At 43.4% G+C, this 288,358-nt stretch overlaps 1 protein-coding gene across 3 annotated transcripts; it reads right to left on the bottom strand.

Annotated features, from left to right (window-relative positions):
- Nucleotides 1-219,176: 219,176 nt before the first annotated feature.
- LOC138650977 (uncharacterized) lies at nucleotides 219,177-225,083 on the bottom strand. Of its 3 annotated transcripts, none has more exons than XR_011315421.1 (5): nucleotides 224,240-225,083; nucleotides 222,680-223,684; nucleotides 220,279-220,293; nucleotides 219,848-219,971; nucleotides 219,177-219,292 (listed from the first exon to the last, which is right to left on the bottom strand). XR_011315421.1 is itself a non-coding variant. In XM_069740870.1 (4 exons), the coding sequence occupies exons 2-3, from the start codon at nucleotides 223,403-223,405 to the stop codon at nucleotides 220,285-220,287; spliced, it is 735 nt and encodes a 244-aa protein (XP_069596971.1). In that variant the 5' UTR covers nucleotides 223,406-223,684; nucleotides 224,240-225,083; the 3' UTR covers nucleotides 220,015-220,124; nucleotides 220,278-220,284. The 3 variants fall into 3 exon arrangements, 1 of the variants encoding a protein (XP_069596971.1); XR_011315422.1 differs by lacking the exon at nucleotides 219,177-219,292 and adding an exon at nucleotides 219,310-219,547; XM_069740870.1 differs by lacking the exons at nucleotides 219,177-219,292; nucleotides 219,848-219,971 and adding an exon at nucleotides 220,015-220,124 and having other exon boundaries at nucleotides 220,278-220,293.
- Between the last annotated feature and the right edge of the window lie 63,275 nt (nucleotides 225,084-288,358).

Here is a 288,358-nt window from a genome sequence, read left to right as displayed (position 1 = left end):
ACATAGCATTGTGGGCCCTACATAGCATTGTAACAGTATAATAGCCTCTCAAATAAACCTTCAAATAGTATGATGGTCCTCATATTGCCCTTCAAATAATATAATGGCTCCCACATAGCCTTCCAAACTGCATAACGGCCCCTACATAGCCCTGAAAATAGTATAATGCCCACACATAGCCCTGCAAACTGTTTTGGGGCCCACCCCCAGAGTTCACATTGATTAGAAAAATAATATAAAATAAAAAAGAATTTGTTAGTTACATATAGAATGGCTCTGTTAGCTTGCACCTGTTCACCTTTCTGTTTGGAAGCGACAGTCAGTCTTTTGATATTTGTAATACACGCCTTCTGACTGAGCGCTCCACCCATCAGCCTATGGTGGTTTTAAATAAAGTTTGATTCTACCTGCCCATATAATTGTAGACTTTTAACCAAGGAGAGGTATCATATTAGGTTTAGGGTCCCGACAGAGGGGTACGCCTGGTCTTTGGCTATTGGGCTCAGGTGAATTGGCCAATTTATGCACTAAGTACCTTCATTTTGAACTTATTTTCTACAACAGTAATGTGATTCCAATTTCATATATTCAATGTTAACTTACTATAGTGTTTCAAGGTGCAGCTATAATTTGTCAATAAAATAAAAACACTCACCTCTCCTCATTCCCCCACTGCTCCGGTGTTCTGAACATTCTGAATAGCTCGGCAGAGCGGGCGCAATATAGTGACATCAGAGGCCAGTTGTTAGTGGTGTGTACAGGTCAGAACTCAGAAGCCCAGGTAGAATGATGGAAAAGGTTAAATGTTCAGAATGGGTTAAAGTGCCACTAAAAATTAAGCATTGGAAGATTAGAAGTAGACCTTGTCTCTGGGCATTAAGAGTCATTGGCCCTTATCAGCAACTAGAACCATGACGAACTTGGGTGGGTTAACAAATTGTATTTGAGGAACCTTGCACTCACATTTTGTGAATGTTGTAACTGAATGTTGGACTGTGATTACCCTTCGGCCATTAGCCCCTAAGCAATTCACTAAGATGCAAATAGTCAATCCACACCTCAGAAAGAAGCACTCTCCATGTCCCAGGAAAAAAGAAACCCCATACAAGAGGTATTCATTTGTTATGTCTCACATGGTGCTGTGGATCCTTTAAGCCCTTGGTCCAAATAAGCGGTTGTTAGGCTGCACCGAGAGATGATGTTGGTGCAGCAGGCAGATCCAGATGGAACATAGGTAGCTATGGTTCCAGAATGTCAACAGGAGGAGCAAGGGGAAATCTTAGGATCTGATGTAGCAAAACAGAATCCTCAATGAGGAACTAGTGTAGCAAAGCTTAGTTACTCAGGAGGTTCTAAGGTAGGAATGAACCAATGGTGTGGCAGAGTTAAGGCTGGGTTCACATTAGCATTTCAGTCTGCAGCGTGGTGCTGCGGACTTCTTTCCTTAAGCTCTGCCTATTTCCGCATGCATCTTTAACATTGTGTACACAGGGACATGCGTTGTATGCGGATGCAACCACGTGCGTCGTTTTGAAGTGCCCTCCGAACGCAACATGTTGCAATTTCTTGCGTTCGGCAGGCACATCAAAATGACGCACGCGGACGCATCCGCATACAATGCATGTCCCTGCGTACACAATGTTAAAGATAGGCACGCAGGACGCATGCGGACGTAGGCAGAGCTTAAGGAAAGAAGTCTGCAGCACCATGCTGCGGACAGAAACACTAATATGAACCTAGCTTAACTCAGCGATATAGTGGAATTGAGTTGCAGAGAGAAGTCAAAGAGAAGAGTTCAATTAGCAAATAGCAGAGTTGAATTTGTCACAGAGTCTAATTGTAAATCCGATAGTGGTACAGCAACAACAGAACTGAGTCTGTCACAAGTATAATGCACACCTGGCCAACAACATAGCAGAGTACCCATTCATGTACCAACTTTCCAGATAACTCTCTTGGACTATGTGGCCTGGGAGAGTGAGATCACGGAGGTGCAGAGGAAGAGAGGAAGCCAGTGGGTGCCGGAAGACTAAGAGGTGCTGGATCGAGGAAAAGTAATTAACTTGGCAGATATTATGAAACAAAAGTTATTAGGCACAACCAAAGAGTCTCCATTCTTAAAGGGAACCTAAGAGATGATACATGTGTCCAATCTACGAGCAGCATATATCGGGCACTGGATGTATGATTTAAGGTATGTATGTTTAACCCTATAATGCTACAGTGTTTCAGAGGAAATTTAATAGCCTCTGGGGACTGAGCCATATGGGAGGCTAGTCGGCATAGGAGATGATTCCTGGAATCTACACCCCACCTGATCCCCTTGAGTGATAGTTCTCTCCTTGTTCATGCACACAGAGAGAAACCAGTCACTCCAGGTTCGTGGATGGGAAGAAACTGTCAGGGACCCATCTTTAACGACGAGTCTCCACTGTGGCTTGGTCCCTGTTATTATTATTATTATTTATTTATTTATATAGCACCATTAATTCCTTGGTGCTGTACATGAGAAAGGGGTTACGAACAGAGTTATAGATATCATTTACAGTACATAAATTTACGATGATAGACTGGTACAGAGGTGAGAGGACCCTGTCCTTGCGGATTTACATTCTACAATTCTGTGTTTTTCTTTGACATAGTGCAAAGAGTTAAACATATACGGCAGAAATCATACGGCCAGCATGTGATACATGTATCAGATGTCAGTTTGCTTTTTAAACCTTTATTTCACAGATCCACCAGCAGATGAGGCTTTTGGTACTATAAAAAGATTGCCTCAGCTCCTTTTCTTCAGGAGCGCTCCAAGTCTCCGACTTCCTCCTTTGTCTGGGACAGCGTGCTCCAAAAAATTGACAGTCTGTTCGAGAAGCATGGTCACACTGCTGGTCCAATTTCATCTCTCTCATGTGCTGCTGGTAGAGGGCACTTTGCCTCTTGAGCACTGGAGAAACCCAAGGGAACAGAAGCCAACTGGATCCAGTGATCCGGCCATCTTCAGAGTGCCTTGAGCGGACTCTAAAGCATAGAACCTGCCCAGCGGCACATGCGCCTAACCTAGGCAATGAACTGTATAGGACAGAATTAAAAACCCTCCATGTTTAAGAACAAATAAAACTTATAGTACAGAATTAAAAACCCTCTATGTTTGAGAACAAATAAAACTTTTAATGAGGTAAATTGCAAAGTTTTTACTTGCACTTTACAGTTTTAACCACAGAAGAACTTGTGACCATCCCTGGATTCTATTTCTAACAAAAGTTCAAAGCAGATTCTCTCAGACTGTATAGTCATAACAGCAAAATGTTTGCAGATTGGTCATATTCCCTGGAAATGATGCCAATGTGTCTATCCTGAAGTGACATCTAAGAGGTTGCAAATGCTAACGAATCTTGTGGTCAACAGCTGAGGCAACAGGGCAAAGTTTGAGAATCATTTGTACAAAATAGTGGACAAAGCCGTATATCACCTTTCTCTGGTCAATGCCGGTAGAAGGAATAAGATGATTGTTGCTTAGCAACATCTAATTCTGGTCAAAAAGAAAAGCTCCAGGGCACTCGAAAGTAGCAAAGAGTGCAAAGAAGTGCCAAGACGGTAAAATCCCGATCGATCCTCCATCTGTAGTCAGGTAAAAGTTAAGTAGGAAGTTAAGTTTAATTAATGTGAAATTTTCTTTAATTTTTTCTTGCTTAGTGTTCGTAACACGAAACTCCGTAGGTGTGATTGTATGTTATGGTCGTTATGGAAACTAATGTTCTTCATGTATACTTGCTGGAATGGAACATAATGGAATAACAGAAACTCAGTCATCACAAATGTGTAATGTTCTTGTAAGAGACAGAGCGCAGATCGCTAAATACTCGCATTCCAGGCGAGGCGGTCATTGTGCAAAAATATGGCCTGTGGTTTTCTAGAAAGTACTATGATGGGGATTAGTTTGATAGAGTGAAAAATGGCTAAGATGCAAATTATTGCCCTTGCAAGGCGTCATTGTTTCCAGATCTTACTAGTAAGATGGTTGATGCCAATGGCACGTCAATGAAATGCTGGCACGTTGTTTTGCTTTAGAGTTTAGCACTATGTATTTTGGAATTCCTATTAAGGTAAATGATGTAAACGGTGTAGAAATGTGAAATATTATGCAAAAAATAAAAACGTATACTACTTCATAATACCTGCTGTTACCAATGATGGAATTGGAAGAGTGTGTCTTAGTTTCTGTTCACACGTTGGCCCTGGTTCATCAAAGTGTCATAAAACACTTTGAAAAGTTGCAAAATGTTTGTGTGATACGAAGTTAAGCAAATAGTTTGGTTATTTTTGGCATCTTCCATCTTTGGACAGCTTTGCAAAAATGGGTAGAATGGGTTGAAAGCAATAATAGAGGAGAGGGCGTCAGGTGACGCTCCCTACCCCAACATTCTCAACTGCCTCTGACACAGTGGATGCGCGATGATGTGACTTCATGCTGTGTGACGGGCAGTTGGCAGTGCAGCTGCTGAGACCGGAGCAGAGCCTGGAGCAGCGGGGGAGCGAGGAGAGTTGGGTGAGTATAGTATTTTTTTTATGTATATATAAGTGAATGGGTACTCTTGGCCATAATACTGCGGGGCTGAATTATATTCTATGGAGGGGCTGCATTATATTCTATGTGGGAGTGCATTATACTCTATGAGAGGACTGCATGATACTATATGGGGGGCTGCATCATACCCTATGAGGAGGCTACATTATATACTATGTGGGGGCTACATTATATTCTATAAGGGGGTTGCATTACACTAAATGAGAGGCTGCATGATACTCTATGAAGGGGGCTGCATTATACCCCATGAGGTGGCTGCATTATATTCTGAAGGGGCTACATTAAATTTATTGGTGGGATGCATTATACTGTATGAGGGGGCTACATTATATTCTATGGGGGGCTGCATAATACCCTATGAGGAGGCTGTATTATATTCTATGGTGGGCTGCATTATACCTTATGAGGGGGCTGCATTATGTTCTATGAAGGGGCTACATTATATTCTATGAGGGTGATACATTATACTCTATGAGGAGACTGCACTATATTCTATGGGGGGCTGCATTATAACCCATGAGTGGGCTGCATTATACCCTATGAGGGGCTGCATTATGTTCTATGAGGGGGATACATTATATTCTATGAGGGGGATACATTATATTCTATAAGGTAGCTACATTATATTTTATGAGGGGGATACATTATATTCTATGAGGTAGCTACATTATATTCTATGAAGGGGGCTACATTATATTCTATGAGGGTGATACATTATACTCTATGAGGAGACTGCACTATATTCTATGGGGGGCTGCATTATAACCCATGAGTGGGCTGCATTATACCCTATGGGGGGCTGCATTATGTTCTATGAGGGGGATACATTATATTCTATGAGGGGGATACATTATATTCTATAAGGTAGCTACATTATATTTTATGAGGGGGATACATTATATTCTATGAGGTAGCTACATTATATTCTATGAAAGGGGCTACATTATATTCTATGAGTGGGGCTACCCCAACCTCTGCTATATCATAAAATATGTACTAACTTATATAATACTCTGATATTAGCATGTTTTACCGCACAATTGGTGGTCTTTTATTTATTTCTATGTAGCTACATAGTGGGCTCCAAGAATTATTTTCTCTGGTGGGCCCAAGGTGCTCCAGTCTGACGCTGATTGCACAGGGCCCATAGTTTGTTCTTGCACAAAGGCCCTCTTCTGTGTGTGTCCGCTCCTTCCTCAAATAAAGAAGATGGAGCCGACACAGAGACAATACTGGTAGGAAATGCAGTCATTTTTTTTCTTACCCACATTGTCTCCAGTTGTATGAAGTAAAGTCTTTGAAGATATCCAGGGTGAGTGCTGCCTTCTTCTTATATTTTGTATTTCTTATTGGATAAGCACCATTACAAGGGATGTGCATCCTTCAGAGATTGCTTTTTATGCCTGATGTCATGAGCAATATATTACTGCATTAGTTGCTGTCAGCTCATTCATGCTCTTTGCTTTGAGAAAGTGTATCGTGAGTATATTTTTTTATCAATAGGGTCCTACGAACAATGTGCTGATGCCGTGCTGCTAACAGCATAGCGTGGCACCTTTGTCAAGGAAAGATGCTACATCTTTATGTTAATGTATGTATACACATAGCATGCCCGTACAATTACCTGCCCCTAATGTTGGCCACTACGACAGGGTTCCACTAGCCGTAGATATACCTTTGAATATGAGTAGCGGAAGCGAGGGTCTTTCAGACGTTTCCCCACCTCCCCACTTTCAGAATTCATTCTACACTAGCAGCGTGCTACGTAGTAATCATGACGCACTATGGATGTCTTTTCTATATATTGTAAATGGATAGACGAAAGTAAATATATAAAGCCTTTCTTTTCAGCTTTCGCCATTGCTTTTTGATGTCGGAAACAAGAGATAAGCTTTCATTACATTTTTTTGCAATTTGTAAAACTTTTTTGCAGAAAAGTACTAACTCTATTTTTCAAAGACAAGCAAAACATTTTCCCATAAGAAAAGTAAAATTTGAAGTCCTGAAAATTTACTGTTTATAATAACTCGCTATTATCAAGTATCCAGTAATGAATGGCTTTTATAAAGCTCTTCAAATTGCTTCAAGCATTTCCCTAGGAAGGTCTGGTCAATGAATTGCTTATACTAAATTCAAAGGAAAGGTTGATTTTGATAGTGTGAATGTAATGTGGACAATTGTAAAGGTTTGAATATTATCTATAGCAAAAAGTGTATTCAAGATAAAAGCATTTATCGTATATACTCGAGTATAAGCCGACCCGAATATAAGCCGAGACCCCTAATTTTGCCCCAAAAACTGGGAAAACTTAATGACTCGAGTATAAGCCTAGGGTAGGAAATGCAGCAGCTACCGGTAAATGTCAAAAATAAAAAAAAGATACCAATAAAAGTTAAATTAATTGAGACATCAGTAGGTTAAATGTTTTTGAATATCCATATTGAATAAGGAGCCCCATATAATGCTCCATAAAGTTTATGATGGCCCCATAAGATGCTCCATACAAAATACGCCCCATATAATGCTCCATACAGTTTATGATGGCCCCATAAGATGCTCCATATTAAAATATGCCCCATATAATGCTCCATACAGTTCATGATGGGCCCCATAAGATGCTCCATACAAAATACCCCCATATAATGTTCCATACAGTTTATGATGGGCCCCATTAGATGCTCCATATTAAAATATGCCCCATATAACGCTGCACAAAGGTTAATAATGGCCCCATAAGATGCTCCATAGAAACATTTGCCCCATACAATGCTGCATAAAGGTTGATGGTCCCATAAGATGCTCCATAGATTATGCCCCATAAAATGCGGCATAATAGTTGATGGCCCCATAAGATGCTCCATAGATTATGCACCATATGCTCTTGCTGTGATTAAAAAAAAAATCACATACTCACCTCTCATGGCTCAGGCCCCCAGTACTTGCAATATTCACCTGTCCCGTTCCACTGCCGTGCGCCGCTCCATCTTCCGGCTCTCTGACTGTTCAGGTAGAGGGTGCACAGTAAACACGTCATCGCTTCCTGAACAGTCACAGCCAGAGTACGCGGAAGATGGAGCGGTGCCCAGTGGTGGAAGAAAGACAGGTGAATATCGCACAATGCTCACCCCTGTTAAACTCACCTGCTCCCGGCACGGTCCCTGCTTCTCCGTGACAGATGTCCACCGGGCGCTGGCAGCTTGTTCCGGTGCTCAGCGGTCACGTGGTACCGCTCATTAAAGTAATGAATATGCGTCCATATTCATTACTTAAATAAGTGGTACCATGTGACCGCTGAACACAGGAAGAGCTGCCAGCACCTGGAGACCATTGGAGATGCAGGAACCACGCCAGGAGCAGGTGAGTATGTGAAAGCCTCCGCTCCCCCTCCTCAGCCGACCCCCTGGGACAGCGACTCGGGTATAAGCCGAGAGGAGCACTTTCAGCCTCCAAAATCTTGACTTATACTCGAGTTTATGCGGTATCACCAGCTTAACACCCACAGTACTTATCACCTATCCATGACTGTGTCCTGGGGCAAGACCGGGGACCAGAGACTTGTATTTTGGGAAACAGTGGGAGTTCAAGGGGTTGCATTCCAACTAAAGGGCTCGTGCACGTGACCACATTATCGGTCCAAGTGCGATCTGACCAAATATTGGATCGCGCTCAGACCAATGTTATTTAGTCTTGTACATGTCAGATTTTCATTTCAGCACGCCCAAACTTGATCCAATATTCGAATTGCACTCGGTCATGCAAGTCAATGAGGCTATGGAAATCTTTGAAACGCACTCAATTGACATCTACGTGCAGTCTGGTTTCCACGGACTGGCACAATGGAGAAGATGGAGACATTTTTTTCTCCATCTTCTCATCTATGAGAATCGGAGCACACTATGATCAATCTCTGATCAGAGCGTAATTAACATAATCGACCTCATTCTCTCACATGAGAGAATACACGGTTGTCTGCACTTATAGTATTTATCACCTATCTAGTAATAAATGATTTTGATTTTAATACCATTTAAATGGACTTTCCAAGAATAAAAAAATGGCTGTTTTCTTCTTAAAACACCACCACACCTATCTAGGGTTCAGTATATTATTGCGGGTCGCCTTTCTTGACATATTTGAGCTCTCAAACCACCTTCTTTGGGGAAAAAAAAGATGTCAAGCTATACTATTTCTGCAAAACCATTTTTAAAGAGATTTTCCAGTTAAAATCAGTTAAGTATCAGATGACATAATTGTATGGTTTGGAATACTCAATTTCAAGCATCATATAATCCACCAATTTATCATTCGTGAACCCTTTACAAGCAACAATCCCACTGTCCACACTTGGAAGTCACACAAGTCAGACTCACACTAACATGGCGTCCTTATGCTATCCATGTTTATCCCGGACACGTAGACTTGTATTGGTACTTCTGGAAAAAAATGGACGTCATGGTAATTTTTGCCGTGACACATGGTTCGCAAAAAAAACATGGACATGTGAGTTGCACCAGAAATTATAACGGTTATGTGGTCTATCCATGAAAAAAACATGGACATGTGAATTGTACTGGAGAGTATAACAGTTACGTAGTCTACCCGTGAAAAAAACATGGACATGTGAATTGTACTGGAGAGTATAACAGTTACGTAGTCTACCCGTGAAAAAAACATGGACATGTGAATTGCACCAGAGATTATAATGGTTTTGTGGTCTATCCATGAAAAAAAACATGGATGGAACACATATGCTTAAAACAGGCATCTGAACGAGCCCAAGTACATTTTTATGGCTTTCATATCACCTAGAAATATGTATAAAATAAGTCTTCTTTCCTTCATGGATATGATGGATTTCGCTTAATCATTGGATGGAGATGTTCCTCTTTACGCTCTTAGCGGGCCGCCTGGCAATAAAATCTAATTTAAAACTGGCAATTATACAAGCAGCAGTAAAATAATTCATTAAAAAAGTTACCAGTTGTTTCTGAAAATAAGCGCAAAACTTAATTTTCTCCTCCATCATTCTGTCCTTAATCCATTTATTAGTTCCATTAAACTCTGGCAATCAAGCATACAACACTGGCTGTTGTAATATAAGGTAGAAGGATTTTGATAATTTACAGCAAGCTTTCATTCGTCGGGAACATATTCCGCCACAGGTGACCGACCATTGCGCTGGGTTTTTGTAGAAGTTTTGTCTTTGTTTTGTTGAATCGGTCAGGGACCGTCTGGTGTTGCGCCAACTGTTGAAGGTGCGTGGCTCTAACATTCATGATCATTTTATATTTACCAGGCGTCTTGCTTCGTCAGTTTGCTATTAAAGTTTTAACTGATATCTGACATGGCGTAATTACATATAGAGTTATAGCATCTGTACACAATAAAACTGCAAATTGTTCTGAGAAAGACGAATGCAACATCCCATTTAATTATGTAATTATTGGCAGCGTTACACTCTCTGAATGATTAAATTGACTATTTGAAGTTACTGATTCCCCAGTTCTATCATTCGGCATTTATTTAGAATGGTCATTTATTTATATTTTAAGACTGAATTGACATTTTAAAAGCCAATCTGGAAAAAGAAGCAAAAAAAAAAGCTGCAAACAGATGCAAAGAAAGATTCCTAACCTCCGTGGTTGTAACATTATTATTAAAAAAGGGTGTCCTCATTTTCTGTATTCAGGAGCACACGGCTCCCCTGCCTCCCAGCTTCCTGCATGTCAGAGGGCGGTGTGCTCCTGTAGATTGGCAGTTCAATGAAGCAGCATAGTAGCTCCAGTGACCCGAACTGTGGGCAATGTTGCCTCTGTAGCATTAGAGGAGCATTTGTGTAATGACTCAATATGCGGGAGTGAATTATTCCTAATTATGCTAGACGTACTATTCCTTTGCTCAGTAAGGCAACGGACATGAGCCATTGTTTTATGTGAGACCATCCAGTGCCCCTTTTTGTATACTAACTTGTGGAATACCTGCTGATTACTGATTACATCAACCTCTTGCAGTGTACTAGTTTGCATCATTTGGAGGACAATTATGTAGTCTAACTGAACTTGCAAACAATGAGGAAATAGCCATAATTATATCCCCCTCAATCCTGTGGGCACAATGCCCTGAAATGGGAGCTGAGAGATATAAAAAAGGGCCTGCTTCTGTCATGGTGTGGTTCCACGGGACTTTAGCCTGGTGACCAGTGTTCCAGCTTTTGGATTAAAGAATTGCTCCACTACCCAAATTTGAGCCCACAAGTTTGTTTGGATAAGCAAGGTTGGGATAATCCGGTCACCTGGCCACGACTTCGCTGTACTCGGTCAGCTTCCTAAGCTTGTCTCTACCTTCTCTCAGTGGTTGCCCCCTAAAACCAGGGTGCTGCTAACATAGTAACATAGTAACATAGTTAGTAAGGCCAAAAAAAGACATTTGTCCATCCAGTTCAGGCTATATTCCATCATAATAAATCCCCAGATCTACGTCCTTCTACAGAACCTAATAATTGTATGATACAATATTGTTCTGCTCCAGGAAGACATCCAGGCCTCTCTTGAACCCCTCGACTGAGTTCGCCATCACCACCTCCTCAGGCAAGCAATTCCAGATTCCCACCGCCCTAACAGTAAAGAATCCTCTTCTATGTTGGTGGAAAAACCTTCTCTCCTCCAGACGCAAAGAATGCCCCCTTGTGCCCGTCACCTTCCTTGGTATAAACAGATCCTCAGCGAGATATTTGTATTGTCCCCTTATATACTTATACATGGTTATTAGATCGCCCCTCAGTCGTCTTTTTTCTAGACTAAATAATCCTAATTTCGCTAATCTATCAGGGTATTGTAGTTCTCCCATCCCCTTTATTAATTTTGTTGCCCTCCTTTGTACTTTCTCTAGTTCCATTATATCCTTCCTGAGCACCGGTGCCCAAAACTGGACACAGTACTCCATGTGCGGTCTAACTAGGGATTTGTACAGAGGCAGTATAATGCTCTCATCATGTGTATCCAGACCTATTTTAATGCACCCCATGATCCTGTTTGCCTTGGCAGCTACTGCCTGGCACTGGCTGCTCCAGGTAAGTTTATCATTAACTAGGATCCCCAAGTCCTTCTCCCTGTCAGATTTACCCAGTGGTTTCCCGTTCAGTGTGTAATGGTGATATTGATTCCTTCTTCCCATGTGTATAACCTTACATTTATCATTGTTAAACCTCATCTGCCACTTTTCAGCCCAAGTTTCCAACTTATCCAGATCCATCTGTAGCAGAATACTATCTTCTCTTGTATTAACTGCTTTACATAGTTTTGTATCATCTGCAAATATCGATATTTTACTGTGTAAACCTTCTACCAGATCATTAATGAATATGTTGAAGAGAACAGGTCCCAATACTGACCCCTGCGGTACCCCACTGGTCACAGCGACCCAGTTAGAGACTATACCATTTATAACAACCCTCTGCTTTCTATCACTAAGCCAGTTACTAACCCATTTACACACATTTTCCCCCAGACCAAGCATTCTCATTTTGTGTACCAACCTCTTGTGCGGCACGGTATCAAACGCTTTGGAAAAATCGAGATATACCATGTCCAGTGACTCACCGTGGTCCAGCCTATAGCTTACCTCTTCATAAAAACTGATTAGATTGGTTTGACAGGAGCGATTTCTCATAAACCCATGCTGATATGGAGTTAAACAGTTATTCTCATTGAGATAATCCAGAATAACATCCCTCAGAAACCCTTCAAATATTTTACCAACAATAGAGGTTAGACTTACTGGCCTATAATTTCCAGGTTCACTTTTAGAGCCCTTTTTGAATATTGGCACCACATTTGCTATGCGCCAATCCTGCGGAACAGACCCTGTCGCTATAGAGTCCCTAAAAATAAGAAATAATGGTTTATCTATTACATTACTTAGTTCTCTTAGTACTCGTGGGTGTATGCCATCTGGACTCGGAGATTTATCTATTTTAATCTTATTTAGCCGGTTTCGCACCTCTTCTTGGGTTAGATTGGTGACCCTTAATATAGGGTTTTCATTGTTTCTTGGGATTTCACCTAGCATTTCATTTTCCACCGTGAATACCGTGGAGAAGAAGGTGTTTAATATGTTAGCTTTTTCCTCGTCATCTACAACCATTCTTTCCTCACTATTTTATAAGGGGCCTACATTTTCAGTTTTTATTCTTTTACTATTGATATAGTTGAAGAACAGTTTGGGATTAGTTTTACTCTCCTTAGCAATGTGCTTCTCTGTTTCCTTTTTGGCAGCTTTAATTAGTTTTTTAGATAAAGTATTTTTCTCCCTATAGTTTTTTAGAGCTTCAATGGTGCCATCCTGCTTTAGTAGTGCAAATGCTTTCTTTTTACTGTTAATTACCTGTCTTAGGCTACTTTCACACTAGCGTCGGAATCTCCCTGTCGCAATGCGTCGGGCAGAGATTCCGACGCTAGCGTTTAACGCACTGCACAACGGAGGCAGCAGATGCATTTCTCCGGCGCATCTACTGCCCCATTGTGAGGTGCGGGGAGGTGGGGGCGGAGTTCCGGCCGCGCATGCGCGGTCGGAAAAAGCGGTCCGTCAGGAGCAAAAAACGTTACATGTAGCCTTTTTTGCTCCCGACGGTCCGCCAAAGCACGACGCATCCGTCGCACGACGGATGCGACGTGTGGCAATCCGTCGCAATGCGTCGTTAATACAAGTCTATGGGGAAAAAACGCATCCTGCAAGCACTTTTGCAGGATGCGTTTTTTCTGCAAAACGACGCATTGTGACGGATTGCAGTTAACGCTAGTGTGAAAGTAGCCTAACTTCTTTGTTTAGCCACATTGGGTTTTTCCTATTTCTAGTCCTTTTATTCCCACAAGGTATAAACCGCTTACACTGCCTATTTAGGATGTTCTTAAACATTTCCCATTTATTATCTGTATTCTTATTTCTGAGGATATTGTCCCAGTCTACCAGATTAAGGGCATCTCTAAGCTGGTCAAACTTTGCCTTTCTAAAGTTCAGTGTTTTTGTGACTCCCTGACAAGTCCCCCTAGTGAAAGACAGGTGAAACTGTACAATATTGTGGTCGCTATTTCCTAGATGCCCAACCACCTGCAGATTTGTTATTTTGTCTGGTCTATTAGATAGCTGCTGGATTGTGGTAGTTGACCCTGGATGTCCGAAGTCATGGAGGTTTTAATCCCTGATGACCCTGCAAATTACTAAAGAAATTAGCTTGCAGGTACATTTGCATATTCAGATTCTGTTTTAGCTTTTATCCATACTCATGTGGCAAGATTATAGGGTTTATATTGACTGTTAGGATTGCTACTTCCAATAGGTGGCACTAGAGTTCAAGTCTTCTTCCTCTCTGAAGAGGCAACTTGCATATTTAATTTCCCAGAGGAGCATTGCATGGTCTATAAGTCTCCTTACCCTGGCATGTATACTCTCCATATAGAGAACCATTTCCTCTTAGATCCCAGTCAGAGGCTTCTTATACAACAAAATCAGACCTCATGCTATGGACTGATTAGGGGCAAGTAGCTTGAAACATGTGTCTGCATATTGAGATGCTAGTTTGGCATGTGGCAAGGCTTGATAATGGGTTGATATTGACTTTTAATGTAGAGATAATTTGCATCTTCTTGCTTAAGATACTTGCTACCACAGCCTAGCCAATGAGCAGTAAACTAGTAAACTATAGAATTAAAAATCCCTCCATTCTTGAGATTTTTAGTTGCACTTGGACCATTGTTATTCAATGAGGCAGTGCAGATCTGCTATTTTTTTTCTCGCCTATATTCAGCGTGAGGAGAAAAATGCAGCATGGACGCGTAAATCAGACAAGACTCGCCAATGCAAGTCTATGGATGCAAGAAAAAAAAACCGGACAGCACATGGACAATCAGTATGGCATTCGATTTTTACGCACACGTCTCAAAGTAACCAAGAAATTGCATCAGCCAGGCACAGGAAGTTCACAACCAGAATCCTCCTGACAACCAAGAAATAAAAAAACAGCACAAAAAAATTATATAAAGATAGATAGATAGATAGATAGATAGATAGATAGATAGATAGATAGATAGTTTGGTTCGCCAATTTATTTTAAAACAAATGAAAAACCCCATGCCAGTCTGACAAAGTCCAGGGAATCCGGTGTAGACCACAAATGGTTATCTGAAAAGCATAAAAATAGAGAAGTTAAAGCAAGACACTGTCCCTAGTTCACCAATTTATTTTTAAAAAAGGACCTACGCATGTCTGACGCAGTCCTGCGCTTCCCACGATGTTCCCCGATTCCGTCAGTCAAAATCTATGGAGCATCATTCTGAGGCTCTATTGGTTTTAGCAGTAGCCATTCCTGGTTCACACTGTGCTCCATGAGACCCAGCGACTGTGAAGAAAGGTGGTCATAATTTCACACTAAACCCAAAAAATGAGGATGACAAAGTTGTTTACACCTTTCCAAAAATGTGGGTAAAAAACTTTGTTTCAAGCATGTGACGCTCCTTCAAACTCACCTGTGGCAAGTAACAGGCATGTATGCGCAATATGAAAATCACACCTGAAACCAGATAAAAAGGAGAGCAATTGACTCAGTCTTTGCATTGCATGTCTGTGTGTGCCACGAGAAGCATAAAGAACAGTAAGAGGAGAAGAGAACTGTTTGAGGACTTGAGAACCAAAAATCGTTTAAAAATATCAACAATCTCAGGGTTATAAGTCTATCTCCAGAGATCTTGATGTTCTTTTGTCCACGGTGAGCAACATAGTCAGGAAGCTTACAACCTATGGCACTGTAGCTTATCTCCCTGGACATGGACGTCAGAGAGAATTTGATGAAAGGTTGCAATGCAGGATAGTCCGAATGATGGATGAGCAGCTATCAAGTTCCAAAGGAATTCAAACTGTCCTGCAGGCTCAAGATGCATCAGTGTCAGTGGAAAGGCCAGACACGGGATTGGTAAAAGGTAAAGCAATCATTTCATTACTGTCATTTCATTACAGGGACCTCAATTAAGCCATTGTTCTCCAGGTACTCATCCCATTGTGTAGATGAGGGTAGTAGACCCAGTGGAACCATCACCACAAGGGTCTCACATGCGGTCCCAGATGAAGGGCTCAGCCGCAAGAAAATACCTCCATCGCTGCACAGTTAGCTTAGGGGGACAGTGTTTCCCAAAGGACTGGCTCACTTCCAGAGGGGCGGCTTGTGGTATTCAGGACACTGACAAGGAAATGAAGGGGGTGTTACTGGCTGGAGCTGGATACATGTGCTAAGGTCGTTGTATTTGTTGACTGGATTTGAGGAACTATCTTGAGGACTGTTGTTGCTGGCTGGAAATGGATACATGTGCTACAGCCGTAGTATATGTCATCTGCATTTGAGAAACTATCCTAAGTACTGTTGTTGCTGGGTACATGTGCTACATTCATGGTATCCATCATCTAGAGGAACATATGACTGTTACAATAGACTGTACTAATGAGAGATACAAAAGCTCTGGGCCAACCAAAGTTTGAGAGACAGTGGGTATCGCCTGGTACAGGGGCAGTGGAACTACCAGTCCCGGGGTGGGGATCTTGTGGACTGGGGGAATTGCATTGTGTCCATAGACCCACAATTGCTATCAGACCATGGATGTAAGGAATAAAAAATAGTTGCATCTTTAACGTGCCTAGGTGATTTTTACAACCCACAACCTCAGATCTTCCCAATTGTATATTGACATTCAGCTACTAATCAGAGCTGGAGGTGTGGCTAGACCAGGAGGCACGAGGCCAACTAGTCTGGCAGTGATAATCTACTGTTGATAAAATGCTGATTGTATTGAAATAGTATGTAAAGCAATTGGACTAAAAAATAACTTTTAATGATAATATTAAAAAAGACAAACTAAGGTGATCAAGTGATGGACAGACAAGGGAAGATAAAAAAGAGGGACTTGCGTTCACTCTTATTGACACAAAAGGGTACGTAGAAAATAACTAACACACTTGTGCCGGTCTATACTATACTATTAGACCCAGCACATATGCTAGTTGTTGCTCAGAGAGGAATACGTCAGTATACCACAAAATGTTGACCAGATAGAAAAAATGGTATTGTGTAATACAAATATATGCACTGTATTAGCTAGAAGTGTATTGGGTCATGTATTCATGTTACCCTACAGTGCCTACTTTCAACACACGTAATTGGTCCTTATTGTAATCTGACAATGTATCCACATATCAATGAGTAAGCATAATATCTGCAGCACAGAGGCCGTGAGAACACCGTCACGATAGAGCCCATCAAATCATATACGCATCTGCCAGGACAATATACACACCCTTATTCATAGGCAGAAACTTTGCGCATGTTACAATAGTACTGACGCTCTCAAGAAAGTGACATATGCAAACTACTGTAGCCGTTTTAAGCTTAAATGCCAGTGGCACAAATAGCATGGTACAATCTCACCCATTTGCTTCCATGTGAAAAAAGCTTCCGGCCTCAATCATATCAGATAGCGTCTCCCGACGCGTTTCTTCCTAACCAGGATTCATCAGGGGAATGACAGAGATACCTGCAAGGCTGCTTACCTAGCCCCCCCCCCGTGTCTCCCTTATGTACTTATCCGCTGGACCGCTAAACGCCGCTCGTCATTCTCGGCGTGCATTGCACTTCCGGTCCTTCGTGCCCTCAGTTCCGGTTTGTTCCATGCTGGATTTGCGCATGCGCACGGCCTGGAACGCATGTAAACCACGCCGTGGAACGCAAACAAATCATCGCTATAAGGAATAGTCCTTCATAGATACCGGAGCATTTATATGGAAAGGGACTCTTATCAGAGAGGTAATATCCCCGCGAAAATGTAATCCAGAGATGATACTACCTAAAATGCTGCTTTATCAAGCGTACTATGTATTTGCATAACAATAAAGCAAACAAAACTAAGCGGAGACCACCCGAATTGTATTTACAAGGTGCTGCTCCACTAATCCTTCGGTCATAGTCCGGAATTTAATACCGGTGTCATATAATGCCAACCGACACATGAAAAATAATGGGGTATGAGGTCAAAGAGCCAGATTCAAAAAATATAAAAAAATAATAATGTATTGAAATAGCCTAATAAGTGACACATCATTAAAATCAATGCCTCAGCCCCTATGTCCTGATGCACTCAGATTACATAACAAAAACATGCTGACAGATTCCCTTTAACCTCTTTCTGACCTCGGACAGGATAGTATGTCCGAGGTCAGATACCGCGCTTTGATGCAGGGCTCTGGCGGTGAGCCTGCATCAAAGCCAGGACATGTCAGCTGTTTTGAACAGCTGACATGTGCCCGCAATAGCGGCGGGTGAAATCGCGATTCACCCGCCGCTATTAACTAGTTAAATGCCACTGTCAAACGCTGACAGCGGCATTTAACTAGCGCTTCCGGCCACGTCACATGATCGGGGGTCAGCGATGCGTCAGAATGGCAACCATAGAGGTCCTTGAGGCCTCTATGGTAACTGATGCCGGCCTGCTGTGAGCGCCCCCCTGTGGTTGGCGCTCATAGCACACCTGCATTTCTGCAAAAAAAAAAGTTAAAAAAAAGTTAAAAAAAAATGTGAAAAAAAAAATATATATATAAAAGATTAAATCACCCCCCTTTCGCCCCATTCAAAATAAATCAATAAAAAAATCAAACCTACACATATTTGGTATCGCCGCGTTCAGAATCGCCCGATCTATCAATAAAAAAAGGATTAACCTGATCGCTAAACGGCGTAGCGAGAAAAAAATTTGAAACACCAGAATTACATTTTTTTGGTCGCCGTGACATTGCATTAAAATGCAATAACGGGCGATCAAAAGAACGTATCTACACCGAAATGCTATAATTAAAAACGCCAGCTCAGCACGCAAAAAATAAGCCCTCAGCCGACCCCAGATCATCAAAAATGGAGACGCTACGGGTATCGGAAAATGGCGCAATTTTTTTTTAATTTAGCAAAGTTTGGAATTTTTTTTCACCACTTAGATAAAAGAGAACCTAGACATGTTTGGTGTCTATGGATTTGTAATGACCTGGAGAATCATAATGTCAGGTCAGTTTTAGCATTTAGTGAACCTAGCAAAAAAGCCAATCAAAAAGCAAGTGTGGGATTGCACTTTCTTTGCAATTTCACCGCACTTGGAATTTTTTTTCCCGTTTTCTAGTACACGACATGCTAAAACCAATGATCTCGTTCAAAAGTGCAACTCGTTTTGCAAAAAATAAGCCCTCACATGGCCATATTGATGGAAAAATAAAAAAAGTTATGGCTCTGGGAAGAAGGGGAGCAAAAAACGAACACGGAAAAACGGAAAATCCCAAGGTCATGAAGGGTTTAAATTGCATGTTGCAAAAAATATATATTATATTTGTTTTTGGCATTTACTTCTCTTGCTCTTTGTGCATTGATTAACATAGATTTTTACAAACTCCACAAACAGACATTACAAATGCACATTTTTCAAGCAATCTCATGTGAAGCCAGTCTGCTGTGCAGACAACACAGGTGACTCATATCTGATCAGACGATTGTTCTATTCCAGAGCTTTGATGTAATAGGTTAACATCTTGTGCTGGCCTGTCAGATGCACAATGAAATGTTGGTTTATATGACACATCTGAAAATAGAACGACTAATATTACGTGATGCTGCGGGATCAGCATGACAAGTAGCATGCAGGATTCTCACATAGATGATAAATCAGCAGCGCGGGCAGATGCCAGACGGAGCACCTGACGCTGCTTACTCCGAGGGTAGCTAAGGTGAATATGTTAAACTGCAATTAGACAAAAACAAAGCACAATGTGAACAGAAGGTTAATAAACAGAAGATTATATTTTCTGAAGTGTATAATAAATGACAAGATCAACGTCAAACAATTCTGAAATGTACATTTCTGCGGGAAACTGCGATGAAAAATGTTCTCATCTAGGGGCGGTTTGTTAAAGACAAGTAAAGCTGAGCAGCTCTAGATTTAGTCTCAGACTCATCGAAGATTTTATGGTGTGACTTTTGGCCTTCGTACAACAGTTTCTCCCAGCTCTGCCAAAATGGGCAGAAGGGGACACTACAGCTTGTATAATTGATGATGAGCTCCCTATACCAGAATTCTCACTCCAGTCCCTGACATGAGTAAGCTTTTTTTTTCATAGCACATAGAAGTGCACTCGAAACGAAAACGTAGGAGAAAATTAGAAAATTGCTGGTCTTGATTAATCAGGGCTTTAGTCTTGTGGGCAAAGTTCAAGTATAAGGGCTAATTCAGACGTCAGTGCTATTCAAGTTTTTTATGGATAGAACTCATACCGATGATCAGTGTCCGACTGGGACCACCAGTAACATTGAAATCTTGGGCCAACTGTTCAGCTACATGCGAATATTACATTATATTTACCACTTCTATATAATAATAAACCAGGTAGCTTGTTTAATGTATGATGAGATACTGCATTTGTTTATACATAGAGACTTAAATGTATTGGGTCAACCGATGGTCATATTGGGGGATAAGTGACTTACTTTTGCCCAGGCAGGATTCACCTGGTGTCCTGTGGGTCTGTTGTCCTGTCCTGCCTATGATACTCTATGCGTATGTTCACATGTCCAGTTTTTTTCCCTGGACCGAATGGTCTGCACAAAAGCGCAGAGATTTGTCAAATATTGATTTGAGTGTATGATCAAACTCGCCAATGCAAGTCTATGGAGCCGTCAAAAAAATCGGACAATGCTTTGATGTCACCAGGGTGCTGTCCATATTTTTTAACAAACTGTTTAAAATGGGAAGGTGAAGAAACCTCCATCAGGATTTTTTCATTTGAGAAAAACTGATGAAACTTTTTTAAAAAATGAATTTCCTATAGTTTCATTCTGTCACTTATCCGGTTCCTCAAGGTCTCTGTTTCCTGGTCCAATCACTGACTGAGTCAGGTCATGACTGTGGCTAGTAGTTAGGAGAGTGGGCTTCCAAGACAAGACCAGGAAGTAGAGGCTGTTAGGCAGGGGTGTAACTACCACGGTCGCAGCGGTCGCCACTGCGACTGGGCCTGGCTGGTCAGATGCATGCCGACACCAGCAAAAGGTAAAATCTGTTGCCGTGCAGGAGATTCCTCCCGCATGGTAACAGATAGATCTGCCCTCCAGCACATGAAGAGTCCAGGCTTACAGTGACTTCTCTTATAAGATTTCTGTTCTTAATAAATACATGGAGCCTGAAAAGCGGGCACCTGGCCAGGAGTGAGTGACGGTCTCTTCTCCCCTGCCCCGGACACCTTGAGGAAAGTTCACAAGTTGCCCCCGCAGCTGTCGTTACAGCAGAGCAAGGGGGCAGGGCTGATCTGACAACACAGCTGCTCCACCGGGAAGTAAAGTGAGAGGCGGCTCGGTAATGAGCGCACAGGCTGTGTAACGCTCACACACTCGGCAGGTGAGAACAAAGCAGAGAGGGCGCCATCTGCTGCTCACACGGCGCAGTGCAGCCCCTGGGTCCAGTGCCTGGTGCCCTCATGCCATGTTTATGAAGCCCCTGTGTGCCACACTCTGGTGGTCCTGGCCATTCTGACCCTATTGCTCTTATGTCTTGTGGTAGGTGATGAGTTCTAGGTACCTTTTTCCACCGTCACCACCTTTCTCACTTGGGCTGGGGATGACTTATTGTAACTCATTCTCTTTTAGATGTTTCAATAAGGTGGGCCCATGGTAACCTGTATCTCCCCTCCACACAGTGACATATGTGGGATCGCAAGGTTCCCACTGATCTCTAGACTGGGGTCCTCATACACAGTGCAGCCAATGGAGAAGAGTGATTGGTTACCCCCTTCAGTCCCATAGACATTGGTATATCTGTAGCGCATGAGAGACCACCACTCCATTCAATAACCACCACTCCATTCAATGACCGCCACTCCATTCAATGACCGCCACTCGATTCAATGACTGCCGCTCCTTTCAATGACTGCCGCTCCATTCCAATCAACATCAGACTGGTCATCTGGAAATACTGGCCAATGCCAGACAGGTGGTCTGGCGGTGGGCCGCATTGGCCCCCAAGACTCATAATATTATATGGAGGACTATGGGGGTGCATTATACTTCATATATAGATTCCCATGACTTCTATGTTAGCCCCTGATAAGTATAATGGTTTATTTTCTTTTATAGCAAAAAAACAGGGAAGAAGCCAGCACTGCTTATGGTCAGAACGCAATAACTGAAGTGCAATTGCACATAAATTCTAACTGTATTTCAAATATGAGACATTTAGCAAACAATTGATCAATTCTTTGAGCTACCCCGCCACTTCACGGCAATCTCATAATGGGGCAGTCCTAATCTTCGTATTTTATTTACGTTGTGCCATTATGGCTTCCTGAATGTATAAAAAAAAAAAAAAAAAAGGACCACATTAAATGCCGCGCACGCTGGGTTATGTGCGCCATTCTTTCTGTGTTCACTGTGATTGATAGGCTGCTGTGCACACACACAGCAGCCCTGCCCCGCCTCAGGCTCAAGTTAATTGTGCACCTGTGTCTCAGCCTGTCTCACCCTTCATCTTTGGTGTGGGTTTGGCAGTGTGGAAGCCAGATCTGAAATGTCCGCACTGGACCTGATCGGCCTTTACCTGCGCTTGCCTTTCCTGGCACCAAGGGAGTGATTCTGAAAATGCTCCAGGTACAGTTCGCATTTAATGTGGTCCTTTTTTTTTTTTTTTTTTCTTTTATACATTACAGAACAACAGTACAGGAGACAAATATATACCAGGATGGGGCACCGGATAGTTACGCCACTGAGGACAGACTATACAACATTACAACAAAGCTATAGTGTGCAAAATAAATAAGGAACATGTGAATTTGGGTGGACAATATTTTGGCATCGGGGGGCCCCATTTTAAAGTTCGTACTGGGGCCCATAACTTTGTAGTTACGCCACTGCTGTCAGAGATAGGTGATGCATTGGAGCAGAACGCGTACGGGATTCACGAGGAAAAGTATTACTCATATTTTAATTTTAGGTTGGGGTCACATCGCCATCAGTTCTCTCATGCAAGAGAATCGGGCCTATTATGCTATTGACACTGGCTCAAATTGTATCAGAATTCACTGTGCTCCAATTCTCTTGCATTAGAGAATAGCAACACAGGTGTGGAGGAGTGTTATGATCTGGTAATTCAGTACCACAATGGACATAGAAGTCAGAGCACATACAGTGACCTGACAATAACCCAAAAATATAGAACGAGCTCTGAGACGTGGAAACTCTGCTGACCGCAATCCCTAATCCTCTCCAACCACACTAAAGGCAGCCGTGGATTGCGCCTAACGCTCCCTATGCAACTCGGCACAGCCTGAGAAACTAGCTAGCCTGAAGATAGAAAATAAGCCTACCTTGCCTCAGAGAAATACCCCAAAGGAAAAGGCAGCCCCCACATGTAATGACTGTGAGTTAAGATGAAAAGACAAACGTAGAGATGAAATAGATTTAGCAAAGTGAGGCCCGACTTTCTGAACAGAGCGAGGATAGGAAAGGTAACTATGCGGTCAACACAAAACCCTACAAACAACCACGCAAAGGGGGCAAAAAGACCCTCCTTACCGAACTAACGGCATGGAGGTACACCCTCTGCGTCCCAGAGCTTCCAGCAAGCAAGAAAAAACAAATAAGCAATGCTGGACAGAAAAAACAGCAAACAAAATAGCAAAAGCGGAACTTAGCTATGCAGAGCAGCAGGCCACAGGAACGATCCAGGAGGAGACAGGTCCAATACTAGAACATTGACTGGAAGCCAGGATCAAAGCACTAGGTGGAGTTAAATAGAGCAGCACCTAACGACTTCACCACATCACCTGAGGAAGGAAACTCAGAAGCCGCAGTACCACTCTCCTCCACCAACGGAAGCTCACAGAGAGAATCAGCCGAAGTACCACTTGTGACCACAGGAGGGAGCTCTGCCACAGAATTCACAACAGTACCCCCCCCTTGAGGAGGGGTCACCGAACCCTCACCAGAGCCCCCAGGACGACCAGGATGAGCCATATGAAAGGCACGAACAAGATCGGGAGCATGGACATCAGAGGCAAAGACCCAGGAATTATCTTCCTGAGCATAACCCTTCCACTTAACCAGAAACTGGAGTTTCCGTCTTGAAACACGAGAATCCAAAATCTTCTCCACTATATACTCCAACTCCCCTTCAACCAAAACCGGAGCAGGAGGATCAACAGATGGAACCACAGGTGCCACGTATCTGTGCAACAATGACCTATGGAATACGTTATGAATGGAAAAAGAATCTGGAAGGGTCAGACGAAAAGACACAGGATTAAGAACCTCAGAAATCCTATACGGACCAATGAAACAAGGTTTAAACTTAGGAGAGGAAACCTTCATAGGAATATGACGAGAAGATAACCAAACCAAATCCCCAACACGAAGTCGGGGACCCACACAGCGTCTGCGATTAGCGAAACGTTGAGCCTTCTCCTGGGACAAGGTCAAATTGTCCACTACATGAGTCCAAATCTGCTGCAACCTGTCCACCACAGTATCCACACCAGGACAGTCCGAAGACTCAACCTGCCCTGAAGAGAAACGAGGATGGAACCCAGAGTTGCAGAAAAACGGCGAAACCAAGGTAGCCGAGCTGGCCCGATTATTAAGGGCGAAGTCAGCCAAAGGCAAAAAGGACACCCAGTCATCCTGATCAGCAGAAACAAAGCATCTCAGATATGTTTCCAAGGTCTGATTGGTTCGTTCGGTCTGGCCATTAGTCTGAGGATGGAAAGCCGAGGAAAAAGACAAGTCAATGCCCATCCTAGCACAAAAGGCTCGCCAAAACCTCGAAACAAACTGGGAACCTCTGTCAGAAACGATATTCTCTGGAATGCCATGTAAACGAACCACATGCTGGAAGAACAATTGCACCAAATCAGAGGAGGAAGGTAATTTAGACAAGGGTACCAAATGGACCTTCTTAGAGAAGCGATCACAAACCACCCAAATGACTGACATTTTTTGAGAGACGGGAAGATCTGAAATAAAATCCATAGAGATATGTGTCCAAGGCCTCTTCGGGACCGGCAAGGGCAAAAGCAACCCACTGGCACGAGAACAGCAGGGCTTAGCCCGAGCACAAATCCCACAGGACTGCACAAAAGAACGCACATCCCGCGACAGAGATGGCCACCAAAAGGATCTAGCCACTAACTCTCTGGTACCAAAGATTCCAGGATGACCAGCCAACACCGAACAATGAACCTCAGAGATAACTTTATTCGTCCACCTATCAGGGACAAACAGTTTCTCCGCTGGGCAACGATCAGGTTTATTAGCCTGAAATTTTTGCAGCACTCGCCGCAAATCAGGGGAGATGGCAGACACAATTACTCCCTCTTTGAGAATACCCGCCGGCTCAGATAAACCCGGAGAGTCGGGCACAAAACTCCTAGACAGAGCATCTGCCTTCACATTTTTAGAGCCCGGAAGGTACGAAATCACAAAGTCAAAACGGGCAAAAAACAGCGACCAACGAGCCTGTCTAGGATTCAACCGCTTGGCAGACTCGAGATAAGTCAAGTTCTTATGATCAGTCAAGACCACCACGCAATGCTTAGCTCCTTCAAGCCAATGACACCACTCCTCGAATGCCCACTTCATGGCCAGCAACTCTCGATTGCCAACATCATAATTTCGCTCAGCAGGCGAAAACTTCCTGGAAAAGAAGGCGCATGGTTTCATCACCAAGCAATCAGAACTTCTCTGCGACAAAACAGCCCCTGCTGCAATCTCAGAAGCATCAACCTCGACCTGGAAAGGAAGCGAAACATCTGGTTGACACAACACAGGGGCAGAAGAAAAACGACGCTTCAACTCTTGAAAAGCTTCCACAGCAGCAGAAGACCAATTGACCACATCAGCACCCTTCTTGGTCAAATGGGTCAATGGGTTAGCAATACTAGAAAAATTGCAGATGAAGCGACGATAAAAATTAGCAAAGCCCAGGAACTTTTGCAGACTTTTCAGAGATGTCGGCTGAGTCCAATCATGGATGGCTTGGACCTTAACAGGGTCCATCTCGATAGTAGAAGGGGAAAAGATGAACCCCAAAAATGAAACCTTCTGAACACCAAAGAGACACTTTGATCCCTTCACAAACAAAGAATTAGCACGCAGGACCTGAAACACCGTTCTGACCTGCTTCACATGAGACTCCCAATCATCCGAGAAGATCAAAATGTCATCCAAGTACACAATCAGGAATTTATCCAGGTACTCTCGGAAGATGTCATGCATAAAGGACTGAAACACCGATGGAGCATTGGCAAGTCCGAATGGCATTACTAGATACTCAAAATGGCCCTCGGGCGCATTAAATGCAGTTTTCCATTCATCGCCTCGCTTAATACGCACAAGATTATACGCACCACGAACATCTATCTTGGTGAACCAACTAGCCCCCTTAATCCGAGCAAACAAATCAGATAACAACGGCAAGGGGTACTGAAATTTAACCGTGATCTTATTAAGAAGGCGGTAATCTATACAAGGTCTCAGCGAACCATCCTTCTTGGCCACAAAAAAGAACCCTGCTCCTAATGGCGACGATGACGGGCGAATATGCCCCTTCTCCAAGGACTCCTTCACATAACTCCGCATAGCGGCGTGCTCAGGCACAGATAAATTAAACAGTCGACCCTTTGGGAATTTACTACCAGGAATCAAATCGATAGCACAATCACAATCCCTATGCGGAGGTAGGGTATCAGACTTGGGCTCATCAAATACATCCCGATAATCAGACAAGAACTCTGGAACCTCAGAAGGGGTGGATGACGAAATAGACAGAAATGGGACATCACCATGTACCCCCTGACAACCCCAGCTGGACACAGACATGGATTTCCAATCTAATACTGGATTATGGACTTGTAGCCATGGCAACCCCAACACGACCACATCATGCAGATTATGCAACACCAGAAAGCGAATAACCTCCTGATGTGCAGGAGCCATGCACATGGTCAGCTGGGTCCAGTACTGAGGCTTATTCTTGGCCAAAGGCGTAGCATCAATTCCTCTCAATGGAATAGGACACTGCAAGGGCTCCAAGAAAAACCCACAATGCCTAGCATACTCCAAGTCCATCAAATTCAGGGCAGCGCCTGAATCCACAAATGCCATGACAGAATAAGATGAGAAAGAGCAGATCAAGGTAACGGACAAAAGAAATTTTGACTGTACCGTACCAATGGTGTCAGACCTAGCGAACCGCTTAGTGCGCTTAAGAAAATCAGAGATAGCATGAGTGGAATCACCACAGTAGAAACACAGCCCATTCAGACGTCTGTGTTCTTGCCGTTCAACTCTGGTCAAAGTCCTATCGCACTGCATAGGCTCAGGTTTATGCTCAGGTAATACCGCCAAATGGTGCATAGATTTACGCTCACGCAAGCGTCGACCGATCTGAATGGCCAGAGACATAGACTCATTCAGACCAGCAGGCATAGGAAATCCCACCATGACATCTTTAAGGGCTTCAGAGAGACCCTTTCTGAAAATAGCTGCGAGCGCACCTTCATTCCATTGAGTGAGTACGGACCACTTTCTAAATTTCTGACAATATAACTCTATTTCATCCTGACCCTGACACAGAGCCAGCAAATGTTTCTCTGCCTGATCCACTGAATTAGGTTCATCGTACAGCAATCCGAGCGCCAGGAAAAACGCATCGATATTACTTAATGCAGGATCTCCTGACGCAAGAGAAAATGCCCAGTCCTGAGGGTCACCACGTAAAAAAGAAATAATGATCCTAACTTGTTGAACTGGGTCACCAGAGGAGCGAGGTTTCAAAGCCAGAAATAGTTTACAATTATTTTTGAAACTCAGAAATTTAGTTCTATCTCCAGAAAACCAATCAGGAATAGGAATTCTTGGTTCTAACATAGAATTCTGAACCACAAAGTCTTGAATATTTTGTACTCTTGCCGTGAGCTGATCCACACATGAAGACAGACCTTTAATGTCCATCGCTACACCTGTGTCCTGAACCACCCAAATGTCTAGGGGAAAAAAAAGGCAAAACACAGTGCAGAGAAAAAAAATGGTCTCAGAACTTCTTTTTTCCCTCTATTGAGAATCATTAGTATTTTGGCTTCCAGTACTGTTATGATCTGGTAATTCAGTACCACAATGGACATAGAAGTCAGAGCACATACAGTGACCTGACAATAACCCAAAAATATAGAACGAGCTCTTAGACGTGGAAATTCTGCTGACCGCAATCCCTAATCCTCTCCAACCACACTAAAGGCAGCCGTGGATTGCGCCTAACGCTCCCTATGCAACTCGGCACAGCCTGAGAAACTAGCTAGCCTGAAGATAGAAAATAAGCCTACCTTGCCTCAGAGAAATACCCCAAAGGAAAAGGCAGCCCCCTCATATAATGACTGTGAGTTAAGATGAAAAGACAAACGTAGAGATGAAATAGATTTAGCAAAGTGAGGCCCGACTTTCTGAACAGAGCGAGGATAGGAAAGGTAACTATGCGGTCAACACAAAACCCTACAAACAACCACGCAAAGGGGGCAAAAAGACCCTCCGTACCGAACTAACGGCACGGAGGTACACCCTCTGCGTCCCAGAGCTTCCAGCAAGCAAGAAAAAACAAATAAGCAATGCTGGACAGAAAAAAACAGCAAACAAAATAGCAAAAGCAAAACTTAGCTATGCAGAGCAGCAGGCCACAGGAACGATCCAGGAGGAGACAGGTCCAATACTAGAACATTGACTGGAAGCCAGGATCAAAGCACTAGGTGGAGTTAAATAGAGCAGTACCTAACGACTTCGCCACATCACCTGAGGAAGGAAACTCAGAAGCCGCAGTACCACTCTCCTCCACCAACGGAAGCTCAGAGAGAATCAGCCGAAGTACCACTTGTGAGCACAGGAGGGAGCTCTGCCACAGAATTCACAACAGAGGAGACGGCATAATTAATTTCTCCAAGTGCAGTCTGATAGTTCACATGCATCCATAGACTTGTATGGGTGCGTGCAATTCAGTTCTTGGATGCACTCGAAGCATGCTGTGAATCAGCATGAGAAAATAATCACTGACCTGAGCTCCCTCATAATAATAATCTTTATTTTTACATAGCGCTAACATATTCCACAGCGCTTTACAGTTTGCACACATTATCATCACTTTCCCCAATGGGGCTCACAATCTACATTCCCTATCTTTGGAATGTGGGAGGAAACCAGAGAACACAGAGGAAACCCACGCAAACACGGAGAGAACATACAAACTCTTTGCAGATGTTGTCCTTGGTGGGGCTTGAACCCAGGACTCCAGCGCTGCAAAGCTGCTGTGCTAACCACTGCGCCACCATGCTCCCTCATAGAATAACACTGGGCTGAGTACTATGTGATAAAACATTGGATAGCACTTGGTTGTGTTATACTCTCAGAGCAAGTGCTTATATGGGTTTAAGCCTTCTTAAAAAAAAGTTGAATTCACTGAACAGACATTTTAATCATTGAGGAGCTCCACCAACTGCTTACCTTAGCCCCAAACAACCTCCATACCACCAAGGAAGAATCTCAGCTATGCACAGGCTGCACTGTCACTAACACTGATCAAGGGTTTCTGTGATGTCATTTATGACTCCGGTTATAATGTATTACTATTTATTTTTTATAAGAAGTTACACACTACATGAGAGAGACCATAAGAGCTTACACTCTACAGGTGAGAGAGGACATCACTGAGCATAAGACCTTACACTCTACAGAAGAGAGAGAACTCTGCTGACCATAAGAGCTTACACTCTACAGGAGAAAGTGAGATGACTCCACTGACCATAAGAGCTTACACTCTACAGGAGAAAGTGAGATGACTTTACTGACCATAAGAGCTTACACTCTACAGGAGAATGTGAGAGGACTCCACTGACCATAAGAGCTTACACTCTACAGGAGAAAGTGAGATGACTCCGCTGACCATAAGAGCTTACACTCTACAGGAGAAAGTGAGAGGACTCCGCTGACCATAATAGCTTACACTCTGCAGGAGAGAGAGAACTCTGCTGACCATAAGAGCTTACACTCTACAGGTGAGAGAGGACATCACAGAGCATAAGACCTTACACTCTACAGAAGAGAGAGAACTCTGCTGACCATAAGAGCTTACACTCTACAGAAGAGAGAGAACTCTGCTGACCATAAGAGCTTACACTCTACAGGTGAGAGAGGACATCACTGAGCATAAGACCTTACACTCTACAGGAGAGAGAGAATTCTGCTGACCATAGGAGCTTACATTCTACAGGAAAGAGGGAACTCTGTTGACCATAAGAGCTTACACTCTACAGGTGAGAGAGGACATCACTGAGCATAAGACCTTACACTCTACAGAAGAGAGAGAACTCTGCTGACCATAAGAGCTTACACTCTACAGGAGAAAGTGAGATGACTTTACTGACCATAAGAGCTTACACTCTACAGGAGAAAGTGAGATGACTCCGCTGACCATAAGAGCTTACACTCTACAGGAGAAAGTGAGAGGACTCCGCTGACCATAATAGCTTACACTCTGCAGGAGAGAGAGAACTCTGCTGACCATAAGAGCTTACACTCTACAGGTGAGAGAGGACATCACAGAGCATAAGACCTTACACTCTACAGAAGAGAGAGAACTCTGCTGACCATAAGAGCTTACACTCTACAGAAGAGAGAGAACTCTGCTGACCATAAGAGCTTACACTCTACAGGTGAGAGAGGACATCACTGAGCATAAGACCTTACACTCTACAGAAGAGAGAGAATTCTGCTGACCATAAGAGCTTACATTCTACAGGAAAGAGAGAACTCTGTTGACCATAAGAGCTTACACTCTACAGGTGAGAGAGGACATCACTGAGCATAAGACCTTACACTCTACAGAAGAGAGAGAACTCTGCTGACCATAAGAGCTTACACTCTACAGGAGAAAGTGAGATGACTCCACTGACCATAAGAGCTTACACTCTACAGGAGAAAGTGAGATGACTCCGCTGACCATAAGAGCTTACACTCTACAGGAGAAAGTGAGAGGACTCCGCTGACCATAATAGCTTACACTCTGCAGGAGAGAGAGAACTCTGCTGACCATAAGAGCTTACACTCTACAGGTGAGAGAGGACATCACAGAGCATAAGACCTTACACTCTACAGAAGAGAGAGAACTCTGCTGACCATAAGAGCTTACACTCTACAGAAGAGAGAGAACTCTGCTGACCATAAGAGCTTACACTCTACAGGTGAGAGAGGACATCACTGAGCATAAGACCTTACACTCTACAGAAGAGAGAGAATTCTGCTGACCATAAGAGCTTACATTCTACAGGAAAGAGAGAACTCTGTTGACCATAAGAGCTTACACTCTACAGGTGAGAGAGGACATCACTGAGCATAAGACCTTACACTCTACAGAAGAGAGAGAACTCTGCTGACCATAAGAGCTTACACTCTACAGGAGAAAGTGAGATGACTCCACTGACCATAAGAGCTTACACTCTACAGGAGAAAGTGAGATGACTTTACTGACCATAAGAGCTTACACTCTACAGGAGAAAGTGAGAGGACTCCACTGACCATAAGAGCTTACACTCTACAGGAGAAAGTGAGATGACTCCGCTGACCATAAGAGCTTACACTCTACAGGAGAAAGTGAGAAAACTCCGCTGACCATAATAGCTTACACTCTGCAGGAGAGAGAGAACTCTGCTGACCATAAGAGCTTACACTCTACAGGTGAGAGAGGACATCACAGAGCATAAGACCTTACACTCTACAGAAGAGAGAGAACTCTGCTGACCATAAGAGCTTACACTCTAAAGAAGAGAGAGAACCTCACTGACCATAAGAGCTTATACTCTACAAGAGAGAGGGAGGACCTCACTGAGCATAAGACCTTACACTCTACAGAAGAGAGAGAACTCTGCTGACCATAAGAGCTTACACTCTACAGGAGAGAGAGAACCTCACTGACCATAAGAGCTTATACTCTACAAGAGAGAGGGAGGACCTCACTGAGCATAAGACTTTACACTCTACAGAAGAGAGAGAACTCTGCTGACCATAAGAGCTTACACTCTACAGGAGAGAGAGAACCTCACTGACCATAAGAGCTTACACTCTACAGGAGAGAGAGGACCTCACTGACCATAAGAGCTTACAATCTACAGGAGATAGAGGACCTTACTGACCATAAGAGCTTACAATCTACAGGAGAGAGAGGACCTCACTGAGCATAAGACCTTACACTCTACAGAAGAGAGAGAACTCTGCTGACCATAAGAGCTTACACTCTAAAGAAGAGAGAGAACTACTCTGACCATAAGAGCTTGCACTCTACAGAGGAGGAAGAGAGAAAGGACTCTGCTAACCATAAGCACTTACACTCTACATAGGAGAGAGAGGACGTTGCTGAGCTTACACTTTACAGGGGAGAAAAAATACAGGAATCAGCTTCACACTACATGAGAGAGAGGACCAATAATAGCTTACACTCTACAGGAAAGAGTGGGAGGACCCCTATGACCATAAGATCTAACACACTACAGTAGAGAGAGAGGGAAGACCTTGCTGACCATAAGAGCTTACAATAGAGGCGATAGAGAGAACCCCACTCATCATAAGAGCTTACACTCTATAGAGAAGAGAGAGAGAATCCCACAGAACCATAAGAGTTTATACTGTACAGAAGAGCGAGAGGACTCCATTGATCATAAGTCATTACAATCTACAGGAGAGTGAAAAGAGTGGACCCTGCTGACCATAAAAGCTTATACTCTACAGAAGAGAGAGAGGACCTTGCTGACCATAGAAGCTTACACTCTACAGGAGAAAGAAGGAGGACCCCACTGACATAGAAGCTTACACTCTACAGGAGAAAGTGAGATGACTCCACTGACCATAAGAGCTTACACTCTACAGGAGAAAGTGAGATGACTACACTGACCATAAGAGCTTACATTCTACAGGAGAAAGTGAGATGACTCCGCTGACCATAAGAGCTTACACTCTACAGGAGAAAGTGAGATGACTCCGCTGACCATAAGACCTTACACTCTACAGGAGAAAGTGAGAGGACTCTGCTGACCATAAGAGCTTACACTCTACTGGAGAAAGTGAGAGGACTCCGCTGACCATAAGAGCTTACACTCTACAGGAGAAAGTGAGAGGACTCCACTGACCATTAGAGCTTACATTCTACAGGAGAAAGTGAGAGGACTCCACTGAGCATAAGAGCTTACACTCTACAGGAGAAAGTGAGAGGACTCCGATGACTATAAGAGCTTACACTCTACAGGAGAAAGTGAGAGGACTCCGCTGACCATAAGAGCTTACACTCTACAGGAGAAAGTGAGAGGACTCCACTGACCATAAGAGCTTACACTCTACAGGAGAAAGTGAGAGGACTCCACAGAACATAAGAGCTTACACTCTACAGGAGAAAGTGAGAGTACTCCGCTGACCATAAGAGCCTACACTCTACAGGAGAAAGTGAGAGGACTCCACTGACCATAAGAGCTTATACTATACAGGAGAAAGTGAGAGGACTCCACTGACCATAAGAGCTTACACTCTACAGGAGAAAGTGAGAGGACTCCGCTGACCATAAGAGCTTACACTCTACAGGAGAAAGTGAGAGGACTCCACTGACCATAAGAGCTTACACTATACAGGAGAAAGTGAGAGGACTCCACTGACCATTAGAGCTTACACTATACAAGCAAGAGAGACTTACCTAGTGACTCTGGACATGGAAAATGACTTTGTTGAAGAAACTGTGCAGCTGGAAACCGTTGATCTATGATGGCCTGGGTACTGACCATGACTCTACAAGGTGTAATCTGCTGTTTTAACTTCAGGGCATTATGGGGAGCTCTGACAGGCAATGCAAAATTATGTTGGCCCACTCTCTGATGCTTCAGCAGTATGGGAAATGGGGCTGGACAAGTTTTTCTTTTTTTTGCAAACTGCAAGTCGTATAGCAAAATGTTTGACGACCCCTTTAATGTTCAGATCCAAAGTAGATACACTTGTGTACTAGTTTGGAACATAGCTCTCAATAATTCTACGTATGTTGAGTGATGGTCAGTGCACTTTAAAAACTTAAGTGTCCCTGTTGGAGTGTTATATTTTATTATTAAAGGATTTAGATATTATTTTCTGGAATTGATTCTCCACTAATTTCAAGCTGTTTTTGTTCCCGAGACGCTACACCTGGTTGCACTCTGCATTTGGCAGTGAACTGATCCAGCCGAGTCATTCCAATGACTTTATTACTTATCTTATATCTTTCAAGTGAATTTCTAAGAATATTTTCATACAGTTCTGTAGGTAAAAAATTAGTGAAATATACACGCAATGAGACCGTTCATCGTGTATCCTTGTCTGAAAAAAAGAATAGTTTTGATTATTTTATCTCAAGTTCTCTACATATGAGCTCGGAAGTAAATATCTTAAACACAGCAAAAAAAAGTCTCTGTAGAATGAGCCAACTGACCCCTGACATTTTCATCATATCTATTCTGCCAAGAAAAAGTTCAAAAATGTACACAGTATATCAGGAAAAGGAAAAAATATATATTGGATGGCTTATGTTAAAGGGAATCTGTCATCAGAAGTATAATATGGGAGTGAAGACCCTGATTCCAGCAATGTATCACTTTATGCTTGCCATCATTTTGATAAAATCACAGTTTTCTCTACTGCAGATCTATCAGTTCTCTGAATGCTGAGCTGTAAATAGCCTCATCCACATCACTGATTAGCAGCTTTCTGTGTGCACTATGCATAGGCAGAAAGCAGCAAATCACTGGTGAGGGTAAGGTTATACTGTATAAAGCTCATGATTATTAGTGATAATCTCTTGCTGATAAAACAGAGATTTTACCAACACTATAGCAAGCCACCCAGTAAGTGACATGTCGCTGGAATCAGGGACTCTGTCTCTACATTATGCTGCTCTCAGATTAGGTGGGAAAAACCTGATGACAGATTCCATTTAATATTTTATTGGAACAACTGCAAAATATTCCAATAAAAAAAAAAAAGAATTAAAAAATATAAACTCTGGAATTTATTTTTTGGAAAGTTTCCATTCGATTTTACTGGTCAGACTAAGGCCGGTTTCACACGTCAGTGGCTCCGGTACGTGTAGTGACAGTTTTCTCACGTACCGGAGACACTGACACACGTAGACCCATTCAAATGAATGGGTCTATGCACATGCCTGCGTGTTTTCACGGACCATGTGTCCTTGTGCAAAACATGAAGACATGTCAGTTTTTCTCCGGAAGCACGGTCCGCAAAGCGTCCCGCACTCGTGCACATGGAGAACAGTGTGCACTCTCCTCCGTGTGCACATACCGCCGTAAGAGAAACAGCGCTACAGTTAAGCGCTGTCCCCTGCGTGTGGTGCTGAAGCCGGCATTCATCCCTTCTGTCCTGCTCGGCTGAAAGCAGCGCTTGCAGGAGAAAAGGGATGAAAGATCAAGGTTTTTTTTTTGTTTAAAATAAAGTTTGGGGTCATCTCCCGCCTCCCACCCCTCCCCACCCTCGCGCGCCTGCCCACTAGCAGAGAAATACTCACCCAGCTCCCGCGATGCCTCCTCTCAGTGCCGGCAGCTTGTCCTGTGTGAGCGGTTACGTGGTACCGCTCATTACAGTGATGAATATGCGGCTCCACCTCCCATAGATGACCCCAAACTTCATTTTTAACAAAAAAAACCTTGAATTTTCATCCCTTCTCTCCAGCGAGCGCTGCAGGGGAGAAGAGATGAATGCCACCTTCAGCACCACACGCAGAGGACAGCGCTGTCTCTCCTGCACGGTCCGTGTGGTCCTCAGCGGCACACGGGTGGCACACGGCTGCCGCCCGTGTGCCACACTGATGTGCCACGTGAGCACACGGACACACGGACATGGATAACTCCATGTAATCTCCGGTACCGGAATTAGGGTACTTTCACACTAGCGTTTTTTGTAAATCCGTCACAATGCGTCGTTTTGCAGAAAAAACGCATCCTGCAAAAGTGCTTGCAGGATGCGTTTTTTCCCCATAGACTTCTATTGGCGACGCATTTGCGACGGATTTGCACACTTCGCATCCGTCTTGCGACGGATGCGTCGTGCTTTGGCGGACCGTCGGGAAAAAAAACCCTACACGTAACGTTTTTTTCTCCCGACGGACCGCTTTTTCCGACCGCGCATGCGCGGCCGGAACTCCGCCCCCACCTCCCCGCACCTTACAATGGGGCAGCGGATGCGCCGGAAAAATGCATCCGCTGCACCCATTGTGCAAAGCGTTAAACGCTAGCGTCGGAATCTCTCCCCGACGCATTGCGACAGGGAGATTCCGACGCTAGTGTGAAAGAAGCCTTATCTGGACGTGTGAGACTGGCCTAACAGAATATTCAGAGGTAAAACAAACAAACATAAAAAAAATGATGAAAGCCTTATATGATTTAATTAGATCCATTGAAATGGTCTATCACGCATATCCAGCAAAAATATATGCAGTGACATTAGTGTAAACTGGGTCTAAAATAATGATATTTCAACTGTCTGTCCAACAGGATAAACTTTAAAGATAAAAGTGAGATATATAAGGCTCAGTTTACATGCAGCAATTTTTCCAATGTGACATATATCCGGTGAATCTGATCTCTGATACACATGCATATATATATATATATACTAGCTATTGAACCCGTTCTACGCCCGGGTGGCGAGCATTTATATTGGTATATGGTCTCCATCCTGGTATGTGCTGCTCCATCCTGCGTCCCCATCCTGTCATGTGCTGCACCCATCCTGCACCCCCATTCTGACATGTGCTGCTCCATCCTGCGTCCCCATCCTGTCATGTGCTGCACCCATCCTGCGTCCCCATCCTGTCGTGTGCTGCACCCATCCTGCGTCCCCATCCTGTCATGTGCTGTACCCATCCTGCGTCCCCATCCTGTCATGTGTTGCACCCATCTTGCGCCCCCATTCTGTCATGTGTTGCACCCATCCTGCGCCCCCATTCTGTCATGTGCTGCTCCCATCCTGCACCCCCATTGTGGCATGTGCTGCTCCCATCCTGCGCCCCCATTCTGACATGTGCAGCACCCATCCTGCGCCTCCATTCTGACATGTTCTGCACCCATCCTGTGCCTCCATTCTGTCATTTGCTGCTCCCATCCTGCAACCCCATCCTGTCATGTGCTGCTCCCATACTGCGCCCCTGTTCTGTCATGTGCTGCTCCCATCCTGTGCCCCTGTTCTGTCATCTGCTGCTCCCATTCTGCGCCCGTTCTGTCATGTGCTGCTTCCATCCTGCACCCCCGTTCTGTCATGTGCTGCTCCCATCCTGCGCCACCATTCTTTAATTTGCTTCTCCCATCTATATGCCCCATACGCTGCTCCATTATGGTTGTTGGCCCCATAAGATGCTCCATAGTATATGCCCCCGTACACTGCTCCATTATGGTTTATGGCCCCCATAAGATGCTTCATAGTGTATGCCCCCATACACTGCTCCATAAAGGTTTATGGCCCCCATAAGACGCTCCAGTGTGTATGCCCCCGTATACTGCTCCATAAAGGTTTATGGCCCCCATAAGACGCTCCAGTGTGTATGCCCCCGTACACTGCTCCATAAAGGTTTATGGCCCCCATAAGACGCTCCAGTGTGTATGCCCCTGACACTGCTCCATAAAGGTTTATGGCTCCCATAAAATGCTCCAGTGTGTATGCCTCTGTACACTGCTCCATAAAGGTTTATGGCCCCCATAAGACGCTCCAGTGTGTATGCCCCTGACACTGCTCCATAAAGGTTTATGGCCCCCATAAGATGCTCCAGTGTGTATGCCTCTGTACACTGCTCCATAAAGGTTTATGGCCCCCATAAAATGCTCCAGTGTGTATGCCTCTGTACACTGCTCCATAAAGGTTTATGGCCCCCATAAGATGCTCCAGTGTGTATGCCCCCGTACACTGCTCCATAAAGGTTTATGGCCCCCATAAGACACTCCAGTGTGTATGCCTCTGTACACTGCTCCATAAAGGTTTATGGCACCCATAAGATGCTCCAGTGTGTATGCCCCCGTACACTGCTCCATAAAGGTTTATGGCCCCCATAAGACGCTCCAGTGTGTATGCCCCCGTACACTGCTCCATAAAGGTTTATGGCCCCCATAAGACGCTCCAGTGTGTATGCCCCCGTACACTGCTCCATTATGGTTTATGGCCCCCATAAGATGCTCCATAATATATGCCCCCGTACACTGCTCCATTATGGTTGATGGCCCCCATAAGATGCTCCATTGTATATGGCCCGTATGCTGCTGCGATATATATAAAAAAAATTACCATACTCACCTATCGTCACTGGGCGCCGAGTGCTGGGGGGCCTGAGCAGGCGGGGACACCGGCGCGCTGTGGGGGTCAGGTGCCAGTATCGCCGCTAGCTCAGGCCCCCCAGCACTTGCTATATTCACCTATCCCCCGTTCCAGCGCTGCGCGCCGCCATCTTGCCGCTCCTCTGGCTGTGACTGGTCAGTCAGAGGGCGGCGTCATCGCGCCCTCTGAACTGTGAACGTCACAGCAGAGGACCTGGGAGACGGAGCCGCACCCAGCGCTGGAACGGGGGACAGGTGAATATACTCACCCTCATGGCACGTCCACGTTCCCTGCCTCTCCGGTGGAGATCGCGGTGTGCGTTCAGTGATTACGCATACCGCGATCTCCTGGGAGCATCACTCTGTGGGGGCCAGACTGCGCTGGCGCTTGCACAGTCGATAAAGGCTTCGGACAGAGTGACGCTCCCAGCGTTATATTGTAGATATCTGCTATATAATTGTCTAAGGGTCACTTCCGTCTGTCTGTCCTTCTGTCACGGTTATTCATTCGCTGATTGGTCTCGCCAGCTGCCTGTCATGGCTGCCGCGACCAATCAGCGATGGGCACAGTCCGGAAGAAAATGGCCGCTCCTTACTCCCCGCAGTCAGTGCCTGTCGCACGCATACTCCCCTCCGGTCACCGCTAACACAGGGTTAATACCGGTGGTAACGGACCGCGTTATGCCGCGGGAAACACACTCCGTTACCGCCGCTATTAACCCTGTGTGTCCCATCAATAGTAAAAAATGTAATGTTAAAAATAATAATAAAAAAAAAACCTGCTATACTCACCCTCCGTAGCAGCTCGCGCCGGCCGCCATCTTCCATTGCAGGTTCCGGTGGCAGAAGGACCTGCCATGACGTCACGGTCATGTGACCGCGACGTCATCACAGGTCCTGCGCTAATACCAACCCTGGGTCCGGAAGCTGCCGTGGACTAAAGGGGCCTTCGGAAAGGTGAGTATTTGTTTATTTTTTATTTTTTCACCTGTGACAAACCTGGCTGGGCAATATACTACGTAGCTGGGCAATATACTACGTGACTGGCCAAAATACTACGTGGCTCTGTGCTGTATACTACTTCGCTGTGCAATATACTACGTGGTTCTTTGCTGTATACTACGTTGCTGGGCAATATACTACATGGCTCTGTGCTGTATACTACGTCACTGGGCAATATACTATGTCACTGGCCAATATACTACGTGGCTGCGCAATATACTACGTCACTAGGCAATATACTACGTAACTGGGCAATATACTACGTGGCTGGGCAATATACTACGTGGCTGTGCAATATACTACGTAACTGGGCAATATACTACGTGGCTGCGCAATATACTACGTAACTGGCCAATATACTACGTGGCTGCGCAACATACTACGTCACTAGGCAATATACTACGTAACTGGGCAATATCCTACGTGGCTGGACAATATACTACGTAACTGGGCAATATACTACGTGGCTGGGCAATATACTACGTCACTGGGCAATATACTAAGTGGCTGAGCAATATACTACGTGACTGGGCAATATACTACGTGGCTGGGCAATGTACTACGTCAGTGGGCAATATACTACGTGGCTGGGCAATATACTATGTGGGGCTGTGCAATATACTACGTGGACATGCATATTCTAGAATACCTGATGCGTTAGAATCGGGCCACCATCTAGTATATATATATATATATATATATATATATATAAGTATTGCGGTAGATCGACTCACTTGACTACTTAAAGAAGCAGTCACAGGAACACTTTTCATTTAAATTTTCATCTGGTTTATTTAAAAAAAATACTGCATAAACTAGGCAAACAACTGCGGCCATTCTGGCATAACGGGAATACAAAATAGCATACAGAACAATGTGTGCTACCTGCTCAAGGGAACAATAATAAGGTTCCATTCTCCTTAACACAGCCACAGCTTTGGAGATCTCTTCTCCAGACACACCGACCACTGAATGAGTCCAAAGGTTCCACATTTACCTGCTGGATCACACCCTGGGGGTGGTAATATGGTGAACAGCCTCCCACCCACTCTTCAGCTGTCCCCAAACACCACCCCCCATCAGCACATAGTGTGCTGGAGCATTTTTACAGGTTCACATCACTAAGGCTAACATCCTCAGTGACAAATATCTCCCCTCCAGTATTTTATCAGTGTCCTTCTCACAATAAAGAAGTCCCACAGGATTTTAGCCCTTTCATTCTCCACCACTTTTTCTGGGGTCTCCCACCTGGACTTAGGAAGACTTAGCCCATATGTTGTGCAGATGTTCCTGTATACAATTCCCGCCACTTGGTTGTTGTGTTCGGTATATATTGTTCCTTCTTGCATTTTGCATCCAGCCACTATGTGTTAGACGGTTTCTGAAGTTTCTTGCATAGTCTGCACCTTGTGTTTTGTCTTGTGTGGTAGATTCCTGCTTCTATGGATAAACCTTAAAAAATAGACAAAAACATGGTGTCAGGCACTGGCACACCGGTAGGGAAGATCGATGCGTTTCAACCTAATAGTCATGATCTAACCTTGTACTGAATGAAGCCACAGTTAGAAAGTGGGTGGTTCAGAATAAATGATTGGAGAGACAATTAAAAATCATTTGCATATGCAAATCACACACAAGACTATTTATTAAAATAATAAAAAGAAACAAAAATATTCATGACAAGATGGTGATATGCATATCCTCAATGTTAGGACTAGCGGAACGCACCAAATAATAAGATAGGCAGAATAAGGTGCGTTCGTAGCCCGGGGTCCACCGTGCAGAGATGGAACCTGCTGCCAAGTAATGACGGACTATATGGCGGTACAAAGTGAATGCACACGGGTTAACTTCACCCTGTGTGAAGGAAGCGAACCCTGTGAAGTCACAGGGCCGCGGTACCGCACACAAGAGCACAAGCAAGGAGTCTCCGAGCTTAGTCCAAAGACTTGGGATCTGAGTCTCTGTAGACTACTTGCGGTCGACACCGCTACTGGGGTGTCAGCGTAACCAAAATAATAACAAAGGAATGCACGAGAGTGCGTGCGGTGCCGCACTGGCGGATGCCACTAACCACCCAGGCTTGGGTAAGGAAAGCGCTGTGAAAGCGCACAGCGCCGCACTGGCGGACACAGCAACTAGATGCTGTATTAGTGTGTAATGTGCTGTTGGATAAGTCGGGCGCTAGATAGCAAACATACACCTTCCGCGAACAGTCATCCAATAGGGAGGGTTATTTAAAGAGCGACTTTCACTCATAACACACACACGTTTACAAATGTACACTAGCGCATGGCCGTGCGGCCATGCAAGCCTTAAATAGCTGCAGCACGTACAGGACCCTTCAAAGAAGGACCAATGGAGTTGCTGCAGTACCTGAGCATGTGACCCTAGATCTCCACTGAGAGATCTTGCCCTGGGCATGCTCAGTGTGCAAAGCAGAACTTAGTCCTAATACCTGCAGGACCTTCCGTGAGAAGGACCAATGGAAATCGCTGCAGTACCTGAGCATGTGACCCTAGATCTCCACTGAGAGATCTTGCCCTGGGCATGCTCAGTGTGTGCAAAGTAGGACTTAGCCCCAGAAGTGTCTGCTCGCCGCTGCCCAGCACTGGCTTCAATGGCAGAAGCTGGAAAAGCTGCAGTAACCCTATGCACAGAGTGAGACTGAGCAAGACACCGGGACCGACATCTGTGCTGAGCAGCCTCCACTGCGGCTGGAGAAGAATGGGAGACCGCAACAGAGATGGCTTGAGATTCCCCCTGTGCAGACGTGGGAACTCGACACCTAAAACTCAGGATGGAGTACCAATTCAAAATAATATCAATCAAGCAGTAAAATGTATTAGTTTTCTGAATGAAGTCGCAAGTTCTTCATCTGGGTAGCTCCACACTTGAAAAAACCCATAGCATTAAGCCATGTAGCACGATTTTTAGATTTTTGTGAATGACTTTAAAGGGAACCTGTCACCCCCAAAATCGAAGATGAGCTAAGCCCACCAGCATCATGGGCTTATCTACAGCATTCTGCATATGCTGCCGATAAGCCCCTGATGTATCCTGAAAGATGAGAAAAAGAGGTTAGATTATACTCACATGGGGGGGGGGGGGGGCATTCCGGTCCGGGGCCTCCCATCTTCTTACGATGACGTCCTCTTCTTGTCTTTATGCTGCGGCTCCGGCGCAGGCATACTTTGTCTGCACTGTTGAGGGCAGAGCAAAGTACTGCAGTGCGCAGGCGCCGGGAAAGGTCAGAGAGACCCGGCGCCTGCGCACTGCAGTACTTTGCTCAGCCCTCAACAGGGCAAACAAAGTACGCCTGCACCGGAGCTGCAGCATGAAGACAAGAAGAGGACATCATTGTAAGAAGATGGGAGGCCCCGGACCAGACCCTGACGCCCATCGGACCGGACCGCCCCTGGGTGAGTATAATCTAACCTCTTTTTCTCATCTTTCAGGACACATCGGGGGCTTATCTACAGCATTACAGAATGCTGTAGATAAGCCCCTGGTGCTGGTCGGCTTAGCTCATCTTCAATTTTGGGGGTGACAGGTTCCCTTTAAAAAAGACTAGGGGATAAAGTTGAACCTAAAGTTGGAGTTCTCCTTTCCTCTTTCACCTTTTGGTTTATCTTAAGTGCGTGTTTGTCACATATTAAATCGCAAATGTTATTATAGGTATGTAGAAGGGAAGACCGGGCTGCCAGAGCTGATAAAGTGCTGGGTCCAGAACTGCTGGGGCCGAACCTCCTGTTCCAGAGGGGAACGAGATAGCAGCCGGAGCGAGCCAGTAACCAGGGTGAAGGGGGCATGGCCAGTCAGTGTGAGGTAAAATGGGTTTTTATGGCAACGGAAGCGCTCTTCCCGCCAAAACGTTGATGAGGTACAGACCACAAACGCTGAGAGGGGAGTGACAGGCCGTGGCGTGAAGAGAAAGGGCGGCATAGTGAGGGACTCACCGAAATCGACGGGTGTGCAGGGGAGCGTGTGATTGGCGGAGCATCGCGTTACAGATGTCCGGGTGTCCGCTGATATTCAGAGAGGCGCACTTCGGGTAAAATATTGCATTTCAGCCCTTCAGGTCACAGAGGCTGCGTAAAGAGACCCGCGCCGATAGGCATCTTGTGGGGAGCTCTGCTCTCTTACTCCACAAATATATGGACTAGGGGCTCAGTGGGTACTGGAGACCGCCCAATGCCACCAGAAGAAGGACCGTGTGCTAGACCGGGATGCCAGCAGACAGTACACCGAACACCGCCGGCATTCTGCGATCCACAGGGTCTTTAGAGAGTGACAGGCTACAGAGTCACGATAAGTGGGACCGTGAACAAGAGACTGCTTAGCTAACCAACGTTTATTCAGTTTCACCCTTCTATCTCCCTGTGAGGAGTTTTCCCACTGTTGAATAATTAAATATGGTTTGTCCCTGCTCTGCAGCATCTGTGTTACAGCATCCGGTGCCTGCTTATTACAGCTACATGCTGGATAGGAAACTGTTCCAGATTTTGTACTAGGACCATGAGTCACCAGTTACTTTACTGTGGAGTTTTACAACGAGTTAAAGAAGCGGATTGCTAAGGGTGTGCGTCTTTAAGAAACCTGGGTGACCCCGCGACTAATATACAGGTCCTTCTCAAAAAATTAGCATATAGTGTTAAATTTCATTATTTACCATAATGTAATGATTACAATTAAACTTTCATATATTATAGATTCATTATCCACCAACTGAAATTTGTCAGGTCTTTTATTGTTTTAATACTGATGATTTTGGCATACAACTCCTGATAACCCAAAAAACCTGTCTCAATAAATTAGCATATCAAGAAAAGGTTCTCTAAACGACCTATTACCCTAATCTTCTGAATCAACTAATTAACTCTAAACACATGCAAAAGATACCTGAGGCTTTTATAAACTCCCTGCCTGGTTCATTACTCAAAACCCCCATCATGGGTAAGACTAGCGACCTGACAGATGTCAAGAAGGCCATCATTGATACCCTCAAGCAAGAGGGTAAGACCCAGAAAGAAATTTCTCAACAAATAGGCTGTTCCCAGAGTGCTGTATCAAGGCACCTCAATGGTAAGTCTGTTGGAAGGAAACAATGTGGCAGAAAACGCTGTACAACGAGAAGAGGAGACCGGACCCTGAGGAAGATTGTGGAGAAGGACCGATTCCAGACCTTGGGGAACCTGAGGAAGCAGTGGACTGAGTCTGGTGTGGAAACATCCAGAGCCACCGTGCACAGGCGTGTGCAGGAAATGGGCTACAGGTGCCGCATTCCCCAGGTAAAGCCACTTTTGAGCTACAGAGAAGCAGCACTGGACTGTTGCTAAGTGGTCCCAAGTACTTTTTTCTGATGAAAGCAAATTTTGCATGTCATTCGGAAATCAAGGTGCCAGAGTCTGGAGGAAGACTGGGGAGAAGGAAATGCCAAAATGCCTGAAGTCCAGTGTCAAGTACCCACAGTCAGTGATGGTGTGGGGTGCCATGTCAGCTGCTGGTGTTGGTCCACTGTGTTTCATCAAGGGCAGGGTCAATGCAGCTAGCTATCAGGAGATTTTGGAGCACTTCATGCTTCCATCGGCTGAAATGCTTTATGGAGATGAAGATTTCATTTTTCAGCACGACCTGGCACCTGCTCACAGTGCCAAAACCACTGGTAAATGGTTTACTGACCATGGTATTACTGTGCTCAATTGGCCTGCCAACTCTCCTGACCTGAACCCCATAGAGAATCTGTGGGATATTGTGAAGAGAAAGTTGAGAGACGCAAGACCCAACACTCTGGATGAGCTTAAGGCCACTATTGAAGCATCCTGGGCCTCCATAACATCTCAGCAGTGTCACAGGCTGATTGCCTCCATGCCACGCCGCATTGAAGCAGTCATTTCTGCCAAAGGATTCCCGACCAAGTATTGAGTGCATAACTGAACATTATTATTTGTTGTTTTTTTTGTTTGTTAGTAAAAAACACTTTTATTTGATTGGATGGGTGAAATATGCTAATTTATTGAGACAGGTTTTTTGGGTTATCAGGAGTTGTATGCCAAAATCATCAGCATTAAAACAATAAAAGACCTGACAAATTTCAGTTGGTGGATAATGAATCTATAATATATGAAAGTTTAATTGTAATCATTACATTATGGTAAATAATGAAATTTAACACTATATGCTAATTTTTTGAGAAGGACCTGTATTTTCAGATCTTGAAGGTGATTTTATAAGCGGTATTTTATATGAATTCTATTGTGCACATAGTTATCTTTGTATCACTTCATCAATAAATAAGTGAATGTATCTGATTGCTCTAAAACTCTGAAACCCAACAGTAGAAGCTAAACTAGAAAGCAGCTCGTAAAATTCCTGTGATTATAAGAATCCATTGCAATGTTCTGACAGCCAACATTGCTAGCGGGCTTTAGTGTACTAAACACTGGTGGTGATGCAAACCTCCAAGGAATAGAAGGCAAGCAGCATGTAAATGGCGGAATCGTTTAACTACTCACAGTAGTAGCGGATAATGCGCCTGCCATGTTGGATCTGGGCATCCCTTGAGGAAAGGGTCAGGTGCGATTTAAAATGCTCTCTTGCTACATTATCTGTACATTAGAGCTGATTGTGAAGAGCTCTATTGCAGGAGCCAATTACGCAAGTGGCCCGTCTATTCAAAGACAGCTTCCTCGATCAATACCAACACTGGGGACTTGGCGGAGGTCAGCTCAGCCCTGGAGCAAGCTCATCTGGCCCTATTCAGAAAGCAGGTGGATCCGATATTACACAGCTGTTACTTATTGCCACAACAGTACCGTCCAATGAAGCATTACTGGATGGAAGAGAAACGTACTGGGAGTTAAGATCTGGGTTACATAGCACTTTGTCTAACATGATCACAGGCGCTGATAAAATGAGGAATGACTGTATATGCCAATTATCAGACTGTGCTAATAGATGGGAGTCGTAGATGAAATCTTGGATTAAAATATGGCCAATGAATAGAGGATATTTAATAGGAAACATAGTGGTTATTGCTACAGTAGTTATATTCATGTACATAGGGGCAGTATTATAGTAGTTATATTCTTGTACATAAGGGCAGTATTATAATAGTTATATTCTTGTACATAGGGGCAGTATTATAGTAGTTATATTCTTGTACATAGGAGCAGTATTATAGTAGTTATATTCTTGTACATAGGAGCAGTATTACAGTAGTTATATTCTTGTACATAGGGGCAGTATTATAGTAGTTATATTCTTGACCATAGGGAGCAGTATTATAGTAGTTATATCCTTGACCATATGGAGCAGTATTATAGTAGTTATATTCTTGTACACAGGAGCAGTATTATAGTAGTTATATTCTTGTACATAGGGGCGGTATTATAGTAGTTATATTCTTGTACATAGGGGCAGTATTATAGTAGTTATATTCTTGTACATAGGGAGCAGTATTATAGTAGTTATATCCTTGACCATATGGAGCAGTATTATAGTAGTTATATTCTTGTACATAGGAGCAGTATTATAGTAGTTATATTCTTGTACATAGGGGCAGCATTATAGTAGTTATATTCTTGTACATAGGGAGCAGTATTATAGTAGTTATATCCTTGACCATATGGAGCAGTATTATAGTAGTTATATTCTTGTACATAGGAGCAGTATTATAGTAGTTATATTCTTGTACATAGGGGCAGTATTATAGTAGTTATATTCTTGACCATAGGGAGCAGTATTATAGTAGTTATATCCTTGACCATATGGAGCAGTATTATAGTAGTTATATTCTTGTACATAGGAGCAGTATTATAGTAGTTATATTCTTGTACATAGGAGCAGTATTATAGTAGTTATATTCTTGTACATAGGGAGCAGTATTATAGTAGTTATATCCTTGACCATATGGAGCAGTATTATAGTAGTTATATTCTTGTACATAGGAGAAGTATTATAGTAGTTATATTCTTGTACATAGGGGCAGTATTATAGTAGTTATATTCTTGACCATAGGGAGCAGTATTATAGTAGTTATATCCTTGACCATATGGAGCAGTATTATAGTAGTTATATTCTTGTACATAGGAGCAGTATTATAGTAGTTATATTCTTGTACATAGGAGCAGTATTATAGTAGTTATATTCTTGTACAAAGGGGCAGTATTATAGTAGTTATATTCTTGACCATAGGGAGCAGTATTATAGTAGTTATATCCTTGACCACATGGAGCAGTATTATAGTAGTTATATTCTTGTACATAGGAGCAGTATTATAGTAGTTATATTCTTGTACATAGGGGCAGTATTATAGTAGTTATATTATTGACCATGGGGAGCAGTATTATAGTAGTTATATTCTTGTACATAGGGGCAGTATTATGGTAGTTTTATTCTTGTACATAGGAGCAGTATTATAGTAGTTTTATTCTTGTACATAGGAGCAGTATTATAGTAGTTTTATTCTTGTACATAGGAGCAGTATTATAGTAGTTATAGTCTTGTACATAGGGAGCAGTATTATAGTAGTTATATTCTTGTACATAGGGGTAGTATTATAGCAGTTATATTCTTGTACATAGGGGGCAGTATTATAGTAGTTATATTCTTGTACATAGGGGCAGTATTATAGTAGTTATATTCTTGTACATAGGGGCAGTATTATAGTAGTTATATTCGGTACACACATGGGAGGCTGCAGTGGGATACCGGGATGATGGGAGGCTGCAGTGGGATACCGGGATGATGGGATTCTGCAGTGGGATACCGGGATGATGGGAGACTGCAGTGGGATACTGTGATAATGGGAGGCTGCAGTGGGATACTGTGATAATGGGAGGCTGCAATGGGATACTGTGATGATGTGAGGCTGCAGTGGGATACCGGGATGATGGGAGACTGCAGTGGGATACTGGGATGATGGGAGGCTGCAGTGGGATACTGTGATAATGGGAGGCTGCAATGGGATACTGTGATGATGTGAGGCTGCAGTGGGATACCGGGATGATGGGAGACTGCAGTGGGATACCGGGATGATGGGAGACTGCAGTGGGATACTGTGATAATGGGAGGCTGCAATGGGATACTGTGATAATGGGAGGCTGCAATGGGATACTGTGATAATGGGAGGCTGCAATGGGATACCGTGATAATGGGAGGCTGCAATGGGATACTGTGATAATGGGAGGCTGCAATGGGATACTGTGATAATGGGAGGCTGCAATGGGATACTGTGATGATGGGAGGCTGCAGTGGGATACCGGGATGATGGGAGACTGCAGTGGGATACTGGGATGATGGGAGGCTGCAGTGGGATACCGGGATGATGGGAGACTGCAGTGGGATACTGTGATAATGGGAGGCTGCAGTGGGATACTGTTATAATGGGAGGCTGCAATGGGATACTGTGATAATGGGAGGCTGCAATGGGATACTGTGATAATGGGAGGCTGCAATGGGATACTGTGATAATGGGAGGCTGCAATGGGATACCGTGATAATGGGAGGCTGCAGTGGGATACTGTGATAATGGGAGGCTGCAATGGGATACTGTGATAATGGGAGGCTGCAATGGGATACTGTGATGATGGGAGGCTGCAGTGGGATACCGGGATGATGGGAGACTGCAGTGGGATACTGGGATGATGGGAGGCTGCAGTGGGATACCGGGATGATGGGAGACTGCAGTGGGATACTGTGATAATGGGAGGCTGCAGTGGGATACTGTTATAATGGGAGGCTGCAATGGGATACTGTGATAATGGGAGGCTGCAATGGGATACTGTGATAATGGGAGGCTGCAATGGGATACTGTGATGATGGGAGACTGCAGTGGGATACTGTGATAATGGGAGGCTGCAGTGGGATACTGTTATAATGGGAGGCTGCAATGGGATACTGTGATAATGGGAGGCTGCAATGGGATACTGTGATAATGGGAGGCTGCAATGGGATACTGTGATAATGGGAGGCTGCAATGGGATACTGTGATGATGGGAGGCTGCAATGGGATACTGTGATAATGGGAGGCTGCAATGGGATACCGTGATAATGGGAGGCTGCAATGGGATACCGTGATAATGGGAGGCTGCAATGGGATACTGTGATGATGGGAGGCTGCAGTGGGATACTGTGATGATGGGAGGCTGCAGTGGGATGCCGGGATGATGGGAGGCTGCAGTGGGATACTGTGATGATGGGAGGCTGCAGTGGGATACTGTGATAATGGGAGGCTGCAATGGGATACCGTGATAATGGGAGGCTGCAGTGGGATACTGTGATAATGGGAGGCTGCAATGGGATACTGTGATAATGGGAGGCTGCAATGGGATACCGTGATAATGGGAGGCTGCAATGGGATGCCGTGATAATGGGAGGCTGCAATGGGATACTGTGATGATGGGAGGCTGCAGTGGGATACTGTGATGATGGGAGGCTGCAGTGGGATGCCGGGATGATGGGAGGCTGCAGTGGGATACTGTGATGATGGGAGGCTGCAGTGGGATACTGTGATAATGGGAGGCTGCAATGGGATACCATGATAATGGGAGGCTGCAATGGGATACTGTGATAATGGGAGGCTGCAATGGGATACTGTGATGATGGGAGGCTGCAATGGGATACTGTGATGATGGGAGGCTGCAATGGGATACTGTGATGATGGGAGGCTGCAATGGGATACTGTGATGATGGGAGGCTGCAATGGGATACTGTGATGATGGGAGGCTGCAGTGGGATACCGGGATGATGGGAGGCTGCAGTGGGATACCGGGATGATGGGAGGCTGCAGTGGGATGATGTGGGATGATGAGAGGCTGCAATACTGTACTGAACCGTGTTTCCCCGTAAATAGGGCGCCCCTCGAAAGTAAGGCATGGTGCAACTTTTGGAGTAAAAATTAATATAAGACGGTGTCTTATTTTCGGTAGTAGTTATATTCTTGGACATAGGGGGAAGTATTATAGTAGTTATATCTTTATACAGAGAGTGCAGTTCCATAGTAGTTATATTTTTAAACATAGGGAGAAGCATTATATTATTATATTCTTAAACATGTAATCACGATCGGGGGCAGACATATACTGCAGAGGACCCCTGTGCAAAGAATATGCCTTTTCCAATCTGCAAATACTAACAAAGGCTGAGAAGCTGACGCAGTCTAAGACTGTGGTCAAAGAAAGCAAACCCTTTTTTCATTATATTATACATAACCTCTATGACCACAGGTTACCAAGGTACTTTGGGGACACTGCTACTTTATATTTCACTGTTAGAATAGTTTTAAATGAAGACAAATCAAGTAAAGCAGAAGTACAAATTAGGAGTGAAAGTCCATTAATCAACTGCACGTTATAAGAAGTGCAAAAAATAAAGATTGCTCACCAAATGAAAAATTCACAAATTAAACATTATCTCTCTCGTTTACCTCCCATAGCTACAACTTCAATCATTAAAAATGTTCAAGGATGGAAAGTCAGAGGATTCATTAGCTATATTCTCAAGGGTTTATTGTAAAGCAGGCCGAAAAATCTTTGTTAAATAAAAGTACATTCACCCCTATACTTTCCCATAGCCAAAGTAGTTGTGTCAGATTAAAAAAAAAAAAAACAGTTATGATAACTAATGATGTAGATGAAACAAAGTTTAGCCATGGACAAATTGCAATCATTAATCTTCTTCCTGATTTATTTGAATGTTTTATGAATTTTATATGGGAAATTGTTTCATTAAAACATATTTTAAAGCTAAGGAAAGCTTTATTTTTTTTTATTTTCTTTTTGATCTCTGATACTTTCTACTGTTTTGCTGCAAGGAAAATAGGATGGGCAATTTTGTCAATGGGGTTTAGGGCATATGGGTAAAAAAACATCAAATGATCTACATAGAAGAGAGGGTGGCCCCTCTTAAAAGGGGCGGTAAGGAAAATGTTTTGCCTTGTAGTAGCAAAGAGGGTGTAACCAACCAAAATTGGTCCCATAGACTAACTGAATTAGCGATGAGAAGATCAGGCAATTTTTGAATTCGCCACTTCAAGCAGATTTTTCCTGGAAATTCAATTTGCAAAGGAGTTACTTTCCAAAAATTGAACATCTCTCCAAACGCTAGAGCATAATAAATGTAAGATATTAAAAATAAAACATATCCTGATAGTCACCTTACCACTCACCTTTGCGGTGCCTCTGCTCCTCACCATCACCCATCTGGTCCTCATTGCATATTTTGCTCCCCGCTTCTTGCGCTGAACTTTTCAAACCACTCACACTTGGCTGGTACTGTGAAGGTTCTGTGCAAGTGCACGGAAGGTCAGTATAATGACTTGCATGTGCTGATGCAGAACTGTCCCAGTCCTCACCAGAGACCAAAGTGCCAGCCAAGCATGAAAGGCTCAGTGATTTCAGAGCAGGCGGCGGTGATCAGAAGATATAGCGAAGGCCCGATATCACGCTGGATGAAGGAGAAGCTAGGTGCACAACAACGGGAAGAGGGTGGGGGAGCCCAAACACTAGGAAAGGGGGGAGTGGAGACCCCTAGGCAGATCTGACAACACCATGTCTGCCATTACATCCCTAAATAGGTTCTACACCTATCGCCGAGCAGGAACCTAATCCCTGTATGCCCCTAGCGATAGACCCTGGATAGTGTGGGGATGAGGTAGCACTAGTTAGCCCTCACTACAACTAAATACCAAGCAGGAAAACAAGTGAGGGAATACACTTAGCTTGAGATGACACAAGAGAGCTCATGTCCTCCAAGAGGCTCCAAGAATAAACTAGATGACTTCTAGCACTTCCAACAGACAGAGGTAAATAGAACTATCACCAGCGCCTTACTAAAGCAACTAAAGGTATTTAAACCTGCAGCAAGGGTGTGTTAATCAGCAGCAGATGGTGGCAATTACCGCTTGGCCCTAGAGGGAGAAGGATATCACTCCACAGCTGAGATGCAAGATCCAGAATGTGCCTGCAGAGTCAGGCGCAGTGACCTTCTACAGCCGGATCCAGAATGACTGTCTGTCACACCTGACACTCCCGTGACAGTATCCCCCTTTTTATGAGTGGCCTCTTGACACTCAGAATCTGGTTTCTCAGGGAGAGTAACACGGACAGAACGAACATGTCTAGGGGCATACACCCCTGATGCAGAAACTCACACCCTCTCTTCTGGACCATAACCCCCCAGTTCACCAAGTTTATGACAACGGATGGGTGAAGGTGAGGAGTGGAAAGGGTCAAAGATGTGAGTGGTAAGGGTCTCCCGAGCCCAGCATGACAGCTTCAAATATTTCTGTGGGGAGATGTCATGCTTGGGTTAGGAGACCCAAGGCCAGCCTATGCATTGCGGTCCAATCTCGGACCAATGTGGATGGATGTCTGAATGCGCGCTTATTGTGTTTTGTAGGTGTGTGGTAGATAACCTAGAGCCTCGAAGGGTTCAAATAACCCAAAGAGAGACTTGTTGTTCCATGAACCAACCTCTCCAATCCTGCATTAGACATAACCAGGGCCTGGTTTTAGACAAAGTAGAGTTCCAAATGCTAACATATTTCTTAATCACACAGAAGCATTTAGGATGCATTTACATGTGCTTAGTTCAGGCTGTTAAATGAGCACGATCGACAATATTTAAGTCATTCAGCGCTTGTTAACAGACCTTTTTACACCAGCTGAGGAATAATGATGGGAACAAAACGATCACTAATAGATCTTAATAATGGTTGGCTCTCAAAACCCCCCCTTCTTTCTTATACACAGCAATATACTTATGTGATTAAATTCTAAATGATTGCAGCCACCACTAGGGGGAGCTCACTATATACCCATTTATAGAGCACCCATTGAGCTTAATAGTAGCCATACAAATCTGTATGTAAGTGGCTCCCCCTCCTGGCTGCTCTAGGTAAATATAATTTTATGATTTCCCTAAATAGCTCTATAGCTCTCTCTATTCTCAGCGACTCTAGGTAATAAAAAAACATTTTGATACCCATAATTTTTCATACTCTCTATCTGATTTCAATTTCTAACTGGAAAAATATGTTTCAACGATGTTTCTTATGATTTTGGATGCATTCCATTACGTTTAATATAATTTTCTGTTTATATCCAAGACCGAGTAAAATCACCTATTCCATAATTTCACCTGTTACAGTTCATGCCCAGGTCCAATTTACATTTTAAAGTATGTAATTGTACCGCCATCATAAATGAAGTGCTTCCAGCAAGACGAATGGGTGCTCTTTTAGTTTTTTTTTTATGGATCCATAAACATTCAGAGGCATGGTGACATTTATAGCAGCAATCCACATTCCAATAATACTACATGATTATGCATAAACATTGGGCGTTGATCATATTTAGAGTTTCATTGTCACAAAAATATCTAGCTTTCATGATTCATTTACAATGCGAGAGAAATCTTCAGCGAGATAAAAGCAGTACTATATGTACGATGTAACAGAATATCAATTTACTTATCATGGAAACTCTCAAAAACTGTTAAAATGGAACTCCGGGAAAAATAGATGTGAATGTATCTTCTGCCCAGAGATAATAGCGCCTAAACACCTTTTCCCGCCAACTCAGTCTTTTCCTCCAAAGGTTTTTTTCAATCTGGACAACCCCTTCTCAAAAGAAAATTGACAAAATGATCAATCGATTGAGACAAGTCTTATTGCTGTAGTTCCCCGATGATCAGTCACATACCTGGAAGGATTGACAACTTTCTCTTTATGAGTGTTTATACTGGAAAATCTGTCAGCCTGGGTGAGTGGAGGAAACAAGAATTAGAGGCTTTTTCTATAAAAGCAAGTTCAGATGGATTCTGATGCAAAAATAAAAATTAAAAATAAAATCATAAACATTTTGGAGCAAATTTTCCTTGTTGTGGATTATAAAATAACTTTCTTAAAAAAAGTATATAAATTTCCTCTTTACAGAGAACTCTAGTGCCACTTACTGAAATCAATAATGACCCTTTAACAAGCATTGCCATTTGACGTGGGATAAAAGCCAAACCAGAATCTCAATTTAAAGACACGTGTTTCGGGGCATTGCCCCTCTTCAGTGCAAAGCAAGAGATCTGATTTGGCTGTTTGAGAGGTCTCTGACCGGGATCTAACATTTTTCCTTGTGGAGAGTGACATGTTTGATATGACAGTGAAAGGAGACTTAAAGGCCGTGCAATGCTCATCTGGGAAATCAATGATATGACAGTGAAAGGAGACTTAAAGGCCATGCAATGCTCATCTGGGAACTGAAAGATATAAATTGACTCTTTAGAGAGGCAGAGAACTAGAACTCTAGTGCCACCTATTGGAAGTAGTAGAGGCCTCTTGTCAGTAACACTTGGACAAACGATCAATCTACAGGAAGAAAAAGCTTGAGAAGTTCAATTTCAATGGCCATATTACAGAGGTGAGGACTGAGGCACCACACAATGGCACATAGTGAGTCTACAGCTTTGTAACATAGAAATGGAAGGCTTAGGGTGCTGTCACATTACGTTTAGGCACCCATTCAGTGGGGAAGGTTTGGACGTTCAGAGGGTTCAAACTTTAACCTCAATGGTTCCACTGAACAGGTGTTTAAATGAAATGTGAAACCACGCTTAGGGTGTCAACGTACACATACCATGTACAAATGTTCATTGTGTTCATGATGAGAACTGGAGGAAGTAAAACATATAATATGTAAGCAAAACTGAAGCTAGCTTGTCAACTGCCACCTGTTACATCTATTAACATTAAGGAAAGAAGCGCTGGACGGATGGAGTAAGATGTGTCTAAGGCCGGGGTCACACTTGCAAGTGCAATGCGAGAAACTAGCGCAAGTCTTTCGCCTCAATACCCGGCACTGCCACCGGCACTCGAGACCGGAGCATGCGGCTGCATGTATTTCTATGCAGCTGAACGCTCCGATCCCGAGTGCTGGCGGGAGTGCCGGGTATTGATGCACGAGTTTCTCGCAAGTGGGACCCCGGACTAATACATTAAAAGACGCATTTCACATAATCAACTAGTCGCCGCTTACAACTGCCACTAGCAGATATGTTACTCTGTTCAGAGACTAGAAGACAATTATGTCACTAAAGTGGTGTGAATTTACACAAAGTAGATAGGCAGGTTTAGCTATGCCCCATCCCGCTAAATACAGTTAGAAATTAATATGTGCATTTGCACTTTATGTATTGCGTCTTAACCCCTTCCCGACCTTTGACGCCACGTAGGCGTCATGAAAGTCGGTGCCATTCCGACCCATGACGCCTATGCGGCGTCATGGAAAGATCGCGTCCCTGCAGATCGGGTGAAAGGGTTAACTCCCATTTCACCCGATCTGCAGGGACAGGGGGAGTGGTAGTTTAGCCCAGGGGGGGTGGCTTCACCCCCTCGTGGCTACGATCGCTCTGATTGGCTGTTGAAAGTGAAACTGCCAATCAGAGCGATTTGTAATATTTCACCCATTATAACGGGTGAAATATTACAATCCAGCCATGGCCGATGCTGAAATATCATCGGCCATGGCTGGAAATACTAGTGTGCCCCCACCCCACCCCTCCGATCGCCCCCCCAGCCCTCCGATCTGGCCGGTACACTGCTCCGGCTCCCCTCCGTCCAGTGCTCCGCTCCCCCCGTGCTCTTGTCCGCTCCCCCCGTGCTCCAATCACCCCCCCGTGCTCCAATCACCCCCCCTGCACTCCGATCCACCCCCCCCGGTGCTCCGTTCCACCCCCCCGTGCTCCATTCCAGCCCCCCCGTGCTCCGTTCCACGCCCCCCGTGCTCCGTTCCACCCCTCCCGCACTCCGATTCCCCCCCCCGTGTTCCCCCCCACCCCATCATACTTACCGATCCAGCCGGGGTCCCGTCCGTCTTCTCCCTGGGCGCCGCCATCTTCCAAAATGGCGGGCGCATGCGCAGTGCGCCCGCCGAATCTGCCGGCTGGCAGATTCGTTCCGAAGTGCATTTTGATCACTGAGATATAATCTATCTCAGTGATCAAAATAAAAAAAATAATAAATGACCCCCCCCTTTGTCACCCCCATAGGTAGGGACAATAAAAAAATAAAGAAATTTTTTTTTTTCCACTAATGTTAGAATAGGGTTAGGGTTAGGGTTAGGGGTAGGGTTAGGGGTAGGGTTAGGGGTAGGGTTAGGGTTAGGGGTAGGGTTAGGGCTAGGGGTAGGGTTAGGGTTAGGGCTAGGGGTAGGGTTAGGGGTAGGGTTAGGGTTAGGGTTAGGGCTAGGGGTAGGGGTAGGGTTAGGGCTAGGGTTAGGGTTTCGGTATGTGCACACGTATTCTGGTCCTCTGCGGATTTTTCCGCTGCGGATTTGATAAATCCGCAGTGCTAAACCGCTGCGGATTTATGGCGGATTTACCGCGGTTTTTCTGCGCATTTCACTGCGGTTTTACAACTGCGATTTTCTATTTGAGCAGTTGTAAAACCGCTGCGGAATCCGCACAAAGAAGTGACATGCTGCGGAATGTAAACCGCTGCGTTTCCGTGCAGTTTTTCCGCAGCATGGGCACAGCGATTTTTGTTTCCCGTAGGTTTACATTGAACTGTAAACTCATGGGAAACTGCTGCGGATCCGCAGCGTTTTCCGCAGCGTGTGCACATACCTTTAGAATTAGGCTATGTGCACACGGTGCGGATTTGGCTGCGGATTCGCAGCAGTGTTCCATCAGGTTTACAGTACCATGTAAACATATGGAAACCAAATCCGCTGTGCCCATGGTGCAGAAAATACCACGCGGAAACGCTGCGTTGTATTTTCAATTGTCAATTCTTTGTGCGGATTCCGCAGCGTTTCACCGCAGGTGAAATCCGCACAAAAAACACTGGAAATCCGCGGAAAATCCGCAGGTAAAACGCAGTGCCTTTTACCCGCGGATTTTTCAAAAATGGTGCGAAAATATCTCACACGAATCCGCAACGTGGGCACATAGCCTTAGGGTTAGGGTTGGAATTAGGGTTGTGGTTATGGTTAGGGGTGTGTTGGGGTTAGGGTTGTGGTTAGGGGTGTGTTGCGGTTAGGGTTGTGTTTAGGGTTATGGCTACAGTTGGGATTAGGGTTAGGGGTGTGTTGGGGTTAGTGTTGGAGGTAGAATTGAGGGGTTACCACTGTATAGGCACATCAGGGGTCTCCAAACGCAACATGGCGCCACCATTGATTCCAGCCAATCTCGTATTCAAAAAGTCAAATGGTGCTCCCTCACTTCCGAGCCCTGACGTGTGCCCAAACAGTGGTTTACCCCCACATATGGGGTACCAGCATACTCAGGACAAACTGCGCAACAGTTACTGGGGTCCAATTTCTCCTGTTACCCTTGTGAATAAAAAAAAAATGCTTGCTAAAACATAATTTTTGAGGAAAGAAAAATGATTTTTTATTTTCACGGCTCTGCGTTGTAAACGTCTGTGAAGCACTTGGGGGTTCAAAGTGCTCACCACATATCTAGATAAGTTCCTTGGGGGGTCTAATTTCTAAAATGGGGTCACTTGTGGGGGTTTCTACTGTTTAGGCACACCAGGGGCTCTGCAAACGCAACGTGACACCCGCAGACCATTCCATCAAAGTCTGCATTTCAAAAGTCACTACTTCCCTTCTGAGCCCCGACGTGTGCCCAAACAGTGGTTTACCCCCACTCATGGGGTATCAGCGTACTCAGGAGAAACTGGACAACAACTTTTGGGGTCCAATTTCTCCTGTAACCCTTGGGAAAATAAAAAATTCTGGGCTAAATAATTATTTTTGAGGAAAGAAAACGTATTTATTATTTTCACAGCTCTGCATTATAAACTTCTATGAAGCACTTGGGGGTTCAAAGTGCTCACCACACATCTAGATAAGTTCCTTTCGGGGTCTAGTTTCCAAAATGGGGTCACTTGTGGGGGGTTTCTACTGTTTAGGCACATCAGGGGCTCTGCAAACGCAACGTGACGCCCGCAGAGCATTCCATCAAAGTCTGCATTTCAAAACGTCACTACTTCAATTCCAAGCCCCGGCATGTGCCCAAACAGTAGTTTACCCCCACATATGGGGTATCACCATACTCAGGAGAAACTGGACAACAAATATTGGGGTCAAATTTCTCCTGTTACCCTTGGGAAAATTAAAAAATTCTGGGCTAAATAATTATTTTTGAGGAAAGAAAACGTATTTATTATTTTCACGGCTCTGCATTATAAACTTCTATGAAGCGCTTGGGGGTTCAAAGTGCTCACCACACATCTAGATAAGTTCCTTTCGGGGTCTAGTTTCCAAAATGCGGTCACTTGTGGGGGGTTTCTACTGGTAAGCCACATCAGGGGCTCTGCAAACGCAACGTGACGCCCACAGAGCATTCCATCAAAGTCTGCATTTCAAAACGTCACTACTTCACTTCCGAGCCTCGGCATGTGCCCAAACAGTGGTTTACCCCCACATATGGGGTATCAGCGTACTCAGGAGAAACTGGACAACAACTTTTGGGGTCCAGTTTCTTCTGTAACCCTTGGGAAAATAAAAAATTCTGGGCTAAATAATTATTTTTGAGGAAAGAAAACGTATTTATTATTTTCACGGCTCTGCATTATAAACTTCTATGAAGCACTTGGGGGTTCCAAGTGCTCACCACACATCTAGATAAGTTCCTTTGGGGGTCTAGTTTCCAAAATGGGGTCACTTGTGGGGGGTTTCTACTGTTAAGCCACATCAGGGGCTCTGCAAACGCAACGTGACGCCCACAGAGCATTCCATCAAAGTCTGCATTTCAAAACGTCACTACTTCACTTCCGAGCCCCGGCATGTGCCCAAACAGTGATTTACCCCCACATATGGGGTATCAGCGTACTCAGGAGAAACTGGACAACAACTTTTGGGGTCAAATTTCTCCTGTTACCCTTGGGAAAATAAAAAATTGCAGGCTAAAAGATCATTTTTGAGAAAATAATTTTTTTTTTTCATGGCTCTGCGTTATAAACTTCTGTGAAGCACTTGGGGGTTCAAAGTGCTCACCACACATCTAGATTAGTTCCTTTGGGGGTCTAGTTTCCAAAATGGTGTCATTTCTGGGGGATCTCCAATGTTTAGGCACACAGGGGCTCTCCAAACGTGACATGGTGTCCGCTAATGATTGGAGCTAATTTTCCATTTAAAAAGCCAAATGGCGTGCCATCCCTTCCGAGCCCTGCCGTGCGCCCAAACAGTGGTTTACCCCCACATATTGGGTATCTGCGTACTCAGGACAAACAGGACAACAATATTTGGGGTCCAATTTCTCCTATTATCCTTGGCAAAATAGGAAATTCCAGGCTAAAAAATCATTTTTGAGGAAAGAAAAATTATTTTTTATTTTCATGGCTCTGCGTTATAAACTTCTGTGAAGCACCTGGGGGTTTAAAGTGCTCAATATGCATCTAGATAAGTTCCTTGGGGGGTCTAGTTTCCAAAATGGGGTCACTTGTGGGGGAGCTCCAATGTTTAGGCACACAGGGGCTCTCCAAACGCGACATGGTGTCCGCTAACAATTGGAGCTAATTTTCCATTCAAAAAGTCAAATGGCGCGCCTTCCCTTCCGAGCCCTGCCGAGTGCCCAAACAGTGGTTTACCCCCACATATGAGGTATCGACGTACTCGGGAGAAATTGCCCAACAAATTTTATGATCCATTTTACCCTACTGCCCATGTGAAAATGAAAAAATTGAGGCGAAAAGAATTTTTTTGTGAAAAAAAAGTACTTTTTCATTTTTACAGATCAATTTGTGAAGCACCTGAGGGTTTAAAGTGCTCACTAGGCATCTAAATAAGTTCCTTGGGGGGTCTAGTTTCCAAAATGGGGTCACTTGTGGGGGAGCGCCAATGTTTAGGCACACAGGAGCTCTCCAAACGCGACATGGTGTCCGCTAACGATGGAAATAATTTTTCATTCAAAAAGTCAAATGGCGCTCCTTCCCTTCCGAGCCTTACCATGTGCCCAAACAGTGGTTTACCCCCACATGTGAGGTATTGGTGTACTCAGGAGAAATTGCCCAACACATTTTAGGATCCATTTTATCCTGTTGCCCATGTGAAAATGAAAAAATTGAGGCTAAAAGAATTTTTTTGTGAAAAAAAAGTACTTTTTCATTTTTACGGATTAATTTGTGAAGCACCTGGGGGTTCAAAGTGCTCACTATGCATCTAGATAAGTTCCTTGGGGCGTCTAGTTTCCAAAATGGGGTCACTTGTGGGGGAGCTCCAATTTTTAGGCACACGGGGGCTCTCCAAACGTGACATGGTGTCCGCTAAAGAGTGGAGCCAATTTTTGATTCAAAAAGTCAAATGGCGCTCCTTCCCTTCCAAGCCCTGCCGTGCGCCCAAACAGTGGTTTACCCCCACATATGAGGTATCAGCGTACTCAGGACAAATTGGACAACAACTTTCATGGTTCAGTTTCTCCTTTTACCATTGGGAAAATAAAAAAATTGTTGCTAAAAGATAATTTTTGTGACTAAAAAGTTAAATGTTCATTTTTTCCTTCCATGTTGCTTCTGCTGCTGTGAAGCACCTGAAGGGTTAATAAACTTCTTGAATGTGGTTTTGAGTACCTTGAGGGGTGCAGTTTTTAGAATGGTGTCACTTTTGGGTATTTTCAGCCATATAGACCCCTCAAACTGACTTCAAATGTAAGGTGGTCCCTAAAAAAAATGGTTTTGTAAATTTCGTTGTAAAAATGACAAATCGCTGGTCAAATTTTAACCCTTATAACTTCCTAACAAAAAAAAATTTTGTTTCCAAAATTGTGCTGATGTAAAGTAAACATGTGGGAAATGTTATTTATTAACTATTTTGTGTCACATATCTCTCTGGTTTAACAGAATAAAAATTCAAAATGTGAAAATTGCGAAATTTTCAAAATTTTCGCCAAATTTCCGTTTTTATCACAAATAAACGCAGAATTTATTGACCTAAATTTACCACTAACATGAAACCCAATATGTCACGAAAAAACAATCTCAGAACCGCTAGGATCCGTTGAAGCGTTCCTGAGTTATTACCTCATAAAGGGACACTGGTCAGAATTGCAAAAAACGGCAAGGTCTTTAAGGTCAAAATAGGCTGGGTCATGAAGGGGTTAACCTTAGGCTGCGCTGGCTTCTCCCCTTTTTTTGCTCTATTAAAGAGCCCACACTCACGGGATACATAGTTCTCAAATACTTATTTAGCTTAGTATGAAACCCTCTTGAGACTTTTTCAGAAGTTTTATTTCTTAGTGACCTGGCATATGCTGGAATATTTTAGAATGAGCTGTTGGGCAAATAGGTGCAGCTGACAGATGTCAGTGCATTTGAACAGCAAGGTTGATTGCTGTTGAGGGGAACTAGAAAAAAAAAAAAAATCTATATATCTTCAGCAGAGCGAGCTGAGTGTGGCCTGAGCGTAAGTGTGGACGGCGGTAAGTGTGACTTGTGATTCAGTGAAGAGGTATTTGGAAAGCCTTTAACAAATACCTGTGTGAATTGGTGTGAGTTGCTGAATTGGGGGTAGCTATATTCATAAGGGTTAACTTAGGGTGGGGGCTCATAGTTAAGGGTTTATAAGGGGCAGCTGTTTGGGGCTCAAGTCCTTTTTGGAAGTGCATTTGAACAGCAAGGTTGATTGCTGTTGAGGGGAACTAGAAAAAAAAAAATCTATAAATCTTCAGCAGAGCGAGTGTGAGCGAGCTGAGTATGAGCTGAGCGTAAGTGTGACTTGTGATTCAGTGACTTTGGAGTCAGGGAGTTTCCAAGGGAGGAATTACTGAATTGCTGTCTGATTTTTATTAATACTTTGTATTTATTTTTATTTTTTTTATTGAACTGTTCTGTCTGGTGCAATCCCCATTAGGAAATGTGCTCCACTCTTGGTAATGCCATCCAATGCACATCTTGCCACATGTATGCAGTCCTTGAGCAGCCGATCGAGGGTGCATACTGCTGTGCGAGATGTGAGCACGTTGTGCATTTGGAAACCCAGATTCTGACTCTAAATGTGCAGCTGGCAACACTGAGATCCATAGACAATATGGAGAGGAGTCTTCTGCTCACGGAGCAGACGCTCAATGGGACAGATGAGGGGGGGGATGGTGGGATGGAGCTGCAGGACAATGAAGTAGCAAGCTGGGTGACAGTTAGGAAGCGGGGTAGAGGGAAGAGTGCCAGGGAGGCTAGTCCTGATCTGGAACACCCCAATAAGTTTGCTAAGTTGGCAGATGAGGGGGGTGCCAGTACAGGGGTAGCACTGCTGCAGCCAGGCATGTCCTCTGAAAGCCGGGGGAGTGACTGCTCCAGTAAGGAGGGAAATAGGAGAGCAGGGCAGGCCAGACAGGTGCTGGTAGTGGACGACTCAATTATTAGGGGAACAGATAGGGCAATCTGTCACAAAGACAGGGATCGTCGAACGGTGTGCTGCCTACCTGGCGCTCGAGTCCGACACATCGCTGATCGGGTGGACAGATTATTGGGAGGGGCTGGTGAGGACCCAGCGGTCATGGTGCACATTGGCACTAATGACAAAGTTAGAGGTAGGTGGAAGGTCCTTAAAGATGATTTCAGGGAATTAGGCTGCAAGCTGAAAGCAAGGACCTCCAACGTGGTATTTTCCGAAATACTGCCGGTACCACGTGCCACGCCAGAGAGGCAACGGGAGATTAGGGAGGTTAATAAGTGGCTCAAGAATTGGTGTAGGAAAGAGGGGTTTGGGTTCCTGCAGAACTGGGCCAACTTCTCAGTTGGCTACAGGCTCTACGCTATGGACGGGCTGCACCTCAATGGGGAGGGTGCAGCTGTGCTGGGGGAGAGAATGGCTAGAAGGTTGGAGGAGTGTTTAAACTAGGAATTGGGGGGGAGGGTATTCATTTTATAGGAGGGGAAGATAGTGCAGACAGAGACCTGGGCACAAATAAGGAAGTTGGGGGTGGCGGTGGCATGGGGGGTGGGGTCAGAACAGTTAATAATTTAAGAAATAGAAGTACAGAGAGGAACATAAAGTGCATGTATACTAATGCCAGAAGCCTCGCCAACAAAATGGACGAATTAGAACTAATGTTGTTGGAGCATAATTATGACATGGTGGGGATATCTGAAACGTGGCTGGATGAGAGCCATGACTGGGCTGTTAACTTGCAGGGCTATAGCCTGTTCAGAAATGACCGTACAGATAAGCGAGGGGGAGGGGTGTGTCTATATGTAAAATCATCCTTAAAACCCATCCTGCGCGATAATATAGGTGAATTTAATGAAAATGTAGAATCCCTGTGGGTGGAGATAAGGGGAGGGGGAAAAAATAATAAATTACTGATAGGGGTTTGTTATAAATCTCCAAAAATAATGGAAGCAATGGAGAATATCCTCGTAAAGCAAATAGATGAAGCTGCGACTCAAGGAGAAGTCATTATTATGGGGGACTTCAACTACCCTGAAATAGATTGGGGAACAGAAACCTGCAGTTCCAGCAAAGGTAATCGGTTTTTGACAATTATGAGAGACAATTACCTTTCACAACTGGTTCAGGACCCAACAAGAAGGGGGGCACTGCTAGACCTAATATTAACCAACAGGCCAGACCGCATATCAAATATAAGGGTTGGGGGTCACTTGGGAAATAGCGATCACAAAATAATAAGTTTTCATGTATCCTTTAAAAAGATGTGTAGTAGAGGGGTTACAAGGACACTAAACTTCAGGAGGGCAAATTTCCAACGGATGAGAGAAGATCTTGGTGCAATTAACTGGGACGATATCCTGAGACACAAAAATACACAAAGAAAATGGGAGACGTTTATTAGCATCCTGGATAGGACCTGTGCACAGTATATACCGTATGGGAATAAACATACTAGAAATAGGAGGAAACCAATATGGCTAAATAGAGCTGTAAGGGGCGCAATAAGTGACAAAAAGAAAGCATTTAGAGAATTAAAGGAAGTAGGTAGTGAGGAGGCATTAAATAAATACAGAAAATTAAATAAATTCTGTAAAAAGCAAATCAAGGCAGCAAAGATTGAGACAGAGAGACTCATTGCCAGAGAGAGTAAAAATAATCCTAAAATATTCTTTAACTACATAAATAGTAAGAAACTAAAAAATGATAGTGTTGGCCCCCTTAAAAATAGTCTGGGTGAGATGGTGGATGAGGATGAGGAAAAAGTCAATATGCTAAATGACTTTTTTTCATCAGTATTTACACAAGAAAATCCCATGGCAGACAAAATGACTAGTGATAAGAATTCCCAATTAAATGTCACCTGCTTAACCCAGCAGGAAGTGCGGCGGCGTCTAAAAATCACTAAAATTGACAAATCTCCGGGCCCGGATGGGATACACCCTCGAGTACTGCAGGAATTAAGTACAGTCATTGATAGACCATTATTTTTAATCTTTAAAGACTCCATAATAACAGGGTCTGTGCCACAGGACTGGCGTATAGCAAATGTGGTGCCAATATTCAAAAAGGGAACAAAAACTGAACTCGGAAATTATAGGCCAGTAAGCTTAACCTCTACTGTGGGTAAAATCCTGGAGGGCATTCTAAGGGATGCTATACTGGAGTATCTGAAGAGGAATAACCTCATGACCCAGTATCAGCACGGGTTTACTAGGGACCGTTCATGTAAGACTAATTTGATCAGTTTCTATGAAGAGGTAAGTTCTGGATTGGACCAAGGGAACCCAGTGGATGTAGTGTATATGGACTTTTCAAAAGCCTTTGATACGGTGCCACACAAAAGGTTGATACATAAAATGAGAATAATGGGGATAGGGGAAAATATGTGCAAGTGGGTTGAGAGCTGGCTCAGGGATAGGAAACAAAGGGTGGTTATTAATGGAGCACACTCGGACTGGGTAGCGGTTAGCAGTGGGGTACCACAGGGGTCAGTATTGGGCCCTCTTCTTTTTAACATATTTATTAATGACCTTGTAGGGGGCATTCAGAGTAGAATTTCAATATTTGCAGATGACACTAAACTCTGCAGGGTAATCAATACAGAGGAGGACAATTTTATATTACAGGATGATTTATGTAAACTAGAAGCTTGGGCTGATAAATGGCAAATGAGCTTTAATGGGGATAAATGTAAGGTGATGCACTTGGGTAGAAGTAATAAGATGTATAATTATGTGCTTAATTCTAAAACTCTGGGCAAAACCGTCAATGAAAAAGACCTGGGTGTATGGGTGGATGACAAACTTAAATTCAGTGGCCAGTGTCAGGCAGCTGCTACAAAGGCAAATAAAATAATGGGATGCATTAAAAGAGGCATAGATGCTCATGAGGAGAATATAATTTTACCTCTATACAAGTCACTAGTTCGACCACACTTAGAATACTGTGCACAGTTCTGGTCTCCGGTGTATAAGAAAGACATAGCTGAACTGGAGCGGGTGCAGAGAAGAGCGACCAAGGTTATTAGAGGACTGGGGGGTCTGCAATACCAAGATAGGTTATTACACTTGGGGCTATTTAGTTTGGAAAAACGAAGACTAAGGGGTGATCTTATTTTATTGTATAAATATATGAGGGGACAGTACAAAGACCTTTCTGATGATCTTTTTAATCATAGACCTGAAACAGGGACAAGGGGGCATCCTCTGCGGTTGGAGGAAAAAAGGTTTAAGCATAATAACAGACGCGGATTCTTTACTGTAAGAGCAGTGAGACTATGGAACTCTCTGCCGTATGATGCTGTAATGAGTGATTCATTACTTAAATTTAAGAGGGGACTGGATACCTTTCTGGAAAAGTATAATGTTACAGGGTATATACACTAGATTCCTTGATAGGGCGTTGATCCAGGGAACTAGTCTGATTGCCGTATGTGGAGTCGGGAAGGAATTTTTTTCCCCAATGTGGAGCTTACTCTTTGCCACATGAGTTTTTTTTGCCTTCCTCTGGATCAACATGTTAGGGCATGTTAGGTTAGGCTATGGGTTGAACTAGATGGACATATAGTCTTCCTTCAACCTTAATAACTATGTAACTATGTAACTATGTAAATCAGTTCAGATCACGTTCTTGAAGTCTTGTTTCCATTTGTAATTAATTCATCTACCTCAGTGTTGAGACTTTGTTAAATAATGAAGATACATAAAGTGTCCAATGTAATCGGTGATCAGATAACTGGGAAGCCATCTATATCCTGGTTCAGACCTTTCATTTAAGGCTAGGTTCACATTGCGTTATGGGCGTCCGTTAGACGGACTACGTTACATCGCGGCATAACGCGGTGTAACGTAGTCCGTTTATGCCGCCATTGAATGCAATGTCGGATGCATCGCTAGCGCACGCCCACAACGGGCATGCGCTAGCCATGTGTCGTCATTGAGTGACAGACCCTGAGACGTGGGCTGCAGCGTTTCTGGGTCCGTCACCGCTAGCGCAGATAGAGCATCTGCTAGCTCTATCTGCGTTCGCGTGCTGCCATAACGGCACTTGCGTTAACAGGAGCCCATTAATGTATGTGTTTAACTGGCTGCTATTATCGCAATGTGAACCTAGCCTAATACTTTATCTGCTCTTCTGCATTTGTCTACACTCCTGGCTCTGTGGCTTCTTGTGTATCCTGCCCTGCTTGCTTGCTATCCAGCATAGTCCACTGTCCAGGTCCTTGCTGATGTGCCATTTACCTTGATCCATGTGTTCTCTCTGACCTCAAGTGAAGTGAATTCATCTCACTTGGTGAACCCTAATAAAATTCTTGCCTTCCTTTCTTTTATGGTTGATGCCTTTAGGCCGGGGTCACACTCGCACGAGTCTCTCACCTCAATACACGGCACTGCCACCGCCACTCGGGACTGGAGTGAGCGGCTGCATGTATTTCTATGAAGCTTCATGCTCCAGTCCCGAGTGTCGGCGGCAGTGCCGAGTATTGAGGTTTGAGTTTCTCGCATTGCAGTTGCAAGTGTGACCCCAGCCTTACAGTCATTCTCGCAGTATACCTTAACATTACAGATGTGCAGCGCCCCAGAGTCTTGGTCGTTGCAGTAATGTCGCTCTGCCACTAAGGGGAGTGATATTATGTCTGATTGCACTAAAGGAGTTCACCTGACCAGGTATCACAGTCACACATTACACTTCACAGTCCGGCCACTAGGGGGAGCAAAAGGCACTATGTATTAGGCCACTCCTCACACTGGTAAAACTAGGGGTCGGATAGGAAGTTAGGACAGAACGCAGCCTGGGAGAGTCCAGGGAGGACCTGTCAGGGGTGGGTTCCTGACAGAAAGAATAGAGAGTGATGGAACCGCACCTGCACTACCTTGCGGCGGTATCCCAAGAAAGGACACGAAGAGAAGGATATTGTGGAAAAGTGAGAAACGAGATCAAAGCACAAAGGAGAGCCAGTAGGAGTCGTGCCCCGAGAACGGGAACATCCTACTGAGGCGCGTAGCCGGTGACCGGAACACCGAGGAAGTAACTGACTCCAAGCACTACTTCAAATACCGCAGGACAGTTGATTATAGGTTGGCTGTCTACCATACATCTCCTAAAAAGACATAGGGGCCAAGCGTGGAGAGGGGCGTCTCTAGGGTCCCAGAATAGCTCCGAGCCTTCCTGTCAAACGGGTGCGTCCTACCCAGATAAACTTGGGGGACGGAGAGAGAGAGAGAGAGAAAGAACGAACACGAGAGTTGTGAGGACTATCCCGAATGCTCAGCAGGGAAGAACTACAACACACAGGCGCTAATGGTAGGCACTGATTTCCACCTGCAAAGGGAACTCTGGATGTGCCCTCGGACCAGCCGGTCTCAGATAGCCCAGTTTGCAGTGCTTTTAATTGAGGATCCCGAAGTCTTCAGTAAAAGGTAAAGAGACTGCAACCCTGTGTCCTCTTTATTAACTGCGCCTCACATCATTACCACCTACACTACTGGGAAGCCCTGGGGATATACTTCACCTGTGGGAAGGTATACCATCCAGCTGCCATAACACCACCCCAGTGGACCCCAAGCAGCGTCGGTCACCCTGACCGAACACCACAGGTGGCGTCACGAAACCTTAGCCGACTTTCATCACCCCTTTTATTGGACACCCCTTAGCAGGGTCACAGACCGGGTCCAGCCACCGTGACAATCCTAGAACTGAGACAGAGAGGACCGGTACCGAGTAACCTGCAGCCATGTGTCTGGGGGCGCTCCAGATGCATCATAGACCCTTCTCTCAGTAAAGAGGAGAGACAGATATGTCCAACCACTGCTTGGTGTAAAAAAACATGTCTTATTTCTTCACCCCTCAATTGACTCAAAAGATTGTCAGAATGATGGCTGTCCAAACCTTTGGATTCTTATAGTGGTTCTAAATGCTCCCACATGCTCTATACTGACACATCAGACACCACTCGTCATCGCCATTCCAGTATTATGAAGGAACATATGGTACATTTTAGGGACACCGTTAAAGCATCTTGGAAAATAGCACTTCCGGAAGGATTTTGGATGTTGAGATATTCCATTATTAGGCTAGGTGCTGATGGTTTTTAATGGCCCATTGACTTGCATGGCCGAGTGTGACCCAAATATAGGATCAAACGCTGACATTGAGCAAGGAGACAGTCTAACATGGGCACAGAATAACAATGGTCTTACTCTAACATTGGTCTGCATGCGATCCATGTTTTGTTGAAAATACAGCCATGTGCACAAGTTCCTAAACAGCCTACTCCAAATGATACGTTCATAAAAGTTACCAAGAATTCCACTTTGGTCTTGCAGATAACACAGATTTGCTAATAGTGTTCATACACATTTATTCCAATTTATTCCAATATCTATGTCACATCTTAAAGTAATCTCTCCTAGTGCAAATCTATTCCCCAGATTAGAACATGCCCTGACAAATGATTTATTTTTACTTCTCATACTCCTAATAGAATGATAAAGCAATAAATTACACATATTAGTGAAACGATCGTAAGTGAGGGAGTGTTACTGGGGATTAAACGGACACAATCTGACAAAGCATTATTTAGCACAAGGGCTTATTAGGCTATTAACACGTTTGTTCTAGGAGGATACGTTAAAGAAAATCTAATCAGAATTTTAAGTGAGGATTACATGATCTCCAGAGAGTGGCTTATCTGTAAATCTATTAGAAAACCTATTTCTTGTTATTTCCCTGCACACAAAAACTAATAAATAACACTGTAAGAACTTTCAAACAGTTTAACTTAAGCTTTTAACACCTATTCTTTATGCAATCGTGCAGATCATTGATAAAGCAAATTATAATAGTGGTGTAATCTGTTAGTGCCAATTTTTGTTTGGAATTAGGTAAAAAAATAGTATGCTATTTTTTTTTTATAACGATACTTTTGTGCATAGGCACTTTTTAATAGGTATTTCAAATCAGTGTATTTCAAGTGAACGGGGTTTAGCTACAAGTGTCACCGTATTTTTTTTATTAAAAGCAGTAATATTTTTATTAATCTTAGACCGCCTCCTTGAAATATTTTTTCCTGTTTTATATATATATATATATAATATATATTTTATATATACATATATATATATATATACTGTATATATATAAACAGTATATATACATACATACATACACACTATATATATATACATATATATATATACACAGTATATACAGTATATATACCTCTTGATCTACAGGGTGGGCCATTTATATGGATACACCTAAATAAAATGGGAATGGTTGATGATATCAACTTCCTGTTTGTGGCACATTAGTATATGGGAGGGGGAAAACTTTTCAAGATGGGTGGTGACCATGGCGGCCATTTTGAAGATGGCCATTTTGGATCCACCTTTATTTTTTTCAATGGGAAGAGAGTCATGTGACATATCAAACATATTGAGACTTTCACAAGAAAAACAATGGTGTGCTTGGTTTTCATGCAGCTTTATTTTTCATGAGTTATTTGCAAGTTTATGACCAGTTATAAAATGTGTTCAAAGTGCTGCCCATTGTGTTGGATTGTCAATGCAATCCTCTTCTCCCACTCTTGACACACCGATAGCAACACCGCAGAAGAAATGCTAGCACAGACTTCCAGTATCCGTTGTTTCAGATACTACACATCTCATATCTTCACAGCATGGACAATTACCTTCAGATGACCCCAAATATGAAAGTCTTAGGGGGTCAGATTGTGAGACCTTGGTGGCCATTCAACTGGCCCACAACGACCAATCCACTTTCCAAGAAACTGTTCATGTAGGAATGATCAGACTTGACACCCATAAGCAGCGCTCCCTCCCTCATCATTGCGGTCAGCTGTATCGGCTAAATGCTGATACAGCTGACCTTGCGATGACAGGCGGGGGGCCCACTGCTGGCACCGGGCCCCCCTCCTGCTCAGGAGCCCCATAGCGGCCGGCAACAGACCAGGGAGACTGATTCTCCCTGTTCTGCTGCAGAAGGTAACTGCATCGGCGCGCTGCCGATGCAGTTACCTTCTGAGGCAGAGATACAGTAGCGTATCTCCGGGTGGGCCCCCTCTGAGCACCGGGCCGGGGCACCCGCACCCTCTGCCCCCTGGTAGCTACGCTACTGGCAACACATCATCAGGTAGCAATTTCAGATAACCAGTGGCATTGAGGTTTACATTGGTGAAAGATTGCCCCACTATCTTTGTACCCCATATACCACACAATACCATCAATTTTTGTGTTCCAATTTTTGTGTTTCCTGGAAAGTGGATTGCTCATTGTGGGCCAGTTGAATGGCCACCAAGGTCTACCGATCTGACCCCCTTAGACTTTTATCTTTGGGGTCATCTGAAGGCAATTGGCTATGCTGGGAAGATATGAGATGTGCAGCATCTGAAAGAACAGATACTGGAAGCCTGTGCTAGCATTTATTCTGCGGTGTTGCTATCAGTGTATCAAGAGTGGGAGAAGAGGGTTGCATTGACAATCCAACACAATGGGCAGCACTTTGAACATATTTTATAAGTGGTCATAAACTTTTAAATAACTCATGAAAGAATAAAGTTACATTAAAACCAAGCACACCATTGTTCTTCTTGTGAAATTCTCAATAAGTTTGATGTGTCATATGACCCTCTTCCAATTGAAAAAAATAAAGTTGGATCCAAAATGTCTGACTTTAAAATGGCCGCCATGGTTACCACTAGGGTTGAGCGACCTTGACTTTTTTAGGGTCGAGCCGGGTTTCGCGAAACCCGACTATCTCAAAAGTCGAGTCGAGTGAAATCGGCCGATTATGGCGAAAAGTCAAGGATCGACCGAAACACGAAACCCAATGCAAAGCCAATGGGATTTTTTTTTTTTCCTCTCTCTCTCTCTCTCTCTCTCTCTCTCTCTCTTTCTCTCTCTCTCTCTCTCCTCCGTCCGTCCCTGAACTGAAAAGCTGGTGTTACACATTGCAAATCGCTACAGCGCACAAGCGACAACATGGCGATAGGTCTTAGGGGCGTGGACGCCTATGTCATCACTCTGCCCACGCCCCTTCATTGGCTGAAAAAAATGGCGCCAAGCGCGTCATACGAAACGCGACTTTGGCGCGAAAGTCGCGTACCGCATGGCCGACCCCACACAGGGATCGGGTCGGGTTTCATGAAACCCGACTTTGCCAAAAGTCGCCGACTTTTGAAAATGAACGATCCGTTTCGCTCAACCCTAGTTACCACCCATCTTGAAACTTTTCCCCCCTCCCATATACTAATGTGCCACAAACAGGAAGTTGATATCACCAACCATTCCCATTTTATTTAGGTATATCCATATAAATAGCCTACCCTGTATATAAAAAAGTGGAATAATTGCAATTTTCAAACTGGCCACAGGGGCTATTCTAGACCCATACTTCCTTTTCTTTCAGATAATACACATGAACATTAACAATGTCTGTCTGATCACAGCTTACTCTGACAAAATAAGTTCTCTTGGTATCCTAAAACTGTCTGTGGGTGAACCACCAGCAAACCAAGTTTTCACAGATCTGCTCATTTCTAGGGTTTTCCCTGGAAAATACTAATTACTATAAATTAATTGAATAAATATAATAATAAAATCAGACATGAAAGGGTTTAGCTGCTCAGCTTAAGGAATGGTCCGGGTTCATATATTGTTTTGGGAAACTTTTAGTTTTAACGCCATGATCTATTAGATAACAGGAGAAAGCAATCACATAGACTGATCCTTGATCTACAGAACCCAGCATAGGACACCCTCTGATCAGCCTATTTTGGGGGACCCTTCTATCAAGATAGGATTGTCTAAAACTAACAAACTTTTAACCCCTTCAATCCCGAAGGTAGTTTGCACGTTCCTGATCAGGCCAATTATTACAATTCTGACCGCTGTCAATTTATAAGGCAATAACTTTGGAATGCTTCAATGGATCCCGGTTATTCTGAGAAAGTTTTTTGTGATATATTGTACTTCATTATAGTGGTAACATTTATTTAATATGACTTGCATTTATTTGCATAAAAAAATGAAAATTTTTAAAATATTTCACAATTTTTAAACTTTGAATTTTCATGCCCTTAAATCAAAATAGATACACTACTGTTCAAAAGTTAAGGTTCACCCAGACAATTTTGTTTTCCATGAAAACTCATACTTTTATTAATCAAATGAGTTGCCAAATGAATTGAAAATCTAGTCCAGACATTGACAAGGTTCGAAAAAAGTTTTTTATTTGAAATAATACATTTTCTCCTTCAAACTTTGCTTTCGTCAAAGAATATTCCCTTTGCAGCAATTACAGCATTGCAGACCTTTGGCATTCTAGCAGTTAATTTGCGAGATAATCTGGAGAAATTTCACCCCGTGCTTCCAGAAGCCCCTCAAGTTGGTCCCACAAGTTGTTTTGGCTTGATGGGCACTTTTTGCTTACTTTTTTGCTCCCACAACAGCTCAATGGGGTTGAGATCTGGTGACTGCGCTGGCCACTCCATTACAGATAGAATACCAGCTGCCTGCTTCTTCCCTAAATAGTTCTTGCATAATTTTTAGGTGTGCTTTGGGTCATTGTCCTGTTTTAGGATGAAATTGGCTCCAATCAAGCCCTGTCCCCAGGGTATGGCACGGCGTTGCAAAATGGAGTGATAGCCTTCCTTATTCAAAATCCCTTTTACCTTGTACAAATCTCTCAATTTACCAGCACCACAGCAACCCCAGACCATCACATTACCTCCACCATGCTTGACAGATGGCATCAGGCACTCTTCCAGCATCTTTTCTGTTATGAAAGGTAATTCAGTACCACAATGGACATAGAGGTCAGCGCACGTACAGTGACCTGGCAATAACCCAAAAAACAAGAACGAGCTCTGAGACTTGGGAACTCTGTTGACCGCAATCCCTAATCCTCTCCAACCACACTAAAGGCAGCCGTGGATTGCGCCTAATGCTCCCTATGCAACTCGGCACGGCCTGAGAAACTAGCTAGCCTGAAGATAGAAAATAAGCCTACCTTGCCTCAGAGAAATACCCCAAAGGAAAAGGCAGCCCCCACATATAATGACTGTGAGTTAAGATGAAAAGACAAACGTAGAGATGAAATAGATTTAGTAAAGTGAGGCCCAACTTTCTGAACAGAGCGAGGATAGGAAAGATAACTTTGCGGTCAACACAAAACCCTACAAAAACCACGCAAAGGGGGCAAAAAGACCCTCCGTACCGAACTAACGGCACGGAGGTACACGCTCTGCGTCCCAGAGCTTCCAGCAAGCAGAAAAAAACAAATTGACAAGCTGGACAGAAAAAAACAGCAAACAAATAGCAAAGAGGAGCCGGCCACAGGAACGATCCAGGAGGAAACAGGTCCAATACTAGAACATTGACTGGAGGCCAGGATCAAAGCACTAGGTGGAGTTAAATAGAGCAGCACCTAATGACTTCACCACATCACCTGAGGAAGGAAACTCAGAAGCCGCAGTACCACTTTCCTCCACCAACGGAAGCTCACAGAGAGAACCAGCCGAAGTACCACTTGTGACCACAGGAGGGAGCTCTGCCACAGAATTCACAACAGTACCCCCCCCTTGAGGGGGGGTCACCGAACCCTCACCAGAGCTCCCAGGACGACCAGGATGAGCCATATGAAAGGCACGAACAAGATCGGGAGCATGGACATCAGAGGCAAAGACCCAGGAATTATCTTCCTGAGCATAACCCTTCCACTTAACCAGATACTGGAGTTTCCGCCTTGAAACACGAGAATCCAAAATCTTCTCCACAATATACTCCAACTCCCCCTCCACCAAAACCGGGGCAGGAGGATCAACAGATGGAACCATAGGGGCCACGTATCTCCGCAACAATGACCTATGGAATACGTTATGTATGGAAAAAGAATCTGGAAGGGTCAGACGAAAAGACACAGGATTAAGAACCTCAGAAATCCTATACGGACCAATAAAACGAGGTTTAAACTTAGGAGAGGAAACCTTCATAGGAATATGACGAGAAGATAACCAAACCAAGTCCCCAACCCGAAGTCGGGGACCCACACAGCGTCTGCGATTAGCGAAACGTTGAGCCTTCTCCTGGGACAAAGTCAAATTGTCCACTACATGAGTCCAAATCTGCTGCAACCTGTCCACCACAGTATCCACACCAGGACAGTCCGAAGACTCAACCTGCCCTGAAGAGAAACGAGGATGGAACCCAGAGTTGCAGAAAAACGGTGAAACCAAGGTAGCCGAGCTGGCCCGATTATTAAGGGCGAACTCAGCCATAGGCAAAAAGGACACCCAGTCATCCTGATCAGCAGAAACAAAGCATCTCAGATATGTTTCCAAGGTCTGATTGGTTCGTTCGGTCTGGCCATTAGTCTGAGGATGGAAAGCCGAGGAAAAAGACAAGTCAATGCCCATCCTACCACAAAAGGCTCGCCAAAACCTCGAAACAAACTGGGAACCTCTGTCAGAAACGATATTCTCAGGAATGCCATGTAAACGAACCACATGCTGGAAAAACAATGGCACCAAATAAGAGGAGGAAGGCAATTTAGACAAGGGTACCAAATGGACCATCTTAGAGAAGCGATCACAGACCACCCAAATGACTGACATCTTTTGAGAGACGGGAAGATCTGAAATAAAATCCATAGAGATATGTGTCCAAGGCCTCTTCAGGACCGGCAACGGCAAGGGCAAAAGCAACCCACTGGCACGAGAACAGCAGGGCTTAGCCCTCGCACAAATCCCACAGGACTGCACAAAAGTACGCACATCCCGCGACAGAGATGGCCACCAAAAGGATCTAGCCACTAACTCTCTGGTACCAAAGATTCCAGGATGACCAGGCAACACCGAACAATGAACTTCAGAGATAACTTTATTCGTCCACCTATCAGGGACAAACAGTTTCTCCGCTGGGCAACGATCAGGTTTATTAGCCTGAAATTTTTGCAGCACCCGCCGCAAATCAGGGGAGATGGAAGACACAATTACTCCCTCTTTGAGGATACCCGCCGGCTCAGATACACCCGGAGAGTCAGGCACAAAACTCCTAGACAGAGCATCCGCCTTCACATTTTTAGAGCCCGGAAGGTATGAAATCACAAAGTCAAAACGGGCAAAAAACAACGACCAACGAGCTTGTCTAGGATTCAACCGCTTGGCGGACTCGAGATAAGTCAAGTTCTTATGATCAGTCAAGACCACCACGCGATGCTTAGCTCCTTCAAGCCAATGACGCCACTCCTCGAATGCCCACTTCATGGCCAGCAACTCTCGATTGCCCACATCATAATTTCGCTCAGCATGCGAAAACTTCCTGGAAAAGAAGGCTCATGGTTTCATCACCGAGCAATCAGAACTTCTCTGCGACAAAACAGCCCCTGCTCCAATCTCAGAAGCATCAACCTCGACCTGGAACGGAAGCGAAACATCTGGTTGACACAACACAGGGGCAGAAGAAAAACGACGCTTCAACTCTTGAAAAGCTTCCACCGCAGCAGAAGACCAATTGACCATATCAGCACCTTTCTTGGTCAAATCGGTCAATGGTTTAGCAATACTAGAAAAATTGCAGATGAAGCGACGATAAAAATTAGCAAAGCCCAGGAACTTTTGCAGACTTTTCAGAGATGTCGGCTGAGTCCAATTATGGATGGCTTGGACCTTAACAGGGTCCATCTCGATAGTAGAAGGGGAAAAGATGAACCCCAAAAATGAAACCTTCTGAACACCAAAGAGACACTTTGATCCCTTCACAAACAAAGAATTAGCACGCAGGACCTGAAACACCGTTCTGACCTGCTTCACATGAGACTCCCAATCATCCGAGAAGATCAAAATGTCATCTAAGTACACAATCAGGAATTTATCCAGGTACTCTCGGAAGATGTCATGCATATAGGACTGAAACACTGATGGATCATTGGCAAGTCCGAATGGCATTACTAGATACTCAAAATGGCCCTCGGGCGTATTAAATGCAGTTTTCCACTCATCGCCTCGCTTAATACGCACAAGATTATACGCACCACGAAGATCTATCTTAGTGAACCAAGTAGCCCCCTTAATCCGAGCAAACAAATCAGATAACAATGGCAAGGGGTACTGAAATTTAACCGTGATCTTATTTAGAAGGCGGTAATCTATACAAGGTCTCAGTGAACCATCCTTCTTGGCTACAAAAAAGAACCCTGCTCCTAATGGCGACGATGACGGGCGAATATGCCCCTTCTCCAAAGACTCCTTCACATAACTCCGCATAGCGGCGTGCTCAGGCACAGATAAATTAAACAGTCGACCTTTTGGGAATTTACTACCAGGAATCAAATCGATAGCACAATCACAATCCCTATGCGGAGGTAGGGTATCGGACTTGGGCTCATCAAATAAATCCCGGTAATCAGACAAGAACTCAGGAACCTCAGAAGAGGTGGATGACGAAATAGTCAGAAATGGGACATCACCATGTACCCCCTGACAACCCCAGCTGGACACAGACATGGATTTCCAATCTAATACTGGATTATGGACTTGTAGCCATGGCAACCCCAACACGACCACATCATGCAGATTATGTAACACCAGAAAGCGAATAACCTCCTGATGTGCAGGAGCCATGCACATGGTCAGCTGGGTCCAGTACTGAGGCTTATTCTTGGCCAAAGGCGTAGCATCAATTCCTCTCAATGGAATAGGACACTGCAAGGGCTCCAAGAAAAACCCACAACGCCTAGCATACTCCAAGTCCATCAAATTCAGAGCAGCGCCTGAGTCCACAAATGCCATGACAGAATACGATGACAAAGAGCAAATCAAGGTAACAGACAGAAGAAATTTTGACTGTACCGTACCAATGGTGGCAGACCTAGCGAACCGCTTAGTGCGCTTAGGACAATCAGAGATAGCATGAGTGGAATCACCACAGTAGAAACACAGCCCATTCAGACGTCTGTGTTCTTGCCGTTCAACTCTGGTCAAAGTCCTATCGCACTGCATAGGCTCAGGTTTAAGCTCAGGTATGTTAGGGGTCGAGTTCCCGCTTCTGCACTGGGGGAATCTCGAGCCACTTCCGCTGCGGTCTCCCATTCTTGTCCAGCCGCAGTGGAGCCTGCTCAGCAAGGACGTCGGTCCCAGCGTCTTGCTCATTCTCACTCTGTTCAGAGAGTTAGTGCTGCTTCTCCAGTCTCTGCCATTAAAGTCAGTACTGGTCAGCAGCGAGCGGACTTCTCTGGGACTAAGTCCTTGTCTGCATGTACTGAGCATGCCCAGCGTAAGGTCTCCCGTTGGAGATCGAGGGTCATGTGCTCAGGCTCTGCAGCACATTCCATTGGTCCTCTTGGCAGGTCCTAGAAGGGCAAAAGTGCTGTGGCCACTTCCTGTGCTGCTCCTATATAAACTGCGCATGACCGCACGGCCATGCGCTAGTATTGTCTAACAATTGTTGATGTGTGTATGTTGTGAGTGCAAGTCGTCCTTGGAAACCCCTTCCCTATTGAATGTCTGTTCGCGGAAGGTGTATGGCTGCTACCTAGCGCCCGACTTAGCCTACAGCACTAGACACACATCTCAGCGTCCTGTAGCTGTGCCTGCCAGTACGGCGCCGTGCGCCTGCCTTGCGCTTTCCATACCCGAGTCTGGGTGGTTAGTGGCGTCCGTTAGTGCGGCATCGCTCGCACTCTTGTGCACTTATACTTCTTAAGGTTCTCTACACACCCAGTTGCGGTGTTACGCCAGCAAGGGTCTAATCGGGCTCCAATCCCTTCTGGGGTTAAGTCCGCTGACCACTTGCTCGCGCACTAGTGCGGTACTGCGGTCCTGTGGATTAACAGGATCGCTTTCTTCACGCTGGGTGAGGTTTAACCCACGCGTGTATCCTTTAGTGTACCGCCATATTGTCCGTCTTGCTAGCTGCAGGGTCTTTTACCTGCACGGTGGACCTCGGACTGCGAACGCACCTAGTTTCGTACCATCTATACATGGTGCGTTCCGCCAGTCCTTAACATAATACTAGCGCCAAGGTCTGGCTAGTATGGCGGACATTCAGCAATCCTTGCGGTATATCCAGCAGTTGGAGGGTAGGTTGAAGGTTCTCGAGAACTCAACCTCAGCTGTGGATGTTACCGCAGTTGCTGTAAAGGCTGCTGGCGAGGCGGCAGCAACCTTGTCCACTGCCACCCCTGTTCCGACATTATCCCGCCTCCCGTTGCCAGAAAAATTTTCTGGAGATTGCAAAACTTGTAGGGGATTCGTGAGTCAGTGCTCTATCCACCTCGAGCTCCTGGCTGCACGTTTTCCTACAGAGCGGGCTAAGGTGGGATTTATTGTCTCGCTGTTGTCGGACAGGGCGTTGGAGTGGGCTACGCCGCTGTGGGAGCGTGATGATCATGTGGTGCAGAGTGCTCCGTTGTTTCTGGGCACGCTGAAAAAGGTCTTTCTAGGACCTCAACTCACCCATGATACAGCGCTCCAACTACTGGCATTAACTCAGGGTGAGTCCTTGGTCAGCCATTTTTCCGTCCGATTCCGTACTTTAGCTTCCGAGCTGGAGTGGTCGGATAAAGCCCTTATCCCCATATTCTGGAGGGGCCTGGCTGACCATGTTAAGGACGCTCTGGCCACTAGGGAGATTCCTGCCACACTGGAGGAGTTAATATCTATTTCTACTCGTATAGACCTCCGTTTTAACGAGCGGAGGTTGGAACGAGCCCAGTGTAGGCAGAGGTTTCGGCTGGCTCCTACCTTCGCCAAACCTTTGAAATCTCCAGTCCAGGCATCTGAGTCACATGAGACCTTGGAGGTGACACGAGCGGGATCCAAGTCTCAGTCCGCTCGTGCACATAAGGTTCGTCATGTTTGCCAGCAGTCAGGACGTCTTGCCTCCAAGAGTCCTCAGCGGTCGGGGAAACGTCAGCGTCTAGTGGCAGTTGGAGGAGGTACACTAGACACGGCGACGTTTGCCTCAAAGTTGTCCTTCAAGGGGACAATTACCATAGGCCCATCCACTCTCACGGTCGAGCTATGCTTGGACTCTGGGGCAGAGGGTAACTTTATGTCCTCCGCCTTTGCCCAGCGTCACGCAATACCCTTGGTGATGCTCGCCCAGCCAGTGACCGTTCGAGTGGTAAATGGGTCAACACTACCTTCACAGATTACCCACCAAACCATTCCTTTCACCCTATCTGTGTCTCCATCACATCAGGAGATAATCTCCCTATTAGTCATTCCTGAGGGAATTGATGAGGTCCTGTTGGGGATGCCATGGCTTCGCTACCATTCTCCTCATATTGAGTGGTCCTCTGGGAGAATTTTGGGATGGAGTAAATCCTGTGAGGGTAGATGTCAGAGGGAGTGCGTTCAGGTTGCTACTACACAGGTACCCGCAGATCTTTCCTCTCTCCCCAAGCACTATTGGTCCCATGCAGACGTGTTCTCCAAAAGAGCTGCGGAGACCCTTCCGCCTCACCGCCCCTATGACTGTCCTATTGACCTCTTGCCTGGTGCTGAGCCTCCCCGGGGTCGAGTCTACCCGTTATCTCTCCCGGAGACGGAGGCAATGTCCCAGTATATTCAGGAGAATCTGGCAAGAGGATTCATTAGCAAGTCAGTGTCACCGGCAGGGGCTGGGTTCTTCTTCGTACAGAAGAAGACTGGAGACTTACGTCCATGCATCGACTACAGGGGTCTTAACGCCATTACCGTTAAGAACAAGTACCCATTACCCCTGATATCTGAGCTCTTTGATAGGCTACGGGGAGCAAAGGTATTTACAAAGTTAGATCTGCGGGGTGCTTACAACCTGATTCGCATCCGTGAGGGGGATGAATGGAAGACGGCTTTTAACACCAGGGATGGGCACTATGAATATCTAGTGATGCCCTTTGGGCTCTGTAATGCCCCAGCCGTTTTCCAAGACTTTGTGAACGACATCTTTCGGGATATGCTCACCACCTCGGTCGTAGTCTATCTGGATGACATTCTCATCTACTCTCCAGATATAGACTCCCATCGGAGAGATGTTCGCAAAGTCTTCGACCTCTTACGGGCAAACTCCCTCTACGCTAAGTTGGAGAAGTGTGTGTTTGAGCAGGAGTCCTTGCCTTTCCTTGGATATATCATTTCTGCCCAGGGTTTGGCTATGGATCCTGCCAAGCTACAGGCTGTAATGGACTGGCAGGAACCCCATTCTCTTAAAGCGGTGCAGCGCTTTATGGGGTTCATTAATTATTATCGCCAGTTCATTCCACACTTCTCAACTTTGGTAGCTCCCTTGGTCGCCCTCACCAAGAAGGGAGCAAATCCCAAGTTGTGGTCAGAGGAGGTCTCCAAGGCCTTTCTCTCGATTAAGTCACACTTCGCTAGCGCTCCCATCCTACATCGCCCCGATGTAGATAAACCATTCATCTTGGAGGTGGATGCCTCATCCGTTGGTGCTGGAGCAGTCCTTTTCCAAAAGGATGCTCAAGGTCGGAAGCATCCTTGCTTCTTCTTCTCCAAGACCTTCACACCAGCGGAGAGGAATTATTCCATCGGGGACAGGGAGTTGCTAGCTATGAAGTTGGCTTTTTCAGAGTGGAGACACCTCTTGGAGGGAGCTCGCTTTCCCTTCCAAGTCTTCACTGACCACAAGAACTTGGTGTATATACAGACGGCCCAGCGGCTGAATTCTCGCCAGGCTAGATGGTCCCTGTTCTTCTCCCGGTTCCATTTTACTCTCCATTTTCTCTCCGGGGAGAAGAACGTTCGTGCCGACGCTCTCTCCCGCTCCGTAGTGTCATCTGAGGAGGAGGAGGAGGAGCCTCGGCTTATTGTCCCTTCTGAGAGCCTGAGAACTGTAGCTCCGGTTTCGCTAGAGTCTGTGCCCCCGGGCAAGACTTTCGTGCCAGCTAACTTGCGACCGGAGGTTCTCTCTTGGGCTCACTCCTCCAGAGTGGGGGGGCATTTTGGGACCAAGAGGACATCAGAGCTTTTGGCGAGAACATACTGGTGGCCGCATATGGCCCGAGATGTCAGGGACTACATTCAGGCGTGCGTTTCTTGCGCCCAGAATCGGTCTCCTCGGCAACGGCCTGCTGGGTTGCTTTACCCTCTACCGGTGGCAGACAGGCCCTGGGAGATGGTCGGAATGGACTTTGTGGTGGGTCTACCCAAGTCGCGTGGCTGCTCCATTATTTGGGTTGTCACTGACCATTTCTCTAAGATGGTGCATTTGGTGCTGCTTCCTCGGTTACCCTCAGCACGGGCCTTGGCGGTGTTGTTCGTTAAACACGTTTTCCGTTTGCATGGTATGCCTGATAAAATTGTCAGCGATCGGGGTCCCCAGTTCGCATCTCGGTTTTGGAGAGAGCTCTGCCGTTTACTCAGCATAGAGTTAAACCTCTCCTCTGCTTACCATCCCGAGACGAATGGGTTGGTGGAGAGAACCAACCAGACTCTGGTGACATATTTGCGACATTTCGTCTCTGCTAGGCAGGATGACTGGGCATCTTTGCTACCTTGGGCGGAATTTGCCCTGAACAACGCCGTAGCCGATTCCACTGGTCAAACTCCTTTTCTCCTTAATTACGGCCAGCATCCGCGTGTCCCTGTGCCCATGCCCGTGTCCTCCACCGATTCTAGGGTGGCAGACTGGGCGGTGGAGGCACGTGACATCTGGGACCGCACACAGGATGCTATCCGGGCCTCCAAGGAGAGAATGAGGGTTTCGGCTGATACACACCGGCGCCCCGCTCCGGTCTTTGCTCCCGGCGACTTAGTGTGGCTCTCCGCCCGTAACATCAGGCTGCGAGTTGAGTCCACTAAGTTTGCTCCTCGCTACATTGGCCCGTTTAAAGTTCTGGAACAGGTCAACCCTGTGGTTTACCGTTTGGCCATTCCTCCACGCCTTGGTATCACCGATACCTTTCACGTTTCCCTCTTAAAGCCCGTTCGTTTGTCTCGGTTTTCTGAGTCATCTGCTGGGACATCGGGTTCATCCACGGATGAATTTGAGGTGAATGCTATTGTGGGAAGCAAGGTGGTACGTGGCAAAAATTTTTTTTTGGTGGATTGGAAGGGTCATGGTCCAGAGGATAGAACCTGGGAGCCTGTGGAGCACATTCGGGCTCCGCAGCTCATTGCGGCCTTTGAACGTAGCGAGGCCCAAGGAGGGGGGGGCCCTAGGAGGGGGGGTAATGTTAGGGGTCGAGTTCCCGCTTCTGCACTGGGGGAATCTCGAGCCACTTCCGCTGCGGTCTCCCATTCTTGTCCAGCCGCAGTGGAGCCTGCTCAGCAAGGACGTCGGTCCCAGCGTCTTGCTCATTCTCACTCTGTTCAGAGAGTTAGTGCTGCTTCTCCAGTCTCTGCCATTAAAGTCAGTACTGGTCAGCAGCGAGCGGACTTCTCTGGGACTAAGTCCTTGTCTGCATGTACTGAGCATGCCCAGCGTAAGGTCTCCCGTTGGAGATCGAGGGTCATGTGCTCAGGCTCTGCAGCACATTCCATTGGTCCTCTTGGCAGGTCCTAGAAGGGCAAAAGTGCTGTGGCCACTTCCTGTGCTGCTCCTATATAAACTGCGCATGACCGCACGGCCATGCGCTAGTATTGTCTAACAATTGTTGATGTGTGTATGTTGTGAGTGCAAGTCGTCCTTGGAAACCCCTTCCCTATTGAATGTCTGTTCGCGGAAGGTGTATGGCTGCTACCTAGCGCCCGACTTAGCCTACAGCACTAGACACACATCTCAGCGTCCTGTAGCTGTGCCTGCCAGTACGGCGCCGTGCGCCTGCCTTGCGCTTTCCATACCCGAGTCTGGGTGGTTAGTGGCGTCCGTTAGTGCGGCATCGCTCGCACTCTTGTGCACTTATACTTCTTAAGGTTCTCTACACACCCAGTTGCGGTGTTACGCCAGCAAGGGTCTAATCGGGCTCCAATCCCTTCTGGGGTTAAGTCCGCTGACCACTTGCTCGCGCACTAGTGCGGTACTGCGGTCCTGTGGATTAACAGGATCGCTTTCTTCACGCTGGGTGAGGTTTAACCCACGCGTGTATCCTTTAGTGTACCGCCATATTGTCCGTCTTGCTAGCTGCAGGGTCTTTTACCTGCACGGTGGACCTCGGACTGCGAACGCACCTAGTTTCGTACCATCTATACATGGTGCGTTCCGCCAGTCCTTAACAAGGTATTACCGCCAAATGGTGCACAGATTTACGCTCGCGCAAGCGTCGACCGATCTGAATGGCCAAAGACATAGACTCATTCAGACCAGCAGGCATAGGAAATCCCACCATGACATCCTTAAGGGCTTCAGAGAGACCTTTTCTGAAAATAGCTGCGAGCGCACCTTCATTCCACTGAGTGAGTACGGACCACTTTCTAAATTTCTGACAATATACCTCTATTTCATCCTGACCCTGACACAGAGCCAGCAAATTCTTCTCTGCCTGATCCCCAGAATTAGGCTCATCGTACAGCAATCCGAGCGCCAGGAAAAATGCATCGATATTACTTAATGCAGGATCTCCTGACGCAAGAGAAAATGCCCAGTCCTGAGGGTCGCCACGCAAAAAAGAAATAACGATCCTAACTTGTTGAACTGTGTCACCAGAGGAGCGAGGTTTCAAAGCCAGAAATAGTTTACAATTATTTTTGAAACTCAGAAATTTAGTTCTATCTCCAAAAAACAAATCAGGAATAGGAATTCTCGGTTCTAACATAGAATTCTGAACCACAAAGTCTTGAATAGTTTGTACTCTTGCCGTGAGCTGATCCACACATGAAGACAGACCTTTAATGTCCATTGCTACACCTGTGTCCTGAACCACCCAAATGTCTAGGGGAAAAAAAAGGCAAAACACAGTGCAAAGAAAAAAAAATGGTCTCAGAACTTCTTTTTCCCTCTATTGGGAATCATTAGTACTTTTGGCCTCCAGTACTGTTATGAAAGGTAATTCAGTACCACAATGGACATAGAGGTCAGCGCACATACAGTGACCTGGCAATAACCCAAAAAACAAGAACGAGCTCTGAGACGTGGGAACTCTGTTGACCGCAATCCCTAATCCTCTCCAACCACACTAAAGGCAGCCGTGGATTGCGTCTAACGCTCCCTATGCAACTCGGCACGGCCTGAGAAACTAGCTAGCCTGAAGATAGAAAATAAGCCTACCTTGCCTCAGAGAAATACCCCAAAGGAAAAGGCAGCCCCCACATATAATGACTGTGAGTTAAGATGAAAAGACAAACGTAGAGATGAAATAGATTTAGCAAAGTGAGGCCCAACTTTCTGAACAGAGCGAGGATAGGAAAGATAACTTTGCGGTCAACACAAAACCCTACAAAAACCACGCAAAGGGGGCAAAAAGACCCTCCGTACCGAACTAACGGCACAGAGGTACACCCTCTGCGTCCCAGAGCTTCCAGCAAGCAGAAAAAAACAAATTGACAAGCTGGACAGAAAAAAACAGCAAACAAATAGCAAAGAGGAACTTAGCTATGCAGAGCAGCAGGCCACAGGAACGATCCAGGAGGAAACAGGTCCAATACTAGAACATTGACTGGAGGCCAGGATCAAAACACTAGGTGGAGTTAAATAGAGCAGCACCTAACGACTTCACCACATCACCTGAGGAAGGAAACTCAGAAGCCGCAGTACCACTTTCCTCCACCAACGGAAGCTCACAGAGAGAACCAGCCGAAGTACCACTTGTGACCACAGGAGGGAGCTCTGCCACAGAATTCACAACACTTTTCAGTTGTTCTGCGTCTCACAGATTATCTTCTGTGTGATCCAAACACCTCAAACTTGGATTCGTCTGTCCATAACACTTTTTTCCAATCTTCCTCTGTCCAACGTCTGTGTTCTTTTGCCCATATTTACCTTTTCCTTTTATTAGCCAGTCTCAGATATGGCTTTTTCTTTGCCACTCTGCCCTGAAGGCCAGCATCCCGGAGCCTCTTCTTCACTGTAGATGTTGACACTGGCGTTTTGTATGTACTATTTACTGAAGCTGCCAGTTGAGGACCTGTGAGGCGTCGATTTCTCAAACTACAGACTCTAATGTACTTGTCTTGTTGCTCAGTTGTGCAGAGGGGCCTCCCACTTCTCTTTCTACTCTGGTTGGAGCCTGTTTGTGCTCTCCTTTGAAGTTTCTTGGCAATTTCTCACATGGAATAGCCTTTATTTCTAAGAACAAGAATAGACTGTCGAGTTTCACATTAAAGTTCTTTTTTTGTTGCCATTTTGAGAGTTTAATGGAACCAACAAATGTATTGCTCCAGATTCTCAACTAGCTCAAACGAAGGTCAGATTTATAGGTTCTCTAATCAGCCAAACTGTTTTCAGCTGTGCTAACATACTTGCACAAGGGTTTTCAAGGGTATTCTAACCATCCATTAACCTTCTTACACAGTTAACAAACACAAAATACCATAAGAACTCTGGAGTGATGGTTGCTGGAAGTTGGGCTTCTATATACCTATGAAGATATTGCGTTACAAACCAGGTGTTTGCAGCTAGAATAGTCATTTACCATATTAACAATATATAGAGTGTATTTCTGAATCATTTAATGTTAGCTTCATTGGAAAAAAGCTGTTCTTTTCTTTAAAAACAAAGGAAATTTGTAAGTTACCCTAAACTTTTGAACGGTACTATATGTCACACAAAGTAGTTAATATAACATTTCCCACATATCTATTTTACATCATCAGAATTTTGGCACCATTTTTTTTTTGTTAGCAACTTATAAGGGTTAAAAGTTGACCAGCTATTTTTCTAACAACATTTACAAAACCATTTTATTAGGGACCACCTCACATTTGAAGTCACTTTGATGGGTCTATATGACAGAAAATACCCAAAAGTGACACCATTCTAAAAACTGCATCCCTCAATGTGCTCAAAACCACATTAAAAAAGTTTAGTGACCCTTCAGGTGCTTCACGGGAATTTTTGGAATGTGAACAAAAATGTAACATTTAACTTTTTTTCACCAAAAAATTACTTCAGATCCATTTTTTTAGTTTGTCAAGAGTCATAGAGAAAAAATGGACCTCAAAATTTGTTTTGTAATTTCTCCTGAGCATGCCGATACCCCATATGAGGGAGAAAACCGCTGTTTAGGCACATGGCATGGCTCGGAAGGGAAGGAGCGCCATTTGACTTTTTGAATGTAAAATTTCCTGGAATCATTAGCGGACATCATGTCCCAATTAGAGATCCCCAGATATGCGTAAACAGTGGATACCCCCAAGTGAACCCATTTTGGAACTAGACCTCACAAGGAATATATTTAAATGTTTGGTGAGCACCTTGAACTCCCATGGGCTTCAGCAGCATCCCTATGCTATGCAAACTGTCAGCTCTGCACTGACGGAGAAAGTTGCTGATCATGCACTGCGCATGATCAAGCAACTTTCCTAGCTCTGGTGACCCAGATGTCATCATGGGGTGACCATGGCAATGATTGGGACTCCGCGTAACACCGTGGGGTCTCCGATCCAAGGGCAGAGGGGCTGTCATCCCTCTGCTGGCTCCCGGATACTGTAATTGAGTTCAATCACAGCATTTAAGGGATTAAAGTGCCGTGTGCAGTGCAGGACTGCTCCTGGTATTTAGTGCCATAATCAGCTGACATGAGGCAGCAATTGCGTGCTCACAGCCTGTGTGCGCGCACGACGCCCATGATGTAATAATATGTCCCGCGTCAATAAATACCAGGATGTGTGGGCATATTATTACTGCAAATGTCAGTAAGGGGTTAAACACTAATGGTTAAGAATAGTGAAGAGCACTGTTAGAGGCTCGATCGATCATCCTGTTGATCAGGATACTCAGCACTCGATGGAGTTTTTGGCTACTCATTTGCCATGCTCAATTCCCCACCTTGCAAGTTTGACACCTGATTTTCAGCCACCAAATATGCAGGGATTCTCTGCCAATCACAGTAAAGCCATAGCCATGTTGAACTCTTTGCAAACTTTTTACATTTTTGCTTAAAAAAGACACTGCCAAAATAAAGTGAGGGTCGCCTAAGGGTCCTCCAAAATTAATACTAAAGGGTCACCTGAGGGCCCTCCTAAATTTAGGAGTGTATTTGTTAGGGTTGGCGGAACGCACCGAGTATATATATATCTACTATATAAAGCTGAATGTGTGTATGTGTGTGTGTATGTGTGTGTGTGTATGTCCGGGATTGGCATCTGCACCGTCGCAGCTACAGCCACAAAATTTTGCACAGTCACACGTCTGGACCCCGAGAGCGTCATAGGCTATGTTGTGAGGCGAAATTTTAACCCCGGGCGTTCCAATTCACCAAACAATTTTGCCCCTATCTACATAATGGGGAAAAAGTGAAAGGAAAAGTGTTGGAAGCGTCGCAGCTACAGCAACAAAATTTTGCACAGTCACACGTCTGGACCCTGAGAGCATCATAGGCTACGTTGTGAGGTTAAATTTTAACCCCGCGCTTTCCAATTCACCAAACAATTTTGCCCCTATCTACATAATGGGGAAAAAAGTGAAAGGAAAAGTGTTGGAGGCGTCGCAGCTACAGAAACAAAATTTTGCACAGTCACACGTCTGGACCCTGAGAGCGTCATAGGCTACATTGTGAGGTGAAATTTTAACCCCGCGCTTTCCAATTCACCAAACAATTTTGCCCCTATCTACATAATGGGGAAAAAGTGAAATGAAAAGTGTTGGAAGCGTCGCAGATACAGCCACAAAATTTTGCACAGTCACACGTCTGGACCCTGAGAGCGTCATAGGCTATGTTGCGAGGTGAAATTTTAACCCCGCGCTTTCCAATTCACCAAACTATTTTTCCCCTATCTACATAATGGGGAAAAGTGAAAAGAAAAGTGTTGGAGGAAAATTGACATCTGCCAGATGTGAACAAGGGGGACTTAAAGAATGAGAGCGATGGCGCCAAAGAGTATATACCGTACAGTTGCTAAGGTGGGGCCCCGACATGAGATACTCACCACACATGGGGATATGAACACACACACAAAATGCGCCACACACTACCACGTGCTTGAACACATATACCACCCTCAGCACACATTTCACCACACATACACCAACCTCGCCATATAAAAGTCGAAACACAAAAGTCGCCGCTCAAAACTCACCACGCGCAAAACTCGCCACATGCAAAAACTAGGCTCACGCAAAACTCGCCACAAGTGCAAAACTCACCTCATGGAAAACTCGCCACACGCAAAACTTGCACACGCGGAAAAATTGCCACATGCACAAAATTTGCAACACATGCAAAAGTTGCCTCACACAAAACTTGCACATACTCAAAAGGCACCAGACATAAAACTCACCACGCGCAAAACTCGCCATGCGCAAAACTTGCTGCACACAACTTGCTACACTAACCTGTCACATGCAACTCGACACACAAAAAGTTGCTACACGCATGTTGCCACACAAAACTCATCTCACAAAAGTCGCTACATGCATGTCGCCACACACAACTCAACACACACAACTTGACAGACGAAACTCGCCCTAAAACACACACAAGTCTGGTATTAGCCTTCAAAAATAAAAATCTGATTAATAAGCAGACAAACTACAACAAATGTACCATATAGGAAATACGGCAGCTGTCAGTCACATGACCTGTCTATTATGTGTATGTGTGAGCTAATATATACTGCCAGGGAGAGGGCTTCCTGTTGGCTGGGGATTTATCAGGCTGCCAATTTATCTTACAAATACTGAGGTAAAAATACTGAGCAAATAACGTGTTAACGAGGTCTAATACAGGAGATCACACAGGTATATACTATATACAGGGGAGATGACACACAGGTATATACTATATAGAGGAGGAGATGACATACAGGTACATACTATATACAAGAGGAGATGACACACAGGTATATACTATATACAGGAGCAGATTACCTACAGGTATATACTATATACAGGAGGAGATGACATACAGGTACAGTGGGGCAAAAAAGTATTTAGTCAGTCAGCAATAGTGCAAGTTCCACCACTTAAAAAGATGAGAGGCGTCTGTAATTTACATCATAGGTAGACCTCAACTATGGGAGACAAACTGAGAAAAAAAAATCCAGAAAATCACATTGTCTGTTTTTTTAACAATTTATTTGCATATTATGGTGGAAAATAAGTATTTGGTCAGAAACAAACAATCAAGATTTCTGGCTCTCACAGACCTGTAACTTCTTCTTTAAGAGTCTCCTCTTTCCTCCACTCATTACCTGTAGTAATGGCACCTGTTTAAACTTGTTATCAGTATAAAAAGACACCTGTGCACACCCTCAAACAGTCTGACTCCAAACTCCACTATGGTGAAGACCAAAGAGCTGTCAAAGGACACCAGAAACAAAATTGTAGCCCTGCACCAGGCTGGGAAGACTGAATCTGCAATAGCCAACCAGCTTGGAGTGAAGAAATCAACAGTGGGAGCAATAATTAGAAAATGGAAGACATACAAGACCACTGATAATCTCCCTCGATCTGGGGCTCCACGCAAAGTCCCACCCCGTGGGGTCAGAATGATCACAAGAACGGTGAGCAAAAATCCCAGAACCACGCGGGGGGACCTAGTGAATGAACTGCAGAGAGCTGGGACCAATGTAACAAGGCCTACCATAAGTAACACACTACGCCACCATGGACTCAGATCCTGCAGTGCCAGACGTGTCCCACTGCTTAAGCCAGTACATGTCCGGGCCCGTCTGAAGTTTGCTAGAGAGCATTTGGATGATCCAAAGGAGTTTTGGGAGAATGTCCTATGGTCTGATGAAACCAAACTGGAACTGTTTGGTAGAAACACAACTTGTCGTGTTTGGAGGAAAAAGAATACTGAGTTGCATCCATCAAACACCATACCTACTGTAAAGCATGGTGGTGGAAACATCATGCTTTGGGGCTGTTTCTCTGCAAAGGGGCCAGGACGACTGATCCGGGTACATGAAAGAATGAATGGGGCCATGTATCGTGAGATTTTGAGTGCAAACCTCCTTCCATCAGCAAGGGCATTGAAGATGAAACGTGGCTGGGTCTTTCAACATTACAATGATCCAAAGCACACCGTCAGGGCAACGAAGGGGTGGCTTCGTAAGTAGCATTTCAAGGTCCTGGAGTGGCCTAGCCAGTCTCCAGATCTCAACCCTATAGAAAACCTTTGGAGGGAGTTGAAAGTCCGTGTTGCCAAGCGAAAAGCCAAAAACATCACTGCTCTAGAGGAGATCTGCATGGAGGAATGGGCCAACATACCAACAACAGTGTGTGGCAACCTTGTGAAGACTTACAGAAAACGTTTGACCTCTGTCATTGCCAACAAAGGATATATTACAAAGTATTGAGATGAAATTTTGTTTCTGACCAAATACTTATTTTCCACCATAATATGCAAATAAATTGTTAAAAAAACAGACAATGTGATTTTCTGGATTTTTTTTTCTCAGTTTGTCTCCCATAGTTGAGGTCTACCTATGATGTAAATTACAGACACCTCTCATCTTTTTAAGTGGTGGAACTTGCACTATTGCTGACTGACTAAATACTTTTTTGCCCCACTGTATATGCTATATATAGAAGATGACATACAGGTATATACTATATACAGGAGGAGATGACACACAGATATATACTATATACAGGGGAGATGACACACAGGTATATACTATATACAGGAGATGACATACAGGTATATACTATATATAGAAGGAGATGACATACAGGTATATACTATATATAGGAGGAGATGACATACAGGTATATACTATATATAGGAGGAGATGACATACAGGTATATACTATATACAGGGGAGATGACACACAGCAGGTATATACTATATACAGGGGAGATGACATACAGGTATATACTATATACAGGAGATGACATACAGATGTATACTATATATAAGGGAGATGACAAACATGTATATACTGAGGTGAAAATGAGAGGTGTGAGGTGAAAATGAAAAGATGTGAGTGCAAAATGAGAGGAGTGAGGGAAAATAGTGTAGTGATCGGAAAATGACAGATGTGAGGTCGAAATGACAAGTGTTAGGAGGGAATGAGAGGTGTGAGGGAGAAAATGAGAGATGTGAGGGGGAAAATTAAAGATGTGATTGGGAAAATGAGAGGCGTGATGGGAAAATAAGAGAAGTGACGTGCTATAACTAACCACAGATATTTACTATGCCCAGGCAACGCCGGGCTCTTCAGCTAGTATATCTAATATATAAAGCTGAATGTGTGGATATGTGTGTGTGTGTGTGTGTGTGTATGTATGTCCGGGATTGGCATCTGCACCGTCGCAGCTACAGCCACAAAATTTTGCACAGTCATACGTCTGGACCCCGAAAGCGTCATAGGCTATGTTGTGAGGTGAAATTTTAACCCCGCACGTTCCAATTCACCAAACAATTTTGCCCCTATCTACATAATGGGGAAAAAAGTGAAAGGAAAAGTGTTGGAGGCGTCGCAGCTACAGCCACAAAATTTTGCACAGTCACACGTCTGGACCCTGAGAGCATCATAGGCTATGTTGTAAGGTTAAATTTTAACCCCGCACTTTCCAATTCACCAAACAATTTTGCCCCTATCTACATAATGGGGAAAAAGTGAAAGGAAAAGAGTTGGAGGCGTCGCAGCTACAGCCACAAAATTTTGCACAGTCACACGTCTGGACCCCGAGAGCATCATAGGCTATGTTGTGAGGTGAGATTTTAACCCCGCACTTTCCAATTCACCAAACAATTTTGCCCCTATCTACATAATGGGGAAAAGTGAAAGGAAAAGTGTTGGAGGCAAATTGACAGCTGCCAGATGTGAACAAGAGCGATGGTGCCAAAGAGTATATACCATACAGTTGCTAAGGTGGGGCCCCGACATGGGATACTCACCACACACGGGGATATGAACACACACACAAAATGGGCCACACACTACAACGTGCTTGAACACATATACCACCCTCAGCACACATTTCACCACACATAAACCAACCTCGCCACATAAAAGTCGAAACACAAAAGTCGCCACTCAAAACTCGCCACGCGCAAAACTCGCCACATGCAAAAACTAGGCTCACGCAAAACTCGCCACAAGTGCAAAACTCACCTCATGGAAAACTCGCCACACGCAAAACTTGCACACGCGGAAAAATTGCCACATGCACAAAAGTTGCAACACATGCAAAAGTTGCCTCACACAAAACTTGCACATACTCAAAAGGCACCACACATAACACCCGCCATGCGCAAAACTCGCCATGTACAAAACTTGCTGCACACAACTTGCTACACTAACCTGTCACATGCAATTCGACACACAAAAAGTTGCTACACGCATGTTGCCACACAAAACTCATCTCACAAAAGTCGCTACATGCATGTCGCCACACGCAACTCAACACACACAACTTGACACATGAAACTCGCCCTAAAACACACACAAGTCTGGTATTATCCTTCAAAAATAAAAATCTGATTAATAAGCAGACAAACTACAAGAGCAACAAATGTACCATATAGGAAATATGGCAGCTGTCAGTCACATGACCTGTCTATTATGTGTATGTGTGAGCTAATATATACTGCCAGGGGGAGAGCTTCCTGTTGGCTGGGGATTTATCAGGCTGCCAATTTAGCTTACAAATACTGAGGTAAAAATACTGAGCAAATAACGTGTGAACGAGGTCTAATACAGGAGGAGATGACACACAGGTACAGTGGGGCAAAAAGTATTTAGTCAGTCAGCAATAGTGCAAGTTCCACGACTTAAAAAGATGAGAGGCGTCTGTAATTTACATCATAGGTAGACCTCAACTATGGGAGACAAACTGAGAAAAAAAAAAATCCAGAAAATCACATTGTCTGTTTTTTTAACATTTTATTTGCATATTATGGTGGAAAATAAGTATTTGGTCAGAAACAAAATTTCATCTCAATACTTTGTAATATATCCATTGTTGGCAATGACAGAGGTCAAACGTTTTCTGTAAGTCTTCACAAGGTTGCCACACACTGTTGTTGGTATGTTGGCCCATTCCTCCATGCAGATCTCCTCTAGAGCAGTGATGTTTTTGGCTTTTCGCTTGGCAACACGGACTTTCAACTCCCTCCAAAGGTCTTCTATAGGGTTGAGATCTGGAGACTGGCTAGGCCACTCCAGGACCTTGAAATGCTTCTTACGAAGCCACTCCTTCGTTGCCCTGGCGGTGTGCTTTGGATCATTGTCATGTTGAAAGACCCAGCCACGTTTCATCTTCAATGCCCTTGCTGATGGAAGGAGGTTTGCACTCAAAATCTCATGATACATGGCCCCATTCATTCTTTCATGTACCCGGATCAGTCGTCCTGGCCCCTTTGCAGAGAAACAGCCCCAAAGCATGATGTTTCCACCACCATGCTTTACAGCAGGTATAGTGTTTGATGGATGCAACTCAGTATTCTTTTACCTCCAAACACGACAAGTTGTGTTTCTAACAAACAGTTCCAGTTTGGTTTCATCAGACCATAGGACATTCTCCCAAAACTCCTCTGGATCATCCAAATGCTCTCCAGCAAACTTCAGACAGGCCCGGACATGTACTGGCTTAAGCAGTGGGACACGTCTGGCACTGCAGGATCTGAGTCCATGGTGGCGTAGTGTGTTACTTATGGTAGGCCTTGTTACATTGGTCCCAGCTCTCTGCAGTTCATTTACTAGGTCCCCTCGCGTGGTTCTGGGATTTTTGCTCACCGTTCTTGTGATCATTCTGACCCCACGGGGTGGGATTTTGTGTGGAGCCCCAGATCGAGGGAGATTATCAGTGGTCTTGTATGTCTTCCATTTTCTAATTATTGCTCCCACTGTTGATTTCTTCACTCCAAGCTGGTTGGCTATTGCAGATTCAGTCTTCCCAGCCAGGTGCATGGCTACAATTTTGTTTCTGGTGTCCTTTGACAGCTCTTTGGTCTTCACCATAGTGGAGTTTGGAGTCAGACTGTTTGAGGGTGTGCACAGGTGTCTTTTTATACTGATAACAAGTTTAAACAGGTGCCATTACTACAGGTAATGAGTGGAGGAAAGAGGAGACTCTTAAAGAAGAAGTTACAGGTCTGTGAGAGCCAGAAATCTTGATTGTTTGTTTCTGACCAAATACTTATTTTCCACCATAACATGCAAAAAAAAATGATAAAAAAACAGACAATGTGATTTTCTGGATTTTTTTTTCTCAGTTTGTCTCCCATAGTTGAGGTCTACCTATGATGTAAATTACAGACGCCTCTCATCTTTTTAAGTGGTGGAACTTGCACTATTGCTGACTGACTAAACACTTTTTTGCCCCACTGTATATACTAAATACAGGAGGAGATGACACACAGATATATACTATATACAGGAGAGATGACACACAGGTATATACTATATAGAGGAGGAGATGACATACAGGTACATACTATATACAGGAGGAGATGACATACAGGTATAAACTATATACAGGAGGAGATGACACACAGGTATATACTATATACAGGAGCAGATGACCTACAAGTATGTACTATATACAGGAGGAGATGACACAGATATATACTATATACAGGAGGAGATGACATACAGGTATATACTATATATAGAAGGAGATGACATACAGTTATATACTATGTATAGAAGATGACATACAGGTATATACTATATACAGGGGAGATGACACACAGATATATACTACATATAGAAGATGACATACAGGTATATACTACCTTGCACACTCTTGGCATTCTCTTGATGAGCTTCAAGAGGTAATCACAGGAAATGGTTTTCCAACAATCTTGAAGGAGTTCCCAGAGATGCTTAGCACTTGTTGGCCCTTTTGCCCTCACTCTGTGGTCCAGCTCACCCCAAACCATCTCGATTGGGTTCAGGTCTGGTGACTGTGGAGGCTAGGTCATCTGGCATAGCACCCCATCACTCTCCTTCTTGGTCAAATAGCCCTTACACAGCCTGGAGGTGTGTTTGGGGTCATTGTCCTGTTGAAAAATAAATAATGCTCCAACTAAACGCAAACCAGAAGGAATAGCATGCCGCTGCAAGATGCTGTGGTAGCCATGCTGGTTCAGTATGCCTTCAATTTTGAATAAATCCCCAACAGTGTCACCAGCAAAGCACCCCCACAAAATCACACCTCCTCCGCCATGCTTCACGGTGGGAACCAGGCATGGAGAGTCCATCTGTCCATCTTTTCTGCGTCGCGCAAAGACATGATGGTTGGAACCAAAGATCTCAAATTTGGACTCATCAGATCAAAGCAGAGATTTCCACTGGTCTAATGTCCATTCCTTGTGTTCTTTAGCCCAAACAAGTCTCTTGTGCTTGTTGCCTGTTCTTTTTTTTTTTTTTTTTTTAAAGTCAGACCTTTATTGACAACAAATTAAAACAAGAACCGCAACAAAAAGAAAGTGAGCCCTCAAAACAAAAATGTCAGACAAAAGCAATCAAAACAGAAACATTAATTTGTTGCCTGTTCTTAGCAGTGGTTTCCTAGCAGCTATTTTACCATGAAGGCCTGCTGCACAAACTCTCATCTTAACAGTTGTTGTAGAGATGTGTCTGCTTCTAGAACTCTGTGTGGCATTGACCTAGTCTCTAACCTGAGCTGCTGTTAACCTGCGATTTCTGAGGCTGGTGACTTGGATAAACTTATCCTCAGAAGCAGAGGTGACTCTTGGTCTTCCTCTCTTGGGGCGGTTCTCATATGAGCCAGTTTCTTTGTAGCGCTTGATGGTTTTGCAACTGCACTTGGGGACACTTTCAAAGTTTTCCCAATTTTTCGGACTTACTGACCTTCATTTCCTAAAGTAATGATGGCCACTCGTTTTTCTTTACTTGGCTGCTTTTTTCTTGCCATAATACAAATTCTAACAGTCTATTCAGTAGGACTATCAGCTGTGTATCCACCAGACTTCTGCTCAGCACAACTGATGGTCCCAATCCCATGTATAAGGCAAGAAATCCCACTTATTAAACCTGACAAGGCACACCTGTGAAGTGAAAACCATTCCCGATGACTACCTCTTGAAACTCGTCAAGAGAATGCCAAGAGTGTACAAAGCAGTCATCAAAGCAAAAGGTGGCTACTTTGAAGAACCTAGAATATAAGACATATTTTCAGTTGTTTCACACTTTTTTGTTAAATATATAATTCCACATGTGTTAATTCATAGTTTTGATGCCTTCAATGTGAATGTACAATTTTCATAGTCATGAAAATAAAAAAAAATCTTTAAATGAGAAGGTATGTCCAAACTTTTGGTCTGTACTGTATATCGCCATTTAGCGCCGCCATTTGCCAGCAGCAGGTTTCTCTCCTGCAAACTTTTGGTCTGTACTGTAAGTAACTCCACAGATTAGCTAAAAACAAGGTACTGTGCCCTGTTAGCGTCACAGGAGAACACAGCCAACTGATGAGCTGATGGCAGTCAGTGGTCACGCACCAGAAAGCTCACAAACACTCCTCACCTGAGGTGCCGGTATTCTAGGGGCTTATTTCAGCCGAGTCCCTGAATACATACATACAAGCGCGACCACAAATAAGAAGCTCATGACATGAGGTGATGCTAGCGCATGACCGTGCAGCCATGCAAACCTTTTATAGCTGCAGCAGCTTCAGGACCTTCCTAGGGAACCAATGGAAGTTGCTGCAATACCAGAGCAACTTCAGGACCTTCCTAGAGGACCAAAGGGAGCTGCAGCAGTACTTGAGCATATGACCTCTGACCTACAATGAGAGGTCTTACCTTGGGCATGCTCAGTGTGTGCAAAGCAGAACTTAGTCCCAGAAAAGCCTGCTCACCGCTGTCCAGTGCAGGATACAACAGCAGAGCCTGGAAAGGCAGCAGTAACCCTTTGCACAGTATCAGACTGAGTGAGAAGCTGGGACTGATGTCTCCGCTGAGCAGGCTCCACTGCGGCTGATGTAGAATGGGAGACCGCAGCAGACATGGATCGAGATTCCCCCTGTGCAGCGGTGGGAACTCGACTCCTAATAGTATTTGTGAATTGTCCTTGAAGCATGAGTTGAGAAGGGTGAACAAGCAGTGCTGTACAAACTGAATATAACACGTGGGTCATGAGAAACGGAGTGGTACATTAAGATAGCCATGTGTGCCAAAGCCCCAACAGTAAAGACATCCATGTCCTCACAAGGAGAAGGATTCTACATTTCTCCCTCCCTCTACTTCTCCTAACATTTCAGTCTTTTCGTTGGCCCAAAATTTTTTAAAAAAATTTAAAAAGCCTGTGGAGCAGATAATAAATAATAATTGCAACACTGGGAACCGCTGATCTGCCCAAAAATGATTCTTGCTCTCATAGCAAATGTTTTACATTTTTGTTTAAAAAGGGCCCTCCCAAAATAGAATGAGAGCCTCCTGAGGCTCCTCCCAAATTAGTGCTAAACAACCACCTCAGGGCCCTCCCAAAGTAATGGTAGAAAGCCATCTTAGGGTCCCCAAATTAATGTTTCAGGCCCATCTGAAGGCCCTCACATATATATGGTAGAGGGCCGCCTGATGGCTCTCCCAAATTTATGGGCCAGCCGAAATTCGGTGTTGGAACCTGTGTGTAATTTTAGGGTGCCAAACTCCACGGTCAGACAGGGACAAATCAGGGTCAGGTTTAGGCCCAGGTTTTGGGATGGGACACAGTGTTCTTAAAGCTAAGTTATATAATTTTGTATATGCATATAGAACATATGTCTGATCCACTCACGGATATATGTATGTGATTTCAAGCTTTTTTTAGAGGTACAAAATTAAAATCTATTTTTAGGTCTGTTTTTGTTTGGTCTATATAACTTTGATACCAAACCTCTATTTATCTATTTGTTTTTTCCTGTTCCAGAGGAGGTATGAGAGAAAGTCATGTGGTCAGAAGAGACCAAAATAGAACATTTTGGTATCAAATCCACTGGCCATGTTTTGAGAAAGAAGGATGAGTACAATTCCAAGAACATCATCGCCACCATGAAGCATGATGGGGGAAACATCATACATTGGGGGTGATTTTCTACAAAGGGGACAGGACGCCTACCTAGTATAGAAGGGAGGATGGATGGGGTCTTGATATTTTGGCCCACAACCTCCTTCCCTCCTTAAGAGCATTGAAGATGGGCTATGACTGGGTCTTCCAGCATGACAATGGCCTGAAACACACAGACAAGGCAACTAAGGACTGGCTCCGTAAGAAGCATTTCAAGGTCCTGTAGTGGCCTGGCCAGTCTCCAGACCTGAACCCAATAGAAAATCTTTGGAGGGAGCTGAAACTCGGTGTTGCCCAGTAACAGCACTGAAACCTGAAAGATCTGGAGAAGATCTGTATGGAGGAGTGGGCCAAGATCCCTGCTGCAGTGTGTGCAAACTTGACCAAGAACTACAGGAAACGTCTGACCTCTGTAATTGCAAACAAAGGTTTCTCTACCTAATATTAAAGGGACACTGTCACCTGAATTTGGAGGGAACAATCTTCAGCCATGGAGGCGGGGTTTTGGGGTTTTTGATTCACCCTTTCCTTACCCGCTGGCTGCATGCTGGCTGCAATATTGGATTGAAGTTCATTCTCTGTCCTCCGTAGTACATGCCTGCACAAGGCAATCTTGCCTTGCTCAGGCGTGTACTATGGAGGACAGAGAATGAACTTCAATCCAATATTGCAGCCAGCATGCAGCCAGCGGGTAAGGAAAGGGTGAATCAAAAACCCCAAAACCCCGCCTCCATGGCTGAAGATTGTTCCCTCCAAATTCAGGTGACAGTGTCCCTTTAAGTTCTGTTTTTCTATTGTATCAAATGCTTATTTCTTGCAATTAAATGCAAATTAATTATGTAAAAATCATACAATGTGATTTTATGGATTATTTTAAGATTCTGTTTCTCACAGGTGAAGTGTACCTACGATACAAATTACAGACCTCTCCATTCTTTGTAGGTGGGAAAACTTGCAAAATCGGCAGAGTATCAAATACTTATTTTCCCCATTTTATCTATCTATCTATCTATCTATCTATCTATCTATCTATCTATCTATCTATCTATCTATCTATCTATCTATCTGTTTCCCTATTCTTTATGCAGAAGATAGTTGATGCATTATAGTCCCATCCACCATTGGATTTCATGATTTGTTGTACTACCAATAAATTTGACCTACTGTCAGTATCTTTATCATTTTCAGTCCCATTTCACAATCAATAGAGAACATGTGCTTAGTTCGTCGAATACAATTTGTTTTATAAAATGTAGCCGTTATCAAAGCTGTGTCTTTTTTCAGATTTAAACTGGTGATTATATATCAGTTTTGCTCAACTACCATAAAAATATCCTTAACTTCCAGAAAGTAATTGGGTAGAACTGAATTTTTCATTTATTTTCCCCATTGGTACATTTGAAAAGCAATTTCTGGGATTTTTTCATATATTACAGAAGCAAGCATGTCATTATATGAGCTTTGGCATCTGAAAAGCTGTAAATTATAAGATATTCCAGAAAAAAATATGTCAAGGGAAGCAATTCTGTAGACTGGTAAAATGAATCCTCAAAACAAGCAGAACTTGTATTAAAAACGAAGCATAATATTCAAGTGCTAAATAAAGCAAACTTCTTACATTTACTCTACTCATGGAGCATGAAGGAGAAGAAGGAAGGAGGAGACTGCAGATGAAAAAGCAAAATGACAAGTGGGGAGATGAAGGTGAATAATTAAATTAGGTGCTTACACTTTAAAAAGTAATTCAACTTTTTTTTATATACATATTAGCCTTTGCAAAATTATGAATCTTCGTAATATACTCCGATAACTTATTTAGCTTCCTTCTATTTTTTAGTACCATGACGAAACTGCTGTGTTGTCTGCCTAGTTCATGCTTTCTTAGTAGCTGATTTCAGCTGCAAGTCTTGCAAATCTCATACTCCTTTGTGAGCTTCTTTCCCCTTCCCATGCTCAGAAAGGGAACAATGTCTGGATGAGAGGGAAAAGGCAGCAGGTAAGGTCACACAGGCGTACAAATAACCTAGCCCTGCACTCAAATCAGCTACTAAGACAGCACGAACTAGGCAGACAAGTCAGCACCTTCAACATGATATTAAAGAGAACCTGTCAGCTGCATTTTACTAAGTAAAGTACAGAACGGGCCACATTGGCTCTGTCCTACTGATTAAAATGATACCTCTGGTGAATAAATCCATTTTGTAGATTTTCTTTAATCCATGTTTGAAGGTTCCTTGTATTCATGTCTTCATGCATCGAGGTGGACCTGTGGGCAGGACTGTGGGTTGGGTCTTCAACGTTGTCCCCTTCATTGTGACTGGGTGTATCATCCTCTTTTTTATTTAAAATTTTGTGCTGGCGCCTTCCTGGCTGTGGGTGGCGCCGGATTAGATTGATCTAATGGTGGGCTTCAGTAAAGTGACACCGGTGACACTAAGCAATCTACGCATGGGCAGTTGCTGGCGCCATTTAACTGAAGACTTCCAAGAGCTCAATATGCCAAGCGCTGCCGCTGCTAGGACGGCGCCGGTTAGAAATTTTAAATAAAGAATCGACTGATGGGTTCCCTTTAGTCCCGAAGTGTTGAATATGCTAATGAGGTAGGTTCAGTCTGGTGGCGTGTCTCTTCCCTCATGCTTATCTTGTCACTAGCGGAAACAGAAAGAAGTTTGCAAGAACAATATATGCAGCCCAATAACTCATCATAATGCACAATTCCACCTGGTTTGGAGGTGGAAATGGGCCCTCTCACCTTTTCGACCCCTCTGCAGCTGCACAGGTTGTACCAATGATATATCCGCCCCTGTATCCTGCCTTGGATCTTCTAATAAATCTTGTGTACGCTCTCCATTATGTTAGCATCATTGCGCAGACTTTCAGTCGCAGCCAGTGAGGCGAGATTAGAAGAAGTGAGCTAGGACTAGTCTGGGTGACGAGCTGCACCGGTAGACTGTTCTTGCCGCATTAGTATATGAAACACTGCAGGATAAAACTTTATTCAGCAAATACTGCAGCGACATAAAACACACGCCACGGAGCTCTGTTTCATGTGAGATGAACATCATAACATTGCCTGAATGTACTCATTATCAATATCATGTGATCAGAACACATCTTATACCTGTTATCAATAAGTAACATTTTCCCAAAAATTGTGCTACAGATTTTCCTGCAAAAAAAAAGTCACATAGTCAGAAATGAATAAAACATAGTAGCTCACAAAAACAAACAAAATCGGCCTGATTCTGAAGGGGTTAAAGATTGAACTTATTAACGTTAAAGGGCTAGTCCTGGTAGATAAAAAATATTGTAACGTTCTATAAGGGAGGAGGAGCAGCAGCGTTATTCAGAATTACGGAATAGTGTGAGGGTGGAAAACAGTATGGCCATTACAATAATTTTTCATCTCCATGAAGTACCCCTTTAATGCGCACTTTACATATGGAGAAAAGCAAACTACATATACATTGTGTGTTTGTTGCTGTTTTCTAATTTTATCACTCAATTTAGTTTGTCTGTTGTATTGATAATGAAGTGTCAAGAGAGAACATTTTATTTTAGCATCTACAATTAACAAATTTACAGGATGAAACCTTTGCAGCTGTTTTATTCAACATATTTTGCATACAGAAAGCCTACAATAATTTCCATATTTTCTTATTAGCATCCCTTATTTATTACTTGAAATTAATGTAATAGATCATCATTACTGTAGGGTTGGCAGCATTATGGCCAGGGCGGTGAGTGAGTCGCCATTCCTGCACGTTTCCCATCCTCCTCTTCCGACTCACTCACTGCCCCGGCCATCGTCCCGAATATCCTACTCCTCCTGCTGCCTCCTGGGGTCTACGCATGCCTGGCAGATCCTCCGGAGCTTAAAACTTTTTACAGTTTTGGAAATTCCAAATGGCCCCACTTGAACAGGTCTGTGAAAGTTGGAGGAATGTAATGGCGGCTTACAATCGACCAGCCGGTCAGGGTTGTTGGCAAGTGTGGTGCCTCATCAGTATCTGCGTGGGGCACATTCTCTCACACTCCATGCCTCCCTGGGCCTATGTGAATAGGGAGGTGTCTGTGTAAAACTGTACCAATCTGACCTTACGTGTCCCTAGGGGGTGTCGAGTGTCACATTGGTACAAGTGGGGAATACCTGATCCCGCTGACATAATATTGACCTCCGGTGGGGTGGCAAGGTGTGAATATTTCACAAGGTCTATCTCCTTCAATTTTCATGTATCATGTCTTGTTCATCCAACATGATTTATTCTGCAAAAAAAAGAGAAAAAGTCTTTTCACCTTCACAGAAGATTCCGAAAATTCCAAAACGCGTTTGCCAGATTTGCACATTTTTTCTTACCCATGCACATTGGTGCAACTTTTTAAATATGTATTCAATAAAGACTTCTAATTTTACCATGCTGGATTTTTACATTTTTCGTATGAAGAATCAATCTATCCTGGTCGACTTTCACTGCCAATGTTTGTGTCATCACTAGAGATAAGCGAGCACTAAAATGCTCAAGTGATTGTTGCTCGAACCGAGCAATTCCAAATACTCGCATGCTCGTTACAAGTAACGAGTATAACGGGAGTGAATGGGAAAGCCAGGCTTTTTTTCCAGCAGACTCTGCAAATAGGTCTGAGGGGCTGTGAAAATGTTCAAATGGATGGAAAAAGTGGTGACTGGATGGGAAACAGCATGGAGAAGACTCCTGGAAGCATCTCTGACTCCCAGATCGCTGCTGAGAACAATGGGGTCACACTTTTACTCCAGTTTAAGGAGTGACAATAAAACATTCCAACCCGATGAGAAATGACATTTTACAAAAAAAAAATGTTAACAAAAGTTTTTTTCTTACACAGTGACTTGTTTATAAGGCAAAACTTAAAAATGATTTAAAAAAATATATCTTAAGTAAACCAAAATTGATTTTTTTAATACCAAATAGGAAATAGTGTAATTTATGAACGAAGCAAGAACTTCCAAAAAAGGGGCCTTGGATACACCCTGTAATAGACAAAAAGAAGGGCCTCATACACATTCTGTTCAAATTGTATTGGTACTCCGAGACTCATAAATGCTATGCACAAGGAAATGTACTCTAGACCACGGAATAGTCTATGGGTGAGCAATATAAAGCCGATAAGTGTACGTGCACATGTTGAGTAAAATTTCTGCATATCTTGGCAGGAAAAAATGGAGCTGCAAAAATTTGCGTTTTTGGTGCATTTTTGCAACGTTTTAGCCTGCATTTTTCCCCTTTGTTTTTAGCCTGCATTTTTTATTTATTTGACAGAAGTCAATGGAGAAAAACGCAGGGCAAAAGCGCACAGAGAATTGACAGATTATTTTCTGCATCAAATCTGCAAGTCAAAAATAATCAACATGTGATTGACACTTAAGGTTTTCCATTCGCTTTGCTGGCATTAGGTTTTGCTTTAGGTATTGTCACAAATCTGCACAGAAAAAAACACGACAAAAATGCACCAAAATTGCAATGTGTGCACACAGCCTAAACTTTTCAACAAGTGTTTTGAGGCTTTAATAGCAAGTAAATGTATCCAAGAAGACGTAATGCCCTATGGGTGAGCAATATAATGCTGATACATTTTTCATAATTTTTTTGAGGCTTATATAGCAATGAAATGTACTCAGGAATATGTAATACCTATGGATGAGCAATATAATACAGATAAATTTTGAACAAGTTTTTTGAGGGTTGTATACCAATGAAAGGAACTGAAGAACATGTAATACTGTAAAGATGGGTAATATAATACCGATACATTTTTCAACAAGTTTTTTTTTGTTTAATACCAATGAAATGTACCCCAGACCATGGAATAGTCTGTGGCGGAGCAATATAATACAGATCAATTTTCGTACAAATTTTTGAAGCTTTTGTAGCAACAAAATGTACCAAAGAAGATGTAATACCCAATGAGTAAGCAATATAAAACCGAGAAATGGAAGCCTACAACATTTTTAAAAGCCTTTCCTCAGTTTTAGAGATAACAGAAATGTTCACAGACCATATAACACTGTATGGCTGGGAAATGGAAGCCAACAAAAATTTTTAAAAGCTTTTTCTAAGTTTTAGAGATCACAGAAATGTTCAAAGACCACATAACACTGTATGGCAAAGAAATAGAACCCTAAAACATTTTTTGAAAACTTTTTCTCAGTATTAGAAATCATAGAAATGTTCACAGAACACACTACCACTGTATGGCTGAGAAACGGAGGCCTTCAAAATTTTTAAAAGCTTTTTCTCAGTTTTAGAGACCACAAAAATATTCAGAGACCATTTTTTCTCAGATTTGTAGATCATATAAATGTACTCCACACTATGGAATAGTGTATGGCTGAGAAATATAGGCTATGAAAATGTTTCAACGATGTTTGGGTGTACTATATTACACAAAAAAACCTCAAAGCACGTAAAATCTGATGGATCAAAATACATTCAATATTTTCACCCCTACAAAAAAAGCTGCAGCTATATATTTACCAATGGACGGAACAGCCCTAATCCCTGTCTACTGATTGTATTCAGCCACTCTCCCTTCTTCTCTTTCTCCCTAAGCTGAATGCAGATTGTATGGGATACAAACAGCAAAGCAAACAATTAGCATTTAGGGCTTCAATATGATGGCTTAACTTCATCAGCAGTATCTAAATTACAGGCTTTTAATTTTTTATGCTGTGCACTCAAGCCTTGACAACCTCTCTGTTCCTCCAATGCAAAGTATTACAGAGCTATGCAATTGCATCAGTGTACCAAATAGGGCGGTGCCAGCCAAACACAGTAATACCACAACCAAAATGGCTACGGCATTATGGTAACTCATAGGCAATCCTTACATGCGTATTGACTGTGTAACAGGCGCCAAAGATGCGGGACTAGGATTTGAGTTTGAACTCGAGCACCACCAACATTGTTTGTCAAGTAATGAGCATATCCGAGCATCGTGATACTCAAGTGATAACCGAGTATCACACAGCACGTTCACTCATCCCTATTCATGACCAATGATGAGACACACAAGGGGCATCTCAACTATTGCATCTAAACATGAACATGTTGTAAATGCATTGTGCGCCTGTGCATTTGCAAACCTCACTTCAGATAACCTATAAACATGAATTAAAAGAAGTACCACCTTCAGTACAGTGTCTGCATGGTGAACTATATGCGACCAACAGGTATACTAGACGTACAAGGAGAGCAGGTTACATGAACTGTGGAAAGTGTATGTAGCTCAGAGCTGTTTTGCTGGAGCTCTGATATGATTCCAATGAGTAAGTCTAGAGAAGAGTAGATAATCCAAGTGTGTGTAATGGGAAAAAATTACTGAACTCTGAGTTAATTATTGCTATTAGTCTGCACTGAGGATTTACATGCTAGGATGAAATATTTTGAATGTAGAAAACCCCCTTAATTTTCGCACTGGAGAGTTTATTTAAAAGTGGACTTGTCATAAGATCAAAAGTGGCCAATTTTTTACTCTGGTTCTATCTCCACTACTCCCTCGTGTATTCTATATTTTTGGTTTTGCTTATTTTTTTTATAATCCGCCATATGGTCCCAGAGATATGGGTCTTTTTAGTGCGCCAATTTCTATGACCTTTATTAAGGAGGGTAATTTCCCACAGGATCCTCTGGGGCGTGTATTTAGGCTGTTCTGCATAATTATACTGTGAGAAATGCCCCCTTTGTAAAGATCATAAAAATTTGGACTAAGTGAAAAGACTCAAATCTCTGGAACCATACTGTGGATTTAAAACAAAAACAAAAATAAACAGTAATACTCATAGAACCTGCATGGATAAAATAAGAGAAAAATAAAAAAAATCTACCACTTTTGACCTGTTGGCATATCCTCTTTATTAAAACTAATTCAAATTATTGCTATTTAATTAATGTCTCTATCATATACCACTGTCAACTGTATCAGCGTCATTAACCATAAAAATAATATCACTATTACTTTTTAATTACTAGCAATAGTCATTGCTAATGCTATTATAGATCATTATCATTTATTTTACTTATTATTGTTTTCTTATTATTACTGTTACTGTTAATTATATATCTCAATTATTTTTTTCATATTTGTACTTTTAAGTTTGCATAACTATGTATTATGTCATTACTTTACAATCATTTTTACTTTCTTTCATTTATTTTTTGTTTCACTATTATCAATATACAGTATTTATTATTGTATTATTGTATTATTTTCCCTATTTATCACTATAACAAAAATTATTATATTTTATTTATGAATATTAGTATCTTGAATTTATTAGCTATTTATTTAACTGTAAAAGATAAAAAGAAAACAAAACACATCACTGCCAATGGTGGTTATTTTATGGAAACGTCCTGGAGCTGTTTTAACATTTCCTGTTACAAATGATATATTGCACTCTTATACTTAGATTTATTGCTATATTTTTTTTACCTGTTGAACTTTTGTCCGAGACATTGGGAAATTGTTTGTCTGATAAATGGCCTTATTTCATCAGATGATGCTTAGAGAATATTATGAGAGTGTTGCCCAAGGGACAAGCGAAGTGATGAGAAGGCAGGGAATATTGTAGACCATTAAAAACATGGCTTAGACAAGGTAAAAGATTTGTAACTATCTCTGGCGACCTATTTTCCTATGCAACGTATTGTATTTAATCACGTTAGAAAATGGCGATGGATGAAAGTGGTCAAATGATTTTGTATATTAAAAAGTTTAGTGAGAGCGAAGACATAGTAACATAGTAACATAGTTAGTAAGGCCGAAAAAAGACATTTGTCCATCCAGTTCAGCCTATATTCCATCATAATAAATCCCCAGATCTAAGTCCTTCTACAGAACCTAATTGTATGATACAATATTGTTCTGCTCCAGGAAGACATCCAGGCCTCTCTTGAACCCCTCGACTGAGTTCGCCATCACCACCTCCTCAGGCAAGCAATTCCAGATTCTCACTGCCCTAACAGTAAAGAATCCTCTTCTATGTTGGTGGAAAAACCTTCTCTCCTCCAGACGCAAAGAATGCCCCCTTGTGCCCGTCACCTTCCTTGGTATAAACAGATCCTCAGCGAGATATTTGTATTGTCCCCTTATATACTTATACATGGTTATTAGATCGCCCCTCAGTCGTCTTTTTTCTAGACTAAATAATCCTAATTTCGCTAATCTATCTGGGTATTGTAGTTCTCCCATCGCCTTTATTAATTTTGTTGCCCTCCTTTGTACTCTCTCTAGTTCCATTATATCCTTCCTGAGCACCGGTGCCCAAAACTGGACACAGTACTCCATGTGCGGTCTAACTAGGGATTTGTACAGAGACAGTATAATGCTCTCATCATGTGTATCCAGACCTCTTTTAATGCACCCCATGATCCTGTTTGCCTTGGCAGCTGCTGCCTGGCACTGGCTGCTCCAGGTAAGTTTATCATTAACTAGGATCCCCAAGTCCTTCTCACTGTCAGATTTACCCAGTGGTTTCCCATTCAGTGTGTAATGATGACATTGATTCCTTCTTCCCATGTGTATAACCTTACATTTATCATTGTTAAACCTCATCTGCCACCTTTTAGCCCAAGTTTCCAACTTATCCAGATCCACCTGTAGCAGAATAGACACTGGATACTTTATCTAATCTGAAAAAAGTTTAGATTAGTTTTAGAATTACATTTTTAGTCAGATGAACATATACCATTACAAATGGATGCATAATAGTAATATTGGTTGAATTTTCAGTGTGAGTCGCAAAGTGAGCATCATAGAATTGTATTTAGAAATTGACTTTCGGTCCATGTTAATTAACTGCCGGTTGTGCTCGACGTCAATCTCTCCCAGCACAGAGTGATTGTGGACCGCTCCTGTTGGTGACTCAGTGGCTTCCCCTGGCATCACTTTGACAAAGCAAATTTCTCTTCCGCTCTACTCTATTGATGGGGCATGAGTACCGACGTCATGCTGATTGACTGTCTAACTGCGGGAAGCCAGGTGACAATCAGCATGATTTTGGCAGCCACACCCCATCAACAGAACGGCTTGGAAAAGGAGGCGCTGCTCTGATGACATAGAGCAGCTAAATCGCTGGCATGTGACCACTCTGAGCCGGTGCCAGCTATAACAGGGAGGTAGTCAGCAACTCCCTGCTTGTTAGTTTTTAGGTCCATAGCAAAAAGAAAAAGTCCTTGACATACCATTTAATTCATAAAATATAATCTGCTTCATATATTTCCTGGTATTTTCATTGCCATTGACTTTTTTTTAAAGGATAATGTAAGACAAAAAGGTTTAACTGTAATATCAAACACTGCCTGTGAGTGAGAGGGGTGCTGTTTCTGTGAAAAATCAGGGAGAAACAAACAGGTATTGGAAAATGATCAGAGAGCTTGAAACAATTATTTTTCTGCTAAAAATCTTATCTATGCAACTGTCATGTGGCTTATGGCACTGAACTCATGTTGATGTTATCCCAACTGATGATGTAAATCTGTAATGAGTCATCATTCTAAGTATTGATACATTAGTGAAAATGGCAATGGTGTTTTGGTCAACTAGGGGGGATTGGTGCAGACACTATGAGGAGTAAAGGGATTAGTGCAGACGCAGTATAAGAAGCTGAGGGATTGTTGTGGACACACTGAGGAGTGGGGGATTAGTGTGGACACAGTATGAGGAGTGGAAGGCAAAGTGGAGGAGAGAAGGAGATACATGCTGACACAGTATGAGGAGTCGGGGTGGATTGGTTTGGACACAGTATGAGGAGTGGGGGGATGGTTGAGGAAACAGAATGACTAGCTGGAGGAGGGGATGTTTAGGGGACTAGTGCGGACACAGTGTAAGAAATGGGAGAGATTGGAGTGCAGACACAGTATAAGGAGGGGGTAGATGGAATGGTACAGAACAGTATGGGGAACAAGGGGGACCTATGAGGAGGGAGTATGGGACATTCCTACAAAGTCCGGAACCTTGGACTTGGGCAAGGTATCAGGGAGAGGGCCTGGTATTTTGATATCTCAAGGTCACTGGTGCACTGCTGAAGTGGAGAGGAAATTCCTGAGGCTGACGAAGTCAGTGGGCTTAGGGATAGTCCAGGATGAAAGAGTGGTAGAACTGAAGATATATTGTACTAAGGAAGTAAGAAACATGAAGTGCTGTGCCTTATCCCATTTGTTACATCTTGATGTACTTGAGCTGACCAGTAAAGGTTTGCTTATTGCATTGAACTTTGTGTCCCATAAATTGTGTGCTGCGCCTCCTGAAGATGGAGGCAGCGGAGGCCTGGGGCTTACCAGTTAGTGTGATGCACCCCACACCTGACAGCACATTGGGACTAGGACACTGTTTTCCTGTAACCTGCCAGAGCGTAACCGGATAGCAGCTCGGTCATGTCTACCGTTCTTGGCAACTTTACAGGAGCGTAGCCAAAGAGGGTTCCCCCTCCCCTCAATACAAACTACAAAAATAAGAAAAGGGCCCGCACACCTTAGATATTAAATTAATATGTAGATGCACAAATATGCTGTGGCTAATAAACAATCATATATACACACTATACCTACTGAAGCATGGGATCGTGTCTCTGCCAGACACTGGGATAGATGTTTGCAGATGAAGGAAGATCCAGCTTCAGTAAGTAAAATCAAAATTGCTTTATTTGTATCCATTAAAACGTGACATAGCTGCTAAGACTTACTCTGCCAGCTATACCGGAGAAGGAGTGCCAGATAGAGAACTCAATGCGTTTCAAACACACTATCTGTTCTTAGACTTAGTTTAACACAAACAAGCAGCAAAAGGAAAAGGTTGCCTTTAAAAAATTGCAAACATATACCAATATTGTCATTAAAATGTCGGATAAAGGAGGTTCGGTAGTGGTAATGAATGAAACAGATTATGTTTCCGTTATTGAAAATATGGTTTCCAATGATGATATATACACTCCTTTAAAATCTGATCCCACGTCTTCTTTTGTTGACGCTTGAAAATATATTATTGAGAAGGTTTTTCACAGGGTTTTTTGAATATCAATATGCTGATAACCCCACAATTCCCATCTTACATGCTTTACCAAAAATGCATAAAAACAGCTACTCTTCATCTATGCATCCCATAGTGTCTGGTATTTTGTGCCCTAAGTGAACGCCTCGGACGGTGGTTGGATAATGCTCTACAGCCATTGGTATGACTTGTCCCGGGTTATTTGAAATATTTCAAGGATGTAGATAACATTTTTTACAATGTTAACTGATTAACATGTGACCTGGTTAGCATGTGACATAATTGCTTTACATACATGCATTCCACACTGAATAGCCATTCTTGCTGTTGAATTTCACCTCAGTAAATACAGTTCATACATCACAGATAGACAAGATTATGTAAAATCTGTGTTATCTTTTTTACTTTCTCACAATTATTTTTTATTCAGTAAAACAAAATGTCTTCAAAATATTGGCGTCTCAATGGGAGCTAAATTCTCCCCTTCGGTTGCCAATTTAGTAATGGCATGGTGGGAAGAACAATTTATGTTCAGCACCAATAATCCATTCTCCAGTTCTGTACAATGGTGCTCGAGATACATAGACGATTTATTACTTGTCTGGAATGATGACGTTTCGCTAATTCCCTCCTTTATGAACTACATTAACAATAACAAATTTAATTTGAAATTTTCAAATTCTTTCCATCAAGATACAATTTGTTTTTTTCGACTTGTGCCTAATAACTAAACCCTACAAACCTATTTCCACTTGTACTTTTCGTAATAAAACTGCAGGTAATATCATACTCCATGCACATAGTTTTCATCCATTCCATACAATTAAGTCTATCCCTGTAGGTGAAATTATTAGATTAGATTAATGTGGCGCTCAACTTAACAAAGGTGGTGGACCACTGAATTAGACGATATCTTCATTGCTAGAACTGTCGGCTTATAATGAATGTATAATAAACTTTTCCACTTTTGGGATATCCAGCGATCACCTGGGGTGATCTTGAAGCAAATATTCAATTTCCCTACAGCACCTCTACAGGTGAAATATGGCATCACACAAATACCACTAAAATTCATGGCCCATCCCTGTAAGACATTGATGTTTTCGGTCCTCAAGATAAAGGGACATCCTTGATAGTCTCACTGTCAACTTGACCACCTAGAATACCTTTATAGAATATCTGAACCCCCTTTATCTTGCTTCTTGACACTTATTATAGTGTTAGATTTGATGTAGTGTCAGCTTTAAGACATTTGTCAAACTATGAATTAACAGCAGTATTGTCTACATCCACTCATCTGACCATGGGGTAAATAAATTGTTCATTGCTTTCAAAAACTGAAATGTAAACCATATAAAATATTATGGGTCTTAAATTTTCCTAGCATTTCATCAACCAAGCCTCTTGTTCTTGCTGCTGCCACAGACCAGCAAGGGAGTTTTCTTAGAGAAGAAAGACATTTAAAGTTGTAGAAAGTTTGTCAAACCATTTTTTAATAATTCAAAGGCAAAGTTAAAAATTTTATGTTAAACATATTTATTAAGCCTCTGGAGATGATGGATTGACAGCAAATTGTAGGACATAACTTTTCTTATTTTTTTTGTTATATATACTTGGCAAGAATTGGATGCTGAGTTTTCTTTTATTCATCTTATGAAGCAAAAAAGCTCAACAGTCTGAAAATAACACTGGATACAGATACTCATTTATAATTACAAAGTGATTTATTTTTTTAATCGGCGCTGATGGGAATTGAGTCGATAGATGTAAAAGTATAAAATTTAGACCAAACAGCCTATAAAGTATTTGCAAAATACTTTGAATACATTTTTAGAAAAGAATCATAGTTGATTTCAACTTAGTTTTAAAAGGTATTAACTAATTTAGAAAACTAATTTTCATTTACCCTTAAGGCTAGGGTTGAGCGACCTTCACTTTTATAGGATCGGGTCGGGTTTCACGAAACCCGACTTTTGGAAAAGTCGGGTCGAGTGCATTGGGTTTCCATGGTTCCCAGGGTCTGAAGGAGCGGAAACTCTCCTTCAGGCCCTGGGATCCATATTTAAGTGTAAAATATAGAATTAAAATAAAAAATATCCTTATACTTACCCTCTGACGCGCCCTGGTACTAACCGGGAACCTTCCTTCCTTAGAATCAGCCTTCCAGGACCTTCGGTGACGTCGCGGGTGACGTCGCGGCTTGTGATTGGCCGCGCGGCCGCCCATGTGACCGCTCGCGCGGCCAATCACAAGCCGCGACGTCACCCGCGACGTCACCGAAGGTCCTGGAAGGGCTGATTCTTAGGAAGGAAGACTGTCGGAAGGAAGCAGGGCGCTTCCGAGGGTGAGTATATTCCTATTAGGTATATACTCACCCTCGGAAGCGCCCTGCTTCCTTCCGACAGCCTTCCTTCCTAAGAATCAGCCCTTCCAGGACCTTCGGTGACGTCGCGGGTGACGTCGCGGCTTGTGATTGGCCGCGCGAGCGGTCACATGGGCGGCCGCGCGGCCAATCACAAGCCGCGACATCACCGCGACGTCACGGCAAGGTCCTAGAAGCGCGGATTCGAAGGAGGAAGGCTGCCGGTTAGTACCAGGGCGCGTCAGAGGGTAAGTATTGCAATATTTTTTATTTTAATTCTATATTTTACACTTTAATCTGAATTCCGATACCAATTCCCGATATCTTAAACATATCGGGAATCGGGATCGGAATTCCGATTCCAGATTCAAAAGATCGCCGACTTCTTGGCCGACCCCCCACTGGGGTCGGGTCGGGTTTCATGAAACCCGACCTTGCCAAAAGTCGGCGACTTTTGAACAATTTCGACCCGTTTCGCTCAACCCTACTTAAGGCTATGTGCACCCTTGTAAGCGCCAGCCCAGCCGCTGAGTTTTCCCAGGCGACGCAGCTTCAGGAAAACGCCGGCAGTAGTTTTCCTGAAGTGTCTTAGCCAGCGGTGTCCTTTACTCTGTACTATACAGTATATAAAGCAAACGGTTTCTGAGCAAAATCCACTCGAAAAATGAGCATGTCACTTCTTTTAACCACTTCACAGTTTAGAAGCCCGGAAGAAGATAAAAGAAGTAAGATAAGACTGACATTAGACATGACATTGCTGTGAATTATGCTCATTTCTTTCGGCACTTATGCGTTGCTCGTTAAGGGCCGGTGCAGACATAGGTATTTTCGGTCCAAGTGCCAACCAACAAAACATCAGATCACACTTGGACCAATATTATTTTATGGGGCCATGCACATGTCTGATTTTTTTCCTCGGACAGAACCGGTCCGAGGAAAACAATCACAGCATGACTGAGTTTTATCCGATATTTGTATTGCACTGAGCCATGCAAATCAATGAGTAATGGAAACCATCGGACTGCACTCGAATGATAACAGAGTCACGGAGACGGAGGACGGATGATTTTTTTCCATCTTCTCCTCATCGGGGAGAATCGATTTACACTATGATCATACTCTGATCAAACTCTGATCAGAGTGTGATTGGCATAATTGACACGATTCTCTTGGGTGAGAGAATTTACAGCTGTCTGCGCCTGTCCTAAGGCGGGATCCCGACTGGGGCACTTTGTTGGCATATGCAACAGATTGGGACTTATTATAAGTGAAAGGAGGACTTTATACTAACCAGACAGCAGATGGCAATAGTGTGTAAAGTAATATACTTGCTGTAATGTGGGGAGGGAAGCTCTCAGTGGTTGGTTGTTTTTCTTACTTTCGGTTTTGCTTTTCTTCATGAATGTGTTGTCTTCAGTGCACGGACTGTGTGACACTGAATTGTATCTCATGTTTATCCAGTATGAAGTAAATACTGTTTACTCAAGATATCTTGCTGATTGAAGCTTTCCTAAGTACAGCGGTGACTGCAAGAAGACGCACTCTGCAACAGGTTATGGGCCCAGATAACCCCAGGCATCCCAGATAACCCCAGGCACCCCAGATAACTCCAGGCAACCCAGGCACCCCAGACACTACAGGTCTGCACTACAAGCTCAGGCAGAAGGATCCTGGTTTATACAGTGCCTACAAGTAGTATTCAACCCCCTGCAGATTTAGCAGGTTTAATAAGATGCAAATAAGTTAGAGGCTTCAAACTTCAAACAAGAGCAGTATTTATTAACAGATGCATAAATCTTACAAACCAAAAAGTTTTGTTGCTCAGTTAAATTTTTATATATTTTAAACATAAAAGTGTGGATCAATTATTATTCAACCCCTAGGTTTAATACTTTGTGGAATAACCTTTGTTTGCAATTACAGCTAATAATCGTCTTTTATAAGACCTGATCAGGCCGGCACAGGTCTCTGCAGTTATCTTGGCCCACTCCTCCATGCAGATCTTCTCCAAGTTATCTAGGTTCTTTGGGTGTCTCATGTGGACTTTAATCTTGAGCTCCTTCCACAAGTTTTCAATTGGGTTAAGGTCAGGAGACTGACTAGGCCACTGCAACACCTTGATTTTTTGCCTCTTGAACCAGGCCTTGGTTTTCTTGGCTGTGTGCTTTGGGTCGTTGTCTTGTTGGAAGATGAAATGACGACCCATCTTAAGATCCTTGATGGAGGAGCGGAGGTTCTTGGTCAAAATCTCCAGGTAGGCCGTGCAATCCATCTTCCCATGGATGCGGACCAGATGGCCAGGCCCCTTGGCTGAGAAACAGCCCCACAGCATGATGCTGCCACCACCATGCTTGACTGTAGGGATGGTATTCTTGGGGTCGTGTGCAGTGCTATCCAGTCTCCAAACATCACGTGTATGGTTGGCACCAAAGATCTCGATCTTGGTCTCATCAGACCAGAGAACATTGAACCAGTCAGTCTCAGAGTCCTCCAAGTGATCATGAGCAAACTGTAGATGAGCCTTGACATGAGGCTTTGAAAGTAAAGGTACCTTACGGGCTCGTCTGGAACGGAGACTATTGCGGTGGAGTACGTTACTTATGGTATTGACTGAAACCAATGTCCCCACTGCCATGAGATCTTCCTGGAGCTCCTTCCTTGTTGTCCTTGGGTTAGCCTTGACTCTTCGGACAAGCCTGGCCTCGGCACGGGAGGAAACTTTCAAAGGCTGTCCAGGCCGTGGAAGGCTAACAGTAGTTCCATAAGCCTTCCACTTCCGGATGATGCTCCCAACAGTGGAGACAGGTAGGCCCAACTCCTTGGAAAGGGTTTTGTACCCCTTGCCAGCCTTGTGACCCTCAACGATCTTGTCTCTGATGGCCTTGGAATGCTCCTTTGTCTTTCCCATGTTGACCATGTATGAGTGCTGTTCACAAGTTTGGGGAGGGTCTTAAATAGTCAGAAAAGGCTGGAAAAAGAGATAATTAATCCAAACATGTGAAGCTCATTGTTCTTTGTGCCTGAACTACTTCTTAATACTTTAGGGGAACCAAACAGAATTCTGGTGGGTTGAGGGGTTGAATAATAAATGACCCTCTGAAAAGAGTTTTCACAATTTAAAAAAAAAATAAACAAAGAAATAACATTCTTTTTTGCTGCAGTGCATTTCACACTTCCAGGCTGATCTACAGTCCAAATGTCACAATGCCAAGTTAATTCCAAATGTGTAAACCTGCTAAATCTGCAGGGGGTTGAATACTACTTGTAGGCACTGTAGCCCAGATAACGGAGCACACAGATAAGCTCTGTAAACAGAAGGAACTAAATCCAGATACAGAGTGACAGAGGAATTCAGCATCCCAGGAGCTGGATATAATTGCAGAGAATTCACAGGACATACAGGAGAATATCTTCAGTACAACTCTCTAAACAAGTAAGACTATATAAAGATGATGAGTAACACAGAACTGAAATTTACAGTAGCTAAACTGAATAGTGAAAATTATCAGTTATGGAAATTCAAAGTAGAGATGTTGTTATCTAAGGATGATCTATGAGAAGTAATTGTTACAGCAAGACCAGATCAAGATAATCAGACATGGGATAAGAAGGATATAAAAGCTAGAGCCACCATTAGCTTATCAGTGGATGATGCTCAATTAATACATATAAGAAATGAAGAAACAGCTAAGGGAATGTGGGAAGCATTAAGAAAACTGTATGAAAGACCTAGCTTGAATCACAAGTTGTTTTTATTAAGAAAGCTGTACAGTATGAGATTGAGTGCAAATGACGATATGCAGAAGCACATATTCTCAATGATGGAAGTGATATCACAGCTAAGATCTATTGGTGAAGATGTTAAAGAAAGTCATGTAGCAGCTATATTGTTGTGCAGTTTACCAGATTCATATACAGCCTTGATAAATGCCCTTGAGACGAGACCAGAAACTGACATTACATTAGATTTTGTGAAAACAAGACTAATAGATGAATATCAGAGAAGAAAAGAACAAAGAAATGATTCTTCTACTGAAAAGGATAGTGAAAACGCTCTTAAAGCTACAGAATTCCAAAAACCCTATAATAAAGAGACAAGAGAATGCTTCAGATGTAAGAAAAAAGGTCATTTAAAGAAAGACTGTACCATATGGAAAGCAGAACAACAAAAATTACAACATAAAAAGCATACAGAGAAAGTAAAAAACACAATTTCCGATTCATGTGAGAATAATTGGAATGGCACATTTAAAGTAACAGACAAGAAATCATCACTTGGTTGGTTTATTGATTCAGGAGCAACGAGTCATATGACAAGTGACAAGAATTTCTTTACTGATCTTGATTTAGATAAGAAAGAAGCCATTTATCTCGCAGATGGAAGCAAAATAACCGCAGAAGGTATCGGACAAGGTATGCTAAATTGTTCAAACAAGTTCGGGCAAGATTCAAAGATACTTGTACAAGATGTGTTGTATGTTCCAAAATTGGAAGGCGGATTATTATCTGTGAAACGTTTAACAGCAAAAGGACTTACAGTGAAATTCAAAGACAATGAGTGTGCAATTATTGCAGGAAACAAGGTGATAACCAAAGTCAAGGCAGATGAACAATTATATCATTTTGACACACCAAAGGAACAGATGAAGGTATGTACACATGATCACAAAAACTGTATTCACATGTGGCATAGACGTCTAGGACATAGACACCCTGACAGTATAAGGGAACTACAGAGAAAAGAATTGACAAAAGATTTAAAGATATCAGATTGCTCAATTACCATAAGATGTGATTGTTGTATAAAATCCAAAGCCACAAGGATATCTATTCCAAAAGAAAGTGAAATGAAAAGCGAAAGACCACTTGATTTTTTGCATACTGACGTATGTGGACCCATGAAAGTGACTACATCAGGAGGCAATAGATACATGTTGACTTTTATAGACGATTACTCAAGATACACAGTCACATACTTAATTAAAAACAAAAGTGAAGTTTTTGATAAACTTGTAGACTATGTAACAAGATCAAGTAACAAATTTCAAAGGAAGCCAATTGTCATCAGAAGTGATAATGGAGGTGAATTTACAAGTCACAGAATAGAAGACTACTTAAGACAAAATGGGATAGAACACCAGAAAACGGTTCCATACACACCTGAACAAAATGGAGTAGCAGAAAGGAAAAACAGAACTCTAACAGAGATGATAAGATGTATGCTGACGGATTCCAAACTACCAGAGAAATATTGGGGTGAGGCAGCAATGACAGCTACCTATCTACAGAACCGACTTTTTTCCAGAAAACTGACGAAAACTCCATATGAACTGTGGCAAGGTATGAAACCAAGTGTCAATCATTTAAAAGTTTTTGGATGTAAAGTTTTCATATTCATTCCAACAGAAAAACGTTCCAAACTTCAAAACAGATCCATGGAAGGAATATTTGTTGGATATAGTGAAAATTGCAAAGGATACAGAATCCTAGATCCCAAAACAGACAGAGTTACGGTGAGTAACAGTGTGACATTCATTGAAGATTTAAATGAAGACATTACGATTTCAGTTGAAACAAAAAACGAGAAAACCAATAATGACACAACTGAATAAATATCTGATGAGAAAGAAGCAGAAGTTAATGAAGAACAAAATACTGAAAGTGAAGAATCACAACTACAAACAGACACAGAACCAAGACGTTCAATGAGAGAGAACAAAGGAAAACCACCAAAACGTCTCTCATACAAGACAAGCACAAGAAAAATCTATGAGCCTACTTCTTGGGAAGAAATATCTAAACTTCCTGTAGAAGAAGCTAATAAATGGATAGAAGCAACAGAAACAGAAATTAAATCCATGCAAGATTCAAATACATGGACATTAACAGATTTACCAGAAGGAAGAAAAACCATAGGATGTAAATGGATTTTTAAAGTTAAATACCAAACAGATGGCACAGCTGAAAGATACCGAGCAAGACTCGTAGCTAAAGGGTATTCTCAAAAATATGGAGAAGACTATGATGAAACATTTGCTCCAGTTGTCAAACACACTACAATAAGAACTTTACTTACAGTTGCAGCAAGGAAACACATGCAACTGAGACATCTGGATGTAAAGACAGCTTTTCTGAATGGAGATTTAACAGAAGACATTTATATGGAACAACCTCCAGGATTCAAAGATGAAAGAAATCCAAACAAAGTTTGTAAACTACATAAAAGCATATATGGTTTAAAGCAAGCAGCTAAAGCGTGGAATGACAAAATCACGGAAGTACTTACAAATGAAAAATTTCAAAGAAGCAAAGCTGATCCATGCTTATACACAAAAAGGCTGATTAATAGATGGATTTACATACTCATATATGTAGACGACATTTTGATTTGTTTTGAACAAGAAAGGGATAACGAAAACATTCTAAAAATCCTGAAGCGACATTTCGAAATCAAAGACTTGGGAAATGTAAAACAATACCTAGGAATACAAGTAGAAAGAGAAGAAGATGGAAGTTTCCTTCTGAATCAAAATCATATGATTCAAGACATAACAGAAAAATTTGGATTAAAAGATGCAAAAACAGTAAAGTCTCCAATGGAAACTAATTATCTCAAAGAGATGAACAGTGAACAAAATATGTGTAAGTATTCGGACAGAAATCCGAGAGTGGACCCTCTGGGTCGTGACTCTAGAGCCCCCGGGGTCGAGCGGACCAGATGGAATCACCCCCTATACAGGGAGTGTTAGGAGCAGGACCTCGGGGGAATGGAGACACAACAGCTAGAGCCAAAGGGACGACCCAAAATAAAGAAGGAAACCACAGGCTATAAGGATGGCAGGGAATAATAGGAAAACAAGACTTAACTGAAAGAATGTCTGGAACACGGAACGGCAGGACTCAGCAGGAACACGGACCGGCAGGATACAACAGGAACACGGACTGGCGGGATACTGCAGGAACACGGACAGGCAGGATACAGCAGGAACACGGGCTGGCAGGACACAGCAGGAACACGGACTGGCAGGATACAGCAGGAACACGGACTGGCAGAATACAGCAGGAACACGGACAGGCAGGATACAGCAGGAACACGGACTGGCAGAATACAGCAGGAACACGGACTGGGAGGATACAGCAGGAACACGGACTGGCAGGATACAGCAGGAACACGGACTGGCAGGATACAACAGGAACACGGACTGGCAGGATACAGAGACAAAGCAAGGACTGGGCTGAGAAAAGACACTGGTACAGGGGAGCCTAGGGCATAGGGACACTGACGGCAGACAGTGCACCTACAAAGCAAAGGCGTCTTACCTAGGAAGACGCCGGGAAGAAATACCCGATGGGCGCCGCCATGTTGGGGCGGAGCCACCGGGTCGCGACCTCCCAGAAGGCTCAGCGACGGGGGAGACGCGACCGCGCATGCGCGAAGAGACCAGACGCCGAGAGCCGGCGAAGGAGGAGGCAGAGCGGCGCGGGACAGGATCGTGAGCGCGCCGAGGGATGGGAGAAGCCAGGTAAGTATGTGCGGGCGTGACAATATGCTACCAAATAATGAAGAATACAGAACAGCAATAGGAAAACTACTGTATCTAGCAACCGTTACAAGACCAGACATCGCAGCAGCAGTAGGAATCCTGAGTAGAAAGGTATCAAAACCAAATAAAGCTGATTGGAATGCCGTGAAGAGAGTAATGCGTTATTTGAAAGGAACTAGCAATGTTAAGCTGAAATTACCCACAAGCGATGATTGCATTTTAACAGGATATGTTGATGCAGATTGGGCTGGAGATCCAACTGACAGAAGATCTACCAGTGGACATATTTTTTTCCTCTCAGGTGGATCAATAAGTTGGACAAGTAAGAAACAGTCAATTGTGACACTATCTTCAACAGAAGCAGAATATGTTGCCTGTTATGATAGGCAATTCAGTAACACAATGTACATAGCGATCAGAGCACATACAGTGATCTGACAATAACCCAAAATAATAGAACGAGCTCTGAGACGTGGAAACTCTGTAGACCGCAATTCCTGATCCTCTCCAAACACAACTAGAGGCAGCTGTGGATTGCGCCTAACGCTCCCTATGCAACTCGGCACAGCCTGAGAAACTAACTAGCCTGAAGATAGAAAAATAAGCCTACCTTGCCTCAGAGAAATACCCCAAAGGAAAAGGCAGCCCCCCACATATAATGACTGTGAGTAAGATGAAAAGACAAATGTAGGGATGAAATAGATTCAGCAAAGTGAGGCCCGATATTCTAGACAGAACGAGGATAGGAAAGATAACTTTGCGGTCTACACAAAACCCTAAAGAAAACCACGCAAAGGGGGCAAAAAGACCCTCCGTACCGAACTAACGGCACGGATGTACACCCTTTGCGTCCCAGAGCTTCCAGCAAAACAAATAGACAAGCTGGACAGAAAAAATAGCAACAAATAGCAAAGAAGCACTTAGCTATGCAGAGCAGCAGGCCACAGGAATGATCCAGAGAAACACAAGTCCAACACTGGAACATTGACAGGAAGCATGGATCAAAGCATCAGGTGGAGTTAAGTAGAGAAGCAGCTAACGACCTCACCAGATCACCTGAGGGAGGAAACTCAGAAGCTGCAGTACCACTTTCCTCCACAAACGGAAGCTCCCAGAGAGAATCAGCCGAAGTACCACTTGTGACCACAGGAGTGAACTCTGCCACAGAATTCACAACAGTTGCCGCAGCGCATGCGAGTTAAGAAGTACTGTGGTTAAGACAATTGTTGACAGAATTAGGACAACCACAGTTGGCACCAACAAAACTAAAAGAGGACAATCAAGGATGTCTTGTTCTTGCTCAGATGGAAAGAGTCAATCCAAGAAGCAAGCATATTGATGTGAAATATCATTTCTTGAGAGATCATCAGGAATACGGAGTCTTGAAGTTAGAGTACTGTCCTACTGAAGAAATGACAGCAGACATTTTCACGAAGGCGTTGAATGCTGATAAACATCAGAGACTAATAAAAAAGTTGGGTTTGATTGAATAAGTCCTTACTGTTGAGAAAGGGTGTTGGCATATGCAACAGATTGGGACTTATTATAAGTGAAAGGAGGACTTTATACTAACCAGACAGCAGATGGCGATAGTGTGTAAAGTCATATACTTGCTGTAATGTGGGGAGGGAAGCTCTCAGTGGTTGGTTGTTTTTCTTACTTTCGGTTTTGCTTTTCTTCATGAATGTGTTGTCTTCAGTGCACGGACTGTGTGACACTGAATTGTATCTCATGTTTATCCAGTATGAAGTAAATACTGTTTACTCAAGATATCTTGCTGATTGAAGCTTTCCTAAGTACAGCGGTGACTGCAAGAAGACGCACTCTGCAACACACATAACTTAGGAATTGTGAGTTTATAGATGAGTCTTTAATTCAAGATTCTCATTTCTTGACAAAGATTAAAAGGCAGTTAAAAATAAATTACCGCTTTGTAGAATGTATCCTATCTTCCCATAGATAGATTACACATACAGTGGAGAAAATAAGTATTTGATACACCTCTGATTTTGCCCACCTACAAAGAATGGAGAGGTCTGTAATTTTTATCGTAGGCACACTTCACCTGTGAGAGACAGAATCTAAAAATAAAAACCAGAAAATCCCATTGTTTGACTTTTACATAATTAATTTGCATTTTATTGCATGAAATAAGTAATTGATCACCTACCAACCAGCAAGAATTATGGTTCTCAAAGACTTGTTAGTTTTTCTTTAAAGAGCCCTCCTGCTCTGCACTCATTACCTGTATAAATTGCACCTGTTTGAACTTGTTACCTGTATAAAAGACACCCGTCCACACCCTCAATCACTCACACTCCAACCTCTCCACTATGGCTAAGACCAAAGACCTGTCTAGCTGTCTAAGGACACCAGGGACAAAACTGTAGACCTGCGTAAGGCTGGCATGGGATACAGGACAATAGGCAAGCAGCGTGGCAAGAAGGCAGCAGCTGTTGGCACAATTATTAGAACATGGAAGAACCACAAGATAACTGTCATTCTTTTTCTGTCTGGGGCACCATAAAAGATCTCGCCTCGTAGGGTAAGGATGATTCTAAGAAAGGTCAGGAATCAGCCAGAACTACAAGGGAGAACCTGGTCAATGACCTTTAGAGAGCTGGGACCACAGTCTCAAACATTACTGTTAGTAACACACTACACCTTCATGGATTAAAATCCTGCAGCGTATGCAAGGTCCTGCTGTTCACACCAGCACATATCCAGGCAATGAATAATGACCATCTGGATGATCCAGAGGAGGCGTGGGAGAAGGTCATGTGGTGAGATGAGACCAAAATAATTCTTTTAGGTATTAATTCCACTTGCTGTGTTTGTAGAAAGAGGAAGGATGAGCCTAACTCCAAGAACACAGTCCAAACCGTGAAGGTCATGGCTGGGTCTTCCAGCATTACAATGACCCAATGCAACTAAGAAGTGGCTCCGTAAGAAGCATTTCAAGATCCTGGAGTGGCATAGCCAGTCTCCAGACGTGAACCTAATAGAAAATCTTTGAAGGGAGATGAAACTCAATATTGTCCAGTGACAGCCCTGAATCCTGGAAGATCTGGAGAACATCTGGATGGAGGGGTGGGCCAAAATCCCTGCTGCAGTGTGTGCAAACTCGGTCAAGAACTGCAGGAAATGTCTGACCTCTGTAATTGCAAACAAAAGTTTCAGGATCAAATACTAAGTTCTGTTTTTTTATTGTATCAAATACTTATTTCATGCAATAACATGCCAATTAATTATGTAAAAATCATACAATGTGATTTTCTGCTTCTTATTTTTAGATTTTGTCTGTCACAATTTAAGTGTACCTACTATAAAAATTACAAACCTCTCCATTCTTTGTAGGTGGAAAAACTTGCAAAATTGACAGTGCATCAAATACTTATTTTCCCCACTGTATATTTGAACGGTCATTGTGTAATGCCTAATTTATAAAGGTTTGCTATGGCAGCAGGTGCCTTCATTTTTCAGTTGCTATAACCTCTTCCAAATGATACAATCAGAAGTGATTCAAATAATCAGTTGGTGATGCACAAGACAAGCACAAGGAAAAGAAAGAAGTAAAAAGGTAAGTGCAAAATTTGGACTTTGACGGAAAAGGTTAAGACTGTGATCCTACAATATTTTCATCATTGTGTATTAATATATAAAGGTTGGATCTCTTTTTATAAACTAAGCTTCCTACCTGCCATTACATTCTGTTCATAATGGTGCCATTAGTACAATGATATAAAAAATTAGTTTGCGTAGTTATGATATATTCGGTAGCTAGGTGGTATCTCTACCTCAGCAGGGTCCCCAACATTTCATGGCATACATCCTTGTATTTCAGTGTTGTACATTTGTGGCAGGAATTGGGTTTACATTAGTCTTCCTGTGACATCTGTGTCGGTGCATGCACTACCTGTCTCTGTTTCTGTCACGAGGCGGCATGGTGCTTTTGGTGAGGGATGATGCAAGACAACTCTAGTTGCGTGTTCTCAGGTACTTGTTCTGTCCACGCTGGCAGATCAGGAGTTCATTTTTTTTCTCTTTGCTTCCTTTTGGGTGGGGCTGCAAGCTATTTAAGCTCCTGAAAGCCTGCAGTCCACTGCCAGATACAATTTGACTCGTTCATAGAGAACTTTGACATTTCTGATTTTTGACCACGGCTCGTTTTTTGACTTCTCTCCTGGTTTGTGATTTTGTCACTGTACTGACCTCCTGGCTCTTACCTGGCTACAGGACTATTCTACTTGCCAGCTCCCAATATCGAATGACAGCTAACTCTGTGGCTCCAGCTTAGGGGTCCTTGTTATGTCCAGATCCATATATAGGGGTTAAAACCTGAAGGATCTGGAAAACTGAGTAGCTAGTGCCAAGCGTGTTTGTGGTTGCCCTCTTTAGAACTGCCAAGTGACCACGTACAGCATTCCAGTTGCCCTTGCATTGTCTACAATGCAGTTTTGAGGTGGCTCAGGCCATTATTGGATATTTCTATACTTTGACCTAAGCACATATTACCCAATATTTTATTATCCAGAAAATCCAGTGAACTCCAGTGTCATGACAATTCACAAGTAGAAATATGCTTTCTCTATAAATCATCTATAACACTGTTAATGTGTTCATGCTTCTCTATACACCTCCAAAGCAAAACTTTGATAATTCCAGGAGCTGAGTTGAAAGCTATGATATATAGATTATATGGTTGATATGATATGTGAACTTCATTTTATTCAGAAGGTCAACCAGTAGAAATGTGGTCGGTGTCATGTTCTTCAGGATCAATATATACTTGAGCAAAATAATTATTAATAGATTTCAACAGTCTGTAGAACGAGGTTATTTACTAAATTGTAGAAGTTGATTGAACAGCAAATTATTCAAGTTGTATGATTTCCCTAGGCTATTTCCATAATAAAAGTTTGCACATTTACTAAGTTGCTAGGATCTCATTACACTGCTAAACTCCGCAGCATTCTGTGTAATCATGCTAGCCAGGCGATTACTGAAAATAAAAGTTGATTTCACTTATATCCACACATTTCTCAAACTAATGAAATTTCCAATTGAAAATGTGAAAATATGCGTAGCACATGAAAAACATCACTTAGTCGTGGAAACAATAATAAAGCTGATATTGCTTATAAAAAAAAACATTAGATTAAGGACCAGGAATTTGTTTGGCTTTAATTACATTTACGGTAATTTACTAATTTATTAAATTGATGCAAAAATCCACAACTTTTGCCACAATTTCAGAAAATTGATGCATTGTTTTTGCACCAATTTCAGAGAACAACAGCAAGAAATGAAGAACAGTGGCAACTTGTGAGCCCACTCTCAGGGTGGATTCACAAAATGCCGATTTTGTCACTGAACATTTCTGCAAAAAGAAAAACTGTAGAGTAGTTATGTTCAAATGTAGAAGATTGCTGAATTTTTCGCACAGTATGGATATGTTCGCCCTGACCTATTTTGCAGCAGTTTGTTCTGCACTAAAAATGCAGAATGTCGCCAGGAAAAGCGCTGCATGTTTTTAATGCTTTTTTAGGCATTCTTTATGTCCTCAATTGAATGGGTAAAAAAAATAGAAAACCGCTAAAAATTTGACATTCTGCAATTTAAAAAAACTGCACCATGGCTTGAAAAATGCAAGGGAAAAAATTGAAGCCCATGAATATGATTTCAGAAATCTCATTTATAGTGCTGTTACTGAAAAACCTTACATTTTTTTTCTGCACAAAAATATGAGCAGAAAAAATGCTACATGTGAACAAGCAAAATCCACAACAAAATTTTACAATTTTTGGTGAGTAAGTATCTGTGTGGCATCCATTACAGATTTCACGTAAACTGTTATATTATTGTACAGGCCCGAATTAGCACTCTGCCAAAGCAGGCAGATCAAAACAACAAAACGGATTATACAAATCCCAAAAAACATAGTAATCATGAAAAAAGAGACTTTATTAATACAAAAATAAATATGAATTAATGCATAACAAACATTGTAACCCAAACAGTGAGGAAATATGGAGGAGACATGAAGGTAGGCTGGATTTAGGTAGGAAAAGCAAAGTACATCCTGAGCTAGCTAAACATTAGTGACCATAATAGCACAGTACTATCCACATGGCAAAGGAGTTCAGCAACATAAATGGGTGCCAAACCGGCAGTGCCCCGCGAATCACTCCCAATAAACTGGTCATTCATGCATGCTTACCCATAGGTAAAAGGACGGCTATCCCACTTGGACCCAGCAGCCCCTTGACGCGCGTTTCGTGGTCCAGCTTTATCAAAAGGGGTGATGGATGTGGGGGTTGTAGAGCTTGGTCTCTGGGGGGGCGTGCGCCATAATCAACTGCAGTTCCGGTATATGGATTATTTAAACACATGAGAACGGGCAATGTTCAACCCCTTTTGATGAAACTGGACCGCGAAACGCGCGTCAAGGGGCTGCTGGGTCCAAGTAGGATAGCCGTCCTTTTACCTATGGGTAAGCATGCATGAATAATCAGTTTATTGGGAGTGATTTGCTGGGCACTGCCGATTTGGCACCCATTTATGTTGCTGAACTCCTTTACCATGTGGGTAGTACTGTGCTATTATGGTCACTGATGTTTAACTTGCTCAGGATGTACTTTGCTTTTCCTACCTAAATCCAGCCTACCTTCATGTCTCCTCCATATTTCCTCACTGTTTGGGTTACAATGTTTGTTATGCATTAATTCATATTTATTTTTGTGTTAATAAAGTCTGTTTTTTCATGAGTCCTGTTGACCCAGTGAGTCTGGGCACTAACTTTGGGAGAGCTTTATTTTCCTGCTCTTGGCCACAATTGAACGATTTGCTTCATGATTTTTGGAATGAGAAAAGCAGGCAGATGCCCAGCGGGCCGGTGGCTCTAAACTACAAAGTGGGCTGTCGGTTAAAACTGGACTCTGTCTCTCTTTGTGTAGAACCAACAGGAGTGAAATAACAGCAGACCAGAGGGGATCCTGATGGTGCAGAGGTGCAGAAGTTATAGAAGGTACGCAACAAATGGGAGAGTGTATGCATGTGATTAAGGGCCAGGGTGCGCCCCAGTAGCTATCATTGCGGGCCACGACTATGACCCTGGCTCCTCTCACATATATACACTGTACAGCACCACTCCTCCTGTCCTGTATATATACATTGGGAGGAATAAGTATTTGATCCCTTGCTGTTTTTTAAGTTTGCCCACTGTCAGGTTTGACAGGGCTACTGCCTGAATCCCTAGTCCTTGATGTTGTAGCCAAGGATGAAAATCAGCAAGTGGTGAGATTGTTCCTTTTTTTTATACAACTTGTGTTTAATATATGTGAACAACGCGCTTTACTAAGCTCAACTGAATTTCCCATTCAGGATTAGGGCTTGTAGTTGATTCACATGACTGATTTATATGATGTGACAGAAGTCATAACTTTCTTCCCAAACAGGGAGCTATATGATCTGTAATTTATCCCAGACAGGGAACAGTAATATGTTTTTCTGCTGTTTTGATATATTTGTGCACTAGTGTATTGGTTCACTGAGTATTTATTGGGGTGAAAACCTCTTTATATATATATACTCGAGTATAAGCCGAGACCCCCTCATTTTGCCACAAAAAACTGGGAAAACTTAATGACTCGAGTATAAGCCTAGGGTGGGAAATGCAGCAGCTACTAGTAAATTTCAAAAATAAAAATAGATAACAATAAAAGTAAAATTAATTGAGACATCACTAGGTTAAGTGTTTTTGAATATCCATATTGAATCAGGAGCCCCATATAATGCTCCATAAAGTTCATGATGGGCCCCATAAGATGCTTCATACAAAAATATGCCCCATATAATGCTGCACAAAGATTGATTATGGCCCCATAAGATGCACTTGCAATATTCACCTGTCCCTGTTCCACCGCTGCACGCCGCTCCGTCTTCCACGTCCTCTGCAGTGACTGTATAGGCAGAGGGCGGCGCGCACACTAACCACGCCATCGCGTCCTCTGACCTGAATGTCACAGGCAGAGGATGCGGAAGATGGAGCAGTGCAGCAGTGGAGCGGGGACAGGTGAATATCAGAAATGCTCACCATCCCCGTTATACTCACCAGCTCCTGGCACGGTCCCTGGCAGCTACTCACTGACAGATGGTCTCCGGGCGTTGGCAGCTCTTCCTATGTTCAGCGGTTACATCATACCGCTCATTAAAGTAATGAATATGCGGCTCCACCCCTATTGTAGTGGAGTCGCATCCATATTCATTACTTTAATGAGCGGTACCACATGACCACTGAACACAGGAAGAGCTGCCGGCACCTGGAGACCATCTGTCAGTGGCAAGCTGCCAGGGACCGCACCAGGAGCAGGTGAGTATGTGACAGCCACTGCTCCCCCTCCCCCACCGACCCCCTGGGACAACGACTCGAGTATAAGCCAAGAGGGGCACTTTCAGCCTAAAAAAATGGGCTGAAAATCTCAGCTTATACTCGAGTATATACGGTAACTAGTAAAGGTTATGTTTTAAACCACAAAATCTATTTGCTATATTGTTAAGTTTGCCCACTGACAAAGACATCAACAGTCTATAATTTTAATGGTAGGTTAATTTTAACATAGAGAGACAGAATATCAAAAATAAAATCCAGAAAATCACATTGTATAAACGTGATTTTTTTTTTTTAGCAAGGGATCAAATAATGATTTCCCCCCACTGTATATGAGCTTTTAAGGCGTTTCTGCCATAGAAACACACTAAAAACGCATGTGCGGCAAAAACACACAGTTTCAACAACTCACTAAAAACTCATTGTAGGCAGACAGCCTAAGGCCGCGTTCTCACATTCAGTATTTGGTGAGTTTTTTACCTCAAAATTTGTAATCTAAAACCAGGAGTGGGTGATAAATACAGAAGTGGTGACGGGTTTCTATTATACTTTACCTCTGATTGTTCCACTCTTGGTTTTGGCTTACAAATACTGAGGTAAAAAACTCACCAAATACTGATATGTGTGTAAGGTCAACACACCCACTTATTCTATCCTTTCGGCCTCGTGCACACATTCAGTATTTGGTGAGGTTTTTACCTCAGTATTTGTAAGCCGAAACTAGGAGTGGGTGATAAATAAAATACAGAAGTGGTGACGTGTTTCTATTATACTTTTCCTCTGACTGTTCCTCTCCTGGTTTTGGCTTTCAGATACTGAGGTAAAAAACCCACCAAAAACCGAATGTGTGAACGTGGCCTAAGGCTCATGGACACTGTGCTTTATTTCCACTGACTCATTGACTTGCATGGCCGATTGCGATCTGAATATGTGATTAAACTCGGACATGCAGCTTTTTCCTCTAACAGTCTCTGCCCCATACACTATCGTTGGTCCGAGTGCGATCCGATGTTTTGTCGGATTGCACTCGGACCAAAAATACCGCATCTGTCCTAATTGTGTGGAATTTTAAAAAATATGTTTTTTTTTCCGATATCAGTGCCACACTGATATTTAAGTATTGAACGGAATGGGGGGTCAGCTGTAATACAAGAAAGACGTGAGTGACACAGACTGTTTTTAGGGAAAAATTACTTTAAAATTAAAAAAAAAAAAAAAATCTGATGAAGAAGCATAGAAATTACTTCTGTAAGCCAACTGTTTGTTCTTCTCGATATAACAGCTGTAATGTGCTATCAAAAGGTGAAGAAAGAAGTTTCAATACACTGACAATCTTTGCCTTTTTCTACAGATTTCAAACCCCGTTCAAGTCAACGTCTCAGCATAAAACGAATGCCAATTGTCTCATTTAGTACGTTTTTCCAAAAACATCAGCACATTTTGTAAAATGACAAAGAGAAAATGAAATTTTCTTCACTCGGTTTTCAGATCCTTTGAAATATGTGACAGCCAACAAGGGAATCTCATCGGGATATTCTCATATTTCTCAGCTACTTTGATCAGTGGCAACAAAATAATTAGCAGGTACTGTATATTAATCACGTTACATCTGTCTCCATATTCAGCACACTTTCGTTTGGATGGGAGATAGTCAAGGTTAAGTTAGTTTATTCGCGCTGCAAGTCGTTAAATGCATTTCAGATGATTCCATTTTTTCTTATATTAAAGGGCTTATTCTATAATAATACAGGTGTGACAAAACACTCTGGGATCGCCTTTGCTGGGGTCAAAGGACACGTGGTTTGTGCATTGAATCTGAGGCGTACAGCAGGTTTCTGAGCAGGCTGACCTCAGGTCAGATTTATTAACGTGAAAGCAACACAAAAAACAAAACATAAAAATAAATCCTAGCCTGTCCGGCACTAACTAAACAAATACGTTGCTATCTCAACAACTGGGGGGCTTCTCCCACCCAGCTAACATCACACAGATCTTTGAGCAGAGCTCTTCACTCACGTTTGTCTCACACAGGCAGGCAATCTGTGTGCCCCAGGCAGACACAGGAAACACCCAGCTGGTCATCTTTTATTCCTGCAATCATTAACCCATTAGCACCCTGAAGATACTGAGTGGCCTAATTCACATAGGACAAACACCTGGGCGAGATATACCTGCCTCCATCTACCACACCAGCATGAGTCTTACATATCCCCCCCCCTTGCTCAGACCACTCCGGTCGAGCAAGAACACTTTTGAAACAGTGCACTCGGGATAGGGCATCGGCGTTCCCCATCTGCACCCCAGGTCGGTGCTCCACCGTAAAAGAGTAAGCCTGCAGGGCAAGGAACCACCGGGTTACCCGACTATTACGGTCCTTGTGGAGGTGCATCCACTTGAGAGGGGCATGGTCGGTGACCAGCCTAAACTTCCTACCAGCCAGGTAATACTTGAGGGAGTCGAGAGCCCATTTAATGGCTAGGCACTCTTTTTCAACCACCGCATATCTCTGCTCATGTACATTCAGTTTCCGACTGAGATAGAGGACCGGGTGTTCGACTCCGTCCCTCACCTGGGAAAGTACAGCTCCGACACCAGTATCAGAGGCATCAGTTTGTACCACAAACTCGCTGCTGAAATCAGGAGTCACTAGTACGGGCTGAGAGCACAAAGCCCGTTTCAGGCTGTGGAAGGCCTCTTCAGCAGCTGAGGTCCATTTTACCATGACGGAACCCTTCCCCTTGGTAAGATCCGTCAAGGGAGTAGCCATGGCTGCAAAATTGGATATGAACCGGCGATAATAGCCGGCAATCCCCAGGAAAGCCTGCACTTGTTTCTTGTTCACTGGTTGTGGCCAGCCCTGAATTGCCTGTATTTTGTCGATCTGGGGTTTAACCACTCCTCGGCCAATCACGTAGCCCAAGTATCGGGCTTCTTCAAGCCCGATGTGGCATTTCTTGGGGTTTGCCGTTAAACCTGCATCTCGCAGGTCATCAATCACCGCTTGTACCTTCTGGAGATGAGTTTCCCAGTCCATGCTGTAAATTACGATGTCATCCAGGTAGGCAGAAGCGTACTGTCTGTGAGGCCTCAAGACTCGATCCATCAATCTCTGGAACGTTGCGGGAGCTCCGTGAAGTCCAAACGGCATATAGACATACTGGAACAGACCTTCCGGTGTAGCAAATGCCGTCTTCTCTCTGGCCGCCTCGGCCAGAGGAATCTGCCAGTACCCCTTTGTTAAATCCAGGGTCGTAATGTATCAGGCTTTACCAAGCCGGTCGATCAACTCATCGACCCGGGGCATAGGGTACGCATCAAATTTAGAAACTGCATTCAGTTTCCTAAAGTCATTACAAAACCGGATGGAGCCATCCGGTTTAGGTATCAACACAATTGGACTGGACCAGGCGCTGTGTGACTCCTCAATGACTCCTAAGTCCAACATTGCCATCACTTCCCAGGAGACGGCTTCACGGCGGGCTTCCGGAATCCGGTAGGGCTTCACATGAACAGTGACGCCAGGCTCTGTGACAATCTCATGTTTCACCAACTTAGTCCGGCCAGGTTTTTCGGAGAAAAACTGTCGGTTCTGTAACAAAAATTGCTTAACCTCAGATTTTTGTCGTTCTGAGAGAGTCTCAGCAACCTGCACCTCTGGTACAGTAGGTGAACAAACCAGACGGGGCAGATCCGCCGTTAGGGCAGAGCGGTCTTTCCAGGATTTTATCAGATTCACATGATAAATCTGTTCCAGTTTTCTCTTACCCGGCTGGTACACTTTATAGTTCACTTCACCAACTCTTTCTCGGACCTCAAATGGGCCCTGCCATTTCGCCAGGAATTTACTATCCACCGTAGGGATTAGGACCAACACCCTATCGCCGGGTGCAAATGTACGGACCTTAGCGCCTCTATCATAACTTTGCCTCTGGGCTCCCTGGGCCTGTAACATATGGTCCCTAACAATGGGCATGACAGCGGCAATACGATCCTGCATTTGTGTTACATGGTCGATCACCGTTTTAAAGGGAGTGACTTGACCTTCCCAGGTTTCTTTTGCGACGTCCAGCAGTCCCCGGGGACGACGGGCGTACAATAGTTCGAAAGGCGAAAACCCTGTGGAAGACTGGGGAACTTCCCTAATGGCAAACAGCAAATAGGGTAACAAGTAATCCCAGTTCTTCCCATCTTTGTCTATCGCCTTCCGGAGCATCTGTTTTAAGGTTTTGTTGAAGCGCTCAACCAGGCCATCTGTTTGAGGGTGATAGACAGACGTACGCAACGGGTCTATTTGTAAGAGCCTGCAGAGCTCCTTCATTACCCTCGACATAAAGGGAGTCCCCTGGTCGGTGAGTATCTGTTTTGGAATTCCCACCCGACTAAACACTTGTACCAATTCCTTGGCGATCGTCTTGGTAGCTGTGTTACGCAAAGGGACGGCTTCCGGGTAACGAGTAGCATAGTCCACGATGACGAGGATATGTTGGTGCCCACGTGCGGATCGGGGAAGGGGCCCAACCAAATCCATCCCAATTCTCTCAAAAGGGACCCCGATGATAGGAAGGGGTACCAAAGGGCTACGGAACTGAGATTTAGGGGCCGCGATTTGGCACTCTGGACAGGACTCACAATAGTTACGCACATCACAATGTATTCCAGGCCACACAAAACAATGCAATATCCTTTCTGTGGTTTTCTGTACCCCCAGATGTCCCCCCATTATATGTCCGTGGGCCAAATCCAGTACCTTCCGCCGATAAGGTTTGGGTACCACTAACCGTTGCACTGTGTCTTCCCCTTTTTTTTCTACCTGGTAGAGCAAATCATTTTCAAGAACCATATATGGGTACGCTAGCCTAGTGTCAGGTTCTACGGGTACCCCATCTATCATTTTTACATTTTTCCTAGCCGGAGTCAGGGTAGGATCTTTCATTTGCTCGCTGTGGAAGTCATCCACCTGGACTCCCAAATCTGGCAGGCAGGGTGCCGGATGGCTGTCTGCCTCCGCCTCTCGCTGAAGTTCCTCAGTTTCCTCTGTTTCCCCCGCCATGACGGAGAAGGGGTACTGAAGGTTAGATTCACTAACCTCCCCAGCAACATCTTCCTGTGGGGTCTCCTCTAGGGACTCGGGACCTCCAGATGGCATGGGAGAAGATTCACGGGTACAGCTACCGTGAAGGAGCAACTGATTCTCCCACAACTGCCAGAAATAGGGAAAATCCCTGCCCAGGATTACATCATGTAACAATGCGGGAACGAGTCCCACTTTGTGCTGCACTGACCCATAGGGAGTAGAAACCCATATGACCGCTGTTAAGTACGAGCGGGTGTCACCATGCACACACGTCACAGAAAACTTGTCAGACGGACCAGACGGAAGTGCCACTAGACTAGCTTTCACCAGAGTCACCACACTTCCAGAGTCTAGTAATGCCACAACATTTTTCCCATCAACAGATAATTCACACAGGTGTTTCACTGTATCATTTTGACCCGCATTCACACTCACTAGCTGTGTAACCAAAGACATGCGTTTTCTAGAGTCTATAATGTCGCACTGCATGGGTTCAGCGGTGTCGTCGGGAAGTCCTTCTGCCACGGAATAACGCTCGACCAACTCCACAAGTTGATCCGCTGTCGTGGGATTTCCTTGGCTTACCCACCTTTTCAGCGCTGGGGGTAGTACTCTCAGGTACTTGTCCAGGACAACCCGCTGGATTATTTCGGGTATTGTCAGTACCTCGGGTTGCAGCCATTTCTTTGTCAGGTAGATCAGGTCGAACATCTGAGACCGCGCTGGTTTATCTTGCTGGTATGTCCACTGATGTACCCTCTGTGCACGGACAGCCGTCGTCACACCCAGCCGGGCCAGGATCTCAGCCTTCAGTTTCTCAAAGTCCTGAGCGACCTCCGGGTCCAAATCATGGTAAGCTTTTTGGGCCTCGCCGGAGAGAAACGAGGCAATCAAATCGGCCCATCGTGCCTTCGGCCACTTCTCTCTCAATGCCGTCCGCTCAAACGTTGTCAGGTATGCCTCGACGTCATCTTCTGCAGTCAGCTTTTGCCAGTATCGACTCACATGGATCCTTCTGGACTCTGCTTCCGGGTCAGCGTCAGGCATGCTCACCAGGCGCTGCGCCACCTGTTGGAGAAGTTGGCGGTCTGCAACCGTCATGTCCAGTAACTCCTTCAGCTGTGCGGCCATCAAGCGATTAGCTTCGTGCTGTGCGGCAGTGGCCTGCTGCTGTACGGCAGTGGACTGTACTAAGGCTTTCACCACGTCTTCCATGCTGTCGCCTGTGCCACGGTATGCCCGCGTTCTCCACCACAATGTGACAAAACACTCGGGATCGCCTTTGCTGGGGTCAAAGGACACGTGGTTTGTGCATTGAATCTGAGGCGTACAGCAGGTTTCTGAGCAGGCTGACCTCAGGTCAGATTTATTAACGTGAAAGCAACACAAAAAACAAAACATAAAAATAAATCCTAGCCTGTCCGGCACTAACTAAACAAATACGTTGCTATCTCAACAACTGGGGGGCTTCTCCCACCCAGCTAACATCACACAGATCTTTGAGCAGAGCTCTTCACTCACGTTTGTCTCACACAGGCAGGCAATCTGTGTGCCCCAGGCAGACACAGGAAACACCCAGCTGGTCATCTTTTATTCCTGCAATCATTAACCCATTAGCACCCTGAAGATACTGAGTGGCCTAATTCACATAGGACAAACACCTGGGCGAGATATACCTGCCTCCATCTACCACACCAGCATGAGTCTTACAACAGGTTATAAAATGCATTTACATGGTTCCATGTTTTCTCACTCACCATGTCTGATATCTAGGGATCGTAATTCAGATTTAGAACTGGCCATGTCATTGTTCTTAAAGGGAATTTGTCACCGATTTTTGCTACTTCATCTAAGAGCAAAAGGGCGAAACGGAAGAAGCAAAAGGGCGAAACGCGCGTCGGGGCGCGGGGGGTCACTGGCAGATCACAGACATCATATTGCATCCATCAGCCAAAGAGATAATGTCACTTATACTTTGGTAACGTGAATCCTTATGAAAGTGTTACCTTAGTTTTTATGTTTGAATCATATGTTGTCTTGATATCGGTACTGGGATACAGTAGGAGTAAATACATGTATACATATATGGGATGCTTTTAGCTCTGGTGGACTGATATATGGATTACATTTTAATGCATACTCTGTATCCCATAATAGATGTATTAGATGTCTAAACATTTATCCAAATATTATTGATCCGTTTCTGTCAGTTTTGCCCTCCATGCCCTCAACTTTTATATTAATTTTCAATTTTTTCAATAAAAGATAATTGATTTTATATTGATAGTTCGCTTCATTTAGGTGGTTGTATATCGTGCTGCCCCCTTTTTTGAGTTGTTTCTTCATCTAAGAGCAGCATAATGTAGGGAAAGTGACCCTTATTCCAGTGATGTATCACTTAGTTTGCTGGGTACAGCAGTTGTGATAAAACCAGAGGTTTATCTACTGTCGATGTAGCAAAGCTCGGAAATCTGACCCTGCTCGCACCACATCTTTCAATATACATTGTTTATTGACAGTAAGCTGCTAATCAGTGGTGGGGGTGTGGTTGGACCAGGAGGCACAGGGCAGCTAGTCTGGCAGTGATAATCTCCTGTCCATAAAACATTGTATTGAAACTACAGCACACAGCCTAATAAGTGATACATCATTGAAATAAGTGTCTCAGCCCCTTCCAGCTGCTTTACTTGGATTCCATAGCAAAAAACTGCTGATGGGTTCACTTTAATACATTTGATGAATTTGGATTGCCAGAATGAGCTAAGAAAGTAACTCAAATGTATGCAACACTGTATTTCACAGAGTCACGGGTTAGACATTTAGACCACTTGAAAAATACCCTGTGTTTTTTTCTGAGTATGTCTATTGCATGCAGATTTTACAATAAATTGCGAATAGCTCCTTATGAAACAACTCGCATTACTAGGAAGCTTTCAAAAAGTTTACTTATTCATTTTTTTAATCTCCTACCAGTTGTAGCAAATCAGGTTCTTGAATGCAGGTCGCTATAGTTCATGAATCAATAATAAATAGCCCAACTTTCCATAGAATAGCAAGAAGCTTCTGAGCTCCAGGGCAAAATATCTAACAGTGCACGCACCTTCCACATTCATATTTGTAATACTGGGGTCTTCCTGTGTTTTACACTGGCGCTCCTGAGGTGTAGATCAGGGAAACACTATTGACTAAGGTACAAGAAATGCTAAACGTGGCTGCAGGAAAGGAGACACGTTGCAGATTCCAGAATAGTTGCTGACCTTGTACTAAGTTAGAGGACTGGTTTAATTCCCAAGAAATGAATCAAGTGGCAACAGGCTTAGGCTAGGTTCACATTGCGTTAGTGCAATCCGTTTAGCGGATACCCTAACGGATTGCGCTAACGCAATGTCCAAAAAGGGATTGCGTTTGGCAATCCCGCTAGCGCAGATGCCCAATCTGCGCTAGCGAAGAACGGACCCTGAATGCTGCAAGCAGCGTTCGAGGTCCGTCCGAAACTAACGGCACATCGCTGACGCATGCCGAAAAAAGGCATATGTTTGCGATGCGTTAGGGATCCGTTAGCACATTGCAGTCAATGGGTGCGCTAACGGATCCGTTACATAGCGTTAATTGAGACAGTTGTGCCATGGAACGGATTCCGTTAGCGGACACCCACTAACGCAATGTGAACCTACCCTTAGGAAAAAAAAGAGCAGTGTAGAGCTAGTTAGCGATCTGGACTAGGAGAATCAAAAATGAAACCCATTAAAGTATCAAAAAGGACAAGGTGGTAGCACTGTGAGCCACAGGGTAGGAGTAGAGATGAGCCAACTTGTTTGGAAAATGTTCACCAATGTCAAATTCGGCACGAACGTTGCACATTCGGATTGGTGTTCAGAATCCCGAGCATTTTTCCTAAAAATCTACCAAATTTGTCCAAAGCTTGGTAAATGATCGATTTTCCACTAAGGGCTCTTTCAGACGTCAGTGTTTCGAGTAGCAGCACGGGCCGCGTGTTTTACACCTGAGATGTAGATCGGAGGAACACTATTGACTTAGCAAGATTAGGGTGCAAGAAATGCTAAACGTGACTGCAGGAAAATAAAACCTGTTGCAGATTCCAGAATAGTTGCTGACTGGCAGCAGTGTAAAAAAAGTGGTTATCTCAGATATTTCAGTGTTATGCCATGGTGCAAATACAATTGTCTAGTATCTAAGTGCACGCATGCATATACCTAATACCGGGCTGCTTGTTCTTGTGCACAATAATCTGACAAACATACATACAACCGATTGCAACCTCTCCAACCCTTATTTCCAGTGTGGTTCTAAATGACAATTAGTGTGATTGTTTATTTAGGTTTTTTTTGCGAATTTTTGCTACTTATTCAAATTTGCTTCAGTCATTTCCAGTTTAACCTTCACTAATCACTCTAAGGTCACACTTGTGAGTGCAGTGCAAGAAACTCGCATGAGTCTTTCGCATCAATACCCGGCACTGCCGCCGAGACTCACGCGAGTGTGACCCCGGCCTAATTATGAGGATCGTACAATTCATCCAATCACGCCGTTTATTCCTGCTTATAATTTCCCATGGTATAAAGTCATAATTTGAACACAAGTTCCTACCATAGGTTTACAAATATTATAGCCTATAATTACATAATTATAACATACGACAAAGGCAGAGAAGCTGCAAAAAACAATCTTATCGGTGCAGATAAATAACATCTGGTAAAGGGACGTCATATTAGCAGTATAATTCAGAGGTGGAACAGCTCCCATTGCTTATCCTACATTCTGTAATTCCAGTAATAGAAAGGAAGAAAAATGTTTTTAATAAATACCTTGTATGCATTGCAAGTTTTCATTGAATGAGTTTTGTCCTAATAGTTATTGCGTTTCTCACAGTATCATCATTATTTAATAAATGGTTATATTGCACAGGAATAGCAATTATTGTCTATGAAATAAATATAGGGAATGAGCTAGTGATACTTTATTCGCTAATACTTTCATTGGGCACGCAGAGAAATTATGTAACTTTATGGTTACGTGTTTTATGAAATAAACTAATAACTCTTTACAAGCTAGACATACGACGTCGATAGAAATTATTCATTATATGACATAATTGGTAAATGACCGAGTTTCAACAAAGGCTGTGCGCACACGGCAGCTCTGATCGGCGGCATCATTACCGTTGGTCAGAGCACTGTCAAATGTCAGTGTGACCCCGCAGCCGTGACTGTGAGCCTCAGTAAGCAGCTTACTGCAGGTCACAGGCATCGGCTGATGAGAGACTACCATTAGCAGCATGTTGCCCCAATAACAGTGTGAGCAGGTGGAGACTGATCAGCCGGCGTCTGTGCTCAAAGTAAAGAAAAAGAAAAAAGTTAAAATAAATAAATATTGAAATAAAAATAAAAAACACAATATATAATCACCTTACACCTAATCCCTGAAGTCCTTTATCTTCTGTAAAAAGTAAAAAAAAATATATTCCCCACATATCCGCCATAATCCATACTGTCCTGCGATGATTTGGATCCCTTGTTGAGCAGTCACATCAGCTGATGCTACTGCCCTACCTGGCAGCCAGCAACACATTGACAGGAGCGTGTATTCACTCCTGCAGTGTGTAGCGCTGAGCTGCAGTGAGAATGTTCACCAGAGTTCATCAGCTGATGAACCCTGGTGACCTCACTTATGGCACCGTATAATTCTCACGAAGAAGAGGTTCAGTAAGTGAGATCACCGGGGCTCATCAGTCGATGAACTCTGATGAACTTGCTCACCAGCAGCTCAGTGCTACACGCTGCAGGAGCAATTACCTCCTGTGTCAGTGTGAGCCTTTTGTCCTTGAGAGCAGTCACATTAATGACTGCTCTCAAAGTCATCAGGATCGTCGGGGAACCTTATGGATTTTCTCATCACTTCGGACAGGTGAGGAATATGGTTGTTTATTGTTTTAATTCATTTACAGGGGACATTGGCTTCAGTGGATGACTGAGCAACGACAAGGGTATAGTTTAATTTTGAGTTAATAAAAGAGTCTGTGTCATTATTTCAAATAAAGGACTTTTTCTGAGTGAGTGTTTTTTCTACAATATCACTATGAGGTAAGTAATGGGGGCATTTTACAGACGCTTTTCCATTACTAACCTTTGTCACCTGACAATAAAAAGGTGACATAAATCCCAATACTATCACCCCACTTGTCATTGCGCTAGGGTTAAGTGGGAAGAGCTGGGCAAAGCGCTTTTTCTGGGGCGGCTGTAAGCTGCTATTTTTAGGCTGGGGGTGGCAATATCCATGGCCCCTTACCAGCCTGAGAATACCAGCCCCTAGCTGTTAGCTTTAGCTAAGTTTGTTGTAAAAAAATGGGGAGGACCCCATGCCGTTTTTTTAAATTATTTATTTAAATAATAAAAAAACACAGTGTGGACCACTGTATTCTTGACAACCAGCCTTGCTAAAGCTGACAGCTGAAGGTTGCAACCCGTAGCTGTCAGTTTTGCCTGGCTGGTTATGAAAAATACAGGGGAATCCACATCAGTTTTATTTAAAATGATTTATTTATAGCACAATTGATGGGTCAATTGATGCCACTATTCCTGGCGTTTACCCCCCATTTGAGCTGTTTTGGCAGCTTTTGGACCCCCCCTGAAGGTGTTGTTTATGTGTTTAATTTTGCCTCCCATTGAAATCAGTGGGGTGTGGTTATGTTTGGCAAACTGTTCTGTTACCATCAGGAAGTTCACCTAACTGAACCATAGAAGGTTCGCTCATCTGTAGTTACTAGGTCTGACTCAAAGCTGAATATATGACAATATTAAAAACGATGAAGTGGAATTGACCAGAAGAAGAGTTCTGGAGAGAAGAGTCAGGAACTGTATGACCCAAACTCCAACTCAGCCTTAACCATTGCAGCCCCAAATTGGCACAATATCAAATCATTGACTTCATCACCTACCAGCAGCCTGAAGCTATTCAATCTTTGGCAACCATTCCTAAAAAAAATGTTCAGTCCCCCAAATTATCAACCTAGACTAATACAAGGAACAGATCACAGAAAGCAGGGGAGGAAGGAAATGCAACTGGAGACATGATGAGAGAGAATATATATTTTCAAATTGTGGAAAACTACTCAAACAAAGATTCCTTTCAGGTGGCACTATATCTAATATACCTAATATGGTTGTAATTAGGGTTTTGTAATGATATGTGTTCTTGATTAAAGGTTTTGAAGGCATACTATTGGATCAAAAACATCAATATTCCAATATTTTTGAAACTATGGTGAAACACATGGTGCAATGGAAATGCTTTGTTCTCCCTAGGTTACTCATTCACCAATCATGAACACTGAGGATACATGTTAGTTTCGAGTAGACTAGAAGGAAGCCTTTATGAAGAGTTTTGGCCCGAAGGCCACACTTCTTTGAGGGCCAACCCCAAGGACTGCAAAAATACTGGGAATTACCTTCTCAGACAGTCGTGACTAGACATTAGCAGAGCGAACCTCCAAGGAGTGATTTCAAGTCAAATTTGAGTATTATGTAGACCTAAGGAAACAAAACGGAATCTCAAAATTTCTTTTGTAATTAAAAAAAACCAAAACATTGTGAACTTGCGGTTAAACCGTGAGTTTGCTATTTTAAGTAAACATTTGCCTTCAGAATGCTCAAGAAAAGTCAATATAGTCTAAGGTAAAGACGTGAAAAAGCTATTTTAAAATAGAAAACAATCTATAAAGTGTTTTCTAGGCTACATGCTGCTGTCTTGATGCAAAAGTAAATTATAACATCGATTTGCTTGAGTGTTTGTAAGTTTAACCTTTTTGGAAATTTAAAGAATTTGGAGCAAAAAAAAAATCTGTTTTGAAATAACTTTGATCCATAATAATTGTTTCAGATTTATTCTTTAGTTAAAAAATATATAAATGACAGATGATACAGAGTTATAAGGGGTTAAATATTTTCTGACTGGAGATCGCCAGAATTTTCCTGAAGAGACAATTTTTTTATTATACAGTCATGTAAAGTTTAAAAAAAAAAATCAAGATTGAAAAAAGATACATATTTAAAAGGGTTGTTCTGTTGTGACTGTAGACTTGTGAATCCCCTCGTTGTGCATATATACGCTGTGAGGATTCTCCGGTGCTGGTACCAGGAGTGGGAGGTCATATGCCTGCAAGTATGAGATATGCACACATCCAGCCTCATTCCTACTAGACGTCAATCGCCTCACTCAATACACTTTCATTGAGCAAGGCTGCACACGTCTAGTCGGCACGTGACCGCATGTATGCTAATTTTCCATTTGATTCAAAAACAGCTGTGCAAATGTAGGCCTGTCAGGCAATCTAAAAGGAAGCTTTGGGGGCTTTTGTAAGGCCACTGATGTGGGCACACTTATAGAAAGTGACCTCACACCAGAGACCAAGAGTCTGCAATGGTCAGAAAGTTCCTTAGTTCTCATGGAAGAACCTCAGTGTTTTGAGTTAAATATATACATTGGAGACCTGTTACAAATTTAGCATAGGCTCCCAGGTAGTGATGAGCGAATTGTTTGACATTCAATTTTATCGGTTTGTTGGGATTGAATGTTCCTTATTATGCTCTGGGGTCTGAATAGACTCCAGAGCATAAAAAATACAGTATAAGGTGTGAAAGACCAAGAAGTCTAATACCTCCACAGCCTCCCCACTGTATGCTGCCCGATGTCCCAACCTCAGGGCCTCTTCTTTCAGCCGTTACAAAACCTATCTGCCTGTACTTCACTATAGACCGGGCCCTGCAGGTCACTGAGTGTTGTAAAGTTGCAGCCTTGTGTAATCTATGTAAGTCCTGGGCCTATAATGAAGAACAAATAACAAAAGACTGACTGCCACTTCCAAATATTGGAAGTGGCAGTCAGTCTTTTGTTATTTGAATATTAGCTTTGTGACTGAGCACTCCACCCTCTAACTAGTGGAGGTTTTAATTGCAGCAGGATCCTACTTACTCATAAATTTAGGCATTAGCCTTAGGAAGGTGATAGGTTCCCAGCAAAACAGGAGATAACCAAACTGCAACCAAAGTTTACTTTCTCCACTCCTAGAACCTATAAAACTCATGACCCCAACCCTCGTTGAGTTAGTAGCAACAGATTTGATCCTATGGGTGGTGGAACTATGCTTCACAATCAGTACCTCCAAAATGCATGAGGCGCTCCTTGGTCTGCTCAGTAGCTCTTCTCATGTGTCACAGGTGCTGCCACTGCAGCTTCAGTATGTTGTGCTTGCGGCACTGCTCACTTGGTCGCACTGTGCTGCAATGCCTAATGCGCAGCACATGCAGATCAGTGTAAGGATCCTGCACTCAGTTAACAGTATGACACTACCAGTCACAGAATGCAAGTCAGATCGGGTGATGAACTTTGGCCATATCAGCAGTGGTGCAATGTTGCAACAGTAAGGCCACAATCAGGCAGTATAAATTGGACTAAGATCAGACTGCAGTGCATGGACTGGCCGGCAGGTCTCCCGACCCAAGCATGACAGCTTCATATATTTCTTTGAAGCTGTCATGCTTGGGTCCGAATACCCACTAGCCAGTCCATGCATTACGATCCAATCTTGGTCCGATGTATGCGATAGACTGGCTGCACATGAATAATGATTTTTTGAGTTGTGCCCCACCCGGTTGATCTGATGTAGAAGTCTACATGGTCGACTACCTCAGGCCCTGCATGCAATAGAAGGCAGATTTTATACTCATGTATGATGTGGACGAGCTCACAGACCTGCAAAAGGAGCAATTATGTCTGCAATTTATAGATTTGACTTGCCTGATTTCTCAAACGACTGTTTGCACATGGTCTTACGGTGTGGGTGCAGCTGTCGATCACAGTCATCCTTCCACTAATTAAGTGAGCTGAGCTGTTTCACGCAGCATGGCGCTATGAGGGTTAAACATTGTGAATTCCCCATCAAATTTATTTGGACCACATATCCACTTTCTTTAAAAACAGTTTGCAGCAAAATTTTATTAAATATTCCGAAACATTTTGCTGATTGTATTGGCATGGAAGAATACGAGATATTTTAAACATAATAACTTTTTAAGTAAGCTTAATAAATACAAGATATAAAACATGTGCTGCAGAATGCAGTCATAGAGGAACAGATGGGAAGTGTTTATGTAGGAAATTATTTCTTGGGTTGAGAAAACTGAACGATAGTGTGCAATAATAAACCGATAAAAAGAATATTAAAAAAACAAACAAAAATAAAGTAAAATGCTCTGAAAATCATCATCACTGGGATGTCATAAAGAATGAACAACTCAATATTGTTCTCCGAATTGACTGGCTATGCATTGCAAGGGATGAATGATTACTGTACTGAACAGTGTACGGAGCGGAGCACCACAGCTCCATACACTGTCCAAGTATTAATCTAGAATAAAAACAAAATCATTAAATATTCTGCAGTATGTAAATAGTAATAGTAAATGAAAATGATTTAGGGTACTTAGTTGACACTGTTTCGATATAAAAAGTTTAAAATAAAAGTCATCGTACTGAGTCAAGGTGTACCATAATATAATTAATAACAACTTTTATTTCTACAGCGCCAACATGTTGCGCAGCACTTTACATTTTAGAGAGGACTAGTAGAGACTTCAAAGGCTTTACAGAATAACACACAAATCAACAGATACTAAAAGGAATAAGGGCCCTTCTTGCAAACTTACAATCTATGAGGAGAGACATGAAAGGTGAATCTACTATATAATTGTCTAAGGGTCACTTCCGTTTTTCTGTCTGTCTGTCTGTCTTTCTTTCTGTCTTTCTGTCTGTCACAGAAATCCCAAGTTGCTGATTGGTCGCGGCAAAATGGCCACAACCAATCAGCAACGGGCACAGTCCGGCGGCAAAATGGGTGCTCCTTATTCCCCGCAGTCAGTACCCACTCCATAATCCCCTCCAGTCAGCACTCACAAAAGGTTAATGGCAGCGTTAGCAGACCGCGTTATGCCGCGGTGTAACGGACTCCGTTAACGCTGCCATTAACCCTGTGTGACCAACTTTTTACTATTGATGCTGCATATGCAGCATCAATAGTAAAAAGATCTAATGTTAAAAATAATAAAAAAATAAATAATCATCATATACTCACCCTCTGTTGGCCCCGCCGCATCCAGCCGAGGCTTTTCCTGCTCCTCGCGATGCTCCGGTGACCAGTCCATGCATTGCAGTCTCACGAGATGATGACGTAGCGGTCTTGCGAGATCGCTACGTCATCATCTCGCGAGACCGCAATGCACTCTTGGGACCGGAGCGTCGTGAGGAGCATCGGTAAACACCTCAGCTTGATCCGGGGGGCCGACGGAGGGTGAGTATACAACTATTTTTTATTTTAATTCTTTTTTTAACAGGGATATGTTGCCCACATTGCTATATACTACGTGGGCTGTGTTAGATACTGCATGGGTTGTGGTATATACTACATCTCTGTGCTATATACTATGTGGGCTGTGCTATATACTACGTGGATGTGGTATATATTAGGTGGCTGGGCAGTATACTACATTGATGTGCTCTATACTACGTGGCCTGGGTTATGTACTGCATGGGCAGTGTTACATACTACATCTCTGCTATATACTACGTGGCTGTGCTATATACTACGTGGCAGTGCAATACATTATGTGGCTGTGCAATATGCTACGTGGCTGTGCAATATATTACGTGACTGGGCAATATACTACGTGTCTGTGCTATATACTACGTGTCTCTGCTATATACTAAGTGTCTGTGCTATATACTACATCGCTGTGCTATATACTACATGGCCTGTGTTATATACTGCATGGGCTGTGCTATATACTATGTGGCTGTGCTATATACTACGTGACTGTGCTATATACCATGTGGCTGTGGTATATATTACGTGGCTGGGCATTATACTTCATCGTTGTGCTATATACTACGTGGCCGGTGTTATATACTGCATGGGCAGTGTCATATACTACGTCTCTGTGCTATATACTTAGTGGCTGTGCTATATACTACGTGGCTGTGCAATATATTATGTGGCTGGGCAATATACTACATGTCTGTGCTATATACTACATGGCTGGGCAATATACTATGTGGCTGGGAAATAAACTACATGGCAATTTGAACCACGCTTCGCTAATTGGTCGCGGCGGGCCGAATCCTGTGTATAAATTGCATTATTCTGAAAACTTCATAAATAAACTACATACAGATTCTAGAATACCCAATGCGTTAGAATCGGGCCACCATCTAGTGGTAAATAAATGTTTGTATTTTACGGTCCGGCCATCATTAAAATACATAGGGGGATTCACAATGCTGCATGATCTGGTCACTAGCCAGTATTAGTACAAGTACTGACACAGAGGGCTATTAAATGCATGTAGGGTGTGTGAACAGATGCTAAGAGACTTGTGTTGGCAAAATAGGGATGGTTAGTTAAGTGAGCTGAGGCGATAGGCCCGTCTGTAGAAATATGTTTTTAGGGCACTTTAATACTTTACGCAGGACCGTTATATCATATGTAATTCATTTATATAGTACTTCTCTTTATTTTCTTCTTTTTTGACATGTTATACTAGTTTTTGAGATTTTTATAGCTTTTGATGTGAAGTTTTTGTCTTGGATAGCAATTATCAATCAAATCCTGGTCCATCTATGTTTTTCTTTCATGAACCTTTTCTTAAATGTTAACTTTTTTAAATTTTACTATGTTATTAATAAAATAAATTTGTTAGGCTGGTTTCACACTAGCGTTTCAAAACGCAGCGTTTTTAACACAAACGCATTTGATGCAAAAACGCGTTTAAACGCGTTTAAACACATGCGTTTTTGCGTTTAAACGCATTTAGACACGTTTAAACGCGTTTTTCCATGCGTTTGCGTTTTTGAAACGCATAATGAGAAGTGTTTGACAGCTGCCAATCATCAAAATCAACTAGAAAACCCACTATAAACATACATACTTAGGGTTAGGGTTAGGGTTAGGGTTAGGATCCCTAGTAACCCTAGGGATACTAACCCTAACCCTAACACAAACTCTAACCCTAACCCTAACCCTAGGGATCCTAACCCTAACACAAACCCTAACCCTAACACAAACCCTAACCCTAACCCTAACACAAACCCTAACCCTAAAACAAACCCTAACCCTAACCCTAACACAAACCCTAACCCTAACCCTAACACAAACCCTAACCCTAACCCTAACACAAACCCTAACCCTAACACAAACCCTAACCCTAACCCTAACACAAACCCTAACCCTAGGGATCCTAACCCTAACCCTAACACAAACCCTAACCCTAACACAAACCCTAACCCTAACCCTAACACAAACCCTAACCCTAACCCTAGGGATCCTAACCCTAACCCTAACACAAACCCTAACCCTAACACAAACCCTAACCCTAACACAAACCCTAACCCTAACCCTAGGGATCCTAACCCTAACACAAACCCTAACTCTAACCGTAACCCTAACCCTAACCCTAGGGATCCTAACCCTAACCCTATCCCTAACCCTAGCCCTAGCCCTAGCCCTTGTGTTGGCAAAATAGGGATGGTTAGTTAAGTGAGCTGAGGCGATAGGCCCGTCTGTAGAAATATGTTTTTAGGGCACTTTAATACTTTACGCAGGACCGTTATATCATATGTAATTCATTTATATAGTACTTCTCTTTATTTTCTTCTTTTTTGACATGTTATACTAGTTTTTGAGATTTTTATAGCTTTTGATGTGAAGTTTTTGTCTTGGATAGCAATTATCAATCAAATCCTGGTCCATCTATGTTTTTCTTTCATGAACCTTTTCTTAAATGTTAACTTTTTTAAATTTTACTATGTTATTAATAAAATAAATTTGTTAGGCTGGTTTCACACTAGCGTTTCAAAACGCAGCGTTTTTAACACAAACGCATTTGATGCAAAAACGCGTTTAAACGCGTTTAAACACATGCGTTTTTGCGTTTAAACGCATTTAGACACGTTTAAACGCGTTTTTCCATGCGTTTGCGTTTTTGAAACGCATAATGAGAAGTGTTTGACAGCTGCCAATCATCAAAATCAACTAGAAAACCCACTATAAACATACATACTTAGGGTTAGGGTTAGGGTTAGGGTTAGGATCCCTAGTAACCCTAGGGATACTAACCCTAACCCTAACACAAACTCTAACCCTAACCCTAGGGATCCTAACCCTAACACAAACCCTAACCCTAACACAAACCCTAACCCTAACCCTAACACAAACCCTAACCCTAAAACAAACCCTAACCCTAACCCTAACACAAACCCTAACCCTAACCCTAACACAAACCCTAACCCTAACCCTAACACAAACCCTAACCCTAACACAAACCCTAACCCTAACCCTAACACAAACCCTAACCCTAGGGATCCTAACCCTAACCCTAACACAAACCCTAACCCTAACACAAACCCTAACCCTAACCCTAACACAAACCCTAACCCTAACCCTAGGGATCCTAACCCTAACCCTAACACAAACCCTAACCCTAACACAAACCCTAACCCTAACACAAACCCTAACCCTAACCCTAGGGATCCTAACCCTAACACAAACCCTAACTCTAACCGTAACCCTAACCCTAACCCTAGGGATCCTAACCCTAACCCTATCCCTAACCCTAGCCCTAACCCTAGGGTTAGGATCCCTAGGGTTAGGGTTAGGGCTAGGGTTAGGGCTAGGGTTAGGGTTAGGGTTAGGGTTAGGATCCCTAGGGTTAGGGTTAGGGTTAGGGCTAGGGTTAGGGTTAGGGCTAGGGTTAGGGTTAGGGTTTGTGTTAGGGTTTGTGTGAGAGTTTGTGTTAGAGTTTGTGTTAGAGTTTGTGCTACAGTTTGTGTTACAGTTTGTGTTTTAGGGTTAGGGTTTGTGTTAGGGTTATGGTTAGGGTTAGGATCCCTAGGGTTAGGGTTAGGGCTAGGGTTAGGGCTAGGGTTAGGGCTAGGGTTAGGGTTAGGATCCCTAGGGTTAGGGTTAGGGCTAGGGTTAGGGTTAGGGCTAGGGTTAGGGTTAGGGCTAGGGTTAGGGCTAGGGTTAGGGTTAGGGTTTGTGTTAGGGTTAGGATCCCTAGGGTTAGGGTTAGGGCTAGGGTTAGGGCTAGGGTGAGGGTTTGTGTTACAGTTTGTGTTAGAGTTTGTGTTAGAGTCTGTGTTACAATTTGTGTTACAGTTTGTGTTACAGTTTGTGTTACAGTTTGTGTTTTAGGGTTAGGGTTTGTGTTAGGGTTAGGGTTAGGATCCCTAGGGTTAGGGTTAGGGCTAGGGTTAGGGCGAGGGTTAGGGTTAGGGTTAGGATCCCTAGGGTTAGGGTTAGGGCTAGGCTTAGGGTTAGGGCTAGGGTTAGAGTTAGGGCTAGGGTTAGGGTTAGGGTTTGTGTTAGGGTTTGTGTGAGAGTTTGTGTTAGAGTTTGTGTTACAGTTTGTGTTACAGTTTGTGTTTTAGGGTTAGGGTTAGGGTTAGGGTTTGTGTTAGGGTTAGGGTTAGGATCCCTAGGGTTAGGGTTAGGGCTAGGGTTAGGGCTAGGGTTAGGGTTAGGATCCCTAGGGTTAGGGTTAGGGCTAGGGTTAGGGCTAGGGTTAGGGTTAGGGCTAGGATTAGGGTTAGGGCTAGGATTAGGGTTAGGGTTAGGGTTTGTGTTAGGGTTTGTGTGAGAGTTTGTGTTACAGTTTGTGTTACAGTTTGTGTTAGAGTTTGTGTTACAGTTTGTGTTACAGTTTGTGTTTTAGGGTTAGGGTTTGTGTTAGGGTTAGGATCCCTAGGGTTAGGGTTAGGGTTTGTGTTAGGGTTAGGGTTTGTGTTAGGGTTAGGATCCCTAGGGTTAGGGTTAGGGCTAGGGTTAGGGTTAGGGCTAGGGTTAGGGTTAGGGCTAGAGTTAGGGTTAGGGCTAGGGTTAGGGTTAGGGTTTGTGTTACAGTTTGTGTTAGAGTTTGTGTTAGAGTTTGTGTTAGAGTTTGTGTTACAGTTTGTGTTTTAGGGTTAGGGTTTGTGTTAGGGTTAGGATTCCTAGGGTTAGGGTTAGGGTTAGAGTTTGTGTTAGAGTTTGTGTTAGAGTTTGTGTTAGAGTTTGTGTTAGAGTTTGTGTTACAGTTTGGGTTAGATTTTGTGTTTTAGGGTTAGGGTTAGGGTTGGGGGATGGCTTATAAGTGTGTATTCTTGTGTTTTTCTATAAAAACGCATGCAAATGCATGTGCTTAAAAACGCATGCGTTTACATAGACATCAGTGGGTTTTTTTACCGCGAAAAAACGCATGCGGTTTTTTCGCGGCAAAAAAACGCCGCTAAACGCCGCTAAAATTACTACATGTTGCATTTCTGCAACAAAACGCATGCAGTGAAAAAACGCATGCGTCGCAAAAACGCGTCAAAACGCATGCAAAAAAATGCATGCGTTTTTAATGTTAAGTAACGCAAAAACGCAAAAAAAAAAACTCAAATGTGAAACCAGTCTTACTTGTATTTTAATTTTGCCACTCCCTTCCCCTATGGTTAAATCCACACCAAAGGATTAAATTATTTCATACATGTCTGGGAGTGTGCACCTACTTGCATTATATTGATAAGGACTTAAATTTAGATAATACTAATGTAAAGATTGAGTCAACTTTTGCCCATTTTATGTGGTTTCTGATATGGTTTTCGTATTGCCTACACGTGTTGCTTGCCACATGTGAGTGTGAACAAGCATCACATGCTTGAAGCAAAGTTGTTTTCCCTCAATTTTTTTAAAGATGACAATAATTTTGTCCAACCCATTTTGGGGGTTTTATGTGAAATGATGTCCAATTTTATTTTTTCCTCTGTCTTTGTGTTCTTCCAATACACACAAAGGAAATGAACATGTGTATGTTAGGGCTAGCGGAACGCACCAAATACTAAGACAGATAGAGTATGGTGCGTTCGCAGCCCGGGGTCCACCGTGCAGAGATGGAACCTGCTGCCAAGTAATGACGGACTATATGGCGGTACTCATAAGTATACACACGTGGGTTAAACTTCATCCAGCGTGAAGGAAGCGATCCTGTTGCGTCACAGGATCGCGGTACCGCACAGAGCGCGAGCAAGTAGTCAGCGAACTCAACCCCAACTAGGATTGAAGTCCGATTAGACCCTTGCTGGCACAACACCGCAACTGGGTGTGTAAGGAAGCTAAATAACTATATTAGGGCACAAGAGTGCATGCGGTGCCGCACTGACGAACGCCACTAACCACCCAAGCTTGGGTAAGGAAAGCACAGAGGAAGTGCACGGCACCGTACTGGCGGTCACAGCAACTGGACGCTGTAATGTGTGATTCGTGCGGTAGGATAAGTCGGGCGCTAGATAGCAACCATACACCTTCCGCGAACAGGCATTCAATAGGGAAGGGGTATCCAAGGACGACTTGCACTCACAACAAACACACATATGCAAATGTACACTAGCGCATGGCCGTGCGGTCATGCGCAGTTTATATAGTTGCAGCACAGGAAGTGGCCACAGAAACTTTGCCCTTCCAAGACCTGCCAAGAGGACCAATGGAATGTGCTGCAGGGCCTGAGCACATGACCCTCGATCTCCAACGGGAGATCTTGCCCTGGGCATGCTCAGTGTGTGAAGACAAGGACTTAGTCCCAGAGAAGTCTGCTCGCTGCTGACCAGCACTGGCTTTAATGGCAGAAACTGAAGAAGCAGCAGTAACTCTCTGTACAGAGTGACACTGAGCAAGACGCTGGGACCGACGTCCCTGCTGAGCAGACTCTGCTGCGGCTGGATAAGAATGGGAGACCGCAGCGGAGATGGCTCGAGATTCCCCCTGTGCAGAAGCGGGAACTCGAGACCTAACATTACCCCCCCTCCTAGGGCCCCCCCTCCTTGGGCCTCGCTACGCTCGAAGGCAGCAATGAGCTGTGGGGCCCGAATGTTTTCAGCAGGCTCCCATGACCTGTCCTCTGGGCCATAACCCTTCCAATCCACCAGATAGAACATTTTGCCGCGTGCCACCTTGCACCCCAAAATAGCGTTCACCTCGTAATCGTCCGTAGACGAACCCGATGTCCCGGCAGATGACTCGGAAAACCGGGACATGTATACGGGTTTCAAGAGGGACACATGAAAGGTGTCGGTGATACCCAAGCGTGGAGGAAGAGCCAAACGGTAGACCACAGGATTAACCTGTTCGAGAACCTTGAAGGGACCCAAGTAGCGAGGAGCAAACTTAGTGGACTCAACTCGCAGCCTGATGCTACGGGCGGAGAGCCATACCAAGTCGCCAGGAGCAAAGGTCGGAGCGGGGCGCCGATGAATATCGGCGGAGGACCTCATTCTCTCCTTGGAGGCCCGAATGGCATCCTGCGTGCGGTCCCAAATGTCCCGTGCCTCCACAGCCCAGTCTGCCACCCTGGAGTCAGCAGAAGACACAGGCATGGGCACAGGAACACGCGGATGCTGGCCGTAATTTAGGAGGAAAGGAGTCTGACCGGTGGAGTCGGCTACGGCATTGTTAAGTGCAAACTCTGCCCACGGTAGCAAGGATGCCCAGTCATCCTGCCTGGCAGAAACAAAATGTCGTAAATATGTGACCAAGGTCTGGTTGGCCCTCTCTACCAACCCATTCGTCTCGGGATGATATGCCGAAGAGAGATTCAACTCAATACTGAGTAGACGACAAAGCTCTCTCCAGAATCGAGACGCAAACTGGGGACCCCGGTCACTAACAATTTTGTCTGGCATATCGTGTAGGCGAAAGATATGCTTGACGAACAAGACAGCCAACGCCCGTGCAGAAGGTAGCCGTGGAAGAGGCACCAAGTGCACCATTTTGGAAAAATGGTCGGTGATCACCCAGATAATGGTGCAGTTACGAGACTTGGGTAAGCCCACCACAAAGTCCATCCCGACCATCTCCCAGGGCCTGTCCGCCACCGGCAGAGGATAAAGCAAACCAGCTGAATGTTGCCGAGGAGTCTTGTTCTTGGCACAAGAGACACACGCCCGAACATACTCTGCGACATCACGAGCCATATGCGGCCACCAGTATGTCCTCGCCAGTAACTCAGATGTCCTTTTGGTACCAAAATGTCCACCCACCCTGGACGAGTGTGCCCAAGAGAGAACCTCCGGTCGCAAACTGGATGGTACAAAAGTCTTGCCCGGAGGCACAGACTCTAGCGAAACCGGGGCCACAGTTCTCAAGCTCTCGGTGGGGACAATAAGCCGAGGCTCCTCCTCCTCCGCAGATGACACAACGGAGCGAGAGAGAGCGTCGGCCTGAATGTTCTTCTCCCCAGAAAGAAAATGGAGGGTGAAATGAAACCGGGAGAAGAATAAGGACCATCTGGCCTGGCGAGAATTCAACCGCTGGGCTGTCTGCAGGTACACCAAATTTTTATGGTCTGTGAAGACTTGGAAGGGAAAACGTGCTCCCTCCAAGAGATGTCTCCACTCCGAGAAAGCCAACTTCATGGCTAGCAACTCCCTGTCCCCGATGGAATAATTCCTCTCTGCTGGTGAGAAGGTCTTGGAGAAAAAGAAGCAAGGATGCTTCCGACCTTGAGCATCCTTTTGGAAGAGGACTGCTCCAGCACCAACAGAAGAGGCATCCACCTCCATGATAAATGGCTTATCAACATCGGGGCGATGTAGGATGGGAGCGCTAGCGAAGTGTGACTTTATAGAGTTAAAGGCCTTGGAGACCTCCTCAGACCACAATTTGGGATTCGCCCCCTTCTTGGTGAGGGCAACCAAGGGAGCTACCAAAGTTGAGAAGTGCGGAATGAACTGGCGATAATAATTAATGAACCCCATAAAGCGCTGCACCGCTTTAAGAGAATGGGGTTCCTGCCAGTCCATCACAGCCTGTAGTTTGGCAGGATCCATAGCCAATCCCTGGGCAGAGATGATGTAGCCTAGGAAAGGTAAGGACTCCTGCTCAAACATACACTTCTCCAACTTGGCATAGAGGGAGTTTGCCCGTAGGAGGTCGAAGACTTTGCAAACATCTCTCCGGTGGGAGTCAATATCTGGAGAGTAGATGAGAATATCATCCAGATAGACTACGACCGAGGTGGAAAGCATATCCCGGAAGATATCGTTCACAAAGTCTAGGAAAACGGCTGGGGCATTACAGAGCCCGAAGGGCATCACCAGATATTCATAGTGCCCATCCCTGGTGTTAAAAGCCGTCTTCCATTCGTCCCCCTCACGGATGCGAATCAGGTTGTAAGCACCCCACAGATCTAGTTTAGTAAATACCCTTGCTCCCCAAAGCCTATCGAAGAGCTCAGATATCAAGGGCAAAGGATACTTATTTTTAACGGTGATGGCATTAAGACCCCTGTAGTCTATGCATGGACGCAATTCCCCATTCTTCTTCTGCACGAAGAAGAACCCTGCCCCAGCAGGTGACACTGACTTCCTAATGAATCCTCTTGCCAGATTTTCCTGGATGTACTGTGACATTGCCTCCGTCTCCGGGGAGAGATAGCGGATAGACCTGACCCCGGGGAGGCTCAGCACCAGGCAAGAGATCAATAGGACAGTCATAGGGGCGATGGGGCGGAAGGATCTCCGCCGCCTTTTTGGAGAACACGTCTGCATCAGACCAATACTGCTTGGGGAGAGAGGAAAGATCTGCGGGTACCTCTGTAGTAGCAACCTGAACGCACTCCCTCTGACACCTACCCCCACAAGATTCGCCCCATCCCAGGATTCTGCCAGAGGACCACTCGATATGAGGAGAGTGGTACCGTAGCCAAGGTATTCCCAACAGGACCTCATCAATTCCCTCAGGAATGACGAGCAGAGATATAATCTCCTGATGAGATGGCGACATGGACAGAGTAAAAGGGATGGTCTGGTGTGTTATCTGTGAGGGCAGTGTCGACCTATTCACCACTCTTACCGTTACTGGTTGAGCTAGCATAACCAGGGGTATTGCGTGACGTTGGGCGAAGGCAGAAGACATAAAATTGCCCTCCGCCCCAGAATCCACGCAGAGCTCTACCGAGTGGGAGAATGAGCCTATAGTAATTGTCCCCTTAAAGGACAATTTAGAGGCAAACGTCGCCGTGTCTAGTGTACCTCCACCTACTACCACTAGACGCTGACGTTTCCTCGACCGCTGAGAACATCTGGTGGCTAGATGTCCTGACTGCTGGCAAACATGACAGACCTTGAGTGCACAAGCGGTCCGGGACTTAGATCCCGCTTGTGACACTTCCCTGGCCTCATGTGACTCAGGAACCAGGACCGGAGATTCCAGAGGTTTGGCGAAGGTAAGAGCCAGCCGAAACCTCTGCCTACACTGGGCTCGCTCTAACCTCCGCTCGTTAAAACGGAGGTCAATTCGAGTGGAGACAGTTATTAACTCCTCCAGTGTGGCAGGAATCTCCCTAGTGGCCAGAGCGTCCTTAACGTGGTCAGCCAGGCCCCTCCAAAATATGGGGATAAGAGCTTTATCCGACCAATCCAGCTCAGAAGCTAAAGTGCGGAATTGGACGGCAAAATGACTGACCAAGGACTCACCCTGAGTTAATGCCAGCAGTTGGAGCGCAGTATCATGAGTGACTTGAGGTCCTAAAAAGACCTGTTTCAGAGTGCTCAGAAACAGCGGAGCACTCTGCACCACATGATCGCCACGTTCCCACAGCGGCGTAGCCCATTCCAACGCCCTGTCTGACAAGAGAGACACTATAAATCCCACCTTAGCCCGCTCTGTGGGAAAACGTGCAGCCAGGAGCTCGAGGTGAATAGAGCACTGACTCACAAATCCCCTACAAAATTTGCTATCACCAGAAAATTTTTCTGGCAGCGGGAGGCGAGAAAATGTTGGCGCAGGGGTGGCAATGGACAGGGTTGCTGCAGCCACACTAGCAGCCTGTACAGCAACTGCGGTAACATCCACAGCTGAGGTTGCGCTCTCAAGAGCCGCCAACCTACCCTCCAGCTGCTGGATATACCGCAAGGATTGCTGTTTGTCCGTCATTACTAGCCAGACCCTGGCGCTAGTGTAATGTTAGGGCTAGCGGAACGCACCAAATACTAAGACAGATAGAGTATGGTGCGTTCGCAGCCCGGGGTCCACCGTGCAGAGATGGAACCTGCTGCCAAGTAATGACGGACTATATGGCGGTACTCATAAGTATACACACGTGGGTTAAACTTCACCCAGCGTGAAGGAAGCGATCCTGTTGCGTCACAGGATCGCGGTACCGCACATAGAGCGCGAACAAGTAGTCAGCGAACTCAACCCCAACTAGGATTGAAGTCCGATTAGACCCTTGCTGGCACAACACCGCAATTGGGTGTGTAAGGAAGCTAAATAACTATATTAGGGCACAAGAGTGCATGCGGTGCCGCACTGACGAACGCCACTAACCACCCAAGCTTGGGTAAGGAAAGCACAGAAGAAGTGCACGGCGCCGTACTGGCGGTCACAGCAACTGGACGCTGTAATGTTTGATTCGTGCTGTAGGATAAGTCGGGCGCTAGATAGCAACCATACACCTTCCGCGAACAGGCATTCAATAGGGAAGGGGTATCCAAGGACGACTTGCACTCACAACAAACACACATATGCAAATGTACACTAGCGCATGGCCGTGCGGTCATGCGCAGTTTATATAGTTGCAGCACAGGAAGTGGCCACAGAAACTTTGCCCTTCCAAGACCTGCCAAGAGGACCAATGGAATGTGCTGCAGGGCCTGAGCACATGACCATCGATCTCCAACGGGAGATCTTGCCCTGGGCATGCTCAGTGTGTGCAGACAAGGACTTAGTCCCAGAGAAGTCTGCTCGCTGCTGACCAGCACTGGCTTTAATGGCAGAAGCTGAAGAAGCAGCAGTAACTCTCTGTACAGAGTGAGACTGAGCAAGACGCTGGGACCGACGTACCTGCTGAGCAGACTCCGCTGCGGCTGGATAAGAATGGGAGACCGCAGCGGAGATGGCTCGAGATTCCCCCTGTGCAGAAGCGGGAACTCGAGACCTAACAGTGTATAACAAAACATGTGTCATTGCAATAATTTTCTAGAAAAAATACATCATTTTCTGGAACAATTTCAAGAGCGCCAACACTTTCAGCCACGACTGTAGGTAATGTGGTGTTTTATCAGTGGATCGCATGTTGAAATACCCTTAGAGGGCTAATAAGTGTTGTAAAAAATGTAAACAATAGTTTTAAGTGCTTAAAAAATAGTGAAAATATTCTTGATGAAATCACAGTCTTCCTCCCTCAAAAATAGTTTAAACGAACCTCTTAGCAGTATTTTGCTAAGTAAATTACAGAAACTGTCAAGTTGGTAGTGTTAAATAGAGTTGAGCGACCTTGACCTTTTTAGAGTCGAGCCGGGTTTCGCGAAACCCGACCATCTCAAATAGGGTTGAGCGAAACGGGTCGAACATTTTCAAAAGTCGCCGACTTTTGGCTAAGTCGGGGTTTCATGAAACCCGATCCGACCCCTGTGCGGGGTCGGCCATGCGGTACGCGACTTTCGCGCCAAAGTCGCGTTTCAATGACGCGAAAAGCGCCATTTCTCAGCCAATGAAGGTAAACGCAGAGTGTGGGCAGCGTGATGACATAGGTCCTGGTCCCCACCATCTTAGAGAAGGGCATTGCAGTGATTGGCTTGCTGTCTGCGACGTCACAGGGGCTATAAAGAGGCGTTCCCGCCGACCGCCATCTTACTGCTGCTGATCTGAGCTTAGGGAGAGGTTGCTGCCGCTTTGTCAGAAGCAGGGATAGCGTTAGGCAGGGTCCATTAACCACAAAACCGCTTGTGCTGCAGCGATTTGCACTGTCCAACACCACCCTCGGTGTGCAGGGACAGTGGAATTTTTTTTTTTTTTTTTTTTCCCCTCAGCGCTGTAGCTCATTGGGCTGCCCTAGAAGGCTCCCTGATAGCTGCATTGCTGTGTGTACGCCGCTGTGCAAACCAACTGCTTTTTTCAAAGCACAAATCCTCTTGTTCCTTCCTTTCTGCACAGCTATCTTTTTTGTTTGTCCACACTTTTTATTTCATTTGTGCATCAGTCCACTCCTTATTGCTGCCTGCCATACCTGGCTGAGATTACTGCAGGCAGGGAGATAGTAGCTGCCTGCCATACCTGGCTGAGATTACTGCAGGCAGGGAGATAGTAATTGTAGGACATTCCCTGTTTTTTTTTTTTTTTTTTTTTTGGTGGGAGATTAAGATTGGCAATTTGGCATTTCTGCTAGAGTGCCATCCCTGTGTGTGCCATCTCTCTCACATAGTGGGCCATAGAAAGCCTTTTCATTTTTCTGTATTTTTTTTTGTGGGGTGTATAAATTCTCCCTGATAAAAATACAGTGGGAGATTAATATTGGCCTTTGGGCTTGTGTGCCAGTCCTGAGTGTGCCATCTCTCTCACAAATAGTGGGCCATAGAAAGCCTATTTTATTTTTTTTTGGGTTTTATAAATTCTCCCTGAAAAAAAGGGAGATTAATATTGGCCTCTGGGCTTCTGTGCCAGTCCTGAGCGTGCCATCTGTGCCAGTCCTGAGCGTCCCATCTCTCTCACAAATAGTGGGCCATAGAAAGCCTATTTAATTTTTTTTTTGGTTTTATAAATTTTCCCTGAAAAAAGGGAGATTAATATTGGCCTCTGGGCTTGTGTGCCAGTTGTGAGCGTGCCATCTGTGCCAGTCCTGAGCGTGCCATCTCTCTCACAAATAGTGGGCCATAGAAAGCCTATTTAATTTTTTTTTTGGTTTTATAAATTTTCCCTGAAAAAAGGGAGATTAATATTGGCCTCTGGGCTTGTGTGCCAGTTGTGAGCGTGCCATCTGTGCCAGTCCTGAGCGTGCCATCTCTCTCACAAATAGTGGGCCATAGAAAGCCTATTTAAATATTTTTTTGGTTTTATAAATTCTCCCAGAAAAAAAGGGAGATTAATATTGGCCTCTGGGCTTCTGTGCCAGTTGTGAGCGTGCCATCTGTGCCAGTCCTGAGCGTGCCATCTCTCTCACAAATAGTGGGCCATAGAAAGCCTATTTAAATATTTTTTTGGTTTTATAAATTCTCCCAGAAAAAAAGGGAGATTAATATTGGCCTCTGGGCTTCTGTGCCAGTCCTGAGCGTGCCATCTGTGCCAGTCCTGAGCGTCCCATCTCTCTCACAAATAGTGGGCCATAGAAAGCCTATTTTATTTTTTTTTTGGGTTTCAGAAATTCTCCCTGGAAAAAAAAAGGGAGATTAATATTGCCCTTTGGGCTTGTGTGCCAGTACTAAGCGTTCCACCTCTCTCTCTCTCTCAGTCAGTGGGCCATAGAACGCATATTTTTGGTTTTATTTGTTTTCTAAATTCTCCCTGAAAAAATCATTTTATTTTATTTGGTTTCTAAATTCTTCCTGATAAAATCATATTTTTTTTATTATTTTTATTTCTAAAGTCTCCCTGAAAAAAAAAAAAAAAAAAAACAACCAAAAAAACAGTGGGAGATTAATATTGGCCTTTCTGCTTGTGTGCCAGTCTTGACTCCTGGGTGTGCCATCTCTCTCTCTCTCTCTCTCTCTCTCTCTCTCTCTCTCTCTCTCTCCAATTGTGGTCCATAGAAAGCCTATATTTTTTTTCCTTGATTTGGGTTCTAAAATCTACCAGAGAAAATAACTACATCAATCATTGGTAGAAAAATATTGGCCTCTGGGTTTGTGTGCCACTCCTGACTCCTGTGTGCGTCATCTCTCAGTCAGTGGGCCATAGAACGCCTATTTTTGGTTTTATTTGTTTTCTAAATTCTCCCTGAAAAAATTATTTTATTTTATTTGGTTTCTAAATTCTTCCTGATAAAATCATATTTTTTTTATTATTTTTTTTTCTAAAGTCTCCCTGAAAAAAAAAAAAAAAAACAGTGGGAGATTAATATTGGCCTTTCTGCTTGTGTGCCAGTCTTGACTCCTGGGTGCGTCATCTCTCAGTCAGTGGGCCATAGAACGCCTATTTTTGGTTTTATTTGTTTTATAAATTCTCCCTGAAAAAATCATTTTATTTTATTTGGTTTCTAAATTCTTCCTGATAAAATCATATTTTTTTTATTATTTTTTTTTCTAAAGTCTCCCTGAAAAAAAAAAAAAAAAAACAACCAAAAAAAACAGTGGGAGATTAATATTGGCCTTTCTGCTTGTGTGCCAGTCTTGACTCCTGGGTGCGTCATCTCTCAGTCAGTGGGCCATAGAACGCCTATTTTTGGTTTTATTTGTTTTCTAAATTCTCCCTGAAAAAATCATTTTATTTTATTTGGTTTCTAAATTCTTCCTGATAAAATCATATTTTTTTTATTATTTTTTTTTCTAAAGTCTCCCTGAAAAAAAAAAAAAAAAAAACAACCAAAAAAAACAGTGGGAGATTAATATTGGCCTTTCTGCTTGTGTGCCAGTCTTGACTCCTGGGTGCGTCATCTCTCAGTCAGTGGGCCATAGAACGCCTATTTTTGGTTTTATTTGTTTTCTAAATTCTCCCTGAAAAAATCATTTTATTTTATTTGGTTTCTAAATTCTTCCTGATAAAATCATATTTTTTTTATTATTTTTTTTTCTAAAGTCTCCCTGAAAAAAAAAAAAAAAAAAACAACCAAAAAAAACAGTGGGAGATTAATATTGGCCTTTCTGCTTGTGTGCCAGTCTTGACTCCTGGGTGTGCCATCTCTCTCTCTCTCTCTCTCCAATTGTGGTCCATAGAAAGCCTACATTTTTTTTCCTTGATTTGGGTTCCAAAATCTACCAGAGAAAATAACTCCATCAATCATTGGTAGAAAAATATTGGCCTCTGGGCTTGTGTGCCACTCCTGATTCCTGTGTGCGTCATCTCTCACTCAGTGGCCCATAGAAAGCATATAGTTTGTTACATTTGTTTTCTAAATTCTCCCTGCAAAAATCTATTTTTTTTTTTTTGGGGGGTTTCTAAAGTGTTCCTGAAAAAAATAAAAATAAAAAAAAAATAATAGTGTGACATTAATATTAACATTTGTGCTTCAGTGACAGTCCTGCGTGTGGGGCATCTCTCTAATTTGCAGCCACCAAAAAAAGAGTGTGTAACATTGGGCCTGATTTTCGCTGTGGTCTCACCAACCTGTAAAGGGGTAGCTAAATCATACAGAAGTTATAGCTCACCGTGTAAGTTGTGTGACTGCAACAAATAACGTTAGTTTGGTTACGTTTTTAAAACAATGAGGAAGTCTAGTGGAAGAGGTCGTGGCCGGGGGCGTTCATTGTCAGCTGGTAATGAGGGTAGTGGTAGTGGTGGAGCATCAGGTGGTCGTGGGGGAAAAAATATTGCACCTAAGTCTGGAGCTGTGGAGCCAGGTTCGTCGTCCGGCTACACAAGGCCTCGAACGCTCCCTTTTCTGGGATTAGGAAAACCGCTTTTAAAGCCGGAGCAGCAAGAGCAAGTTTTGGCTTATCTTGCTGACTCAGCCTCTAGCTCTTTTGCCTCATCTCGTGAAACTGGTAAAAGTAAAAGCAGCGCGTCGTTAGTGGATGTTCACGGTCAGGGACAAGTCACTTCCTTGTCCTCTTCAGCAAAAACAACAACAGAGAAGAATGCAGCAGGCGACACAACGGGTTACTCCATGGAGCTCTTTACACATACCGTCCCTGGCTTAGAAAGTGAAGCAGTTAACAGTCCATGCCCATTACAAATTGAATCTGACATGGAGTGCACTGACGCACAGCCACAGCCAGACTACTATGCTGGTCCTTTGACTCAGACCACAACATTGCCCTCGCAGGGTGCTGATCAAGAATCAGACCCTGATGAGACTATGTTGCCCCATCACGAACGCTATACCACCGAACGACACGGTGACACAGACGAAGTTGCGCAGGAGGTACAAGAAGAGTTATTAGATGACCCAGTTCTTGACCCCGATTGGCAGCCATTGGGGGAACAGGGTGCAGGCGGCAGCAGTTCTGAAGCAGAGGAGGAGGAGGGGCCGCAGCAGGCATCAACATCGCCACAGGTTCCATCTGCCGGGCCCGTATCTTGCCCAAAACGCGTGGCAAAGCCAAAACCTGGTGGAGGACAGCGTGGCCATCCGGTTAAAGCTCAGTCTGCAATGCCTGAAAAGGTATCCGATGCTAGAAAGAGTGCAGTCTGGCATTTTTTTAAACAACATCCAATTGATCAGCGCAAAGTCATCTGTCAAAAATGTTCTACTTCCTTAAGCAGAGGTCAGAATCTGAAAAGTCTCAATACTAGTTGCATGCATAGACATTTAACCACCATGCATTTGAAAGCTTGGACTAACTACCAAACGTCCCTTAAGGTTGTTGCACCCTCGGCCAATGAAGCTAGTCATCAACGCAACATCCCTTCCGGCAGTGTAGGACCACCATTTAGCGCACCACCTGCTGTATCTGTGCAGGTATCTTTGCCAGGCCAAAGCAGTCAGGGTCAGGGAATCACCAGTTTCGTAGTAGGAAACACTGCATCTAGGGCACCGGCGGCAACAATACCATCTCCCACCGTCTCTCAGTCTGCCATGTCCACCGGCACCCCCGCTAGTTCCACGATCTCCAGCTCTCCAGTCCAGCTCACCCTACATGAGACTATGGTTAGAAAAAGGAAATACTTAGCCTCGCATCCGCGTACACAGGGTTTGAACGCCCACATAGCTAGACTAATCTCGTTAGAGATGATGCCCTACCGGTTAGTTGAAAGCGAAGCTTTCAAAGACCTGATGGACTACGCTGTACCACGCTACGAGCTACCCAGTCGACACTTTTTTTCCAGAAAAGCCATCCCAGCCCTCCACCAGCATGTTAAAGAGCGCATCGTCCATGCACTCAGGCAATCTGTGAGCACAAAGGTGCACCTGACAACAGATGCATGGACCAGTAGGCATGGCCAGGGACGTTACGTGTCCATCACGGCACACTGGGTAAATGTGGTGGATTCAGGGTCCACAGGGGACAGCAAGTTTGGGACAGTTCTGCCTAGCCCACGGTCTAGTAAACAGTTGTCTGTAGCCGTTCGCACCCCCTCCTCCTCCTCCTCCTCGTCCTCCTGCAGAAGCAAGAGCTCGTCCACAGACCGCAGTCGCACAAACACTCCATCCGCACCTGCCACTGTTGCACACCAGGTCTCCCATTATGGGGCAGCTACTGGCATACGTCAGCAGGCTGTATTGGCTATGAAGTGTTTGGGCGACAATAGACACACCGCGGAAGTTCTGTCCGAGTTCTTGCAGCAAGAAACGCAGTCGTGGCTGGGCACTGTAGATCTTGAGGCAGGCAAGGTAGTGAGTGATAACGGAAGGAATTTCATGGCTGCCATCTCCCTTTCCCAACTGAAACACATTCCTTGCCTGGCTCACACCTTAAACCTGGTGGTGCAGTGCTTCCTGAAAAGTTATCCGGGGTTATCCGACCTGCTCCTCAAAGTGCGTGGACTTTGCGCACATATCCGCCGTTCGCCTGTACACTCCAGCCGTATGCAGACCTATCAGCGTTCTTTGAACCTTCCCCAGCATCGCCTAATCATAGACGTTGCAACAAGGTGGAACTCAACACTGCACATGCTTCAGAGACTGTGCGAACAGAGGCGGGCTGTTATGTTTTTGTGGGAGGATACACATACACGGGCAGGCAGTAGGATGGCAGACATGGAGTTGTCAGGTGTGCAGTGGTCGAAGATTCAAGACATGTGTCAAGTCCTTCAGTGTTTTGAGGAATGCACACGGCTGGTTAGTGCAGACAACGCCATAATAAGCATGAGCATCCCCCTAATGCGTCTGCTGATGCAAAGTTTGACGCACATAAAGGATCAGGCGTCTGCACCAGAGGAAGAGGAAAGCCTTGATGACAGTCAGCGATTGTCTGGTCAGGGCAGTGTACATGACGAGGTACCGGGCGAAGAGGAGGTGGAGGATGAGGAGGATGATGGGGATGAGTATATTTTTAATGAGGAAGCTTTCCCGGGGGCACGGGAAATTGGTGGCGTGGCAAGGCCGGGTTCTGGTTTTTTGAGGGACACAAGTGACGTAGATTTGCCTGCAACTGCCCCTCAACCAAGCACAACCGCAGATTTGACAACGGGAACTTTGGCCCACATGGCGGATTATGCCTTGCGTATCCTCAAAAGGGACACACGCATTACAAAAATGATGAACGATGACGATTACTGGTTGGCCTGCCTCCTTGATCCTCGCTATAAAGGCAAATTGCAAAATATTATGCCACATGAGAACTTGGAACTAATATTAGCAACAAAACAATCAACTCTTGTTGACCGTTTGCTTCTGGCATTCCCTGCACACAGCGCCCGTGATCGTTCTCACACGAGCTCCAGGGGCCAGCAGACCAGAGGTGTTAGAGGGGCAGAAATCAGAAGTGGCGTTGGACAGAGGGGTTTTCTGACCAGGTTGTGGAGTGATTTTTCTATGACCGCAGACAGGACAGGTACTGCAGCATCAATTCAAAGTGACAGGAGACAACATTTGTCCAGTATGGTTACAAACTATTTTTCATCCCTTATCGACGTTCTCCCTCAACCGTCATTCCCATTTGATTACTGGGCATCCAAATTAGACACCTGGCCAGAATTGGCAGAATATGCATTGCAGGAGCTTGCTTGCCCGGCAGCTAGTGTCCTATCAGAAAGAGTATTCAGTGCTGCAGGTTCAATACTAACAGAAAAAAGGACTCGTCTGGCTACCCAAAATGTAGATGATCTAACCTTCATTAAAATGAACCACAACTGGATTTCAAAATCTTTTGCCCCACCCTGCCCGGCTGACACCTAGCTTTCCTATGAAAAGGTCTTGCCTGTGGACTATTCTGAATGACTTTTCCAATCTCGTAATTTTCTTCACCTGATTGTCCAGCATACGACATGTTTCCACCTCACGAAATGGCCAAACTCCCCACACGGGGCCGTGCTATCGCCACTTTGCGCTTGGACCCTTGAGAGTGCTGTTTGTCTGAAGAGGTGGGTGTGGCCGCTTTTGGTCGACGGCACTGCCACTGGGTCCCTCATAGTACAATAAAGTGTCTCTGGCGGTGGTGGTGCGCACCCAACGTCAGACACACCGTTGTAATATGAGGGGCCCTGTGCCTGTACCGCCGGCCACAAGACAGTTCCCCCCCCCAGCTCAAACAGTGCTCTACCACTAGCAAAATTATCTCTCACAGCTTCACCAATGTGTAGTCTAGCCGCTGACATCCTTCAATGCCTGGCACTGACAATACCATTGTTTTGACATTTTTGTTATGTTAGGCCTTCGAAGCCTGTCTGCGGTCCCTTCTTTCTACAACTACTACACTGACCAGGCCACTGCTGGCCGTGTTACCCTGGAACCAATTTAAAAGTGCCTACAGTCAGCCCAATTTTGTTATGTTAGGCCTTCGAAGACTGTCTGCCGTCACTCCTTCCACTAGACTTCCACTGACCAGGTCACTGCTGCCCGTGTACCCCTGGAACCAATTTAAAATTGCCTACAGCCAGCCCAATTTTTTTATTTTAGGCCTTCGATGCCTGTCTGCGGTCCATTCTTTCAACTACTACTACACTGACCAGGTCACTGCTGCCCGTGTACCCCTGGAACCAATTTAAAATTGCCTACAGCCATGTGTTATTATTTTAGGCCTTCGATGCCTGTCTGCGGTCACTCCTTCCACTAGGCCTCCACTGACCACACCACTGCTGTCCGTGTACCCCTGGAACCAATTTAAAATTGCCTACAGCCATGTGTTATTATTTTAGGCCTTCGATGCCTGTCTGCGGTCACTCCTTCCACTAGGCCTCCACTGACCACACCACTGCTGTCCGTGTACCCCTGGAACCAATTTAAAATTGCCTACAGCCATGTGTTATTATTTTAGGCCTTCGATGCCTGTCTGCGGTCCATTCTTTCAACTACTACTACACTGACCAGGGCACTGCTGGCCGTGTACCCCTGGAACCAACATCAGAAAATATAAAAATAAGTATTTTGCTTATAAAAAAGAAAATACTGGTGAGATATCAAATGCAGACATTTTAACATTAAAAACAAACACACAACTCTAATCTGGTACAGTACTAAAAATGGCCACCAGCTACAATTACTTTCTCCTGCAAGTAGTTAACTGAAAGTTTTTTTAAATTGAAAACACACATATGGCATCCACCGAGTGTTGTCCTGTCGCGTCTTCTTTATATTATTGCCGAGAAGATGCAAAATAATGAAAATAATAAAATCATTAATTACCAAAATAATAGAGAAAGTCAACACCACATTGCAAATAAACATTCATTCCAAATAAAGAAGCAGGGCGCGTCCGAGGGTGAGTATATACCTAATAAGAATATAATCACCCTCGGACGCGCAATGCTTATTTCCAACAGCCTTCCTTCCTAAGAATCAGCCCTTCCGTCGTGTAGAGAGACGTTGTGTTACACTCCAAGGTGTTCCCCAGGTTGCCTTTCCTGAGCTTCGATCTTCCGGCTCTCGTTTAGTAGTTCTTGGAAACTACTCTGCATTAGGCCTTCAAATTGGGTATGGGGTGTAGAGAGATGGTGTGTTCCACTCCAAGGTGTTCCCCAGGTTGCCTTTCCTGAGCTTCGATCTTCCGGCTCTCGTTTAGTAGTTGTTGGAAACTACGCTGCATTAGGCCTTCAAATTGGGTATGGGGTGTAGCGAGAGGGTGTGTTACACTCCAAGGTGTTCCCCAGGTTGCCTTTCCTGAGCTTCGATCTTCCGGCTCTCGTTTAGTAGTTCTTGGAAACTACACTGCATTAGGCCTTCAAATTGGGTATGGGGTGTAGAGAGAGGGTGTGTTACACTCTAAGGTGTTCCCCAGGTTTCCTTGCCATTGCTTCGGTCTTCCGACTCTCGTTTAGTAGTTGTAGAAAAGTACACTGCATTAGGCCATACAAAATGGGTATGGGGTGGAGAGAGATGGTGTGTTACACTCCAAGGTGTTCCCCAGGTTGCCTTTCCTGAGCTTCTATCTTCAGGCTCTCATTAAATTGTGGTTAAATGGAACAACTGCATTTGGCGTACTAGTTGGTTTGGGGCCTACTATCGGTGTCTGCCACTCCTTGCTGTTCTCCTCCACTGAACAAAGCTGTGCCGCCTGTTTACTACGGTTGCCAATTTTGAACTGCATTTCGACTACTTACTGATTTGGCCCTACTCTCTGTGTCAGCCTCTCATTCCAGTTGTCCTCCACTGCAATGCCCCCTGGTTATTCCTGTGTTACCAATTTTGAACTGCATTTAGCCCACTTTCTTCTTTGGGCCTATATCTGTGTTTCCACTTCATCGTGCCCATTGCCCAGCCAGTGATAGATGAGTCTGCTGGTACATTGACCCATAACGCAACATTCCCCGTGCACGCTACACAACAACATTGTGACCCTGCTGAAAGTCAGGTTGCTCTTCCCGCATACCATACCACCTTACACGGGGACAAAGAGGAAGGTGCAGATGAAAGTGCAGGTTCCTTCATCAGGTGGGGGGAGGAATACTAGTTGGCGACGTCACTGGCACAGGGCCTCTCATAGTACGCAAAAGTGTTGCTGCCGGTGGGAGGCGCCCCCGCCGTGCAAACACACCGCTGTACTTTGAGGGGCCCTGTGCCAGTGCCAATGCCAACGAGTGGGCCCCCCCTGCTTGCTCAGGTTCACAGCACTTGCAAAGTTGAAATACTTACCTCTCCCTGCTCCACTGCCGTGACGTGGTCCAGATTTCCTGGGCCCACTAATTACTTGAACCAGCCCTACCCCCCACAACTTTAGCCAAATGACCCCCAATTTCAAATGCCTTCCAATTATTATAAGGTAAATTACGCTTGACAAGCTTCATTAAGAAGAATGGATGGTTTTGACATTAAAATGGCCACTCTAGGTGTTTTCCTGGCCCCCACTCACTGCCGACTATGCTGCCCCATTGACTTGCATTGGGTTTCGTGTTTCGGTCGATCCCGACTTTACGTCATAATCGGCCGATTTCACTCGACCCGACTTTGGACATAGTCGGGTTTCGCAAAACCCGGCTCGACTCTAAAAAGGTCAAGGTCGCTCAACTCTAATCTCAAAAGTCGGGTCGAGTGAAATCGGCCGATTATGACGTAAAGTCGGGATCGACCGAAACACGAAACCCAATGCAAGTCAATGGGGCAGCATAGTCGGCAGTGAGTGGGGGCCAGGAAAACACCTAGAGTGCCCATTTTAATGTCAAAACCATCCATTCTTCTTAATGAAGCTTGTCAAGCGTAATTTACCTTATAATAATTGGAAGGCATTTGAAATTGGGGGTCATTTGGCTAAAGTTGTGGTGGGTAGGGCTGGTTCAAGTAATTAGTGGGCCCAGGAAATCTGGACCACGTCACGGCAGTGGAGCAGGGAGAGGTAAGTATTTCAACTTTGCAAGTGCTGTGAACCTGAGCAAGCAGGGAGGGCCCACTCGTTGGCATTGGCACTGGCACAGGGCCCCTCAAAGTACAGCGGTGTGTTTGCACGGCGGGGGCGCCTCCCACCGGCAGCAACACTTTTGCGTACTATGAGAGGCCCTGTGCCAGTGACGTCGCCAACTAGTATTCCTCCCCCCACCTGATGAAGGAACCTGCACTTTCATCTGCACCTTCCTCTTTGTCCCCGTGTAAGGTGGTATGGTATGCGGGAAGAGCAACCTGACTTTCAGCAGGGTCACAATGTTGTTGTGTAGCGTGCACGGGGAATGTTGCGTTATGGGTCAATGTACCAGCAGACTCATCTATCACTGGCTGGGCAATGGGCAGGATGAGGAGGAAACACAGATATAGGCCCAAAGAATAAAGTTGGCTAAATGCAGTTCAAAATTGGTAACACAGGAATAACCAGGGGGCATTGCAGTGGAGGACAACTGGAATGAGAGGCTGACACAGAGAGTAGGCCCAAATCAGTAAGTAGTCGAAATGCAGTTCAAAATTGGCAACCGTAGTAAACAGGCGGCACAGCTTTGTTCAGTGGAGGAGAACAGCAAGGAGTGGTAGACACCGATAGTAGGCCCCAACCCAACTAGTAGGCCAAATGCAGTCTAACATTAACAACTACTTAACGAGCGCCTGAAAACGGAATTTCAGGACAGGAAACCAGGAGAACAGCAAGGAGTGGCAGACACCGATAGTAGGCCCCAAACCAACTAGTACGCCAAATGCAGTTGTTCCGTTTAACCACAATTTAATGAGAGCCTGAAGATAGAAGTTCAGGAAAGGCAACCTGGAGAACACCTTGGAGTGGAACACACCATCTCTCTACACCCCATACCCAATTTGTAGGCCTAATGCAGTGTAGTTTCCAAGAACTACTAATCGAGAGCCGGAAGATCGAAGCTCAGGAAAGGCAACCTGGAGAACACCTTGGAGTGGAACACACCATCTCTCTACACCCCATACCCAATTTGTAGGCCTAATGCAGTGTAGTTTCCAACAACTACTAAACGAGAGCCGGAAGATCGAAGCTCAGGAAAGGCAACCTGGAGAACACCTTGGAGTGGAACACACCATCTCTCTACACCCCATACCCAATTTGTAGGCCTAATGCAGCGTAGTTTCCAACAACTACTAAACGAGAGCATGAAGATCGAAGCATTGGCGAGGAAACCTGGGGAACACCTTGGAGTGGAACACACCATCTCTCTACACCCCATACCCAATTTGTAGGCCTAATGCAGCATAGTTTCCAACAACTACTAAACGAGAGCCGGAAGATCGAAGCTCAGGAAAGGCAACCTGGAGAACACCTTGGAGTGGAACACACCATCTCTCTACACCCCATACCCAATTTGTAGGCCTAATGCAGTGTAGTTTCCAAGAACTACTAAACAAGAGCTGGAAGATCGAAGCTCAGGAAAGGCAACCTGGAGAACACCTTGGAGTGGAACACACCATCTCTCTACACCCCATACCCAATTTGTAGGCCTAATGCAGTGTAGTTTCCAAGAACTACTAAACGAGAGCCGGAAGATCGAAGCTCAGGAAAGGCAACCTGGAGAACACCTTGGAGTGGAACACACCATCTCTCTACACCCCATACCCAATTTGTAGGCCTAATGCAGTGTAGTTTCCAAGAACTACTAAACGAGAGCCGTAAGATCGAAGCTCAGGAAAGGCAACCTGGAGAACACCTTGGAGTGGAACACACCATCTCTCTACACCCCATACCCCATTTGTAGGCCTAATGCAGCGTAGTTTCCAACAACTACTAAATGAGAGCATGAAGATCGAAGCATTGGCGAGGAAACCTGGGGAACACCTTGGAGTGGAACACACCATCTCTCTACACCCCATACCCAATTTGTAGGCCTAATGCAGCGTAGTTTCCAACAACTACTAAACGAGAGCCGGAAGATCGAAGCTCAGGAAAGGCAACCTGGAGAACACCTTGGAGTGGAACACACCATCTCTCTACACCCCATACCCAATTTGTAGGCCTAATGCAGTGTAGTTTCCAACAACTACTAAACGAGAGCCGGAAGATCGAAGCTCAGGAAAGGCAACCTGGAGAACACCTTGGAGTGGAACACACCATCTCTCTACACCCCATACCCAATTTGTAGGCCTAATGCAGTGTAGTTTCCAAGAACTACTAAACGAGAGCCGGAAGATCGAAGCTCAGGAAAGGCAACCTGGAGAACACCTTGGAGTGGAACACACCATCTCTCTACACCCCATACCCAATTTGTAGGCCTAATGCAGTGTAGTTTCCAAGAACTACTAAACGAGAGCCGGAAGATCGAAGCTCAGGAAAGGCAACCTGGAGAACACCTTGGAGTGGAACACACCATCTCTCTACACCCCATACCCAATTTGTAGGCCTAATGCAGTGTAGTTTCCAACAACTACTAAACGAGAGCCGGAAGATCGAAACTCAGGAAAGGCAACCTGGAAAACACCTTGGAGTGGAACTCACCATCTCTCTACACCCCATACCCAATTTGTAGGCCTAATGCAGTGTAGTTTCCAAGAACTACTAAACGAGAGCTGGAAGATCGAAGCTCAGGAAAGGCAACCTGGAGAACACCTTGGAGTGGAACACACCATCTCTCTACACCCCATACCCAATTTGTAGGCCTAATGCAGTGTAGTTTCCAAGAACTACTAAACGAGAGCCGGAAGATCGAAGCTCAGGAAAGGCAACCTGGAGAACACCTTGGAGTGGAACACACCATCTCTCTACACCCCATACCCAATTTGTAGGCCTAATGCAGTGTAGTTTCCAACAACTACTAAACGAGAGCCGGAAGATCGAAGCTCAGGAAAGGCAACCTGGGGAACACCTTGGAGTGTAACACACCATCTCTCTCCACCCGATACCCATTTTTTAGGCCTAATGCAGTGTAGTTTTCTACAACTACTAAACGAGAGTCAGAAGACCGAAGCAATGGCAAGGAAACCTGGGGAACACCTTGGAGTGTAACACACCATCTCTCTCCACCCCATACCCAATTTGTAGGCCTAATGCAGCCTAATTTCCGACAACTACTAAACGAGAGCATGAAGATCGAAGCTCAGGAAAGGCAACCTGGGGAACACCTTGGAGTGTAACAAACCCTCTCTCTACACCATGGAAGGGCTGATTCTTAGGAAGGAAGGCTGTCGGAAAGAAGCAGGGCGCGTCCGAGGGTGATTATATTCTTATTAGGTATATACTCACCCTCGGACGCGCCCTGCTTCTTTATTTGTAATGAATGTTTATTTGCAATGTGGTTTTGACTTACTCTATTTTTTTGGTAAATAATGATTTTATTATTTTCATTGTTTTGCATCTTCTTGGCAATAATATAAAGAAGACGCGACAGGACAACACTCGGTGGATGCCATATCTGTGTTTTAAATTGAAAAAAACTTTCAGTTAACTACTTGCAGGAGAAAGTTATTGTAGCTGGTGGCCATTTTTAGTACTGTACCAGATTTTTGTTGTATGTGTTTGTTTTTAATGTTAAAATGTCTGCATTTGATATCTCTCCAGTATTTTCTTTTTTATAAGCAAAATACTTATTTTTATATTTTCTGATGTTGGTTCCAGGGGTACACGGGCAGCAGTGGTGTGGTCAGTGGAGGCCTAGTGGAAGGAGTGACCGCAGACAAGCATCGAAGGCCTAAAATAATAACACATGGCTGTAGGCAATTTTAAATTGGTTCCAGGGGTACACGGGCAGCAGTGGCCTGGTCAGTGTAGTAGTAGTGGAAAGAATGGACCACAGACAGGCATCGAAGGCATAGAATAAAAAAATTGGGCTGGCTGTAGGCAATTTTAAATTGGTTCCAGGGGTACACGGGCAGCAGTGGTGTGGTCAGTGGAGGCCTAGTGGAAGGAGTGACCGCAGACAGGCATCGAAGGCCTAAAATAATAACACATGGCTGTAGGCAATTGTAAATTGGTTCCAGGGGTACACGGGCAGCAGTGGCCTGGTCAGTGTAGTAGTAGTAGAAAGAACGGACCGCAGACAGGCATCGAAGGCCTAAAATAAAAAAATTGGGCTGGCTGTAGGCAATTTTAAATTGGTTCCAGGGGTACACGGGCAGCAGTGGTGTGGTCAGTGGAGGCATATTGTAAGGAGTGACCGCAGACAGGCATCGAAGGCCTAAAATAATAACACATGGCTGTAGGCAATTTTAAATTGGTTCCAGGGGTACACGGGCAGCAGTGGCCTGGTCAGTGTAGTAGTAGTGGAAAGAATGGACCGCAGACAGGCATCGAAGGCCTAGAATAAAAAAATTGGGCTGGCTGTAGGCAATTTTAAATTGGTTCCAGGGGTACACGGGCAGCAGTGGTGTGGTCAGTGGAGGCGTAGTGGAAGGAGTGACCGCAGACAGGCATCGAAGGCCTAAAATAATAACACATGGCTGTAGGCAATTTTAAATTGGTTCCAGGGGTACACGGGCAGCAGTGGTGTGGTCAGTGGAGGCATATTGTAAGGAGTGACCGCAGACAGGCATCGAAGGCCTAAAATAATAACACATGGCTGTAGGCAATTTTAAATTGGTTCCAGGGGTACAAGGGCAGCAGTGGCCTGGTCAGTGTAGTAGTAGTAGAAAGAATGGACCGCAGACAGGCATCGAAGGCCTAAAATAAAAAAATTGGGCTGGCTGTAGGCAATTTTAAATTGGTTCCAGGGGTACACGGGCAGCAGTGGCCTGGTCAGTGTAGTAGTAGTAGAAAGAATGGACCGCAGAGAGGCATCGAAGGCCTAAAATAAAAAAATTGGGCTGGCTGTAGGCAATTTTAAATTGGTTCCAGGGGTACACGGGCAGCAGTGGTGTGGTCAGTGGAGGCATATTGTAAGGAGTGACCGCAGACAGGCATCGAAGGCCTAAAATAATAACACATGGCTGTAGGCAATTTTAAATTGGTTCCAGGGGTACACGGGCAGCAGTGGCCTGGTCAGCGTAGTAGTAGTGGAAAGAATGGACCACAGACAGGCATCGAAGGCCTAAAATAATAACACATGGCTGTAGGCAATTTTAAATTGGTTCCAGGGGTACACGGGCAGCAGTGGCCTGGTCAGTGTAGTAGTAGTGGAAAGAATGGACCGCAGACAGGCATCGAAGGCCTAGAATAAAAAAATTGGGCTGGCTGTAGGCAATTTTAAATTGGTTCCATGGGTACACGGGCAGCAGTGGTGTGGTCAGTGGAGGCATATTGTAAGGAGTGACCGCAGACAGGCATCGAAGGCCTAAAATAATAACACATGGCTGTAGGCAATTTTAAATTGGTTCCAGGGGTACACGGGCAGCAGTGGCCTGGTCAGTGTAGTGGTAGTAGAAAGAACGGACCGCAGACAGGCATCGAAGGCCTAAAATAAAAAAATTGGGCTGGCTGTAGGCAATTTTAAATTGGTTCCAGGGGTACACGGGCAGCAGTGGTGTGGTCAGTGGAGGCATAGTGGAAGGAGTGACCGCAGACAGGCTTCGAAGGCCTAAAATAATAACACATGGCTGTAGGCAATTTTAAATTGGTTCCAGGGTAACACGGCCAGCAGTGGCCTGGTCAGTGTAGTAGTTGTAGAAAGAAGGGACCGCAGACAGGCTTCGAAGGCCTAACATAACAAAAATGTCAATACAATGGTATTGTCAGTGGCAGGCATTGAAGGATGTCAGCGCATAGACTAAACATTGGTGGAGCTGTGAGATAATTTTGCAAGTGGTAGAGCACTGTTTGAGCTGGGGGGGGGGAACTGTCTTGTGGCCGGCGGTACAGGCCCAGGGCCCCTCATATTACAACGGTGTGTCTGACGTTGGGTGCGCACCACCACCGCCAGAGACACTTTATTGTACTAGGAGGGACCCAGTGGCAGTGCCGTCGACCAAAAGCGGGCACACCCACCTCTTCAGACAAACAGCACTCTCAAGGGTGCTGTCGCCAAGTGTCGATACCACGGCCCCGTGTGGGGAGTTTGGCCATTTAGTGAGGTGTAAACATGTCGTATGCTGGACAATCAGGTGCAGAAAATTACGAGATTGGAAAAGGCATTCAGAATAGTCCACAGGCAAGACCTTTTCATAGGAAAGCTAGGTGTCGGCCGGGCAAGGTGGGGCAAAAGATTTCGAAATCCAGTTGTGGTTCATTTTAATGAAGGTTAGATCATCTACATTTTGGGTAGCCAGACGAGTCCTTTTTTCTGTTAGTATTGAACCTGCAGCACTGAATACTCTTTCTGATAGGACACTAGCTGCCGGGCAAGCAAGCTCCTGCAATGCATATTCTGCCAATTCTGGCCAGGTGTCTAATTTTGATGCCCAGTAATCAAATGGGAATGACGGTTGAGGGAGAACATCGATAAGGGATGAAAAATAGTTTGTAACCATACTGGACAAATGTTGTCTCCTGTCACTTTGAATTGATGCTGCAGTACCTGTCCTGTCTGCGGTCATAGCAAAATCACTCCACAACCTGGTCAGAAAACCCCTCTGGCCAACGCCACTTCTGATTTCTGCCCCTCTAACTCCTCTGGTCTGCTGGCCCCTGCAGCTCGTGTGAGAACGATCACGGGCGCTGTGTGCAGGGAATGCCAGAAGCAAACGGTCAACAAGAGTTGATTGTTTGGTTGCTAATATTAGTTCCAAGTTCTCATGTGGCATTATATTTTGCAATTTGCCTTTATAGCGAGGATCAAGGAGGCAGGCCAACCAGTAATCGTCATCGTTCATCATTTTAGTTATGCGTGTGTCCCATTTGAGGATACGTAAGGCATAATCTGCCATGTGGGCCAAAGTTCCAGTTTTCAAATCTGCGGTTGTGCTTGGTTGAGGTGCAGTTTCAGGCAAATCCACGTCACTTGTGTCCCTCCAAAAACCAGAACCCGGCCTTGCCGCGCCACCAATTTCCAGTGGCCCCGGAAAAGCTTCCTCATTAAAAATATAATCATCCCCATCATCCTCCTCGTCCTCCTCTTCGCCCGCTAACTCGTTCTGTACACTGCCCTGGCCAGACAATGGCTGACTGTCATCAAGGCTTTCCTCTTCCTCAGCTGCAGACGCATGATCCTTTATGTGCGTCAAACTTTGCATCAGCAGACGCATTAGGGGGATGCTCATGCTTATTATGGCGTTGTCTGCACTAACCAGCCGTGTGCATTCCTCAAAACACTGAAGGACTTGACACATGTCTTGAATCTTCGACCACTGCACACCTGACAACTCCATGTCTGCCATCCTACTGCCTGCCCGTGTATGTGTATCCTCCCACAAAAACATAACAGCCCGCCTCTGTTCGCACAGTCTCTGAAGCATGTGCAGTGTTGAGTTCCACCTTGTTGCAACGTCTATGATTAGGCGATGCTGGGGAAGGTTCAAAGAACGCTGATAGGTCTGTATACGGGTGGAGGGACGGGCGAACGGCGGATATGTGAGCAAAGTCCACGCACTTTGAGGAGCAGGTCGGATAACCCCGGATAACTTTTCAGGAAGCACTGCACCACCAGGTTTAAGGTGTGAGCCAGGCAAGGAATGTGTTTCAGTTGGGAAAGGGAGATGGCAGCCATGAAATTCCTTCCGTTATCACTCACTACCTTGCCTGCCTCAAGATCTACAGTGCCCAGCCACGACTGCGTTTCTTTCTGCAAGAACTCGGACAGAACTTCCGCGGTGTGTCTGTTGTCACCCAAACACTTCATAGCCAATACAGCCTGCTGACGTTTGCCAGTAGCTGCCCCATAATGGGAGACCTGGTGTGCAACAGTGGCAGCTGCGGATGGAGTGGTTGTGCGACTGCGGTCTGTGGACGAGCTCTCGCTTCTGCAGGAGGATGAAGAGGAGGAGGAGGGGGTGCGAACGGCTACAGCCAACTGTTTCCTAGACCGTGGGCTAGGCAGAACTGTCCCAAACTTGCTGTCCCCTGTGGACCCTGCATCCACCACATTTACCCAGTGTGCCGTGATGGACACGTAACGTCCCTGGCCATGCCTACTGGTCCATGCATCTGTTGTCAGGTGCACCTTTGTGCTCACAGATTGCCTGAGTGCATGGACGATGCGCTCTTTAACATGCTGGTGGAGGGCTGGGATGGCTTTTCTGGAAAAAAAGTGTCGACTGGGTAGCTCGTAGCGTGGTACAGCGTAGTCCATCAGGGCTTTGAAAGCTTTGCTTTCAACTAACCGGTAGGGCATCATCTCTAACGAGATTAGTCTAGCTACGTGGGCGTTCAAACCCTGTGTACGCGGATGCGAGGCTAAGTACTTCCTTTTTCTAACCATAGTCTCATGTAGGGTGAACTGGACTGGAGAGCTGGAGATCGTGGAACTAGCGGGGGTGCCGGTGGACATGGCAGACTGAGAGACGGTGGGAGATGGTATTGTTGCCGCCGGTGCCCTAGATGCAGTGTTTCCTACTACAAAACTGGTGATTCCCTGACCCTGACTTCTTTGGCCTGGCAAAGAAACCTGCACAGATACTGCAGGTGGTGCGGAAAATGGTGGCCCTACACTGCCGGAAGGGATGTTGCGTTGCTGACTAGCTTCATTGGCCGAGGGTGCTACAACCTTAAGGGACGTTTGGTAGTTAGTCCAGGCTTGCAAATGCATGGTGGTTAAATGTCTATGCATGCAACTTGTATTGAGACTTTTCAGATTCTGTCCTCTGCTTAAGGTAGTTGAACATTTTTGACAGATGACTTTGCGCTGATCAATTGGATGTTGTTTAAAAAAATGCCAGACTGCACTCTTTCTAGCATCGGATACCTTTTCAGGCATTGCAGACTGAGCTTTAACCGGATGGCCACGCTGTCCTCCAACAGGTTTTGGCTTTGCCACGCGTTTTGGGCAAGATACGGGCCCGGCAGATGGAACCTGTTGTGATGTTGATGCCTGCTGCGGCCCCTCCTCCTCCGCTTCAGAACTGCTGCCGCCTGCACCCTGTTCCCCCAATGGCTGCCAATCGGGGTCAAGAACTGGGTCATCTATTACCTCTTCTTGTAGCTCGTGTGCAACTTCGTCTGTGTCACCGTGTCGGTCGGTGGTATAGCGTTCGTGATGGGGCAACATAGTCTCATCAGGGTCTGATTCTTGATCATTACCCTGCGAGGGCAATGTTGTGGTCTGAGTCAAAGGACCAGCATAGTAGTCTGGCTGTGGCTGTGCATCAGTGCACTCCATGTCAGATTCAACTTGTAATGGGCATGGACTGTTAACTGCTTCACTTTCTAAGCCAGGGACAGTATGTGTAAAGAGCTCCATGGAGTAACCCGTTGTGTCGCCTGCTGCATTCTTCTCTGTTGTTGTTTTTGCTGAAGAGGACAAGGAAGCGACTTGTCCCTGACCGTGAACATCCACTAACGACGCGCTGCTTTGACATTTACCAGTTTCACGAGAGGAGGCAAAAGAGCTAGAGGCTGAGTCAGCAAGATAAGCCAAAACTTGCTCTTGCTGCTTCGGCTTTAAAAGCGGTTTTCCTACTCCCAGAAAAGGGAGCGTTCGAGGCCTTGTGTAGCCAGACGACGAACCTGGCTCCACAGCTCCAGACTTAGGTGCAATATTTTTTTTCCCACGACCAGCTGATGCTCCACCACTACCACTACCCTCATTACCAGCTGAAAATGAACGCCCCCGGCCACGACCTCTTCCACCAGACTTCCTCATTGTTTTAAAAACGTAAACAAACTAACGGTATTTGTTGCTGTCACACAAATTACACGGTGAGCTATAACTTCAGTATGATTTAGCTACCCCTTTACAGGTGAGTGAGACCACAACGAAAATCAGGCACAATGTTACACACTCTGTTGTTGGTGGCAACAAATGAGAGAGATGCCACACACGCAGGACTGTCACTGAAGCACAAATGTAAATATTAATCTCCCACTGATTTTTTTTTAGGAAAAAAAAATAATAGAATAAAAAGATTTTTTCAGGAAGAATTTAGAAACCAAATAAAATAAAATGATTTTTTCAGGGAGAATTTAGAAAACAAATAAAACAAAAAAAGGCTTTCTATGGCCCACTGAGTGAGAGATGACGCACACAGGAGTCAGGAGTGGCACACAAGCCCAGAGGCCAATATTTATCTCCCACTGATTGATGTAGTGATTTTTTCAGGTAGATTTTGGAACCCAAATCAAGCTAAAAAAAATAATAGGCTTTCTATGGCCCACAATTGGAGAGAGAGAGAGAGATGGCACACCCAGGAGTCAAGACTGGCACACAAGCAGAAAGGGCAATATTAATCTCCCACTGATTTGTTTTTTTGTTTTTTTCAGGGAGACTTTAGGAAAAAAAATAATAGAATAAAATGATTTTTTCAGGAAGAATTTAGAAACCAAATAAAATAAAATGATTTTTTCAGGGAGAATTTAGAAAACAAATAAAACAAAAAAAGGCTTTCTATGGCCCACTGAGTGAGAGATGACGCACACAGGAGTCAGGAGTGGCACACAAGCCCAGAGGCCAATATTTATCTCCCACTGATTGATGTAGTGATTTTTTCAGGTAGATTTTGGAACCCAAATCAAGCTAAAAAAATAATAGGCTTTCTATGGCCCACAATTGGAGAGAGAGAGATGGCACACCCAGGAGTCAAGACTGGCACACAAGCAGAAAGGGCAATATTAATCTCCCACTGATTTGTTTTTTTTTTTTTTTTCAGGGAGACTTTAGGAAAAAAAATAATAGAATAAAATGATTTTTTCAGGAAGAATTTAGAAACCAAATAAAATAAAATGATTTTTTCAGGGAGAATTTAGAAAACAAATAAAACAAAAAAAGGATTTCTATGGCCCACTGAGTGAGAGATGACGCACACAGGAGTCAGGAGTGGCACACAAGCCCAGAGGCCAATATTTATCTCCCACTGATTGATGTAGTGATTTTTTCAGGTAGATTTTGGAACCCAAATCAAGCTAAAAAAATAATAGGCTTTCTATGGCCCACAATTGGAGAGAGAGAGAGAGATGGCACACCCAGGAGTCAAGACTGGCACACAAGCAGAAAGGGCAATATTAATCGCCCACTGATTGATTTATTGATTTTTTCAGGTAGAATTTAGAACCCAAATAAAGCAAAAAAAAAAAAAAATGGGCTTTCTATGGCCCACTGAGTGAGTGATGATGCACACAGGAGTCAGGAGTGGCACACAAGCCCTGAGGCCAATATTTTTCTCCCACTGATTGATGTAGTGATTTTTTCAGGTACATTTTAGAACCCAAATCAAGCAAAAAAATAAATAGGCTTTCAATGGCCCACTATTTGTGAGAGAGATGGCACGCTCAGGACTGGCACACAAGCCCAGAGGCCAATATTAATCTCCCACTTTTTTTTTTTTTGTTCCAGGGAAAATGTATAAACCCAATAAAAAAAATAATAAATAGGCTTTCTATGGCCCACTATCTGAGAGAGAGAGATGGCACGCTTAGGACTGGCACACAAGCCCAAAGGCCAATATTAATCTCCCACTGATTGATTTATTGATTTTTTCAGGTAGAATTTAGAACCCAAATAAAGCAAAAAAAAAAAAAAAAATGGGCTTTCTATGGCCCACTGAGTGAGTGATGATGCACACAGGAGTCAGGAGTGGCACACAAGCCCTGAGGCCAATATTTTTCTCCCACTGATTGATGTAGTGATTTTTTCAGGTAGATTTTAGAACCAAAATCAAGCAAAAAAATAAATAGGCTTTCTATGGCCCACTGACTGAGAGATGGCACACACAGGAGTCAAGAGTGGCACACAAGCCCTGAGGCCAATATTTTTCTCCCACTGATTGATGTAGTGATTTTTTCAGGTAGATTTTATAACCCAAATCAAGCAAAAAAATAAATAGGCTTTCTATGGCCCACTATTTGTGAGAGAGATGGCACGCTCAGGACTGGCACACAAGCCCAGAGGCCAATATTAATCTCCAACTTTTTTTTTTTTTGTTCCAGGGAAAATTTATAAACCCAATAAAAAAATAATAAATAGGCTTTCTATGGCCCACTATCTGAGAGAGAGAGATGGCACGCTTAGGACTGGCACACAAGCCCAAAGGCCAATATTAATCTCCCACTGATTGATTTATTGATTTTTTCAGGTAGAATTTAGAACCCAAATAAAGCAAAAAAAAAAAAAATGGGCTTTCTATGGCCCACTGAGTGAGTGATGATGCACACAGGAGTCAGGAGTGGCACACAAGCCCTGAGGCCAATATTTTTCTCCCACTGATTGATGTAGTGATTTTTTCAGGTAGATTTTAGAACCAAAATCAAGCAAAAAAATAAATAGGCTTTCTATGGCCCACTGACTGAGAGATGGCACACACAGGAGTCAAGAGTGGCACACAAGCCCTGAGGCCAATATTTTTCTCCCACTGATTGATGTAGTGATTTTTTCAGGTAGATTTTATAACCCAAATCAAGCAAAAAAATAAATAGGCTTTCTATGGCCCACTATTTGTGAGAGAGATGGCACGCTCAGGACTGGCACACAAGCCCAGAGGCCAATATTAATCTCCCACTTTTTTTTTTTTGTTCCAGGGAAAATTTATAAACCCAATAAAAAAAATAATAAATAGGCTTTCTATGGCCCACTATCTGAGAGAGAGAGATGGCACGCTTAGGACTGGCACACAAGCCCAAAGGCCAATATTAATCTCCCACTGATTGATTTATTGATTTTTTCAGGTAGAATTTAGAACCCAAATAAAGCAAAAAAAAAAAAAAATGGGCTTTCTATGGCCCACTGAGTGAGTGATGATGCACACAGGAGTCAGGAGTGGCACAGAAGCCCTGAGGCCAATATTTTTCTCCCACTGATTGATGTAGTGATTTTTTCAGGTAGATTTTATAACGCAAATCAAGCAAAAAAATTAATAGGCTTTCTATGGCCCACTGACTGAGAGATGGCACACACAGGGATGGCACTCTAGCAGAAATGTCAATCTTAACCCCTTTCTGCCATTAGACGTACTATTGCGTCCATGTGGGGTGGGCTTTACTTCCCAAGGACGCAATAGTACGTCATATGCGATCGGCAGCGCTCACGGGGGGAGCGCCGCCGATCGCGGCCGGGTGTCAGCTGTTTACCGCAGCTGACATCCGACACTATGTGCCAGGAGCGGTCACGGACCACCCCCGGCACATTAACCCCCGGCACACCGCGATCAAAGATGATTGCGATGTGCCGGCGGTGCAGGGAAGCACCGCGCAGGGAGGGGGCTCCCTGCGGGCTTCCCTGAGCCCCCCGCAGCAACGCGATGTGATCGCGTTGCTGCGAGGGTCTCACCTCCCTCCCTGCTCCCTCCAGCCCCGGATCCAAGATGGCCGCGGATCCGGGTCCTGCAGGGAGGGAGGTGGCTTCACAAAGCCTGCTCAGAGCAGGCACTGTGAAGGCTGCAGCGCTGCATGTCAGATCAGTGATCTGAGAGAGTGCTGTGCAAACTGTCAGATCACTGATCTGTGATGTCCCCCCCTGGGACAAAGTAAAAAAGTAAAAAAAAAAAATTTCAAATGTGTAAAAAAAAATAAAAAAAAATATTCCAAAATAATGAAAAAAAAAATAAAAATATTATTCCCATAAATACATTTCTTTATCTAAATAAAAAAAAAACAATAAAAGTACACATATTTAGTATCGCCGCGTCCGTAACGGCCCGACCTATAAAACTGGCCCACTAGTTAACCCCTTCAGTAAACACCGTAAGAAAAAGAAAAAAAAAACGAGGCAAAAAACAACGCTTTATTATCATACCGCCGAACAAAAAGTGGAATAACACGCGATCAAAAAAACAGATATAACTAACCATGGTACCGCTGAAAACATCATCTTGTCCCGCAAAAAACGAGCTGCCATACAGCATCATCAGCAAAAAAATAAAAAAGTTATAGTCCTGAGAATAAAGCGATGCAAAAATAATTATTTTTTCTGTAAAATAGTTTTTATCGTATAAAAGCGCCAAAACATAAAAAAATGATATAAATGAGGTGTCGCTGTAATCGTACTGACCCGAAGAATAAAACTGCTTCATCAATTTTACCAAACGCGGAACGGTATAAACGCCTCCCCCAAAAGAAATTCATGAATAGCTGGTTTTTGGTCATTCTGCCTCACAAAAATCGGAATAAAAAGCGATCAAAAAATGTCACGTGCCCGAAAATGTTACCAATAAAAACATCAACTCGTCCCGCAAAAAACAAGACCTCACATGACTCTGTGGACCAAAATATAGAAAAATTATAGCTCTCAAAATGTGGTAACGCAAAAAATATTTTTTGCAATAAAAAGCGTCTTTCAGTGTGTGACGGCTGCCAATCATAAAAATCCGCTAAAAAACCCGCTATAAAAGTAAATCAAACCCCCCTTCATCACCCCCTTAGTTAGGGAAAAATTAAAAAAATGTATTTATTTCCATTTTCCCATTAGGGCTAGGGTTAGAGTTAGGGCTAGGGTTAGGGCTAGGGTTAGGGCTAGGGTTAGGGCTAGGGTTAGGGCTAGGGTTAGGGCTAGGGTTAGGGCTAGGGCTAGGGTTAGGGTTAGGGCTAGGGTTAGGGCTAGGGTTAGGGCTAGGGCTAGGGTTAGGGTTAGGGCTAGGGTTAGGGCTAGGGTTAGGATTAGGGTTAGGGCTAGGGTTAGGGCTAGGGCTACAGTTTGGGTTGGGGCTAAAGTTACGGTTAGGGTTTAGATTACATTTACGGTTGGGAATAGGGTTGGGATTAGGGTTAGGGGTGTGTCTGGGTTAGAGGTGTGGTTAGGGTTACTGTTGGGATTAGGGTTAGGGATGTGTTTGGATTAGGGTTTCAGTTATAATTGTGGGGTTTCCACTGTTTAGGCACATCAGGGGCTCTCCAAACGCGACATGGCGTCCGATCTCAATTCCAGCCAATTCTGCGTTGAAAAAGTAAAACAGTGCTTCTTCCCTTCCGAGCTCTCCCGTGTGCCCAAACAGGGGTTTACCCCAACATATGGGGTATCAGCGTACTCAGGACAAATAGGACAACAACTTTTGGGGTCCAATTTCTCCTGCTACCCTTGGGAAAATACAAAACTCGGGGCTAAAACATATTTTTTGTGGGAAAAAAAAAGATTTTTTATTTTCACGGCTCTGCGTTATAAACTGTAGTGAAACACTTGGGGGTTCAAAGTTCTCACAACACATCTAGATTAGTTCCCTGGGGGGTCTAGTTTCCAATATGGGGTCACTTGTGGGGGGTTTCTACTGTTTAGGTACATTAGGGGTTCTGCAAACGCAATGTGAGGTCTGCAGACCATTCCATCTAAGTCTGCATTCCAAATGGCGCTCCTTCCCTTCCGAGCTCTGCCATGCGCTCAAACGTTGGTTTCCCCCAACATACGGGGTATCAGCGTACTCAGGACAAATTGGACAACAACTTTTGGGGTCGAATTTCTCCTCTTACCCTCGGGAAAATACAAAACTGGGGGCTAAAAAATAATTTTGGGGGGAAAGATTTTTTTTTTTAATTTTCACGGCTCTGCGTTACAAACTGTGGTGAAACACTTGGGGGTTCAAAGCTATCACAACACATCTAGATGAGTTCCTTAGGGGGTCTAGTTTCCAAAATGGTGTCACTTGTGGGAGGTTTCTACTGTTTAGGTACATTAGGGGCTCTGCAAATGCAATGTGACACCTGCAGACCATTCCATCTAAGTCCTCATTCCAAATGGAGCTCCTTCCCTTCCGAGCCCTCCCATGCGCCCAAACAGTGGTTCCCCCCCACATATGGGGTATCAGCGCACTCAGGACAAATTGGGCAACACATTTTGGGGTCCAATTTCTCCTGTTACCCTCAGGAAAATACAAAACTGGGGGCTAAAAAAATAATTTTTGTGGGAAAAAAATTTTGTTTTATTTTTACGGCTCTGCATTATAAACTTCTGTGAAGCACTTGGTGGGTCAAAGTGCTCACCACACCTCTAGATAAGTTCCTTAGGGGGTCTACTTTCCAAAATGGTGTCATTTGTGGGGGGTTTCAATGTTTAGGCACATCAGTGGCTCTTCAAACGCAACATGGCGTCCCATCTCAATTCCTGTCAATTTTGCTTTGAAAAGTCAAACGGCGCTCCTTCCCTTCCGAGCTCTCCCATCCACCCAAACAGTGGTTTACCCCCACATATGGGGTATCAGCGTACTCAGGACAAATTGTACAACAACTTTTGGGGTCCAATTTCTTCTCTTACCCTTAGGAAAATAAAAAATTGGGGGCAAAAAGATAATTTTTGTGAAAAAATATGATTTTTTATTTTTACGGTTCTACATTATAAACTTCTGTGAAGCACTTGGTGGGTCAAAGTGCTCACCACACCTCTAGATAAGTTCCTTAGGGGGTCTACTTTCCAAAATGGTGTCACTTGTGGGGGGTTTCAATGTTTAGCCACATCAGGGGCTCTCCAAACGAAACATGGCGTCCCATCTCAATTCCAGTCAATTTTGCATTGAAAAGTCAAATGGCACTCCTTCGCTTCCGAGCTCTGCCATGCGCCCAAACAGTGGTTTACCCCCACATGTGGGGTATTGGCATACTCAGGACAAATTGTACAACAATGTTTGGGGTCCATTTTCTCCTGTTACCCTTGGTAAAATAAAACAAATTGGAGCTGAATTAAATTTTTTGTGAAAAAAAGTTAAATGTTCATTTTTATTTAAACATTCAAAAAATTCCTGTGAAGCACCAGAAGGGTTAATAAACTTCTTGAATATGGTTTTGAGCACCTTGAGGGGTGTAGTTTTTAGAATGGTGTCACACTTGGGTATTTTCTATCATATAGACCCCTCAAAATGACTTCAAATGAGATGTGGTCCCTAAAATAAAATGGTGTTGTAGAAATGAGAAATTGCTGGTCAACTTTTAACCCTTATAACTCCCTAACAAAAAAAAATTTTGGTTCCAAAATTGTGCTGATGTAAAGTAGACATATGGGAAATGTTACTTATTAAGTATTTTGTGTGACATATCTCTGTGATTTAATTGCATAAAAATTCAAAGTTGGAAAATTGCGAAATTTTCATAATTTTCGCCAAATTTCCGTTTTTTTCACAAATAAACGCAGGTACTATCAAATAATTTTTACCATTGTCATGAAGTACAATGTGTCACGAGAAAACAATGTCAGAATCACCAGGATCCATTGAAGCGTTCCAGAGTTATAACCTCATAAAGGGACAGTGGTCAGAATTGTAAAAATTGGCCCGGTCATTAACGTGCAAACCACCCTTGGGGGTAAAGGGGTTAATCTCCCACAAAAGAAAAAAAAAAAGGGACTGTCCTTCAATTACTATCTCCCTGCAGTAATCTCAGCCAGGTATGGCAGGCAGCAATAAGGAGTGGACTGATGCACAAATTAAATAAAAAGTGTGTACAAACAAAAAAGATAGCTGTGCAGAAAGGAAGGAACAAGAGGATTTGTGCTTTGAAAAAAGCAGTTGGTTTGCACAGCGGCGTACACACAGCAATGCAGCTATCAGGGAGCCTTCTAGGGCAGCCCAATGAGCTACAGCGCTGAGGGGAAAAAAAAAATGTAGCTTCCACTGTCCCTGCACACCGAGGGTGGTGTTGGGCAGTGGAAATCGCTACAGCACAAGCGGTTTGGTGGTTAATGGACCCTGCCTAACGCTATCCCTGCTTCTGACGAAGCGGCAGCAACCTCTCCCTAAGCTCAGATCAGCAGCAGTAAGATGGCGGTCGGCGGGAACGCCCCTTTATAGCCCCTGTGACGCCGCAGACAGCAAGCCAATCACTGCAATGCCCTTCTCTAAGATGGTGGGGACCAGGACCTATGTCATCACGCTGCCCACACTCTGCATTTACCTTCATTGGCTGAGAAATGGCGCTTTTCGCGTCATTGAAACGCGACTTTGGCGCGAAAGTCGCGTACTGCATGGCCGACCCCGCACAGGGGTCGGATCGGGTTTCATGAAACCCGACTTTGCCAAAAGTCGGCGATAGGGTTGAGCGAAACGGGTCGTTCATTTTCAAAAGTCGCCGACTTTTGGCAAAGTCGGGTTTCATGAAACCCGATCCGACCCCTGTGCGGGGTCGGCCATGCGGTACGCGACTTTCGCGCCAAAGTCGCGTTTCAATGACGCGAAAAGCGCCATTTCTCAGCCAATGAAGGTAAACGCAGAGTGTGGGCAGCGTGATGACATAGGTCCTGGTCCCCACCATCTTAGAGAAGGGCATTGCAGTGATTGGCTTGCTGTCTGCGGCGTCACAGGGGCTATAAAGGGGAGTTCCCGCCGACCGCCATGTTACTGCTGCTGATCTGAGATTAGGGAGAGGTTGCTGCTGCTTCGTCAGAAGCAGGGATAGCGTTAGGCAGGGTCCATTAACCACCAAACCGCATGTGCTGTAGCGATTTCCACTGCCCAACACCACCTTCGGTGTGCAGGGACAGTGGAAGCTACATTTTTTTTTTTTTTCCCCCCTCAGCGCTGTAGCTCATTGGGCTGCCCTAGAAGGCTCCCTGATAGCTGCATTGCTGTGTGTACGCCGCTGTGCAAACCAACTGCTTTTTTCAAAGCACAAATCCTCTTGTTCCTTCCTTTCTGCACAGCTATCTTTTTGGTTTGTACACACTTTTTATTTAATTTGTGCATCAGTCCACTCCTTATTGCTGCCTGCCATACCTGGCTGAGATTACTGCAGGGAGATAGTAATTGAAGGACACTCCCTGTTTTTTTGTTTTTTTTTGTGGGAGATTAAGATTGACATTTCTACTAGAGTGCCATCCCTGTCTGTGTCATCTCTCACTCACTGGGCCATAGAAAGCCTATTTATTTTTTTGCTTGATTTGGGTTATAAAATCTACCTGAAAAAATCACTACATCAATCAGTGGGAGAAAAATATTGGCCTCAGGGCTTGTGTGCCACTCTTGACTCCTGTGTGCATCATCACTCACTCAGTGGGCCATAGAAAGCCTATTTATTTTTTTGCTTGATTTTGGTTCTAAAATCTGCCTGAAAAAATCACTACATCAATCAGTGGGAGAAAAATATTGGCCTCAGGGCTTGTGTGCCACTCCTGACTCCTGTGTGCATCATCACTCACTCAGTGGGCCATAGAAAGGCCATTTTTTTTTTTTTTGCTTTATTTGGGTTCTAAATTCTACCTGAAAAAATCAATAAATCAATCAGTGGGAGATTAATATTGGCCTTTGGGCTTGTGTGCCAGTCCTAAGCGTGCCATCTCTCTCTCTCAGATAGTGGGCCATAGAAAGCCTATTTATTTTTTTATTTTTTTATTGGGTTTATAAATTTTCCCTGGAAAAAAAAAAAAAAGTGGGAGATTAATATTGGCCTCTGGGCTTGTGTGCCAGTCCTGAGCGTGCCATCTCTCTCACAAATAGTGGGCCATAGAAAGCCTATTTATTTTTTTTTTTTTTGGTTTTATAAATTCTCCCTTAAAAAAAAAAGGGAGATTAATATTGGCCTTTGGGCTTGTGTGCCAGTCCTAAGCGTGCCATCTCTCTCTGTCTCTCAGATAGTGGGCCATAGAAAGCCTATTTATTATTTTTTTATTGGGTTTATAAATTTTCCCTGGAACAAAAAAAAAAAAGTGGGAGAAAAATATTGGCCTCAGGGCTTGTGTGCCACTCCTGACTCCTGTGTGCGTCATCTCTCACTCAGTGGGCCATAGAAAGCCTTTTTTGTTTTATTTGTTTTCTAAATTCTCCCTGAAAAAATCATTTTATTTTATTTGGTTTCTAAATTCTTCCTGAAAAAATCATTTTATTTTATTTTTTTTTTTCCTAAAGTCTCCCTGAAAAAAAAAAAAAAAAAACAAATCAGTGGGAGATTAATATTGCCCTTTCTGCTTGTGTGCCAGTCTTGACTCCTGGGTGTGCCATCTCTCTCTCTCTCTCCAATTGTGGGCCATAGAAAGCCTATTATTTTTTTAGCTTGATTTGGGTTCCAAAATCTACCTGAAAAAATCACTACATCAATCAGTGGGAGATAAATATTGGCCTCTGGGCTTGTGTGCCACTCCTGACTCCTGTGTGCGTCATCTCTCACTCAGTGGGCCATAGAAAGCCTTTTTTTGTTTTATTTGTTTTCTAAATTCTCCCTGAAAAAATCATTTTATTTTATTTGGTTTCTAAATTCTTCCTGAAAAAATCATTTTATTCTATTTTTTTTTTCCTAAAGTCTCCCTGAAAAAACAAAACAAAAACAAATCAGTGGGAGATTAATATTGCCCTTTCTGCTTGTGTGCCAGTCTTGACTCCTGGGTGTGCCATCTCTCTCTCTCTCTCCAATTGTGGGCCATAGAAAGCCTATTATTTTTTTTAGCTTGATTTGGGTTCCAAAATCTACCTGAAAAAATCACTACATCAATCAGTGGGAGATAAATATTGGCCTCTGGGCTTGTGTGCCACTCCTGACTCCTGTGTGCGTCATCTCTCACTCAGTGGGCCATAGAAAGCCTTTTTTTGTTTTATTGTTTTCTAAATTCTCCCTGAAAAAATCATTTTATTTTATTTGGTTTCTAAATTCTTCCTGAAAAAATCATTTTATTCTATTTTTTTCTTTTCCTAAAGTCTCCCTGAAAAAAAAAAAAAAAAACAAATCAGTGGGAGATTAATATTGCCCTTTCTGCTTGTGTGCCAGTCTTGACTCCTGGGTGTGCCATCTCTCTCTCTCTCTCCAATTGTGGGCCATAGAAAGCCTATTATTTTTTTAGCTTGATTTGGGTTCCAAAATCTACCTGAAAAAATCACTACATCAATCAGTGGGAGATAAATATTGGCCTCTGGGCTTGTGTGCCACTCCTGACTCCTGTGTGCGTCATCTCTCACTCAGTGGGCCATAGAAAGCCTTTTTTTGTTTTATTTGTTTTCTAAATTCTCCCTGAAAAAATCATTTTATTTTCTTTGGTTTCTAAATTCTTCCTGAAAAAATCATTTTATTCTATTTCTTTTTTTCCTAAAGTCTCCCTGAAAAAAAAAAAAAAATCAAATCAGTGGGAGATTAATATTTACATTTGTGCTTCAGTGACAGTCCTGCGTGTGTGGCATCTCTCTCATTTGTTGCCACCAACAACAGAGTGTGTAACATTGTGCCTGATTTTCGTTGTGGTCTCACTCACCTGTAAAGGGGTAGCTAAAGCATACTGAAGTTATAGCTCACCGTGTAATTTGTGTGACAGCAACAAATACCGTTAGTTTGTTTACGTTTTTAAAACAATGAGGAAGTATGGTGGAAGAGGTCGTGGCCGGGGGCGTTCATTGTCAGCTGGTAATGAGGGTAGTGGTAGAGGTGGAGCATCAGCTGGTCGTGGGAAAAAAAATATTGCACCTAAGTCTGGAGCCAGGTTCGTCGTCTGGCTACACAAGGCCTCGAACGCTCCCTTTTCTGGCAGTAGGAAAACCGCTTTTAAAGCCGGAGCAGCAAGAGCAAGTTTTGGCTTATCTTGCTGACTCAGCCTCTAGCTCTTTTGCCTCCTCTCGTGAAACTGGTAAATGTCAAAGCAGTGCGTCGTTAGTGGATGTTCACGGTCAGGGACAAGTCGCTTCCTTGTCCTCTTCAGCAAAAACAACAACAGAGAAGAATGCAGCAGGCGACACAACGGGTTACTCCATGGAGCTCTTTACACATACCGTCCCTGGCTTAGAAAGTGAAGCAGTTAACAGTCCATGCCCATTACAAGTTGAATCTGACATGGAGTGCACTGATGCACAGCCACAGCCAGACTACTATGCTGGTCCTTTGACTCAGACCACAACATTGCCCTCGCAGGGTGCTGATCAAGAATCAGACCCTGATGAGACTATGTTGCCCCATCACGAACGCTATACCACCGACCGACACGGTGACACAGACGAAGTTGCACACGAGCTACAAGAAGAGGTAATAGATGACCCAGTTCTTGACCCCGATTGGCAGCCATTGGGGGAACAGGGTGCAGGCGGCAGCAGTTCTGAAGCGGAGGAGGAGGGGCCGCAGCAGGCATCAACATCGCAACAGGTTCTATCTGCCGGGCCCGTATCTTGCCCAAAACGCGTGGCAAAGCTAAAACCTGTTGGAGGACAGCGTGGCCATCCGGTTAAAGCTCAGTCTGCAATGCCTGAAAAGGTATCCGATGCTAGGAAGAGTGCAGTCTGGCATTTTTTTAAACAACATCCAATTGATCAGCGCAAAGTCATCTGTCAAAAATGTTCAACTACCTTAAGCAGAGGACAGAATCTGAAAAGTCTCAATACAAGTTGCATGCATAGACATTTAACCACCATGCATTTGCAAGCCTGGACTAACTACCAAACGTCCCTTAAGGTTGTAGCACCCTCGGCCAATGAAGCTAGTCAGCAACGCAACATCCCTTCCGGCAGTGTAGGGCCACCATTTTCCGCACCACCTGCAGTATCTGTGCAGGTTTCTTTGCCAGGCCAAAGCCGTCAGGGTCAGGGAATCACCAGTTTCGTAGTAGGAAACACTGCATCTAGGGCACCGGTGGCAACAATACCATCTCCCACCGTCTCTCAGTCTGCCATGTCCACCGGCACCCCCGCTAGTTCCACGATCTCCAGCTCTCCAGTCCAGCTCACCCTACATGAGACTATGGTTAGAAAAAGGAAGTACTTAGCCTCGCATCCGCGTACACAGGGTTTGAACGCCCACATAGCTAGACTAATCTCGTTAGAGATGATGCCCTACCGGTTAGTTGAAAGCGAAGCTTTCAAAGCCCTGATGGACTACACTGTACCACGCTACGAGCTACCCAGTCGACACTTTTTTTCCAGAAAAGCCATCCCAGCCCTCCACCAGCATGTTAAAGAGCGCATCGTCCATGCACTCAGGCAATCTGTGAGCACAAAGGTGCACCTGACAACAGATGCATGGACCAGTAGGCATGGCCAGGGACGTTACGTGTCCATCACGGCACACTGGGTAAATGTGGTGGATGCAGGGTCCACAGGGGACAGCAAGTTTGGGACAGTTCTGCCTAGCCCACGGTCTAGGAAACAATTGGCTGTAGCCGTTCGCACCCCCTCCTCCTCCTCTTCGTCCTCCTGCAGAAGCGAGAGCTCGTCCACAGACCGCAGTCGCACAACCACTCCATCCGCAGCTGCCACTGTTGCACACCAGGTCTCCCATTATGGGGCAGCTACTGGCAAACGTCAGCAGGCTGTATTGGCTATGAAGTGTTTGGGCGACAACAGACACACCGCGGAAGTTCTGTCCGAGTTCTTGCAAAAAGAAACGCAGTCTTGGCTGGGCACTGTAGATCTTGAGGCAGGCAAGGTAGTGAGTGATAACGGAAGGAATTTCATGGCTGCCATCTCCCTTTCCCAACTGAAACACATTCCTTGCCTGGCTCACACCTTAAACCTGGTGGTGCAGTGCTTCCTGAAAAGTTATCCGGGGTTATCCGACCTGCTCCTCAAAGTGCGTGGACTTTGCTCACATATCCGCCGTTCGCCCGTACACTCCAGCCGTATGCAGACCTATCAGCGTTCTTTGAACCTTCCCCAGCATCGCCTAATCATAGACGTTGCAACAAGGTGGAACTCAACACTGCACATGCTTCAGAGACTGTGTGAACAGAGGCGGGCTGTTATGTTTTTGTGGGAGGATACACATACACGGGCAGGCAGTAGGATGGCAGACATGGAGTTGTCAGGTGTGCAGTGGTCGAAGATTCAAGACATGTGTCAAGTCCTTCAGTGTTTTGAGGAATGCACACGGCTGGTTAGTGCAGACAACGCCATAATAAGCATGAGCATCCCCCTAATGCGTCTGCTGATGCAAAGTTTGACGCACATAAAGGAGCAGGTGTCTGCAGCTGAGGAAGAGGAAAGCCTTGATGACAGTCAGCCATTGTCTGGCCAGGGCAGTGTACAGGACGAGGTAGCGGGCGAAGAGGAGGAGGAGGACGAGGAGGATGATGGGGATGATTATATTTTTAATGAGGAAGCTTTTCCGGGGCCACTGGAAATTGGTGGCGCAGCAAGGCCGGGTTCTGGTTTTTTGAGGGACACAAGTGACGTGGATTTGCCTGAAACTGCCCCTCAACCAAGCACAACCGCAGATTTGAGAACTGGAACTTTGGCCCACATGGCGGATTATGCCTTACGTATCCTCAAAAGGGACACACGCATAACTAAAATGATGAATGATGACGATTACTGGTTGGCCTGCCTCCTTGATCCTCGCTATAAAGGCAAATTGCAAAATATAATGCCACATGAGAACTTGGAACTAATATTAGCAACCAAACAATCAACTCTTGTTGACCGTTTGCTTCTGGCATTCCCTGCACACAGCGCCCGTGATCGTTCTCACACGAGCTGCAGGGGCCAGCAGACCAGAGGAGTTAGAGGGGCAGAAATCAGAAGTGGCATTGGCCAGAGGGGTTTTCTGACCAGGTTGTGGAGTGATTTTGCTATGACCGCAGACAGGACAGGTACTGCAGCATCAATTCAAAGTGACAGGAGACAACATTTGTCCAGTATGGTTACAAACTATTTTTCATCCCTTATCGATGTTCTCCCTCAACCGTCATTCCCATTTGATTACTGGGCATCAAAATTAGACACCTGGCCAGAATTGGCAGAATATGCATTGCAGGAGCTTGCTTGCCCGGCAGCTAGTGTCCTATCAGAAAGAGTATTCAGTGCTGCAGGTTCAATACTAACAGAAAAAAGGACTCGTCTGGCTACCCAAAATGTAGATGATCTAACCTTCATTAAAATGAACCACAACTGGATTTCGAAATCTTTTGCCCCACCTTGCCCGGCTGACACCTAGCTTTCCTATGAAAAGGTCTTGCCTGTGGACTATTCTGAATGCCTTTTCCAATCTCGTAATTTTCTGCACCTGATTGTCCAGCATACGACATGTTTACACCTCACTAAATGGCCAAACTCCCCACACGGGGCCGTGGTATCGACACTTGGCGACAGCACCCGTGAGAGTGCAGTTTGTCTGAAGAGGTGGGTGAGCCCGCTTTTGGTCGACGGCACTGCCACTGGGTCCCTCCTAGTACAATAAAGTGTCTCTGGCGGTGGTGGTGCGCACCCAACGTCAGACACACCGTTGTAATATGAGGGGCCCTGGGCCTGTACCGCCGGCCACAAGACAGTTTCCCCCCACCCCAGCTCAAACAGTGCTCTACCACTTGCAAAATTATCTCACAGCTCCACCAATGTTTAGTCTATGCGCTGACATCCTTCAATGCCTGCCACTGACAATACCATTGTATTGACATTTTTGTTATGTTAGGCCTTCGATGCCTGTCTGTGGTCACTCCTTCCACTAGGCCTCCACTGACCACACCACTGCTGCCCGTGTACCCCTGTAACCAATTTAAAATTGCCTACAGCCATGTGTTATTATTTTAGGCCTTCGATGCCTGTCTGCGGTGACTCCTTCCACTAGGCCTCCACTGACCACACCACTGCTGCCCGTGTACCCCTGGAACCAATTTAAAATTGCCTACAGCCATGTGTTATTATTTTAGGCCTTCGATGCCTGTCTGCGGTCACTCCTTCCACTAGGCCTCCACTGACCACACCACTGCTGCCCGTGTACCCCTGTAACCAATTTAAAATTGCCTACAGCCATGTGTTATTATTTTAGGCCTTCGATGCCTGTCTGCGGTGTCTCCTTCCACTAGGCCTCCACTGACCACACCACTGCTGCCCGTGTACCCCTGGAACCAATTTAAAATTGCCTACAGCCATGTGTTATTATTTTAGGCCTTCGATGCCTGTCTGCGGTCACTCCTTCCACTAGGCCTCCACTGACCACACCACTGCTCCCCGTGTACCCCTGGAACCAATTTAAAATTGCCTACAGCCATGTGTTATTATTTTAGGCCTTCGATGCCTGTCTGTGGTCACTCCTTCCACTAGGCCTCCACTGACCACACCACTGCTGCCCGTGTACCCCTGGAACCAATTTAAAATTGCCTACAGCCATGTGTTATTATTTTAGGCCTGCGATGCCTGTCTGCGGTCACTCCTTCCACTAGGCCTCCACTGACCACACCACTGCTGCCCGTGTACCCCTGTAACCAATTTAAAATTGCCTACAGCCATGTGTTATTATTTTAGGCCTTCGATGCCTGTCTGTGGTCACTCCTTCCACTAGGCCTCCACTGACCACACCACTGCTGCCCGTGTACCCCTGGAACCAATTTAAAATTGCCTACAGCCATGTGTTATTATTTTAGGCCTTCGATGCCTGTCTGCGGTCACTCCTTCCACTAGGCCTCCACTGACCACACCACTGCTGCCCGTGTACCCCTGTAACCAATTTAAAATTGCCTACAGCCATGTGTTATTATTTTAGGCCTTCGATGCCTGTCTGCGGTCACTCCTTCCACTAGGCCTCCACTGACCACACCACTGCTGCCCGTGTACCCCTGGAACCAATTTAAAATTGCCTACAGCCATGTGTTATTATTTTAGGCCTTCGATGCCTGTCTGCGGTCACTCCTTCCACTAGGCCTCCACTGACCACACCACTGCTGCCCGTGTACCCCTGGAACCAATTTAAAATTGCCTACAGCCATGTGATATTATTTTAGGCCTTCGATGCCTGTCTGCGGTCACTCCTTCCACTAGGCCTCCACTGACCACACCACTGCTGCCCGTGTACCCCTGTAACCAATTTAAAATTGCCTACAGCCATGTGTTATTATTTTAGGCCTTCGATGCCTGTCTGTGGTCACTCCTTCCACTAGGCCTCCACTGACCACACCACTGCTGCCCGTGTACCCCTGGAACCAATTTAAAATTGCCTACAGCCATGTGTTATTATTTTAGGCCTTCGATGCCTGTCTGCGGTCTCTCCTTCCACTAGGCCTCCACTGACCACACCACTGCTGCCCGTGTACCCCTGTAACCAATTTAAAATTGCCTACAGCCATGTGTTATTATTTTAGGCCTTCGATGCCTGTCTGCGGTCACTCCTTCCACTAGGCCTCCACTGACCACACCACTGCTGCCCGTGTACCCCTGGAACCAACATCAGAAAATATAAAAATAAGTATTTTGCTTATAAAAAAGAAAATACTGGAGAGACATCAAATGCAGACATTTTAACATTAAAAACAAACACATACAACAAAAATCTGGTACAGTACTAAAAATGGCCACCAGCTACAATAACTTTCTCCTGCAAGTAGTTAACTGAAAGGTTTTTTCAATTTTAAACACAGATATGGCATCCACCGAGTGTTGTCCTGTCGCGTCTTCTTTATATTATTGCCAAGAAGATGCAAAACAATGAAAATAATAAAATCATTATTTACCAAAAAAATAGAGTAAGTCAAAACCACATTGCAAATAAACATTCATTACAAATAAAGAAGCAGGGCGCGTCCGAGGGTGAGTATATACCTAATAAGAATATAATCACCCTCGGACGCGCCCTGCTTCTTTCCGACAGCCTTCCTTCCTAAGAATCAGCCCTTCCGTGGTGTAGAGAGAGGGTTTGTTACACTCCAAGGTGTTCCCCAGGTTGCCTTTCCTGAGCTTCGATCTTCCGGCTCTCGTTTAGTAGTTGTTGGAAACTACGCTGCATTGGGCCTACAAATTGGGTATGGGGTGTAGAGAGATGGTGTGTTCCACTCCAAGGTGTTCCCCAGGTTGCCTTTCCTGAGCTTCGATCTTCCGGCTCTCGTTTAGTAGTTGTTGGAAACTACGCTGCATTAGGCCTACAAATTGGGTATGGGGTGTAGAGAGATGGTGTGTTCCACTGTAGAGAGATGGTGTGTTCCACTCCAAGGTGTTCCCCAGGTTTCCTCTCCATTGCTTCGATCTTCCGGCTCTCGTTTAGTAGTTGTTGGAAACTACGCTGCATTAGGCCTACAAATTGGGTATGGGGTGTAGAGAGATGGTGTGTTACACTCCAAGGTGTTCCCCAGGTTTCCTCTCCATTGCTTCGATCTTCCGGCTCTCGTTTAGTAGTTGTTGGAAACTACGCTGCATTAGGCCTACAAATTGGTATGGGGTGTAGAGAGATGGTGTGTTACACTCCAAGGTGTTCCCCAGGTTTCCTCTCCATTGCTTCGATCTTCCGGCTCTCGTTTAGTAGTTGTTGGAAACTACGCTGCATTGGGCCTACAAATTGGGTATGGGGTGTATAGAGATGGTATGTTCCACTCCAAGGTGTTCTCCAGGTTGCCTTTCCTGAGCTTCGATCTTCCGGCTCTCGTTTAGTAGTTGTTGGAAACTACGCTGCATTAGGCCTACAAATTGGGTATGGGGTGTAGAGAGATGGTGTGTTACACTCCAAGGTGTTCCCCAGGTTTCCTCTCCATTGCTTCGATCTTCCGGCTCTCGTTTAGTAGTTGTTGGAAACTACGCTGCATTAGGCCTACAAATTGGGTATGGGGTGTAGAGAGATGGTGTGTTCCACTGTAGAGAGATGGTGTGTTCCACTCCAAGGTGTTCCCCAGGTTTCCTCGCCAATGCTTCGATCATCATGCTCTCGTTTAGTAGTTGTTGGAAACTACGCTGCATTAGGCCTACAAATTGGGTATGGGGTGTAGAGAGATGGTGTGTTCCACTCCAAGGTGTTCTCCAGGTTGCCTTTCCTGAACTTCTATCTTCAGGCTCTCATTAAATTGTGGTTAAATGGAACAACTGCATTTGGCGTACTAGTTGGTTTGGGGCCTACTATCGGTGTCTGCCGCTCCTTGCTGTTCTCCTGGTTTCCTGTCCTGAAATTCCGTTTTCAGGCGCTCGTTAAGTAGTTGTTAATGTTAGACTGCATTTGGCCTACTAGTTGGGTTACATTGACCCATAACGCAACATTTCCCGTGCACGCTACACTGCAAGATTGTGACCCTGCTGAAAGTCAGGTCCCCCTTCCCGCATACCATACCACCTTACACGGGGACAAACAGGAAGGTGCAGATGAAAGTGCAGGTTCCTTCATCAGGTGGGGGGAGGAATACTAGTTGGCGACGTCACTGGCACAGGGCCTCTCATGGTACGCAAAAGTGTTGCTGCCGGTGGGAGGCGCCCCCGCCGTGCAAACACACCGCTATACTTTGAGGGGCCCTGTGCCAGTGCCAATGCCAACGAGTGGGCCCCCCCTGCTTGCTCAGGTTCACAGCACTTGCAAAGTTGAAATACTTACCTCTCCCTGCTCCACTGCCGTGACGTGGTCCAGATTTCCTGGGCCCACTAATTACTTGAACCAGCCCTACCCACCACAACTTTAGCCAAATGACCCCCAATTTCAAATGCCTTCCAATTATTATAAGGTAAATTACGCTTGACAAGCTTCATTAAGAAGAATGGATGGTTTTGACATTAAAATGGGCACTCTAGGTGTTTTCCTGGCCCCCACTCACTGCCGACTATGCTGCCCCATTGACTTGCATTGGGTTTCGTGTTTCGGTCGATCCCGACTTTACGTCATAATCGGGCGATTTCACTCGACCCGACTTTTGAGATAGTCGGGTTTCGCGAAACCCGGCTCGACTCTAAAAAGGTCAAGGTCGCTCAACTCTAGTCGGCGACTTTTGAAAATGAACGACCCGTTTCGCTCAACCCTAGTGTTAAACTGTTTAAAATGATACCTGAGGTGAAGAAATCCGTCTTGTGGTTCTTGTGTAAACAGTGTTAGTTTTCAGTTAATGATATGCCCGTACTTCAGGGTGGGACTGTAGGCAGAGTCTTATCTTCCTGCTCTAAGCCAGAGAAACCTAGGAAAGACCTGTCCCCAGGCCGCTCCGAAGCACAAACAATCTGTCTCTATGATGAGGAACACTTTGTGCTTCGGGGCTGCCTGTGGGCACGTCTTTCCTTGGTCTATCCTTGGTTTCTCTGGCTTAGAGAAGGAACAGAAGACTCTGCCTACAGTCTACTCTGGAGCACGAGCATCTCATTAGCTGCAAACTTCTAACACTTATTACACCAGAACCACAAGAAGGATTTCTTCACCTCAAGTATCATTTTAATCAGTTTAACAATGGTAACCTGACAATATCTGCAGCTTACTTAGCAAAATCCTGCTGACAAGTTCGCTTTAAAGGTTAAAACAATAAAATAAAAAAATCATATATCTGGTTTTGCATGGTGTTGGTATTGGTAAAGACATATTCTATAACTCTATTTCATTATTATTTATTATGCATGGTGAACGCCACAAAAGAAAAGAAACAAAACAAAAAACATTTCTTATCATCCTGCCTTATACAAATATGGAACAAAAAGTGATCAAAAAGTTATGTGTTCCAGAAAAAGATACCACTGAAAACTACATCTTGTCAAGCACGAATAAACCCTTATACTGCTTCCTTTGCAGAAAATTGTAAATGGAAACATAAAAGTAAATGATTTTTTTCAAGCAGTGTATTTATTGTAAAAAAGTCATAAAACATAAATAAAAGTACATAAACTTGGTATCGGCAAAATCATGCTGATTTATAGCATATAGTTAACACTTTATTTGTGCAGCACATAAGTGGCGTAAAATATAAAATGTAAAAAATCAACAGCAGAATTGCTCCCAATAAAGAATTAATGTTTTTTTAAATTATAGTGCTAATAACAATACGACTCAAACCACAAGAAACAAGCTGTCGTTCAGCAACATCAACAGAAAAAAATAAAATATTATTGCTCCTCTCCTGGAATGCAACAATAAAAATGAGGAAAAAACAAGTCTTAAAGGCTCAAAATGGGCAAGTCTTTAAGAGGTTAAACACTGTTGTTCACGATCTGAAAAAGAGGAAGTGGTAAAGTTTTAATATTGATTTTTTTTGACCCATGTGAAAAATTTTAAAGCTCTATGAAGAATATTATTTTTTCAGTCCAAAAAATTGAAATATTTTTTAAAATAAGTTAAACCCCCAAATCATTTTTTGCATAGTCCATGTGATGTTTCTCAATAGATTCTGTTGGTAAGTGCCATATTTTGCATTCCAAGTTTCATCCTATATGATTGACCCATGCAGCCCTCGAGCTTTTAATGATAAGCTAATAATGACTTTTTGCTTGACCTATGATTGTAAGATACTCCATAGACTTTACCATAGTCTCATAGAGTATCACATTTTATTTTTCTCCCAATGTTGAGCTTTGTCTTCTAAAGTTCCTCCTAAAGAAGGGAAGGTTGACCTTAGGAGTCTTACACTATGGAAGTGAAGTGAAGAACATTTGTTCACTTATAACCTTACATTTTCATTTACATCCAACATTTCTCCGTTTTCATTTTCTATTATTCCTATTGTTTGAAAATTGTCCTTTATCAGAAGTTTTCCTATTTTGTAAACATTTCTAACACTTTCTGCTATTCACTTTGTATTTTATAATAGGCAGGAAGAAAATCTGTTGCTGTTCTATGAAGTTTGCATTGTATTTCGACTAAATGTTTCTGTCTCGCGTATGTGAACGAAATACAATAATAGACTTCAAAGGAAAATAACACAAAAGTATGGTTATTCTATGGTAAAGAATGTAGATCAGAAATTTTAAGCTTCAGACGCAGCAGCCTAGGGAACCCTGAAGTGCGTTTCCTTATAACCCATCTCCCCGTTCCTGCTGTTTCCACTTGTTCACAATCTATTGCTCATTATGCCTTTCAAAATCAAATATTTCTCAATGTTATAATAGCAAAATAAGCTACCACTGTTATGTCTGAGCTGGGTTTAACGTGTACCTTTGAAAATAACTTCAGAAACAATTTGGAAGTTAATGTCTGGTTACAGTTTTAATGTATTAAATTTGAACCAAACAACTATTTTAACTCCATACAGGGTTTGACCATTTACTTGTTAGAAGGGTACATTGATATGAGACTGAATACAATCATTCAGAGACCGGGAGACAGAAAAGGCTGTGTGCCCTTGAGAAAGCACTGAGTGTGCGAAACAGCTAGAGGCTGTCCCTATACACTCTCTCAACTGCTGTATTTATGGCTTGACTAAAGTAATTCATTTGGATTACAGCTGAAATTAGTGAGTGCTGCGTATAATTTCCTTTATAAATCTGGTCAAGGTAGATCTTCTTGGACAAGAGATGCTCTTTGTAGTTGTTCTCCTCTCTGGTCAAGAGATGTGGATACAGAAGAGTGGTTCCATTGTTTTTTTTAAACCACCCCTTTAAGCATGCTGCTATTTTTTGCCTGATAGTACTAGAGGCATCAAAGCGATTAAATAGTTAGGTGTCATGCTGCTTCAGAGCAGTATAGCGCAACCTCCACCAGCGGGAGCTTGAGAGGGAAGTAAGACTGCTTACATAGAGTAGCACCACAGAGCAGCAGCACAGTCACCACCAAGTGGTGAGAGAGTGGTCAGACAAGCTGAATCAAAAAACAGCCAGAGGCAGAAGTACCAAAGGTATCAGCAGTACACGTGGTCAGGAACAAGCCAGGAGGTTCAGCAATGGTCAGAAGTGGATAAGACAAAGACAGAAGGCAGAAGCGAGTCTGAATAAAAGCCAAATCAGAAACCAGAGAATCAAACCAACAAACAGGGAAACATTGGAAAATGGGCAGACAGAGGAAGTCAACAGACACAGGGCAAGTCAGGGATCACAGCAGAACAAATAAAGAGCTACCAGAGTCAAGTTCACATGCCGAAGGCAGAATTATAGCTGACACCGCCAGTAGGAATCATAGGAGCTAAATAGCCCACCTGAACCCAGAATGAGGCAGAGCAAAGTTAACCCTTGACATGATCTGCCCGGAAAAAGGGCAGAGAGGATTAAACCCTGGAGCGGATCATGACACTAGGAAAAATTTTCTCTGATTCCAGCCACTTTATGAGTGGGGTAGTAACTGCTATTCCGTGATGGTGATCCTTCTCAGTAAATCATGGAACTCTCTATGATGCTATGTTTATACATAGCAACCTAGACATTTAAGTTGTGCTATTTTCTGGAATATTAATATTTATATATGAAATAAAAAAAGTGTGCCACACAATTAAAAACAGGACTTCCTGAAATGCTATAACATCACTCTACGCGATTCGAACCGATATATGTACACCTCATACACCAAGATCAACTTCCTCCTCAGGCTATGTTTTTGCAGCTCTTAGTAAGTGATTCGATTTTCAGTTCAATTACTATTGGGTACATCAGTGTTTCTTTTATTTATATGACTATTTTCAGATGGATATTGGCTTAACTGGATTTTGTGATTTGTAGCAACCATTTCTGAATGAGTCGATGCTGAGATGAAATCACAAATCTCACGTAAATATTACAAGCAAGTTTTATGACTTTAAGTAATGTCATTGGTTTTATTTCCCTGAGATTATGTGCGTAAAAGAAAGACCAATGACTAATTTCAATGTACATGGCATTTACATAATCGTAGCCTATTGTTGTCGCCTTATTCAATGTATACACTATTAACATTGAACAAGAGTCTGAAAAATGCGGTAAATTGTGGAAAATGTATCTTCCTGTGGCATAAAATTGGGAGAAAATAACTTTTTTTTTAGAAAACCAACAGCACTAATCATATTTATTTGCTGACCGCTCTGTTTAGCAGAGTTGAAGGAATTGTTTTTAACTTTTTTATCTTTTTCTAAGGAAATCATCTTCAGGGGATTCCAGGCTGTGTCTGCAGAGTAGAAACGGAGTCAGGTATGGCTAGGTCAGAATAAAAAATAAAATAAAAACAATGTGAAAAATGAATAATAATATAAACCTGGTTTTGTCAATCGATTTTAAAAGAAATAATAATGTTAAAACATATGTAGAGGCCAGAAACGTGATAAAGTTGATATCAGGATAAAATCCAGAGAGACAAGAAAAATGGGAATGTTATAGAGATGGGTGGACCCCTAGATCCTTGGGTCCGGCTGGTTCAAGAAAAGTTTGGGTTGCTGTGTTGTAAGCTTTTTTTGAACCATGGCTTTTGTTGTAAAATGTAACTATGAAAGCGTCATGAATATCTAGCTAGGACAGAAAAACTTTTTACGGGTTAATCAGAATCACTGTTAATAATGGCAACTGTGCACTGATTACTATGTAACATGAGTGAAAATGTGATTAGCTAATTCTAAACACAACCACGTCCTCAATTAAAAAACGTTGTTCACACCTATGCAATTAAGATATTTTGTGTTGTTTTTTTAGGGGGAGCAGAAATGAGCATTATTGCAGCCATGAAGATTTTACACTGAAAAGGTTCGACAATTTATAGAAAACATACTTTGCAAAGGCAGCCAGGAACTATGTGTTAACTGATTTGTGCAAGAGGTTGGTCCTCGGAAACTTCTCGCAGAACCTAAACTGAAGAAAGTGTACAATGAAAGATGAGATTCTCCAGCTGTGGGCACCATTTGTGATCAGAGACTGCTGCCTACTGCTCAAATGGAACCCTGTGGAACCTGAAGAAAGAGGAGTTGTTGCGGGAAGGACGGGTGAAAAGAAAACACCAGGTCAGGAGACATCCGTGACACGGCTTCAAGATATATAAGAGTGGAGTGAAAAGGTGGGAGTCAGTTTGGAGCTAATAAGAACAGCAAGACGTGTGCTGAGAGGGATGCTGTGGCAGAGTAAACAGTACAGGCCCAGGGGCATCATGGGCAGTGAGCGGGACCCAGGTGACGACGATCGAGACCCACGAGCAAGACTACATATGTCAAGACCTAAGGCCTAGCCCTGCACCAGTCAAGACCTGCCAGACAGACTATGCCGGTCAAGACCCCATTCCGAATGATGCAGGGTGAGGAAGGCCTTAATTGACTTTGCTAGAAAGACTTGCGCCCTAGTGGGAAAACCCGATGACCCCCGTTAGAACCTGCAACTTGAGGAGAACCACATGAATGACACCTTTATCCCTGTGACTGCTACACCCACTACAAATCAGTTAGATAAGGAAGAGGAATTCTGCTGTACGAGCTATTTCGTCTTTGATGTCAACTTTGCCAATATTGTTTACAGACATATTTTGTTCACACACGATTTACTTCCTATTCAAGACTACCCCTCCCTATACCTGTGTTAAGAAAAATTATCTGTTGATTTGGTCAATTTTGTCTTGATCTGCTTGTTGCATCCCAGTAACCTTCTTAGGCCGGGATCACACATGCGAGAAACACGTCCGCGTCTCGCATGTGAAATCCAAGCTCTGGCGCCAGCACTCCAGAGCGGAGCATGTGGCTCCATGTGTTGCTATGCGGCCGCACGCTCCGCTCTGGAGTGCCGGCGCCAGAGGAGGGATTTCACATGTGAGACACGGACGTGTTTCTCGCATGTGTGATCCCGGCCTAACCCAAACATAGGGACAGAACTGCCAGTCAGCCTAAAACATGCAATAGCACAGCTAATATCTGACCCATGCTGCCCCTGGTTGAGGTAGCATGTATCTCCTTACTCCTCATTCACTTTAAGATTTAAGCAATTCTCCATTGCATCGCAGTGTATGTTCGGGAACTCTAAAACTTGAAATTATGTTCAGACTCAAGTCATTATGGGACTTCTTAATAATGCTTGTATATCTTGCATTTTATGAGTGCTTGTAAGTAAAAAGAAATTACATTTTGCCAGGAAAATCTGAAAAATTGGTTATTGTTTCTTATGGACCAGCAAGCAATCATCAGCATTTGTAATACCTATTTAAGACTATGTGGTGCATATAATGAATTATCAAAACTGCTCTTGTGTGGCCGGCAATAAATGTGTCCTACTCCTTAACGACTAATGTTTATGTTCTCGGAATAAATTGACAAAAATACACAGAAGTTTGGATCTCACAAGGGCATTCACAAGCATCAGATGGTACATCCTTCCCCAGGCTAAATGGCAACTAGAATTAAAGGACTTCACCAAGTCAGCATCAGCAACAGCTGTTAGAGGACCTTGCAGCAGCAGAGGTGGATTACATTGTTCCTGAAGGGATATTTTAAGACGTGGCAGTTTGCCCGTGAGGAAATAGTTTAATATCACCTTGAGGAATTTCTCAACCAAAGACGTTTGCTCACTTTATGCAAGCCAACGATTGGAGTCCCAGATGTGCTGATTTGGCAGTGAATGTTCTGAAGGTTTCATATATTATAGACAAAGACAGACAATAGAGGTTTAAAAATGGAAAAAGGCTATTTGGCCCTGTAAGCCTGTCCAGTCACTAACTGTATACAGAGTATGACGAGAGCTGGATAAATATCCATTGTAAAATTGCTACGGAATCCAGGTCTGATTTCATAAAAATATACAATTAACATTAAAGACAATTAATATATTAACCCCTTACTGCTTTGATGAGGGCTTCGGCGGTGAGCCCGCATCAAAGCCGGGACATGTCAGCTGTTTTGTACAGCTGACATGTGCCCGCAATAGTGGCAGTTGGAATCGCGATTCACCCACCGCTATTAACTAGTCAAACGCTGAAAGCAGCATTTAACTACCGCTTCCGGCCATGGGGCCGGAAAAGAGCGCACCGCTGACCCCGTCACATGATTGGGGGTCAGCGATGCATCGGCATAACAACCAGAGGTCTCCTTGAGACCTCTATGGTTGTTGATGCCGGATTGCTGTGAGCGCCACCCTGTGGTCGGCGCTCATAGCAATGCAGAAAATCTACTACATAGGTGCGATCTGACGATCGCTCCTATGTAGCAGAGCCGATCGAGTTATGCCAGCTTCTAGCCTCCCATGGAGGCTATTGAAGCATGGCAAAAGTAAAAAAAAAATGTTTTAAAAATATGAAATAAATAAAAAAAATAAAAGTTTAAATCACCCCCTTTCGCCCCAATCAAAATAAAACAATAAAAAAAATCAAACCTATACATATTTGGTATCGCCACTTTCAGAATAGCCCATTCTATATATGAAAGGATTAACCTGATCGCTAAACGTCGTAACGAGAAAAAAATTTCAAACGCCAGATTTACGGTTTTTTGGTCACCATGACATTGCACGGAAATGTAATAACGGGCGATCAAAAGAACGTATCTGCACCAAAATGGTATAATTAAAAACGTCAGCTCGGTACGCAAAAAATAAGCCCTGACCCGACCCAAGATCATGAAAAATGGGAACGCTACGGGTATTGGAAAATTGCGCAGTTTTTTTAGCAAAGTTTGGAATTTTTATTTACCACTTAGGTAAAACACAACCTAGACATGTTTGGTGTCTATGAACTCGTAATGACCTGGAGAATCCAAATGGATGGTCAGTTTTAGCATTTAGAGTACCTAGCAAAAAATCCAAACAAAAAAGGAGTGTGGGATTTCACTTTTTTTGCAATTTCATCGCACTTGGAATTTTTTTTCCGGTTTCTAGTACACGACATGCTAAAATCAATAATGTCGTTCAAAATTACAACTTGTCCCGCAAAACACAAGCCCTCACATGGCCATATTGACGGAAAAATAAAAAAAGTTATGGCCCTGGGAAAGAGGGGAGAGAAAATAAAAAAAACGCAAAACCGAAAAAGGGCAAGGTCTTGAAGGGGTTAAAGGGAATGTATTTTGTTTAAACACATATAGTATTTAGATCTCAACGTCTGTGCTGATTAAATATAATATATATTTCTAGAGGGATTAATGCTCCAGTTTTATTATCAGAAGCCCTTGTGCAGGCATAGAATTAGATTATTGAAAATCTTTCTACTTACTTCCTCTCTCGGGTAGAGCTCTGGAACATACTGCATGCACATCTTGTAATATCCATATCTGCACTCTCCTTACCATTCTCCTTATGTCACAAAGCGGTGCCATGCCATCATTGGGGGAGACGCGGGATGACACAATTCTGTATAGCATTCTGGCACCATCCATGCAGTTAGCATGTGGTTACTTCTTTAGCATTGTTATTTTGTTAACTCCCTGATCTGAGCCTTTGTTCGAGTTGTGGATTATTTAAACCCCTACCTCCCTGCTTCTATTTGTCAGTTTTAGATATTACTAACTCTGGGCCACTTATTTGCACTACTCTGACTTAGTTTGCTATTCCCGTCTTTGGCTTCATCTTGTTTATAACTACCCTGTGAGTTTTGATTTTGTGCCTAATTCTGATCTCTTGGTGCTGACCAGGATTTCTGACTATCCTCTGCCAGCTCAATCCACCAGCCAAGCAGTCACTCCGGGGACTCAACCCAGGAAGCTCTATGTAACTTCAGATCTCTGTAAATGGGTGAAGACTTGCTGGACAGAGTGGCTTGTGCAAAGTCTGCCCATGGAAGCCCTTTTAAAAGCTGACAGTCTTCTACTGACAGTGATCTCTTACAGTATAGGATAATTGACCTATGAAAATATGGACAGATTCCAAGCTACGGTCGATCTAATGCAGATCTTGACTTAGTTGGTTCAGGGCTGTGCAGAGCAGATTCAACATAATGAAGCCTCTTAGGCTGAAACTGCTGCATCAAGTCCACCATATCCAAACCAAAGATGAAATTACTAGATTGTTTTCAGGTAACAATAATTTTTTTTCATCTTTCAAGAAAGCTGTTGCCTTTACGCAAGGGCATGCCGAAATTCATCTGGTTCTGTGAGCCGTGTGGGTCTTATAAAAATGTCTTTGGAATTTTCTCTACTTCCTGATACTCCTGAACTCTCAACAGTACATTTTTTCTTTGAGGTCCTTGGGCTCCTTTATGACGACTCTGCACATATAGCATTGGCAAAAAGTAACCTAGCATCCCTCCACAAAGGGCAACACACTGTTAAGAAATAATGTACAGAGTTTTGGCACTGATCCATAGATTCCCAATGACCTTTGATCTGGTACCTAACTTTTGCCTTCCGATAATAAAGTGCATAATCTATAAGCCAGTATGTCAGGCCATAAAAAAATATATATAGCAGACAGTCTGCAAAAAGAATACATCAGACCTTTTACGTCACCAGTAGAGGCCTGTTGTTTTTAATATTTGTAAAATAGATGGTGGTCTAAGATCATGTACTCGCTAACGGGAACTTGAAAAAAAATACTCTAAGAAATCAGTATCTCCTGCCGCTTATCCCTGATCTCTACAACCAGCTGTTGGGGGCCTGTTGATTCACCAAGCTTGATCTCAGTGGACCGTATAACTCAGTGGGCCATATCAGTGAAGAAAATGAGTTGAAGATCATCATTTAATACCTCTGAGGGTCATTGTATTTTGTGATGCCTTTGAGGTTAAGTAAAGCCCCAGCTGTGTTCTCAAATCTTGTTAATAACATATTCAAAGATATAAGTGATCAATATGTGGTTGTGTATCTGGATGACATCTTGGTTTATTCATCCTGGGCTTAGCTGGAAAGGGGAGGAAGCATGACTTAGCTAGAAAACGGCATGACTTGAGATGTGGTAATGATCATCAAAATTAAGTCAAATACGTTGCACAAATTTTGTAGAATAAGCCTGGGATCCAAGAAGTATCGTTTCTCCTTGCGGATAAGCATAAGCATGTCGAGGTGAGGAGACTTAAAGCATGTCGAGGTGAGGAGACTTAAAGCATGTCGAGGTGAGGAGACTTAAAGCCTCAATGCTTTAAGTCTCCTCACCTCGACATGCTTATCATGTCACTCTCTGCAAGGAGAAACGATACTTCTTGGATCCCGGTCAGACGCCTCTCAATCAGCCAAACCAGATCTCCACTTTGCACTGACGAGGGGCAGTACCCCGAAACACAGTGTCTGCAAATTGAGATTCTGGTTTGGCTCTTATCCTAAGTCATGTGACAAGGCTCGGTAAAGGGTCGACATTGACTGTTAGGATTGCTACTACCAATAGGTGGCACTACAGTTCTAGTCCTCGTCCTCTCTGAAGAGACAATTTGCGTAGAATAAGCCTAGATTACATAGTCTAAAGATGCATTAAATGTATTAAATAGCATGATCCATTTTGAAATTTTGTAACATTTTAAGACTGTATAATTTAGATTTGTATTGTCTTAAAATGAGACTGTTTCAGTAAATCGGTCTAAAGTGTTTGTATTATACAGCATGGAGAGGTTTGGATAGGAATTAGACACAGAAATAAGCAATAGTTATGGTATACTGCCACATAGTGTCCTCTTGTAGAGTATCTGAATACCAATTCTAGACGGCTTCCTAAATCACATTGTTCAATTAAAACCTGATACTAACTGTGTTTTCAGAGGTTTGGGCTCTAAGTATGGAAATGGGAATATTTTGGATATCCCTTCAACTTGAAAAAGTGGTGCCCCTACAGTAGTGACAGGTTATACACTTGGGTTTTACAACCTTTAAGCATAACACCCAAACCATTCATTTTTTGTCACTTGTGAGTCTAGGCATTTATACTTTACCTTTAACGCTTCAATATTATGTGATGTTATATAATATTTAAAGGTGCGCATATCTTTTAGGACTTCCAGTTTAGCTTAAAGTTATAATATGGAGTGACTATAGCGGGTAACATAGTAACATAGTTAGTAAGGCCGAAAAAAGACATTTGTCTATCCAGTTCAGCCTATATTCCATCATAATAAATACCCAGATCTACGTCCTTCTACAGAACCTAATAATTGTATGATACAATATTGTTCTGCTCCAGGAAGACATCCAGGCCTCTCTTGAACCCCTCGACTGAGTTCGCCATCACCACCTCCTCAGGCAAGCAATTCCAGATTCTCACTGCCCTAACAGTAAAGAATCCTCTTCTATGTTGGTGGAAAAACCTTCTCTCCTCCAGACGCAAAGAATGCCCCCTTGTGCCCGTCACCTTCCTTGGTATAAACAGATCCTCAGCGAGATATTTGTATTGTCCCCTTATATACTTATACATGGTTATTAGATCGCCCCTCAGTCGTCTTTTTTCTAGACTAAATAATCCTAATTTCGCTAATCTATCTGGGTATTGTAGTTCTCCCATCCCCTTTATTAATTTTGTTGCCCTCCTTTGTACTCTCTCTAGTTCCATTATATCCTTCCTGAGCACCGGTGCCCAAAACTGGACACAGTACTCCATGTGCGGTCTAACTAGGGATTTGTACAGAGGCAGTATAATGCTCCCATCATGTGTATCCAGACCTCTTTTAATGCACCCCATGATCCTGTTTGCTCTAACTATCAAATTGCAAGAAACTATTGTTTTTGCATCCGCAGTCCATTGATTTAAATGAGCATCACGTACTGTTTTATTTCTCTGATGGTGGCGTTGCTTCAAAATGTGATACTTAAATGCAGATTACAAATGATCACTGAAGGCCTCAACAATATGACACCCTGTGATTAGATTATTATCAGTGTACTCTGCCAATTAAAAAAAAGTAATTTTAATAAGTGATATACCCCTTTAAGATCCTGTTAAACGGGGTTGTCTAGGCTTTTATATGACTATAGACTTGTGAATTATCACATCATGAGCAGCGTTGGCTGCGTGGTTCCTCCGGTGCCGGCGGCGAGGCTTAGCAGTCATGTGATAGCAAGTATGGAATATGCATACTCCTGGACACATTTCGACTAGACTTGAGAGGACTCACTCAATTCACTTGACAACCCTTTTAAATTGATTAAAAACACCCTTTAATGTCATTTTAATGTTGCATATCATTGGTTAAGATTCATCGTGCTAATTGGTACTTAATCAGTTTGATTTTAAAGTGGAGGAGCAGAATATTGACATTTGTAAAATATAAGACCCGAGCAGCATAAGCTCGCCATTTAATGTATTCAAATGTCACTTTGTGTCTCCAACATCAGTGCACAGCGAGAACAGCCGGGGAGGACGCACAGAACACAGAAGTCATTACACACCAATGTGTGTTACTATATTTGTTCTGTAAACACTTTCATCTTGTAAATTTACTAATTTGAGTTACATCTAAATCCCGTGTCTTTGATTTTGGATTTGACATTTTGGCTGAGTGCAGACTCAGCGTGATGCTGATATGTGGAAAGCTCGAGGCTAACAAATCTAACACAATTTACTATTCACGTATTGATAAGCTTTTTCTGGACTGATTTACTCTAAAAGGGTTATAACTGTACCAGTAGATAAAGCTTATTTCCTGTATAATAAAAACATACTTTGTGTACTTTATTTGTTTTACAATGTTAATCTCTGCTTGCCGTCCTTTACTAGTAATGTCCAAAGAATAAAAAAAATAGCCTACCGAAAAAGAAAATTTGTTTATGAATCAGCTGTGAAATGTAGCAAATCAAAGTATAAAAGAGGTGTTTTTTTTATTTTAGCCTTATCGGGGTGGAACACCTTTAAAAGAAGAAGCATAGGATTAAATTCCCCTTTATATATATATATATATAGTAGGATGTATTAGTTCTGGTTGGTAGAGCGGTTGACAGAGGGACTGTTGAAGTATAGTAGGATGTATTTGTTCAGGTTGGTAGAGCGGTTGACGGAAGGACTGTTGAAGTATAGTAGGATGTATTGCTTCTGGTTGGTAGAGTGGTTGACAGAAGGACTGTTGAAGTATAGTAGGATCCATTGGTTCTGGTTGGTAGAGCAGTTGACAGAAGGACTGTTGAAGTATAGTAGGATGTATTGGTTCTGGTTGGTAGAGCAGTTGACAGAGGGACTGTTAAATTATAGTAGGATGTATTGATTCTGGTTGGTAGAGCGGTTGAAAGAGGGACTTTTGAAGTATAGTATGATGCATTGGTTCTAGTTAGTCGAGCGGTTGACAGAAGGACTGTTGAAGTATAGTAGGATGTATTGCTTCTGGTTGGTAGAGCAGTTGACAGAAGGACTGTTGAAGTATAGTAGGATGCATTGGTTCTAGTTGGTCGAGCGGTTGACAGAAGGACTGTTGAAGTATAGTAGGATGTATTGCTTCTGGTTGGTAGAGCAGTTGACAGAAGGACTGTTGAAGTATAGTAGGATGTATTGGTTCTGGTTGGTAGAGCAGTTGACAGAAGGACTGTTGAAGTATAGTAGGATGTATTGGTTCTGGTTGGTAGAGCAGTTGACAGAGGGACTGTTAAATTATAGTAGGATGTATTGGTTCTGGTTGGTAGAGCGGTTGACAGAGGGACTTTTGAAGTATAGTAGGATGCATTGGTTCTAGTTGGTCGAGCGGTTGACAGAAGGACTGTTGAAGTATAGTAGGATGTATTGTTTCTGGTTGGTAGAGCAGTTGACAGAGGGACTGTTGAAGTATAGTAGGATGTATTGGTTCTTGTTGGTAGAGCGGTTGACAGAAGGACTGTTGAAGTATAGTAGGATGTATTGGTTCTGGTTGGTAGAGCGGTTGACAGAAGGACTGTTGAAGTATAGTAGGATGTATTGGTTCTAGTTGGTAGAGTGGTTGACAGAAGGACTGTTGAAATATAGTAGGATGCATTGTTCTGGTTGGTAGAGCGGTTGACAAAGGGACTGTTGAAGTTGTTGAAGTATAGTAGGATGTATTGGTTTTGGTTGGTAGAGCAGTTGACAGAGGGACTGTTGAAGCATGTATTGGTTCTGGCCACTTAAGAACTCTCTAGCACTTTGTTTACATTCATTTCTCGGTGCTCCTTGAAGTATGTTTGGGGTCATTGTCCTGCTAGAAGACCCATGTCCTAGGAAGCAAACCTGACACTGGGAACTTCATTGCAACCCATAATTCTTTGGTAATATTCAGATATCATGATGCCTTGCACACAGCTAAGGCACCTAGTGCCAGAGGCAGGAAAGCAACCCCAATACATCTTTGAACCTCCACCATATTTGACTGTAGGTACTTTGTTCTTTTCTTTGAAGGCCTCATTCCATTTTTTCTAAACAGTAGAATGATGTGATTTACCAAAAAGCGCTAAGTTGGTCTCATCTGTCCACAAGACACTTTCCCAGAAGGATTTTGGGTTACTAACATACATTTTTGCAAAATGTAGTCTAGCTTTGTTTTGTGTGTCTCTCAAAGGGAGCCTGTCACCTGAATTTGGCGGGACCAGTTTTCGGTCATAGGACATAGAATGAACTTCAATCCAATATTGCGGCCAGCATGCAGCCAGCGGGTAAGGAAAGGGTGAATCAAACAACCGAAAACTCTGCCCATATGACCGAAAACCGGTCCCGCCAAATTCAAGTGACAGGTTCCCTTTAACAGTGGGGTCCTGCTGGTTCTTCTGCTGTAGTATTTCATTTCATTCAAATGTCGACAAATAGTTTGCGCTGATGCTGATGCACCCTTAGTTTGCAGGACGACTTGAATTTCTTTTGAACTCAACTGGGGCTGCTTATCCACCATATGGACTATCCTGCATTGCAACCTTTCATCAAATTTTCTCTGCCGTCCCCATTCAGGGATATTAGCTACAGTGTCATTAGTTGTAAACTTCTTGATTATGTTGCACACCGTAGACAAATGAACAGCAAGATCTCTGGAGATTGACTTGTAAGAGGACCTTGCTAACCAGAGACCTTACACTTTATAGACAAGAGAGATAATTAGATTACCCCACTGACCATGAGAGCTTGAACTTTACAGGCAAGAAAGAGAGTAGACACCACTGACTATAAGAGCTGACACGCTACAGGAGAGAAGGAGAGGACACCACTCACCATATAAGGTTACATTCTACAGGAGAGAGAGAGGATCTCACTGACCATAAGAGCTTACCCTCCACAGGCGATAGAGAACCCCGCTCACCATATAGCTTACACTCTACAGGGAAACAGACTTATCAAGCGACTCTGAAGATGGTAAACGGCTCTGCCGTAAAAATTGTGCTCTACTAGAAACCGCTGATCTGTGATGGAGCAGGTACTTTACAAGGTATGATCATCCGCTAGATGTCATAGCTGTAGGGCATTATAGAGAGGCCCATGTGGCAATTCAAAATGATGAGATGCTCTTTGATGCTTCAGCAGTGTGGGAAATGTGTCGGCAAGTATTTGTTTTGAGAACCGTGAATCAAATCAAAATATTTGGAATTGGGTGAAACCATGAATTTCAGGAAATTCAACTCAAATTTCACCGATCAATTTGCTTCTCTCTAGCAAGGATGCATACAACGTGTTGAGCATGTGCCTTTATATTATCCTTGTGTCCACAGTTTGTGTTTCTTATAGATTTTACAGTTTACTTTTCTTGTTCTTACCTCTCATAAAAGACATTTATTAATACAGAGCAGATACAGGTCTAGGTTTTCCGGCACCTGAGGCAAAAATTCTTATGCATAGCTTAAGCAGTTTGAGTAGTCGTCATGTGACTGCTCATATGCGTTTTTCATACTTATAGTTATGTGCTAACTAACTTAATTCTCTCAATTTTCAGTGAAAAAATATAGCCCATGCTTAATTGAGAGAAGCAGTAAAATAAGCTAATCAGCCTGCGACTATAAGTATGAAAATCACATATGTGTGGTCATGTGATGACCTCTGGAACTAGCAAGCAGAGCCAAATCCTGATAGTGAATATATTACATGCTGCTAGGATTGGGCTTGCTTTAATGCTTAATTTTATAATTAAAGGTGGCTATCTAGGTTGTGCTAAAGGTCTGCAATCACTTCAGAATTCTGAATCCTCACACTGTCAGGATTCTCTCGTGTTGATAGCAAGAGCGAGGAGTCATTTCACTACAACAATGTGATTTCAATACTTCTGACCACATTCCAAATAGACATGTATTGGTTCTGGCCACTTAAGAACTCTCTAGCACTTTGTTTACATTCATTTCTGGGTGCTCCTTGAAGTATGTTTGGGGTCATTGTCCTGCTAGAAGACCCATGTTCTAGGAAGCAAACCTGACACTAGGAACTTCATTGCAACCCATAATTCTTTGGTAATATTCAGATATCATGATGCCTTGCACACAGCTAAGGCACCTAGTGTGTTATGAACAGGTAATTCAGAACCACAATGGACCTTGAAGTTCAGAGCACACAAAGTGACCTGACAATTACCAAAAACATAGGACGAGCTCTGAGATGTGGGAACTCTGCTGACCGCAATCCTAATCCTATCACACCACACTAGAGGTAGCCGTGGATTGCGCCTAACGCTCCCTATGCAACTCGGCACAGCCTGAGAAACTAGCTGGCCCTGAAGATAGAAAAATAAGCCTACCTTGCCTCAGAGAAATTCCCCAAAGGAAAAGGCAGCCCCCCACATATAATGACTGTGAGTAAAGATGAAAATACAAACACAGAGATGAAATAGATTTAGCAAAGTGAGGCCCGACTTACTGAATAGACCGAGGATAGGAAAGATAGCTTTGCGGTCAACACAAAAACCTACAAACAACCACGCAGAGGGGCAAAAAGACCCTCCGCACCGACTAACGGTACAGAGGTGCTCCCTCTGCATCTCAGAGCTTCCAGCAAGCAAGAAAAACCAATATAGCAAGCTGGACAGAAAAAATAGCAAACAAAAGTAACACAAGCAGAACTTAGCTTATGCAGGATAGACAGGCCACAGGAACGATCCAGGAGGAAGCAAGACCAATACTAGAACATTGACTGGAGGCCAGGATCAAAGCACCAGGTGGAGTTAAATAGAGCAGCACCCAACGACTTAACCTCATCACCTGAGGAAGGAAACTCAGAAGCCGCAGTACCACTCTCATCCACCAAAGGAAGCTCATAGACAGAACCAGCCGAAGTACCACTCACGACCACAGGAGGGAGCTTGGCCACAGAATTCACAACAGTACCCCCCCTTGAGGAGGGGTCACCGAACCCTCACCAGAGCCCCCAGGCCGACCAGGATGAGCCACATGAAAGGCACGAACCAGATCGGCAGCATGGACATCAGAGGCAAAGACCCAGGAATTATCTTCCTGACCATAACCTTTCCACTTAACCAGATACTGGAGTTTCCGTCTCGAAACACGAGAATCCAAAATCTTCTCCACTATATACTCCAACTCCCCTTCAACCAAAACCGGAGCAGGAGGATCAATAGATGGAACCACAGGTGCCACGTATCTCCGCAACAATGACCTATGGAACATGTTATGGATGGAAAAAGAAGCTGGAAGAGTCAAACGAAAAGACACAGGATTAAGAACCTCAGAAATCCTATATGGACCAATGAAATGAGGCTTAAATTTAGGAGAGGAAACCTTCATAGGAATATAACGAGATGACAACCAAACCAAATCCCCAACACGAAGTCGGGGACCCACACAGCGCCTGCGGTTAGCGAAACGTTGAGCCTTCTCCTGGGACAAAGTCAAATTGTCCACTACATGAGTCCAAATCTGCTGCAACCTATCCACCACAGTATCCACACCAGGACAGTCCGAAGACTCAACCTGCCCTGAAGAGAAACGAGGGTGGAACCCAGAATTGCAGAAAAACGGCGAAACCAAAGTAGCCGAGCTGGCCCGATTATTAGGGCGAACTCAGCCAAAGGCAAAAAGGACACCCAATCATCCTGATCAGCAGAAACAAAACATCTCAGATATGTTTCCAAGGTCTGATTGGTTCGTTCAGTCTGGCCATTGTCTGAGGATGGAAAGCCGAGGAAAAAGACAAATCAATGCCCATCCTAGCACAAAAGGCTCGCCAAAACCTCGAAACAAACTGGGAACCTCTGTCAGAAACGATGTTCTCTGGAATGCCATGTAAACGAACCACATGCTAGAAAAACAATGGCACCAAATCAGAGGAGGGAGGCAATTTAGACAAGGGCACCAAATGGACCATCTTAGAGAAGCGATCACAAACAACCCAAATGACCGACATTCTTTGAGAGACGGGGAGATCCGAAATAAAATCCATAGAGATACAGTGGGGCAAAAAAGTATTTAGTCAGTCAGCAATAGTGCAAGTTCCACCACTTAAAAAGATGAGAGGCGTCTGTAATTTACATCATAGGTAGACCTCAACTATGGGAGACAAACTGAGAAAAAAAAATCCAGAAAATCACATTGTCTGTTTTTTTAACAATTTATTTGCATATTGTGGTGGAAAATAAGTATTTGGTCAGAAACAAAATTTCATCTCAATACTTTGTAATATATTCTTTGTTGGCAATGACAGAGGTCAAACGTTTTCTGTAAGTCTTCACAAGGTTGCCACACACTGTTGTTGGTATGTTGGCCCATTCCTCCATGCAGATCTCCTCTAGAGCAGTGATGTTTTTGGCTTTTCGCTTGGCAACACAGACTTTCAACTCCCTCCAAAGGTTTTCTATAGGGTTGAGATCTGGAGACTGGCTAGGCCACTCCAGGACCTTGAAATGCTTCTTACGAAGCCACTCCTTCGTTGCCCTGGCGGTGTGCTTTGGATCATTGTCATGTTGAAAGACCCAGCCACGTTTCATCTTCAATGCCCTTGCTGATGGAAGGAGGTTTGCACTCAAAATCTCACAATACATGGCCCCATTCATTCTTTCATGTACCCGGATCAGTCGTCCTGGCCCCTTTGCAGAGAAACAGCCCCAAAGCATGATGTTTCCACCACCATGCTTTACAGTAGGTATGGTGTTTGATGGATGCAGCTCAGTATTCTTTTTCCTCCAAACACGACAAGTTGTGTTTCTACCAAACAGTTCCAGTTTGGTTTCATCAGACCATAGGACATTCTCCCAAAACTCCTCTGGATCATCCAAATGCTCTCTAGCAAACTTCAGACGGGCCCGGACATGTACTGGCTTAAGCAGTGGGACACGTCTGGCACTGCAGGATCTGAGTCCATGGTGGCGTAGTGTGTTACTTATGGTAGGCCTTGTTACATTGGTCCCAGCTCTTTGCAGTTCATTCACTAGGTCCCCCCGCGTGGTTCTGGGATTTTTGCTCACCGTTCTTGTGATCATTCTGACCCCGCGGGGTGGGATTTTGCGTGGAGCCCCAGATCTAGGGAGATTATCAGTGGTTTTGTATGTCTTCCAATTTCTAATTATTGCTCCCACTGTTGATTTCTTCACTCCAAGCTGGTTGGCTACTGCAGATTCAGTCTTCCCAGCCTGGTGCAGGGCTACAATTTTGTTTCTGGTGTCCTTTGACAGCTCTTTGGTCTTCACCATAGTGGAGTTTGGAGTCAGACTGTTTGAGGGTGTGCACAGGTGTCTTTTTATACTGATAACAAGTTTAAACAGGTGCCATTACTACAGGTAATGAGTGGAGGAAAGAGGAGACTCTTAAAGAAGAAGTTACAGGTCTGTGAGAGCCAGAAATCTTGATTGTTTGTTTCTGACCAAATACTTATTTTCCACCATAATATGCAAATAAATTGTTAAAAAAAACAGACAATGTGATTTTCTGGATTTTTTTTTCTCAGTTTGCCTCCCATAGTTGAGGTCTACCTATGATGTAAATTACAGACGCCTCTCATATTTTTAAGTGGTGGAACTTGCACTATTGCTGACTGACTAAATACTTTTTTTCCCCACTGTATGTGTCCAAGGCCTCTTCGGGACCGGCAAGGGCAAAAGCCACCCACTGGCACGAGAACAGCAGGGCTTAGCTCAAGCACAAATCCCACAGGACTGCACAAAAGAATGCACATCCCGTGACAGAGACGGCCACCAAAAGGATCTAGCCACCAAATCTCTGGTACCAAAGATTCCAGGATGACCAGCCAACACCGAACAATGAACCTCAGAGATAACTTTATTCGTCCACCTATCAGGGACAAACAGTTTCTCCGCTGGGCAACGGTCAGGTCTATTAGCCTGAAATTTTTGCAGCACCCGCCGCAAATCAGGGGAGATGGCAGACACAATTACCCCCTCTTTGAGAATACCCGCCGGCTCAGGCAAACCCGGAGAATCGGGCACAAAACTCCTAGACAGGGCATCCGCCTTCACATTTTTAGAGCCCGGAAGGTACGAAACCACAAAGTCAAAACGGGAGAAAAACAGCGACCAACGAGCCTGTCTAGGATTCAACCGTTTGGCAGACTCGAGATAAGTCAAGTTTTTGTGATCAGTCAAGACCACCACGCGATGCTTAGCTCCTTCAAGCCAATGACGCCACTCCTCGAATGCCCACTTCATGGCTAGCAACTCTCGATTGCCAACATCATAATTTCGCTCAGCAGGTGAAAATTTCCTGGAAAAGAAGGCGCATGGTTTCATCACCGAGCAATCAGAACTTCTCTGCGACAAAACAGCCCCTGCTCCAATTTCAGAAGCTTCAACCTCGACCTGGAACGGAAGCGAAACATCTGGTTGGCACAACACAGAGGCCGAAGAAAAACGACGCTTCAACTCCTGAAAAACTTCCACAGCAGCAGAAGACCAATTGACCACGTCAGCACCCTTCTTGGTTAAATCAGTCAACGGTTTAGCAATACTAGAAAAATTATTAATGAAGCGACGATAAAAATTAGCAAAGCCCAGGAACTTCTGCAGACTCTTCAGGGATGTTGGCTGAGTCCAATCATAAATGGCCTGAACTTTAACAGGGTCCATCTCGATAGTAGAAGGAGAAAAAATGAAACCTTCTGAACATCAAAGAGACACTTTGACCCCTTCACAAACAAAGAATTAGCACGCAGGACCTGGAACACCATTCTGACCTGTTTCACATGAGACTCCCAATCATCCGAGAAGACCAAAATATCATCCAAGTATACAATCAGGAATTTATCCAGGTACTCTCGGAAGATGTCATGCATAAAGGACTGAAACACTGATGGAGCATTAGAAAGCCCGAATGGCATAACCAGGTACTCAAAATGGCCTTCGGGCATATTAAATGCTGTTTTCCATTCATCGCCCCTTTTAATACGCACAAGATTATACGCACCACGAAGATCTATCTTGGTGAACCAACTAGCCCCCTTAATCCGAGCAAACAAATCAGACAGCAGCGGCAAGGGGTACTGAAATTTGACCGTAATTTTATTTAGAAGGCGGTAATCAATACAAGGTCTCAGCGAACCATCCTTCTTGGCCACAAAAAAGAACCCCGCTCCCAATGGCGACGATGACGGGCGAATATGACCCTTCTCCAAAGACTCCTTCACGTAACTCCGCATAGCGGCGTGCTCAGGTACAGATAAATTAATATGAATAATCAGGATCACTTTGCACTCAATACAAGTAGGTGCTTAGGAGGAAAAAAATAAAGTCAATAGAATAGAACAACCTCCAGCACACATAAAAAAGGTGAGAAAAGTCTTGTCTTCAATTCACAATGATGCAATTTTATTCATTAATTCTGGGGGTTCACAGCCATGAAACAAAGTATAATGAGAGATTTTCCCAACGTTTCGACCGTGAAAAGGTCTTTATCAAGGGTACAATCTATACAAATAAAAACAAAAAATACAACATAAATAAATTGTATACTATGAAAATACAGATAATAAATCAAGAACTGTTATTACATAACATCAACAAAAATACTGGTAGTCCATATATGTATCTGAACTCTCAAAATCAACACCATGGAAAAAAGTAAATATGATATCCATTTATCAAATTAATCATAAAACCAGGTGTTCACATAATATAGGCCTTGAAGGCAGGACAATAAATGATGCATGGTTCCAAATGAACCTAAAGAGAAAATAATGGGTAAATAAATCAATAAATAACTAAATGTCTATAATCACCCCAATAGAGGTCAGAGCCGTGAAAAAATAAGAATGGGGAGGTACAAATGTATATAGTCGCTCTATAATATACAAATCCTGCACAAAATGTATAGCACATAAGCTATAAGGATATAAATAAACACACGAAAGTTAGTAGCGATGTATCCCCATAATGAGCCAGAGGTCCCCGGGAGAAAAAAAGAAAAAGACCACCAACAATGAACAAATAAACAAGCCTCAGCGTGCTGTGAAAGATAAATACCTTTAGTGGTGAACAAGATAAGAAAAGGCCTCCCCGAGCAGTAATGGAGCAGTGTGTAGAAGGACCTTATATAGGGCACTGATGTAATCTCCGGTCAGTCACATGTGGTGAAGCCGAGTCATCCCGGAAAAAGCCGAACAAGAGAGAGGAGAAGTACCCATGTGTCGTAACCATGGCACCGGGAGAAGCCGAGTGATATAGTAAAGCAGAAGGGAGAGAAAGCCACGCAGGCACAGACATATAAAGCGTCGCTCATATAGTACCGGAATCAAAAGAACTAGGAGAATAAAAGATAAAATGCTGACGCTAAGTAGTGCAAAACTATATGAGAGGAAAGGAAACAAAGAATATTAACAGGAAAATAAAAAGAGAAGAAGGGAAGAAAAAAACCAAAGAAGAGGAGATAAGCGCTCATTTAGGGGATACATACCTATACATCAAGGAACCTATGAAAAAGAAAAGATAAAAAAGAAAAAATAAATGACTCAAATATATATACATATACATACAGCCTACTTATTAAACACTGTGACGTATAATCAAAATATATTCAATAACTGATCTCATACTCCCTATTCAGTCCCCACGGTTCCAGTGTTTGTAATGTGAAAATCCAAAAAGATTCCCTGGATTTAAGTCTCTTGATCCTATCACCTCCCCGTCTAGGTAATGCTACACTCTCTATGACCTGATATTTAAGTTGAGACACATTATGTCCAGCAGCAGCAAAGTGTGCTGGAATAGGTAGCATTAGCTTTTGACACCTGATGGTAGACTTGTGTTGGGATATGCGGTCCCGGATATGCTGGGAAGTCTCCCCAACATACCCGAGACCGCATGGACACTTAATCAAATATATGACATAAGAGGAATTGCATGTGAAAAAGCCATTTATATTGAAAATTTTTCCGGATCGGGGGTGTGAGAAGGTCTCTCCCTTCGTGATGTTAGAACATTGAAAACAATGAAGACAAGGAAACGTACCTCGCTTCTGTGTAGAAAGAGTCCTTTGTGTGTAATGGGGTTTATCGGACCCAATGTCAGCCTTAACCAAAAGATTTCTGAGATTCGAGGGTTTTTTGTAACACATGATGGGAGTGTCATTAAATTCCGGGATGCCCGGATATGCTTTACCCAACAAATCCCAGTGACGTAAGACACAGTTTTTTATCTTATAAAGATATGGATGAAACGTGCTGACAAAAGGTATTCTTTGTCTCCCCAAATTCACCCTGTTGTTCCTAATATTATTTGTCGCCTTTTGAAGTGTTCTTAAAGGATACCCACGCTGTAGGAATTTAACTGACATTTCATGATGTCGTATCGCCTGCTTCTCCTCATTAGAGACAATCCGTGATAACCGATGATATTGAGAAATAGGTAAAGACTGCTTGACATGTCGAGGGTGACAGCTACTATAATGCAACAAACTGTTCTTATCAGTTGGTTTACAGTACAGGTCCACATCAAGATTTCCGTCAGCTTCTAATGTAATCATTGTGTCCAAAAAATTAATGGATACATTACTTTTTTGCATGGAAAATGACAAATTAGGAACACAGGTGTTAATGTCACTTACGAACCGAAGGAGAAGATCCTCTCCCCCCCTCCAAATCATAAAAACATCATCTATATACCGTTTCCAGTATACAGAATGTGTTTGAAATAACGGATGTGTATAAACATAAGTTTCCTCAAAAGCTGCCATAAAAATGTTTGCATATGGCGGTGCCATGTTCAAACCCATGGCTGTCCCAGTTCTTTGTATGTAATACTGATCGCCAAACATAAAGAAGTTTTTGTGTAACACAAAGGATAGTAAATCCACACAAAACTGAAGCTGATCAGGGGAAAAATCAGTATGTTCTGTCAAAAACCATTGAACCGCTGCAATACCTCTTTGATGATCGATACACGTATATAAACTGTTCACGTCTAACGTGACGAGTGTGCACCCAGAAACCACGGGAGTGATGGCGTGCAATTTAGATAGAAAATCTGTTGTGTCTTTGAGATATGAAGAAATATTATGTAACAGGGGAGTAAGAATACGATCCAATGTGATGGCCAGGGGAGAAAGAAGGGAATTAGTTGACGCCACAATAGGTCGTCCTGGTGGATTCATTAAGTCCTTATGCACCTTTGGCAATACGTAAAATACAGGTATCATCGGTTGGGTATTGATGAGATATTCACTTAATTTGGCGTCAATCGTACCTTTTTCTTTATATGTTTTTATAATCAAACGTATCTCCCTTGCTACATCAAAAGTAGGATCTCGATCAATTGACTGATATGTGGTTCTATCATTCAACTGTGACTGTATGATAGATGTGTAATGTGATTTATCCATGACCACTATGGACCCCCCCTTATCGGCGGGTTTAATCACTATCCGCTTGTTCTCTTTCAAATTTCTCAATGCATCTTTTTCTATAACAGACAAATTTCTATGTATACGTATGGAGCCTTTTTGAATGGATTTCAGGTCTGCTTCAACATCCCTCTTAACTAGTGAAATATAGGTCTCAACAGGATGATAAGTGCGTGGTGGATTGTAATTGCTAGAGACTCTGAGGCCTAATTGTTTAAGTTGAAATGATGTTACAGACTGACTCGAGTTGTTAACATCAGCAGTCCTTTCCTCAGTAGGATTGCTATTAAAATGTACTTTTAATCTTAAAGACCTAAAAAAACGATGTAGCTCTTGATCTAGTATGAAGCCGTTGAAGGAGGGGGTGGGGCAAAACGATAGTCCTTTTTGTAGGACGTTGTATTCAGTGGGTGAGAGATTATAGGATGATATGTTGTAGACAATCTGGTTGTCCCTACCTGAGATCGTGTGCGTATCCGTGAACTCTCGAGCACTGTGTTGTCTACGGCCCCTCCTCGTCGGCCTTTTGTACTTCTCCCCCGCCTTTGTTCTAAAAAAGGGAGGGGAGTGCGAGACATAAATTCGCTCTCTGAGCCTGATGATGTTGACGAGTTGCCACGACGGTAGCTCCTTCCTTCCCTGTAGTAGTTTATATCCCGCCATTTATACACTTGTTCCCGGTGGTAGTCCTCGGCGTCACGCAGGAATTTGGATCGTTTTCTTTCCTGAAGTTGAGACCTAAATTCTTCAATCGTCTTATTGGTCTTCTGTAAAATAAGATCAAATTTATCAGGAGTTAATGTGCTACTTAATTGTTGTTGAATGGAAGTGACCTGTGCCTCGACCGTTGAAAGTTCTTTATGAAGATGCTCAATAGTAAGAATAATTATATCCATGGAACATTTGTTTAAGATACTCTCAAACTTCTGACAGAAGTCCGGTCTATCCTGGAAGAGCGTGGGTCTGAGGGAGACTCGAAGTCCTCTCGGTATCCTCTTGACCTTGTGATACTCAGCTAATGTCACATAGTGTAATTCGAGGGCTGTTTTCCTTCTTAGCTCTCTCTCTAGATCACGGGATCTGATCTCTTCTGAAGGGGTATGTAAAAATTCTCCTGGAATAGTTACTCGTGAAATAATTTCTTCTGCCTCTGCTGGGCCATAAGATAAAGTGTTAAATGACATGTATCCGGTTTAAAGGTGCAGTGAACCAAAACAAAGTCAATATGAATAATCAGGATCACTTTGCACTCAATACAAGTAGGTGCTTAGGAGGAAAAAAATAAAGTCAATAGAATAGAACAACCTCCAGCACACATAAAAAAGGTGAGAAAAGTCTTGTCTTCAATTCACAATGATGCAATTTTATTCATTAATTCTGGGGGTTCACAGCCATGAAACAAAGTATAATGAGAGATTTTCCCAACGTTTCGACCGTGAAAAGGTCTTTATCAAGGGTACAATCTATACAAATAAAAACAAAAAATACAACATAAATAAATTGTATACTATGAAAATACAGATAATAAATCAAGAACTGTTATTACATAACATCAACAAAAATACTGGTAGTCCATATATGTATCTGAACTCTCAAAATCAACACCATGGAAAAAAGTAAATATGATATCCATTTATCAAATTAATCATAAAACCAGGTGTTCACATAATATAGGCCTTGAAGGCAGGACAATAAATGATGCATGGTTCCAAATGAACCTAAAGAGAAAATAATGGGTAAATAAATCAATAAATAACTAAATGTCTATAATCACCCCAATAGAGGTCAGAGCCGTGAAAAAATAAGAATGGGGAGGTACAAATGTATATAGTCGCTCTATAATATACAAATCCTGCACAAAATGTATAGCACATAAGCTATAAGGATATAAATAAACACACGAAAGTTAGTAGCGATGTATCCCCATAATGAGCCAGAGGTCCCCGGGAGAAAAAAAGAAAAAGACCACCAACAATGAACAAATAAACAAGCCTCAGCGTGCTGTGAAAGATAAATACCTTTAGTGGTGAACAAGATAAGAAAAGGCCTCCCCGAGCAGTAATGGAGCAGTGTGTAGAAGGACCTTATATAGGGCACTGATGTAATCTCCGGTCAGTCACATGTGGTGAAGCCGAGTCATCCCGGAAAAAGCCGAACAAGAGAGAGGAGAAGTACCCATGTGTCGTAACCATGGCACCGGGAGAAGCCGAGTGATATAGTAAAGCAGAAGGGAGAGAAAGCCACGCAGGCACAGACATATAAAGCGTCGCTCATATAGTACCGGAATCAAAAGAACTAGGAGAATAAAAGATAAAATGCTGACGCTAAGTAGTGCAAAACTATATGAGAGGAAAGGAAACAAAGAATATTAACAGGAAAATAAAAAGAGAAGAAGGGAAGAAAAAAACCAAAGAAGAGGAGATAAGCGCTCATTTAGGGGATACATACCTATACATCAAGGAACCTATGAAAAAGAAAAGATAAAAAAGAAAAAATAAATGACTCAAATATATATACATATACATACAGCCTACTTATTAAACACTGTGACGTATAATCAAAATATATTCAATAACTGATCTCATACTCCCTATTCAGTCCCCACGGTTCCAGTGTTTGTAATGTGAAAATCCAAAAAGATTCCCTGGATTTAAGTCTCTTGATCCTATCACCTCCCCGTCTAGGTAATGCTACACTCTCTATGACCTGATATTTAAGTTGAGACACATTATGTCCAGCAGCAGCAAAGTGTGCTGGAATAGGTAGCATTAGCTTTTGACACCTGATGGTAGACTTGTGTTGGGATATGCGGTCCCGGATATGCTGGGAAGTCTCCCCAACATACCCGAGACCGCATGGACACTTAATCAAATATATGACATAAGAGGAATTGCATGTGAAAAAGCCATTTATATTGAAAATTTTTCCGGATCGGGGGTGTGAGAAGGTCTCTCCCTTCGTGATGTTAGAACATTGAAAACGTTGGGAAAATCTCTCATTATACTTTGTTTCATGGCTGTGAACCCCCAGAATTAATGAATAAAATTGCATCATTGTGAATTGAAGACAAGACTTTTCTCACCTTTTTTATGTGTGCTGGAGGTTGTTCTATTCTATTGACAGATAAATTAAACAGTCGACCCTTAGGAAACTTACTACCAGGAATCAAATCGATAGCACAATCACAATCCCTATGCGGAGGTAGGGCATTGGACTTGGGCTCATCGAGTACATCAAGGTAATCAGACAAGAACTCTGGGACCTCAGAAGGGGTGGATGATGAGATAGACAGAAATGGAACATCACCATGTACCCCCTGACAACCCCAGCTGGACACAGACATTGATTTCCAATCTAATACTGGGTTATGGACTTGTAGCCATGGCAACCCCAACACGACCACATCATGCAGATTATGCAACACCAGAAAGCGAATATCCTCCTGGTGCGCAGGAGCCATGCACATGGTCAGCTGGGTCCAATACTGAGGCTTATTCTTGGCCAAAGGCGTAGCATCAATTCCTCTCAATGGAATAAGACACTGCAAGGGCTCCAAGACAAACCCACAGCGCCTAGCAAACTCCAAGTCCATCAAATTCAGGGCAGCGCCTGAATCCACAAATGCCATGACAGAATAGGAAGACAAAGAGCAGATCAAAGTAACGGACAAAAGAAATTTCGACTGTACCGTACCAATGGTGGCAGACCTAGCGAACCGCTTAGTGCGCTTAGGACAATCGGAGATAGCATGAGTGGAATCACCACAGTAGAAACACAGCCCATTCTGACGTCTGTGTTCTTGCCTTTCAGCTCTGGTCAAAGTCCTATCGCACTGCATAGGCTCATGTTTATGCTCAGATAATACTGCCAAATGGTGCACAGATTTACGCTCACGCAAGCGTCGACCGATCTGAATGGCCAAAGACATAGATTCATTCAGACCAGCAGGCATAAGAAAATCCCACCATGACATCCTTAAGGGCTTCAGAGAGACCCTTTCTGAAAATAGCTGCCAGCGCGTATTCATTCCATTGAGTGAGTACGGACCACTTTCTAAACTTCTGACAATATATCTCTATCTCATCCTGACTCTGACACAGAGCCAGCAAATTTTTCTCTGCCTGATCCACTGAATTAGGTTCGTCGTACAGCAATCCGAGTGCCAGAAAAAACGCATCAATATTACATAATGCAGGATCTCCTGGCGCAAGGGAAAATGCCCAGTCTTGAGGGTCGCCACGTAATAAAGAAATAATGATCTTAACTTGTTGAACTGGGTCACTAGAGGAGCGGGGTTTCAAAGCCAGAAATAGTTTACAATTATTTTTAAAATTCAAAAACTTAGCTCTATCTCCAGAAAATAACTCAGGAATAGGAATTTTAGGTTCTAACATAGGATTCTGAACCACTAAATCTTGAATGTTCTGTACACTTATAGTGAGATTATCCATCAAAGAGGACAGACCCTGAATGTCCATGTCCACACCTGTGTTCTGAACCACCCTGATGTAAAGGAGAAAAAAAAGACAGAACACAGTGCAAAGAAAAAAAAATGGTCTCAGAACTTCTCTTTTCCCTCTATTGAGAAGCATTAGTACTTTGGGCCTCCAGTACTGTTATGAACAGGTAATTCAGAACCACAATGGACCTTGAAGTTCAGAGCACACAAAGTGACCTGACAATTACCAAAAACATAGGACGAGCTCTGAGACGTGGGAACTCTACTGACCGCAATCCTAATCCTATCACACCACACTAGAGGTAGCCGTGGATTGCGCCTAACGCTCCCTATGCAACTCGGCACAGCCTGAGAAACTAACTAGCCCTGAAGATAGAAAAATAAGCCTACCTTGCTTCAGAGAAATTCCCCAAAGGAAAAGGCAGCCCCCCACATATAATGACTGTGAGTAAAGATGAAAATACAAACACAGAGATGAAATAGATTTAGCAAAGTGAGGCCCGACTTACTGAATAGACCGAGGATAGGAAAGATAGCTTTGCGATCAACACAAAAACCTACAAACAACCACGCAGAGGGGCAAAAAGACCCTCCGCACCGACTAACGGTACGGAGGTGCTCCCTCTGCGTCTCAGAGCTTCCAGCAAGCAAGAAAAACCAATATAGCAAGCTGGACAGAAAAAATAGCAAACAAAAGTAACACAAGCAGAACTTAGCTTATGCAGGATAGACAGGCCACAGGAACGATCCAGGAGGACGCAAGACCAATTCTAGAACATTGACTGGAGGCCAGGATCAAAGCACCAGGTGGAGTTAAATAGAGCAGCACCCAACGACTTAACCTCATCACCTGAGGAAGGAAACTCAGAAGCCGCAGTACCACTCTCATCCACCAAAGGAAGCTCATAGACAGAACCAGCCGAAGTACCACTCACGACCACAGGAGGGAGCTTGGCCACAGAATTCACAACACTAGTGACAGAGGCAGGAAAGCAACCCAAATACATCTTTGAACCTCCACCATATTTGACTGTAGGTACTTTGTTCTTTTCTTTGAAGGCCTCATTCCATTTTTTCTAAACAGTAGAATGATGTGATTTACCAAAAAGCGCTATGTTGGTCTCATCTGTCCACAAGACACTTTCCCAGAAGGATTTTGGCTTACTAACATACATTTTTGCAAAATGTAGTCTAGCTTTGTTTTGTGTGTCTCTCAAAGGGAGCCTTTCACCTGAATTTGGCGGGACCAGTTTTCGGTCATAGGACATAGAATGAACTTCAATCCAATATTGTGGCCAGCATGCAGCCAGCGGGTAAGGAAAGGGTGAATCAAACAACCAAAAACTCTGCCCATATGACCGAAAACCGGTCCCGCCAAATTCAGGTGACAGGTTCCCTTTAACAGTGGGGTCCTGCTGGTTCTTCTGCTGTAGTATTTCATTTCATTCAAATGCTTGGCCTCTCTCAATTCACTTTTTCTGAGAAAGACTGTGCATGTTTAGATGGCACGTGATCACATGTACGAAAATCTCATACTTACGGTTACATGTCCTCCCACGTTCATCGGCAGCATCTGAGAATCCTAACAGTGTGCAGTGCATGAGCTGTGAGGATTCAGAACTCTGCAGTCACATGGAGTGACTGCAGATTTTCATCACATACCTGGACAACTCCTTTAATGTACATAGCATAAAAAAATTAGTAACCTGTCAGATGGCACAATACTTTATTAACATAGCCATGTATAACTCAACTTTATAAGTTATGAATTGTTAAATTCGCACAAAAGCAGTACAGGAATACAACACCAGAAACACAATTACTCCAAAAGTACAGCACCACAACTCCCATCAGTTCATAAATACATCAACAGAACAAGCATTAGTACATGAATACATCACCAGAATCACTATTAGTACACAAATTACACAAATACGTCACTCCTACTAGAACCACCATCAGTACAGAAATTTGACACCAGAACCACCATTAGTATATGAATGCAACACTAGTACCACTATAACTAACAGTACAGAATTATATCACTAGAACAACCATCAATGCATGAATACATCACCAGAACCACTATCACTACAGAAATACATCTCCAGAATCACTATTAGTACAGAAATGCATAAACAGTACCACCATTGAGAAACCTCTGGGCATAATGATTTTTCTGTGTGTGCACTGCTCAGGGTTCAGTTCTCTTGCTAAAGAGAACTGAACCCTGTTTTCTAAGCTGGTGGATCCCTGCAGCTATACATACTGTAAAGGGTGCTGTTTGCTTATGCCAACAAGTGTGAATATGGCTATTTTTCTGTTGACCTGGTTTATGATGAACGTTTTAATGAACCAGCTTGAATTTAAATGAAAAGCACTACTGTGACCACCTCATCAAGCAGCTGAGTGAGCCGATGTAACCCAGTCCTTAACAATGGTAAAAACATGCTGGGAATTGTTATCAGTCATCATCAGAATGCGAGCCATGCAGGAACCAGATTATTGATGAGATGCAGGCAGCATCGCAAATAAACATTTACATCCAGATACCTTATAGATTACTTTTTCTCTGATTGAAGTCAACCTCTTTCTTTTCTTCTCCATCTTGTAACTTTTCATATTGACAACTTGTCTCTGCAATCTTCCATGTCCTCCAGGTTTCTGCACTACATCCCGACATGGTGCCCTAAAAAATGTCCTGGAATAAAAATATCTATCTTATGTTGTGTCCCTGAATTTGAACAATTGCAGCTCACTGTGCTCCTCTGCATATTATATGACCACCACACTGTCTCTTTTATAGTAAATAGCCTCTGGATTGTTCTTTCTTTTCCATAACGGGCCTTTCCTTCACATTGTTCCCTCACATTACCCCCCTATACTGTCAAGTGTCTCTACTGTGACCCCTCCTCACACTCCCGCATCTGCATACTGTTCACTCCATACTGTGCCCTCACACTGTTCCCCTTTGATTCCCCTTCTAACTGCCCAGTAGCTATAGTGTGGCCCTCACACTTTTTTTAGTCCATGCTATCCCCTCACACATTTCCCCCACCCTCCTATATTGTCTCTTCACATATTTCTTTACACAAAATCCATATCCTTGTCTCCTCCTCACACATTCCCTAATGCTCTCCATATTGTCACATCACACATTCCTCCTCGCTTCTAAACTGTCTCCTCAAACATTTTATTCCTTGCTCCCTATACTGTATATTCATACATTTCCCCTGCTCTCCATACTGTTTCTTTACACACTACCCTCCTAATCTCGATCACCATACTGTCTCCCCCCTTCCCCTTAACTGTCCCCTTGCAAGTTTCCTCAGTAATCTTATATTTCTTAAGATCCATTGGAGTACTTACTATACTGACTTTCCTATGCAGTGCAGGTCTCCTCATACTTTTAACCACTACCCCCATACTGTGGTCTTCTCACACATTTACTCCCTTCCCCCAAACTGTCACCTCCTCACACATTTCCCCCACTCCCCTCATACCATAATCTTCTCACACATTTCCCCCTTCCTCTCATACTGTCTCATGCCATTGTCTCCTCACACATTTTCCTCCATCCTCCCCATACTGCCAACTACTCACACATTAACCCTCTTGCCACATACTGTATTCTCCTCACACATTTAACCACGCCCCCATTCTGTTTTCCACCCACACATTTACCCACTCTCCTTTTCTCCATATTGTTGTCTCCTCACATTCTCCCACAATAGAACTTCTGTGTCTTCAGCTCCTTGGGAGAGCTTACTTTGCTGCCAGCCACCTCCTACACCCCACATTTGTGACATCAGCAGTGTAATCAGCTGACCTAATGACGCTGCTGATGTTGCCCCAACCATGAAGTGCCAGCAGTCATGGCTTCAATTGTTGTCATGCCTGATAAACGCAAGTCCAATTGAAAGCTGGGAGCCAGCATGATACATTTTCTGTGAGTCAACTGTCAGCTTCACAGCTTGCTCTGAAAACTCACACTCCTGGGGCTCCAAAATGTAGCCACCTTGGGAACTCCTCAGGCCACCACAACAGGTGTCTCGACATTGACACACCCCCTGCTGGCTGCGCTTGAGGCAAATGCCTACCCTGCATCCTCCTGAAGTGACCCTGACAGAAGTATACATGTAAAATAAGTAATAGAAAATTCTTCTATGGGTATTCTAAAAGGCACAGATATAGTTCTACTCTGCATTAGGATTGAAGAGAATTCTTTTTGCTTTGAGCAAAGAGTAGAATTTAGAATTAGGCCCTAATTTACTTCTGCCGAGCAATCTGACTGGAAATGCTCTTGACCTACCTGGCTGCTACTTGTTAATCAATGATCTTCTGATCCCGCTGTGCTGCTAAGTGTCTAATTACTGCACAAGTGTAAACTTCTTTGCTATGGATCACCCTTCTATGTTACATTTGCTGAAGGCTCTTATTGCCGGGACGATCTATGGATAGGGTCAAGTCAATGCTTAAACCCACAGGCTACTTATTATATGTTCTTTGGTAAGAAAAAGAGGCAGAAAAAGGTGGTATTGGTACAATGACTCTTATTTATCTTAAAAAACAGAATCCTTAGTTGTTGAAATAGTGGTCAGGGCATAACAGTTCCAGACACTCTACTCTAAACCCATGGGACAGATGCTAATTGCCCCATATTAGGGGAAAACTTCCTTCACGTCTCCACATATGGCAAAAAGACTAATTCCCTGGATCAACGTCCCATCACAGAAACTAGTGCCCATAACCTGTGATATTATAGAAAGGCATCCAGGCCCTCCTTGAATTTATTTAGTGAGTCTACCTTTACTACATTATGTGGTAGAGAGCTCCCTAATCTCACTGCTTGTACAGCAAAAAATCCATATTTTCACTGCTCGCACAGTAGAAAAATCCATATTTTCACTGCTCTTATAGGAAAGAGTCATCTTCTGTGATGGTGATTAAACCTCCTTTCCGCTAGACGTAGAGGAAATCTAGGGGTGTATGAAACTCCTTTTAATGGCTGCCTTTAATGTCTTTAATGCAAAGACAGCTTCCGTAATTTGCAAGCGAGCTGAGCCAAGAAATAGATGGTGGTAATGAGCGAGAGAAAGAGAGAATCCTCTCTGTTACTAGAAAAGGAGTTGTCTATGTTACCGACAACTGCAGCAGTCTATCAGACATGGCTGGTCTCTTAGGGAAGGAACACAGCACTTGCAAACTCTCCCGCTAGCGTCAGTGTCATTGCGCCTCTTCGATCTTGCAGAGTCAAAGCTGCTTCTGTTTGCAGCATTGAAGAGTGCTTGGCTTGGGCCAGTGACTCAGCGATGTTGATGGTCTGCACTGTCAATATTCATGAGTACACTGCCCTCCAGCAAACAGGAAGCTAGGAGGCAGGGGAGCAGTTTGCTCTTGAAGATAACAAAAAATGCAACATCTCCTTTAACACTCAGTAACTGAACCTCATTATTCATACTAATAGATTTATTGCTCTATAGACTTATTAATCACAACCTTGATGGATCTTATTATTCTAGAACTTATATCATCATACTACTTAGAACTTAGGGAATCTTATTACTCAGAAACCAGTTTGTCTTTTTTTTACTGTGGACCCCTGCAAAACTTAGTCAAGAATCTAGTAGACCTTACTGCAAAGGAAACTGGTGAAACGTATTGCTTATTAACCAAAGGAAGCTCATTATCTAGTAACCTTGTAGACCTTTATGCTGGTGTACATATCTAGGAATAACTCAGAAAGCTAGTGGATTTTATTATTCTAGAAAATATAAGACTTTATTATAGAGGATCCTAGTGGACTCTAAAACTAAATAGACTTTATGGCCGGGATCACACATACGCGAGATACGGCCGAGTCTCGCAGGTGAAAACCCAGCTCTGGTCCAGAACTCCAGAGCAGAGCGTGCAGCCGCACAGCAATTCGTGGAGCTGCACGCTCCGCTCCAAGTGCTGGCGCCAGAGCTGGGTTTTCACCTGCGAGACTCGGCCATATCTCGCGTATGTGTTATTCCGGCCTATTAGATAGGAACCTAGTGTCTCCTATCAGTGTCGGACTGGGGTGTATGGGGACCCACATGGGAAATTGACCCTAGGGGCCCACCCTACAGCTATATGCAAATATCTGTTAGCCTTTATCCGTATTAAAGTGGAGCATCAACTGTAAAAGAGGCTCTCGCATATCTACAGTGCACACGTCATAACTGGGTTGTATTATTGTAGTTTGAATTAAAGGTGTTCTTTGGTGAAAACAAGCCATCATTGACTCATAGATAGAGCTGGCTCCTGCTAGTGATAAAATCAGATGAATACAATCCGATTAAAAATCCTACCGTTGGAAACCACACCTATCAGAAGAATGGGGAACTTTTATCACTGACAGGGCACTTTTAACCCCATTTTATCCACATTTTAATATGCAGTGGCAGGTGGGATGTCTGACCGCAGCTCCATCTATCCTCTTTGGGGCTTCCAGAAAAGAACAAGATCAGCCCCATACAGAAAAAATGGATCAGTGGTTGAGTCGTACATGACTCTCCAGTCTAATGAGGATAAATTCTTCTGATCAGCCTCATCCCAGCAGAGGAAAAGCATATTAGAAACACGTCACCACTTCTGCATTTTTCACCCACTCCTGGTTTTGGCTTACAAATACTGATGTAAAATACTGACCAAATACTGAATGTGTGAACATGGGCTTAGGATAAGCGATTATTTGTTTTCATCGGAGAACCTCTGTAAGTGCATATTTGCTACTGTGTAATAGACACAGGACTGGGAAGAGTTAAACATCCAAGTAATTAATCTCTGTTGGATATAAAGAGTTTTCCCCTTATTGACATAAGAGAGAACAAGTGACCTCCATCGACAACACAAACCACTATACCAAGACCAATAATACCACATGCAAGGAACAAATTCTGCAACACCATGAACAACCCACATCTTATCACTACACAGTGACCAAATAATATCATATACAAGGAACAAATACCACCACACCATGACCAGACCACATATTACCACCACACTGTGACTGAATAATACCATGTACAAGTCACAAATATGGCTACACCATGACCAGATCACATATTACCACTACATAGTGACCGAATAATACCACATACAAGTGACAAGAACCGCCATACTATGACCAGACCACATGTTACCAGTGACCGAATAATACTACAATAATGATCATGAAAAAAGCCACAATTAATAAGGAAAAAACCACAATGGTAATAACACAAATATTAACTCTGGTGACATTATACACAGGAGCTCCGTATATACTATATAGTGTAAGTGTACATGTAATGCAGTGATCACCTATGACATTATACACAAGAGCTTAGTGCACAATTTATAGTGTATAGTGTGTGTGTACATGTAATACTCTATCTCACCAGTGACATCTCTAGTTTAAGTAATTATCCTTCGCTTTCTTTCTTCATCTGGCACAGACCGCCATGACTTCTTCAAGCCAGGACTCAACTCTGCAGAAAAAAACACAGTCATCAATAGCTGATCACTTCCAGGGCACATTCCCCATTTTTTTCTCCAATTTCTAGACTACGTCAAATGAAGAATAAAAGCAACATAGTGCTGCCTTACACTGTAGCAGGACCTCCCTTTTGTTCTCCCATGGAAGACAGTATCCTCAAAAGTAAATGATATTACGGCAGTAATGTCCCCTAATTGGCCCCTACAGTAATTATGTCCCCATTTGCAACCTAAACTAATAATACCTCATTCTGACCCCATACTTTAATTGTCACCCATCCTGGCCCCTTTATTTAATAATGTCCCCCATGTATTCTCTCCCCCATCATTCTGGGTGCCTATGTATCCCTACATATCCTGGCCTCTATATAACCCCACCCACCCATCCTGTGCCTCTATGTATCCCCAACCCTCCATCCTGGGCTCCTATGTATCCCCACCCAACCTGGGCCTCTATGTATCCCCCATCCTGGGCCCCTATGTATCCCCACCCCCATCATGGGCCCCTGTGTATTCTAACCCCCATCTAGGGCTTCTATGTATTCCACCTCCATATGGGCCCTTATGTATCACCCCCACTGTGCTGCTCCATCTTAGGTCCCTATGTCCATCACTACCCTAGCCTTTCATATAGGAAAAAAAATCTTCTCACCTTCCATCACTTCCCTGGCGGCATCCTCTTGCGGCTTCATATCAGCGTGGTTTTAATCATTGCCGCCGACCCATCAGAGGCCGCGCGCTGATGTTGGTGTGCGACGCATAGCAGTGACATTTAAAGGCCGTCGACATCTGCTATGCACTGCGCACTGACATCAGCGCCCGCAGCATAGCAGTGAAGTTCAATGCCCACTGGCCTTTCCGAAGCCGCATGCTCACGTGAGGCCTTTTATTGACTGGAGGCCTTCAGCATCTCTGCTATGCTCTGCATGACAACTCAGTGCCGCGGTCCATAGCAAACAGTGACATTACTGGTGGCCATCATGAAAAAGATTTGCACCTCTCACTCAGTGTGCGGCTGCCTCTGATGGGCCCGTGGTTAGAAAGACCATGGTTACCAGCAGGCTTCCACTATATCTCGCACGGGGGCCCACTGAGGACCCAGGGCCAAAAGGGTGAGTACACTAAGACTTTTGATAGAATACATTATGATTTGGCCTTAAATTAATAATTGTTCACAGAACTTATTGACACAATGGCGTAAAAAAAGAACACAAAAAATAATTCAGGCTTTCGTTCATAGTATTTGGGAATGGTTACTAGCTTTTTTAATCTTCTCTTCTGAATCTGTAGCTCTGATTGGGACATTTATTTATTATTTTCCATTTGTGCATTTAAATTGTACCCATAAATATGCCCAAAGCCAGGTGATGGTGTGAACGTGTGAATAAGAGTGTATGTAATTGTTGGAGGATAGAAAAGGGAAAATTGCTAAGTAGATCAGTGTCAGGAGATGTCGTTTAAGGACACGCATTTATCTATCCTGTAGAACCTTCATGAGGCTGAGACTAAAACGCTGCTCATTTATAAGAGGTTCGTAAATGAGTGCCCTTTACAAAATTGCAAAACATATATAATCCAGCCTGACAAAGGTTCAGGTAATATCAATAATGGAAATAGGAGCATAAAATTATCGCTGTGCATTTTAGTATTACATAAATATCTTGCAGTCTCCAGTGTGGATTGCTTCAATGCACGACTACTTTACAGACTCGGACTTGGCCATAGATGAACAGGATAATTCCCCGGGGGGCCCGGGTGAAGTCTTGCTAATGAGAAATACCTATACACTTCATTAAGGTACCATCACATCTCCACAAGAACCTGATTTTGTAACTTCTGTGTCTGCTGCCAGGCGCCGTCGTATTCATTCAGCGAGGGGCGCTAGTGATAGAATTGTTAGAACCAGAAGCCCGGGAAGGCGTTTTCTGTCCAGACGCTAAGGTTAGAGTGGCTGTGATCTGTAGCGCCATCCAGTCGGGTAGTATAGGTGTGCCAACTTGTATGAACTGTGCTCCAAAGACTCAGAGACAATTCTTTACTTACTAACTTGAAAATGGTGCTTTTTTACTGAAGAAGTAAATTTCCAGGTGTATATTTTGTCTGCTAAAGACTTCCGCATGAATTCATATAGGGTCCAACCCATTAAGGAGTGGGTGAAGTCTCTGCAAGCCTTGCAGCATTTTCTTTTTGTTTGCCAACTATTATCGTAAAATATATTTAATTTATTCAAGTTTGCCGAACCACTCACTGACTTACCAAGAAGGGGGCAGATATGGTTAACTGGAATCCTGAGGCAATCCATGCCTTCTCTGAGTTAAAGAAATGTTTTTTTTTGTCTGACCATTTATTGGGTCAACCCAATCTTCAGCGTTCCTCTATTGTGGAGGTTGATGCCTCTGAGGTTGGAGTTGGAGCAGTGTTATCATATGGTACCCCATCTCTGACTCAACTTCATTCAGGCGCCATCTTTTCACAAACATTTTCATCTGCCTGAAGGATTTATGACATTTGTTATCATGAATTGTTGGCAATTAAGTGGGCTGTTAAAGATAGGCGCCACTTCCTCAAAGGTGCCAAACATAAAGTCACTCTTATCATGGACCACAAAATTTGACTTATTTGAAATCAGCTAAGAGGCTCAACCCTTGGCAAGCCAGATGGGTTTTGTTCTTTTCTAGATTTGATTTTGTGTTAATGTTGAGACCTGGTACTAAGAACATAAAAACCGATGCACTCTCCCGAAGTTTAAGTCTTTGTCAGTCTTAGGACTCTGAACCAGTTCCTATTTTAACTGACAGTATAGTTGTGTCTTCTGTTACTTTAGATCTTGTACAAGAGATCTGTAGATTCCAATAGCAAGTCCCTGATACTACTTTGCCCCTAAAACTATTTGTTCCTTCTCAGTTTTGCCTACATATTCTTCAAGAATCGATTTTTTGCTTGCTGGTCAATCAAAAATATGTGCTCTCTTCTGAAACTTTTGCTTGAGCCAAGATGAACTGGACCCATCTTTCTGGTTTTCTACAGTCTCTCTACCCATCTCTAGGAGTCCTTGGGCTCACCTCTCCATTGACTTCATTACTGACCGCCCACCCTCAGAATGGAAGAATGATACTGGGTGGTGGTTGACAGGTTCAGTAAAAAGTGTCATTTTGTCCCTCTGTGTGCTTTGCCTAACTCTAAAATCTTAAGTAAGTTGTTCATTAATCACATTGTGCAATTACATGTTTTTTTCGGGAAATATAGTTTCCAACAGGGGGACTCAGTTCATTTCCAAGGTTTGGAGGGCATTCTGTAAAAAGATCAATATTTAATTATATTTTTCTTCTACCTACAACTCAGAGACTAATGGGCAGACATAGCGTACTAATCAAACACTCAAGCAATATTTTAGGTGTTATGTTTCTGATCATCTGTCTGACTGGGTGGAACATCTGGCGTTAGCTGAATTTGCTACTAAAAATCAATATAAAAAATCCATTAAAACTACTCACTTTTGGTAATCTTCGATTGTACCCTTATTTTGGTTCCTTTCCAACAACTGTGATGGATACCCCTTTATTTTAAATAAAAATGAAAAAGCAAAGTTATACTCACCTTTACGCCTAATCCACTGAAGCCCATGTCACCTGTAAAAGACAGAAAACAATAAACAACCATAATACTCACCTTTACTCCTAATCCATCAATGCCTAATAAGCAACCATATCTCTCACTTGTTCAATGTGATGTCAATCTATGCAGGTCTGGCAAAAAATAAGAGACCACCACATCAAATCTCTGTCATGGGCAGCCCAATCTCCAGACCTGAACCCCACTGAAAATCTTTGGAAAGTAATCAAGAGGATGATGGATAGTCACAAGCCATCAAACAAAGAAGAACTGCTTAAATTTTTGTGCGAGAAGCAGTGTGAAAAACTGATGGAAAGCATGCCAAGACGCATGACAGCTGTGATTAAAAATCATGGTTATTCCACAAAATATTGATTTCTGAACTCTTCCTGAGTTAAAACATTAGTATTGTTGTTTCTAAATGATTGTGAACGTGATTTCTTTGCATTATTTCAGGTCTGATAGCACTGTTTTTATAATTTTGACCATTTTTCTTTATCAGAAAAAAAAATACAAAATTTATTGCTTGGAAATTCAGAGACATATTGTCAGAAGTTTATAAAATAAAAGAACAATTTACATTTTACTCAAAAATATACCTATAAAGAGAAAAATCAGACAAACTGAACATTTTGCAGTGGTCTCCTAATTTTTGCTAGAGCTGTATATCCAGACAGCAAAGCATAATTTAAAGGGAACCTATCACCCCCAAAATCGAAGGTGAGCTAAGCCCACCGGCATCAGGGGCTTATCTACAGCATTCTGTAATGCTATAGGTAAGCCCCCGATGTATCCTGAAAGATGAGAAAAAGAGGTTAGATTATTCTCACCTGGGCGGGCGGTCCGATCCGATGGGTGTCATGGTCCAGTCTGGGGCCTCCCACGTTCATAGGATGACGTCCTCTTCTTGTCTTCACGCTGTAGCTCTGGCGCAGGCGTACTTTGTCTGCCCTGTTGAGGGCAGAGCAAAGTACTGCAGTGCACAGGCGCTGGGCCTCTCTGACCCTTCCCAGTGCCTGCGCACTGCAGTACTTTGCTCTGTCCTTAACAGGGCAGGCAAAGTACACCTGCGCCAGAGCCACAGCATGAAGACAAGAAGAAGACATCATCGTAAGAAGATGGGAGGCCCCAGACCGGACCCCGACGCCCATCGGACCGGACCGCAGCGGGACCACCCCGGGTGAGTATAATCTAACCTTTTTTTCTCATCTTTCGGGATACATCGGGGGCTTATCTACAGCATTACAGAATGCTGTATATAAGCCCCTGATGCCAGTGGGCTTAGCTCACCTTCGATTTTTTGGGGGTGACAGGTTCCCTTTAAAGAAGGAAAGATTGGGGTTACAAAAAAAACCAAAACATTATACTCCTCCATCCTACATCCTCACCAGACTTTTTATGTCGCTTCCACTTCAACTTTCCTGGTTCTCTGTGGGTTTTTGGTTCACCTGGTGCTGAGGCCCTTGCTATCTTGTCTGTGGGAGGCAACATACAGTATGTCATTGACATTAATGATGGGTGCTGCTCACCATGGAACCCCATAGACCTCAGCGCCAGAAGATCTGAAGACCTGTAGGCATAAGGAGTTTGGTTTGAACTAGGGAAGGTGAGTATAATGTTTTCTGTTTTTGTATTTTTTTAAATTGAATCTAATCCCAACCATTAAAGGAATACAGAAAAATGGGCAAAGTCTGTCTGGACCAGTAAAACTGAATCATTGTTGGAACTTTCATAAATAATGTAAATTGGTAAGTTCAATTCATCTCTGCTTGAAACTCATCCAAATTATTTACTTTCCCCCCATCGTCCTCTTTTATTGTCAGTTTCTCCTGGTACAATCTCTGGTTTTGACCTGGTTTGTCGGCTACCCCTCAGTCAATGCAAATCACCAGCCAGCAACTACTCTGTGGACACAGTCGAGGGACATTTTCAGCAAAGGCCAGATCACAATATAGGAGTGAACGGAGGAACAACAAAACATGGACTATCCGAAAAGCCCTCGTAAGAGTTGTGGGAATCCATGCAGTCCCAGAGAAAACTGATATATTTCTGTGTCCCCATAGTCTTACTAAAGGGAGCTGTGTTAGTAAGTTAAGTTCACGTGTAAAAGAGTGAAAGCACTGTCAGCACCCTTTATAAAAATATTTGTTTTATATGTGGTTTTATATATTTTATGTTGTAATTGTTAGCTACCCAGTGAGCAATGTTAAAATTTGAGGTCTGCCCATGGTGGGAGGAGGTAAAATAGTCATGTAGGTGTAAGAGTGGTGGACTGTGCTGCTGTGTTCCTGCCCCTAAGGACACCAATTACATCAATATTGTGTAATGTGAATAGTGTCATGTGTTTCTGTGCATCTAGTGTGTAATGTGATATGAGGTAGTATAAGCACTGTTAATATAGCAATGTAAAGTAAACGTACATAGTGTGTGCAGTAGGAGGATAAGGACAATAGGTTTAGTAGAAGCATCTCTCAGTCTGCAGTGAGTACGGCTGTAGAAATGCAGAGCTGAGGGAGGCAGAAATCCCCAAGGCAGCTAGACAGGAGTGGGCTACAATGGTACCATCTCAACCGGTCCTGGAAAATAGTAGTTACTAGTAGTTAGTATTCTGACCAGGAGAGGACGTGGAGGTACACCTGTAATAGCACTGGATAACAAAGGTGAAGGCCATGGCTGTTAGGGGTTGAGTTCCCGCCTCTGCACAGGGGAATCTCGGGCCATCTCCGCTGCGGTCTCCGACTCTTCTCCTGCCACAGTGGAGCCTGCTCAGCGGAGACGTCGGTCCCAGCGTCTTGCTCAGTCTCACTCTGTGCAAAAGGTTACTGCTGCTTTTCCAGCTTCTGCCATTGAAACCAGTGCTGGGCAGCGGCGAGCAGATGCTGTTGGGACTAAGTCCTGCTTTTCCCCTTCTGAGCATGCCCGGAGTAAAATCCCTTATTGGAGATCGAGGGTCAAATGCTTAGATACTGCAGCAAAACTCATTGGTTCTTCAGGAAGGTCCTGAAGTTGCTCAGGCTCTGTGGCAGCCTCTCATTGGTCCTTCTAGGAAGGTCCTGTACTTGCTGCAGCTATAAAAGGTTCGCATGGCTGCACGGCTATGCGCTAGTATCAAATCTAAGTGATGTGCTTTTCACCAGTGTGGTTACTTGTGTATGTGTTCAGGGACCCGGCTGAAATAAGCCCCTAGAATACCGGCACCTCCGGTGAGGAGATTGTGTGTATGGATTCAGGGCCCCGGCTGAAATAAGGCCCTAGAATACCGGCTCCTCTGGTGAGATTGTATGTTTGCGTAACCACAAACTTCTATCTGCTCAGCAGTTGCTGTGTACTCCTGTGAGTTAAACAAGACACAGTGCTTTCTTTAGACGACTCTGTGAAGTAACAGAATTCGCTTCTACCACCATATAGGGCCACCATTTGGTGGCCAAGCGCTCAGAGCAGGCGCTTGGTAAGCCTGCAGTACTGTAAGTCAGATTGCTGATCTGACAGAGTGCTGTGCAAACTGTCAGATCAGCAATCTGTGATGTCCCCCCTGGGACAAAGTAAAAAAGTTTAAAAAAAAAAATTCCACATGTGTAAAAAAGAAATAAAAAAATAAATTCCTAAAAAATGAAAAAATATATATATATTATTCCCATAAATACATTTCTTTATCTAAATAAAAAAAACAAACAATAAAAGTACACATATTTAGTATCGCCGCATCCGTAACGACCCAACCTATAAAACTGTCCCACTAGTTAACCCCTTCAGTAAACACCGTAAGAAAAAAAACAAAAACGAGGCAAAAAGCAACGCTTTATTCTCATACTGCCAAACAAAAAGTGGAATAACACGCGATCAAAAAGACAAATATAAATAACCATGGTACTACTGAAAGCGTCATCTTGTCCCGCAAAAAATGAGCCACAATACAGCATCATCAGCAAAAAAATAAAAAAGTTATAGTCCTCAGAATAAAGCGATGCAAAAATAATTATTTTTTCTATAAAATAGTTTTTATCGTATAAATGCGTCAAAACATAAAAAAATGATATAAATGAGGTATCGTACTGACCCGAAGAATAAAACTGCTTTATCAATTTTACCAAACGCGGAACGGTATAAACGCCTCCCCCAAAAGAAATTCATGAATAGCTGGTTTTTGGTCATTCTGCCTCACAAAAATTGGAATAAAAAGCGATCAAAAAATGTCACGTGCCCGAAAATGTTACCAATAAAAACGTCAACTCGTCCTGCAAAAAATAAGACCTCACATGACTCTGTGGACTCAAATATGGAAAAATTATAGCTCTCAAAATGTGGTAACGCAAAAAATATTTTTTGCAATAAAAAGCGTCTTTCAGTGTATGACGGCTGCCAATCATAAAAATCCGATAAAAAAAACCCGCTATAAAAGTAAATCAAACCCCCCTTCATCACCCCTTTAGTTAGGGAAAAATTAAAAAATTAAAAAAATGAATTTCCATTTTCCCGTTAGGGTTAGGGTTAGGGCTAGGGTTAGGACTAGGGTTAGGGTTAGGGCTAAGGTTAGGGCTAGGGTTAGGGTTAGGGTTAGGGCTAGGGCTAGGGTTAGGGCTAGGGTTAGGGTTAGGGTTAGGGCTAGGGTTAGGGCTAGGGTTAGGGCTAGGGTTAGGGTTGGGGCTAGGGTTAAGGCTACAGTTAGGGTTGGGGCTAAAGTTAGGGTTAGGGTTTGGATTACATTTACGGTTTGGAATAGGGTTGGGATTAGGGTTAGGGGTGTGTCTGGGTTAGGGGTGTGGTTAGGGTTACCATTGGGATTAGGGTAAGGGGTGTGTTTGGATTAGGGTTTCAGTTATAATTGGGGGGTTTCCACTGTTTAGGCACATCAGGGGCTCTCCAAACGCGACATGGCGTCCGATCTCAATTCCAGCCAATTCTGCGTTGAAAAAGTAAAACAGTGCTCCTTCCCTTCCGAGCTCGCCCATGTGCCCAAACAGGAGTTTACCCCAACATATGGGGTATCAGCGTACTCAGGACAAATTTGACAACAACTTTTGGGGTCCAATTTCTCCTGTTTCCCTTGGGAAAATACAAAACTGGGGGCTAAAAAATAATTTTTGTGGGAAAAAAAGGATTTTTTATTTTCACGGCTCTGCGTTATAAGCTGTAGTGAAACACTTGGGGGCTCAAAGTTCTCACAACACATAAGTTCCCTGGGGGGTCTAGTTTCCAATATGGGGTCACTTGTGGGGGGTTTCTACTGTTTAGGTACATTAGGGGCTCTGCAAACGCAATATGACGCCTGCAAACCATTCCATCTAAGTCTGCATTCCAAATGGCACTTCTTCCCTTCCGAGCCCTCCCATGCGCCCAAATGGTGGTTCCCCCCACATATGGGGTATCAGCGCACTCAGGACAAATTGGACAACAACTTCTTGGGTCCAATTTCTCCTGTTACCCTCAGGAAAATACAAAACTGGGAGCCAAAAAAAAATTTTTGTGGGAAAAAATTTTTGTTTTATTTTTACGGCTCTGCATTATAAACTTCTGTGAAGCCCTTGGTGGGTCAAAGTGCTCACCACACATCTAGATAAGTTTCTTAGGGGGTCTACTTTCCAAAATGGTGTCACTTGTGGGGGGTTTCAATGTTTAGGCACATCAGTGGCTCTCCAAACGCAACATGGCGTCCCATCTCAATTCCTGTCAATTTTGCATTGAAAGTCAAATGGCGCTCCTTCCCTTCCGAGCTCTCCCATGCACCCAAACAGTGGTTTACCCCCACATATGGGGTATCAGCTTACTCAGGACAAATTGTACAACAACTTTTGTGGTCCAATTTCTTCTCTTACCATTGAAAATAAAAAATTGGGGGCGAAAAGATAATTTTGTGAAAAAAAATGATTTTTTGTTTTTACGGTTCTACATTATAAACTTCTGTGAAGCACTTGGTGGGTCAAAGTGCTCACCACATCTTTAGATAAGTTCCTTAAGGGGTCTACTTTCCAAAATGGTGGACTTGGGGGGGTTCAATGTTTAGGCACATCAGTGGCTCTCCAAACGCAACATGGCGTCCCATCTCACTTCCAGTCAATTTTGCATTGAAAAGTCAAATGGCGCTCCTTCGCTTCCGAGCTCTGTCATGCGCCCAAACAGTGGTTTACCTCCACATATGGGGTATCGGCGTACTCAGGACAGATTGTACAACAACGTTTGGGGTCCATTTTCTCCTGTTACCTTTGGTAAAATAAAACAAATTGGAGCTGAAGTAAATTTTTTGTGAAAAAAAGTTAAATGTTAATTTTTATTTAAACATTCCAAAAATTCCTGGGAAACACCTGAAGGGTTAATAAACTTCTTGAATGTGGTTTTGAGCACCTTGAGGGGTGCAGTATTTAGAATGGTGTCACACTTGGGTATTTTCTATCATATAGACCCCTCAAAATGACTTCAAATGATATGTGGTCCCTAAAATAAAATGGTGTTGGAAAAATGAGAAATTGCTGGTCAACTTTTAACCCTTATAACTCCCTAAGAAAAAAAAATTTTGGTTCCATTGTGCTGATGTAAAGTAGACATGTGGGACATGTTACCTATTAAGTATTTTGTGTGACATATCTTTGTGATTTAATTGCATAAAAATGCAAATTTGGAAAATTGCAAAATTTTCAAAATTTTCGCCGAATTTCCATTTTTTTCACAAATAAACGCAGGTAATATCAAAGAAATTTTACCACTATCATGAAGTACAATATGTCACGAGAAAACAATGTCAGAATCACCGGGATCCGTTGAAGCGTTCCAGAGTTATAACCTCATAAAGGGACAGTGGTCAGAATTGTAAAAATTGGCTCGGTCATTAACGTGCAAACCACCCTTGGGGGTAAAGGGGTTAAAGTAAAAAAAAATCTTTACAATTTTGGTAATGTCGTAATCATAATAACCTCGGAGATCATGTCGCCAGGTCATTTTTATCACCCAATGAACTCAGTAAAGCATTAAAAAAAATTGGAACAGCACTTTTTTCACTGTTTCACACCATTTGCATTTTTCTTTCACTTATCAGTACGTTTTATGGTACAGTAAATCATCCAATTTAAAACTACCAATCATCCTACATAAAAAAACTCAGAGAACTGCTATGTTGATGGAAAAGATTTAAAAAAAATTATGGCTCTTAGAAGAAGAGGAGAAAAAAAACAAAAAGCACAAAAGCACAAAAACAAAAATTGTCACTTACGGGAGGTTGAAACGGAAAGGATTAAAAACATTTTAAAAATACACCTGAAAATTAAAAAGAGTTGCTCCCATGTAATGGAACCTAGTGAGTTAAATAAAATTCAGAAATTAGAAGAAGACAGTTTTGTAATCTGAGTATTCAGTAACACTCATCTGTCCATTTTTAAGTAAATATCCATATTTTACTAAAACAGTTAAATCTCTAATCCGTAGAATATGATCTTATGTGAGACATCACAGCAAAAGTTCAAGTACTGAGAATGGTACGTGCTCTTCACCCTGGTGGCCGATAATACCGAGAATCCTTTCTTCGGACTCACCTTGATTCACCTTTATAGCTTTCAAAATCAGGATACTTATAAGCCAAACCTTCAAAATGACTTGTTCTACATGGATCAATAGATTATTGACCTCTGGTGATTTCTGGAGTGGATTTATCAACCATTAGAGGTTATCGGGCCATCCAAATAATTCATGATAAGTAATTTTCACATTTGCTCAGCTCATTAAACTGATTTTGCATTCACATTTTATTGCTATTCACCACTTGACTGATGTCACGTAAAATTATTCTCTTTTTTTTGGGAGGGAGGGGGACATTTATGCCTTGTCTTCCAAAGACTAACTATGATAATCTCCATAAATATATAGTCAGGACTTTTGACCTTTCCTGGTGTCTTAACATTTCTAACTTCTTCAATTGCTTCAGAGGATTAAAAGGAAAATTAAAGGCGTACTATGCATTCTACCATTCTCTTGTATCAACAGACTCATAAAAATCCTGCCGAGAACAGAGGGATGAATCTCCTGCTGACCTGGTCAGTCGTGGAGGAGGAAATGAAGGGCAGTGCTTAAATTGGAACTGTACTTTCACCACCTTGACATAAATCAATATTAGAAGTGATTTTAAGAAACTTTTCAATGTGTGATATTGTAGAAAAGTGCTTGTTTCTCCACTTATGAACCATTTCTTCTACTCTTCCCTGCTTCCTGAACCCATATTCCACTTAAAAAACTCAACCCCATCTTGCACAAAATGGTATTACCATCATAGCGTTACATACGAATCTTATTATTCTCTATGGAGAATGGAGAGTGGGAAGAGGCAGAAGGTGGCGCAGAATGATTGCACAGAGTTTTCTAACAAGTCTTTTATCTCACCATAGAGCTGGATTCAAGTCTGCACTGCTCAGTACCGCTCAATTACGCAGTTTTTTTCTGTGTACTAATTAATTAACAAAGACAAATAATATAACCCTGTGCACTGTGCTGTGCATAGGAGAACTCATAGCAGCACGTCTCCTCCCACCAGCTCAGAGTCAATTGCTAATCAAGATATAGAGGCTGAAGAGGGGAAAACTGGCGAAAATGCATGATTCCAGACATGCAATGGACAAAATGATTGTTAATCCTTGTGTATAAACACATGACAGTTTATTCTTAAAGGTTACTCAAAAGTACAATTACCCGTTAAACAATGGAGTAAAGTGTAATGTGATTCTGCTGATAGGAAAAAGGGGAGAGGCTCCTGCTGGAGTCTCATCTATCTTACAGCCAAACACAGTAGAGCGAAAGGAGAGAAGGATGTGACTGATCTCATGGGACAAATAGACGAAGGACTTGTTTCCGAAATGCGCATCGGGGCGCGTGTATGCTGGATCTATTAACCCCTGAAAGGTATACCATCTTATATTTAACCCATTATACTATGCAAATTTCACTTGCTTTCTTAACCCCTTCATGACCCAGCCTATTTTGACCTTAAAGACCTTGCCGTTTTTTGCAATTCTGACCAGTGTCCCTTTATGAGGTAATAACTCAGGAACGCTTCAATGGATCCTAGCGGTTCTGAGATTGTTTTTTCGTGACATATTGGGCTTCATGTTAGTGGTAAATTTAGGTCAATAAATTTTGCGTTTATTTGTGATAAAAACGGAAATTTGGCGAAAATTTTGAAAATTTCGCAATTTTCACATTTTGAATTTTAATTCTGTTAAACCAGAGTTATGTGACACAAAATAGTTAATAAATAACATTTCCCACATGTCTACTTTACATCAGCACAATTTTGGAAACAAAATTTTTTTTGCTAGGAAGTTATAAGGGATAAAATTTGACCAGCGATTTCTCATTTTTACAACAAAATTTACAAAACCATTTTTTTTAGGGACCAACTCACATTTGAAGTCAGTTTGAGGGGTCTATATGGCTGAAAATACCCAAAAGTGACACCATTCTAAAAACTGCACCCCTCAAGGTACTCAAAACCACATTCAAGAAGTTTATTAACCCTTCAGGTGCTTCACAGCAGAAGCAACATGGAAGGAAAAAATGAACATTTAACTTTTTAGTCACAAAAATTATCTTTTAGCAACAATTTTTTTATTTTCCCAATGGTAAAAAGAGAAACTGAACCATGAAAGTTGTTGTCCAATTTGTCCTTAGTACGCTGATACCTCATATGTTGGGGTAAACCACTGTTTGGGCGCACGGCAGGGCTTGGAAAGGAAGGAGCGCCATTTGACTTTTTGACTGAAAAATTGGCTCCACTCTTTAGCGGACACCATGTCACGTTTGGAGAGCCCCCGTGTGCCTAAAAATTGGAGCTCCCCCACAAGTGACCACATTTTGGAAACTAGACGCCCCAAGGAACTTATCTAGATGCATAGTGAGCACTTTGAACCCCCAGGTGCTTCACAAATTGATCCGTAAAAATGAAAAAGTCCTTTTTTTTCACAAAAAAATTCTTTTAGCCTCAATTTTTTCATTTTAACATGGGCAACAGGATAAAATGGATCCTAAAATTTGTTGGGCAATTTCTCCTGAGTACACCAATACCTCACATGTGGGGGTAAACCACTGTTTGGGCACATGGTAAGGCTCGGAAGGGAAGGAGCGCCATTTGACTTTTTGAATGAAAAATTATCTCCATCGTTAGTGGACACCATGTCGCGTTTGGAGAGCCCTGTGTGCCTAAACATTGGCGCTCCCCCACAAGTGACCCCATTTTGGAAACTAGACCCCCCAAGGAACTTATCTAGATGCCTAGTGAGCACTTTAAACCCTCAGGTGCTTCACAAATTGATCTGTAAAAATGAAAAAGTACTTTTTTTTTCACAATAAAATTCTTTTCACCTCAATTTTTTCATTTTCACATGGGCAATAGGATAAAATGGATCATAAAATTTGTTGCGCAATTTCTCCCGAGTACGCCGATACCTCATATGTGGGGGTAAACCACTGTTTGGGCACTCGGTAGGGCTCGGAAGGGAAGGTGCGCCATTTGACTTTTTTAATGGAAAATTAGCTCCAATTGTTAGCGGACACCATGTCGCGTTTGGAGAGCCCCTGTGTGCCTATGCAATGGAGCTCCCCCACAAGTGACCCCATTTTGGAAACTAGACCCCCCAAGGAACTTACCTAGATGCATATTGAGAACTTTAAACCCCCAGGTGCTTCACAGAAGTTTATAACGCAGAGCCATGAAAATAAAAAATAATTTTTCTTTCCTCAAAAATGATTTTTTAGCCTGGAATTTCCTATTTTGCCAAGGGTAATAGGAGAAATTGGACCCCAAATGCTGTTGTCCAGTTTGTCCTGAGTACGCTGATACCCCATATATGGGGGTAAACCACTGTTTGGGCGCACGGCAGGGCTCGGAAGGGAAGGCACGCCATTTGGCTTTTTAAATGGAAAATTAGCTCCAATCATTAGCGGACACCATGTCACGTTTGGAGAGCCCCTGTGTGCCTAAACATTGGAGATCCCCCAGAAATGACCCCATTTTGGAAACTAGACCCCCAAAGGAACTTATCTAGATGCATATTGAGCACTTTAAACCCCCAGGTGCTTCACAGAAGTTTATAACGCAGAGCCATGAAAAAAAAAAAATATATATTTTCTCAAAAATGATCTTTTAGCCTGCAATTTTTTATTTTCCCAAGGGTAACAGGAGAAATTTGACCCCAAAAGTTGTTGTCCAGTTTCTCCTGAGTATGCTGATACCCCATATGTGGGGGTAAACCACTGTTTGGGCACATGCCGGGGCTCGGAAGGTTAGTAGTGACGTTTTGAAATGCAGACTTTGATGAAATGCTCTGTGGGCGTCACATTGCGTTTGCAGAGCCCCTGACGTGGCTTAACAGTAGAAACCCCTCCACAAGTGACTCCATTTTGGAAACTAGACCCCGAAAGGAACTTATCTAGATGTGTGGTGAGCACTTTGATCCCCCAAGTGCTTCACAGAAGTTTATAATGCAGAGCCGTGAAAATAATAAATACGTTTTCTTTCCTCAAAAATAATTATTTAGCCCAGAATTTTTTAATTTTCCTAAGGGTAACAGGAGAAATTTGACCCCAATATTTGTTGTCCAGTTTCTCCTGAGTATGGTGATACCCCATATGTGGGGGTAAACTACTGTTTGGGCACATGTCGGGGCTCGGAATTGAAGTAGTGACGTTTTGAAATGCAGACTTTGATGAAATGCTCTGTGGGCGTCACATTGCGTTTGCAGAGCCCCTGACGTGGCTTAACAGTAGAAACCCCTCCACAAGTGACTCCATTTTGGAAACTAGACCCCGAAAGGAACTTATCTAGATGTGTGGTGAGCACTTTGATCCCCCAAGTGCTTCACAGAAGTTTATAATGCAGAGCCGTGAAAATAATAAATACGTTTTCTTTCCTCAAAAATAATTATTTAGCCCAGAATTTTTTAATTTTCCTAAGGGTAACAGGAGAAATTTGACCCCAATATTTGTTGTCCAGTTTCTCCTGAGTATGGTGATACCCCATATGTGGGGGTAAACTACTGTTTGGGCACATGTCGGGGCTCGGAATTGAAGTAGTGACGTTTTGAAATGCAGACTTTGATGGAATGCTCTGCGGGCGTCACGTTGCGTTTGCAGAGCCCCTGATGTGGCTAAACAGTAGAAACCCCCCACAAGTGACCCCATTTTGGAAACTAGACCCCGAAAGGAACTTATCTAGATGTGTGGTGAGCACTTTGAACCCCCAAGTGCTTCATAGAAGTTTATAATGCAGAGCCGTGAAAATAATAAATACGTTTTCTTTCCTCAAAAATAAATTATTTAGCCCAGAATTTTTTATTTTCCCAAGGGTTACAGGAGAAATTGGACCCCAAAAGTTGTTGTCCAGTTTCTCCTGAGTACGCTGATACCCCATGTGTGGAGGTAAACCACTGTTTGGGCACACGTCGGGGCTCAGAATGGAAGTAGTGACTTTTGAAATGCAGACTTTGATGGAATGGTCTGCGGGCGTCACGTTGCGTTTGCAGAGCCCCTGGTGTGCCTAAACAGTAGAAACCCCCCACAAGTGACCCCATTTTAGAAACTAGACCCCCCAAGGAGCATATCTAGATATGTGGTGAGCACTTTGAACCCCCAAGTGCTTCACAGACATTTTCAACGCAGAGCCGTGAAAATAAAAAATCATTTTTCTTTCCTCAAAAATGATGTTTTAGCAAGCATTTTTTTTATTTTCACAAGGGTAACAGGAGAAATTGGACCCCAGTAATTGTTGCGCAGTTTATCCTGAGTATGCAGGTACCCCATATGTGGGGGTAAACCACTGTTTGGGCACTCGTCGGGGCTCGGAATTGAGGGAGCACCATTTGACTTTTTGAATACGAGATTGGCTGGAATCAATGATGGCGCCATGTTGCGTTTGGAGACCCCTGATGTGCCTAAACAGTGGTAACCCCTCAATTCTACCTCCAACACTAACCCCAACACACCCCTAACTCTAATCCCAACTATAGCCATAACCCTAATCACAACCCTAACCCCAACACACCCCTAACCACAACCCTAACCCCAACACACCCCTAACCCTAACCACAACCCTAATTCCAACCCTAACCCTAAGGCTATGTGCCCACGTTGCGGATTCGTGTGAGATTTTTCAGCATCATTTTTGAAAAATCCACGGGTAAAAGGCACTGCGTTTTACCTGCGGATTTTCTGCGGATTTCCAGTGTTTTTTGTGCGGATTTCACCTGCGGATTCCTATTGAGGAACAGGTGTAAAACGCTGCGGAATCCGCACAAAGAATTGACATGCTGCGGGAAATACAACGCAGAGTTTCCGCGCGGTATTTTCCGCACCATAGGCACAGCGGATTTGGTTTTCCGTATGTTTACTTGGTACTGTAAACCTGATAGAACACTGCTGCGAATCCGCAGCGGCCAATCTGCAGCGGATCCGCAGCCAAATCCGCACCGTGTGCACATAGCCTAATTCTAAAGGTATGTGCACACGCTGCGGAAAACGCTGCGGATCCGCAGCAGTTTCCCATGAGTTTACAGTTCAATGTAAACCTATGGGAAACAAAAATCGCTGTACACATGCTGCAGAAAAACTGCACGGAAACGCAGCGGTTTACATTCCGCAGCATGTCACTTCTTTGTGCGGATTCCGCAGCGGTTTTACAACTGCTCAAATAGAAAATCGCAGTTGTAAAACCGCAGTGAAATGCGCAGAAAAACTGCGGTAAATCCACCATAAATCTGCAGCGGTTTAGCACTGCGGATTTATCAAATCCGCAGCGGAAAAATCCGCAGAGGACCAGAATGCGTGTGCACATACGAAAACCCTAACCCTAACCCTAGCCCCAGCCCTAGCCCTAACCCTAGCCCTGACCCTAACCCTACCCCTAACCCTAGCCCTAACCCTAGCCCTAACCCTAGCCTTAACCCTAGCCCTACCCCTAACCCTAACCCTACCCCTAACCCTAACCCTATTCTAACATTAGTGGAAGAAAAAAAAATTCTTTATTTTTTTATTGTCCCTACCTATGGGGGTGACAAAGGGGGGGGGTCATTTATTATTTTTTTTATTTTGATCACTGAGATATAATCTATCTCAGTGATCAAAATGCACTTTGGAACGAATCTGCCGGCCGGCAGATTTGGCGGGTGCACTGCGCATGCGCCTGCCATTTTGGAAGATGGCGGCGCCCATGGAGAAGACGGACGGACCCCGGCAGGATCGGTAAGTATGATGGGGTGGGGGGGAGCACGGGGGGGGATCGGAGCATGAGGGGGGTGGATCGGAGCACGGGAGGGGTGGAACGGAGCACGGGGGGTGGAACGGAGCACGGGGGGTGGAACAGAGCACGGAGGGTGGAACGGAGCATGGGGGGGGGGGTGGATCGGAGTGCAGGGGGGTGATTGGAGCATGGGGGGAGCGGAGCACAGGACGGAGGGGAGCCGGAGCAGTGTACCGGACAGATGGCTTGGGGGGGCGATCGGTGGGGTGGGGGCACATTAGTGTTTCCAGCCATGGCCGATGATATTGCAGCATCGGCCATGACTGGATTGTAATATTTCACCAGTTATAATAGGTGAAATATTATAAATCGCTCTGATTGGCAGTTTCACTTTCAACAGCCAATCAGAGCGATCGTAGCTACGGGGGGGTGAAGCCACCCCCCCTGGGCTAAACTACCACTCCCCCTGTCCCTGCAGATCGGGTGAAATGGGAGTTAACCCTTTCACCCGATCTGCAGGGACGCGATCTTTCCATGACATCATGGGTCGGATTGGCACCGACTTTCATGACGCCTACGTGGCGTCATGGGTCGGGAAGGGGTTAATGCACTATTTTGACTTAATAGTTTATAAAGAGAGTGTTGGTTTTTTATTAGGGACTGGTTGTCCCTTGCACTGTATTGATATCACATTGCACTTGTTGGGACAATATATACGGTCCTCACACTTGATATATGTTTTACATTTTTATTGTTATGTAATTACACACAATTTTTTATATACAGTATATGGGTTTTAAGTTATATTACATATTGCCTATTTTTAGGGGGGTTTTAAATAGATTTTTGAATTAATTATTTATGCACATATTTTTCATGCTTTTGTCCTGCATACGTGCGTATTGATTTTTATTATTTTATTGTGGAATATTGTTGCCACATTGCATTATAACTAATAAAATTATATAATTTTTCACCTATTTTCTTGCCTGGGTCCCTGTTTGTCCATTGTTCTACAAATAGAGTAGACTTCTCTATAAATTTCTCAATTGTAAATTTAATATGACTGAAGCTGAATGCTGACGGGGAGAATAAAGTTAATTTTCTCCCTGCTGCATTCAGTTGCGTGCAGGCGCTGGGCAGCATAATAACACTGCTAATCTGCAGATTAACTAAATATCTGCAGATTAACATTGTTATTTCTGGTGACAGGTTCCCTTTAACATAGCACAAAAATGTACCAATAAAAATTCTCACCACACGGGCATAGAATGGGTTCAATAGCTAGTCCTGGTTTATGCTCCCCCATCCTTGTGTATGGTCCCCCTTCCTGGTATATGGTCCCCCAGCCTAGTATATGCTCCACCAGCCTCATCTCCAATATTATTAAATGCTCCCCCATCCTGGCATATTCTCCCCCAGCCTGGTTCCCCATCGTATTATAAGCTCCCCCCAGCCTGGTCCCCCATCCTATCATATGCTCCCCCAGTCTGGTCCCCCATCTTATTATACGCTCCCCCAGCATCATCCCCCATCCTATTTTATGCTCCCCCAGCCTTGTATATGCTCCTTCAGCCTGGATCCCATCCTATTATATGGTTCCCCAGCCCTGTCCCCATCACATTATTCGCTCCCCCATCCTGGTGTATGTTCGCCTATCCTTGTATATGCTCCCCCTGCCTGATATATGCTCCTTCAACCTGTTATATGCTCCCCCAGCCGTGTCCCCTATCCTTTTGTTTGCTACCCCATCCTGGCATATGTTCCTCCATCCTTCCATATGCTCCCCCAGCCTGATATATGCTCTCCATGCCTGGTCCCCCATCCTATTATATGCTCTCACAGCTTGGTATTGGCTCCCCCATCCTGGTTGTCCATCCTATTATAAGCTCCCCTATCCTGGTATATGTTCCTTCATCGTTCCATATGCTTCCCCATCCTTGTTTATGCTCTGCCATTCTGGTTCCCTGTTCTATTATATGCTCCCCCAGCCTGATATACATTCCCCCATCCTTGTATTTGCTCCCCCAGCCTGTCATATGCTCCCCCAGCTGGTATATGCTCCCCCATCCATGTGTCTGGTTCCCCATTCTATTATATGCTCCTTCAGCCTGGTATATGCCCCCCAGCCTGTCTGTGCTGCTGTTATTCAATATATACATGCATAGAAAAAAAAACACTTCTACTCACCTTTCCCTCATTCCCTTGCAGCACATTGTCTGTGTTAAATATTTAAATAATATGGAGCCACACTCCTCCTCCAGCCTTGTCCGCCAGAGATCACTGACTCCAGCGCTACACTTGTTCTCATGGCGCTGGAGATAGGCGCTGACTTCTCCTCCTCCAGCCTTGTCCTCCCCCAGCCTAGTCCTCCTCCCTGTGCCCTCGAGATACTGGACCGCCACTGTATTAACGCTGGATGCATCCTCCCGACTTTGGCCACATTGCCCAGGCACTGCCTACACCGGCTCCGGACAGAAGGACCCATCCAGTGTTATATTCTTGATTCAGGGCAAAGGGAAATGCAGCTGCAGTTCATTTTTGTTACTCTTTGATAATGTTCAGTGAGGGGACAGCAGGGATTACAATTCGGATGGGCCCAGATGTAATTTTTAGAAAGAAATCAGCATGCTTTTGTTAGCCCATGCAAGTAGTGCCTGGTTTTAGAGTTCAAAAATAACCAGCCACAAAAGGGGGTTCCATTATTTTATACAACACAAGTAAAATTCAATTACAAGAGCAGCTGTAGACAAGGTGCTGAGAAGAATAAACCGAGCAGATTGTATTCCGGCGTATGGTTATTACAGCATCAATATTGTATTGAAGTATTTAATTCTTGCTGGAGAAATCCACAGTTATTACTCATGAGACGATTGGAAACATTGGGTTGTACGGGAGATTTCTTTTCTTTTTTTTTCATACATCAATCAATGTCCATTTTAGTCAGAGATTATTACTCTGATTGTCTATTCCGTCCTCATTGTCCCAATAAATTTGTTTTGCAATATGTTTTATAAGGCAAACTCTGGGTTGCATATTTTTCTCTGTGCGCGCTCCTCGGAACACGATGACATTTAAAGGCATTCATCAAAAGTTAATGTTTTACTTTCCATAAAGTAAAGTTCAACAAAGCATTTCAATAAATTGCTGACAAAATGTATTTGAGTCTCTCTCGCTGGCAGATATATATAAGATGTCCAAATCTTATTGCCGTTTTCTAAGGTTTCGAAATAAGATGTATGTGCTGTATACATCCAACCCATTATAAACACACTGTGCTGTAAACTGGTAGTGATGAAGACTGGGAGAGAAGATCTCAGAAGATATTGCTTGCAGCCCATGAGTGATGTCGTGTAGTAAGAAATAAATCAGAATTTGGTTTAAGCCGAGGTAACACTCTTGTATAATAAAAGATGAGTAGGTCTGTGTGTGAGTTTGTTCTCTAGTAGTTTGTAAAGTTTCATTTCTTATAAGAAATATTACTCTTTTTTCTGTAGGCTAATGGAGCGCCCGCTAGGGCCATGGGGTACTCAGGCTGGGTCCGACGGTTCTTCCGGGGTAGCAGTGAACCGGTCTGTGGCCCTGGACGTCCAATAAAACTGAAATGAAAGGGAATAAAGTTTATAGGGGATTAGTTTGTGATGCCACCCATGGTGATTGGCAGTTAGGAAAATGGCCGAAGTTGTGGTTCAGGTCCACTGGGGCAGTTGGTGACGCAGCAGAGATGTTACAGCTCTCCACGGGCAGAGCTAGGCCCCAGGGCAGTTAAAGTGTTAAAGTCAATGGTGATCTGTTGTAGTGCAGGACAGGTGACGCAGTAAATAATTCTGAGGACGCAGCAGGGTGCAGTTTTACCACTTTACTCACAGTCAGATGTTTACAGTCTCCAGCCTGCTGCTGTGTCGTCCGGGTCTGTGGTCCAGGCAGCTCTCAGGTAATTTGGGTGCACTTTTCTGAGACTCCCTTTCTTGTGTACCTACCAGGCCATCTCTCTATGCTGGCTTCGCCCTCCTGCCCTGCGCCTCACACACAGTGTCCCAAGCCAGCAGCCTCGGGTCCTGTCGGGCGACGCTCTCCTGGTCCCCACGACCCTATATGGCTGCCTTTTCAGCGAATGTGTGTGGATTTGGCTGTAGCACATGCATATACTACAGTCTTCGGTTTGCTAGCTGAGACTTGCAGTTCCTCCACTAGTCTGGGACCGGTCCCCTCTGCTACCTTGTCCTTCCACCCGACTACAGTCGGCGTGGATTCGGTCGCCAAGGGTGGATTCTTCAATTCGCTAGCCCCTAGGACCTCTTCTCAACCAAGCTCCTCTCTCACACCTCTGTCCTCCTCTGATTCCTCTCACAGACTACTCACTAACTCCTCCCTTCTGCTTCCATGACCACTCTCTAACTGTCACTCTCTCCACCCACACCCTCTACTTAGTTCCCCCTCCAGCCTGAGATGGGGCCCTCCCTAAATAGGGTCCGCCCAGATCCCCTGGCCTGGAGTAGTGTGGTGTTGGATGCTAAAGTGTGGGTCTCAGGTAATGCCCCCTCCTTACCCAAGAGTGGAGAACTACACCTCTGGCTGGTGCAGAGGTGCAGTACCTCTGTGGTGACTGGACCCTCAGGGGCACCACACTAATAATCCAAGCTCCAGAAGAGAACGAGTCCAAGACGTTCTTCATGCCTGTGGCCGTTGTGGGGATTTGCACTGGTAGGCAATGGCAGGGACGCAGGAAAGGGGCACACGTAGGTTTTCAGTTCAAGCTCAGTGTTTTATTCACAATGGTAGAAGAAAAACACAATAAAATATTAGACAAAGCAAAAGTACAGCTTGGTTCCACCACATAGGTTATGGCTCAGACGTGCCAGTCTGTACAGGACTGATGTTGCCATAAAACACCCCTCACCCACCAACATTTCTGGCTGTCTATTTATGTTGTCCTCAGACCTACAACTGTGCTTTTCAGGCATTGACCCAAAAACCCAAAATAGCAGAGAATGTCCATACCAGGCCTTGTCTAAAGTTGAGCAAATATGTTCTGATTCGGTCTCCGAATCTGAATTTGCCATATTCATGCCATACTGATATCCTAATCATGCCGAATTTATGTTTGATGATCGGTTCCGAACATATTCGTTCATTTCTACTACTATTGACTCCAATTACTTCTGGTTGTGTTGCAAAAACGACATTCGCCGCCAATCGTAATTGGATCCGAATTTTTAAAAATTCACTCAACTCTAGTTTTGACCTCCTTCCCTGCTGTTTACCATTGTGATAGGCACTTGATGGAATGAATAAATCTCCCGTCCAGCACTGTACAAATCACTGCGTGATACCATGTTATGGATACCCATATCCCACTACAACCTACAGACCTATTGTGTTAAAACCAACACAAGAGACAAGAGTGCAGCAAGGTCTCGTAACATTTAACATCTTTTGTTCATACTGTACATAATTTAAAAATAAGAAAAACATATGTAGAGTAAAAACTCCTACAAATGGTAGCAGTACACACATAAAGTGTAAAAATTTATAAACTTGAAAAGACAAAAAAGTTTAGAGCGTGCAGTGACCACCCCGAGTCTAGCAATTGAATAAGAAGAAAAGAACACGCTATAATGGAGATCACCAAGAATATAAATAATTGTGCTTTATTCAACTGTGCCGAAAACCCAAATTACTTTAAAAGCATTTAAAACCAGAAAATATCCACAAGAGGTGGGTTCCACCCCACGGACCCACAATGTTAGAACAATTATATATCATTCAAATATACACTAGACAGAGAAAAGATACCACAATAGATATGTATATTTGTTTGCTTTGACACCTGGAAGGGAAGGTTATTTGTAGGTTTGACACCTGGTAGGGAAGGTTACACAAGAGGCATATTGTTATAGACTCATTAGTAACAATAAACCTACATCTTATAATAAGATCACCAAGCTACAAAGGCTCAAAAGTAGGTGCACCAGTTTCTCCCAGGTGGAGGGGCTGCATTCACAATCAAAAATATTATTTGGCATTGAGTTCAATGTCACATACCTTCTAATACACCGCCCAGTGTGTTCTTTTCTTCTTTTTGAATTCCTAGCCTTTTCACACGCCTTAAGGTACCGTCACACTCAGTAACTTTACAACGAGAACGACAACGATCCGTGATGTTGCAGCGTCCTGGATAGCGATCTCGTTGAGTTTGACACGCAGCAGCGATCTGGATCCCGCTGTGACATCGCTGGTCGGAGCTAGAAGTCCAGAACTTTATTTGGTCATCAGGTCGGCGTGTATCGTCATGTTTGACATCAAAAGCAACGATGCCAGCAACGTTTTACATGGAGCTAACAACCAGCTACAACGATAAGTGAGTCGCCGTTACGTCACTGGATCGCTCCTGCATCGTTCTGGAGCCGCTGTGCTTGACGTCTCTACAGCGACCTAAACAGCGACGCTCCAGCGATCGGCTCGTTGTCTATATCGCTGCAGCGTCGCTGAGTGTGACGGTACCTTTAGGCTACTTTCACACTAGTGAATGCGTCGTTTTGCAGAAAAACCGCATCCTGCAAATTGTTTGCAGGTTGCATTTTTTCTCCATAGGCTTGTATTAGCGATGCATTGCGACGCATTGCCACATGGCGCAACCGTCGTGCGACGGTTGCGTCATGTTGTGGCGGACCGCCGGCACCAAAAAACGTTGCTTGTAACGTTTTTGGTGCGTTGTGTCTGCCTTTTCCGACCGCGCATGCGCGGCCGGAACTCCGCCCCCTCCTCCCCCCGCAACTCACAATGGGGCAGCGGATGCGTTGTAATAATGCATCCGCTGCCCCCGTTGTGCTGCGTTGACACAGGATGCGTCGGTACGACGGGCCGACGCCGACGCTAGTGTGAAAGTAGCCTTAGGATTGATCCCTTCATTGTATTTTGGTCAATGGTGCCCTCCACTTCGTTGTAGTTATGACCACCCCTAGTCTAAGAGCTTTGTGCTATGACTATAAATAGAAGATCTGGTGGAATAATGAAGGTAAGTAATACTTACACCTAAATATTGTGTCCAGATGGGAGAAAGTAAATGCGTACTGGTCCAATGGCCCCTACAAGCGTTTCACCCACAGCTTCATCAGGGGGTATATGGGAAATTGAGCTTAGCGTGGGTATATGTAGTAGAAGGGAATGAGGAAAAACCAATCAGCATAAGCAGACCTATTGTGTTGTTTAGCCGCCAACAATTTTCTGCATTAATTCAGGATAAAGGAATGATGCTATTCTCTTTTGCTGTTGAGATAATGTCTAATTGGACCCACAGGGGTTGGTCTTTATTATGCTGTAACTTATTTTTTCTGTTTATATTTATATTTTTTTCTCTTAAATTTGTTAACTTTAATAAATGATTTTTGAACCAGAAAAATATATATACCGGTACTTTCATAGTAACATAGTAACATAGTTAGTAAGGCCGAAAAAAGACATTTGTCCATCCAGTTCAGCCTATATTCCATCATAATAAATCCCCAGATATACGTCCTTCTACAGAACCTAATAATTGTATGATACAATATTGCTCTGCTCCAGGAAGACATCCAGGCCTCTCTTGAACCCCTCGACTGAGTTCGCCATCACCACCTCCTCAGGCAAGCAATTCCAGATTCTCACTGCCCTAACAGTAAAGAATCCTCTTCTATGTTGGTGGAAAAACCTTCTCTCCTCCAGACGCAAAGAATGCCCCCTTGTGCCCGTCACCTTCCTTGGTATAAACAGATCCTCAGCGAGATATTTGTATTGTCCCCTTATATACTTATACATGGTTATTAGATCGCCCCTCAGTCGTCTTTTTTCTAGACTAAATAATCCTAATTTCGCTAATCTATCTGGGTATTGTAGTTCTCCCATCCCCTTTATTAATTTTGTTGCCCTCCTTTGTACTCTCTCTAGTTCCATTATATCCTTCCTGAGCACCGGTGCCCAAAACTGGACACAGTACTCCATGTGCGGTCTAACTAGGGATTTGTACAGAGGCAGTATAATGCTCTCATCATGTGTATCCAGACCTCTTTTAACCCTTGTCAGGCTGCATAATTTTACAACCTTAACAGGCTGCATAGGTACAATTGTACCTTCACATATACCTCCACTGTGGGAAGACTTTACTTGGTTTCAGAAACTAAAGTTCATTCAGCTACAAATGTTATGCTGATATCTATTGTTCAGTGTTGTTACTGGTCACTTATGTTGCTGTCAATTAAGTTAATTCAAACTGGGAGTGGCTTCTACTTGTCTTCCTGCCTCCCTCCTCTCATTAGCCATTTTGCTGTTCATCTCATTGCTGTGAGCACACATTTCTAGGCTTGTGAAGTCTTCAATTTCTTGGAAACGAAGGTAGGAAAGTCTCACAGCATCTAACAGCCAGTTATACCTTTATTCTCATTATGTGGGGACAGAACAGTCAAATTGTCTTTCAGCCTGGACTTGGCTTACATATATTTTGTATGAAACTTATCACTATAGGTATAATTTTTATACGAAAAATGGATAATAATTAGTATCTACATATTGTTTTACGATGTTTTATTTATATTCAGCACAAAATACGAAGCCAAAATTCATCTAGCAAGTCATCATGAGTGATAGTAATGCTGGATCTAGTTTCCGCCATAATCCAAGAAAACGTGTTTGCAGGTTAGTATAATTTTGTGAAAAGCCAATAATGTAGTATTTCGGAAAATTATTTATTTTACATTTTTTCATATTTACAGATTTACGTCTGACGAAATAATGCGAATGCTAGAAGAATCTGATTCTGAGCATGAGGATGAACCATATGTTCCATCTGATGATGAAAACTATGTACCACAAGTGGATGTTACTGAAGAAGATTCAGACATTGAACAAGAAATGGTCATAGAGCATGAAAATGAATACGAATCAGACGAAAGTGTTGAGGATGATTCTGTGCCTCAAAGTGCAGGCGACATTTGGACTGCTAAGGATGAAACTCAATGGTGCAGTAATCCACTGCCAAATGCACAAACAAAATCTCGTAATGTCCTACGACAAAGAGGTGGCCCTGCAGCAATCAGCAACCTATATACAGCAAAAGAGCTATTCAAGTCCATCATGACTCCCGAGATGTGTGACATCATATTACGGGAAACGAATCGAAAGGCCAAGAGAGTTTGTGATGCTTACAACAACGAACTGGTACAACGTTTTCCTGATTCTTCCAAACGGCCACCACAAAAAACATTCAAGCAATTTACTGAAACTGAACTTCATGCATTTTTGGGCATACTGATTGCTGCTGGTGTGCACAGAGCCAACAAAGAGAATCTGGAGGAAATGTGGAATGTTGCTGCTCTGCCTCTTATACGTGCAGCCATGTCTCGTGACCGCTTCAAGATGATACTCAGATTTATCAGGTTTGACAACGAAAATACACGTGCAGAACGTGTGCAAACAGATAAAGCTGCACCAATACGGGACATCTGGACAATGCTGAACAGTAATCTGGAGAGAGCCTACAAGCCATATCATTGTATCACCGTCGACGAGCAATTATTTCCATTTAGAGGTCATACTAAATTTACCCAGTATATACCTTCAAAACCAGCTAAATATGGCATAAAGATTTTCTGGGCTTGTGACTCATCAAATGCCTACCCTTTACAAGGTCAGCTCTACACTGGGAAACCAACTGATGGTCCTCGACAAGTAAACATTGGAGAACGAACAGTATTGGACCTAGTGAGCTCGTATAAAGGCTCTGGAAGAAATGTCACCACCGATAACTTCTTTACAACCTTGGAACTAGCTAAGGTATTGAACTCCTGGAACATGACACTAGTTGGTACAGTGAGAAAAAACAAAAGGTTCCTACCTAACAACATGCAGCCTGCCAAAGAAAGGCCTGTATACTCGACAAATTTTGCCTACAATCATGATGCAACAGTCTGTTCATATGTACCAAAGAAGAACAAATCAGTCGTGCTTCTATCATCTATGCACATGACGGGAGAAGTTGAAGAGACACTAGCAGCCAAGCCAGAGATAATAAAATACTACAACATAACAAAAGGTGGCGTTGATGTTATGGATAAAATGTTGGGAGAGTACACTGTGAAACGACGAACATCACGTTGGACTTTGGCATTTTTCTACAATATGATTGATGTCAGTGGGTTAGCATCCTACATCATCTACAGAGAACACAATCCAAGCTTCAGGGCAAAGGATCAACGAAGAAAGTTCCTGAAAGATCTCGCAAATCAGCTGTGTATGATTGCAATTGAAGATCGTAGTACAAACAAAATGATAATGAGAAACCATTTTCTTCGAGGTGCAGTAGAAATGGTGCTTGGACGATGCATTGTGGTAGCATCGCAGCCAGCAGCTGGCCCCAAAATACCTCATGGTAGTCGTGGACCCTCCCCTGTTGTTGGTAGTTGCTATGTCTGCAGAGACCTGAGGCGAAAACAACGCAAGACTAGAAAGTCTTGTGTGGTTTGTGTGAAACCCATTTGCGATGAACACTCTGTAGCAAAGCCAACATGCATTACTTGCAAAGAAAATCAATAAAAAAAAGTTTCTTACATTTTCTTTTATAATGTAAATGAACAGTTTTTTACTTGTTTATAATAGTTAAATAGCATTATCATTAAAAAAAAATTTATGCTTTTTCCCTTGCATTATCTTCATTCAAAATATATGAGGTACATTTGTACCTATGCAGCTTGTTATGGATGCAAAAAGATCTCGACCCCTTATCTCGGAAGCGGGTGGAGATATTTTATTGAAATTTGGCCAATATATTCTGGACCAAAAATGTAGAGATGTCACGAAATTTCAGCCCTCTACGTCTTTTCAAAAAAAAGTTATTGCAATTTTAAAACGGAATAGTTACAATTGTACCTATTCAGCCGGATAAGGGTTAATGCACCCCATGATCCTGTTTGCCTTGGCAGCTGCTGCCTGGCACTGGCTGCTCCAGGTAAGTTTATCATTAACTAGGATCCCCAAGTCCTTCTCCCTGTCAGATTTACCCAGTGGTTTCCCGTTCAGTGTGTAATGGTGATATTGATTCCTTCTTCCCATGTGTATAACCTTACATTTATCATTGTTAAACCTCATCTGCCACCTTTCAGCCCAAGTTTCCAACTTATCCAGATCCATCTGTAGCAGAATACTATCTTCTCTTGTATTAACTGCTTTAGATAGTTTTGTATCATCTGCAAATATCGATATTTTACTGTGTAAACCTTCTACCAGATCATTAATGAATATGTTGAAGAGAACAGGTCCCAATACTGACCCCTGCGGTCCCCACTGGTCACAGCGACCCAGTTAGAGACTATACCATTTATAACCACCCTCTGCTTTCTATCACTAAGCCAGTTACTAACCCATTTACACACATTTTCCCCCAGGCCAAGCATTCTCATTTTGTGTACCAACCTCTTGTGCGGCACGGTATCAAACGCTTTGGAAAAATCGAGATATACCACGTCCAATGACTCACCGTGGTCCAGTCTATAGCTTACCTCTTCATAAAAACTGATTAGATTGGTTTGACAGGAGCGATTTCTCATAAACCCATGCTGATATGGAGTAAAACAGTTATTCTCATTGAGATAATCCAGAATAACATCCCTCAGAAACCCTTCAAATATTTTAATTTCAATGATTTTTTTTTATCTTAAAGCATTGAAATATCTATTCATTCCTATGCATTGCAGCAAATAAAATGTCCAGGCAGCAGTTATCCTAAAGCGAATCTGTCACCATGTTTTGGTTACCCAATCTGAAAGCAGCATGACGTAAAGGCAGAAAACCTGATTCCAGCAATGGATCACTGAGCTGCTTGCTACGGTTTTGATAAAATGAAAGTTTTATCTGCTACAGATCTACCAGTTCTGTGAATGCTGAGTCCTATATAACCCCTCTACAGTACTGATTGGCAGCTCTCTGTGTACACTGTGCATAGGCAGAAAGCTGCCAATCAATGGTGGGGGCCTTGGAGCTCTGGATTTTTTTTTTCTTCTGGAGATGGATGGGGAGTAGATAAAACATATAATCCAAAATGTAGTATTAATCGAGCTAAGGTGGAAATAATTTAATAGTATAATATGAATCATTTCTTTCCCTGGCTGAGATTTCAGTTTTCTAGATATTATTAGAAAGCTGCAGTATTGTTCTGTGTCTCACAGGGAGCATTATATTATAGCAATCCACTCCACTGGTTCTGAATATGACTGATCATTTGGAAATGTGCTCATGATTGTGTACAGACCATTTGTGTGACTGTTAAGGTTTATTTCGGCTTTTTATTTCATGTAGAAGGCATATGAGCGCAATTAACATTTAGAAAAATGTTCATGCTAATTCGTTTAAAGTTCAAGAAATTTACAATTCCCCCAAAATTGCTTTATAGTCATTGCCTTGTTTGTTTGGTGTCACAACTGAATTTTTACTATTACTATTTATCTAGCAACAAACATTTTTTATGATAGACACATAGACATTTGTTGCTAAAGATACATCTGCATGATCAACTTCAATTAGATCTGTCAACTCATCACAATAAAAATGGCATACATTATAAAAATGGATCTCTTAGACCCAATGAGGCTGCTGTAGTTACTTTGAACATCAATTTCAGAATGGGTGTGTTAGGAGTCAAGTTCCCATCATTGCACAGGGGGAATCTCGAACCAGGTCCGCTGCAGTCTCCCATTCTGCATCAGCTGCAGTGGAGCCTACTCAGCGGAGACGTCAGTCACAGCGTCTCACTCAGTCTCGTAGCTGCACCGTTATCTGGGTAGTCACCGATCATTTCTCTAAAATGGTGCATTTGGTGCCGCTTCCATGGTTACCTTCTGCACGGGCATTTACATGGAATGCCTGATAAAATTGTCAGCGACCGGGGTTCCCCAGTTTGCGTCTCGGTTTTGGAGAGAGCTCTGCCGTTTACTCAGCATAGAGCTGAATCTCTCCTCTGCATATCATCCCGAGATGAATGGGTTGGTAGAGAGGACCAACCACACTCTGGTGACTTACTTGCGACATTTCGTCTCTGCTAGGCAGGATGACTGGGCATCTTTGCTACCTTGGGCGGAATTTTCCTTGAACAACGCCGTAGCTGATTCCACTGGGCAGACTCCTTTTCTCCTTAATTACGACCAGCATCCGCGTGTCCCTGTGCCCATGCCCGTGTAATCCACCGATTCTAGGGTGGCAGACTGGGCGGTGGAGGCATGTGACATTTGGGACCGCACACAGGATGCCATCCGGGCCTCCAAGGAGAGAATGAGGGTTTCTGCTGATGCACACCGGCGCCCCGCTCCGGCCTTTGCTCCTGGCGACTTAGTGTGGCTCTCTGCCCTTAACATCAGGCTGCGAGTTGAGTCTACTAACTTTGCGCCTCTCTACATTGGTCCTTTCAAGGTTCTGGAACAGGTCAACCCGGTGGTCTACCGTTTGGCTATTCCTCCGCGCCTTGGAATCACCGACAATTTTCACGTTTCTCTCTTAAAGCCCGTTCATTTGTCCTGGTTTTCCGAGTCATCTGCTGGGACATCTGGTTCATCCACGGATGAGTTTGATGTGAATGCTATCATGGGGTGCAAGGTGGTACGTGGCAAGAAATATTATCTGGTGTACTGGAGGGTCACGGTCCAGAGGACAGAACCTGGGAACCTGTGGAGCACATTCGGGCTCCACTGCTCATTGCAGCTTTTGAGCGTAGCGAGGCTCAAGGAGGAGGGGCCCTAGTGGGGGTAATGTTAGGAGTCAAGTTCCCATCACTGCACAAGGGGAATCTCGAACCATGTCTGCTGCGATCTCCCATTCTTCATCAGCCGCAGTGGAGCCTGCTCTGCAGAGACGTCAGTCCCAGCGTCTCACTTAGTCTGGTATTGTGCAAAGGGTTACTGCTGCCTTTTCAGGCCCTGCTATTGAACCCTTTACTGGTCTGCAGCAAGCAGGCTTTTCTGGGACTAAATCCTGCTTTGCACACACTGAGCATGCCCACGGGAGGACCTCTCATTGGAGGTTGAGAGTCACATGCTCAGGCCCTGTAGCAGCTCCCATTGGTCCTGCAGGAAGGTCCTGTAGAACTGCAACTATAAAACGTTTGCAGGTCCGCACGGCCATGCGCTAGTCTAAATTATGTATATGCTCAGCACCAGTGTGGCCATGTGTGTGCAGTCAGGGACCCGGCTAAAATAAGCCCCTAGAATGCTGTCACTTCCGGCAAGGAGTTTCATGTGTGTGGATTCAGGGCTGGCTAATAGCCATTAGAATTCCAGCTCCACTGGTCAGGAGCTGCGTGTTTGCATTTGACTGCATGACCACTGTCGGCTCTACTAAGTAGCTGTGTTTCCCTGTGAGCTAAACAGGGCACAGCGTTCTCTTTGCTAACAGACTCTGTGAAGTAACCGAGTTCGTTTATACCAATATACTTCACCGCATTACTTAGCAGCGGGTTCTTTCCTGCACGGTGGATCCCGGGTTGCGAACGCACCTATAACTTTTAATAAATATATTCGGTGCATTCCACCAAACCCTAACAGGTGTGTAATCATTTTTCAAACTTTTCCTGCCCGATTTTCAACTTAGCAGATAAATATCAGGATTATCCACCCATTCCCACATGCATTTTCAATTAAGTACACCAGCCTCATTGGGTCTAATAGATCTGTTAATTAGAATCTAGTGACCGTTGAACGTTAACTGTCTTTTCATGTAGTAATGGTCATGCCATGTTCTATTAGGATGTGAAAAACAGTGAATCTTTTCCCTCGGAATTATGATCCCAAAGATCCCTTTGCTCAACGACGCTCATTCCCTGCTGGTAGTACAGACACAGTAGTGGAGATAGTAGCACTATCAGTGCTCTGTGTTTGCTAAATTAACCCCCAACATGCCATGATCATTAGCAACTGAGGCATGTAAAGAGACAGAGGAAGATCACTACCACTGTCGACAACTCCCGATTGCGTGATCTGATATTTGCTATAACAAGAGGCCTAAAGGTATGTGAACATAGTTTTTTGAGGAGTTTTTTGGAGTAGCTTCTCGTTAAAAGTTACCTGAAAATTGCTCAAAAACTGCTTGAAAATATCTTTTTATTCATTTCCATTGTAAAATGACTTTCAGTCCATATGATCAGTCTTGGTGGGAGAAAAGAAAGTGCACATCACTTCTTCAAAGCGTCTCCTGATGTTCTAAACTAGCCGCTCTCGAATCCAAAAGGTACAAAAAATGCTTCAGGGAAAAGAAAACGCTCCAAAAACTTTCCAAAGAAGTACCATTTCCTAAAGTGGTTTCTATTAGAAAAACTTGTAGTTTTTGACTCAACTCAAATAATTTCTGTGACCACATACTGGATTCTTTTACATGTAGAGAAAATAGAGAAAACAGCATGTGGCAGCAGGACCCAGTTTAGTTGAGGAGTGTACATAAAAACAGATTTGCAAAAATAGACATGCCTACATTTTCTTTCTATTTTTTTTTAACAAAATTCAACCCCTTCCTAAAATTGACAAGGTAGGTATGGTAGACAGAAACCAGCACGTGCAATAGGGTGCTGTGTTAGTGTGGTCTGAATGGATGTAAAATATGTCTTGCAAAACAGAATTTTCTTTTGTATTTAAAAAAAAACAAAACAATTTTCCTCCCTACAGAAAAAAACGTTGCATAAGAACTGCAAAAATGCAGTACAGTTGCTCGCAACAAGCTAGCACACTGTTTGACAATGAATTCAGATTTTATATTTAAAAAACGATTGTGCCGTCTGGTTTCTGCTTTCTATTGCATTAAAGGGAACCTGTCACCTGAATTTGGCGGGACTGGTTTTGGGTCATATGGGCGGAGTTTTCGGGTGTTTGATTCACCCTTTCCTTACCTGCTGGCTGCATGCTGGCTGCAATATTGGATTGAAGTTCATTCTCTGTCCTCCGTAGTACACACCTGCACAAAGTAATCTTACCTTGCACAGGCGTGTACTATGGAGGACAGAGAATGAACTTCTATCCAATATTGCAGCCAGCATGCAGCCAGCAGGTAAGGAAAGGGTGAATCAAACACCCGAAAACTCCGCCCATATGACCCAAAACTGGTCCCGCCAAATTCAGGTGACAGGTTCCCTTTAAGAAGTCAAATGTATAATTGTGATTCAAATGCTGAAGGACAGAGGTCAGCTATCTATACCATATCACTGACCAATAACACCGATTCTGGCACTGCTGCTGGCACCACTCCCATGCCTTTCTCCCTCTATCAACTGAATATGCATATTCACAGATTGCTATTCTCATGCATGGTGATCCTTGTTTAAATACAATTATGAAAAATACTGTAGATGTATTTTCTCTGCAAAAATAAGTCATCTACTCTATTTAACATGGTATTATCCAGTTTTGATACAAGAATAATGCATGGAGAGAATAGAACTTGGCTCACACCCATAGGGTTTCACAAATACGGTATCGATCAGGGATCTTGCAAGTATGTACATCAAACAAAAACGATTGATCTAGTGACCTAAAACAGAAAATAACAGATAAAACAGTTTATAAATGTTAGTATGACTTTCACGGTTACTGTGTTAATTTTACGTTATGTGATATAAAATACATAGGCTTTACCACTCGAAAACTTCGACAGAGGATTAATGAGCATATCAGAGATGCATACAACATGGAAGCGAATGATACATCAAATGTACTGAAGCATTTTCTACAAAAACATGGGAGGAATGTTAAAGGATTAGAAGTTTATGGTTAACAGAAAGTTAACCCCTTATCTCTAGGTGGAGATCGAAGATGTGCTCTCCTAAACAGAGAGGCATACTGGATACTCATGCTAGATACGTCCTACCCACGGGCCTTGAATAAGCGGACTGATTTGATTGTACATTATTAAATATCATGTATTTATATAGCTAGAAATTATTGTATTTGTGGTTTATTCACTTCTTGGGAATTATGTGTAAGTTACATTTTATCCTTTACAACCTATGACGTTCCTATACGTCATAGGCCGCCTCCCCCTCTTTGATGCGGACTCCGTTGCTGAGGCCGCATCTTTTCAGGCACCAGAAGGCTGATTTTATCAGCTGTCATGTGCCCCTAACATCTGTGGGTTGAATCGCTATCCACCCGCAGCTGTTAACATGTTAAATGCTGCTATCAATCTCCGACAGTGTCATTTAACATGAATGCTCCAGAAGCACATCACTAACCCAATGGTGCTCCTGTCACACGATAAAGGGGCACTATGTGTTGGCATGACATCCAGGGATTCCCGATCAGCTGGGAGAGCCGCCCTGTGGCCGGCATTCATAGCCGATGAGCATTTCTGATACACATAGGGTTGAAGACCTGCCATGTGTAGTACAAGTGATCAGAAGATCGCAGCTTCAAGTCAGCTAAGGAAACTATCAAACCAAGTAAAAAGAGTAAAAAAAATGTTTTTAAACATATTTAAAAAAATGTAAAAGTTCAAATCACTCCCTTTTTGCCACATTCAAAATACAACAATAAAAAATATTTGTTATCGCTGCTTTCATAAACCTGCGATCTATCAAAATATTAAGAGAATGAATCCGGTAGGTAAACGGCGAAATGAAAAAGAAAATTTCTCCAGAATTAAATTTTTTTGGTCACCGCAACATTGCAATAAAATGCAATAACAGGCGATCAGAAGATCATATCTACTCCAACAATAGGGTTAGTAATGCAGTCGTTTTATAGATGCCTCTCCATTACTAACCTCTGGGCTTGATGTCAGCGGTCATAAAACAGCTGACATCAACCTCAAACCTCTTACCCCACTTGCCACCGCAAAAGAATAAGTAGGAAGAGTCGGGCCAAGCACCAGAATTGGTGCATCTAATAGATGTGACTTTTCTGGGTCGGCTGCAGGCTGCTATTTTAGGCTGGGGGAGACAATATTCATGGCCCCTTAACCCCTTCATGACCTTGGGATTTTCCGTTTTTCCGTGTTCGTTTTTCGCTCCCCTCCTTCCCAGAGCCATAACTTTTTTATTTTTCCATCAATATGGCCATGTGAGGGCTTATTTTTTGTGAAACAAGTTGTACTTTTGAATGACATTATTGGTTTCAGCATGTTGTGTACTAGATAACGGGAAAAAATTTCCAAGTGCAGTGAAATTGCAAAAAAGTGCAGTCCCACACATGATTTTTGTTTGGCTTTTTTGCTAGGTTCACTAAATGCTAAAACTGACCTTCCATTATGATTTTCCAGGTCATTATGAGTTCATAGACACCTAACATTCCAGGTCATTATGAGTTCATAGACACCTAACATGATTGGTTATTTTTTATCTAAGTGGTGAAAAAAATTCCAAACTTTGCTAAAAAAAAAAAAAATTACGCAATTTTCCGATACCCGTAGCATCTCCATTTTTCATGATCTGGGGTCGGTTGGCTTATTTTTTGCGTGCTGAGCTGGCGTTTTTAATGATACCATTTCGGTGCAGATACGTTCTTTTGATCGCCCGTTATTGCATTTTAATGCAATGTCGTGGCGACCAAAAAAACGTAATTCTGGTGTTTTGGATTTTTTTCTCGCTACGCTGTTTAGCAATTAGGTTAATGCTTTTTTTATTGATAGATAGGGCAATTCTGAACGGGGCAATACCAAATATGTGTAGGTTAGATTTTTTTTTATTGATTTATTTTGAATGGGGCGAAAGGGGGGTGATTTAAACTTTTATATTTTTTACATTTTTTTCAATTTTTTTTAACTTTTTTTTTTTTACTTTTGCCATGCTTCAATAGCCTCCATAGGAGGCTAGAAGCTGGCAAAACGCGATCGGCTCTGCTACATAGCAGCGATCATTGGATCGCTGCTATGCAGCAGAAATGCAGGTGTGCTATGAGCGCCGACCAGAGGGTGGCGCTCACAGCTACCAGGGATCAGTAACCATAGAGGTCTCAAGGACCTCTATGGTTACAATGGAGAAGCATCACTGACCCCTGATCATGTGACGGGGGTCAGCGATACGCTCATTTCCGCCCGGCCGGAAGCGCGGTTAAGTGCCGCTGTCAGAGTTTGACAGTGGCATTTAACTAGATAATAGCGGCAGGTGAATCGCGATTTCACCCGCTGCTATTGCAGGCACATGTCAGCTGTTCAAAACAGCTGACATGTCCCGGCTCACTGCCGGAGCCCGCATCAAAGCGGAGGTTCTGATGTACTATCCCGTCCGAGGTCAGAAAGGGGTTAATAGTATGAGAATATCAGCCCCCAGATGTCTGGTTTAGCTTGGCTGGTTGTCAAAAATGGGAGGATTCCACTCCATTTTTTAAAATTATTTATTGAAATAATTTAAAAAAACAGCGAGGAACCCCTCTATTCTTGATAATCAGCCATGATAGAGCTGACAGCTGAGGGATGCAGCCTGCAGCTGTTGGTTTTGCTTGGCTGGTTATCAAAAATAGAATAGAGCCCAGGTAATTTTTTTTATTTATTTACTTATTTGTAGCACATTCGCTAGCTGATGGATACTCCCAGCAACGGCGCCTGCTCTCGCTGCTATCAGCGACAGCAGGTGTACAGTATGCTGATGAGAGTAGTGCTCTCATATCCGCCGACACCTGTGACCGGCAGTAACCTGTCAACTGACAGCATGAGAACGACAGCTCTCTGACCAGCAGTAATGATCTTACCGCTGACTAGAGCCTGTGTTTGCCTCGCTGTCATACAGATGTCAGTGTGGCAAACAACGGATGTTTCGGGTCCAAGATGAATGAGGTTTGTGTACCATTCTGGTTCCTGAACCAAACTTTTTTTTAGATGTTTGGCAGAACCCGCCAGACTCGAACTTCCACGGATTCGCCTATCACTAATTTCTTATTAAAGTAGACTTTTTTCTTTTTCATGCAAGGTCCTTTTGGCACACCATCTTTTTATTGCAAAATATTTTTATACATTTAAAATAGAACTAAATACGTTTTAGATGTGCTGGATTGCTATTTTCGACTTTTTTTTGCAAATTACAATCTCGAGTATTCCTTCAGTCTTTTAGGACTTTCTCTTCATGTCTCTGTTGCTGAGTTGTGAGCTCACTATCCTAACATCAGCCTAAAATTGCTGATGCATTCCCTGCTTAAGTTTTTACACAGGCTATAATTGTCCCTTTTGATTGGCTTAATTACACCACATGATAGGATACATGCAAGGCATTATGGGAAAGCCTGCATGGTCATGTCAGTGGTCATGTCAAACTTCTATGTTAGATGCAATATTCTTCGATATGTAAAAGACTGGCAGGATTTTTTTGGGGTGATTTATGTAAATTGAACAGTAAATTATTCAAATATGTCAGAATAGACATAGAAGAGGATTCTTTACTGTTAGGGCAGTGAGAATCTGGAATTGCTTGCCTGAGGAGGTGGTGATGGCGAACTCAGTCGAGGGGTTCAAGAGAGGCCTGGATGTCTTCCTGGAGCAGAACAATATTGTATCATACAATTATTAGGTTCTGTAGAAGGACGTAGATCTGGGTATTTATTATGATGGAATATAGGCTGAACTGGATGGACAAATGTCTTTTTTCGGCCTTACTAACTATGTTACTATGTTACTATGTTAGAATCTTCAAATTTCATAAAATTTGACTTGATTTAGATTTGCATTGACTCAAATTGGTAATCTCAAATAATTAACTGTTATCAGGACTTGTTCACACTTCAAACACTGCTGCATCATAGTGCATATTCTCTATAGACAACTTTGCCTCTTTATCTCTGCTTCCAGTGGTTATACATTTGTTCATTGATTAACCCTTCATCTGCTGTATGCATTACGAACATTCCTCTGGACTTGTACATATCAAGCTGCTGCAATTCCTGGTTTCACTTACCATCATCAGTTCCTGTGCTTGTCTACACCCTTAGCTCAGTGTCTCCTAGTTTGTCCTGTTCTGCTTATCTCCCTGCCATCAAGATTACTCCCTTGTCTAGTTCTTCAATTTTCCACATGCCATCTGACAAGTCCTGCCCAATGCGTCATTGCCTTCTGTCTCTGTGTTCATCCTGACCTTTGGCTTTGTGAATCCACCTCACCTGGTGAGCCCTTCAATCCTGTAAAATATTATATAATATATTGTAAAATGTAATATAATATAATCCATACAATACTGATTTCTATCATAGCAGATTATCTTAAAATTATTTTTTTCATGATCAAAAAACAATGCAGACAGTATTCCAAGGACATTTGGGGATACAAAATGGTCCAAGAATACATAGATTTATCCTCACTTACTTATCTTACCTCTAGGCTAGACTTAACCTAAAATGAGTGTACTGCTGTATGACGATCATCATTAAAATGACATGATTTTATATGTAGAGCATAAAAACAAATCAATAAAAAATATGCAGACACATAAATGTAAACTAACCTCCGTAGGATAAAATGACCACCATTACTTTGCACTTGTAAAGAGCTGTAGGACATTTGTGTCCTTCAGACAGTACTATATTTTCCAGTATCTTTATCTGTGATTGCAGGTTCTTGCTGAACTATGCTGTTCCGGTAGTATTTTATTAATCATATATCAGTTTTTATCCACTGGAATTTACCTTAAAATAAACTCCATTATTTTTTTTCCCTCACTTTAATCTGTTCTGCCGGAAACATAGAACAATCATTATACAGATTACACAACCCAGAGCCATCTGGAGTAAATGCATCTGTACCGTACACTTAATGATTAGTTAAAAGGCATTGCTATCCTATTCTTTCTACGATCACTCATTACTGCATTGTTTTCCAACCAAACATTACTTGCAAAAAATACAGAAATTATTGAGGTTTTTTTTGCCGAATTTTTGCAGATTCCCTTGGAAGTAAATCATAAATGATAACATGTTGTCCATCATTTTTTATAAGCCTGTCAATAAAAAATTGCATGGTGGTGTACCGTACTTGTTTCCCCATTCGTGCCCTGTCTAACTCCCCTGTGTTGTATACTAACAACACAGTTCAAGAGACGAAAATCCTTCTCAGGTTCTTGCCATATATTAGTACCTGGGATTAGACCAACTAACGGCCCCATAGCAACTTTGTAAAGTTTTCAACATCCTTTATACTTTAGTAGTCTATATAGTTGCCACGCTGCATCCTGGATTCTAAACCAATAAGTAAAAAATTACTATTTATATTCTACAAAGGCTTGTACTAGTGATGAGTGAATATACTCTTTTCTCGGGTTTTTCCCGACCACGCTCAGGTGATCTCCGAGTATTTGTTAGTGTTCGGAGATTTAGTTTTCATCGCCTCTGCTGAATGATTTACAGCTATTAGCCAGGCTGAGTACATGTGGGGGTTCCCTAGCAACCAGGCAACCCCCACATGTACTCAGCCTGGCTAATAGCTGTAAATCGTTCAGCATAGGCGATGAAAACTAAATCTCCGAACACTAACAAATACTCGGAGATCACCCGAGCGTGCTCGAGAAAACCCGAGCAACAAGTATACTCGTTGAGCACTAGTTTGTACCAAATTCTAAAGTTTCTACTGCAACACAATGGTAATAAACTAACTTCATGCATGGCATTTCCATGTATACAGACCCTGCAAAGTATCGTACTATAATACAGTGTAAAGACAGGCTTGGACTGGCCACTGGAGAAAAGATAAATCTCCCGGTAGGCCTCTATGCAGGAATAAGCCCACACAGTTTGCTTCATGAACAGTAGTTAGCATAATACCCTTGATTCACTATGAACAGACAAAGGGCAGCATCTCATCATTCATTTAGCTTCATAGCAGCTGCTTCATGGCTTTATTGTAGCATTTATTTAACATATTCTTTTGGCATCCAGTGTTATGAGTTATTTTGTTCTTTGTTTTAAATAAAAATCAATGACCATCAGAAATAGAGTATAGCAGTCTATTGGTGGTCATAGTATGGGTCATTACGACATGGATCTGTAATATGGCAAAATGCAGGAACGCTAGGAAAGTGACCTTAGATTATGAACCTATTGTGGTCAAGCATAGTAGGCAGTAGTGAAGAATATACAGGAGACTGACATTAGCTTCCACCACTTACATTAGACTGGGGTCAAAGGTATAACATTTCTCCTTGTGGAGAGTGACATGCCTGGCATGCCAGTGTAAGGAGACTTATAGACCATGCAATGCTCCTCTATTAAATTAAATATATAAATTGCCTCTTCAAAGAGGGAAAGGAGATTTTGGTTTGGCTTTTGTTTTAAGTTATGTGACAAGGCCCGTTAAAGAGCCGATATTGATTTTTAGGATTGCTTCCTCCTATTGGTGGCACTAGAGTTCAGGTCCTCTTCCTCTCTGAAGAGGCAATTTGGATATTTACTTTACCCTGTACTATACAGCACCTTCTCTCCATTTCCTTCAGTGTACCATACAGCAATAGTTTATTTTCATACAATGTTCCTGAATGCTAAAGCTTGCTAACAATAACAATAATTCTAACAGACATTATTATTCAAATATTCTTGTTATTATTTGCCTTTAGTTATTTTTTAATTATTTTTAAACCACAAAATATAACAAAGTTAAAAATAAATGGAGAAATAAAAACAGAAAAATAAAGAAATCATCTATATCTACACAATGGGAGGCATAGAATTAAGCAACAGCACGTGTGAAAAAGACTTGGGTATACTAACAGATCACAGGCTGCACATGAGTCAACAGTGTGATGCAACAGCAAAAAAGGCAAACACAGTTCTAGGATGTATTGAGAGAAGCACAGAGTCTAAATCACATGAAGTAATTATCCCCCTCTACTCCTCCTTGGTCAGGCCTCATCTGCAATATTGTGTCTAGTTCTGGGCACCACATTTTAAAAAAGACATTGAAAAACTGGAGCAAGTTCAGAGAAGAGAAACCCGGATGGTGACTGCATACTATGTCCTACGAGGGATGGTTAAAGGATCTGGGAATGTTTAGCCTGCAAAAAAGAAAGCTAAGGGGAGACTTAATAGCTGTCTGCAAATATCTGAAGACAGGACAGAAAGATCATCCCTATTCTCATATATATGTGAAAACACAAGAAGCAATGGAATGAAAGGGAGAAAATACAGATTAGATATTAGAAAAAACTTTTTGACAGTGAGGGTGATCAATGAGTGGAACAGGCTGACACGAAAGGTGGCGAGATCTGATTCAATGGAAGTCTTCAACCAGACATCTGATTGAGATGGTTTAGTGAATCCTGTGCTGCATTGAGCATGAGGTTGGACACAATGACCCTTGAGGTTCCTTCCATTTTAATATTCTATGATTCTGGACAAGGCAGAGGCGAATCTAGGCTTTCTGTCACCCGGGGCAAGAATTCCGTTTGGTGTTTCCCCCAATAACATATGTGATTTGCTAGCAGGAAGACACAGGAGAAGCAGGAAGGGAAGCTAGCTGTGGTGATGGCGAACTCAGTCGAGGGGTTCAAGAGAGGCCTGGATGTCTTCCTGGAGCAGAACAATATTGTATCTTACAATTAGGTTCTGTAGAAGGACGTAGATCTGGGTATTTATTATGATGGAATATAGGCTGAACTGGATGGACAAATGTCTTTTTTCGGCCTTACTAACTATGTTACTATGTTACTATGTTACATGACTGTAAGTATGAAAATCGTATATGAGTGAAGTGTCCATGTGATGACTGCTGGAACCTGCAAGCAGAGCTAAGTCCTGACAGTGAGTATATTACAGGTCATTAGGATTGGCATGATACAGTGCTTAATTTTATATCTTGTCCAGATTTGAGATGAAAGTCTGCAGTCACGATCCATTTTGGATTTGTGGCAGATCTGGCCTCTCAGATTAAAGCTTTTTTCCTTTCAGGCTATCGGGGGTTCATGCAGTTTTTCTCCGGTGGCCAGCTGATGTAAATGCTTTGCTGCTGGGTCAGCTGATGTGGGTGGTGACCACTCCCACCATCATTCATGAGGTCATCTGGTGCATCAGCTGACTGTCGGTGTTAGAGATCTACAGTGACCAAGTTGGAGAACGGAGCTCGCTGGGTGCAGTTGTGCTTTTGCTGAGTTTGTTTCCCTGGTTCCTTATCTCTGCTGTTCTGTGCTTTGCAGCACAAGGAGCTAAGTGTTGCATATTTTGTTTACCCTGTCCCTTTTGGTGTCTGTCTGTCCTTACCTTTTGTTGGATTGGTGCAGCGATGGAACCAGTGATCTCACCTGCTAATTCCCTACTTAGGGATAAGAGCAGGGCAAGTGAGGGACTAGGTATCCTGCTCGTCGACGGGGTGAAAGAACCCATATAGGGACCTTTTAGAGATAAGGGTACAGCCTCAGGTGAGTGCAGGAGGTGTCCATTTTCCCTTTCCCTATTGTCAGGGCCCACCGTTGTAATTGTGTCCCTGGTGTTCCCCTAATTGTTGTGTTGTTGGTGACTGACCAACCGTTTGGTGGCATCACATTGGGTCAGTCACTCCGTGACAACAGGTTTCTGAATTCTCACAGTGCATGCACTGCACCCTTTTTGGATTCTGCCATGCTGGTGGCAAGAGTGGATGGTCATGTCAACACAAGTATGAGATTTGCATACTTCTGGTCACATTTTGTCTAGACGTGTATGGCCTTGCTCATTGAATGAGTACATCTCTGTCTATTCGGCACGTGATCGCACATATGCAAATCGCTGGCAATAGAAAGTCCTGACAGTGTGCAGTGCACACTGTGAGAATTCAGAAGTCTGCATCCACATAGAATGACTGCAGACTCATCAAAAACTTGGCCAACCCCTTTAATGCTACTAACATAAATAAAAATATGAGAATGAATCAATATCACAAAAAAATTCATCCAGGTACCTTATAGATGATGATGTCTCTTACTGGAGTAATTCTCTTTGTTTTCTTCATCTTGTCCAGACTCCATGATGAATTTTCTCATTCACAGCTTGTCTCTGCAGAATTCTATCATCTCCTGTCTTCTGCAGCATAATCCCACATGATACCTTTAAAAATAGCAGTGTTATTAAAATGCTCCTGAATAAAAAAATCTGCCCTACACTGAGCCCTTGATTGAATAATTGCCCCTCATTATGCTTCCTGCACAAAATATGACCGACACACTGTCACTCTTATGGTACATGTCCTCCATACTGCCCCTTCCTTTCCATACTGCCCCCTCTTCACACTGTTTACTCACACTGAGTCTCTCCTATAGGGCCCAGTCTCTATACTGTGCCCCCTCATCACATTCCCCCTCCCTTGCATACTGTCCCCTCCTGGCTGTGCCCTTACACTGTCCCCCTATGCTACCCCACACTACTCAGTCTTTATTCTGTGCTCACTCACACTTTTCTCTCCCTATACTGCCCCCCTTAAATATTTACCCCCTCATTCACCATACTGTCTCTTCACACATCCCCTTGACTCCACATACTGCTTTTGCATCCATCCCATCACCCCCACTCCCCATACTTTGCCCACATACATTTTTCCCTCACTACTCATACTGTATCCACTCCCATCTCTCATTCACCATACTGTGTCCACATCATCCCGCTACTCGCAATACTGTGTATGCACCCATCTCCCCACTCGCTCCCCATACTGTGTCTACATACATTTCCTTACTTCGCTCTCCATACTGTGTCTGCATATATTCCCCCTTCACTCCTGATACTGAATTTGCACCAATCCTTCTCATTTTATGTCCGCACAAATCCCCCACTCACCATTATGTCACTGCACCCATTCCCCATACTCTTTCCTCATATATGCCGCCTTCTCCCCTTTGCTCCTCCTACCGTCTTCAAATTTCTCCCATTCCACATATTGTATCTGCACTTGTCACATCCTTGTTCCCCAAATTTGCCCTCAAATCTTCCCCCTCTTTATACTAAATCTCCCTCACCCTGCATCCCCCCACACTAAGTCTCCAACACACACTAAAACTCCCCACAGTAAATCTCCCCCACAGACTAAATCCCCCCCACACTAAATCTTCCTCACACTAAAACTCCCCACAGTGAATCTCCCCCACATAGTAAATCTTGTGCATGACCTAATCATGCTGGTGACATTGCCCTGACCTGGCGGTGAGAGCTTCAACTGTACTCACATCTGAAGCAAGCGAGTGCAAATGCTTACGGGGAGACGGTGCACTGCACCTTTTTTTGACCGCTCAGAGAACTGCTGACTCCCTGTCCGGGGGTGGCAAAATGCAGCTGCCAGGGAGACACCTCAGACCGCCATTTTTGGAAGCTTGATGGCGTCACCCTACCGGCTATGCCAAGAGCAGATGCCCCACCTGCTCCCCTAGGTACAACTCTCCACAGGGTGAAAGAGAAGTATATTGGCCTAAGCTTCACTTTATCTCATATAAAAATCTTCACTGAGTTTAGTTTCTGGCTAGAAGTTAGTGATCTAATTACACAGGAATTTTGTGCGGATTAATTTTCAGTGAACACATAAATGTCAGGCACATTTAATGCAGCAGTTTTTATTCGGCCATGCAAATTTAAACAAATCGTAATTTGATGTTTTTAATTCCCATTTTCATGCTAAAGTCATAAGACGGGCTTCCAGAGAACGCAAAAAAAATGAAAATGGTATTTGTGTTTACTTCAATGTCTTCACAAATTGGCTCATAAAGAAATAATGTTGCCAATTTTTTTTACAATTTTGTATAATTGGTATAATTTTGTATATTTTTGTTTATGCAATTTAGATTAGGGCCATTTTGATGGCACACATTAGCGCACAATTATATGTGGCTATCTGTTGTCCCTATTCTCTCACCCTCCTGATGCTATGTAAATGCCAATTTCGGAATTTCTAAAGTTATACATGCCTACTTAGCAACTTTTGAATCTAAAATTGCTTGGCTTTTTAGAAAGCTGGCTTTGTTCCACCCAGGAATAAAAAGCTCTCATTCACTGTAGGCTCATGCATAAATACCACCCGACCATCGATATAGTAACAGGTACAGACCTGGGGAAACCTAAAATCATGGAATATTTTTAAGCAAAATATTTACCCAAGTGTTCTATAATAACAACTAACAGTTATCTATTAGTTAAAAAGACCCTACAGTTAGCAAATCCACAGGGGTGACAGGAGTCATAATCCACCAGTTAATGGAAAGGTCTCAGAATACAACGCATTTCGAGACATTAGAGCCCTTATTTCAAGTGAGACATGCCCATGTTACTTTATAAAAAGTGCTTCAAAACTTTTATATTCTGAGCACTTACAATAAAGGAATTTTCAATGGATTCATCATTATTTGGTGAAGTATATTGCTTTGGGATTCATTTACACTGAAAAAGGTCCATTGCAGCACTGTTCAATTCCCCTTTCCACAAAGCTATTTGTTTGGTCATTTTACTCTCTGAAAGATAATGTCATCTATAACTTATTCTATCTGTCGTTCTTAGATTGAAAAATCGCTATTTTATTTCATATGCAAATGAGGCTTAGGTGCTCTGGGTGAGATCGGAGCATTTACCAAGCTTCTGCCTCTCACTGGATTCCCACCTTCCTCTGTTTGATTGGCACTTCACAGGCTATGTAGTCAAGCAGAAGAAGGTTGAGATGGGTTGATAATAGAGTCCTCTGTTTGATTGACAGTTCGCAGGCTATGTAGTTAAGCAGAGGTAGGTTGAGGTGGGTTGATAATAGAGTCCGGGAGGCTGAGACTTGGGAAGTGCTCTTCCTTCTACTAACCTCACTCTACCAAACATCGAAATTACCCTGGAGGGTTCAACCATAACTCCCAAGCAGCATGCCCGCTGTCTTGGGGTCATATTCGACACCGAACTTTCCTTTACTCCCTATATCCGATCACTCACTCGCTCCTGTCACCTGCATCTTAAAAACATCTCCAGAATCCGACATTTCTCACCTTTGAAACTGTTGGACTCTTACTGACGCTCTTATTCATTCTTGTCTGGACTACTGCAACTCTCTTCTGATCGGTCTCCTTCTTTCCAAACTTTCTCCTCTCCAATACATCTTGAATGCGGCAGCCAGGGTCATATTTCTGTCCAGCTGCTTCACCAATGCCTCCATCTTGTGCCAGTCATTACACTGGCTACCCATTCGCTACAGGGTCCAGTACAAACTCATCTCTCTCACCCACAAAGCCCTCCACAGTTCTGCACCACCTTATATCTCCTCTCTCATCTCCGTCTATTGCCCTACACGTGCCCTCCATTCTACAAATGACCTAAGACTAACATCCCCCGTAATCCGAACCTCGCACCTCAGTCTCCAAGACTTCTCTCGTGCTGCGCCAGCTCTCTGGAATGCACTTTCCCAGACGATCAGGCTGATACCTAGCCCCGACCTATTCAGGCGCGCTTTAAAAACCCATCTCTTCAAAGAAGCCTACCACATCAACTACTCAGAAAACTAACTTTGTCCTGTTCCCTCCTTCCAAATATTATCTGCATGTGAATCTGTACCCTACTATTCATCTGTCTCCACACCCTCCATGCACACGATAACTGCACTTGATAGTTGACTATTGCACTTAAACACACGGGCTGATGACCGGATCATGCAGCTTTTTATGAAAATCCCTATTTATTATAATTGCCAGACCTGAAATAACAGGCACTTTTCACCTATTGTGTCCCCCCATTTCCTTGTAGATTGTAAGCTTGCGAGCAGAGACCTCACCCCTAATGTCACTGTTTAAATTGTCTTAACTCGTACCGAATTTATTGTTTGTACATGTCCCCGCTTAATTGTAAAGTGCTGCAGAATATGTTGGCGCTATATAAATAAATATTATTATTATATATATAAAAATTATTATTTATAATTATTATTATTATCATGTTCCGAGCACTTAAGCCTTATTTACATATGAATTAAACCAGCAATTTTTCAGTCAACAGAACACCAGATTACATCAATAAAGGTATAGATGACATTATTTTTCAGAGAGTAACATAACCACATAAACAGTTTGGGGGGGATCGGTCAGGCAGGTTCCCTTTAAAAATATGGCCGTCATCTAATGCTACATTTTACTCATACTTGGCACTGCCTGGGAAATGTATATCTATATGCTTCCCTAGGTGAGAACAAGTGATCATCAAGGTCTAAAAATGCCATTCGCTGGTCTGTGCTTGTTCTACGAGAAGTTGCCCTCATGAGACAAACAGTATTGAATTAGGTTCTTGATCAAAATATCCTTCAAATAATATTGTCAATGACAATGGAAAATCAATGTATGTATTTTTCCACTTTGTTTTTTATGTCAGTGTTTTAAGAAGAGCTTTTACTTGGACATTGGTCTGCAATTTCGGGCAGTCAGAAGTCATAGGTTTACAGAAATCTGTCATTCTGTTGAGTCAGAGATTGTCTGATAAGCAAATTCTCCATTAAAATACTTCAAAGATGCCAAACAACTCTCAGCTGTTGTGGGATAAATCCTATTTCTTCTCATTATAGAAGGTATGACTGGTTCTCTATAGCCTGGTGAGCGCTGTTACTTCAATTTAGAATTCTAAGAAATGCAAAGGAATGTGATAAAAGGTCTGAGAATGCGCTATTTAATGTCACAATGACAGATGTTTCAATTACATCGACAGGGCTGTTTCTCCTTAAAATAGGTAGCAATGGAAATTTGATGAGATCTTGCTATTCCTGTTTATACTTTTCATTTATAATCCAGTTTTATAGTGCAACATTCATTAGATGCTTTGTCTTTTTTAAAGGGTCCTTAGTAAAATTCGAGAAAATCTCAAATTATTCCCTATTTCCAGGTGTCTATTTAAGGGCTTTTTCTCATACACAAAAAAATGGTCTGAGGTTAATCAGTATATTTGATCAATGTTTCATCAAAGTTTGGCCAGCGTCAGTTTTGACTATAAGCATTTGGTCAGAGTATCATCAGTGTTTCTAAAAAGAAAATAAAGAGGTTTCTCCAACTTTTTCTTATCTAATAATCCGTGAAAAATGGACAGCACATACATCCATGTGGTGTCCGTTATTTTTCACGGGTCCATAGACTTGCACTGTTAAATTTTATCAATATTAAAAAAAGACTCTGTGCTTTTATGTGGACCACTCGCTATGAGAAAAAAAAAATCGGACATCTGAACAAACCCATAAACTATCATGGGTACAAGCGCTAGCTGCTAAAAACACAAAAACATGAGCGAGAAAAACTAACGCCTGACTCAGCTTTAAAGATGATTGTCCGGGATTTTAATTTTCTTCATTAATGCTACCATTCGAATTTCCACGACCTATACAAATAAATGATTGTGGCTCATAGGACTCCCTTCTTCATATCCCATCCTCATTTTGGACCAAATTCTCTCCCAGGGTAAAGTATTGGGGTTGATTTTAGCATAAATAGGGATGTAGTGTATCTATAGTGCGGGCAGTTGCACACACTCCATGGTGCTACATGGTCTAAAGGCTCATGGTAGGCAAAAAACATGTTACAGATTTTGTTTTAACTGCCAAGAGAAACCAATTAGATATCTGAGATACAATGTTTTGATCCTTCTACATATATACAATGTACCATGGATTTTGTAAATCATATATTTGGTGGAAATTGGGGGAGGAGAAAAGCAAACAACATTAGCTAAAACTTGTACAATTTTCCATCACGTAAGTAAATTTGACTGTTGATTTAAAAATAAGGTAAGTCACCAACTACCCATGAGATGATTATATGGTATCAGCTGAATGCTGACTATTGAGCATGGCCTCTTTTTGGCCTCTAAGAGCAACATTTTCAGTGTTAGGCTAGGTTCACATTGCGTTAGTGGGTGTCCGCTAACGGACTCTGTTACATGGCGCAATTGTCGCAATTAACGCTATGTAACCGATCTGTTAGCGCACCCATTGCCTGCAATGTGCTAACGGATCGCTAACGCGTCGCTAACGTATGCCATTTTTGGCATGCATCAGCGATGTGCCGTTATTTTCGGACGGACCTCGAACGCTGCTTGCTTGCTTCGGGAATCTGCACTAGCGGAATTGCCAAACGCGATCCCTTTTTAGACATTGAGTTAACGCAATCCGTTAGCGTATCCACTAAACAGATTGCACTAACGCAATGTGAACTTAGCCTTACGTACAGTATTTTCCAGCAGTCCAGATTTTGCCCCAACATTGCTGTAAACTGAAACCTTCAAAATGGATGGGGGTTGTGAGCTGCTCCAGAGATGGGGCTTAAATGTCCATATTTTTGTTATACACCTAGCCTTAGTCCTGTGCGGTCTTCTTCTGTTGTGAAGCACCAGCACTTTGATTAGGCAAGCAGCACTGGCGGCAAAGAGATCAGCGCTGATCTCATCACTGCACAGTTGAAACTCCATTGACTCCTACGGTAGCAAAATCACTGCTTAGTTCTCTTCCAAGGTTGAGGGTCAAAATGTATTGAAGGTGTGTGGACTTGATGAGGTAGTAATGGTGCTTTCTTCAACGCGTTTCAGGGTCTCAATGACCCCTTCTTCAGGAAATGCCACACAATTGGCATTTCCTGAAGAAGGGGTAATTGAGTCCCTGAAACGCATTGAATATACCACCATAACTACCTCATCGAGTCTTGAAATTATATTGTTACGGCAGTGCAGAAAATATCCACACACATTCAATACATTTTAATATATGGCCGGTTACCGTCCTGTGGATCTGCAGCAGTCGACAATCTGAGCTTGTGTTTCTCATCAATAAGGTGAGCAGTTTTATTAAAATATACTATCCTTAGTCTGTGGGATAAGACCGTATTGTGCTTTTTTCTCTTTCTTGAAACAAAGGTTGAGGGTCAGTCAGAAGACCAATTGCAGGTTGACCAATAAGGGTACATAGCGCTTTATCTTAATTTCGAATTGACATTTTGTCCTTTCCAGTAATAGTGACTATTTCTGCTCCCAGAGAGATAGGTACTCTGATTCCTGATCTGGCTCATTGTCCACTACTCTGCTGGTACATCCTTAGGTTGATACCGAAAAACCTTGGACTTTTTAACTCTTTTTTTTTTTGTTTCCTAACCTTGCCATTGCTTATGTCCTTCTAGTTTGGAACTCAGCTATCTGCCTGACTTTGTTCCTGTTTGATGGTTTTGTCATTGGTTTTGTCCTGATTTTTACATGGCTTGTTCATTTTCCTGCTGCCAACTTGCTCCACCGTCTCCATGATGGCAACTCTCTCCGTGGTTCTTATCACAAAAGGACAGAACCCTGTATAAAGATAAAATGATGAACACCAAATAGTTCCCTGTGAGCTGTTAAGTGGAATGCCTATAGTAAAGACTTTCTGCGAATAAGCTTCTCTACTCCACGTACTCCACCACCTCAACTTTCATGCAAATCCAAATATTTTAATAGCAATTAATTTCAGATTCTCTTCTTCCCACTGAATCTATTGTTCCAATTTTTCAACCACTGTAACTTTAAACGGCAGCAATTCCACCATAATCAAGTGATTTGTTATGACTGAGGCTGAAGAACAGTGGTGGAAATGTTGGTAGTTTTTAGATTGTAACACCATAACCCCTATTGTATATTAATCAATGAGGTGGAGAGTTTTTTCAAAAATATCAATATTTTATTATATATAGACAAAATTCACTTACATGGAAGTAGAGTACCACAAACCAAACAGGTTTACAGGGGAATAGAACCAGGTATATTACAAATGACAATTTATACAGCCAAAATTTAATAAAGCATTGTTATCTATCTTCTATATATATAATTGTCTAAGGGTTTTTCCGCCTGTCTGTCTGTCCTGGAAATCCCGCGTCTCTGATTGGTCGAGGCCGCCAGGCCTCGACAAATCAGCAATGGGAACAGCGACAATGATGTCATAAAGGACGTAAACATCCCGCGTCTCTGATTGGTCGAGGTCGCCAGGCCTCGACCAATCAGCGACAGTCACAGCGACGATGATGTCATAAAGGACGTAGACATCCCACGTTTCTGATTCAGCGACGGGCACAGTATCGACGTAGATGTCATAATGGTTGCCATGGCGACGATGATGTCATAAAGGTTGCCTCGACCAATCAGCGACGGGCACAGTCTGCTGCGAATTCTGGAATCATCATTGTCCATATACTACGGGGACATGCATATTCTAGAATACCCGATGCGTTAGAATCGGGCCACAATCTAGTCTATATATATAATTGTCTAAGGGTTTTTCTGTCTGTCTGTCCTGGAAATCCCGTGTCTCTGATTGGTCGAGGCTGCCAGGCCTCGACCAATCAGCGACGGGCACAGCATGGCGATGATGATGTCATAAAGGTTGCCTCGACCAATCAGCGACTGGCACAGTCTGCCGCGAATTCGCCTCGACCAATCAGCGACGGGCACAGTATCGACGTAGATGTCATAATGGTTGCCATGGCGACGATGATGTCATAAAGGTTGCCTCGACCAATCAGCGACGGGCACAGTCTGCCGCGAATTCTGGAATCATCATTGTCCATATTCTACGGGGACATGCATATTCTAGAATACCCCATGCGTTAGAATCGGGCCACAATCTAGTATAAACATAAATACCAAGACCATAAAAGGGTTTCATATATATCCATACCAAATTTTATGCAAAGTTGCTGTGAGCCATAAGAAACCAAAAAATGTGTCTGGCCCTTTAAAGGGAAGTAAGTAAGAGTGAACAAGGACACTTGTGTATATAAAATTACATTTATCCTAAATGCTAACTACAGCTAATAGGAGACCGAAAGATAATTTGAGTTAAATGGAATATTTTGTAATAAAAGTTATAATAGTAACCTTACTTTCATGTTATACAAAAAGATTCCTCCAACGAGGTTAAAGTAAAACTTCACATTTATTCATAACGCATAAAAAGGGTAATCAGGAGGGAATAATGACCAACGAGTTTCTACTGTCTGGTCTTAATCATGTTATGGGTTAAAAAAAAGTTTGATGAAACTCAGTTTTGTCAAAATTTTGTAAATTGTTCTTGAGTTCAGTGAAATATTGAGCAGCACTCATTGTAAAACTAACATAATAACAGTCATAGAAATCTATACAAGTTTCTCCAGCTTAAAAAATAATTTGGATGCATCAATTTTTTTTATGGGCAGGGAAAAAAAATTCCTGATTTTTATGGACTGTCCAAGAATTTCTGGATGGTTGGCAACCCAGCCTTGATGATCCTTGCTCCTTTTTGTTCTCCTGTCCCTGGAATAATCAAAAGTATGTCCTATCATTTAATTTTAGTTTTAAGTCTTGTAGTATTTTGGATTGTTTTTGAAGACAAATCGAAACTTTTATTTTCTCTTCTGTGTAAGAAAAAAAGTCATCTAAACCGATCTCAAAAAATGTGATTATCGTTTCATATATGAAACCAATTTTACGGTCCAAATTACATTTATTATTGCACAATGTAAACTGTACGAGAAAATCAGCCTTTCGTTTAGATTGAACAGACTGTTTTTGCTTTTTCACGTTGACTTTTACATCATGCAGAAAATAAATATTCATTCTGAAAAAACCGCAAACTGTGATTTTCTACATAAATCAATTTCACTGTGGTACAGGCCATAAAGCAATAATGCAAAGTCTCCCACACAACAAATTCTTCTGCAAAGAAAAATATTATGAAAGTTTATTCAGGGAACAGACGGCTGTAAAAAGCCCATTTAAGATAAACAAACAAGAAATACATAAAATTAAATTTGTGCACCTGCCAATAAAACCATATCATATGCTCCGGGCCGATCTGCAGAATTCATTCCTACAATATATTTACCACTGTTATAAAGATAATGGCAATGTACTGGATATCTAAGAAACAGTTAAATAATAGAAGAGGCTGTACAATTTTTAAGTTCTCAGAATTTAAGCTTTCAGCCTTCATTTCCCGGAATTACCAGTGTCGGCTGGGGTCTTAACACGCTTGGCCTTTTCAACAGGTAGTTATCAACTCAAATGATAACCAAAAAGTAGCTGAACTTTTCACTTTCCGAACTTTGAAGTGCACTTACTGCATGTGTTGGAATAAACAGTTGAATTTGATCATAGGAACGACCATCACAACATTACATTCTATTTCATGTACATTTATAGCTGTTTTTTTAATCAAAATAAGTCCAAATGATTTGCTGATCACTTTCTTAAAGAAGCACTACTTTTCCATCAACATTTTTATCCTCTTAAAGGGAACTTGTCACCCCGTTTTTTCAGATTGAGCTATAAATACTGTTAAATAGGGCCTGCGCTGTGCGTTACTATAGTGTATGTAGTGTACCCTGATTCCCCATGTATGCTGAGAAATACATTACCAAAGTCGCCATTTTCGCCTGTCAATCAGGCTGGTCTGGTCAGGTGGGCGTGTTCACAGCGCTCTTTTCTTCCCCAGCTTTCCGTT

This window comes from Ranitomeya imitator, chromosome 10, assembly GCF_032444005.1.
Source record: "Ranitomeya imitator isolate aRanImi1 chromosome 10, aRanImi1.pri, whole genome shotgun sequence".
In the NCBI taxonomy this organism is placed as follows: domain Eukaryota; kingdom Metazoa; phylum Chordata; class Amphibia; order Anura; family Dendrobatidae; genus Ranitomeya; species Ranitomeya imitator.
Note: the sequence above shows the minus strand (reverse complement) of the source record. Positions and strands in the feature narration are given on the sequence as shown.

Excerpts from the sequence above, each read along its gene's own strand:
- LOC138650977 (XM_069740870.1), bottom strand. The coding sequence starts at position 223,405 with ATGTCATTTAACACTTTATCTTATGGCCCAGCAGAGGCAGAAGAAATT.